This window comes from Eschrichtius robustus, chromosome 13 (genome assembly GCF_028021215.1).
Source record: "Eschrichtius robustus isolate mEscRob2 chromosome 13, mEscRob2.pri, whole genome shotgun sequence".
Lineage (NCBI taxonomy): Eukaryota > Metazoa > Chordata > Mammalia > Artiodactyla > Eschrichtiidae > Eschrichtius > Eschrichtius robustus.
Window position 1 is genome coordinate 36,257,230 of NC_090836.1, and position 243,793 is coordinate 36,501,022.

At 36.3% G+C, this 243,793-nt stretch overlaps 1 protein-coding gene across 4 annotated transcripts; it reads right to left on the minus strand.

Moving 5' to 3' along the window:
* Nucleotides 1-49,055: 49,055 nt before the first annotated feature.
* ADAMTS20 (ADAM metallopeptidase with thrombospondin type 1 motif 20) lies at nt 49,056-243,581 on the minus strand. Of its 4 annotated transcripts, none has more exons than XM_068561131.1 (40): nt 243,172-243,581; nt 242,229-242,590; nt 225,357-225,519; nt 190,627-190,886; nt 176,241-176,324; nt 175,592-175,716; nt 174,225-174,265; nt 160,886-160,991; nt 158,910-159,056; nt 156,887-157,028; nt 155,191-155,295; nt 150,447-150,592; nt 149,128-149,246; nt 148,830-148,966; nt 146,622-146,739; nt 144,193-144,288; nt 141,287-141,453; nt 141,002-141,131; nt 136,154-136,280; nt 134,397-134,607; nt 134,094-134,258; nt 133,434-133,598; nt 132,323-132,442; nt 131,474-131,581; nt 130,253-130,417; nt 129,867-130,157; nt 128,856-129,017; nt 127,364-127,540; nt 101,839-102,006; nt 92,040-92,213; nt 91,794-91,964; nt 84,307-84,507; nt 83,479-83,608; nt 83,172-83,266; nt 82,990-83,084; nt 82,314-82,447; nt 76,370-76,461; nt 52,107-52,211; nt 49,620-49,700; nt 49,056-49,481 (listed from the first exon to the last, which is right to left on the minus strand). In XM_068561131.1, exons 1-40 carry the CDS (start codon nt 243,260-243,262, stop codon nt 49,428-49,430), a joined length of 5,730 nt encoding a protein of 1,909 aa, XP_068417232.1. In that variant the 5' UTR covers nt 243,263-243,581; the 3' UTR covers nt 49,056-49,427. The 4 variants fall into 4 exon arrangements, with proteins under 4 accessions (XP_068417232.1, XP_068417230.1, XP_068417233.1 ...); XM_068561129.1 differs by having other exon boundaries at nt 149,065-149,246; XM_068561132.1 differs by lacking the exon at nt 92,040-92,213 and having other exon boundaries at nt 149,065-149,246.
* Nucleotides 243,582-243,793: the final 212 nt, after the last annotated feature.

Below are 243,793 nucleotides of genomic sequence, written 5' to 3' on the forward strand. Positions count from 1 at the left end.
TTTGTTAGTTTTACTTCTACTCAACACTATGCTGTTTGGCAATGAGCACCATTTGAGCATGAAGAAACTTTTTAAAAGCTTGCTATTTTGTTGAAGACCATGGGAAAATTAAGTTTGACTTTAAAAATAAAAAGCATATGTTCTCCCAAAACTTAAGCAAGCAAAACATACACGCAAAGCACACACTGGTATGGTTTCATGGTCAGTGCCTATACAGCTAAAGATGGCCACAGAAGATCCAGATCTTTCATATCCATCCCAGAAGAGTGTCACAATGCACAAAGGCCCACTTGGATTGGGGCTTCACTGATGAGTTTGAGTTACCCGCTCATGCTTGAACTTGTGCTAGAGGGATGGACTCTGCTCATGAGCTTAGGCTTAGGTTACAACTCCATCTCTTAATTGGGCAATGGGGGCCATCAAACCACATGGTCAGAGAGTGGGAAAGAGGTGGATCCCTAAGCCAGAATCAGAAACAAGGACCCCGGCATGACCAAAAATCAATATCAATCATTGGACATTCATACTATTTACAAAACCAGTTCAAGTATCTCTCCTGTGACTAGCTGGGTAGGTCCTGAGGGTAGGGTTCCCATTACAGCCCCTGACAGGCAATAGGCATTCAAACACTGCATTTGCAGGCTTTGCTTCCTCCGATTTCTTCTCAACAGCAGTCACAGTGACCTTGTAAGGGTACAAGTTAGACCATGTCAATCCCAGTGTCTTTCCAGCTCAAAGCCGAACTTACTGCAAATGACCCAAAGGGCCCTTCACAGGCTGGTCCCCCATTACCTCTCTGACCTCATGTCCTACTATCGCCTTATCTTGTGCTCTGCTCCAGCCATGCTGGCCTCCTCACTCCTCACTGCTTCTCCAAAATGCCAGGCCTGTTGCAGGCATCCCTCTGCCTTGAGCCCTCTTCCCTCAGACCAGCATGAGGCCCACTCCTTCTCCTCCCTCAGTAGCTATTCAAATTCCCTTCAGTTAACCCTTCCTTGGCCAGCTTATCTCTGTTGTATCCACCCATGAACACCTGTTCCCTCTTTCCTGCTTTATTTTTCTCCATAGTCTTTAACTCCATCAAAAATACCCATGCTATTTTATTGCTGTTATTATTATTATTATTATTATTATTATTATTATTATTATCCCATCACTAGACTATAAGCACTAGGAGGTCAGGGGTGTTGGATGTTTTTCTTCAAGACTCTATCCCCCAGCACCAGCATAGTACCAAGCACAAACGGATGCTAAATAAATATCCACTGAGTGAAAAGATGATTCTTTCATTCATCCTCCAAGCCTTAGTGTGGGAAATGTCTCCTGTACAGACTGTCTCCTGTACAGTCTTATTCTGTATTTCAATAGCACTTTCTCCATCACTCTGGGCTCCATAATGTAGGTGCTGTTAACTTCACTCACTCTTATTTCCCCAGTGCCTGGCACAGAGGACATGCTCAATAAATAAGCAAATGAAGTTGAAGAGATGATGAATGCCCTGAGTATGGCATTAATAGTGAAGCTCAGAAAGATTTCAGGAAATTTTATATTGGTGTCAAATTGTCAGCTATTCCAAGCCAAGGCATGGGAACAACTGGAATGTCCATCTACAGATGAATGAATATAGAAGATGTGGCATATGTATATAACGGAATACTACTGAACCATAAAAAGAATGAAATAATGCCATTTGCAGCAACTTGGATGGACTTAGAGATTATCATACTAAGTAAGCCAGAAAAAGAAAGATAAATACCATATGATATCACTTATGTGTGGAATCTAAAATATGACACAAATGAACTTATCTATGAAACAGAAACAGACCCACAGACATAGAGTACAGACTTGTAGTTACCAGTGGGGAGCGGGAGTTGGGGAGGATGGATTGGGAGTTTGGGACAAGTAGATGCAAACTATTATATATAGAATGGATAAACATCAAGGTCCTACTGTATAGCACAGGGAACTATATTCAATATCCTGTGATAAACCATAATGGAAAATAATATGAAAAAGAATGTATATATATATATGTATAACTGAATCACTTTTCCATACAGCAGAAACTAACACAACACTGTAAATCAACTATACTTCAATAAAATAAATTACAAAAAGATTGTCAACTATTCCAGAGAGAAAAATAGGTCCACATGAAATCAAATATGGTTATCATTTTTTGGCTATTATATCATCCCACTCATGAGAAGTCAGGTGTATGTCCTGATAAGCTTATTTCAAATCAAACCAAAGACTCAAACTTTCTTTAGCCATTCACTTTTTCTAGTTTTTTGCAATGCCCTCATCCCACACACAAAACCTGAGATAGGTTTATCATCTAGTATAGCATATTACAGCAATATATTCATTAACATAAACATACTGGCAGGGATTATAAGACTTCTGTCTCTGGTTTTTTGGCAGAATGTTCTGTGGAGTGGAGTAAGAGGCAGAAGCCTGAACTAACACAGGAGAGGATGGGAGGGAGGAGGGAAAGGCCCAGAAGTGACACCCAGACTCCCTGGGACCCCTTTGGCCCAGTACACCAGGCTGGCCTCCAGCATGACTCAATGTGAAGCCCCCTCAGAAGACTTGGCTTACATTACTTCCTGCCACAGTCAGACTTGGCTCAGCTATTTGAACAGGCCAAAGCCTGCTAAAGAGCCCATTAGGAGATTCCACATTCAGGAACTGGGGGAAGGGAGAGAGGAAATAAGGCAAGAACTGAAAGCTTCTGTTAAAACAACATAATTCCCCATAAATGTCATCTTTTATCAACAGAGCTCACATTGAAGACTTGTGAAATGTTTGAAATTTTAAAAAGGTTTTTCTGTGCTGGACACTCTTCCATACCCAATATAAGACCCAGAATACTGTTAAGTTTCTAACAATTATGAACCTGAAGAATACCAAAACTTCCAAAAAAAACAGTGAGTCAAAATAACCTGACACAATTAGTCTATTCCACCATGACTATCTGTGAGTGGTTTGAAGATACCTTGTTTGTTTGGATATTTGACTTAATTTTTAGAGGAAAAAATACATGTGTAAATGTCAAATTAATTGGGACAAAAGCCAGTTACATATGGAATCACAGTGAGAAACACAGGTAGGTAGCTCAGAACATTAGCCTCCAAGACTGTTTTTAAAACCTCCTAGGTAAATACTGATTTTTAAAAATTGCAGTATTATATACCTAGAGTACTGTGGAACTTCTTGATTTTCTTGGATGATGATGATGATGATGATGATGATAATAAAGACTAATATTGAGTACTTACTATATGCCAAACAAGACGCTCTGAGATGTTTATAACGTACGTGTATTCTCATTATTCCCATTTAGCTGAGCAAAAGGAGGCACAGGAAATTTAAGAAGCTGTCCTTACACAGCCAGCAACCTGCAGAGCCAGGATTTAAACCCATACTGCCGGGATCCTGAGACCACAACCTTCACCATCTCACTGTACTTCTCAGTGAATAACAGTCAATTTTAGCAATCACTGAATGCTTCTAGCTTGCAGATTAAGTAATTCCTGGGTTAGAAGCCAAGGATGGCGCTTAGGCATTCAAGGTACATCCCCCACCCTCTAAAAGAGCTCCATCTTGATAAGTTATGGCCTGCTGGAAGTACGTTGGACCTTCTATATTTCCCTCCCAAATTCTCATTCTCTGATGACCTGTTATTTTTAGGTTGTTCTTGGCCATGGCTCTTTTTCATACTTTGGACTGTGACATTTGTTCTATTCAGCTCTTAAATCCTCCTATCATATTTTAAAAATGACTTTGCTTCACATTTTTTACATAGCTTATCTCTCAGAATAGGTTTGTTTAGGATTTGCTTTTCTCTGTTCTGCTGCTGGGATAGGACAGTCTGGAGGACTAGAGTCCATTTGAATATTGACAATTCCATACACAAATGCACCATATGCTAGAACGTGTAATGTCTTGAAGATACACTCTCGCCATGGGCTGTGACCAAGATTGCTTATCTTTAAGAAGATTCCAAGTGAAGACTCTATCATGATTTCTCAAAATGGTTGAATACATCCTTAGGCCCTTCTCAAATCTCCTGATAAAATTATAATTCTTCACCAGGTGTTTGCAGCACCCAACTCGGAAAATGCTACCCTTTGGCTATTTAAACTTCATTGTATTGTAGGCTGGAGACTTATCCAGCTGCTGCCACATATCACCCAAACCAGCCACTGGACTGTTGGAGGAGATTAAGCAACCATCATTGTTAACCTTCTTTATGTCCCAGCTAACATATCATGAGCAGCGGCACCATGCGTTACTAAAGGGAGGAGGGGTGTCTCGATCATTGGTCTCTATCCAGACTCAGCCAAAAACTTAAAAGACAATTATGATTTTGCTTTTGGAATTAATTCCACAAATACTTGTTAAGTATAAATTATGCACAAAATAGTGTGGTAGGCTGTGGCGCTAAAAGAACAAATTATAATAATAAAAGTAGTAGTAATAATGGTTAATATTTTTAACTTCTTTCTGTGTTAAACTCTGGGCTAAGCACTAAAAATGTTTAATTTTCATTTGGTCCTCAAAACAACATTATGATAATTATATTATAACGATCCTATCATCTCATTTTATAACGGGGAAACTGAGGTACTGTACAGTAACTTGCCCGAAGTCACACAGCTAATATGCGAAGGGGCTGGATTCGAATTCTGACTTCAGTCTGGATCCAGGATCCTCACTTTGACCACTCCATACACACGCACATTTATAGGATAGAGAGATCAAACAGATGTGCAAATAATTTTACTACTCTCTGCACTTATTCTTGCTCCATGATTTGTAAACATCTCTCTGTCACAGATACTTTTCAGCTCCACCAGTGTGGGTGGAGTTAGAGTTTTCCATTATATGATGTCAAGATTTCAGCCACACTACTCAGTGTGGTAGCGCCACACTGAGCAGTATTTCAGACATTCCTCCTAGGTTGTTATAAAACAGCAGAACTCGTAGAAGCGTCTTTTCCATGACCACGATACCTTCAATTTTTTATTATAACTGCTGATGACTAGAGCCACAAAGTGAAAGAAACAATGGCTGTTGTTTGCTTGTTTCCCACTGCAAATGCTGAAGTCTAGAGTTGCAAATTATTTCTTCTCCCATCAGTGTTTTACCATGAGAGGTTCACAACAGAATGTCACCTTAATTTTAAAAGTTCTACCTAAGAGGCAGGTGGTTACAGACTACTGGGCAGTAAGGTCCTTCATTGGTAATGTTTTTATTCCTTTTCAGTTATTGGAGCTGTTGGCTAGAAGGTTAAATCCTGGAATCATGGCCAGACAATAAACAGCCTTGCCGGCCATGCTGCAAAGTTTAGACTTGATAATTTATTTTATTCTACCGCAAATGCTCCAAGTCCTAACATGATTTCTTCCCAAGATCTAGCCACTCTCTTATCCATACTAACATTTGATAAAGACGTTCTCCTTGACCAACCTTCAGTCAGTCTCCTCTGAGTTGTCTTTTTGTCTAGGTCCTGCCCTTGGGCTATGCCTTTGGTCTGCTTAGTCCAGTTTTAGCAAAAATCCTGCTGAGTCAAATTAATGAAAATCCCTACCCTTAATATTTTATTAATCTGGACTATCTTCAGCAAGAATTTTGTCAAGTCATGTTAGCCAGAATCACCTTAGCCTTGATATTTACTTAGTAATTTTCCATCCACTGACCCTCCCCCACCCTGCTCCTTGGCTGTAAATCTCCATTCACTCTTCTCAAATTGAGTTGAGCCCCATCTCTCTTTCCAACTGCAAAACTCCCACTGCAGTTGCCCCTCTTGAAGAAACTTTTCCTTACCATCTTTAACAAATTTCATGGAAAACTTTTCATTAGTACTTTTAAAATACTGTTTTCTGTCACTAGAGCTGATTTTCATGTCTTTTCCCGCTTTCTGAAAATACATGTTGGTAGGTTATTACCAGATGGACCAAACCCAGCAAGTAGAGAAGACCAGATGAATTGTTAACATTCCATCTTCCTGCCTGAATCTGATCACTCAGATCATTCTTACAAGGGTCCTAAACCACATTAAAATTCTCCCTGGGGGGCATTTCTAACTGGTAATGAAATAAACAGGATGTGTTAGTTGTAATTCTAAAAGGCTTGCATAACTCAACTATGATTTCTGTCAGTTAGTTTACCAAACAGTTTTTAGATTATAGGATTTTCCCCCAACATTCCTCCCTTTTGCCTCCTCCTCCTCCTCCCCTTCTTGTTCGTTTTTTTCCTTCAAGAACTTCAAAAAATAGCAGCAAACTCATTCTATATAATGAGCAAACTCATTCTATATTCTTTCTAAAGTCTGCGTTTAATGCTGGCATAAATTGGACAGACCCCTCTCACAAGGATATTTTCTGAGTGATTCCAACTTTCACAACAGGCAGATGTGAGTGGATTTTCTCCAGGCAAGCAAAGAATGAAAAAGAAAAATTCCAAAAAATTTTGGCATGTAAGTTTCTGAAACTATGGTTTGATTTTCTATAATTATGAAAAATATCAAGCATCAAATATAAAGAATAATAAATAAACACCCATTCACCTATAACCCAAATTCATCAAATTTTGGCATTTTCACTGTAATTGTTAAAGTTTTTTTTAAATAAAGTGTTTCAGATTGTTCAAGGCCACAGTGTATACTTTCTTCAGTTCACTTTCTTTCCCTCACAGATGTAACTACTATCTGAAATTTGTAGCTTACTATATCCATAAATACATTATGCTTTCATTACAAATGGTATATTCATTAAAAATACATTGTATCTTTTGCATGTTTTGAAAAAGTCTCTTCTGTATATATAATTTTTGTACATTAAAAAAATTATATACTGAATGTATAATTTGGTTAGTATGTTCTTTTTTTATTGATGTGTTTTTTTTTAACGTCTTTATTGGAGTATAATTGCTTTACAATGTTGTGTTAGTTGCTGCTGTATAACAAAGTGAATCAGCTATATGCATACATATATCCCCATATCCCCTCCCTCTTGCGTCTCCCTCCCTCCCTCCTTTTCCCACCCCTCTAGGTGGTCACAAAGCACTGAGCTGATCTCCCTGTGCTATGCGGCTGCTTCCCACTAGCTGTCTATTTTACATTTGGTAGTGTGTATATGTCAATGCTACTCTCTCACTTCGCCCCAGCTTACCCTTCCCCCTCCCCATTGCCTCAAGCCCATTCTCTACTCTGTGTCTTTATTCCTGTCCTTCCCCTAGGTTCATCAGAACCATTTTTTTTTTTTTTTTAGATTCCATATACATGTGTTAGCATATGGTATTTGTCTTTCTCTTTCTGACTTACTTCACTCTGTATAGCAGTCTCTAAGTCCATCCACCTCACTACAAATAACTCAGTTTTGTTCCTTTTTATGGCTGAGTAATATTCCATTGTATATATGTGCCACATCTTGTTTATCCATTCATCTGTCGATGGACACTTAGGTTGCTTCCATGTCCTGGCTATTGTAAATAGAGCTGCAATGAACATTGTGGTTCATGACTCTTTTTGAATTATGGTTTTCTCAGGGTATATGCCCAGTAGTGGGATTGCTGGGTCATATGGTAGTTCTATTTTTAGTTTTTTAAGGAACCTCCATAATGTTCTCCATAGTGGCTGTATCGATTTATATTCCCACCAACAGTGCAAGAGGGTTCCCTTTTCTCCACACCCTCTCCAGCATTTATTGTTTGTAGATTTTTTGATGATGGCCATTCTGACTGGTGTGAGGTGATACCTCATTGTAGTTTTGATTTGCATTTCTGTAATGATTAGTGATGTTGGGCATCCTTTCATGTGTTTGTTGGAAATCTGTATAGCTTCTTTAGAGAAAAGCCTATTTAGATCTTCTGAGCATTTTTGGATTGGGTTGTTTGTTTTTTTGATATTGAGCTGCTTGTATATTTTGGAGATTAATCCTTTGTCCATTGCTTCGTTTGCAAATATTTTCTCCCATTCTGAGGGTTGTCTTTTCATGTTATTTATAGTTTCCTTTGCTATGCAAAAGCTTTTAACTTTCATTAGGTCCCATTTATTTTTGTTTTTATTTCCATTATTCTAGGAAGTGGGTCAAAAAGGATCTTGCTGTGATTTATGTCTTAGAGTGTTCTGCCTATGTTTTCCTCTAAGAGTTTTAGAGTGTCTGGCCTTACATTTAGGTCTTTAATCCATTTTGAGTTTATTTTTGTGTATGGTGTTAGGAAGTGTTCTAATTTCCTTCCTTTACATGTAGCTGTTCAGTTTTCCCAGCACCACTTATAGAAGAGGCTGTCTTTTCTCCATTGTATATTCTTGCCTCCTTTGTCAAAGATAAGGTGGCCACATGTGTGTGGGTTTATCTCTGGGCTTTCCATCTAGTTCCATTGATCTATCTCTCTGTTTTTGTGCCAGTACCATACTGTCTTGATTACTATAGCTTTGTGGTATAGTCTGAAATCAGGGAGCCTTATTCCTCCAGCTCAGTTTTTTTTTGCAGGATTGCTTTGCCTATTTGGGTTTTTTTGTGTTTCCATACAAATTGTGAAATTTTTTTGTTGTAGTTCTGTGAAAAATGCCATTGGTAGTTTGATAGGGATTGCATTGAATCTGTAGATTGCTTTGGGCAGTACAGTCATTTTCACAATGTTGATTCTTCCAATCCAAGAACATGGTATATCTCTCCATCTATATGTACCATCTTTAATTTTTTTTCCTCAGTGTCTTATACTTTTCTCCATACAGGTCTTTTGTCTGCTTAGGTAGGCTTATTCCGAGGTATTTTTATTCTTTTTGTTGTAATGGTAAATGGGAGTGTTTCCTTAATTTCTCTTTCAGATTTTTCATCATTAGTGTATAGGAATGCAATAGATTTCTGTGCATTAATTTTGTATCCTGCTACTTTACCAAATGCACTGATTAGCTCTAGTAGTATTCTGGTAGCACATGGTAGAGAAGATTCTCTGGTAGAGAATCTTTAGGATTCTCTATGTATAGTATCATGTCATCTGCAAACAGTGACAGCTTTACTTCTTCTTTTCCGATTTGGATTCATTTTATTTCTTTTTCTTCTCTGATTGCTGTAGCTAAAACTTCCAAAACTGTGTTGAATAAAAGTGGTGAGAGTGGGCAACATTGTCTTGTTCCTGATTTTGGAGGAAATGGTTTCAGTTTTTCACCATGGAGAATGATGTTGGCTGGAGGTTTGTCATATATGGCCTTTTATTATGTTGAGGTAAGTTCCCTCTATGCCTACTTTCTGGAGAGTTGTTATCATAAATGGATGCTGAATTTTGTCAAAAGCTTTTTCTGCATCTGTTGAGATTATCATGTGGTTTTTATCCTTCAACTTGTTAATATAGTGTAACACATTGTTTGATTTGTGTATATTGAAGAATCCTTGCATTCCTGGGATAAACCCCTCTTGATCATGGTGTATGATCCTTTTAATTTGCTGTTGGATTCTGTTTGCCAGTATTTTGTTGAGGACTTTTGCATCTATATTTTTCAGTGATATTGGCCTGTAGTTTTCTTTTTTTATGACGTCTTTGTCTGGTTTTAGTATCAGGGTGATGGTGGCATTGTAGAATGAGTTTGGTAGTGTTCCTCCCTCTGCTATATTCTGGAAGAGTTTGAGAAGGATAAGTGTTAACTCTTCTCTAAATGTTTGATAGAATTCGTCTGTGAAGCCATCTGGCCCTAGGCTTTTGTGTGTTGGAAGATTTTTAATCAGAGTTTCAATTTCAGTGCTTGTGATTAGTCTGTTTATATTTTCTGTTTCTTCCTGGCTCAGTTGTGGAAGGGTGTGCTTTTCTTAGAATTTGTCCATTTTTTCCAGGTTGTCCATTTTATTGGCATATTGTTGCTTCTAGTTATCTCTCATGATTCTTTGTATTTCTGCAGTGTCAGTTGTTACTTCTCCTTTTTCATTTCTAATTCTGTTGATTTGAGTCTTCTCCCTTTTTTTATTAATGAGTCTGGCCAGTGGTTTATCAATTTTGTTTATCTTCTCAAAGAAGCAGCATTTAGTTTTATTGATCTTTGCTATTGTTTCCCTCACTTTTTCATTTATTTCTGATCTGACCTTTATGTTTTCACACAGTCTGTATGTGTTCTTAGGTCTGAAGTGGGTCTCTTGTAGACAGCACATATATGGGTCTTGTTTTTGTATCCATTCAGCCAGTCTATGTCTTGTGGTTGGAGCATTTAATCCATTTACATTTAAGGTAATTATCGATATGTATGTTCCTATTACCATTTTCTCAATTGTTTTGGGTGTGTTTTTGTAGGTCTTTTCCTTCTCTTGTGTTTCCTGCTTAGAGAAGTTCCTTTAGCATTTGTTGTAAAGCTGGTTTGGTGCTGCTGAATTCTCTTAACTTTGGCTTGTCTGTAAAGGTCTTAATTTCTCTGTTGAATCTGAATGAGATCCTTGCTATGTACAGTAATCTTGGTTGTAGGTTTTTCCCTTTCATCACTTTAAATATGTCCTGCCATTCCTTTCTGGGTTTCAGCATTTCTGCTGAAAGATCAGCTGTTAACCTTATTGGGATTCCCTGGTATGTTATTTGTTGCTTTTCCCTTGTTGCTTTTAATATTTTTTCTTTCTATTTAATTTTTGATAGTTTGATTAATATGTGTCTTGGCTTGTTTTTCCTGGGATTTATCCTGTATGGGACTCTCTGCACTTCCTGGACTTGACTATTTCCTTTCCCATGTTAGGGAAGTTTTCAACTATAATCTCTTCAAATATTTTCTCAGACCCTTTCTTTTTCTCTTCTTTTTCTGGGACCCCTATAATTCGAATGCTGGTGCGTTTAATATTGTCCCAGAGGTCTCTGAGGCTGTTCTCAATTCTTTTCATTCTTTTTTCTTTATTCTGATCAGCAGTAGTTATTTCCACTATTTTCTTTTCCAGGTCACTTATCCGTTCTTCTGCCACAGTTATTATATTGATTCCTTCTAAAGAATTCTTAATTTCATTTATTGTGTTGTTCATCACTGTTTGTTTGCTCTTTAATTCTTCTAGGTCCTTGTTAAACGTTTCTTGTATTTTCTCCATTCTATTTCCAAGATTTTGGATCATCTTTACTATCATTACTCTGAATTCTTTTTTAGGTAGACTGCTTATTTCCTCTTCATTTGTTTGGTCTGGTGGGTTTTTACCTTGCTCCTTCATCTGCTGCATATTTCTCTGTCTTCCCATTTTGCTTAACTTACTGTCTTTGGGGTCTCCTTTTCACAGTCTGCAGGTTCATAGTTCCCATTGTTTTTGGTTTCTGCCTCCATGGGTAAGGTTGGTTCAGTGGCTTGTGTAGGCTTCTTGGTGGAGGAGACTGGTGCCTGTGTTCTGGTCGATGGGGCCAGAACTTGTCTTTCTGGTGGGCAGGGCTGCATCCGATGGTGTGTTTTGTGGTGCCTGTGAACTTAGTATGATTTTAGGCAGCCTTTCTGCTAATGGGTGGGGTGGTGTTCCTGTCTTGCTAGTTGTTTGGCATGGGGCATCCAGCACTAGAGCTTGCTGGCAGTTGGGTGGAGTTGGGTCTTAGTGCTGAAACAGAGATCTCTGGGAGATGTCACACCGATTGATATTACGTGGTGCTGGGAGGTCTCTGGTGGTCCAATGTCCTGAACTTTGCTCTCCCACCTCAGAGTCTCAGGCCTGATACCAGGCCAGAGCACCCAGACCTTGTCCACCACACAGCTCAGAAGAAAAGGGAGAAGAAAAGAAAGAAAAAAAATTAAAAAATAAAAAATGAATACATTTTTAAAAATAAATAATTAAAAATAAAAATATATTAAAATAAAAAAGTAATAAAAAAAGGAGAGCAACTAAACCAATAAACAAATCCACCAATGATAACAAGCACTAAAAACTATACTAAGATAAACATTAAAATCAGAAACATTCAGTCGCAGGCAGCAAACCCCAGTTTGCAATTGTTCCCAAAGTCCACCGCCTCAATTTGGGAACATTCGTTGCCTATTCAGGTATTCCTCAGATGCAGGGTGCATCAAGTTGATTGTGGAGATTTAATCCACTGCTCCTGAGGCTGCACAGAGAGATTTCCCTTTCTCTTCTTTGTTTGCACAGCTCCTGGGGTTCAGCTTTGGTTTTGGCCCCACCTCTGCATGTAGGTTGCCCTCAGCCTTCTGTTCCCACCCAGACAGGATGGGTTTAAAGCAGCAGTTGATTAGGAGGCTCTGGCTCACTCATGCCAGGGGGAGGGAAGGGTATAGCAGTTATAATTGGAATGCTGGGTGAGCCTGTGGTGTCAGAGCCTGGCATGAATTTGCAACAGCCTGAGGCACGCTGTGTGTTCTCCAGGGGAAGTTGTCCCTGGATCACAGGACCCTGGCAGTGGCAAGCTGCACAGACTCCGGGGGGTGGAGTGGGGGAGGTGCGTGTGGATAGTGACCTCTGCTTGCACACAAGATTCTTGGTGGCTGCAGCAGTAGCATTAGTGTTTCATGCCCGTCTCTGGTGTCTGAGCTGATAGCCACAGTTCACACCTGTCTCTGGAGCTTGTTTAGGCGGTGCTCTGCCTTCTGTGGGCAGCCAGGGAAGGAATGCCCTCTCCTCACACACCCCAAAACAATGGTCTCTTGCCTCTTAGGCAGGTCCATACTTTTTCCTGGACTCCCTCCTGGCTAGCTGTGACGCACTAGCCCCCTTCAGGCTGTGTTAACGCAGCCAACGTCAGTCCTCTCCCTGGGATCTGACTTCCGAAGCCCAAGCTTCAGCTCCCAGCCCCCACCTGCCCGGGTGGGTGAGCAGACAAGCCTCTCACGCAGGTGAATGCTGGTTGGCACTGATTCTCTGTGCGGGAATCTCTCCGCTTTGCCCTCTGCACACCTGTTGCTGCACTCTTCTCCATGGCTCTGAAGCTTCTCCCCCGCCACCCTCCTGTCTCCGCCAGTGAAGGGGCTTCCTAGTGTGTGGAAACTTTTCCTCCTTCACAGCTCCCTCCCACTGGTGCAGGTCCCATCCCTACTCTTTTGTCTTTGTTTTTTCTTTTTTCTTTTGCCCTACCCAGGTACGTGGGTATTTTCTTGCCTTTTGGGAAGTCTGAAGTCTTCTGCCAACATTCAGTAGGTGTTCTGTAGGAGCTGTTCCACATGTAGATGTATTTTTGATGTATTTGTGGGGAGGAGGTGATCTCCATGTCTTACTCTGCTGCCATCTTGAAGATCCCCATTTTGGGTTGTTATGTTCTTTAATGTTCCTTATTGTTTTAAGCTCATTTTCTCCTGCTGATGGACATTTAGGTTGTTTTCAATTTTTTCCCATTGTAAATAGTTAGAACTTGGTGGTGCTCTCAAGTTAAACAATAACAATTTCACAGAACATCAACATCAAACAAGGCCGTTCTGTGACTGTGATAGATCAGGACAAAAACCAGGAGTACTATGTAATTGTCTCTGAATATAGACAGAAACATGAACATTGTTCAAGCAACAAAAATGACCAAACATTCCTCTCTCCTGGCTAATATGAATGACTGCTTCTCCTTTACCAATTACAGCTTTAGACTCATCCTAGACTTCCCTCTTTCTATATAAGATTTAACAAAATAATCATACAGTTACTCCACTTCCGGATAACATCCCATTCAGAGCAAAGCTCCACTTCTTACATCCTCCCCCATAGCACCTACAGAAGCCCCAATCCATAACAAGTTCTTTCTGACCCTCTCTCACTGAGACGCCTCTCAGTTCACCATAGTGAGTGTTCTCCCCCAGTGCAACAAGAAACCCAAATCATTCAACTTTAGGTATGTTCCTGGTGGCCTGAGGCTAGAGAGACACTAATGAGGTTAAACATCTTTTCCCACGTATGTTGGTAACCATTGATGGTGAGAGATTACTTTGTTTACAAGATAATCAGAAGATGCCAAAGCTCTCTAGGATCTCCTTTTGGGTTGTTCTTTCATTTTTTTTCTAAATTGTCTATTAGTTTTTTTTTTCTAAATTGTCTATTAGTGCAATTTGACCATTTTTTATTGCATTGTTTTTCATTTTTTTATGTATTTATAGGTTTTTTTGTTATGTATTTATATTTTCTAGATATAAAAACTTTATAGATTGTACTAAAAATTCTTGTTTTTATATTGTCATCTTTATTGATTTTTTTATGATCTATGATCTTTGTGACCTAAGAAATGCCTCCTATATAAAGGTCATAAATATATATTTTTTTAAATTTCTATTCTATTTCTAGTATCAAAGTTTTGCTTTTTTCACACTTTGGCCACTAATCTCCTAGAATTTATTTTATATATGGTAAGAGGTACTAATATGATTCCATTTTTTTCCAATCTGGATAACAAATTATTCTGATAAAATATATTGAACAGTCTTTCCTTTATCCATCCATTTATAAAGCTAGACCTGATATTTATCAAGTTTCCAGAGATGTGTGGATTTGGTTTTTTATTCTATGCCGTCCCACTGTTTTGTCTATCCCTGCACCAGTAAACACAGTTTTCATTACTACTAGGTCCTATTCTTTCCTTCATAATACTTATTTGTAATAAGTATGTTTTCTGTAATGTCTAACTCCCTCATTAGACTGTAAGTAAGTTCTGTGTGGTAAGCTCAGTGTTTTGCATAGTGCCTAACACACTGTAGAGACTCACCATACATTTGCTGAATGAATGGATGAATGAGTGGAAGAATAAATAACGTTAGAATATAACCATAATACTAAGCCAAATGATCCGGCTTTCAACTGCCTGTGGCCTCCTGCATGTCCAGGTCTCAACTCATCTAATTTAGGCAGATGACTCAGGTTCTATATAAAAAGATCTTCTTGATTTATTTCTTCCTTGTTTTGCTATTCCTCAGAGAAAAGAGTTGCAAGTTAGTTCTTACTGTTGTATTTTGATCTCACCCCACCTGTATTTTATCAAAAAGAAATACTTAAAGTTTCATGCAAGTGAAGATTTTGTTTTGTATTTCATATCCTTCAAAAATTTCCCCAATATTTGTATCAACTTCTTCCTTTTTTTCATAATAATAATCTCAATAGTAGATGCTTACATAGTGAGTACTATCGGCCAGGGTCTGATCTATAAGTACTTTATATTAGCTCATCCAATCCTCACAAATACCCATGTTGTGTGTGTACTTATTACAGCTAATCAAAGATGAGGACACTAAGGACAGAGAGTTGAAGCTGCTTCCCTAAGGTCACTCAGCTAGTATGTGGTTAAAACAGGATTTGAACTCAGGCAGTCTCGCTTTAAGGTTCGTGCTCTTGGGGAAGGAGAGAACATAAATGCTCATGTTCATAGCTTATTTTATATAGACATTGTCAATTATCTATTTTGGTTTTGTTTTTTTGGTTGTTTTTTGTTGTTTTTTTTTAATTGGAGTATAGTCGTTTTACACTGCTGTGTCAGTTTCTGCTGTGCAGCAAAGTGAATCAGCCATACATATACATATACCTATATCCCCTCTTTTTTGGATTTCCTTCCCATTTAAGTCACCACAGAGCACCGAGTAGAGTTCCCTGTGCTATACAGTAGGTTCTCATTAATTATCTATGTAGTGTATATATGTCAATCCCAGCCTCCCAATTAATCCCACCACCCTCCCTTCCCCCTTGGTAGAGACGTTTGTTCTCTACGTCTGTGTCTTTATTTCTGCTTTGAAATGTATTTCTGATCAAATTATTTTCATAAAGATAACATTAATTACATAAGGGGGATATTCGAGGTTGGGTCTTGCTTCGCTGGTGGAAGCTGTGGAGCTGGTCTCTCCAAGCCTGCTTAGTTATGGTTTGAAATTTTAAAGGAAGAAGATTCTTCCTCTTTCAGGATCTATATATTACAAATTATCACTACACATGCACAGATACACATTACCCTTTCTTCCGAATTATCTCTGTTTTCTTCAGAGTTGGACGTTCTCGAGTGTTCGACTGGCAAGCTTTCTTCTGCACGGTATGGGCTGGGAGCTGGCAAGTGGAAGGAGCGGAATCAGCAACGCCCACCAACCCCACTAACCACCTTGCCCTCCCCTCACATAGCTTTTAATCTCTTTTAAAAGAGGTTTGTTTAGCTTGCTCTTAAGATCTTTGCACCCATGAAAGTTGGGGTTGGAGTCAGATTGGCTTGTCTTTAATCATTCCCTGTTCTTAAGCAGGCAGTCCTTTAACCAAATTACAGCCTTCTCATCCTTCCCATGACTGTCCCAAACAGACATGCTAGAGGCTCTATCAGGAAGAGTGAGTTCCCACTGGTTAATTCTTCAGAAAAATTTCAGTTTCACATCCATCCTTCAGCTGGGATTCCTCATAGTCTCTGGACCACGGATGGCCCTGTGCTGTTATGGAATTATTTTCTTTAGTACACCTTTTTCTGTAATTTAATTGGGTTGAAGAGGAAGGTAAGTTTAACACATGTTTTCTATCTGCCGTCTTGAACTGGCAATCAGAATAGAAAAAGTTTATGAATTCTTAAGAAAGACTTCAAATTTCCCTAGATATGTTACTTGACTTTTACAGGTATAGACAAATTAATTTATAAATGAGTATCCCAAACAAAACAGAGCCATATTCTATCACATAACTGGAAGTATGCCAAAGATCACAAACTTGGTAGTATTTTACAGGAGGTTTTCTTGGCTTCTCCATTGGTGGCAATATATTCTGCCACTTGCTTTCATTTTCATTTCATTTTAAAATGAATTCTCCAGGGTAGGGTGACTTTTTTTTCCAGATAAGGTGAAACAATGAACAAAACATTTTTTAAAAGTATACTAATATAATAATATATATATATTTTTAAATCTATCGATAGCCTTTAATATAGTTTGACTTATCAACCTCAAGGCAAAATGGGAAATTATTTTTTAATAACTTTTTAAACTGATTATAAAAGTGGTTCGTGTTCATTATAGAAAATTGGGGAACACACACAAGCATAATGAATGAAATAAAGTAAACATATCTCCTAATCTTATCATCAGAATGAGGAACTTCTTAAATCTCTGCTTGGCCTGTGACTTCTCAAAGTATTTAATAATGGAACCAAGAAATTTATCAAAGATTTTTCTCATCTGCTCTTACTAATGATCAGTCAGTAAGTTGCTTTTCCATGGTCATACAGAAAGCAGCCCTAATGAAGACTTTAGAATTACTTTTTCTTTACCAAGGCATAACTTAGGCTCTAGAAGATTTGGCAAACTGTAATTTTTTTATACATGCTCTCTTTACTTTTTTTTTTTTTTTTTTTTGGTCAAAATAGGGATTCTTCAGCCATTCTGTACTGACACTAAAAGTCAGCAATTCCAAACCTGGCTTGTCTGTATTTTTCCTCTTTTTGTTTGTGCAAGTAAGATTTGAAAAATGCATATGGGTTTTGAAACTCCTGCTGTGCCAGCCACAATTTCCCATAAAACAGGGAACATTTATTTGTGTATATGAAGTCCTGGACAGCAGTACTTGGTCAGACGTGAGACAGATGTATGTGTGCACAGCTGTTTGTGTTTAAGGACAGAATACAGACATAAATAAGGTTAGATATCCTTGGTTTGATGCTAGAACATTTTCATACACCATATTCAAAGGAATATCTGTCATAACTGAAAACAAGGGGAAATTTATCAGGAACAGAGCACAGACCCCTTCCCCAGAGCCAGGATAAACAAAACCAATATGGGCCTATGAAGCTATGGTCTTATAAAATAAACTTCATTGTACAAAAGAAAACCACCTTATTTATTCATAAAAATATTGTCAGGTAATACTGTCTTTTGTGAAATTAAAGACTAGAGGTACATTTTTCTGGATTGTCTGTAGCTATCAAAATTGCTATTATGTGTAAAGCTAATAAAACTAGAAAAGAAAGCTCCATGGAAGAACACCACTGCTGTCTTTGTCATTAAGTTTACTTCCTCGGCTAAGACAGACTAACATCATTTTCTTTTCCTATAAAAAAAAGTTTGTATTGAAACAAAACTGGCACTTTTTTTTTTTGGCTGCGTTGGGTCTTCGTTGCTGCGCATGGGCTTTCTCTAGTTGTGGCAAGCAGGGGCTACTCTTCATTGCGGTGCGAGGGCTTCTCATTGAGGTGGCTTCTCTTGTTGTGGAACATGAGCTCTAGGCGCAAGGGCTTCAACAGTTGTGGTATGCAGGCTCAGTAGTTGTGGCGCATAGGCTTAGTTGATCCCCTGCTCGTGGGATCTTCCCGGACCAGGGATCAAACCCACGTCCCCTGCATTGGCAGGCGGATTCTTAACCACTGCGCCACCAGGGAAGTTCCAAAACTGACACTTCTATGGTATATATCAATGGCCAAATGATTCCCAAAAGATGTTTTCCTCTGCATGATACAAAAAGCACAGAATATAAAATGACAAATCTGAGGCTCAAGGTCACAGAGATTTCTAGAGATTCCTATAATTTGTTTTATGGGGATGATGACCCTGAAGTTTGGGAATTGTGCCTCAGGAAAAAGGCTAACAGGGAATTTTGCTAATTCATTTCTTTATTTTTATTCTAACTCTTTAGCTTAATCCAAGTAAGAAACATCATTCACATTATGTGCTACCTGGATAAAATAATTTACTTTTAAAGCAAAATTCATTCAAATAAATTTTTCTAATAGGTGGTATAAATAATACTTATTTTCACACTATATCTGCCAAGATTTTTGCATCTCAAATGCTCCCTTTCCTCTCCCCAGGTCTTCCCTTCAAGAAAATCCCTTTAAAAGCTTAGAGCAGCCCTTCAAAGTAACTACACACTTTGTTTAGAAGGTACTCTTGTTTTGATGAAAATCCTAAAACAACTCCTTTAAAGGGTTTGTTTAAAAGAATCCAAGACGCAGAGATACCCGTAGGACTGAAATGCTACACTTTATTTACACAAGTGTGGACTCTGAAGAAATGTTTTGTTTTGTTTTCTTGTCAACCCAATAAATCATATTGAGAATCATGGGTGACTTACAATGTTCAAGACCCAAAGAAGACAACTTGGAGTAGTCCGTCCTTTTAACCTCTGCTCTGATAACTTGGCCATCATTAGCTTAAGCCATATGATGAAAGCAGGAGATTAAAAGGTAGAATTGGCTGTTAGAATTTTTGCCTATGTAATTAAAGTACTTTACACTGTGTCTAAAAGCAGATACCTTTTCTAAGATTTTTACGTCTTCACAAATTGTAAAATCTCTCTAATACATATATGCAGCACTTGTTTAACATAATTTTGAGAATTACATATTTTGTGTCATCATATGTACAGAGAAATATAACAGGAAAACAGTGAAAAGAGAATAAAATTATGAAGAAGTGAAAAGTCCTTTTCATTTATCTCATAGACTTGAAATTAATACAAGAAGCAGTGTTAGAAAGAAGTTCATACTGTAAAACAAAATGTGTTTTTTATTGCCATGGATAGATGGTAACATCATAATTTGAAGGGGTAAAAATTACCTGAAGAGTTATATATTCTCAAGAGGAAACTTTTTAAGTTAAATCATATTTTGTATAAACTTCTTAAAAGTGTCTGTTCAAATTTTCTGACTTGATTATTTTATTCTCAGTCTATTTTTACTTGGAGTATAGTGTTAAGAATAAAGACTGAAGGCTACTAGCAGAGAAATAAAATTTACAGATTTACGAAGTAAAATACTGTTGTGAGTCACAGGAAAAATCATGCACTATATGGTGATGAAAAGATTTTTCCCAACACCTGCTTGTTGCCATGCCCGCCAACATAACACCTACAGAACTGGATGACAATGGCTTGTTTTCTTGTCAGTCCCTAACCTTGAACTGTGAGCTCCACCAGGGAAAACAGGATCATATCTTAAGTCATCCTTTTACACTACCCACTTGGACAACGTTAGTTTTGTAGACGAAAGAGCCAGTTCTCCCACGTGAAAAATAAGAACAATACATCATATTCCATCTGATGGTGTCACCATTCCCAACGGGGTTCCATGTGGAAATTTTAGGCCCAGGCAGTCTTAACTTCTTCTTGGTATCACAGGACCATCATCACTTCATCCTGCTTCCATAAACATGTGTCTCAAATTCTCTTCTTTGGTCCACCCCAACACACACACACACACACACACACACACACACACACACACACACACCATTCACTCTAAGATTTCTGAGTCACCAAGCAGAATAACTAGATTAGGCACAGACTTCCCCCCACTGTGCCTGAGCAGCCTCTCTGAAGCCCACGCGTTGGTGCGTTTGTCTCTAGACTCCCGTCAAGGGGCTACTTCCCCACCATGACCCCTCAGTGGCTTGGTTATCCAGCTCCTGGCCAATGAGATGTGAGTGTGATGGGAGAGAGCGACCAAGAGTTCCGCCCATCTCATTATAAATGGAATATTCCAAGCATGCAGAAAATTGTAGATAATGACGTAATGAATATCTGTATATAATCAACACTAGCCTTATTAAATCTCAATATTTTGCCATATCTGCTTCAGATCTCTCTTTTTTTTGAAACATAAAGTAGAACAGATATGATTAAGCTCATCATGCCACCCACTTTGAACTCAGTCCACCTCTGCTTATGACATATATGAAGGTCAACATTATTCCACGTTTGGTGGGTATCATTTCCTTGCATGGCTTTGTACCCTTACTATATCCTAAATACATACATAAATATTGTGTAGTATTGACTTGCTTGTTTTACACACATATATTAGTATCATTTTTTACATTTAATTCTGCAACTCTTATTTCTTTCAACATTATATGTTTGAGATTTATATTGATTTTGAGTTATTTCTATGTCTATACTCAGAAATATATAATAATTTAGAACCTAAAATGTGCTTTTTATAATGTTTATGCATTCTAGAAAAAATACACTCATTGTAAATAACTAAATCCCAAAAATATTGCATAGGCCTACAAAAGCACTTCAAAAGTATGTCTTATTGCAAAATTAAACCCCACGTTTACCCATTTGCCAGTAGACAAACAATTACTTTGTAGGAAACTTCCTCAAAAATGAACAAATTAGTTGACATATGAGACTGCATGGCATACTCCTTCCTTACTTATAAGATACCAAGATTCTGTATAACTTCCAATATTCATCAGAATGATTTATAAAAAAAATTATTTCAACAAAAATGATTTTTTAAGCAAACAGGAGGAAAAGGAGAAACTACAAACATATGCATACACGTTTATGCTATTAATAGTTGGAATGAAATACACTGACAATATTAATTTTAATTATTGAAATGCTGTCTGATACAGAAAAATATAATGAACTTACCTCAATTTATGTTAAAGATTATATCAAATATTATTTTTTTTAAAAAATATGTAGCATACTGCTTAGATTTTCTGAATCAATTGTAAAACAACCACAAGAGGGAGCCTTGAGTGAAAAATACATCGTGTCACACACTTTGTTCCTAAATTAGTGATACAATGATGGTAAAGAACCAAACATAAGAAGATGGTAGTGAACAGAAAGTGGAATATCGAACATGCTGATTTGTAAGCCCCATTAATGTGCTATCTAAAAACATACTGTCAATTTCTAACCGACAATATTTGTTAAATAGGCTTAGACCCTCCCTTTAACTTGTATATTACTATATTATATCAATATACTATTAGCAACAGCAATAACAATAAAAGCTACATCTTATTGAGCTTTTAATATATGCCAGACACTATAGATAGTGCCTGATCGTATACACATGAGGGGTTCCCTGGTGGTGCAGTGGTTAAGAATCCGCCTGCTAATGCAGGGGCCATGGGTTTGAGCTCTGGTTCCAGGAAGATCTCATATGCCGCGGAACAACCAAGCCCTTGAGCCACAAGTACTGAAGCCCACGTGCACTAGAGCGTGTGCTCTGCAACAAGAGAAGCCACCACAATAGAAGCCCACACAATGCAACGAAGAGTAGCCCCCGCTCCCCGCAACTAGAGAAAGCCCACATGCAGCAGTGAAGACCCAATGCAGTCAAAAATAAATTAATTAAAAAAATAAATAAAATAAAAATTTAACTGAGACATATATAAGACAACCAGTATTTTGAATTTCAGATAAACAACAAATAATTTTTAATATAAGTACATCCCATGCAGAATTTGGGACCTACATATACTAATTATTTGCTGTTTATCTGAAATTATATTTACCTGGCATCCTGTGTTTTAACTGACAGCCTTACTCTAAAACTGATCCAGAGTCTTAACTCTGTAATTTGACTCTCAAGAACTAGAAAGTCTGCCTTGGATGAAGAAAAGGACGGCCACTGTTTTGCTTGTCTAGACAAGTGAAGGTCAGTGGTCTGGGTCTCGTTGCCCCTTCAGCATCATCCAATAGTTCAGTGGTTCCCAAATTTTAGTGGGTGTAAATACCACCTAATGTGTTTATTGTAAATACGCATTCTCCAACAGCCTTTGGCTAGGCCTAGAAGTGTACAATATTAACAAGACTCCAGAGGTTTCTGATGTAGGCAGTCCTTGGCTTGTTCCCTGAGAAACAGTGAAATAGCTGGCTTACTCAAGAAAAATGTAATGATACTGGAAAATGTGCTAGAAAAAGTAAAAATCATTTTAGGGGCAAGGTGGGCCACCCTATGAAGTCTGACTAAAATTATTAGAAATGCAGTCTGAAAAAATACATGCTGAAGAAAGATGTAATTGAACATCATGTTGTCAGGACACGCAGCAGTCAATAATATTTTTTTAATGGAGTAACCAATTAAACCCAATGTGCATTTGATAGGCTACTACTGTTCTTCTGGACACTGGCCATGGGAATTAAGGCTGATATCCTTGAACATGCAATATATATCAAAATTTAATATTTCCTTTTCTCCACTACTAAATTACTCATTTCCGTGCAAAGTCTTCTCTATTTAGGTGGGCCATTCAAGGCAGATGATTCAATCATTCTGACCTTCTTCCAGATTTTGAATTACTTACTGATCCTGAGAACCTTCATGCAGATTAAGAAATTAAAATGAGAACCAATTTAAGTAAATGAGTGCCATTAAATGTTTTTCTGCTAAATGTTATAAAGGAGCTCAAATCCCAAGAAATCTTAGAAAGATATCATTAAATTACTTTGAGATTTCATCTGTCCACATTCTTTTAAATGTTGCCTGCAGGCATTCTAGTATCTATCTTTTTAACCCTTTTTGTTATTTCAGTAAGGTAATAACAATGAGGGCAAGAAGCAGAAAAGACATGTTAAACATGGAGAGGAAAGAGCAAATACTAAAGACATTTTAATGGTAGAATTAATAGCACTTGGAAATTTATTCAATATGTAGAATGAGTACAATATCAATTTTTCTCTATTATGGCCATTATGATCATTTTATTAGTAATTCTATCTTGCTAAGTAGTATGACATGCATGTTCTTGGTATCTATTGGACTGTGAAGAATTCATTTTCTTTTTTTCTTTAATTAGCGGATGGCTATTCTTTTAAGATGTTCACTTCCAGCAACAGTCCCACTGCCCCTGTTTTGCTGTTTTATCCCTCCTAAGAAGAACTGAATGCCACCAGTAGACAATAATTGATCAAGACATTTACATGAGTAATCTTACTTTTCTATATTATCCAAATAATTTTCTCAAGTTGTGTATACTGAAAGATAATGTTAAATAGGCTTGGACTTGCAGTAAGTCTCAGAGCCGTGGCTCAGTTAACTAGGCACAGCGAATCTCCAGAGATGATGAGGTGTGAATTATTTCTCAAACATAGTGGACACTGAAACCCTTTTTTTTCTGAGGATCCTGTCATGGACTTGATGTTCCATCAAATACACACACACACACACACACTCACTTAAAACTATGTATTCTGTTTATGTCAACATGTTTCGGACTTAACAGCAGGAGACTTGCATAGCTGTTTTATTCCTCCACAAAGACATTTTGTTATATGTCATCTGCTTTTTTCTGGATAGCTGAGTTGCTGGGTAAATGGCATGGTGCTATTCTGTTTTTGCTAGGAATTATATAGTTCCATCAGTAGATAACATGTGTAATCCCACCGACCTAGAGAATTCTGGGCTCTTTGAATTTCCACATGAATTTTTTAATTGGTTTATCAATTTCTTTAAAAATGCTTGTTCAGATTTTGAGTAGGATTGCATTGAATCTACATATTGGTTTAAGGAAGATTGCCAGGTTAACAAAATTGAATCTTCCAATTCATAAACATGGTCTTGCAATTCCTGAAAATATCCCTCCACTTGTTTAAGTCATCTTTATTTCATAGTTTATTTTTCAGTTCTAAAATTTCCACTTGGTTCTCTCTTTTTTTTTTTTTTTTGGCTGAATTTCCATTTCTCCATTGATACTTTTACCCCCTGAAAACATGTCTTTCAGGTTTTTTTCTGTTTTGGGTTTTGTTTCGTTTTACTTTATTGAGGATAGTTATAATATCACTTTAAAATCCTTGTCTGAAAATTTCAACACGGAATTCATCTTAGGTTCAGACTGGATGAATTTTTTTTTCTCTTGAGAATGTGTTTTTTTCTTGGTTTTTCATATTTTGGGTAATCTTCAGTGTATCCTGGGCTTTATGAATTTTAAGTTGTGGGGATTCTGAATTCTATTCTTTTTCCCTGATGAACATTTGCTTTTAGCAAATAATTTTCTCCACTAGGCTTGAACTTCAAACACTGCTGGATTTCTTGAATGGCCTCTCTCATCTCAGTTCAGTTCTTTTGCCTTTAGCTGGGCTGCCTTTGGCTTTGCTTCATGCATGCATTGTTCAGGTGTCAGTCAAAAATGTAGGCAGACAGAATTTGGGGATCCACATTTTGGCTCTTATCTTTGTGAGGTTTACCCAGTCTCTTCAGTGGATCAGCTTTTGTGGCTACATGTTTCTAATTTCACTGGTCAGAAGGTCTGGGTCTTTCCACATGAGCCCCGACTCCTTCTGTGTGTATTTCCTGGACTGCACTTAGCCCAGGATAAGAGCTGCAGAGAGGGGAATTTACTTAAAGAGAAAGCCCTCTGTTCCCTCCTTCAAGCGAGCATAGACTCCCCATCAGGTCTGTCTTCCCCTCACTGCCCAGTATCTTCAGGTAACTGTTTTATGTGTTATTTCCAGGTTTTAAATTTTCCTGCAGATTTTTTTTTCTCGTAGGGTCTTAGTCCATCACTCCAAGAAATAGAACTCCCTACCTAAAAATCTGTTCTTCCAAACTACAAAGACACCGTTGAATCCACGAATTCATCTTGGATTTGTGTGACATACCATCTCTACCCCACTAAAGACAACTCCCTTAATTTCTGGTGAGTCCGACATGACTACATTCTCTCAATTATTCAGTGATGGTCATTCCTGAACATCTAGATTCCAATAATTATTTATGTTGTCATGATATTACGTTCTTTCCTTCATCAGTATGGTCATCAAATGGTAAAGTTCAAAGTAATAAACTCCTGGTCATTGTTTTCAGAAGACTCAAAAAAGAATAGGAGGGAAGCTGTATAGGTTTGACTGTAGTGAGATTTAGGAAGTTGCACAGGATCTATTTTTTCTTGCTGCCCTTAACCTTTTGCTCTGATTTAGGTGTAGAGCCTGCTCTGACAAGTTTCCTCTTGAAGTCAATTTTAATCTCTCTTTTTATTTGGTGGATTCAACCAACTTACTCATTGCATATTTATTTTCTAAACTTTTACTTCTCCCTCCTAAATGTATTTTTTTCTCTGCTACTTATCTCTATTTCCCCTGTTTTCTTCTCTTTTAATGGGCCACCCACAAAGCCAGTAGCCTACCTTTGGTATAACTTCCTAACTGAGCAGTTTTTGAATCCCTCTTTCATTCTCAAATCTCTACCCATTATGGCAGAGACAGGTTACAAAAGTCTACATTTCTTTCCTTCCTTGATGTCATCCATTTTCCTCCAACAACTGACTTAGAGTTGTTCTTGAAATAGTGTAAATATTTGCTTAGGGTTTTATCCTAATATCCCACTCTATGAGACATTCGTGCTGATAATACAGCAGGGACATGTCACAGAGAATTTTCTACATTCTACAACTTAACAACTAAAGGGAATCTTTATTTAATTAAAATTTTTTATCTGTCTTATTTCCACTCATAAAAAACGCTGAATTTCTCAGGGCCTTTATTTGCATTTCCATTTCCTTTATGCTGATGATGCCTTGAATTCTTGACTAGACCTCATCAGAAAAGTCATTTTCCCTTGAGTATGAGTAACAAATGGAGTATACCTCTTAGACATACTCTAGATTTCCCAACAGTTTCAGAATGAAACAGGTCACTGCCAGGGCCATTATCCTGGAGTATCCAAAATCCCACAGGTAATCAGAGAGGTCAGACAAGATGCAAATCAGCCATCAATAATTATTTTTAATTTTTTTTTACCTGTAGGTTAAAATAAAGATAATTTGCAGTTCTATACAAATGTAAGACAGTTCTACAGTACTTACTCGTGTTAGACACTGTTCAAGCACTTTACTAATGATACTTGAAATATATACTCAAAGGGGAAACCTAATAGTAGGTTGGAATTAAAAACTTGGGCTGTTTTAGTAAGATCTGGGAATTAGTGAGGGGAGGCTGGGTAAGATGGCAGAAGTAAAATAAAGTTCTCCTCCCTCAATGAGGGAGTGTGGGAAAATAAAAATGCGCTAAAGGTCTTATCTCGGTGAAGAGATGCACAGCTGGGAATAAGAATGCCTTCGTGTGTTGGGCAGTGGGTCAGTGTCTTATTTTTGTTGAAGAGTGGAGAAATATGTGTTTGATCACAAGCATCAAAAAAGGAAAGGTGTTTCTGGGAAATTGACCTTCACTGCAGGCATGTAGCCAGAGTCTGCAGAACAGGCTTGTCAGGAAGGGTGGTGGGCGTTCAGGACCCAACCCTTTACAAGGAATTTCTCACACCTGGTCAGAGCCTTGCTCTCTGTGGGTGGTATCATTCACAGCTGTACACAATCTAAATATGCTAGCATCTTTTATGAGCTGCCTCTGGTGGAACACAAGAACATAAAAATATCGTGACCTAAAGAAATTGCCTTGCTTTGAACTCTGGGCAAAGTTGTAAACATTGCTGGCATTTCTTGATGTCAATTGGATTATGCTTTCTAGCATTCTTTCTTAATTGGTTTTGACTGGACTGAGACATACTGATGATTACAGTAACCTTAATAATTATGTCTACAATTGTCTAAAAGTCTTTAAGAAACTAGAGCACACTACTAAAACTGCTTGAGATAAAAGTTAAAAATGACTTTAATAACTATGAACATGAAAAGCTAGAAGGAGAGAGTTTTAGGTAAAATCTGAAGAGTTTTATTTGTCTCTAATGTCCATTTCATATCCCTTGCCTATTGAACTGGATGCTCTCTGAGCTATCATGCATTCTGTTCTTGTGTAGTGTTTGGAGTGCCCTTGGAGAGGGTTGGGATTTCCTTTTTACTTTTCATACAAAATTAGCACCCTTAATGGAAACAGCACACTTACGTGCAACTCCAGCGTTATTGTACAGGGAAATGGAGAATTCAAAATTGGGGAAAACACTAGTTTGAACACATTGTTTGATATGTCTATTTTAAGATAGGCATATTTAGTGGAAAGAGGGGAAATGTATTAATACGTTCTTACATTATCGCAAAGTAAAAAAGACACTTGAATTGGAAGTAGCAGCATGACTTATGAACTTCTGGGAAAAGGGAGCTACTTGGAATCGATTCAGCTTGTGATAGGCTACATGTTAGTGAGGATGCTTTACCAAAACAAAAAATATAAAGTACACTCAAGAAAAGTCATACCTACTGATGAGATTGAAGGGATCAATGCCCAATGTCTACTAAAAGTAGAGAAGGTTCAGAGAACAAATCATTTCATTAATAACAATGATCAAAAAAAAAATAACAATGATCAAACATTTTGATATGTTTAATTGATATATCCTCTTCCTTATAATTCTGGTTGAGAAGTGAAAGATAATATGGAAACTAAGAACCAAAGAAGGAAAGAAAGAAAAAGGAAAAGAAGAAAAGAAAAAGAGAAGAAAAGTCTTGCTGAGTTGACACAGATGGCGATTGGGGTCCTGGAATGGGTAACAAGAACAGTCTTCAGACAAACTGAAGCCTGAGTCTGTTGAGGAGTACTCTGGGTTTTGGGGAAATTGATCTTTGTTTTGTCCAATATCTCAGTAAACATTCTGGAACGTGCTGGAATTGTTTATATCAGCCATTTTCTTCTAATGAGCAGGCCAGTTTTCAGAACAGCCAGATGTGAGGGAGATCAAGGAAGAAAGCCCTCGTGAGAATTACAAAAGGAGCTTCTCCTGGCTGGTAGAATCTTCATTCGTTGTGAGTGATATCATTCACATTCCTTAGCTTTTGTCATTGAAGACATTTTACATCCTCTTCTCTTGACATCTCTCAGTCAATAACACCATTACCTCATTGTAACAAGCATGATAAATTGTAACTGTTAGTAGAATAGACACTTCTAAATTAACAACTGGAAATTTTTTTTAAATAGCAAAGTCAAGTATACAGAATACACAGAGAGCAGAAATAAAATCAAATATATTATTTAGAAAATTAAAAGTGATCAAGATTAATTCCCCTCTTAAAAGACTTGAGAGTAGGAGATTAGGAAAAAAGTAGGAGAGTAGGAAAAAAGTTATAACAAAATATTTTTTTAAAAACCAACCTACTCCCTTTAATGTATAGGTGCATGTGTATGTGTGCATGCATGTGTATGAAGAGAGTGAGCATGAGAGAGAAAGATGTTGCTTGCAAATATTAGACAATTGACAGTTTTAAAACTTTACTGGTATAGATGCAAAATCAATTCATTATTTCGCCACAAACAAACCTAGATGAAATCAAAATAGTAGAGATTTTACAGGCTACATTTTTTTATCATAAATCAATTAAATAAAATATAAACAGGTAATGGGGAAACTTGATTATATGGAACAATCTGGAAATTAAGAATTATCTTTCTAAAGAAACTCTAAATCACAAGCTAAACACAAAAATTACAAAACTATACACAGAAAAAAGAAAACATTATACCAAAATCTCCAGAGACAGCTAAAACTGTATCAAATTTAAGGAAGGAATACAATGTAAAAATTAGGGAAAGACTGGCAAAATTAACCAAAAGAAAATACGTAGACAAAAATCAATATCAAAACTTGGAAAATGAGAAATAGGAATGAAAATATTTAAGAAAGTATAGATATACTCAATTGCATTATTTGAGAAGGCCAATTAGAAAACAACAATTTCTAGCAAGCTTGATTAAGGGAAATATGCAGAAAGAAAAATCATACAAGTTTAGAAATGAGAAGACATAATACAGTTAATACTATGAGAGTTATGAAAGAATATCATCTACAATCTATAATAGGCATTTTTAAGACCCAGAGGAAATTGATGATTTCTTTGCAAAATATCAAAATTGACCAAAGAAGAGGTAGAATGCTTGCATAAACTGAAGGGAGTTAAAATGTGTGGCAGTTTTCTTACTCTACGTATATCTATACCCTGGTCATTATGTATTTTTTTACCTCTTGACTTTGCACTTGACCATAAGACTTTCTTTAACCAATAATATATGGGTGAAGGGCAAGTATGCCTGTCTGAGTTTAACCTTTCAGAGGCTTCAGGTGTTTCTGCCCTTTCTCTTTGCCTCTGACACAGCCATGAAAAGGATATGGAGAAAAATAAGAAAAATAATTATAAGCTAGTTCCAAATATTTTTCTTTGGCTCATTAATTTTTAGATAATTCCTCTTATTTGATAACTTAGGGGAGATCATTTTTTCAGTTGTTTAAGAATTTACAGTGTAATGATAGCAAGTTCTAGTTTTGTTTCAAAGTTAGAATTTCTGATTTGTCTGCATATTCTTTGATTTTATCATGTATATATAGGTTCTGATGCAGAGATACTCATATAAAAACAAGTTCTGTTATGTCATATTCCATTTGTTTAGAAGGTATTTGAAATAAAATAAAAATTATTCTTGGAAAAAAAAAGGATATACCCTCTATAGTCACCTCTCCAAGGAAGATGGTACAGAGGTGCCAGCCAAGGCCAGCAGAAATCAGTCTGTAGACAAGTAAGCAAGGTCAGTGCAGATGAGCAGAGCTGTTCCAGATAATCTGCAGACCTGTAGGAATAAAACACGGTTGTTAAATCTTTGAGTTTTAGGTTGGTTTATTATGCAAACAATCCTGAGTAAAAGCAAGCACATACCAATGTTATGAAAGTTCTTCCATCATAATTAGGGCACAAATACAAGAGGGTTTCACAGCTGATTTTTCTCTTATCTTAAGAACAGGTAATTTCAGGATATGTTGGATCTTTCCCTGACTATAGTAAAAGGATGTAAAGATTCTTAGTTCATTTATCAAACCAGACACTTATTACCAAAACTTGATATAATACCAATAAAAGAGGAAGAGACAGAGAGACAGTGAAAGAGATAAAAATAGAGAGAGGCAGAGAGAGAAAGGGGAGGGAAGAGAGAGAAAACTATAGGCCAATCTCATTATTAAATACACAGTGAAATTCATAAACACAACATTAGTTTAAAAATCTAATTAGTAACTCACAAAATTACCATTCAACTGACGAAGAATAGTTTGTCAAGGAATACAATTTTAGTTCAATTCTCTCTTCTGCTTCTGGCGTACCAATTCTATATTTATTAGACTGACTGATAATGTCCTACAGCTTTTGAATGCTCTATTCTATTCTTTTCACTTTTTTTTCTCTTTGTGTTTCAGTTTGGGTAATATCTTTTGACCTATCTTCATGTTTTCTTATGCTTTCCTTAGCTTGTTGAGTCTACCAGTGGGCCCATCAAAGGCATTCCTCTTTCCTGTTATCATGCTTTTCATTGCTAGAGTTTCCATTTGATTTTATTTTGATAAATGTACCATGTGTTCTTGAAAAAAATGTGGTTATTTTGCTGTTGGAAGTTATGTTCTTCGCGTGTTCATTACATCTTCCTTATCTTCCAGATCGAGTTGAGAAAGGTGTGTTAGAGTCTTCCACTAAGATTGCAAATTTGTCTGTTCCTTTCTTTTGAAACTATAATTGGATGCATTCAGATTTTACTGGCCGATATCATTATGAAATATTCTTCTTAATCTTCAATAATGCTCCGTGCCTTAAAGTTTACATTTTCTTTTATAGGAATAGTCACATCAGCTTTCTTTTGGTTAGTGTTTGTAAGGTATAGTTTTTTTTCCCTCTCATTGTCTTTTTGAACTTTCTGTGTACTTGTATTTAAGTGGCCTCTTGTAAGCTGCCTGTAATAATCTTTTGGCTCTTTATCCAGTCTGACAAGCTTATTCTTTCACTTGAACTATGTAGTCCATTTGCTGATAGACATGCAGATATATCTCCCACATCTTCAAGAAAGGCCTGTTGCCCTGCTGCAGGGCGCGTTACCAGCAGACTGCCTCCACTGTCAGCTCCCTCAGGGTCTGCCTCAACTGCAGGGGAGCACTGCACCCCACGTCTCCCTGCTTTGTCTAATGCTGCATGTATCTGGGGATTGAGCAAGTTGTAAAGGCCTGGCCATTTCAAGACAACATAAGACAACTCCTGTTCCTCTGCCCCATTCTCCTCCCTTTGGGTCTTTCCTTTTTCCTAAGGCATGGCCTAGGATGGAAGCCTGACAGACCTCTGTCACCTCAATCCTGACTGAGATCTAGCTCTGCTCTTCAGAGTTTCCAGACATCCTTCTAAATCCATCAAATGTCTTGAGGGGGAGGCCTGTGGAATTCTTGGAGGCTGGTCTCTGTTTCCTCAGCCCTACAACACTAGGATACATTCATTCTGCCTTTAAGGCCTTTAGGACTAGCTCCTGGCCTTCTAAACAGAGCAGAATTTAGCAAATATGCTCTGGGGAAAAAAAAAAAAACTGAATTTGAGTCATCTCAATTTTCTAACTTGTCACACCAGACCCCTAAGCCAACAGCTTTGCTGATCTCTATTTTCCCCAGCGGGGGCTCTCTCTGCTTGGGAAACCCCAAAGTTTGCCTGTGGCCATGCTCAGAATCAGCAAAATCTCCAAGCAGAAACAAAGAAAACAGCTGGAGATCTTCTCTCAGCTCAGGAAGCTTCCTCCTCTTTGGGATTTCAGTTGTTCTAATAAGCCTTACTTAGATAGCTGTTCTGACGCCTTGCAAAATTGGATTAAAAAAAATTATCCAGCTTTTCTAGTTGTTACGGTAGGGGCATTGGTTTGCCATAGCATCCCACCAAAGTGGGAGACTCAATTATCTCTTAAACCTTCTTTTAGTCTTCTCCTTCTTTGTGCATTCAACTGACACATCCCATTGATTCCATTTCTGCAGTTTGCTTGGATCTTCTGTCTTTTTCTTTCCATGTCCACCACTTTTGTTTGGTTACTCCAGGGTGATTCCAACGTCACTAGTCTCTCCTGCACATCCCGCTAGACTTCTCTGTAGACTAAACATTGTTAGGCATAACTCTAATGATACTAATTTCCAGCTAGAATTTTTCCATGTCTTTTTGCCACAATTGAATGTCAAATTTTTGTCCCAAGATATTTCTTGTTTTATGATTCCTATTGCTTATGCTTCACGCAAACCAGACTATTTAGTGCTCCATTAACATACCCCGAAAATCGGCACTACTTGCCCTTTGTCCAAGTTATGCTTAGTCATTTTCCCTTTAAACATATGCTTTAGAAATCCTACCCGTGATTTGAGTCACCATTTAAATGCTGCCTCTTTCATGAAAACTTCTTTTATGCTCCAACAAGATCTCATGAGTTTGCCTCCTCTACATCTTCCTGTTATGTAGAGTTAACTTGTCTTTTGGTGTTTCCTAAATTCTGTCCAACATTATATTGATTTGCGTATCACCACTGATAAAACGTAAAATTTCGAAGTCAGGGACCTATTTGTACTACCTGGTAAAATATACACTTATTAAGCACATTTTGCTCAACAAAGAATAATAAAATAAACATTGGTAAATGAACAAAAGAGTGAGTCACATAAATGATCAAAAATAAGCTGATGACAAATTGTATACAGATTTTCTAGTGTAGGGACCTTTTCTCTCCCTTTTTCACTTTGTTTTTCACCATATTTCTGCAATATTTGGTGGGGGGGATATATTCAGATTACCTGTAATGATTGCTTGGACCAAAGTCAACCTCCTCCTTGCCTTTTCTTTGTTAGCTCCAAAGCCATTGTACAGAGAGAGATAATTTGGGGCAAGTACAAAATATTCCACAAAGCAGCATAAAATGTTTGTCTTAATTTACAGTCAATCTTAAAGTATAAAAATTCAGTATTTGCCCACAAAGTGCTTTCAGCACCTCAGAAGGATAACATAACCCAGATCCAAAGTGCCATTGTGTTGTTATCTTCAGTTTCTCACGTTATGAGGTCATGCTTATTACTCATGTAGTTGGATACTTTACATGTCTTACAAATCCTTCCCAGAAACAGCCTCACCCTAAATAAAACTGTTCAAAGTGAAGACCCTTAGTTTTAAAGTATAAATAAGTAAATGATGAAACTTGGTAAAATGATCTTTTAAACCCCATTTGGAACAAAAGAGCATCAATGAGAAATTTTATAAATGATGCAGAGAAACATTTATTTCTGCATCAGCTAAACTCCTTTCTCTATCGCCTGCAAAGGATCAACTGTCATGTTCTATAAAACTCTGTGAGTCATATGGGTTTCCAACAAGCACTTATCATTGGCTGTCATCGACTGATGTGGACTTGAAGTTGGGGAAAACAAGCATAAAGGTCTCAAGCTTGAAATATTAATAATATAGTTGAAAGAAATTATAGCAGGAGGTCCTTCTCGCATCATTGGATAATCTGATATAAGCTATTTTGGTTGTATTTACATAAGAAAAAAATAAAACTATTTAAATCAGTAAATCTGATTTTTTAAATGAGCAAATTAATAGCTAATTGAAGCTGTGTAGTCTGTACTTAATACATGTAAATTATGTAAATAAAACAATATATATGTTGTGATATGCATAATTTTAAATCCAGCACTCTCTATCTCTATACTCCAGGATTAAATTGAAAAGCAACTGAGGATAAACAGCAAAGTCAAGGGTATGGACTCTGAAACCAGACAGCCTAGGTTCAAATCCCAGCTCAACAATTAATTATGTAGCCTTAAACAAGTTAATTAAAATCAAGTTTCCCATAGATTGCTTACCTTGATAGGAGTGTTGGTTACTGGGTGTAAAAATTTGTCAAACCCCATTTAACTGAACACTTAAAAACCTGTGGATTTTATTTTATATAAATTACATCTCAATTAAAAGGGAACAAAATTGTTTAAAAAGCATTTCTATAAGAAGGGGAAAAAAATCACTCTGCTTATCACATATGTTTGTCGTATGGATTAAATAAGACTGCATACAAAATGCCACAGAAATCATAACTATTATCATTTGAATAAGTGATCAAAATTTTGCAAGGTAAATATTGCTGCCCTTTTTTGTTTTGAACTAATGAAGGAACAGTCTAGAAATGTGTACTAACTTGCCAAATATTTGAATCAGAGCATTAAATCTTGGTCCGCTGAAGGTCAGAGTTTTCTCCACTCTAAGATAAAATTACAGTGTGGACTTTTTAAAGGAAGTTTAGCTGGATTGAATGAACAGTAAAGTGTAGATTCTGTTTTATCTTGTAGTTTAACCATGGGAAAAGAGCTCAAAGTTTCAAACGTTTTAGTTTAAAATATTCTGTTCACAGAAAATTTTAGTTTGAAAGTTTACAATTGTAAATCTTATAATAGGGTATAATAGGGAGGGGTAGTAACATTATGGAAGATGGGAACTTCATTCTTCCTTTCTGCTACCTGCTAAGGGAATATTTCGTTGTTTCAAATATGTTTAGAACTGGTACTTTTCAGACTGACAGCCTAATGGACGATACTACCAAACAGATGAAGAGACTCTATTTCTTCCTCAGGTATGTGGAGAAATATACATAAACATATGAAACTGGCTGCAAACATGTTGGTTATATGGTTTGAATAAAAAGAAAACCACCATGAACTATATGGTGGCTTTCCAAATGACACATTGTAGGTTTCATCTAAAATTATTTATAATTCTTATATAAAATATTTCTATAAAAAGTGTTTCCAAATATCTGCTAAAGCACAGGTGAAGTTAGCTCCACTTTTTAGCTCATCAACTCTTGCCATATGATGAATGTGATCTTCAGAATTAAGTAACATTTTAAATAATAAACCATCAACTTTGATTCTATATAAGTATTGTGCATTCATTCATATCTTATGATTCGTTCTATTTTTTGAAATTCTAACATTTTATAGAAATTATGTAAAAGGTTTGACTGTTTTTGGGGAAACGTCATTCAAAATACTTTTTATATAGCTCATCTTAATATAAAAAAATCATTATGCTTCCTTTATTCATTCATTAAAATACTACTAGCAATCACATTCAGAAAGAAAAAACCTGCTCTGTGATTGGTATACAAAGGCATCCTCAAAGAACTTTCAGTTTAGTGAGGGGAAACAGAATTTACACTGAAGTGACTATCATAAAAATCAATATTTAAAGACACCGTTTAACCCAAGAGCAATGGGAGCAAAGCAAGAAACATATTTCTGAAAAGGTAACTTATTCTAAATAGAGAAAGTTCAGATTGGAAAATCTTATCTTTGATACAATAAGGATATGGTAGATTTAACAGAGGGTGACCTGGAGAGAGGAACTAAAATAAGCAGAGACACAAGAACACAGGAGCAGAAACCCAAGGGTAGAAAAATAAACAAGAAGATTAATAGCAATTGGTTTAACTACACAGTTCAGGTAGTAGAGAAATGGGAGATAAGTATCTGAAAGGATGGTTGGAGCCAGATTTTGAAGGTCTGAGAATGCTAAGATAAAGAGTTTGGACTTTTATTCCCCAGCCTCTGAAATCCTGGTTTTAACATTGTTCTAAGCAGTGATTCTCAAAGTGTTGTCTAGGGAACCCCGGGGAGCCTCCATGGGTTTATAGAGTCCATGAGGTCAAAACTATCTTCATAATAATACTAAGATATTAATATCATTCTCATTGCCTCACAAGTTTACTGTGGAGTTTCCCATGATGTGTCACATCACAAAAGATTAAATGCAGAAGCAGCTGTAAGAATCCAGGTGTCTTCTCTTGAGCCAGACATTAAAGAGGTTTATAAAACATAAACCCATGCCATTTTTCTCAATAACAGTGCTTTGTTTTGGAGAATATAGTTATTTTTTATAAGACTATATAACTTACATTAACAGGTAATGGCTTATTAAACTTATTTTATAATAAATTAATAAATATTTTTAAAGTTCTCAGTTTTATTTCTGATATATAAATATATAGTCTCAGTAGATATAACTCATCTAAATAAAAGCTCTTTGGAGTCTTCACCAATTTTTAAGAGTTTAAAGAGGTCCTGAAACAAAAGGTTTGAGAACCATTGCTGTAACAGTAACTTGGACTTGATACAGATTTTATCATGGCCTCTAGAGGACACATCCAGCCATGTCGTAAATGTGGGGAAATCTGATTCAGTCACCAAAATAAAAGGACATGATTTAAAAAAATTTTTAATAGCCCAGTAAATCCAAGAATATCATTTCAACATGTAATCAATGTAAAACTTGTTGAGATATCATGAATTCAAAAGAACATCATTTGAAATTCCACCATCAATTCTTCTTGAGACTTCACTGAAGCTCTTCTATCAGAGGTGCCATATCCAGGTGCAGCTTGGTTGGCTCGGGCCAGGGTGTCCCGAAGTCTCCCTGCTTCAAATCACCTGGGCAACAGGCTTCTAAGGAAGATTCCTGGTTCTTACCCAGAACTTCCAATCACCTTTTGTGGAAGATCCCATCTGCATTCAATCAAGAGTCCCACATTGTTCTTAGGAGCACTGCCATTTAAAATTCTTGTTTCAGGATATTTATGGTGTACTTAACAAGTTTACAAAGAAGCATCAAAAAATGGTGGTTAAAACACACATGGAGTCAGACATTTCACTCAGCTGGAATTTCAGTCACCACTGACATAGGTGTTTTTCCACTAGAAGGTATCTTGTTTTCAGGCAAAACTTGAGAAACCCTCACGTTTACAGAACTTGTCCAGAGAAAAAGAATTACTCATGGGTCCCTAGTGAGACCTAAATTCATCAGACACCACTCTGCCCTCATGGAAGAGGAAAGTGTGGATTAAACCTGAGCTTCTGAGACTTTAAGATACAAGAGAATCACCAAAGATTGCAAAGCCTAAAATATTTATTATCTGATCATTTACAGAAAAAATTTGCTGTCTCCTGCTCTAAATCAGTGCTTTTTAAACTTTAACAAATTAATCTTTCAGGGATCTTGTTAAAATGCAGATTCAGATTTGGTGGATCTGGAGTCAAGATTCTTATTTCTCCCAGGAAATCAGCTCCCAGGAGATGCTGCTGGCCCACTGGCCACCTCAGAGCAGGTCTGAAATGCAGGACCTCAGGCCCCAACCTGCAGTCCCACTGAATTGGAAGCTGCATTTCACCAGGATCCATGGATGACCCTCATGCCCATTAATGATTACACCAGAAGCACTGAAGTAGATTACAAAAAAGGAGTGTGACCTTTGACTTCAGACAAAGTAGAATTGGAATCCCGCTCTCTCATTAGGCATGGGGATGCCTGCATGCAACTCAAGCTCTCCAAATCCCCTTCTTGTCATCTCTAAAGTGGGGACAAGAATACTTTGTTCACCCACCTCATAACTGTTATGAAAATCAAATATGACAATGGAAATAATTTATAAATAACACTAACACATATTGAAGGCTTACTATATGCAAGCCATTATGGCAAATAATTTAAAAATAAAGAGACTGAGGTTCAGAGAGGCAAAACAACTTGTTGGGAATCACATTGCCAACTAGAGAAGAGTCGAACTGGTACACAGTCCTGGCCAGTAGTTACCTGCTCCTGTACTTTTTATGACCATATAATTGTGCCACCTTGAGGGTCTTTCAGCCCTATTCAAATGCCTGTGTTGGTGGCTTCTATTATTTTTTGCAATCATATTCCAAAATACATCTCCATGCATAAATGAAAGAAATCTACAGTCTGGGCCAGTAGGGTAAATGCTGCAAACCATAGTGCACACACTTGACCTTGCCAAAAGTCAAAAAGCAATGAAGTAAATCAAAATAGTCCTAACCCATGTCCTACGTTAAAGCAACTTTGTTTAATTAAGGTCAAGCTTCCAGAAATCCAGGAATGGTCAACTCTCATGATGACTAAATCACATATTGAGGGAGATAGCGGTGTACACTGCTCAATTATATAGTTTCCTGGTCTTTGAAATCACCTTTGAGTATTGCTCTCAGGACAGCTTTGGCAGCAAAGCCTCCATCTGCTTATAATTTCCCTTGCATTTTCTTGGCTTTTTCAGTCCTTGCTGTTTTGCCCAGCAGGAAGTCAAATCGAGTGAATCGTTTTCACCAGACAGTCCCCATCTCTGCAACTCACTTTCATTTTCCCTTGCTGCCCTAAGTAGAGGGTCACAGCTGTCTTTGAAAGAGCACTTTATAAAAGATGCAACAGCATCCTCTACTGACTGTGGCTTACTATGTCAAAGAGGAAACAACCCACTTTAGTGTGATTTGGATCATTCTTTAGTGCATTTATCAGTGCTTTTTATTTTCTTATTTTAGGCTGTTTTGGAATGAAAATAAAACCTTGGTGCTTAAACTAATTTTTAAAACCACTTTATTGAGGTGTATGACTGACATAGAAAAAACTGTACACATTTAATGTATGCAACTTGTTGAGTTTGGAAATAAGAATACGTCAGTGAAATCATCACCCCAATCTATGCCATAAACATACCCATCAGATCCAGAAGTTTCCTTCTGCTCTCTTTATTATTATTATTATTTGTGATAAGAATGTTTAACATAAGATCTGCCCTCTTGAACCATCATACACTGTTGGTGGGAATGTAAATTGGTGTAGCCACTGTGGAAAACAGTATGGAGGTTTCTCAAAAAACTGAAAATAGAACTACCACCTGACCCAGCAATTTCACTCCTGGGTATATATCTGAAAACAACAAAAACACTAATTTAAAAAGATACATGCACCCCAACGTTCATAGCAACATTATGTACAATTGCCGAGATATGGAAGCAACCTAAGTGCCAATCTACAGGTGAATGGATAAAGAAGCTGTGGTATATATATACTACTTAGCCATAAAAAAGAATGAAATTTTGCCATTTGCAGCAATATAGATGGACTTGGAGGGCATTATGCTAAGTGAAATAAGTCAGAGAAAGACAAAAACTGTATGATATCACTCATATGTGGAATCTAAAAAAATACATGTTAGTGAATATACCAAAAAGCAAGCAGACTCACAGATATAGAGAACAAACTAGTGGTTACCAGTAGGGAGGGGAGAGGGGCAATATAGTGGTTAGGGGAGTGGGAAGTACAACTATTGGGTGTAAGATAGGCTCATTGATGTATTGCACAATACAGGAAATATAGCTAACATTTTGTAATAACTGTAAATGGAAAGTAACCTTTAAAAACTGAATAAAAAATTTTAAAGTAAAAAAACCTCTCCACTATCCCTGAGACCCTAGGTTTCCAAAGAAGTACTCGCCCCCATCTCTCAACACATATAACATGTTTGTATACTTTAAAACTGGTTCACAAAAGTATTACACATGATCCCATGGGTCATGATAAAAGTGGTAATTACAGCTAACATTTTAAAAACTTATTGGAGAGAGGATTCTGGGAAAATGGCAGAGTAGGAATCATCAAGAATCTGTTTCCCCTCCTAGAAAACAATTGTACTGGCAGAACCATTTTGGATCTCTGGCATCTATTGAAGATTTGCAACTTCCAGGGGAAGGCTTGGACAGTAAATTGTGATGAATTTTAGTCAATTTCACCTTTTAGCTCAACAGCAGCTACCTGTACCCACTCCCCAGCCCCAAGGCAGACAGCCATGGATATGTTCCTGGAACAGCTTGCACTCAGCTTGAGGAATCCAGGGTGGGCAATAAGGACCTGTCCTGAAAATTTGGGGATCTATGTTCTGTTCACCGAGAGCTGCCTCTGATCATGACAATACAGACATGGAAGCAGGCAGTCACTGTTAAACACATCTCCACATACACACCCAACGTTGCAAGCCCCTCACCTTCAGGCTGAAGCAACTTCCAGGAGATTTAAAAGGCCAGATCTTTTTCCCTCCTTTACTTTTCTCCTTTTAGAAGCCAGACATTAAAGACAAAGACATTCAAAAGCAATTGCTTTCGAATTTATAAAGTCACTGTGCGTGGTTAGGGAAAGGCACAGGCTCAAGAAAGATCTGAGAAGACTTTAAACTTATACCCAGGTTTATCATTGGCACAGAGACAGCCTATAACAGTCAAAACCAAGAGAGAAACAACAAAAAGCAAACCCTGTGAAAAGGGGAGAATCTGACTACCAGAATTTCCACATGATTAAATGTAAATGTCCCATTTTCAACAAAAAGTCACAAAACACACCAAAAAACACAGGAAGGTATGAACGATTCATTGGGGGAAAATAAACCAACAAAACTGCCCCTGAAAAAGACTAGATGGCAGATCTACTAGATAAAGACTTTAGAACAACTGTCTGAAAGATGCTCAAAGAACTAAAGGAAGACATAAAGTCAAGAAAATGATGTATGACAAAATGGAAATATCAATAAAGACAGAGAAAACCTGAAAAGAAAATTTAAAAGAAATTCTGGAGTTGAAAATACAGCAATTGAAAAGTAAAATACACGAGGGAAATTCAAAGGCAGATTTAAGTAGGCAAAATAACCCATGAACTTAAAGACAGGACAATTGAAATTATCAAGTCTGAGAAACAGAAGGAAAAACGCTTGAAAAAATGTGAACAGAGCCTAAGGGACCTGTGGCACACCATCAAACAGACAACCATATGAACTGTGGGAGTCCCAGAAGAAGAAGAGAGAAAGGGACAGAGAAGTTATCTGAAGAAATAATGGCCAGAAACTTCCCAAATCTGATGAGAGACATGAACAAAAGTATACAATAAGCTCAATGAACTCCAAGTAAGATGAACTAAAAGAGACCCACACTGACACACATTATAATCAAACTGTCCAATGCGAAAAACAAGGAGAGAATATTGAAAGCAGCAAGAGAGAATCAACTCATCACATTCAAGTGATTCTTGATAAGATTTTGGACAGATTTGTCATCAGAAACTTTGAAGTTCAGAAGGCAGTGGGCTAATATATTCAAAGTGTTGAGAAAAAAAAAGCTGTCAGCCAAGAATCCTATACCTGGCGAAACTGTCCTTCTAAAGTGAGGCAGATTAAGACATTTCCAGATAAACAAAAGATAAGGGAGTGTGTTACCACTAGATCTGCCCTGCAAAAAAATGCTACGAGTAGTCCTGAAGATTGAAAAGAAAGAACACTAGCTAGTAACTTAGCTATAAGAAGAAATAAAGATGTCAATAAAGGTAAATAAATGATTCATTATAAAAGCTTGTATTACTGTACAATTAGTTTGTAACTCCACATTTTGTTTTCTACATGATTTAAGACTACTGCATTATGAAAATCAATTACTGGTTTATGTTTTAGGTCACACAAGGTATAAGATGTACTTTTGTGACACCAATAACTGAAAGACATGGGAAGGAGCTGTAAAGGAACAGAGTGTTTGAACGTTATTGAAGTTAAGCTAGTATAAATTCAAATGAGAGTGTTAAAACTTTAGAATATTAAATGTAATCCCCATGGTAACCACAAAGAAAATAGTTATAGAATATCAAAAAAAGGAAATAAGAACGGAATTAAAACATTTTATTTAAAAAATTGACTAAACACAAAAGAAGACAGGAATTCAGGAAATAAGGGACACAAAAAGCACCATAAGGCATATAGAAAACAAATAGCAAATAACAGAAGTAAGTACTTATCAGTAATTACTCTAAATGTACATGAATTAAGCTCTCCAATCAAAAGATAGAGATTGGAAGAATAGATTAAAAAACATGATATGCTGTCATGTCAACTATATGCTGTCTATAAGAGACTCACTTTAGTCTGAAGACACAAATAGGTTGAAAGTAAAAGGATGGAAAATAATATTTCATGCAAATACTAAACAAAAGACAGCAGGAAAAGCTATACTAATAGACAAAATAGACTTTAAATCAAAAAAAGGTATAAGAGGGCTTCCCTGGTGGCACAGTGGTTAAGAATCCGCCTGCCAATGCAGGGGACATGGGTTCGAGCCCTGGTCTGGGAAGATCCCACATGCCGCGGAGCAACTAGGCCCGTGAGCCACAACTACTGAGCCTGCACGTCTGGAACTTGTGCTCCACAACAAGAGAGGCCATGATAGTGAGAGGCCCGCGCACCGCGATGAAGAGTGGCTCCCACTTGCCACGACTAGAGAAAGCCCTCACACAGAAATGAAGACCCAACACAGCCAAAAATAAATATAAATAAATAAATAAAAATTTTTTTAAAAAAAGGTATGAGACAAAGAAAAACATTATATATTAATGTTTCAATACATCAAAAATATAATAATTAGAAACATTTATACACCTAATGACAATCAATATATATGAAGCATAAATGGACAAAATTGAAGGGAGAAATAGACATTTCCGCAATAATAGTTGGAGACTCCAATGCTCTACTCTCAATAGCAGATAGAACAATCAGACAGAAGTAAGGAAATAGAGGATTTATTACACAATAAACTGACTAAATCTAACAGACATATACAGAACACTCTATCTAACAACAACAGAACACACATTCTTCTCAACTTCACGTGGGACATCTTCCAGCAAGGACCATATGTTAGGCCACAAATTAAGTCTACATAGGTTTAATAAGATAGATATCATACAGAATATCTTTTATGACCACAATAGATGAAGTTAGAAATCAAAATAGAACTAAAACTGGAAAATGCACAAATTCGTGGAAATTAGACAACACACTCTTAAACAACAAATGTATCAAAGAAGAAATCACAAGGGAAATTAGAAAATACTTAGAGATGAATTAAAATGAAGACACAATATATCAAAACTTATAGGACATAGCAAAAGCAATGCTAAGGAGGAAATTTATAAACACATTAGAAAAGAAGAAATATCTCAAATCAACAACCTAACTTTGCAACTTAAAGAACTAGAAAAAGAAGAACCAACTAAAAATAAAACTAGCTGAAGGAAGAAAATAATAAGGATTAGAGCAGAGATAAATGAAATAAATAACAGAAAAACAATAGAGAAAAATCAATAAAATCAAAAGTTGATTCTTTGAAAATATGAACGAAATTGAAAACTTTTAGTTAGATTGACTAAGAAAAAGAGAGTAGAATCAAATAACTAAAATCAGAAATGAAAGTGGAGACACTACAACCAATAAGAAATACAGACAATAAAGATGATTATAAAAGAGTAACATGAACAACTGTGGATCAGACTTGGATAACTTGGATAACTTAGATGAAACAGACAAATCTGAGAAACACAAAACTTAACAAGACTGAGTCACAAAGATGTAGAAAACCTGATTAGACTGATAACCAGTTAGGAGATTGAATCAGTAATCATAAACATTCCAACAAATAAAATCCCTGAACCTAATGGCTTCACTTGTGAATTCCATCAAACATTTAAAGAAGAACTAACAAACACCGATCTTTCTCAAACTTCAAAAAAATATTTGAAGAGGAGAGAACACTTCCTAACTTCTAACTCCTCATTCTCTAAGGCCAGCATTCTTCTGACACCAAAGCCAAAGACTCTACGAGAAAAGAAAACTATAGACAAATACACTTATGAATATTGATGCAAACTATGCAACAAGAAAAAATATTTGCAAATAAAGGACTAATATCCAGAATAAAACTCAACAACAACAAAAACAAATAACCTAGTTAACAAATGGGCAAAGGACTTGAATAGACATTTCTCCAAAGAAGATATATGAATGGCTAATAAGCACATGAAAAAACTGCCAAAATTACTAACCATTAGGAAAACAAATCAAAACCACAATGAGATAGCACCTGACACCCATTAGTATGGCTACTATCAAAAACATTAAAAATAACCACTGTTGAAGAAGATATGGAGAAATTGGAAATTTGGAAATATTGGACATTTGTACTGTTCATGGAAAACAGTATGAAACAATATGATGGGTCCTCAAAAAAATAAACACAGAACTACCATATTATCAGCAATTCCACTTCTGGGTACACACCAAAAGAATTGAAAGCAGGGTCTCAGAGAAATTCTTGTACATCCATGTTGATAGCAGCATTATTCACAATAGCTAAAACATGATAGTAACCCAATGTCCATTGACAGCTGAATGGATAAGCAATATATGGTATATACAATGGAATATCATTAGCCTTAAAAAGGGAAGGAAATTCTGACACATGCTACAACATGGATGAACGTTAAATAGGGAGTTATTGTTTAATGGGTACAATGTTTCTTTTCAGTTTTGCAAGATGAAAAGGGTTCTGGAGATGAATGGTGGCACTGGTTGCACAAAATATGAATGCACTGAGTATCACTAAACTGTGTATTTTTTTAATGGTTAAGGTGGTAAATATTGCGTAATGTGTATTTTACCATGATAAAAAAATTTTAAGCAAAAAAAATTTAACCCAATTTAAGAGCCTGACCTTGTACCAAAATTTTACAGATTAATATTTTCAGCCACAAAGTGAGAAAGATACTATAAACAGCTCAGATTTATAGTTGCAACCATGATGTTCAGGAAGATCTAGTGGTTTTTCCAAGGTCACAGAGCTTACATAAGCAGCAGAACTGGAGTGTAGACCCTCAGAACCTGCCGTCTACTCACTATAGTGCTTTCGAGGCTATTTTCTGTATTTAAAATGAGGGAATGTAGCTAATTTGGCACTTTCTACCATTCAAAGAATATTCACAAACATAAACTCATTTACTCTCACAATTTTTATGTTAGGAGGGCAAGCAATGCAATTTTTCTTCTATCCATTTTACAATTTACAATACTGAGGTTGAGATTATGTGTTTTGTTATGATACCGGAAAGATACAAAATGGCAGAGTACATTAAAAACTCAGATCTTCTTAACTATGAAACACTGTGAACAGAACCTATCTTTGCTTTGTTTTGTAAACTGAACAGTTTCTGTGTAGTAAAAGTGAAAGAGTAGTGATCTACCCCCTTCTAGAACTGTGTTTTTTACTCACAATTAAATATCAAATAGTTTTATTTATATAACAAACGTGGTAAAATGTTAAAAATTAGTGAATCCAGCTAAAGGACATATGATAGCTACTTGTACTATTCTTGCAGGTTTTTGTAAGTTTTAATTCTGTAAATTTTTATAGATGAAGTTTAAAAATATGAAGGTATAGTCAGATAAACGCAAACTGAATAAACTGCCAACTAAGGCACCAGACACAATTTACACATATAAACTTTTAGAGTTGAAAATTACCTTGGAAATTATTTATTTTAAATCCCTTATTTTACAGCTGACGAAACAAACCTAAAGTTTAATGTTAACGCTATTTGTTAATATTAGAGCCTTGTCTAGAAATCTGAGGTGTCCCCGAACCCTTGCTGAGTTTCCTCTTTTTGTAGCATAAAGTTTCTCCAAAAAAATTATTGCATTAAAAACAATTTCTTTGGCTCCTGGAAGCCAAGGAAGATTCTATATTGTTAAGAATATTCTCAGATTGAAGTAGTGAAAAGAACACATGTATGTTTGTATGACAGAGATACAGATATGGATCTGATAAGGATATAGGTAACAGTGTTCAACTGGGTTAAAGAGAACTCAAAGACAGTTCACCTACTCCATTGCAAGCATTTGCTTCTCAAGCTCTTCAGAAAATTGCAGAGGAAAATTAATTTGACATTTTTTCTTTATCACGCTGAGAAATAGTTAAGAGTGGCCAGCAGATGCCACTGTTGTCAGTTGTAAATAATTTTCCATATTTCAAATAAAGGAGATGAGTCATTACAGAAGGAAATAGGATAAGTGTAACAAAAATAATCATGTTATCTTAAAAAAAAAGTAACAAAATAATGCATAATTGGATCTTATTATTTACCTTTAAGCAAAACATTTAATTATACACATGGTAGCTAAAAGATATGAACTAAATTGTTAGAAAAAAATTAACAAGGGAAACTGTAAGTCTTCTATGTTTGAAAAGAATAATCATGCTTAAAAATTAGAAGCTGATGCAATCACCAGTGTTGACTAATAGCTATATTTAATAGCCAAGATATAGCCTACACTGATGAGTGACATCAAGGAAGAGTAAAATAAAACATCAATTCTATTCTTTTTTGTTACTATTGAGACATTATAAAAATAGTTTTGTATTTCTCAAGCCTACACTCAATGGTGAATAAGCTGTTACTACAAAATTGACTGTTAATTATGTTACTCTCATATTTCCATCAATATTCATAGTGTTAAGTATTTTTAAAATAATTTAAAACATATAAATGAAAGCAGACCTACATGGCCTATTCCATGAGAAAAAATATGATGGCTATTGTTTACTTCTAGGCTGGCTTCCCAAATTCCACAGTGGAACATGATTTATAACTCCTGGAATCCCTGTATCTTCCTGAACATATTTTTGGGATGACTCTTCACTTTTTTAAAAACATCAATCCCACCAAAAATCTGTAAATTATAGTTCAAATAGATTTGTTCTTATATTTTCATGTGGATTTGAATTCCTGCATATTTTAATTAATTGACAAGAAAATATTAAATCTATGCTGTAGTCAACACTCTGTTAAGTAGCTGTGAGGGATTCAGAAGAGAATAAACATAGTTTCTGTTCTTAAGCAAAGAATACAGTAGAATAAAAAGAAAGGTTTTGTGTCGAGAGTGAATAGGGGTGGCAGAGGAGGACATATTTTTGTTTTAAAATATAAGAGAGGTGAACACGGTTTTTGGCTGAAAAAAAGGAGCCAGTAGAGAGAGAAAGGAAAAAGAGAGAGAATAATCTGCGGAGAAAGGTCCTGGGTAATACAGAGTGGGAGGAAATCAAGAGCAGAGATGGGCAGATTGGCCTTTGATATGATCAGGGAAATCTTTTCCCCTTAAGGAGTAGGAAAAATAGACAAAATAGATGTAGAGAGTGCTTCACTTTAAATGATAAACAGGTATAGAAAATCACTATACACTGCATAGTAACATTTGTAACTAAGGTACAGTGCAAAAAGCATGCTTTGTGATAAGAGATTCTCAAATGTTTTAAATCACATTCACATAAAACTGCTTGACTCCCTTATATGTTTGTTTCTTTCCTTTTTTATTTTTTTTTATTGGGGGGTGGAGTTTAGAGGGTGGGGAAAGGCAGGAAAGGTGGAGGACAGGAGAGGTAAAGTGAACAAAAAATAAATAAGCAATTCTCAGAAAAAGGAACCTAATAGCAAAAAATATATGAAAGGATCTTCATCCAACCTAGTAATTAAATAAATATAAATTCAAACAATGAAATACTATGCTCTGCCCCCTAAGATCAGAAAAAAATTTCACATGTCACTGAGGATGTGGATACTCTAAAATTTTTACACTCTGCCAGTGGTAATTTAAATTGATTTAACCCCTTTAGAAAGTAGTAATTTGGCAATTTCTAGGGAAGTTTAAGATGGATGGATGTAACATATGATTGTTCAAAAGGATCTACTCCCTCTCTTGGGAGAGCATTGTGAGTCCTCACTCATTTCCATATGTCTGGCCATCCTGCACTGTAGAGGTAGTATATTTCCCTGCCCCATTGACTAGGATTTGGTCATGTGATTTAATTTGACCAGTTGAATATGAGTATACATGGGTACCCCTTCTATGAACAGAAGCTTTTGAAGTCATTGCAAATTTTTGTCAGCCTCCTGCCCATATTTCCATGAGAAGGGTATACACTGGACAGGAGCTGTTTCCATCCCAGCTGCAACAATTTGAATAAAATCTTTTTAGAATTTCTGAAGTGATTTTAGAGTTATAGACCTTTTGGTGAAGAATCCTTTTTTTTTTTTTTTAACCTGTAAAGAAAATGAAAACAAATTCCTAATGTATCACACAAATATGTTTATTACTTAAATGTTTATAAATTATAAGATTTTACTTATGAATAAAAACATTTCTAGAAAATGTTACACAGTTTGTAATAATGTTTGTAACTGGTTTCAGGCACATAGTGCAAAATACTTCTTTTCTGATACAGAGATCCCTAAATGTTTATCTAACCACATTGGCACAAAATTGCTTTAGTACCTTATATGGTACAATATACCCCTAATAAATCTTTGAAAAAGAAAAACTCTGTGGGTAAAACTAGTACACTACTATTTACTGGCAAAAATCTATTAGTAGATTCAGTTTTCTTGGTTTATAAAGTAGGTTGCCATAGAAAAATATTATTTGTCTATGATTCTTTTAAAATCACATTATTATATAATACACAAATTATTCACCTGAAAAAAATCTCTTAATACCTGAGAATTTGTCCATGAATAGTTAATTTTTATACTATCTTTTATGTTCTGGCTTTGAGACACCTCAGATATGAAATAACTTGAACATCTCTAATAAAAATTTTGCAAATGTAAACATAATTTTATGTTTACCAAAACAGTATCTTCAACATGTCAATAATTCTTACTTTTCTACTTGATTAGTAAAATACAGTACTTAACTGTGAGAAAATTAATTTTTTAAGAGTAGACATATACATATATAAGATCTATAAAGACATGATAGAATATAAACATTATAAAAACAATGTATTGCTCTTATAAGTACAATCAAATTAGAGGAAGGTGTTTTAAGTCAAATTCTACTATATCATATCTTCTTCTGTATTATTCCCACAAAATTTCATATTTAGTATTTAACCAAAGCATATATTTTAAATACAAAATTATACCATAATTTAGGATGATTTTTTTCAAGCACCATAATGCACAATTAAAAATTAAAGGAAACATAAAACAAGGTATCTAAGCTGTATCAGTAGAAAGTATAATGGCTATGTACTTTTTGATGTGACTATTGATTTGCTATTCACCTGACAGATTCAATATGTTTATGGCAGTTTTAAATAAGTTCATTTTCCTAATTTTTACTTGCTCCATTTTAACAAGTAGAATAAACATTCATTGTACAGTAGGATACCAGAGCAGAGATTTACATGTGTGTTTATAGGCATAACGTAATTGTGGTCCAGTCCAAGCTGTTAACAGCAATATTATCTTGGTATAATTCAAGCATCCCTGTATACCCTACCATAAATTACTATATCCTTTTAAGGATCCAGATTAGAATCACATATCGTTCAGTTTATTTTGAAGGCCTTGAAAAATTAAGCAGTGACGTGACTCCCTGATGAGCGCCCTGAAAAAAAGGCACAGACATTTTAGACATGGAAATCTCAGGAAGGGAAGAGTAAAGAAACAAGCACCAGCTATTTGCAGGTTCCAGAAAATGTCTCCTCTTTGGGACACACTTCCCACTTCTGAATGTTCATATTACTTGAATTGGGAGACCAGTAGTCATGTGAGGAATACACTTTCCACAGAACCCTCCACATCTACCGTAGACTTTGGTTCCATCCTGAAAATAGGAAGAGGCAGAGATACAGGAGAATCTGTTACAAGCTAGTATCTGCGTGCACAAGGCAGAAAAAGCAAATGCTTTGAATCATGAGGTTGAAATAATTAGCCAAGGTTTCATACAACAATTACACTTGAGGTCAAAGATCATGCCATTTCAGGATTAGTTGAAATTTGTGGTCATGGGAATTAGATAATGTGAGATTCATATTATCTACTTAATGATTATAAACCACACTCTAATTTAGACAATTCATCTCAACCCACTTATTTTTCAACAAGATATCTATTTGCTTCAGTGAGTTTATTAAAACCTCTCCCAATCTGTTGTCTAGCATTGCTATGATTTTATATAAGATTCTCACAGACTAAATAAAAGAAAGATATTATGCAAACTTGACCTTAACTGAATCCAAGCCATATTAACCTCAAATATCTCCTGGAAGCATTAGAAACACAGCCTGAAGAAAATATTTAGAAGGTGATAAAATGGGGGGGCGGGTAATAAAACTGGACTGAAAGCAGGAATTATAATTAGACAAGGACTAAAAAGGGAGATTCTTCTTTTTTTAGGAAATCAGAGCTGCTCATTGAGGAATGGGTGGGCAGAGGCTGGTGAAGGAGGTGGTCAGGACATGCTAGATTTTCTTTCCAAACTGTCTTCCATCTTTAGGTCCAAAAGTCAAAAGGCATTTTAATAGGATAAAGCAAAAATAGCTTGAACTCCTGTAGTTTCTAGAAAAGGTAAGTTTTGCTTTGTTTTTGTTTTTTTAATCTAAGGAGGGAGAGTAGAGAAGGAAACTTTGGGTTCCTGGAACTTTTGAGGATGAAGAATGTTTTGAGATCAGGGGCTTTTGAAGTTGCCTCTCCTTTCAGAAGCTTTCTAAACTCTAGAGAGTCTGAGTAAACAGAGAAAGGAATGGCAGTAAAAATTCCAATTTATATACATTCCTGTTCGCAAACGGATTGTATAAGTAAACCCTTAATCTTGCTTAAATTTACTGGGAAATGAAAATATGCGTGCATTTCCATAAGTACATTCGGGTTTCACAAGTCTCAGTTTCACACCAGGCAACAGATCTCAGGAAATACCTTCATGTGCAAAATTTTTGATTGAGGGAGAAATTCTCAATTAAATAAACAAATAATCTTTAGAATAGAACTTAAATAGAAGCAAAAGGAATGACTGTACTAAATATTCATTTTTACTGCTGCCCTCAGCCAGATCTCATTTAACCAAAGGATACCTAAAAGCTGGATAAAATCAGAATATCTCATTGCACTCTCTAAATTTTCTACTTGCTCAGAATATACTTTAACTAGGTAATTATTTATTTCCATTCTTCTACCAAGAGGGATTAGACCAAAATTTGCCAAATAAATATTTAGAAATAGCCATTTTTAAAAAGCCTACTGCTTGCCCATATGATAGAAATAATAAAAATTTAAATTCTTTAATTGTAAATTGAAACACAATTGCATAATATTCAGAAATATAATGTTTTAGTCTCTGATTATTAGAAAATTGAATTTCATTTACAAGTAGTATTCATATAAATAGGAGTGTAACAGAAGTCACTTTTATCAAAAGAAAGAAAAATTATAAAACCTTAGAGTGGGCAGGGGGTTGTTGATGGTGCTGATTTATGTGCAATATAGGTGAGGACACTTATAATGTAGATCCTGATTTACTACAGATAGAATCATGCTATCTAAGACGTGGTAACTCCAAGTACTAGGAGACATCTCATAAAGAGTATGTGCTAGTACACCATACCAGCATCAAAATTAAATGGATTCTACTTTAGATAATACATATGCTATAGGTAAAAACCAAATACCAATGTTCTCTAGATAAAGGTAGACAGAGGAAAATATGCATACAGCCATAAAAAATGTTCCTAATTCTTGAAGAACCTATGAAGGATATTTGTTAAATGACAAATGGCTCCAACCTCAGCTCTATCACTAAATCAAAGTAGTGAGGTAAATAAACCAAAAAGTTACCTCTCACTTTGAAATATTAAAACCTACAAACCTTTAATAATTAGAGTATAGCTAAAAGCACTACCTCTTTTTGAAGTACCTGCATTTCAAGCCATCAACCCCAAACTTGAGCTACTTCAATCTATATGCTCTGGCATTTGATTTCATGTTCAGATATCTATAGGCTAAACATGAATGTGTATGTATATAAAACCTGCATAAGCACATGAATAAAAATGAACCCAATTCCATAATTTCATAAATTAATGTTATATTTCATTATATGTAATATAGCCCATCATATGCAATAACGCATTAGTCATTAACTTCATATAACTCTAAATTTAAAGTAGAGGACCTTTAATGCTAGTTTACAGCACAGAAGTATTTCAGACAGGTTTTTTGGTCCAGCAGGACTTACTTGTGATCTGTGAATGATGACAGAGGCATAACTGCCCTGAGCAAGCCACTTTGCTGTACTGGATATCTTCATCCCAGTTCCAGCCAAATTAATGCTGAATTGTCCCTGGATTGAAAACAAAACAAAATAAAAATAGATAGAATTCATAAAATATTTAAGCATGCACTTGGCTGGAAACACCTGAATTGGAATTATATAAGAAAGGATTCGAATTGATTTTCAAGATTCTTTCTTTAGAAAATGAAAGAATATTGATACAATCTTACACTAAAGAAAATGAACAGGCTAAAGACTTTTTAAATTGATTACAAATAAGTCTTCTCAATTACAAGAGACAACTGAAATAATACCAGATAATGTTATTTGTGCAAAAGTAATTCTGTCCAACACTAGGACTCTAGGGTTGACAGTTAGAGCTTATGCTCCTGTAGCAACAGCAAGTCCAGTCAGAAGGGGTGTTCACAGGGATTGATACCAACCAGACTTAACATTTCTCCAGTTTCAATTTTTGACCCCTCATTGCTAATTTCCCTAAGTTACACCTGTTTAATGTATTTCCTAGAATCTTCTGTTACTGTGCCCTTACCTTTTGTGTTAAGAATGTTACTTTTTAACCTACCACACAAAACTACTGAATGTGATATTATTGCCCCAGTTATCATGTGCTTTTAAGTACCCAGAAGTACTTATGTGGACGTCTGATGCCACGTGATTTATACACATGGTATGTGAGCCCCCTAGTGGCTTTATGATCTAATTATTTTCAAGACACAAGAACCAGTTTCATGTCAAAATAGTCCAGACTATCTCTGCTAAAAATTAAACTTTAGGGCTTCCCTGGTGGCGCAGTGGTTGAGAATCCGCCTGCCAATGCAGGGGACACGGGTTCAATCCCTGGTCCAGGAAGATCCCACATGCTGCGGAGCAACTAAGCCCGTGTGCCACAACTACTGAGCCCGCATGCCTAGAGCCCGTGCACTGCAGCAAGAGAAGCCACTACAATGAGAAGACCGTATGCAGCAACGAAGACCCAACACAGCCAAAAATAAATAAATTAAATAAATAAATTTATTCTTTAAAAAATCAACTTTAAATATCTGTTAATTAAGAAAGTGCCTGACTAAAATTGGTAAAATTTGTGGCACATGTATATGATCTTGCAGTACAGAATTATACACTGAAAAGCTGAAGTACTTAATGAAAGCTAATTAAACCTACTGCCAATATTTAATATACATACAGATTTAGAGTGATATTAGGACAATCTTAGATCACATCACAATATCCTATGGCCTAAGACTCAGGAATCTTGAGCAAGACTGTGATAAAACATTAAAGATTATGTTATGTCAATGAAAATATTATCTTGTCATGAAAGCAAAGGCTAAGTAGATTTCAAATATATTTATAATATGAATTATTACAACTGCTAAAAAATTATGTGTCAGTTTAGTTTATTAAGTTAGATTTCTTAGCAATCTTATATACTTCTTATTTAAAATCAAAATAGAGATTCAAATACATTTATAATACAATGATAATATATGGAGAATTTTCCCCAAAACAGAAATAATTTGTTTTAGATAAATTTCAAAGAAAATTAATTGCTATAGACATCATTTGGTTATGAAATTTAGAATATGACCTGTATGTTTGCTTCACTGTTGTATTCCTAGAGTCCAAAAGAAGGCCTAGGCACTCAGTAAATGTTTTTAAATGGGTGAATTAAGTGCAACATTATAAATATTAATTTTAACATTGTAAAAGTTAATACACAAATACAGCTAAACCCTTCATGCTCGTGATAATGAAGACACTAATGTTAGACACATCAGAATTTTTTTTTTTTTTAAAGCTTGATGGTATTCACATTGCTTAATTTGTGTCATGCTTTATTTATTTTATTTATTTATGACTGTGTTGGGTCTTCGTTTCTGTGCCAGGGCTTTCTCTAGTTGTGGCAAGCGGGGGCCACTCTTCATCGCGGTGCGCGGGCCTCTCACTATCTTGGCCTCTCTTGTTGTGGAGCACAGGCTCCAGACGCGCAGGCTCAGTAATTGTGGCTCACGGGCCCAGCTGCTCCGCGGCATGTGGGATCCTCCCAGACCAGGGCTCGAACCCGTGTCCCCCGCATTGGCAGGCAGATTCTCAACCATTGAGCCACCAGGGAAGCCCAGAATTTTATAGTAGTAAATATTTGAATGAGAAGGAGTAATTCTAAGGATATATTCTACTGGTTAATACTTAGTCATCTGATACAGGTTTTGCACTGAATACCTTCATCCCACATTAACTCATAAATAGGCTTCTCACCAAATAAAAGAAATGGAACTATATTCTGTGGTGTAGGTTTCCTGTGACTAGCCACTTATTGAGTGCCCCAGTTGGGGGAATGCAATGTTTTCACAACCTAATTGTCTACACTTCCATTTATTCTTTACCTCCCTGCTCAAGGTTGCTTGGAAGCATTCAACTGGAAAGGAAAGACAAAAATCCAACTGACTACAGTACTGAGAGACTTAGGTGGTCATTAACAATGAGTTGGGTCTAGAAATATCTGCTGCTTCATTTCTCCAGACTAATTTTCATGAGCTTTGCTTACATCTTTAGTCCTTGTTCAAAAGCTACATAATACAATCTCAAAGAAATGGCAAAACAATTCAACTGAGATCTGGGATGATATTGACAGAGGTAAAAATACACTTCACTCATTTGTTCGAAATTAACTGAGTGGCAGACTTGGTATGAAGCACTACTGCAATACAGAGAGAGGTCTTGCTCCAGGTTTGAGAAGTGAAGCACAGATTGGTGGTTGCCAGAGGTAGGAGTTGGAGGGGGAAATGGGTGAGGGTGTTACAAGATAAATAAATCTGGGGATTAATGTGCAATATGGTAACTATAGTTAAGTATACTGTATTGTATATTTGAAAGTTGCTAAGAGAATAGATCTTAAAAGTTCTCATCACAAGAAAGAAAAAATTGTAACTATGTGAGGTGATGGATGTTAACTAAAACCATTGTGGTGATAACTTTTCAATATATACATAGTCAAATAATTATGTTGTACACCTTTAATACAATGTTTAATGACAATTATATTTTAATAAAATGGAGGAAACTAAATCTGATATACACATAAATAAGTGTGATGCAATGTAGAGAATTATAGGTGCCATAAGAAAGGTACTGGTACATTCCTATGGAACTTTAGAAGTAATAAATGACTGAATAATTGTATTAATTATTTATTTCAATTCCATTACTTTATTTAAGATTAAAATTTAAACCTCTTTAAACCTAATGTTTAACTTGAAAAATTAGTTCAACATAGTAGAAACTAAAAAATATGGTTTTTTGAAGTAGTATGAAGTGTATCTCCCCTTGTACTCTCGACATTTTTTAGAAGAGGCCATCATAAGAAGTGAAATTCTAACAGCCAAATCACAAGTGGAAGGTAAAGTGATTCAGAAGACCTAAGAATTCAACAAATTCGAATGTTTGCCCTTGAGTAATTAGCTTCATCAAAGGAAAAAGTAGTTATGGATACAAGACAGAGGGAAAGCACAGAAATAGATGCAAGTTTTAATGTTCCACTTCTTTGATTGACTGGTTGGTTCATATGTGCCCATTATATCATTAGGTTTTACAATTTTAAAGTTTGTTCCACATATTTTATTATGAATGGGATCTATAGATCTAATGCAATTCCAATAAGAGAACTGATTCTAAAATTTATATCAAAAGACAAAGAAATTAAAATAATTAAAACAAGTTTGAAAAAAAATAAATTTGAAGGACCCACACTACCTTGTTTTAACACTTATTATAATAAAGCTATCATAACCAAGATAGTGCTGTGTTGGTGAAGAGAGAGACATGTAGATCAATAGAACAGAAGACAGAGTCAGAAATAGACCCACATAAATATGTGCAATATATATATATTTTTTTTTTTTTGGCCTCACCACGCGGCATATGGGATCTTAGTTCCCCGACCAGGAATTGAAACCATGCCCCTGCATTGGAAGTGTAGATTCTTAACCACTGGACCACCAGAAAAGTCCCCTCCAATTGATTTTTGACAAAGGCGGAAATGCAATTTACTGGAGAAAGCACTGTCGTTTCAACAAATGGTGTTAGGACAACTGGATGTCTATAGGCAAAACCTTTCCGACTTCATAAAAAATTAGTTCAAAATCAGTCATAGGTCTAGATGTAAAGCGTAGAACTATAAAAAAAAATTTAAGAACACATAGAAGAAAATCTTTGTAACCTGGAGTAAGTCAAAGGTTCTTAAATATGACACTAAATGTACAACCCACAAAGGAAAAAAAATGATAAATTTGACTTCATTAAAATTTAAAACTTCCACTCTGTGTAAGACAATTAAGAGAAAGAAAAGATAAGGTCCAGACCAGGAGAAAAAGACTTGGAAATGTTATATACAGCAAAAGACTTGTATCCAGACTATATAAAGAACTCTCAAAACTAAACAGTAAGGAACAATAAGGAAACAAACAACTTAATTTTAAAAATGAGCAAAAGACTTGGGCATACACTTCACCAAACAGTATATACAGATGGCAAATAAGCACATGAAAGATGCTTAACATTATTATCCATTAGTGAAATGTAAATTAAAACTACATTGAGCTACCACAGAAGATGGGAAAACAAACAAAAAACTTGACAATACTAAGTGCTGACAAGGAAGCTAATCAACTAGAAATTTAATCTTTGCTGGTGGGAATAAAAAACGGTACAGCCACTCTATCAAACAGTTTAGCAGTTTCCTATAAAGTTAAACATACACATATCATGTGACCCTACAATCTCATAGGCATTTATCCCAGAGAAATGAAAATGTACATTCACACAAAAACCTGTACGCAAATGTGCATCTCAGCTCTATTCATAATCTCCAAAAACTATAAACAACTCATTTTCTTCCAACAAATGAACAAACTGTAGGACAACTGTATGACATCCATTTGATGGAATAATGCTCAGCAATAAGGAAGAACAAATTATTGACACATGCAAAAACACAGATGGACCTCAAAGGCATTATGTTGAGTGAAGGAAGTCAATCTCAAAAGGTTACATATTGTGTGATTCCATTTATACCACATTTCTATGTCATCCCAGAAAATGCAAAACTAAAGCAACAGAAAAAAGATCAGTGTGTCCCAGGAGTTAGGTGGGAGGGAGGAATTGACTCCATGGAGGAAGTGTGAGGGAGCTGTTCTTTATTCAGATCATGGTAATAGTAACATGAATCTGTATGTATGTTAAAACTGTATACTAATAAAGGCAATTTTATTGTTTTTTTTAACTTAAGATGTGAATGAATATAACACCTATTTAAAGAAAAAAATTTCCAATTGACTTGCAAACAAAACCCAAGTACATGCTATATGTAAGAGACACACTTAAAGTGACTCATAAAGGCCAAAATTAAAAGCATGTGCAAGAGTATACCAGGAAAATGGACATAAAAAGAGAACAGGGGTAGCAAATCCTGATAAGGTAGAGTAGAATTCAAGTACGAAATCAGGAAAACATGACAAAGAAGTGCTAAAAACCATAATCCACAATGAAGACATAACATGTGAGTATTATGCATCAAATAACACAGCAACTTTTGTGAAACAAAACTACAGGAGATGAAAGGGGACATAGGTAGAAACACCCTAATAATAGGAAATTTTAATATACCACTTTTAATAACAAAATAGATCAAGCAGGCAAAAATAAGGAGAGAGATGATCTAAACAATATAAATAAAAGGGTAGATCTTATGCATATATATCAAACTCTACACTCTGATAATAAAGAATACACTTTCAAAATATTTAAAAACTGGCTCTGAATACTCAAAATGGATGCTGGCCATGATCCTCTGGCATTGGTTATTTCTCTTGCTCTCATGTAATCAATATTAATTACGAAACAGCTAAAGAGATACACATTGTGATTTTTTTTTTCATGGCTCTGTGAAAAGTACCAAAAATTTTACTTCACTTTTGATATATATATATATATATATATATATATATATATATATATACATATATATACATATATATATACATATGTATATATATATATATTCTAAAGTCACATCACACTCCTTAACTTCATCTTATATTACAATGTGGCAAAGTTTATTTTCCCTAGAGAGTGCCATATGTGTCCATTCTCTTTTTAGCATTCATGTCCCGGGGTGTCCTGTCATATGCAAACACAGAGGATATGGTTTTGAGGAATCCCAAACAACAGAATAAGTTCTTTCTGTGACATTAAATATCTGGAGAGTATTCATGCAAATCTTGTATAACTTAACACAGAATCTGGTTTATATATTTGACAGAATAGCTTCAAGAATACTGGGCAGTTTGTATTTTTGGTAACAGTAACCTCAGGCACTTGAATACAGACTGAAAAAAATGGGCATACCTTTTTTTGACAGCACATACCTATGCCCAATAACATCTAATTTTGGAAATAGAGCTTTGCATTCCAGAAATGCCACCTAAGTGGGGGAGCCATCTCACCTTGACTAGCAGAGAGGAGCATTTTATTACTACACTGGGGCTACCTCTGACTTCCTCAAGGATCTTGTACAGGTTGTTGACACAGAGTGTCTGTTTCTCCAACTGTAAACTGGGGTTACCCAGTTTATAACTATGTAACTTTCTCAAGATATTGTAGGGAAAAATGGCGTTACATAAAAATTGGAGTAATGGAGTTAGAAATTAATGAAAATATTTGTTTTATCATTTAAAAACTTGATTGTTCTAAGATCTCTTATTCTGATTTCATGCTCATTGAGAAATATACTGTTTATAATAATTTGCTGTTAAGGTATTTTCTACAAGGAAAGTTTACTAATGAGATAAAAGTTTTGATTCCACTTGACAGTTATATTACTTATTTGTATATCAGTCTCCTGTGAACTTTGTTGATGTCTCATTGACCAGATTTATTCAATTCAACATGTAATGAAAAGGACCAGATTCCCAGCATTTCATGACCTTTCCGAGGTAATGGTACCTTGTAGCACACGCTTCACATCTCTAGGTGGCATCCTCAACTTACTTCTTTCTAATCATATCAAGTATATGACCAGAAGGCATTTATTAGAAGGAATATGGATTGTTGGACAAAGTTGACCAGTCTTGACGTGGGTTGGTCATTGGAGACTGAATAGTCTCCATTTAAAAGGGTCAAAATGGAAAAGTTATTTTAAATATCCATATGTGAAAGAAAAGATTGTTTAAAGTGCTAAAAGATTTAGATTACATATCCTTGACCTTAGAACAAGTGTTCAAAGAGACACAGTGTAAGACTTCAGAAGGGGGAGTTCATCAGGAAAAGCACAGTCCTGGGAAGAGAACTAAATAAAAGATGTAGGTCAGAGAGTCACCATTTTGGAGGGAAACCAACCATCTGGTAGGCCAACATGAGTGAAGCAGGGAAGGAGAAGAATGGACATGAATAGAGCTAACCAGGCTCAAAGATTGAATGAGAACCTGAGATTCCTCTGCAAAGCTATGTACCTTAAAAAATATAGCCAATAGAGGGAGCACATTTGGAATGGCTTTTGAGGAGACCTGTGGACTCTTTCTTCAGTGAAACAATAGAGAAAAATAGGAATAGAGAGGAACTTCCTCAACTTGATAAAGAACACTTACCAAAAATCTATAGCTAGCATTAGAGTTAATGGTGAAAGACTGAATGCTTTCCCCCTAAGATCAGAAGCAATTAAAGCATGTCCACTATCACCACTCTTCAAAATAATGCTAGAAGTTCTAGACATACGTACTAGTATGATTCCACCTATATAACATCTTTGAAAAGACAAAAATTATGGAAATGAAGCCTAGATTAGTGGTTGCTAGGGGATAAGGTGAGGCTGGTGGTAGGAGGGAAGTAGTTGTCATTATAAAAGTTCTTGTGGGGCTTCCCTGATGGAGCAGTGGTTAAGAATCCACCTGCCAGTGCAGGGGACACGGGTTCGATCCCTCGTCCGGGATGATCGCACATGCCGTGGAGCAACTAAGCCCATGTGCCACAACTACTGAGCCTGTGCTCTAGAGCCTGCGAGCCACAACTACTGAGCTGCATGCCATAATTACTGAAGCCTGTGTGCCTAGAGCCTGTGCTCCGCAACAAGAGAAGCCACCACAATGAGAAGCCCGTGCAACGCAATGAAGAGTAGCCCCCACTTGCCGCAACTAGAGAAAGCCTGCACACAGCAACGAAGACCCAACACAGCCAAAAATTAAATTAAATTAAATTTTAAAAAATAAAGTTCTTGTGGTGATAAAAATGTTCGGTATATTGATGTAGACATGTCAATATCCTAGTTGCGATATTATACTATAATCATGTAAGATGTTACCATTTGGGGAAACTGGGTACATGGGATCTCTGTATTATTTCTTAGAACTACATGTCAGTCAACAGTTACCTCAAAATAAAATGTTTAATTTCAAATATAAAAAAATATAAAATACAAAACCATTTCAAGTCTCTTGAAATTGTCCTAAGGCTATACAAAAAAAATGGAGAAACATTTATTCAGGAAAATCTATGAAATCTAGGTAAGAACAGTAAGCATCTGTGACATCTGAACCATGACCTGTCCTCTCTTCCCCCACCTCAGCAAGATGATAGTTCTACTCTTCGTGGGTGCAGCTACGAACACAGGACTATATTTCCCCCAGCTCTCTGCTAGGGCTAAGCTTCCTCCTAGGGTGTGTGGGGGGCAGCGGGGGGCAGGGGACACCAGCACTCCTCATCTCACCCAGCTCTGTGTTGCTGAAGCTGTCTTAGAGGCAAGAATGGCAGAGAGTCTGAAGCTCCCTTCCACCACTCAGTCCCTACTCATAGATCAGAAGATCTGCCCCAGGCATGGCAGGCCAAGAACACAAGGCCTAAATCAGTCTCACTCAAAATCACTGGTAGGACAGAAGTTCCATGCTGAGCAAGGCAAGCCAAGAAGACCAGGGGATGTTGCCATTACCCAGCATTCTGCTTATAGACTGGGGATGTTACTCTGCAAAGTGGGTTCTACCCACTCAATCCACAGAATTGGTGCAAAGGTTCTTCCTTGGGGGAAAATCAAGCTGTAAGAACAGAAAGTTCCATAGCTTTTCCTAAGGAGACTGAGCTTATTTGGGACCAAACATGGGGAAATTTAAGCCTAAAGGGTGCATTGAAAATAAGATTTTAGTGGTGTGCAGTTAAGAGGAGGATGGGGGGTAACTGGATGAGAGCAACAAGCCAAATGGTAGGTCAAAGCTCAGTTTAACAGAGAAAAGCAGGGAAAGAGACAGCCAAGAAGGGCTCCTCTGGAAGTCTGACCTGACCTCAAAGACTGACCTATAAGACTACCCTGGCCAAGGGGCCTGAGTTTAATTGGATCAGACCATGTAGTAATTTATGCCTCCAGGATGTTATTGAAAGAACAGAGTGATCATATACTAATTAGTGGAGGCTAAGAGCTGAGTGTGATATCAGTAGAGGCAGACCATCTAGAAACTTCATCAAAGACAGACCAACTGAAAACACTGTCATTCCAGGAGGATCGGGGTGACAGTGTACATGTCCAAGGCTGAGCTCTCTGAGGAGTGACATTAAAGGCTGCACACCACAGGGGAAATAGATGTCCCTGAAATAGCCCAGCCAAAGAGCTAAACAAATAAATAAGCAAGCAAACAGCAAGTCCTAGAGGGAAGGGGAAACTTAGTATCCACAGTTGCTAAAATATCTTATCTAAAATGCCCGGTTTTCAACAAAAAATTGTGAAACATGCAAAGAAACTGGAAAGGATGACTCATATACAGGGGAAAAGGCAACAGAAACTGCCTTTGAGAGGTTTCAGATGTCAGGCTAAGCAGATAAAGACTTCAAAGTACCTATTATAAATATGCCCAAAGAACTACAGAAAACTGTGTTTAAAAAAGTAAAGGAAGGTATGATAATAATGTCTCATCAAATAGAGACTGTCAATAAAGAAATAAAAATTATATTCATAAAAAGAGCCAAAGGACAATTTCAGGAGTTGAAAAGTACAATAACCAAAATAATAAATTCACTAGAGCAGATTGACCAGTAGATTTGAGCTGGCAGAAGAATCAGCAAACTTGAAAAGATATCAATAGTGATTAAACAATCTGAAAAATAGAAAAAAGAATGAAGAAAAAATGAATAAAGCCTCAGAGAAATAAAGGGACGCCATTAAGTGCACCAACATATGCATGATGGAAGTACCAAATAGAGCAGAGAATATATTTGAAGAAATAATGGCTGAAAACCGTCTAAATTTCATGAAATGCATTAATCTACACAATTAAGAAGCTCAATAGACTCCAAGTTTAGTAGACACAAAGAGATCTACATCCAGATATGTCACAGTAAAGACGCTGAAAGTCAAAAAAAAAAAAAAAAAATCTGAAAGCATCAAGAGAAAAATGACCACATACGTGGGAATCCCAGTAAGATAAATAGCTGAGTTCTAGAAGCCAGAGGACAGTAGGATGGCATGTTTAAAGTGCTGAAAAATAAAAACTGTAAAACAATAATTTCCTAGGAAATCAATCTTTCAAGAATGAATGCAAAATAAAGACATTCCCAGATAAACAAAACTGAGAGGATTTGTTATTAGCAGACATGCTAGTTATTATTAGACATACTAAAGGAAGTTTTTCAGGCTGAAGTCAAGTGACATCAGACAATACAAAACAACCAAAGTGTACTAGTAGAGTTGATTGTAGTAATTATAAAAGACACTATAGTTGCATATTTCTTTTTCTTTATTCTCTTGTTTAAAAAGCAATTGTATAAACCAATATGTATGTAATTATACTACTGACCAGTATAATATAGAAATGTAGTATATTTGATAAAAATGCCACAAATAAAGCAGATGGAAGCAAAGCTGTTTTGCAGTAATTAAATGACAGCAGCTAATAACTCAGAACCACAGGAAGAAATGAAGAAAACCAGAAATGCTAAATAAAAAGGCTCATGTAAAAAACAATGAAATATAAGTTCTCTTATTTCTTATCTGTAAAAGATATAAAATTCTATAAAGTAACACTATAAAAATGTATTGTGGTTTGTTACACAGGTAGGTGTATGGATAACAAATATAACAACAAAAAAAGGAAAGAGGAAAAAGAGTATATATAGGAGTAATGTTTCTATATGTCACTTCAATTAGGTAGTATAATTCTGGAGAAGATTCTGGAGTAGAGTTAAGATGTACATTGTAAGCCCTAGAGCGACCATTAAGAAAGCAATTAAAAATATAGTAAGAAAATTATTAAGGAAATTAAAATGTTACACTAGAAAACGTTCACTGAATAAAAAAACCAGTAAAGACGAGACAAAAACAATATAAGACATATAAAAACAAAAAGTAAAATGGAAAAGATAAATCCAGACATGTCAATTATAACATTAAGCAATCCACTCAAAAGGCAGAGATTCAACAAAGTGCTCCCTGTAGGAGACACTTTTAAGATCCAAAAATACATACAGGTTAAAAGCAAATGGGATGAAAACATATATACCATGTACTATAAGCAGCCTGAGTAGCCATTCTAATATCAGATAAATTAGACCTTAAAACAAAACAAAAAAAAAAAGGTACTACAGATAAAGAAGAACATTTTATAATGATATAAGGGTCACTATATCAGGATATTATGACAATTACAAGCATACAGTCATGTACAACAAAATCACGAGGTAAATAAATCTAATACAAAGTAAATGAAACAAAAGAATTGAAGTGAGAAGAAGACAATTCAACAATAATAGCTGCAAAGTTTCAGTAGATAGAATAACTAGGCAGAAGATCAACTAGGAAATGGAAGAGTTGAACAATACTTTCAACCAACAAGGCCACAGACATCTACAGAACACTTCACCCAACAACAACAGAACACACATTCTTTCCAAGCACATATTGAACATTTTCCAGGATAGCCATATGCTATGTATAAAACAAGCCTCAATAAATTTTAAAAGATTGAATAATACAAAGTGTGTTTTCCAACCACAATGGAATGAAAGTAGAAATCAATAACAGAAGGAAATGTGGGAAATTCACAAATACATGGGACTTAAACACCACACTCCTAAATAACCAGTGAGTCAAATGAGACACCACAAGTGATAATAGAAAATACTTTAAGATGAATGAAAATGAATGCACAACATACCAAAACTTCAGGGATGCTGCAAAAGAAGTGCTTAAAGGAAAATTTACAGCTGCAAATGCCTATATTAAAAGAGATAAAAGATCTCATACCAATGACCTAACCTTCCACCTTAAGCACTGAGAAAAAGGAGAGCAAATTAAATCTAAAGCAAGCAGAAGGAAAGAAATGATAATGAATAGAGTGGGAATTGATGAAACAAAGAAGAGAAAAATAACAGAAAATCAACAAAATCAAAAGTTGGATTTTTGAAAAGAACAAAATTGACAAACCAAGAAAAGAGAGAGGAGACTCAAAGCTCTGAAATCAGGAATGAAAGAGGGGACATGATTGTGAATCTCACAGGAATATAAAGGATTATATGGAATATTACAAACAATTACATGCCAACCAATTAGATAACTTTGGTGAAATGGACAAATTCCTAAAAGCAAAAACAAAAAACATAAGCTTACCGAAACAGACTCAAGAAGAACTAGAAAATCTGAAAAGATCTACAGTAAGTAAAGAGATTGAATTAGTAAATAAAACAACTTTCACAAAGAAAAGCCCGAGCTCAGATGGCTTTGCTGATGAATCCTACCAAATATTAATTTTTCACAAACTCTTCCAAAAAAGGAGAAGAGGAGGGAACACTTCCCAATTTATTCTATGGAGCCAGTACTTCCCTGATACCAAAACCAGACAAGGACATCACAAAAAAAGAAAATGATAGGCCAATATCTCTTCTGAATACAGATGAAAATCTAGCAACATATAAAAAGGATTAGACCTCATGACCAAGTGCGATTTCCCCAGGAATGCAAGATTGTTTCAACATACAAAAATCAATGAGTGTGATATACCATATCACTATGGTAATGGACAAGAACCACAGGATCATCTCAACAGATGCAGAAGGAGCATTTGACAAAATCCAAAAGTCATGATAAAACCACTTCAATTAGGAATAGAAGGGCACTTCCTCAATCTGATCAAAGGCATCTACAAAACTCATAGCTAACACATTCAGTGATGAAGGACTGAATGCTTTCCCTCTGAAATCAAGAATAGGACAAGGATGTCCACTCTTGTCACTTCTACTCAACACTATCCTGGAAGTTTTAGCTAGTGTAATGAGGTAAGGTAAAGAAATAAAGGGCATCCAGAATGCAAAGGAAGAAGTAAAATTATTTGTGCGTGACATTATTATGTATATAGAATATCCCGGGGAATCCATTAAAAAACTATTACAACTAATAAATTAATTCAGCAAGGTTGCAGAATACAAGATCAATTTACAAAAATATTGGCAAAAATTAGTGATTTATTGAGGCTTTGGATTTTTTTGGGGGGGGTGGTCTCTTTATTGGGCAACTCTCCTTGTCAAAAGTCTTCTTTATCTTGAGCTGGAATCTTCTGCCCCATTAATGTCTCCTTGAGTAACACATACTGATGTCACTCCTCTTTCATGGAGCTCCTTACATATTTAATAGTAGTTATCATAACCTCCCACTATTTTCCTGGCTACCTTCTTCATTTTCCTAACATAACGAAATTTAAACCTTCCTTTTTTTCCTGATTGTCACCTTCTACTCCTAGATAGATTAAAAATTTATCATTCCCAGACAGAAATTTTTAAATAAGTATAATATTCCAGTGTCAAGTACAAATAAAACTTTTGGTCTCGATATTGTGTTTTGGTACCTTATGATTATACTGGGCCATTTAGAAATTACTACTTGGGGATTTGGGAACCAAGATGGTGGAGTAGAAGGATGTGCTCTCACTCCCTCTTGCGAGAGCACCAGGATCACAAATAGCTGCTGGACAATCATCGACAGGAAGACACTGGAACTCACCAAAAAAGATACCCCACATCCAAGGACAAAGGAGAAGCCACAGTGAGATGGTAGGAGGGGTGCAATCACAGTAAAATCAAGTCCCATAACTGCTGGATGGGTGACTCACAGACTGGAGAACACTTATACCACAGAAGTTCGCCCACTGGAGTGAAGGTTCTGAGACCCATGTCAGGCTTCCCAACCTGGGGGTCTGGCAACGGGAGGAGGAATTCATAGAGAATCAGACTTTGAAGGCTACTGGGATTTGATTGCAGGACTTTGACAGGACTGGGGGAAACAGAGACTCCACTCTTGGAGGGCACACACAAAGTGGTGTGTGCATCGGGACCCAGGGGAAAGAGCAGTGACCCCAGGGGAGACTGAACCAGACCTACCTGCTAGTGTTGGAGGGTCTCCTGTGGAGGTGAGGGGTGGCTGTGGCTCACTGTGGGGACAAGGACACTGGCAGTGGAAGTTCTCGGAAGTACTCCTTGGCATGAGCCCTCCCAGAGTCCGCCATTAGCCCCACCAAATAGCCCAGGTAGGCTCCATTGTTGGGTTGCCTCAGGCCAAACAAGCAACAAGGAGGGAACACAGCCTCACCCATCAGCAGTCAAGTGGATTAAAGTTTACTGAGCTCCACCCACAGGGGAAGAGTCAGGTCTACCCACCAACAGTCCCTCCCATCAGGAAACTTGCAAAAGTCTCTTAAATAGACTCATCCACTAGAGGGCAAAGAACAGGAACAAGAAGAACTACAATCCTGCAGCCTGTGGAACAAAAACCACATTCACAGAAAGATAGACAAGATGAAAAGGCAGAGGGCTATGTACCAGATGAAGGAACAAGATAAAACCCCAGAAAAACAACTAAGTAAAGTGGACATAGGCAACCTTCCAGAAAATGAATTCAGAATAATGATAGTGAAGATGATCCAGGACCTCGGAAAAAGAATGGAGGCAAACATCGAGACAATGCAAGAAATGTTTAACAAAGACCTAGAAGAATTAAAGAACAAACAGAGATGACCAATACAATAACTGAAATGAAAACTACACTAGAAGGAATCAATAGCAGAATAACTGAGGCAGAAGAACGGATAAGTGGTCTGGAAGACAGAATGGTGGAATTCACTGCTGTGGAACAGAATAAAGAAAAAAGAATGAAAAGAAATGAAGACAGCATAAGAGACCTCTGAGATAACATTAAACACAACAACATTCACATTATAGGGGTCCCAGAAGGAGAAGAGAGAGAGAAAGGACCCGAGAAAATATTTGAAGACTTTATAGTCAATAACTTCCCTAACATGGGAAAGGAAATAGCCACCCAAGTCCAAGAACCGTAGAGAGTTCCATACAGGATAAACCCAAGGAGAAACACACTGAGACACATAGTAATTAAATTGGCAAAAATTAAAGACAAAGAAAAATTATTAAAAGTAGCAAGGGAAAAATGAAAAATAACATACAAGGGAACTCCCATAAGGTTAACAGCTGATTTCTCAGCACAAGCTCTACAAGCCAGAAGGAAGTGGCATGATATACTTAAAGTGATGAAAGGGAAAAATCTACAACCAAGATTACTCTACCCGGCAAGGATCTCATTCAGATTCGATGGAGAAATCAAAAGCTTTACAGGCAAGCAAAAGCTAAGAGAATTCAGCACGACCAATCCAGCTCTACAACAAATGCTAAAGGAACTTCTCTCAGTGGGAAACACAAGAGAAGAAAAGGACCTACGAAAACAAACCCATAACAATTAAGAAAATGGTAATAGGAACATACATATTGATAATTACCCTAAATGTGAACGGATTAAATGCTCCAACCAAAAGACACAAGTTTGCTGCAAGGATACAAAAACAAGACCCATCTATATGCTGTCTACAAGAGACCCACTTCAGACCTAGGGACACATTCAGACTGAAAGTGAGGGGATGGAAAAAGATATTCCATGCAAATGGAAATCAAAAGAAAGCTGGAGTAGCAATACTCATATCAGATAAAATAGACTTTAAAATACAGAATGTTACAAGAGACAAGGAAGGACATTACAAAATGATCAGAGGATAAATCCAAGAAGAAGATGCAACAATTATAAATATATATGCACCCAACAAAGGAGCACCTCAATACACAAGGCAACTGCTAACAGCTATAAAAGGGGAAATCGACAGTAACACAATAACAGTGGGGGACTTTAAACCTCACTTACACCAATTGACAGATCATCCAAAATGAAAATAAATAAGGAAACAGAAGCTTTAAATGACACAATAGACCAGATAGATTTAATTGATACTTATAGGACATGCCATCCAAAAACAGCGGATTACAGTTTCAAGTGTGCACAGAACATTCCCCAGGATAGATCACATATTGGGTCACAAATCAAGCCTCAGTAAATTTAAGAAAATTGAAATCATATCAAGCATCTTTTCTGACCACAATGCTATGAGATTAGAAATGAATTACAGGGAAAAAAACGTAAAAAGACGCAAACACATGGAGGGCTAAACAATACATTACTAAATAACCAAGAGATCACTGAAGAAATCAAAGAGGAAATCAAAAAATACCTAGAGACAAATGACAATGAAAACACGACGATCCAAAATCTATGGGATGCAGCAAAAGCAGTTCTAAGAGGGAAGTTTATAGCTATACAAGCCTACCTCAAGAAACAAGAAAAATCTCAAGTAAACAATCTAACCTTACACCTAAAGGAACTACAGAAAGAAGAACAAACAAAACCCAAAGTTAGTAGAAGCAAGGAAATCATAAAGATCAGAGCAGAAATAAATGAAATAGAAACAAAGAAAACAATAGCAAAGATCAATAAAACTAAAAGTTGGTTCTTTGAGAAGATAAACAAAATTGATAAGCCATTAGCCAGACTCATCAAGAAAAAGAGGGAGAGGACTCAAATCAATAAAATTAGAAATGAAAAAGGAGAAGTTACAACAGACACTGCAGAAATACAAGGCATCCTAAGAGACTACTACAAGCAACTCTATGCCAATAAAATGGACAACCTGGAAGAAATGGACAAATTCTTAGAAAGGTATAACCTTCCAAGACTGAACCAGGAACAAAGAGAAAATATGAACAGACCAATCACAAGCAATGAAACTGAAACTGTGATTTAAAATCTTCCAACAGACCAGAGGGCAGACAGCAGAAGCAAGAAAAACTACAATCCTGCAGCCTGTGGACCAAAAACCACAGTTACAGAAAGATAGACAAGATGAAAAGGCAGAGGGCTATGTACCAGATGAAGGAACAAGAAAAAAACCCAGAAAAACAACTAAATGAAGTGGAGATAGGCAACCTTCCAGAAAAAGAATTCAGAATAATGAAAGTGAAGATGATCCAGGACCTCGGAATAAGAATGGAGGCAAAGACTGAGAAGATGCAAGAAATGATTAACAAAGACCTAGAAGAATTAAAGAACAAACAAACAGAGATGACCAATACAATAACTGAAATGAAAACTACACTAGAAGGAATCAATAGCAGAATAACTGAGGCAGAAGAACGGATAAGTGACCTGGAAGACAGAATGGTGGAATTCACTGTTGTGGAACAGAATAAAGAAAAAAGAATGAAAAGAAATGAAGACAGCCTAAGAGACCTCTGGGACAACATTAAACGCAACAACATTCACATTATACGGGTCCCAGAAGGAGAAGAGAGAGAGAAAGGACCAGAGAAAATATTTGAAGAGATTATAGATGAAAACTTCCCTAACATGGGAAAGGAAATAGCCACCCAAGTCCAGGAAGCACAGAGAGTCCCATACAGGATAAACCCAAGGAGAAACATGCCGAGACACATAGGAATCAAAGTGGCAAAAATTAAAGACAGAGAAAAATTATTGAAAGCAGCAAGGGAAAAACGACAAATAACATACAAGGGAACTCCCATAAGGTTAACAGCTGATTTCTCAGCAGAAACTCTGCAAGCCAGAAGGGAGTGGCATGATATACTTAAAGTGATGAAAGAGAAGAACCTACAACCAAGATTACTCTACCCGGCAAGGATCTCATTTAGATTTGATGGAGAAATCAAAAGCTTTACAGACAAGCAAAAGCTAAGAGAATTCAGCACCACCAAACCAGCTCTACAACAAATGCTAAAGGAACTTCTCTAAGTGGGAAACACAAGAGAAGAAAAGGACCTACAAAAACAAACCCAAAACAATTAAGAAAATGGTCATAGGAACATACGTATCGATAATTACCTTAAACGTGAATGGATTAAATGCCCCAACCAAAAGACATAGACTGGCTGAATGGATACAAAAACAAGACCCATATATATGCTGTCTACAAGAGACCCACTTTAGACCTAGGGACACATACAGACTGAAAGTGAGGGGATGAAAAAAGATATTCCATGCAAATGGAAATCAAAAGAAAGCTGGAGTAGCTATACTCATATCAGATAAAATAGACTTTAAAATAAAGAATGTTACAAGAGACAAGGAAGGACACTACATAATGATCCATGGATCAATCCAAGAAGAAGATATAACAATTATAAATATATATGCACCCAACATAGGAGCACCTCAATACATAAGGCAACTGCTAACAGCTATAAAAGAGGAGATCGACAGTAACACAATAATAGTGGGGGACTTTAACACCTCACTTACACCAATGGACAGATTATCCAAAATGAAAATAAATAAGGAAACAGAAGCTTTAAATGACACAATAGACCAGATAGATTTAATTGATATATATAGGACATTCCATCCAAAAACAGCAGATTACACGTTCTTCTCAAGTGCGCACGGAACATTCTCCAGGATAGATCACATCTTGGGTCACAAATCAAGCCTCAGTAAATTTAAGAAAATTGAAATCATATCAAGCATCTTTTCTGACCACAACGCTATGAGATTAGAAATGAATTACAGGGAAAAAAACGGAAAAAAGACAAACACATGGAGGCTAAACAACACGTTACTAAATAACCAAGAGATCACTGAAGAAATCAAAGAGGAAATAAAAAAATACCTAGAGACAAATGACAATGAAAACACGATGACCCAAAACCTATGGGATGCAGCAAAAGCAGTTCTAAGAGGGAAGTTTATAGCTATACAAGCCTACCTCAAGAAACAAGAAAAATCTCAAGTAAACAATCTAACCTTACACCTAAAGAAACTAGAGAAAGAAGAACAAACAAAACCCAAAGTTAGCAGAAGGAAAGAAATCATAAAGATCAGAGCAGAAATAAATGAAATAGAAACAAAGAAAACAATAGCAAAGATCAATAAAACTAAAAGTTGGTTCTTTGAGAAGATAAACAAAATTGATAAGCCATTAGCCAGACTCATCAAGAAAAAGAGGGAGAGGACTCAAATCAATAAAATCAGAAATGAAAAAGGAGAAGTTACAACAGACACCACAGAAATACAAAGCATCCTAAGAGACTACTACAAGCAACTTTATGCCAATATAATGGACAACCTGGAAGAAATGGACAAATTCTTAGAAGGGTATAACCTTCCAAGACTGAACCAGGAAGAAACAGAAAATATGAACAGACCAATCACAAGTAATGAAATTGAAACTGTGATTAAAAATCTTCCAACAAACAAAAGTCCAGGACCAGGTGGCTTCACAGGTGAATTCTATCAAACATTTAGAGAAGAGCTAACACCCAGCCTTCTCAAACTCTTCCAAAAAATTGCAGAGGAAGGAACACTCCCAAACTCATTCTATGAGGCCACCATCACCCTGATACCAAAACCAGACAAAGACACTACAAAAAAAGAAAATTACAGACCAATATCACTGATGAATATAGATGCAAAAATCCTCAACAAAATACTAGCAAACAGAATCCAACAACACATTAAAAGGATCATACACCACGATCAAGTGGGATTTATCCCAGGGATGCAAGGATTCTTCAATATACGCAAATCAATCAATGTGATACACCATATTAACAAATTGAAGAATAAAAACCATATGATCATCTCAATAGATGCAGAAAAAGCTTTTGACAAAATTCAACACCCATTTCTGATAAAAGCTCTCCAGAAAGTGGGCATAGAGGGAACCTACCTCAACATAATAAAGGCCATATACGACAAACCCACAGCAAACATCATTCTCAATGGTGAAAAACTGAAAGCATTTCCTCTAAGATCAGGAACGAGACAAGGATGTCCACTCTCACCACTATTATTCAACATAGTTCTGGAAGTCCTAGCCACGGCAATCAGAGAAGAAAAAGAAATAAAAGGAATACAAATTGGAAAAGAAGAAGTAAAACTGTCACTGTTTGCGGATGACATGATACTATACATAGAGAATCCTAAAACTGCCACCAGAAAACTGCTAGAGCTAATCAATGAATATGGTAAAGTTGCAGGATACAAAATGAATGCACAGAAATCTCTTGCATTCCTATACACTAATGATGAAAAATCTGAAAGAGAAATTAAGGAAACACTCCCATTTACCATTGCAACAAAAAGAATAAAATACCTAGGAATAAACCTACCTAGGGAGACAAAAGACCTGTATGCAGAAAACTATAAGACACTGATGAAAGAAATTAAAAATGATACCAACAGATGGAGAGATACACCATGTTCTTGGATTGGAAGAATCAATATTGTGAAAATGACTATATTACCCAAAGCAATCTACAGATTCAATGCAATCCCTATCAAATTACCAATGGCATTTTTTACGGAAATAGAACTAAAAATCTTAAAATTTGTATGGAAACACAAAAGACCCCGAATAGCCAAAGCAGTCTTGAGGGAAAAAAACGGAGCTGGAGGAATCAGACTCCCTGACTTCAGACTATACTACAAAGCTACAGTAATCAAGACAATATGGTACTGGCACAAAAACAGAAACATAGATCAATGGAACAAGATAGAAAGCCCAGAGGTAAACCCACGCACCTATGGTCAACTAATCTATGACAAAGGAGGCAAGGATATACAGTGGAGAAAAGACAGTCTCTTCTATAAGTGGAGCTGGGAAAACTGGACAGCTACATGTAAAAGAATGAAATTAGAACACTCCCTAACACCATACACAAAAATAAACTCAAAATGGATTAGAGACCTAAATGTAAGACTGGACACTCTAAAACTCTTAGAGGAAAACATAGGAAGGACACTCTTTGACATAAATCACAGCAAGATCTTTTTTGATCCACCTCCTAGAATAATGGAAATAAAAACAAAAATAAACAAATGAGACCTAATGAAACTTCAAAGCTTTTTCACAGCAAAGGAAACCATAAACAAGACAAAAAGACAACCCTCAGAATGGGAGAAAATACTTGCAAACGAATCAATGGACAAAGGATTAATCTCCAAAATATATAAACAGCTCATGCAGCTCAATATTAAAAAAACAAACAACCCAATCCAAAAATGGGCAGAAGACCTAAATAGACATTTCTCCAAAGAAGACATACAGATGGCCAAGAAGCACATGAAAAGCTGCTCAACACCACTAATTATTAGAGAAAGGCAAATCAAAACTACAATGAGGTATCACCTCACACCAGTCAGAATGGGCATCATCAGAAAATCTACAAACAACAAATGCTAGAGAGGGTGTGGAGAAAAGGGAACCCTCTTGCACTGTTGGTGGGAATGTAAATTGATATAGCCACTATGGAGAACAGTATGGAGGTTCCTTAAAAAACTAAAAATAGAATTACCATATGACCCAGCAATCCCACTACTGGGCATATACCCTGAGAAAACCATGATTCAAAAAGACACATGCACCCCAATGTTCATTTCAGCACTATTTACAATAGCCAGGTCATGGAAGCAACCTAAATGCCCATCGACAGACGAATGGATAAAGAAGGTGTGGTACATATATACAATGGAATATTACTCAGCCATAAAAAGGAACGAAATTGGGTCATTTGCTGAGACGTGGATGGATCTAGAGACTGTCATACAGAGTGAAGTAAGTCAGAAAGAGAAAAATATCGTATATTAACGCATATATGTGGGACCTAGAAAAATGGTACAGATGAACCGGTTTGCAGGGCAGAAATTGAGACACAGATGTAGAGAACCAATGTATGGACACCAAGGGGGGAAAGTGGCGGGGGGTGGGGGTGGTGGTGTGATGAACTGGGCGATTGGGATTGACATGTATACACTGTGTGTATATTGATGACTAATAAGAACCTGCTGTTTAAAAATATATATTTATATTATTCAAGTCATCCAATGATGGAATGACCCAGTTGATTGTATGACTGATTTGACCAATAACAGAGTGATCTGAGTAACAAAACAGACAAACAAACAAACAAAAAAACAATTGATTTGCTTGGTTTGTTTATGGCTTATGAATAAGAAGTGCTACCTAAGTAACTAGATAGGTAGATGGAGAAATAGATGGTCAGTAGATAGATCATTTCCCCCCAAAACATTAATGAGTGTACTATTTAGGATCTCTATCTTCAAAATTCCAATAAATCTCTTATGGCCCCCCCACACACACCCAACCCAACATATTCTTTTTTTTAATTTACATGTCTTATCTTCTCTCCTAGAGTAAAAGCTCATTGAGAGTTCAAACACTGAATAAATATTTACTATTTAGTCAGTAAATACATCAGGCATTGAAAATATACCTAGGAACCAGTTTCACCAGATGCTTACAGACTAGTGGAGGGAAATGACAAGTAAGCAGATGATTATAATAAGCTTATTATAGATATGATAGATATTGGATGGATAAATAGATGAGAAAGAATGAATGGACACATTTCCCCAATTTGGTAGTTTTAATTTCTAAATCAAGTCCAACCATGGGCTGAACAATCCCGAGGCATCTCCAATTCAGTGGCAGCTGGCAGAGAAGAAAGCAAAATATCAGGCAGGAACTAAAAGCCCTTAATAGGATTTGTCCTGAAAACCTGGCATTTCATAAAGTAACAAAGTAAAAGCATTCTACCCTCTGCTCAAGTGGAGCACAGACAATATCTTTCCAATGCATCATATGAACTATAATGTCTTTGTTGTTCTTTAGCCTTAATTTAATTGTAAAGAAATGTGGTATCACATTTTGTTCCATTAAGAGGAAAATAATCCATGTATTATGCCAGCCAATAAAAACAACTCAATATGAAAAAAGAAAAAAGAAAAAGAAAAAGAAAAAGAAATTACTACTTGGTCTACACGAGTTATATTGAACTCATGGTGGTTGAATAAAACACCTAGGTCTTTTTATATGACATTGCCAGGTTCTAGTTGCATTTCTGGACTTAAGATTTATATATTTATTCCAGTTAACATTTTTCATATTCATTTCAGCCTGTAGTTCTAGTGTCTTTTGAACTCCTTTAAGTGCCCTTCTCTAATACAGAAAATACCCTCTCTTTTTAGCATAAGCATACTTTCTATGTCATAGGATGAAAACTGTGAATGAGAAATTCTTAGAAGAGAGGGCTATGGCAAACCCTTTAGCTAGTTCTCTTTAAAATGAAATCGTTATTATAATTACTATCTCCTGGGCAGGATTTTCATTAATCTATAAATCTACCTAATAATGGTATATTCACCTAGCTTATGTCTCTGTATCTTATCATAAAAAATGTTATTCACACAGACTTTATAAAATCCTATGTTAAAAAAATGAGATAGCAAATTTCTTCTAGGAAGCACACTTTGTACTGGAAAGCTCAAAGATGACAAAAAAGGGTGTGCAAAGAGAACTCTGCAAAAGAAAGGATAAAAACAAGAATAAAGACATGGAAATGTATTATTTCACAAGTAATAGAAAGTTATTCTGAGAATGTTACAGGCCCAGACAGCTAATATAACTGATGTTAGCAGCAGGGTATGAAAGTCACATGTTTGTGATCCATTCCTTTACCTTGTAACTTATGTCCATTCATTTCTATGGACTAAGTCGAAAGATTGAAAGTAATAAAGCATCATGGAAGGAGAAACAGGATCTAAACAATTTAAAATTCTTATTATTACACCCTTCAAACAAACCCAGTACTGGCAAAAATGCTTTTCCTCCAAAGTTTATCTATAACCTTTGAAATAAATTTCATGTCAGAAGTTTGCATTTTCTATTTACTTATGTTTCTTGCAGTATTTTGGTCAAGAAAGTGAATGAAGAGAAACAGTATTAACTTTACTCAGTGAGAAAAAATAATCAACTATGAAATACCTGTGGGCATCTGGCAGCACTATAGCAATCTCCAGCTGTGGCAAATGGAACTGCATTTCCAAATATTGTCTGGGCAAAAAGAAGGTCTGTAGCTAGAAAATAATAAATGAAACTCTTTAGCACTGAGACATTGTATGTTTTCACATCTTCATTGCAAAACACGCAGTCTTTATATTACATTCTTAAATACATTCATATAACTAATCCAAAATTTTAAGCAAAAATGTTACACAATTGTAGTACATAATATAGATCAGGGTCTCAATTTTTTATTTAATATAAAAATGTTCACCTCATAAATTGCCCTAAAATATGACAGGGACATCTGTAACTAATCCAGATGTTTTAAAAACTAAATAAATGCTCTATCATATTTTACATCATAGTGAATATCTAAAATAGATAAAGTGGCATCAAGGAGCAAAATTACAGAGGAAAAAACATTATTTAAAGATAAATTATGATAAAGCAACATATACATGCTTATAGAGAGTATGCATATCAATTCATTCAGAGAATTCAAAAACACGAAGGTAAAAAGTGTGCCATTTTCTTTGATTTCTTATATTACTATTTCATTCTTTCTAATCTTACTTTTGCTAACGTTGTTAGCAAAATTTCTTGACTGGCAACAATGCTAGGGATTCCATATGAAGTATAAGAAAGAAAGAGTCATTGGCTCAAAAATAGGTTGGGAGGAACCCTAAAGGTTAGCTGGTCCAATCACTTATTCATGCTTGAATCACTTAAATAACATCCCAACTAACGCTCATGCAGTCGGTGGCTCTCACCTCTGCTAATGTTGTTTCAAATATCTTTCAGGAGGACTGCAAGATCACTGCATGCCCCCATGATGACACCAGTCCCCTAGAGGGAATCCCCAAAGGTAGCATTTCTGGAAATATTTATCATATCTCTAAGGGCAGTTTCCAAAGCCAGCAGGCCTTCCGTGGTGTGCCAGAGTCAGCTTGTACCAAATCATGAGAACCAATTGTGTGTGTCTCTTCCCAACTCCATGCATAATGAGCTCATGTTGGTAGCTTAAAATTGGCCATGGTGGGAATATATACCCCATGGAAACTGGCAAAACCTACAAATCAAGCTTTTTTTCCCTGATTGTTAAGAGCTGGTTGTTAAACATTTATCCACACACCATTGCTTATGCATGGTACTTAGGGTTAGGCTGGGCAAACTGACACAATTTTCAAATTAGCCTTTGCTACTATCTCCTCCATCATTCCCTGGATAACCCACAGAGAGCTCTCGCTTAACATGTCCAAAGCTAAATGCATTATCTTTTTCTCCAAACATATTCCGCCTGCTATATTTCTCATCTCATTGAACTATATCAGCATCTATCCAGTTATTTTGGAACTCTTTCTAAATATTCCATGCCACAAATCCCCATATTCCATCTGTTGGAAAATCATAGAGTGTACCTCTTTAATATTTCTCTCAGGTTCTCTATTCTGAACCAAGTCCCTAATTTGGGTCCTTATCACCTTCTATCTGAACTATTATATTAGCTTCCTAAATATCTTCATGGATACAATTTGTTCTCTCTCCAACTGAGTCTGTTCCCTCCCCTGCTTATACTTTTACCCCAAATGTCCCCATAGCTTAAAAGATAAATTCAGTTGTATAGTTTAGTACACGTTGTTCTTCATGATCTGCTTTCTGGGAACTTCTCTAATAAGCTGCTATTCCCCAACCTCCATTCAATTTATGTTTATACAAAACTGGACTACTCCTTAGTCTCTAGCGGAACCAAAATGCTTCACCATTTCATGCTGTGTTCACGATGCCTCCTCCTCAAACTCCTTCTCCTCACTTTGGTTAATTCAAATTTGTCTTCAAGATTTCCTTAAGATAGCTTCTTGAAGGAAGTTGACTTTTATTCAGCAAATATTTCTTTAGAACCTATTGCGTATTGGGCATTATTATAAGTACTGTAAGAGCATAGTAGTGGATGACATAGGGGCTGATGGGACCTGAGTGCTACCAGAGAGAAACAAGTAATAGAGTAGATGCTATCATATATTATAGGTGATCATTGCTATAGAAAAAAATAAAAAATAAAGCAGGAAAAGAATGAGAAGAAAGGGAGTTTAGGAGTGGAGAGGGTCCAGGATGAACTTATTGGGAAGGTGTATTTAAGCAGAGACCAGAAAGAAACTGAGAGGTACACCCGACAGACAATCGTTCTAGGCAGATAGAACAGAAAGTGCAAAGGCCTTAAGAAGGGGTGGAGGGCATGCTTGATGTATTCAAGAAACAGCAAAGGGACAAATGTGTCTGAACCAGATCGTGCAAGGGAGGAGTGTGGAGGGAAGGAGTAGAAAGGTAATGGAGGTGGGAAGGTCTTATTGAGTTTTATTGACCATCGGCAGGATTTTTAATTCTGTTATGAGTTAGATGGGAGATGTTTGGAGAGTTTTGAGCAGAGGTTGGGGTTATTAAAAAGAAATGAGATAATGTATAAGACAAGATATGGCTTACGTTTTAAGGGATCACTCTGGATTCTCTATTGATAAGAGAATCTAGGTCAGGAGCTGGGGGGAAAGGTGAAAAGAAACCTGAGTGCTACCAGAGTAAACAGGAATACCAGTCAGTAAGCATAAGAATCCAGGTGAAAAAAATGATATGGACTTGGCCCACGGTGATAGCCAATGAGATAATGTCAAAGTGGGATTTGGCATGTGTCTTAGCTCAAGCTGCCCTAACAAACTATCACAGATTGGGGGTCTTAAACAAAAGAAGTGCAGGTGCAAACACGGTCAAGTTCTGGTGAGAGCCCCCCTTCCTGGTTTGGAGATCGTCTTCTTGCTGTGTCCTCACATGGCAGAGAAAGAGAGTTCTGGTGTCTTTTCCTCTTTTTTTTATAAGGGCATCCATCTTACAATTATGGCCCCACCCTCATGAACTAATCTAGACCTAATTATCTCCCCAGGACCAAACACTATCACATTGGGGATTAGGGCTTCATCATATGAATTACGCAGGACACAATACAGTGCATAGCAGCATGTATGTTAAAGATTCACCTGACAGAATTTGATGATGGATGGCATGTAGGTGTGAGATAAAGGGAGGAGTTAAAGACATTGCTATGTTTTAGCAAGAGTAACTAGAAGTTGATAGTTGTCATTTACTGAAATGGTAAAAATTCGGGTAGAAGGACTGGTTCCTTTGTAGAGATGTGAATGGACCTAGAATCTGTCATACAGAGTGAAGTAAGTCAGAAAGAGAAAAAACAAATATCATATATTAACACATATATGTAGAATCTAGAAAAAGGGTACAGATGAACCTATTTCCAGGGCAGGAATAGAGACGCAGACGTAGAGAATGAACATGTGGATGCAGTGGGGGAAGGGGAGGGTGGGACAAATTGTGGGATTAGGAATGACATATATACACTACCGTGTGTAAAATAGATAGCTAGTGGGAACCTGCTGTATAGCACAGGAAGCTCAGCTCAGTGCTCTGTGGTGACCTAGATGGGTGGAATGGGGGGGTGGGAGGGAGGTCCAAGAGGGAGGGGATATATGTATACATATCGCTGACTCACTTCATTGTACAGCAGAAACTAACACAACATTGCAAAACAATTATACTCCAATAAAAAAAAAAAAGGAAAGTTCAGTCTTGGATACATTGTCAGACGCATATTAGACATTCATGCGGATATGCGGAGTAGGGAGTTGAATCTTGGAATTCAGGGCAGCAGTCTGAATTAGAGATATACATTTGGGACTGCCATTTAATAGATGGTATTTGAAATCTATAAGTTGAAAGAGATCCTTAAGGGAATGACTGAGTCCTGAAGTTCTTCAATACTCAGTGTTGTATAAGATGAAGAGTAACTAGCCAAGTTGAGAAACAGTGAGAAAGACGGGAGAAAGAGTGACCAAGAGAGGAGCCAAATGATGAGAGTGAGAAGTCCTGGAAACCAAAGACTGCTGATGGATCAAGTGAAATGAAAATCAAGAATTTGTCATTGGAGTTAAAGAAATGGAAGAAGAATTGGTGATGTAAGAGAAAAAAGGAAAGTTTGCTGAAATAACGTTCCTGACTTGGTACAAAGCAAGGAGCTCAGAGCACAAGTAGAAGGGGTTGCCTCAGATGGCAGCAGAAATAGTTCATCCACAGTGACCAGGAGAGAAGGCAAAGTCTATAGGTCAAGGTTTAGGTAGGTTAGATGGGGCGGTGGTAGTTTGTGGAAATTCCCTTCTGGTTGTTTTTATTTTCTCGGTGAGCTAGGAAGCAAGATCATCAGCAATGAGTGACTGGAGTGGAGGTATTAGAAAATTTAGAAGTTTGAAGCCAGAGGAGAAGCTGTGAGTCAGACATTGAGAAGAGTTGGGGAGGCATGGACCAGGGTCCGTGCAAGCTCAGGAGTCATGCATTTAAAGTAAGATCAGTCAGGAGGGCTGTGTATTACTTGCCACATGCAAGATTCATGGTGCAAGTGCAGAGTAGGTGAAAGGCTTAATTTAATCAAGACTGGGGTTTTGGCACACAAGTACGAGGAAGGAAAAGAGAGAGCAAGTGGAAAATGTATACATTTAACATTGTATCTTCAGTGCCCACTCCAATGCCTGGCAAAATGGCAGGTTTGATAAATTAATGAAAGATAAAAGCTTACTAAACAGCAAATAAGTTCCCAAATGCCCATTATGTACTCAGCAATGCTGACACAACATATATTATTAAATAATAACCATTGTTTATAGAACACCTACTACTTGCAAGGCATTTACTAGATATGTTACAAGTATTATCTCTTAATCCTAACCAAAAAAAAAAAAAAAAAAAAAAGAAAAGAAAGCAGAAAAAAAGAAAGAAAAAAACCTGAGAGGCATCTTATTTTAGAGATGAGGGAATTTAGGCTTGAAGAGAGAGATGCCCAAGGTCACATGAGTGGTAATTGGATGCAGAGAATTTACACCCAGCAATCTAACTCCAGAGTCTATGATCATAACCAAAGCAGTATAATACTTCCCCACTGCAGTAATTGTGGGTGTTCAGTAAATGGTAGCCACTATTACTGACAATAATAGTTCACCATCATATGACTGATTTCGAGATTATGTATTCATGCATTCACTTTCTCAACAAACATTGTTTTGTTTCTTTTTGTGGTTTAGGTACTGTGCTAGGCACTGGTGATTCAATTGTGATTTAGAGTTTCTGCTTCTGAAATGAGCTTCTTTGCCTTTTCATGTCACTATGTAATTTTCAGGAGGGCAGACTGCCTGATGCTCAGTGTATGTTAGGTTTCATAAAGTATATTTACTTTAACTTGACTGTACTATAAATTACTTCCTAGAAAGGCAGCAGGTTCATAATCTGGGATCTGTGAGTGGGACTTTATCTCCCTACAATGCCAGTTACTAACTGTATGAATTGGGCCAATCACTTAATTCTATAAGTGTATCTTAATTTCATCACTTGCAACAATGTGATGAAATTTTGCCTTATCTAGTATAGGGTTGTTAAAAAGATCAAATGAGATAAAGTATAAGAAAATACTAGACAAACTGTCACCTGAAACTAATGTTAATTATTACTTTAAGCCCTTGCAAAAAAGCTTATACAACTACATTGAGGATATTAACTTCCTTATTTTTAATGTAATTGAGGATTTAGAGGTAGAGGGTTATATCTTGGAAGGGCAGTATCTTTACTATGACAGTATCCTTACTGTCTTTACTAATGACAGTGTCATTACCACTACATTTTTATTAAGGGTTCCCATGGTCCGTATCATTGCACTGGAACTACGTAGCTAATAACTTTTTTAAAAAAATTCTAAGTAATTATTGTACAATGCTAGGCCCTTCTCTATACCCTAGCTACCACATATACCATATAGTATATTGTTAGACTTGCATTAGCAAACAGATACTTTTCATTTTACAAATAGAGATTCAGCACTTACTTCTAATTTGCATGGAATTAAGATCAATTCTTATTTTGCTGAAAACAGTGTGTCCCGCGGCCAAGTAGTCATTTTTACACTCACAGTCTTGCCTCCTGCTTCCATTAAAAGGACATTCATATGGATTTTGCAGTCTGTAACAACATTAAAATATTTTAGCATTAGGTACCATTATTAGACCATAATGCAGATAAATGGTAAACTTTGGAAGTGGGAAGGTAAAAGGCACACTCTTCAATATTTTAACAAGTTAAATGTGAAAGAAGTAAAAATCACTCAACAACTTAAATGTCAAAGAAATAAAAAATGATCAATGGGAAATTCAAGACCAGTTTGTGGAAAAATAATTCAGCTGTGGTTCTCCTAGCTTTTGTTACTGGAATTAATTTGATTTCTATGAAAATACACACAGGTCTTAAATTCTTCCCTCCTCTGTTGTCTCACTGCTCACCCATAGTATCCTTCTTAGTCAGTCTCTCTGTGAGTACATGTTAATGCCCAAATCTTTATTATTGAGCAGGCATGGACAACATCTGGCTTAGGTCCTAATATGTCCATGTGTTCCTAAATTACTTGTCCCACTGGGAGCTATTCAAGCACCACTCTGAACTCTGGAACTTCTAATTCTCTTGAAGGACCATAAAAATGCACAGATAAGGTAAAACACAGCATATACCTAAAGCCATACACTTCAGAAAAGTTGTCTTCTTCACCTTTGACCAATGATATATATTCCTTGGGGTTCTGCAAGTGCATGCCAGCACAATAGATCTAAAGAGAAAATGCAAAGATCTAGAAAAGCTTTTTTCAAAGTCAACAGTCAATGTTAAAGTCAAATAGGAACTGTCTTCATAATACCTTTATTATTCTTCCTTTAATGTTAAGGTAATAGTCACCATCCTTGGTAATGTTGTTTTTCACTTGGATTTCTTTACAGCTGGTAAATGTTTTACCTTCAAGGACAAGTGAGTACAACTTATCAACAATGAACAAATTACAGACACAACATGAATTTAACTCAATTACACCAATATTGTTATACTCTGAAAAAAAACAGACCTTTCATTTTGTGGAGTGTATGACTACTCTAAATATTTATTTTCAGACTTTAATTAAAACTTCTTAGGAATGCTTAGGTTCTAGATTTTTGAAGCCTAGTACTTACAGTCATGGACATAGCATTTCTTTTGAGCATCTGGTTTTAAACTCTTTAAACATAAGTCACTGGACCAACCATTGTCAGCTATGCATTCCACTCTTCTCTCCATTATCCCAACTCCACAAGTCACAGAGCACTGTGAACAGAGTAAAGTTTGAAGGTAAATTATATAATGGATAATAAGGCCAGTAAATACATATCTCCTCTTTTCAAACTAGGTCCTTTTGGAACAAACTGATCATCAATAATGGCTAGAATTACTGCAGACACAAAAATATCCTGGAGGCTAGAAAGTCACAGGTGGGGCTAATCCTTAAGAAACTGAATCTATCCTTTCTCAGCTACTGGCTTCTTTCCATTTATTTTGTATAGTTAGCTCAGCAGTATATTGTAAATACTTGATAAATATTAATTAACGACAGTTATTCAGACTACTGAGTGTTTACTCATTGCTGTATGCTAAGTTTGCAAAGCAATATTTACTTGCTTTCTATCAATTAAGTTGGAAATGGAATATGGTGCAAATAACCTGTATTATTCATACATTAGATTTATTTACTTTTTCGCTTAACCAATAAGTATTGCTTAAGCATCTATTCAAAATGCAAGCCACTGTGCCAGGCTCTCTGAGGAACAGAAACAAGTATTAGTTATGGTCTCTGCTTAAGGCGGGTTATAGCAAACATAGAAAAAGAGATGATAACTGATCAATAAAGTGACAGACAATAGGGGTATGAGACAACTCTGATATCTAGTTAGACGTGCAGAATACTAGGCATCCCACAACTAGAAAGTCTCATTCAGAAGATTTTAAATTCATGATTAGATACTGACCTTGCTCCATTTTCCAACTTTCCAAGTGGCCATATGCAAACAGGTTCTACAATTGCATTTGTAAACCTGGGGGGAAGGCAGCACAGGGCATTCTTGATAGTCTATAGGCCACAGCTCATGAAGCTTGTATTTCTCAGTAGATTGGATCCCAATGCAATATGTAATCCTTTGTTGGTAACTAAATCCACAGTTACCTGCACACTGAAGAATACAATGTTATGAAGGGAGAAGAAGATGCCCTTAAACTTAACCCGGGTGAAGCACCACTACTTTCCAGGTGCTTAATATATACTATGTTATGCTATCCCCACAACAATCCTACTTATTAGCCTCATTTACAGATGGGTAAACAAAGTTCAGAGGTATTAGGCAACTTTCGCAGAGTTGTGCCAGGATGGAAAGGATCCAGATTCAGGATAGATTGTCTATTTGTAGTGCCTATGTTTTTTTTCTGTTGGTTCGTTTGTTTGTTTTCTACAAAGAATCGCTTAACTGAATGAAAATTTATCTCCTGATAAGCACAGCTTTGGAGAAATGAAACATATCAAGGGTTCTTACCTGAAATAAAGGCCATTTATTAGTCTTAATGTACTTGTAACTCTGTATAAGTTTAGCATATATTTATCTCTATACATACAATGTGATGTGGACTACCATTTGACTAGAATAGGTAAGTGATGATTTAGATATAAATTGACGATCCAGAGAAAAAAATGGGCAAATAGATTTCTGACTTCAGCAAAAAGGAGTGACAAGGAATAGAGTTACCATCTGACCTAAAACAACAAAAACACCTCAACAAAATATGTATTGATAAAACAATGGCTCTTAAGACACTGGACATTAGGCAATAAAGGACAGTGATCCCTGGGCGACGGAAACAAACAAAGTGACCCTATAATTGCTCCAGCTTAATGTCTTGAGAGAGTTTCCAGGTTTTGAAACAAGGAAAGGGATCTCAAGGGGACAGCAGAGTTCTGACCAGTGCAAACATGTGAGAACACCAACTGAGGCCAAGGGATGAACCAATTAAAAGACATATGGGGACATCCCTGGTGGCCCAGTAGGTAAGACTCCGTGCTCCCATGCAGGGGGCCTGGGTTCGATCCCTGGTCGGGGAACTAGATCTCGCATGCATGCTACAACTGAAAGTCCACATGCCGCAACTAAGAAGTCCGCATGCCACAACTAAAAGATCCCATATGCCGCAACTAAAGATCCCACATGCCACAACAAAGATATCGTGTGCCTCAACTAAGACCTGGTGCAACATAAATAAATAAATAAATAAATAAATAAATAAATAAATAAATATTTTTAAATAAATAAATGACATATGAATCACTGTATCTGGCACCCACACAGGACCAAATATAGTGTCTGTTGCCTTCATTCAGACTGGAAAACCTTATATACATGCAGCAATAGATAGAGTACTCAAAAGGTACTCTTGCCACAGTAGAGAGGAATAGCTAACCCTAGACTAAACAATGCACTGGTCTCCCATAAAAAAATCTTAAGAGCAAGACAAGAAAAGATCACACTTCTTACAGACAAAATAACTGCATTCTGGACAAAGCTCAAAATATACATATAGGAATAAAAACTATCCAGTAGCCAACAAAGTAAAATTCATAATGCCTGGCATGCAATAAAAAATTAACTGGCATGCAAAGAGGCAGGAAAATATAACCTATAATGAGGAGAAATGTCTATCTATCAAAGCAGACCCCAAGGGGTGAGTGACATCGGTGAAAACAGTAGAGCAAGGACATCTGAAAATGTTCTCTTCTATAAAGACAATGAGAAAACTGACAAAACCTGTGAAAATCAACTTTTTCAGAGCTCTGTACATTAACCAAAGGGCTTGCAGCAATCCAGGAAGCATTTATTAAAGAAATAAGGCTAAATCTCAGTAAGAAGAGTGAGCTTTGTGTGTTTTAGTTTGCCCTATTCCCATTCTCCCTCTTCAGCTCTATAGGAGGCTCGAAAGTCAATAGCCCTGTAAACGTAGTGAAAAACAAAAGCATGGAAGCCACCAGAGGGATTGGACATCTTTCTAAGCCTCATTTCCAGAGAACTGTCATTATTTGAACTGTTTTGTGGTTTTCTGAAAGACCTCACTTGCAAGTCTCTATTTGACTTTACCCAGCGCTTGCCCAGTGCTAAAAGCCTTCTCCTTGGAGGCATTTTTGAACACAATTAAAGGCTATTGTTTAACTTTGCAGCTTCCAGAGGAAGTGGATAACAGTCAGGCAAGCAATGGGCTACCAAAAAAAGCTTAAAAGGAAAAGCTGGGAAAGGAGATGTCCACAGGGGCTTTAAAAGCTCCAACAGAGTCATAGATAACTAGAAGGCCATGGACATACATAAGGTTGTGCACATGTCTAGGGCAGTGTGCAAGCTTAGGAAATATCTGAGAAGTACCTACACTCTCATTTCTGGCTGATGTCAAGGCTCTACTCAAGCAGGAAGTTAAGGTTAAGGAAGAGTTGTCAACTGCCTCATCTAGTGTTGAAGATGCCCACACATGCACACAGAGCCCCTTGGCAAAGACTGGAGATTACTGGTTCCAAGTATCTCAGGAAATCACTATCCAGTCATTAGTTGAAAGCTAATCAAATAGAGACTTTAGTGACCACATGAGACAAAGAATACAGACTTTACAGTTAGTTCAGAAAAGTCACTGACCAAACAAACAAACAACAACAAACAGCAGTAACAACAAACTCTGGGAAGACGGGAGAACCTGTGTAGAAATCTGTGTGTAGAAATCGTGTAGACCTATAACAAGTAAAGAGATTGAATTAATAAACAAAAAACTTCACACAAATAAAAACCCAGGACCAGAGCCTTCATTGGTGAATTCCCCCAAAAGTTTAAAGAAGAATTAGCACCCTCCCCCTGCAAAACACTTCCAAAAGATAGAATAGAAAAGAACACTTCCTAATTTGTCATATGAGGCCAGTATTTCCCTCATACCAAAACTAGGCAGACATAACAAGGAACGAAAACTACAGACCAATATCTCTTATGAATATAGATGCAAAAATCCTCAACAAAACACTAGCAAAACAACCCCAGAAGCAAATAAAAAGGATCATACACCATGACAAAGTAAGATTTATCCCAGGAATGTAACATTGTTTCAACATGTGAAATCAATCAATGTAATACATCATACAAATAGACTCATAAAGACCACATGAGCATCTCAATAGATGCAAAAAAAGCATTTGACAAATTCTAACACATTTTCATGATACAAACACCAAGCAAACTAAGAATAGGAGGGTATGATAAAGAGAATCTACAAAAAAATCCATAGCTAACCTATTCAATTATGAAAATGGAAAGTTTTCCTCTAAAGAGAAGGATATCTGTTTTTACCACTTCTACTCAACATTGTTTTGGATTTTCTAGCCAGGGAAACTAGGCAAGAAAAAGAAGTAAAAGGCACCCAGATTTAAAGGAAGAAATAAAACTACCTGGATTTGCAAATGATATACTTCTGTATATAGAAAACGCTAAGTAATCCACATAAAAAAAGAACTGGGCTCAATAAATGTGTTTAACATACAAAAATCAATTCTATCTCTACACATTATGAATGGACAAGTAGAAAATGAAATTAAGAGTATAATTCCATATTCAGGAGCATAAAATATTAATAAAAATTTTAGGAACAAAATTAATCAAAAAAGTGTAAGATTTGTGCAATGAAAACTATAAACTATAAAGCATCCTTGAAAGAAATTAATAAGACCTAAATAAATGGAAAGACATGTCAATTCATGGATTGCAAGACAGTATTAAGACGGCAACATTCCCCAAACTGATCAAGATTCAATGTAATCTCTAACAAAACCCTAGCTGGAGTTAACACACAATCTGACAAGTTGATCCTAAAATTTATATAGGAATGTAAGGGACACAGCATAAGCAAATAATCTTGAAAAGGAAAAACAAAATTGGTTCTCTCACACTTCCTGATTTCAAAACTTACTATAAAACTACCTTACTATAAGACCAAGACTATGTGGTACCGATATAAGGATAGGCACATAGATCAGGGAACTGAATTCAGAGTTCAAAAATAACTCTTCAGTAATAGATAATTCAATGAGGAAAGAACAGTTTTTTCCAAAAATTGTGTTGGGACATCTGGATAGCCACATGCAAAAGGATAAAGTTGGACCCTTCACATCATATACAAAAACTAATACAAAGTGGATTACAGACCTAAACGTATCAGCTAAAATTATAAAATTCTTAGAACAAAATATAAGTGTGAATCTTTGTAACCTTGGATGGGCAATAGTTTCTCAGAAATGATACATAAAGTACAAGTGAACAAAAAAAATAAATTTGACCTCATCAAAATTAAATACATTTGTGCACAAAAGACACTATCAAGAAAGTGAAAATGCAAAAGAAAAAGTTACAAGTGACACTACAGAAATACAAGGATCATAAAAGATTACTGCAAACAATTATACGCCAACTAATTAGATAACCTAGAAGACATGTATAAATTTCTAGAAATGCACAAATTAGACAACCTAGAAGACATGGATAAATTTCTAGAAATGTTCAATCTCCCAAGACTGAACCAGGAAGAAATAGAAAATATGAACAGACCAATCACATGCACTGAAATTGAAACTGTGATTTAAAAACTCCCAACAAACAAAAGTCCAGGACCTGATGGCTTCACAGGCGAGTTCTATCAAAAATTTAGAGAAAAGTCAACACCTATCCTTCTCAAAATATTCCAAAAAATTGCCAATGAAGGAACACTTTCAAATTCATTCTACAAGGCCAGCATTACCCTGATACCAAAACTAGACAAAAATATCACACACACACACACACACACACACACACAAACACACACACACACAAATACAGGTCAATATCACTGATGAACATAGATGCAAAAATCCTCAACAAAATATTAGCAAACCAAATTTAAGTGGGATTTAGTCCAGGGATGCAAGGATGGTTCAATATCCACAAATCAATCAACATGATATACCACATTAAGAAAATGAAGGATAAAAATCATATGATTATTTCAATTGTACAGGGAACATACCTCAATATAAGAAAGGTTATATATGACAAACCCACAGCTAACATCACACTCAGTGATGACAAGTTGAAAGCTTTTCCTCTAAGCCTTCCTCTAAGATCAAGAACAAGTCAAAGATCCCACTCTCACCACTTTTATTCAACATAGTTTTGGAAGTTCTAGCTACAGCAGTCAGACAAGAAAAAGAGATAAAAGACATTCAAATTGGAAAGGAAGAAGCAAAACTGTAACCATTTGCAGATTACAGGATATTATATATAGAAAACCCTAAAGACTCCACCAAAAAACTATTGAAACTAATGAATGAATTCACTAAGGTTGTAGGATACAAAATCAATACACAGAAATCTGTTGCATTTCTGTACACTAACAACAAACTATCAGAAAGAAAAATGTTAAAAACCATTCCATTTACAATTGCATCAAAAGGAATAAAATACCTAGGAATAAATTTAACCAAGGAGGTTAAAGACCTGTACTCTGCAAACTATAAGACATTGATGAAAGAATTGAAGATGACACAAGTAAATGGAAAGATACATCATGCTCATGGATTGGAAGAATTAATATTGTTAAAATGTCCACACTACTCAAAGCAATCTATAGATTTAAGGCAACCTATCAAAATACCAGTGGCATTTTTCACAGAACTAGAACAAAGAATCCAAAAATTTGAATGGAACCACAAAAGGCCTGGAATAGCCAAAGCAATCTTAAGAAAACAAACAAACAAAAAAAGCCCCCAAAAAACCCAAAGCTGGAGTTACCATGCTCTTGGATTTCAAACTGTATTATAAATCTATAGTAATCAAAACTATATGATACTGGCACAAAAACAGACACATAGCTGAATGGTACAGAACAGAGATCCCAGAAATAAACCCACGCTTATATGGTCAATTAATCTACGACACAAAGCTAGGAATATACAATGGGGAAAAGAGAGTCTCATTGCTAAATGGCATTCGGAAAACTCGACAGCTACATGCTAAAGAATAAAACTGGATGATTTCCTTACACCATATACAAAAATAAACTCAAAATGACTAAAGATTTAAACGTAAGATCTGAAACCCTAAAACTCCTGGAAAAAAACATAAGTAATACACTCTTTCACACCAATCTTAGCAGTATTTTCTAGTATACATCTCCTCAGGCAAGGGCAACAAAAGCGAAAACAAACAAATGGGACCACATCACAATAAAAACCTTTGGCACAGCAAAGGAAACTATCAAAAAAGTGAAAAGACAGCCTACTGAATGGGACAATATATTTGCAATGATATATCGGGTAAGGGTTAATATCCAAAATATATAAAGAACTCACACAACTGAATATCAAAAAAAAGCAAACAATTCAGTTTAAAAATGGGCAGAGGATCTGAATAGATATTTTTCCAAGGAAGACATACAGATGGCCAACAGACACATGTAAAAATGCTCAACATTACTAATCATCAAGGAATTTCAAATAAAAACTGTGATATCACCTCATACCTGTCAGAATGGCTATAATCAAAAAGACAACAAACAAACAAGTGCTGGCAAGGATATGGAGAAAAGGGAACCCTCCTACACTGCTGGTGGGTGTATAAATTGGTACAGCCACTATGGAAAATATTATAGCATTTCCTCAAAAAATTGTGGATGGGAATTACCATAGGATCCAGCAAAATTCCACTTCTGGATATTTTCCTGAAGAAAACAAAAACACTAACTCTAAAAGATATATGCACGCCAATATTTATTGCAGCATTGATTACAACATTCAAGATATGGAAGCAACCTAAGTTTCCATAAATAGATGAATAAAGAAGCGATAGATAGATGATTGATAGATAGATAGGTAGATAGATGATAGATATAGATAGATGATAGATATATAGATAGATAGATAGATAGATGATAGATAGATAGATATAGATAGATAGGTAGATAGATGATAGATATAGATAGATGATAGATAGATAGATATAGATAGATAGATGATAGATATAGATAGACAGATAGATAGATAGATGGATGATAGACAGAGATAGATATATGCTGTACCCCTTAAACTTACACAGGGCTGTGCGTCAATTATATCTCAATAAAACCGGAAGAGAAAATTTTTTTAAAGCAGCCAACTATGCAGCGACAGATGCCAAGCCGTTCCTGGTAGTAGGTTTCAAAGTTGTTACCGCTTCAGAACTGCACCAGAGTTTAACATACATGTCGCTATTACTCTACTTGCACCATCCAACTGCCAGCGATTTTATCCCTTAGATTGATATGCACACCATCATCTGCTCCCATGTTCAAATTTAGACCCAGTTTCAACTGGGTCAAATTTGAAACTCAGTTGTGTTTTCCAGGAGGGAAAATTCCCAACTTCCTTTCTTTGCCTTACCTGTGATAAGTCTCCCGTTACCACAATATACTTGCAGGAAGGGTTTCTGCACTTTCTGATTGCAAGAGGTCTGGTTGAAGGATCGCAGAAACTTTCATTCACTTGCATGTTTTGTGCACCCACGCACTTCACTTGCCGATGTGTCTCTCTTTTCTTACAGGACGTTGAACACTAGAAATACGATGACGAAATGAAGAGCACATTCTTTCACTGAAGGGCTGTCAAAGTTTACTTGACAATACTCACATCCAGCCACTCTCCCGCCACCCAATGGTACTGTATGCAGTCCTGACGCCAACATTGTCTCTGAAAAGAAGGCCGCGTGGACTGATCACACTTTTCTTCCGCCACCCGACCAACGCCTCGCAGTCTGCAGTACACATCCCTTTGCTGAACTCCAGAGCCACAGGTCACAGAGCACTACGAAGAAGCCCAAACGATTGGAATAATTAACTAAGAAATATCAAATTATGTAAAAATCACAAAGTAGAGCAATATTATACCATGCATTAGATAGAAAATACATGCAAGAAGTATTTTTAACATTGCCTGGTCTGGAGCACCTATACAAGTATACAAATAGATGTTCTTTATTTTGCAATACCTATTCAAGTCTTGTAGAAACTATGACCAGATACTCCATCCGAATTGATAGCTCTCTCTTCTGATTTAAACATACTTAATATCTATAAAATTTACCACACAAACTGTTCTACTACTACATTGCTTTTGAACATTATTTAAATATTGAAATTACGCTGTATGCATTATCTCCCTCAAAGCAACAATAATTTCCAAGTTTGGGTTCTATCCATCTTTATACCTGCCGTCCCTACTACAGCTTGGGGATCCAAACATTTGCTGATTTGTTGACTCGTGATTATATTTCAGTGGAGAGGTGTTTTGGGAAACTGATCGTGTAAGCTTACAGTTTACTTAGACAACCTTGTCTTAGTCTCTTCTCTCACTTGTCTTATCTGTACAAAGAAGATTTTGTGTTATTTGTAAAATTTCACAGAACACGTCCCACACATTTATTCCTCGCAACAGCTCTACAAAGGAGGCACCAGGGCTAAGGACCTGGGACTTAGCTAAGAGATGCTTTGTCTGAGCTGCTACGCGAAGTCAGTGGCGAAGCAGGTTTAAGTCCGCTTCTTTCTGACTGCAGCCTTTGAGCTCTCCCCGTGCTGCCTCCACGGGACGGAGAAGGACTTGGCAACTTCTCAGGGCTTTCTCAACACCGCAAGGCCAAACCATAAAACAGCAGGGCCTGACCACAACCAAGAGCTGGGATGCCAACATTAATAAAGTGGGGATAACATCTAAGGGTATTTATTTAATTTGTGAGCTTGGTTTTTATACTCTTTGTTATTCCAGAAGGGATTGGAGGTCACATTGAATGTTACATGGGGCCTCATGGCTGTTCGCAACTGTGACAGTGTACGGGTAAAAATTCAGGTTTTTCATTAAGGTCTCTATTTCTGCAGGATTCACAGAGTCAGTGGTTGCTTTTTTCTCTAACAGTAAATAAGTCTCTGCAGAATATGGTTTCATCATGAATTTTAAAACACTTAAAGCCCACAAAAGCTAAGAACATAGTTCACCTGTTAGAGTCAAGTTCCTCTTATAAACTCTTGCAACAATTTTACTCTAGTGGCACCTTTAAATTTAGTTTTCTGTCTTGTGTGTATAAACGGCAACCACTGACTTAAAAGAGGATTTTTATATTTTTTTAACTTACAAAGAACATTATGCATATCTACATCACTTACTTATATTGACCTTCATTTTATGCTGTAGCAGTTGAATTTTGACAACTCATTGAACGTTTTCACAAAAAAGACATGGCTCCTTTTTATGGAGATAATAATAACTTAATGTGTATTTTGTGCAGGGCACAATATTAAGCAGACTAAGATGTCAGGATGTAGTTTAACTTATCTGAACCTCTGCTGAAAATGTTTAGTCTATAAAATAAGGCTCCTGCAAACATTTTCCAGTGATAATTTCACAAATACAAACCATATTCGGAAAACTTCCTACTTCTAAACCTGAAAAAAATTCCTGAAAACAGATTTCATGAAACACAATTTAGCAAGAAGTTCTTTCAGATAAATATCGTATTCTACAGTTCAGTAATCCACAGTGGCTGACTGATCCCTTGACCACAGCATGCATTCAGAAGAATCCACTGACACAATAGGGAGCTACTATAATGGACCTCACCCTAAAAGGAAAAAAAAAAAAAACTGGACTACTGCTTGGAAGAACACAAGTAACTTTTGTTTTTCAGCATTTTTTAGAGTTAAGAGTACAAAAAACTAAACTGATGTGATTTCAGATTTGAATAGAGGAGAGAATTCATTGCTTAAATGAAGTACTTCTTAGCCTCATGTCATCGATAACCCTAACTGCCAAGTCCAAGAGACACTTTTCAAGTCTTTTCTTAGTTAATCTCACTGACACCTTCAGCACCAGTGACCACATTCTGTTGAGCCTTTCTGGCCTCTGTGATTGAAATCCCCTCTGGTTCCAGGTACTCTCCTCTTGGAGTCCTTAACTGACTCTATTTTCTCTGTTTAGCCTTTGAATGTTAGCGTCTCCCAGGGTTCTCTTTATAACTTGCTTCTCTTTATACCCTCTGAGCTCTCTCTGAGCAATTTCTTGTATGTCCCAATAATTTCTAAATCTGTTCTCTCCAGCCTTGATCATAATTCTGAGCTCTCCATTTATATTTTCATGTATTTACAAGGAATTTTTCATGTATTGACATGAATTTTCATGTATTTTCTACATAGATATGTCAAAGGCACCTCAAATCCAACGTTTCCAAAGCCTAATTTATCACCTTTGCCCATCAGCTTCTCTTCCGGGCTGCGGATGCTGTGAAGATATGATAACTCACTCTTACGTCCAGCGACTTATTAGAATGACCTCCCAAGGTACAGCTGTAACTCCAGAGTAGTCATCCTTATTCAACAGCTTTATTGAACCACATTTTTATAAGCATGTTAAATTTTATCTTTCTTTAAAAATCCAAGTAACTCATATGAAGGCAATGCGAGTCTATCATTATGAGTATGACACAAATAATTGATTGGAAGGCAGTAACTGACCGCCACTGCATAATTTAACTCAGAGAGGAAAAATCAGCCAAATTTCCTATTCATGCGTACATGTACTACAACACTGCATAGCCTGGTGCTTTAAAGACTTGACAGTGGAAGTGGAGAAGGTAAGTTTTAGCCAGTCCACAGGTACTGTAGTTGTTTTAGCTACTGTAGAGCAGAGATGAAGAAATGTTAGAACATGCATTGCCAAAATGGGTTCATTAAGGCTAACTCACTCTGTTATTTAATAAACAATTATTTAAAATGTAATAGTAAAGTCCTTTCTTGATGCATTATTTATAATTTCTTGTTAATGGATTAAGGTTTTGATTTTATTATAGTCAGTTATTTGTAACTGTAGTTTATTTCAAATGAATCAATACTGTAGCAGTAGTATTAGCAGTAGTACAGGATTTTGAGTTAGAAAAGACTCTAGGAGTATCTAATTCCAATTCCTCTTCCATCCTGAAATCTATTTTACAGCGGTAGTGAATGAATGAATATCAAACCTACCCATACTTCCATAGCCTCAGTATGAGTAAGTTCACTATATCCTGAAAGCAATCATTTCATTTTTGGGTGACTCTGCAGTTTTAGCAAATACTCTCCTATATTGAGCTGAAATATTCTTCCATAAACTTTATCCACTGTCTAGAACCTGTCCTCCTTATCAGCATAGAACAATACATACTTACTTTCATGTGAGAAAGTATAAAGGTGTGAGGCCTGGAAAGGGAGCAGCTATTTTATGACCATTAGGAGTTGATCAACAGAATCACAGAAATGCCCATCCAGCACCCTGCCATTGCGGAGCTACTGAATCAAACTTAAATCTAGTGACCTTCTGGTCTTGTTAAGTAAAGAATAAATGACTTTGAGTTCAAGCCACTAATAATCAGTGCTTTTCCTACTTGCAACAGAACACAGTGGAACTGATACAGAATAGTTATAACAATTCGATTGTGCTTCTCTGGGGATTTGATAATTTGTCAAGACTTTTCTTACAGTGTGGGTCTCAGAATAGGTACTGCTCCAAAAATCTGACCAGAATTTATTAGTGCAAAGTTTTGAACACTCTTCATGTATTAATGTAGCCTAATATGTTGCTAGTGATTTAAGCAACTACACCATAGTCAATACATGATCAATTAAACCCTCAGTTATTTTCCTAAGATATGTAAAATCCATATATATCTTAAGTTTATGCAACAGACTTTTTATATATAAATAAGCCTGTAATGAACTCAACACAACATAGAAATTACGTTTCTGTTGAATGCATTGTTAATGTGTCATCCAGTGACATTCTGCAATTGTTGACTTCAGGTGCCTTGTAAGAGGGGAGATACATTGCTAAGGAAGTAAAAGACATTGCTAAGGAAGTATAAAGATGAGCTCAGGTAAAATGATAATTATAAAATAATTATGACAGCAACTACAGTAGGTAAGACTCAGACAAGTGTTCAAAGGCTCATCCCCCCCCCCATCACTTCCTGGCCTGTGACCTGCACAAGCTATTCAGTACTTAACTCCTATAAGCCATTGTTTCCTCGTCTGCATAATGAATAATACCTACAGTTGGGAAGAATACAGAAGTCTCTCAGCAGTGTCAGGAAGTGACTGTCCCTTGCTGCTTCCTTCCTATTCCCATTTTATTCACTTTTCTTACAGAGATACAAATATTTTTGCCTTGAAAAGTTTCTCAACACATGCCTCAAACCAAAGAGTATTAGTCGTCTCAGCCCACTCAAAGATAGACCATCTTAAGTATCAAGAAAGATGATAAAGGAAGAGAGTTAACAGGCAGCATAGAAATTCGAAAACAGAATTGCTGGCACTAGCTAGAAGAGATTGAGAAGCATAATTCACCCAGCCCCAGAACAAAAAGACATCCTCTCTGGCCTTGGCCTCAGCCTGTCTTCCTGGAAGAAAACTCACTTAACCTGGGTGTAAAGATGAAGAGGCTCTGCATTCTTGGTCAGGGGCTGTGGGGACTTAAGATTTACCATCTTTTTAGATTATAAAAGATATATATGTATACATCACAATTTTTTCAAATATGACTATATTTGAAATCAAATATGATTTATATATGTATTTTGGAAATACAGAAAATATGGAATTACAGAAATACAAAATCACTTAACCATGTCAGCATTTAGCAAATAGTTTCCAAAAAAATAATTTTTCAGATTAGATGTTTTGGGAAAGGGGGGCACTAGCCGGTAGACTTGTGAGATTTTGGAACTCATATCACATTTGGTTCCAGCTCTGTTCTTAAAATACTACAAAGAAAATAACGGGTCCCTGAAAAGAGGGACCAAGTAAGTGGCTGCTATCACGAGGCTCTAGAGTCAATAGGGTTGCCTGAGATTCTTCAAGTATCTTTCTAAGCTGTCCGGCAGGTTTGCCATGATCAAGGGGAGGTGAGAATTCTGGATGATTTTTTTTTTTTTTTTCTGGGTATAAAAACTACGTTTGGGGGCTTCCCTGGTGGCGCAGTGGTTGGGAATCTGCCTGCTGATGCAGGGGACACGGGTTCGAGCCCTGGTCTGGGAGGATCCCGCGTGCCGCTGAGCAACTGGGCCCGTGAGCCACAACTGCTGAGCCTGCGCGTCTGGAGCCTGTGCTCCGCAACAAGAGAGGCCGCGATAGTGAGAGGCACGCGCACCGCGATGAAGAGTGGCCCCCGCTTGCCGGGACTGGGGAGGGCCCTAGCGCGGAAGCGAAGACCCAGCATAGCAATCAATCAGTCAATGGATAAATAAATGAATCAAAAAAAAAAAAAAAAAGTAAGCAGAAACCCACAGGTTTAAAAAAAAAAAAAGCAGCCCAAATCCCAGTCTACTAGAGGGCACACTTCCATTTATATATATAAAAACAAAACAGAACAAAACAAAACTACGTTTGGATGGCACTGAACTAAGCATGAGACCATGAGGATACTAATACCCCATGCTAGCCTTAAAAACTTAAATTTACAACTGAAGCTGGTATTCCCAAATAGGTAAAATTAGGTGAAAACAAAAAACAAAAAGCCCGGTTCCAGAAATAAGAGGATGAGGCTTTTTTCTTTTTAAATGATTCCAGTATTTATTTTGCCTCTAAACGTATACATCTGGACCCTAGGGACAAAGGACTCTATATAGCAATGTTTGTTCCTGTTTGGCTGCAGTCATTAAAATGCATTACTAAATCCTTTCATTAAAAAAGTGATATCAAATACCAAATGAAGAGTGTTAACTTCAAAACTCATTTGAGCACCTCTGTGGTCACAGTTTGCCAAATAAGTCTTTCCATTAGAGGTACAATGTAAAATAGTAATAAAATGAAATTATAGTGAGGGATTCTAGTAAAGCAATGTTACAATTTATGCAGTTGGAACAAAGTAGCAACCAGTGATTATCTTGTAACTACCTCTGAAATTACACTTCTGTTGAATATATTATTATATGCAGCTCACTGACAGCCTGCAATTGTTAACTTCATGTGGGTACTTTTTATAGAATAAATCAAAGCCAGCGACTTCACTAGTGGTCATTTGTTTCTGGCAGAGTTTTGGGGACTTGTGTGGGTGTATGAAGCTAATTTCTATGACAAGGAAAACCAATTCAAAGAAGAAAAGCTGACTCTGTACAAAAGCATCTGTGTTTTTTATCGTCTTTACGTATTCATATCTGTATCTTAGAAATCCCTGAAATACATTCCTTTAGTGAATCTTATATAATTTCAGAGTTGGTGGCAAGCCAAGGACAAGTTGTCAGCACCGATGACTCATTCACTGTTGTGGAGCTGGAGGTCAAGGGTCAGGAAGTGTCCCTCATGAATAACAACCACAGCAGCTGCAGCAGCTGCAAGGCAGCAAAAGAATCCTGGGGATCAACAGGGATGCTGGTGGCCGAAAAGCAGAGTCTCTCCCACTTCCACCAGCGGCTCCTGCCTGTTGTCAGGTTTAGAAGGTATCTGCCATGTGCTGGATGCAGTGCCTTTAGAGTGTTTCCCCCTCCCAGGGAAAGCTACTTTGCTGTTATTCTGTCATATCTTGGTCCGGATAAACTAAGGCAAACTCCCACTTTAAGCAAAACTGCAATATGACAAATATATAAATTAAGAGACAGCAGGGTTTTTTTTCAACTAAATTACAGTATTCAAAATAAGAAGTATTTAGCCAGATACCAAGCTGGGTGCTTAGTGAACAAGATATCCATTGTATCTAAGATTCTGTGGCCTGAGATAATGCTGAAGAAATAGACATGGTTAGGCTTTAGACTTACCTCCTAAACACAACGGTAAGTCATAGAAGAATTAAGAGACACGATAATATGAGTTCTTCTAGAGCTCACACTAAATGTAAGCAAATAATGGCAAATATATATGTTGGGAGGTCATCATACACCTGGAAACAGATGATGATGAACTAGACTGGGATGATTGCCATGGAGATTCAAGAGTTACTTTTTTTTTTTTTTTTTTAACATCTTTATTGGAGTATAATTGCTTTACAATGGTGTGTTAGTTTCTGCTTTATAACAAAATAAATCAGTTATATATATACATATGTTCCCATATCTCTTCCCTCTTGCATCTCCCTCCCTCCCACCCTCCCTATCCAACCCCTCTAGGTGGTCACAAAGCACCGAGCTGATCTCCCTGTGCTATGCGGCTGCTTCCCACTAGCTATCTATTTTACATTTGGTAGTGTATATATGTCCATGCCACTCTCTCACCCTGTCACATCTTACCCCTCCCCCTCCCCATATCCTCAAGTCCATTCTCTAGTAGGTCTGTGTCTTTATTCCCGTCTTGCCACTAGGTTCTTCATGACCTTTTTTTTTTTTTTCCCCTTAGATTCCATATATATGTGTTAGCATACTGTATTCGTTTTTCTCTTTCTGACTTACTTCACTCTGTATGACAGACTCTAACTCTATCCACCTCACTACAAATACCTCCATTTTGTTTCTTTTTATGGCTGAGTAATATTCCATTGTATATATGTGCCACATCTTCTTTGTCCATTCATCCGAAGATGGACACTTAGGTTGCTTCCATGTCCTGGCTATTGTAAATAGAGCTGCAATGAACATTTTGGTGCATGACTCTTTTTGAATTATGGTTTTCTCAGGGTATATGCCCAGTAGTGGGATTGCTGGGTCATATGGTAGTTCTATTTTTAGTTTTTTAAGGAACCTCCATACTGTTCTCCATAGTGGCTGTATCAATTTACATTCCCACCAACAGTGCAAGAGGGTTCCCTTTTCCCCACACCCTCTCCAGCATTTATTGTTTCTAGATTTTTTGATGATGGGCATTCTGACTGGTGTGAGATGATATCTCATTGTAGTTTTGATTTGCATTTCTCTAATGATTAATGATGTTGAGCATTCTTTCATGTGTCTGTTGGAAATCTGTATATCTTCTTTGGAGAAATGTCTATTTAGGTCTTCTGCCCATTTTTGGATTGGGTTGTTTGTTTTTTTGTTATTGAGCTGCATGAGCTGCTCAAGAGTTACTTTGATGGGAGAATTGAGAGAAGCTAGGGAATAACTAACTGAGGGGTCAAGGGAGACGGGATGGACCCAGTATTTCTTTTTTGAACGACTTAGTAGGTAGTAGTGGCATTCACTAAATAAAACAGGTTAATGGGATATGTTTTAAATAATGGCCTCTGCTAAACCACAAAATTAATTTTATTTACTGTACCAAAATTCAGGGTAGAAGTAAGTGCTCAGATATATATTTTTTTGTTTTGAGAAGAAAAACAGAGACATGTTTGCCCCTAGTTTTCAGTCAAAGATGAACCACAATTCTCAGCACCCTAACACTTGACAGAGGCCAACTCTTCTACACAGAAACCTGAGATGCTCACTCAATTTGGGAGCTTTTTATTCAAAAATAATGATGCGTTGACACCGTCACTTTAAAAGCTGGTGCTCTGCCACCAAGGATCTGATCTCACGGAGTGAAGGATGAAAACTTAGAGGCCCAGGGAAACCCCACTTCTAGCTCCTGTCTGAACCCCTATCTTCCTAACATAGCTCCAACATCAGACAGAGACAAGGAAGTTCCATCAGCAGATGAGGTTATTTTTCCCATCGTAGGACTAGCTCCTCTAAGACATGGATAAGTATCCTGAGATACTGCTGAGAGCAGCCAGATAGCTTTGCTGAAAGCCTAGCCCCACTGAAATCAGGCCTCAGGAAATTATTCTAGTTAACATTTCTGGCTTCATTTATAGCTTTTTCCTCTTTCATATTTCCCAGGCTGGTCTTTGCTGGACAACCACATTCAAATATATGGCTTTCTTAGTTTAGATCTGGAGCTTACTTCCCTGAGTGTGCCAGAGCAAGTATCCATCACCCTTCTTTTATAAACTGAGTTTTCAGCCTTGGTCACATCTCCACATCAGCTTCATTTTTGCTGAGTCTTTCCAAGTGTGTCCGCTCTGGCCTTATACCAGCTGGGCTCCCTAGTTCTGTCATGTCCCTGACTCTTAAACCATCTCCAATTATGATCCATCTGGAACTTACCAGTCCCTTTTCCAAGTTGCAAACTCATCTCAAATCCAAGACTTTAGTGTGGAAACAAGGCAGTTACTAAACATCTCATCATGTATATTTTACTGTTAAGCCACCTGGAATAATATTATAATCATCAGTAGCCTCCCTATTATTCAGTAACAGAATTTCTTGTAAAGTTTACGACCACAAAAAAAAAAAAAATCAAAAGACTAATTTGTTATTAAGCTATGAACTTAGCAAACGTGTTAACACTGTGCAATATTAATTCAGAGCATAGCGCAAAAAAATTGTGTAATAGAATAAAACACATTTAGTGGAGTAAAACTTTCAAGGTTATTGAAAGCATACAGAATGAATTAAGATTTCCTTTGTAAATGCAAAAATACATAGATAATCATAAAACATCTTACATACCTCCTTCCATCTTTTGGCTTTCCATGAAGGGCATCTGGCAGATCTACAAGCTTTATGAGTTCGAGGTTTCTGTAGATGACTGCAATATTTTTCTTCTAATTTCCCGTGGAATTGGTCAACGCAAATCACCTCACGGTACTTTAAACCTTTACCACAAGGAGCTGAGCACTGGAAAATATGAAAGCACTTGATTCATTTTATCTTTACTAATTTAAGTTTATCTGCAAGAAGTGTAAAATGAAGCAATCAAAACATTTGATATTTCATCAAGATATACTTTGATATTTCTAATGAGAGAATTTAAAATTTGCCAGTCTGCCCTCGACCATCACTGATATTGATATTATAAGGTATCCATTTATTCTTCAAAAGAGTATTGATTGTCTACCATATACTAAGCACTCTTCTGGCACATAAATGCTTTAGATCTTTTGAGGTTAAAGACTATCTGCACCTAACTCCTGTTATCACACATTTTTCAATAAAACTTGCTTTCAATTTTGTATGGTCGCCACCTATTCAATTTTTAACCCCATATGTCTTGCCACAGTGCAAACTATGCTTTGGATGTCAAAAACAAAAAAAAATCTCTCAATGTAGGAAACTATGAGAAAGCAGAAAATTTATTTTTTTAAGCGCAATTCAGTTCAGGTTTGTTTTTCGCATCCATCTGGCAACTGTATGTCCCCATCATCAACCCTCCAAAATATTTAGTGAAAAACAAATTACCTAAAATCTCTGTAAGGATATGTGTAAAACAATGATCGGACTTCGTTTTTCAGCCAGTTGCCATTTTATGAGCAAGGCCAGTGCAGAGGAGAGGAAGGGCTTGGGCTCTGGCATTGAATACCAGCTCTGCCACTTACTATTTGGGTGACTTTAAGCATATTTCATGCTCTGGCCAAGCCTCGGTTTCTTCATTATAAAATAATGATAATGACCCCAATATTAGTGGTTTATTATGAAGATTAACATGAGATAAAGAATATGAGATATCTAATCCAGTCCTTTTACACAGGGTACATCTTTGGTGAATATTAGCTTCCTCTTCTACCATTTTCCTTCATATACTCTGAGGATGTTGACAATTTTCAGCATGATATATGTACCAGCGAAAAGTTAAGCAAAGAAGACACGGATTCCAGATAACTCCTCTCATTCCTCTGAGACAGCTGGTTACATATGGTTTCATTTAGAAACATATACTGAGTTCTGAGAACATTAGATAATATATTATGCATTTTATGTATATTATGAGTTCAAAGACTGACTAATATAGACTAATAGATGCTTAAAATGTTTTAAATTAAAAAAATGAATAGTTTGGGGATAATTTACCTTTATATGTTATCTGCAATACTATATCCCACTTGTGTAGGCAATTAATTTAACTTGGTGTCTTGATTATTAACACATTACCATATCTCAGATGTTCTCTTCCCGTTAACACCTACAGCTTTACATACCACTTAGAACACACTTTAATTCGGTGTGAATCACTAACGGGTCTTGATAAACTGTATTAGATGTACATTCTTTCCTGCTATTTTTTTTTATTCTTTATTTTTGTATTGAAGTGTAGTTGATTTACAACACTGTGTTAGTTTCAGGTGTATAGCACAGCAATTCAGATATAGATATAGATATAGATATAGATAGATATAGATACAGATATAGATATACACACACATATATGTATGTATATATATTTTCTTTTTCAGATTCTTTTCCCTTATAGGATATTATGAAATATTGAGTATAATTCCCTGTGCTATACAGTCCTGTTGGTTATCTATGTTATATATAGTAGCATGTGTACATTAATCGCAACCTCCTAATTTATCCCTCCCCCCACTTCCCCTTTTGGTAACCATAAATTTGTTTTCTATGTCTGTGAGTCTATTTCTTTTTGGAAATAAGTTCACTTGTATCTTTTTTTTTTTTTCAGATTCCACATATAAGCAATATCATATGATATTTGTCTTTGTCTGGCTTACTTCACTTAATATGATAATCTCTAGGTCCATCCATGTTGCTGCAAATGGCATTGTTTCATTCTGAATGTGCCCGATCTCATCTTTCCTACTACTGACCTTCTCTTTCAGATCTACCTTTATGCTCTACTCCTCTTGGCCGCTTATCTAGGGCACTTCCCTGCCTGTTTCTTGACTACATTGTTTATTTTTCAAAGAGTATAACATAGTTTATACTAAAAACATCACATACTATGGAGTACCAGGTGTATATTATCTGGGAGTATACATACATGTTCACACATACAAGAATGTTTTTCTCCTTGGTTGTGTATTATTTTTTCTAACTTTTAAACTGTGACTTTTTGAACAAAGGAGGATTTATTACTTTCCCTGATAGTCCCTTGTAAAAAGTAATCATTATTGTGAATACTCATGATATGAGCCCAGTAGCACTTATGGAAGATGGAAAAATATTTACTATTTTATTCACTCTATGAATATTATTGAGTTTCTGCCGTATACCAAGAGTAGCATATAAATATAGATTCATTAACCATCTTTTACCTTGACTTATCCTCAAAGTGCTTATAATCTAAATGACACTATCTATTAAATGAATAATGCCAGAGTACATCTTAAATAATATTAAATTCAATAAAGATCAGAATAAAAACACTACAAGACAGTAAAAACCATTGAGATAATACAATAAAAATATTATTGAATTAAGAAAATAGTGAAAAATAGTCATTTCTTTATGGGATGTTTGGTGAGCACTCAGGGAGAGGTGATATTTAAACTCAGTCTTGAAGATGTAGGTTTGTTGATGGACAAAGACAGATGGTCTTGTATATTTGTCTGATGTGCCTTACCTAGTGCCCATGTGTCTCTGTTTTGCAAAATTCTCATAGTTCTTTTATCAGTGCCAAGAATCCAAGAATCACGCAGTAAACATGCAGTAAATTGTTGATATTTCTGATAAGAATGACCAATTCATTTACGAAACTAAGTAACACAAGAAGTGACATTAAAGATTCTACTTTAGAATTGAACAATGCATTTCCTCTATAAGCAGCATTTGTGAGTGGAATGTAAACTGGGACATTATAGTTCACTACCAAAGTGAGGACTGTTTCTCACAAAACTGAATAGCCTCTCCTCATCTAACTGGAAGTCACCTTTTATTCTTTCTCTTCTTTGTTATTCTAATCTGTAACCAAGACTAGTGTTAAACATAATTTTAAACATATTGCTTCTTTATTTTTTTCAAGAACTGATTATGAATCTCTGTTGTCTTTAATACAATACGAAACCAAACCTCTTCCCTGCTTTCTTGATCCACCAAATTTCAGTCAACATCCCTTTCCAGCATGATATTCTGTTTCTTTTCAACACGCAACCTTTGCTCTACTTACGTATAACATAATTACTTTCTCTTTAAGGTGACATCTTCACTCACCACAGTGCCTGATTCCTATTATTTCCTTTTACTTCGACTAATCACTTGCCGTGGTGCTTTCTAAATAGTACTTATCCTTAAAGCTCTAAGTCCACCCCATGTCTAAGGTGAACACATATCAATCTTTCACTTCTCTGAACTCTTCTGTCTCTGTTTTTGGCACTTCATCATTTTCTATTTTTGTCACATACTTTATCCAAACTTCTAGAGGTAAAGGACCTTTTAGATCACCCACGTCGCCCACAAAGTGGAAGGTACGATAAATATCAGCTGATTAATTGATGTTGATCCTTGGTGAAAGCAGTTATTTGTTTTTATTAAACTCTAAAATAATTTATTAAAACAGTTTACTTTTCCATGAAATATATTTATTGGATATTAAACTCAAAGTCCTCTAGGAAAGATAGACAAAATGTATAAAATCAAAGAATTGCAAAGTAAATTATGCTTTCGTTACACTTTTAAAGTAGCGCTCTCTTTCCCCAAGATCTGAAAAGGAATAAGTACATTATTTTATCATGTCTGATGAATTCCATGTGGGGATTTAAGTAAAAGAGAACACATTATGCAAAGAATTATGTTTTGGTTGGAATGAAGCAGTCATAGAGTAAATAACTAGTGAAATGTTACCTTCCTTCTCTCAAACCACAATACATTCTGAGTTGTAAAGTTTCCACAAAATAGCTTATTTGGTAGAAAAACCCAAACATGGTCATTGTTTGCTCTGGGACCCCAGTAATTCTTTTCATTTTTGTTTTTCTCTATTTTATATCCCTGATACCATCCTATTCCCTTGAGGTTTTATTAACTGTATAATTTTTTTTTTTTGAACTTTATTTTATTTTTTACACAGCAGGTCCTTATTAATCTGTTTTATACATAGTAGTGTATATATGTCAATCTCAATCTCCCAATTCATCCCACCACCACCACCACCCCACCCCTCTTTCCCCCCTTGGTGTCCATACATTTGTTCGCTATATCTGTGTCTCTATTTCTGCCTTGCAAACTGGTTCATCTGTACCATTTTTTGATTAACTGTATAATTTATTTCCAGCATTCTCATCAAAAATTTTTTTTCTTTAAAATCATCTCTGTCATCCGTAGTTGACAGTCTTACTAACTAACTCTTTCTGAGATTTTTCCATGAATACTAAGGAGCAATAGCTATAGGAAGTGGTGACATTAAATGTAAGTAATCTGAATTGACTATTCTTATAAATTAGGTGAAGACACGTGCCTATTTAAGGAAAACAGGGCATTCAAAGCAAATGTAGAATTTGCAAGCCCTAAAAATAAAACAGTATATCCAGACTTGTGCAGGTTGACTGGCACATTCAGTCTCAAGATGGACAGTTGGAATTAATGAGTCCATTTTCACATGATTAACTTTGGAACAAGTCTATTCTTGTTTTTCAAATGAAGTTGTACATAATTACAGAATGATTACTTCTGATATTGGAAGTGTGGATTATTGCTTTGTGTGCATATTAGAATACTATAGAAGAATGAATGAATTGACAATTTGTGAGAAACTTGTTGTTAATTTAATTCTAGAAACTTAAATTGCAAGACAAAATAAAACAAGGAAATGAAGTTTACCTAGCTCCAGTTTTAGGAAATGGAAAACCGTGGGGTGTGTGTGTGTGTGTATTATACTTTCATAAACTGTAATGGTGATTGGGTCTCTATCCTCTCTGAAAGTAGTGGGAAACACACTGATATTGGGAGAATTAGTATGTACCCTAATTAACAATAAAATAGACCTGAAAATTAACTGTTACACTATACCCTTGTCATGTATAAACTGTCTTTTACTGACAACAAACTGGGTAACTGTATGTAATTTCTTTACTCTCACTCAACCTCTATTTTTCATATGTAATATTAGTAAAAGAATAACTATTTCATATAAATGTCTGGGTAAAGGTAAGGAGAAAGGAATTTTTTAAACGAGAGAAGGGGCCAAACTTAAAAAACTCTAAAGAATTTATAATGCTATAGCAAAATGTAAAAAAAATTACAATTAATAAAGAATAAAAAGAATCCTGCAAAACTTAATGTTAATTATATGAAGGACAATCTTGAAAATGTCTCCCATAATGTAAAAGCCAATGGCAAGATGACATAGAGAGAGAATATTGTTTCCTGGAAAACACTCTGCTTCTTCCCAGCTCACGACATTTGCACATGTCACGTTCTCCAGTCCCAGCACCCTTCTTCCATTTCAATCCCTACATATTTTTCAGTGCTGAGTTTTAAATCTCATTCCCTCTGCAAAGCCTCCTTTGGCTGCTGGAGGATATCAGTCCAGGCTAGATTAGATGTGGCTCTTACAGAGATTTTATACCTCAATACCTGGTTACCTCTTCCCCTCTTATCCCTGCTAGACTATAAATTCTACTGGGAACAGACTTATTGCAGGAAATCATGAAAAGTAGAAAGAACCCCAGAATCGCTTGTTCCTAATTTAATGTGTTATGAACCATTCTTCTTCTCAAAAGAAGAAATAATTCCATTGTACCATGAACCATAGTTCTCCTAAAATAATAACTATTCCACTGGTGTTACCTTAGCTGACTTTAGATGGTATGTTTTAAATTTAATGCTTAAATCACATAGTAATGGTCAGCCTCAATTTTAGCTATAAAGATCCCTTAGCTAGCTCTTTGAAAACCAGAGAAAAAAAGAAAAAAGAAAAAGAAAATAACCTAAAGTTTGGTCTACTGAAAAACAAGTGAAGTCAAAGTTAAGAGTAAACATTAATTATTCATGGGATCTATTTTAATTAAGTTTGACTAGAAAAGTAGCTAGGCAAAAAAAAAGTAGCTGAACTAGAAATTTGGCTAGAAATGTCTATTTCACTTGCCACTGCATAGTGTCATCTATGGATGAAGGAGTATATTTTTGTTTCTATGTTCCTCACGTAAACTTTAGCTAAATAACTCTAAGAATAAGTACTAAAACTAATAGTTGACATTTTATATTAGAAAATTATTATTAGAAACACTTAATATTAGAAAAGAGCTATAACATCAACTATAAGTTCTACATTAAATATTTTTAATGATTATCAAGATAAGCAACCAATCAGTGAAAGCACAGGTTTTACAGAAAAACTTAGCAATTCACATAGATTCTCGGTTTTTCATTTAAAATTTCCTAATTAATTCAATATATAGCCTAAATAATTTCTAGTTCTCTAAATGGACTTCAATCAGTATATTTGGCAATGACCCCATTGTTTAAAGTGAGCAGGGTCAGTTAGTAGTTCAAAGTCAATTAGTCAGAACTAGAAGTATCTTGTAACAATAAAACTACAGCTTCCTTAACATTCCTCTTCATTTGCTGATAAGGAAAATATTTAACATTAAACAAGTATTATCAAAATTTGATAATACTATTGTAAACATTTTATTCTATATTATGGTTTATCACAAACCATTTCAGGGATAGTTAAAAATAATGACATTTAGTTTTTCAGCTATAAGAAATAGCATAATTTGACTTAATTCTAGTTTTCCAATGTTGTTATTATGCAAAAAATGACTAACAAGAAAATACAAAACTGAATAAAAATGAGTTACTATTAATCAATTTCACTTTGCTTTTCAGAATCTTTGGAATTTTCTGGTTGTTTTTCGAAACATAATCGTTAAGTCATCAAACAATCTAATGAAGAAACGAATTTTTACTTTATTTCTAGATGTCACATTATCTCTGTTTCCTGACAGCAAGGTCCACAGTCATCTGTTGAAAATGTAAAAGCTCACAACTGGATGGCTGGGAGTCATGTCTATCCTATTGCTTACTGTATGACAGGTATTAGCTAAGACAACCAAGGAAAACTTGCTACCAAGTGACAAAGGGGTTCACACAGTCTTTTTGTTTTAGGAGAGCTAAACTCATAGAAATGCAATCATTACACATTATAAATTTAAGTCCAAATATACCTTCTCACTACAAACCAGAAATGCTTTCCATCAAGACAGGTGCAACTGAATAAGAAGCATAAATTTACAATGAATAAAATGGAGAGGTTTTGATTTAAACACAAATGTATCATAGTAGCTAAAACATAATCAGGTATTTTAAGTGTCTCTGTGGAAATAATTTGAGAGGATTAGTTGTGGTTTTCTTTGTCTTTATGGCAATTCCAAAGGTATCAATGAATTTCTCACTATAGGAACATGTATTACTTATCTTTGTTTTGAACTTTTCAAAACTAAACAATTGTATGCTTCTATAGTAAAGTGAAATTTTAAATTTTTCAAGGAAAATTTTTGATCATAGCTATTTTGCCAGAGAATTCTTTTAAACGATGTTTTGGTGATTATGTTAAATGTCTTTACAACACTCTTATGAAACAAAAAAAATGTCTATTAAATGACATATTACAAAGGGAAATGATAGAGTTTCAGGCCAAAACAGTCCAGAAATTAGATATTCTATGGAATAAAACACTATTGTGTGTATGCATCCATGGATATATATGTTTCATTTTTTCTTTCTGATTTTTAAGAAGCCTATTATAACATTCTTTAAATAAAATAAAGAGGCTAATCAAACAAACAGGCCACATCTAAACCCCAGGAACAGCATGGATTTTTAAATTTCAGGAAGACAACAATAACTTTCTAAGAGAAAAGCCCCACTATAGAAAAATCTTAGCTATGAGTTTTATACAACTATTAATACTTTGTAATTAAGGGCATTCCTTACAATGGTGGAATACTATTTTAAATTCAGCTCCAAAATTATTAGAGAGGTAAAACATTAAAGTAGTTAGAGCAAAACAACCAGAGTATAGTAGAGTAGGGTATCTCTCTGTTTAAAGAGAAGCAAACAAATGAAAAAAATATGCATATTAAGAGTAGAGTGTCAATTCTGTAAATATAGTACTGCTACTGTTCCTTTAATTCAATGCATATGTGCAGTAAGGAGTAAGATACTAAATCTTATCAACAGGGACCCCATTCATAGTATTTCCTGAAAGATTATACTTAGAGTTTTAAAGTTTAATGGAGTTTGAATATTTCCTTTTTAACCTGTTACAAATACCCTTTGACTATGCAGCTTTAATAATCCAAGACAGCATTTGGTTTTTAAAATATGTACTACTGAAATATTTCATTCAGTTGCATTGTATCTGATTATATTTAAAATCTGCAAATTTAGACATTTAAAATTTTTCATGTCAGATTCATTCGCAAAGATGTTTGAGTCTCAACTTAAAGGACAAAGAAATATATGCTTAATAACAAACATATCCAGTAAACTTTCACTACATTTATATTATTGTAAAAATTATAATATTTTAATTTCTATTTCATGTTCTAAAATTTTTTGGGGGGTATATATGTATATATTTACATACACACACAAAATGGATTTACAGTTCTAAGCTAATCAATGCAACACAATTATCTCATGTATAATTTATCTGGCTAATTCAATTGCAAGTAATATTTAAAGATAATTTACTATAATATAATTATGGCTATGGAAAAATTTTGTGATTATTTTCACTTTCAAATATAAAACCTGAAGCAAAATTGCAATAACTCATGCAAGTACTTTATACAGAAAATTTCACTTATCATATACTGTTTTCCACACATCAATATTAGGAAATTGGGATAAAAATTACCCCAGTATATGATAACTAAAATACTCAATTATTGGATTCATTTTCTTCAATAATAAGATTTGATAAACGATCCTTATAAACCTGCAAACATGAGTTACTGAACTCAGGTTTATTTTGCTAGAAGCAACAGTAAATGTAATTCTAATTCAAAATGTAAGCATTATTTGTAGTAAATAAAATTACTCAGGAAAAACTGGCATTAGTTTAAAGCTTGTAGATTATTCTTTTAACTTTCTGTCTAATAGTATAGTGTGTGTGCATTACAAAGGAGTAATGAACATTTCAGACTCCTCTGTAAAATCTCACCTAAAGAGTTCCTGTTCAGAGATTTTATTGACTCACTAACACAAATCTTAACAATTACATGGTATCAGGAAAAAAATTGTTACTGTCAATATAAGAATAATATAATTCTTGTCTAATTTTAACAATTCTTTAGGGGCCATTATTGTGCATTTACTTTTTCTTGATGCCTTTATACAAATCACAACAACTGGGACGTTACTTTTGTTAGATGGTATGGCACGTTCCGTGATAAAAACCCACATTTTAACCCCTGGGAGCTGCATTCAGAACCATGAGCATCTGCTTTCCTGGATGGAACAAAGCAGAAAACTATTCAGTGTGGGTAGACCATAAAAAGGTAAAGAGATCAGAAAAATAACTAAAGCATACCTTTAAAAAAATAGATTGACTTTCAAGGCATTACTTACTATGGTAACATTTACAAAATTCTTAAAATCAAGTGCCAGCAGAATAGCAGGATTTACCATTTCAAGTTTCTACAAATGTTTTCATGCTAGCTGTGGGAGTTAACAGAAGTAAAGCCAAGAAGTTTGCTTTCAAGTAGGGTTATAAAGATCTGAAAAGGAATATGCACAGAGAACTCTCAGATGAGAAATAAAAAATGAGCTCTATGAAGGCTTTGATAAGGGAAAAGTCAGAGTTGAAATTAAAGGAGCGATACCCACTGCACCTATTTATGTCTATTTATCATATGCAATAAAAGTTGTGAGGCAAAAATGTTTTCAGGATTAATCTTTCAGTGAACTTAAGCTAATTTTAAAATTATATTAATCAGATAAAGATTACTTATGTTAAAATTTAAAGCAGGGTTTTATAGTTTTTACTACTGGGGAGTGGAAGATAGAATAATAAAAGGGGCTTGGGATTTGGAATCAGAGACCTACACTTGAACCTCAATTGTCAGCAGTTGAACAGCCTTGGGCTAGATGCTTAACCCTCCTGGTCTTCAGTTTTCTCATCATAAAGTGGCAATGATAACACCTACACCTCAGGGTAGTTGTGAGATTAAAGGTGATAATGGATGAATGAACTTAAACCAGTGCTTGACACAATACTCTAAAGTCATATTAAACCTCCATTCCCCTGTCTTTTTCTTCCTTTCCCAAATCCTCAGTAAATAAAAAAGAAAGGTAGTGAAAATACAATCCATGGTGTGGGTTTCTCTATTAAACACTAGAATGGAACAGGGGCATGGTTCAACACTCATACATTTGTAGCTCATTTGTGGTGAGAGAAGGAGGGTAACCACCTCAAGGGAATTCAGGTAAGACCCTATCTTGTTCCCCCTGTAAAAAAAATTCTGTTTACCAAGATGCTGAAAAACACATCAGACATACTTCAAGTTATTTCAGAGTGGAGAGAAGGAAGAAAAAGTAGAATAGGAGGTGAATAGACATATGGTCAAAAAAAAACCAACAACAAAAACCTAACCAGTTTCAGTTAAAAATGATGGAGTGACCATATGTGTTCATTTCCCCCTCCATCCTTGATTTTTATTTCAACCCACAAAGTCAAAGCAAATAAAACAGACTGGAAGATGCAAAGAAGAGAAAAGACCAATGTGAAGCAAGACAACCTTGTACCTACAAGACCTCTGAGCCACTTAGCCCCTGGATGCAACAAGAAGGGCTACGGCTCCTCAACTCCTCTTTAGGCAGATGAGGGGGTTTATCCTTTGGAGAAATTAAATTGCAGGAGTTCCAGAGTTGGGGATGCTGGAGGAAGAATAAGGGAATTCTACACATTGAACTCTTGACCTTTAGTCTCTCTGCCCAGAGTACTCTTGCTCACTGGCAGGGCGTTCAAGGGTCCTTCTCTGAGAAACAGGGTCTCCAAGAGAAAAGACCTTAAACTATTGACTTACAGGGAATATCATCAGCCACCAGACGCTATCCAAATGCAGTTTCATATCAATTCTCTAGTGCCTTACTCTTAAATATGAATGAGCTGCAGAAAATTACCGACTTTTGAAAAAAAAGACTTCCATAGGAAAACCAGAAAACCATTCCCACCCTTACCCAAAGAAAGGGTCCAAAGGATAAGGAGAACATCAAGAGAGAATCTCCCCTCAAAAAACAGTAATGAATATGAGAGAGAGAGAGAGACTAGATGTTGTATGGACAAAAGAAGAACAGACTACTATGACCCCAAGGCAATTAGAATGCAAGAAAAGGCTTTGGATAATTAAATATGTATTAACATAAATAATTCAAAAGATGGTTTATACACTGACAAAGTTTCCCATCAAGTAAAACCAAATGACAGAGACAGAACATAAGAGAATAAAAACAAGAGAATTAGAGGATCAGTTCAAGAATTCTAATATTGAACTAGAAAGAGTTCAAGAAAGAACAATGAAAATAGTTGCATAGATATTATCCAAGAAATAATAAAATTGACTTTCTCAGCACAAGTCTCCTTAATGAAAGGGCCTACAGAATGCCTAACAAACTGAATTTTAAACACACACAAACACTAAGTCACTTTATCATGCAGTATCAGAACAACAGGGACAAGGATACCAAAAGCGTCAGTGGCACAGACATGGAGACAAAGACACCTACAACAAATCAGGATTCAGAATCACCAGACATCTCAGAATGCTAGAGGATAAGGTAATCCCTTAAAAATTCTGAGGGAAATTATTTTCAAGCCAGAATTCTAAAACCAGCCAAATTATCAATGAAATATGAGGACTGACCAAAGACATTTTCAGATTTGCACAAAAGGAAAAATGTATCTCCCATTTTTCATCTTTCCAGAAGATACAGGGAAAAGTGTTTTCATATGCAAGAGTAAATTTAAAAAAAAAAAACATGTGATGCAAGAAAAAGTCATCAAAATCGAAATTGAGTGAAAAGACTTCACAGGATTAGAGAATGGTCAGCAAGGTTGTTTGTCCTGGCCAGATCAGAGGAGGACGAATGGGGGTCAGGGTGCTCTGGGAGGAGTCTAGGAAAGAGAAATATCTGAGCATTTAGAAAAAAACATTCATAGAGATTTTATATACCTGTTCAAGCACTTGAGAGAAAAAATAATAATTGGAACATTCAAAGAAAAACTAAGCAAATTTTTAAAGGAAGCAATTATTAACTCTAGGAAAATCAAAGAGTTGTGCAAGAAAGGAGTAGTGCTTAGGGACTTCCCTGGTGGCACAGTGGTTAAGAATCCGCCTGCCAATGCAGGGGACACAAGTTCGAGCCCTGGTCCAGAAAGATCCCACATGCTGCAAAGCAACTAAGCCCCGTGCGCAACAACTACTGAGCCCGCGCGCCTAAAGCCTGTGCTCTGCAGCAAGAGAAGCCACCGCAAGGAGAAGCCCACGCACCACAATGAAGAGTAGCCCCCGTTCACTGCAACTAGAGAAAGCCCGCGCGCAACAACGAAGACCCAACGCAGGCAAAAAATAAATTAATTAATTAATTTTTAAAAAAGGAGCAGTGCTTCAAAGTACACTACTTGGCTTCACACTGACGTAAGGAACACTAACTGTTGACTGAATCAAGATTTATTTTGAAGATAGGATTGTAGAATTAGCGGTCCATTTAGGAATTAAATAGTCAACCTCTATAAAAGGAAGTCAATAGGTAATTTTTTTTTTTTTTTTTTTTGATGCATCAAGAAATAGCAGAGTAAGCCTGTTTGGAAATAAGGAAGTACATATCAGAAGACATAGATAAAAGGATTTAAAGATTAATTCTGGGTTAGGAAAGACTGCAACAGGAGATAGCTTTTTTTCTTTATCAGCATTTTAGCACCACTTATTTTTTTAACTATGTACATGTGTTACATTAATAAGACTATATTCAAAACTGTAATCGATGATATTTAGTTCATTAATGGAGATCAATGCCAAAATGGGTGAGCTCTCTCTAGAGGTATGTGCTTGAGCTCTGGATCCACCTGGATATGGAGGAGACTATTAATTACTTTATGAAGACATGAAATGCACGCTTCCCAATTTACTTGTGACATAAAGTTGGAAGGATTTATTTAAAAGTCAAATATGAGAATTTAAATAAAAACTATATGAATGCAAACTATTAGAGAATAAAATAGACTTTCTATACTTTTACTTAAAAATATCTACTGCTAAGGAAAAATAAAATGATTAATAACAGTATCATATACTATACATATTAGGCTTATACTGATGTAAGATCAGTATAAAAAAACTAGGTGACCACTAGGAACTGAAATTTGATGCAATATTGATTATATTGGGCTCAGTGTTCATATCAAGGGTGGCAATATTCTTTTTACAGTTAGACCATTTTTGCTAATGAATGAAATTCTAGATGTTAGATTTTGAGAGAGAAGTAAAAAACGACGATTGCGATGATTAAAGAGTTGAACAAATATATTTAACCAGGAAAACAGAAAAATAGCTGCCTTCAAGTATTTGCCCTGTAGAGGAGGAATTTGATGTATTCCTACTTCAGGGTGCAGAATGAGAGTTACAGAGGAATATTCCATATATATCAATTTTACCTCAAACTACAGAAGAGCAATCATATAATTTTCCTAAAAAGAAGTGGATTATGTTGTGTTATGTATGGTCTCCAACTTTAGAAAGGTTCATCAACATAGAAACTGTGCATAATTCAGATGAGAAACTTAGTAAATACTGTATGCTTTGTGTAGAAGGATAGGAAAGAGGAAATTGAAAGTCTCCCAATTTTAAAGGTATAATACCAAAAACTGTAAGAAAACAGTATTTTTAAAACATTTCAAGAATCACAATAATTTAACTTTTTAGATATATATTTATGGGTTTATTTTTAAAGTTGTATTATTTACTCAAACGAGAAAATGCAAATTTCTGCACACCTGAGTTATGGGACATCCGTTGGTAGGAGAATATGCCATCCTTTGCTTCTTAAGAAATTTCAAATAAATCTTATAGTTTTATATTGCCTCATTTACTATGACATAGCTATCTGAATGAAATCATGAAGTTATTCCCAGACTTTTAAATTTTAGTTTCTGATAAAATAGTTTTCAAAAAAAGAATCTGCTTTTTATTATCATAGCCACAAGCTAAAATCTTTCCAACTAATTTCTCTTTTAAAAACTTCTCTAGAGTTTTCCTAAGCATTAAAATATATATACATGGAAACATTTTCCCAGTCGATAAGGAAGTGAGTTTTATTTACAAGTTTTCTCCATATTTTGACTTAAAAATAACTGTAAAAAATCCTCATAGTTTGAGAGTGACACAGGCATAAAAACTTGAAGACAATGTTTAATTTCATAAAATACAAAAAATGTCTCCAAAGCTCTCCTCAATATAAACCATAATCTTAAATGGCCTATTTAATTATATCTAAATAAATACCATATCCTTGTTAACATAATAGAAATTTGGATATTAGGATGATTTTCATGTATAAATTTTTCATCAACGAAAATAACTAGACTTTCTACCAAAATATGCCCACGCATTAAAGATGCTGAAATAAAAAATAAATGGGAATTCTAAACTTAATAAGGCCAGAAACCACATCTATAAATGTTTACTGAATAAATGAATGAATAAATGCTATGTAGAAAAAAAATGAGCAAATACATACAAACAAACATCACTTAAATACGCAGTTTATGTTATCTGAATGAGGTAGAGTTGAATGGCCTTTAATTCTACAAAAATTACACAGAAAAGAAAGCTTCACGTAATTTAGATCTCTTTCTCCAAGACTTTTGTTGTTGTTTTACTGATTCTATGGGGTGCCTTGTGGATCAGCAGAGATGAGAAGTGTCTCCTGGTTTCATCTAAAATTAAGATCTTGCCAATTTTAGCAACGAAATGCTGACTTGGAGACTGGAGCCCATATGAGCTCCTACTGTTCTTTTGAGCCTGGATGCTAAAGAAATGTCCACTGATGTGAGAGGAGCCAGGCCTGATTATCTTCCCTATTCCTAGATCTGAAAATGTTCCTAAGGCCCATGAATAAACAGTAAAAAAGCTTCCCTCAGATGGAAGGATGCAAACTCTGGTGGTAGAACATGGAGTCATTTTTTTATTAGTGTGGCAGTAAAAAGTTCCCTTTATTCTTTCATATAGAATAATATTCTTTTATCTTTTTCTTTTATTTTTTCTTTTATTTCTTTTTATATAAAGAATATTTTCTCACAGAGCACACATCACCATTTACACGGTACAATTTGCACATTTTAATTCTCACACTGTATTTAATGATATCCCAGAGTGATTAATCTTTAATCACACAAAATGCTTTCTGGTTCTACTTATTGAATATTATTATATTTGCATTTGTTTATGATGGGTACAGTCTACTATAAGAAAAAAAAAACTTTTGTGAATATGTTTATACCCTGAAAAAATTACAGGCTAGAAATAAAAATGGCTCTACTTTGGGCAAGCCTTTTTCTGACAATTTTAATAATTTCACCAAAGTTCTTCCCCAGAAGTCTGACTGCTTGCCACAGTATTTTCAATTCTGTTTTTATTTATATTTTGGAACTAGGTTAGAGTCATATTTCCTGCTATTAATAAATATCACATTAAAAGAAATGTTTGTCTCAAAAATTATGATAGTCATCTCTTTAAACGTATTAACTTGTTGTTGCTTTAGTCTTTTTTTATCCAGCTGTAATATGTAACATCTTCTATCTCCTGATACCTTCGTGCTTTTATCCTCCACACCTAGTACTATGCAACCATCGTTAACACACACTAACTGCTACGTAAATATCTACTGAATGAATAACTTAAGAGAAATCCATGAAGCCCATCCATAAATTGGATTTAAGAGAAATCCAATTTATAAGATTATAAATTTTAAAGTCTGATAATATCAAGTGTTGAGAAGGATGTGGAGCAACTGTAATTCCCATACAACCCTTCAGAAAACTGTCTGTCAGTATTTACTAAACCAGAACCTAAGTATTAACCAAGATTCAACTCCTGTCTACCTACCCAACAGATGTGCATATACATGTTCACCAAAAACATGTGTGAGAGATGTTCATAACAGCATTAGTTGTAAATCCCAAATTAAAAACAACTCCAATTGCTTGTCAACTGGAGAATATTCATATAAATTCATTAATTTATTCACACAACAAATTTATTCATACAATACTAGAATGTAATAAGAAACTACAATTACGTGCAACATGAATGAATCACACAAATGTAATATTGTGACTCTCACAAACAAATTCTCTAAGTTCCATTTATATAAAGTCCAAAGACGACAGGCAGACTTATCAGTGATATTTGATGTCAGAATAGGGGTAGCTTTGGGGGGTATAGTGATTGCAAGGGGTATGTGGGGAAATTTCTGGGGTGCTGTTCTTGGTCTGGGTGCTGGCTACTCAGGTGTGTTCACTAAAATTCACTGAATTGTACCTTTATGATTGAAAGTATTGCTGAATGTCACATTTCCTAAAAGTTTGAAGAAGAAGCCAAACTCTAGTCTGAATTGACTTCTTTCTTACATTATTTTTGCTTCAGTAGATCTTGTTTCAGATTGTTCAATGTGTTATACTTATCTACTGCATTTGGATTTTTAGCTTTTTGAGGAAAGAGAATTAGTACTTATTATTGGATAAGTGATAATAAAAAGCAAAATACATTGAGTCTTTAAGTAACAGGCCCTATGCTAATCACTTTACCCATTGTCCATTTAATACTAAAAAGTGTCCTCTTTTGGCAGGCACTATTATTATATTCTATGAAACAAAATCTTCGAAATGTTCAGTAACTTTCCAAAAGTCACTCAGTTAAATAATAGCAGTTTTAACTCAAACATAGGCATTCTAACACCACAACTCTTAATCACAAGATCTAGAATAGACTTACTATTGAAAGTTTCAGTAGGCTTAGGAATAATGATATTGCTTCAAACTCTTTTGGTAAATGAAAATTTACATTTCTCTTGGTGAAGTCAAGATTATCTTCTTTTACGTGAAACTAATACAAAGCCAAGTTATACACCATCAAACGGGCCGCTCAATGTGCAGTTTGCAATCATAGTAAATTCTTGACTCATTGCCCAAACTTTTTACTCTCTTCAAGCCCAAACTTCTCTCAAAATTATCCAACATGACTTTTCTCAACTTTATTATCTTGACAATACAGTACTTCACAAGATGTTCTCTTACACATCTTTTCCTCCCATTTGCAAAAAATAGTCCCATGAATCTCTCCTCTACCAGCTTCTTCTACTCCACTACAATTTGAGTGTTGTGAGTAATCCATAAATACGTGATGAGTAACTGAACGGTCCCTAAATCATCACTCTAAATTTTTAGAAGAGTCCCCTCTTAGACTTCTCATCTCCAGTCTCTCATATTTTCAATGTGTTTATACTTTATGATGAGAATTGCCTATTAATCTTCCTAAAACACTGCTGTGTTCCCACTCCAAAAATTTCAATGTTTTTTAATAAACTTAAAGAAATTTTCCATTTTTAAATTCTCTTAAGCATGATACTTACTGGTCCTCCTTGCTATGGCCCAATTCATATTTCATCTTTCTAACTTTATTCTTGCCCCTTGTCTCTCACAAACCAACCTACACTAGTCAAATAACTACTTTTTCTGGCCTCTGGTTTTGCTCAGGGTGGTCTCCAACCTGGTTCCTCCTTCCCCACTCAAATCTTAGCTACCCATCAAGGCTTATGCCTTCTTCATAAAGCCTTACGTTCCTCCAACTGGATGCACATTTTCTGACTTTCCATGACATCCATTTCTGCCTTGTTATTTGTGTATATATTTATTTTTCCCTGGATTGTGAGTCCTTTGAGTACAGTATGTCATTCTTATTCATCTTTAGCTTTCTTAGCCCAGTGCCTGTTACAGATGGGCTCTTCATAATCTTGAATGGATTGATGGGGATTAATTTTTGGCAGCTCAGTGGCCACCATTCCCTTCATAGTTACCTCCAAAGTCTCTGAGTTTCCCTGGGTCACAACTGCAAAATGCCAAAAGTTCAGGGAGATTGAAAATAGCTCAGAGCTGTCTTAGAGGATCACCTTAGAGCTCAGTTACAACTGACAGAGAAGAATTTGTTATGTGATCTGCCAAAAGCTTTGTAATATATCATTTAACTTTCACAAATATATGAATGTCATATGATGTATATTATATGATACCAGGGTTTTAGTACAAAGGTCATATCACAATAGGACATGATAGAGTACCTTCCTAGATATAGCCTACTAGATTTAGGTACATTGGTGAGTTTAAGTTTACCCAATCATGTGGGTAGGGGAGTACAACCAGGAAGCAGATGATGGTGTCTATGAAAACAAATTACATAATTCCAATCTTTACTGTGTAACATACAAGGTTTTAGAGATGTTACTGAACCTTTAAGTCTCAAGTATATCTCAGAGGCAAGGTGATTCAATGGAGTACCAAAAACATTTTTTTAATAGTCTCTGTTCACATTTGTTTTAATCTAAAGTAAGAAAATAAGCTTTACTATATGGGGTTATATGTCAGCCTGATATGTAATGCATATAATACATTAGGTATCCTGGCAGGGAGATCATCACTTGCCATTCACTTTCAGTGTGCCCACCACACTTCACACACACCCACTTAGGAAGATGAACAGATTATAGTACATGTATAAACTCATACTCTAATCAGATGAGTGCCATGACACACTGCTCCTGTTGGTTTTTCAGTTTTAAGCCACAGAGTTTTGCAGATCGTGTTCAAATTACCAAATGGGATTGTGAAGATGAATTACTAATTTTTCTATTATGAAAAGAGGCTTGTTCCAAATTTGCTGATTTTTTCTATGATAAGGATTAAAGTGTTATACCTGTCACTTAAACAAATAGACTTATAATCTCTCCTTTAAGATAAAGGAGACATTTAAGATTGAATGAGAAAGCAACTGCTTTTGGAAAATCCTTCTAAGGAGAGAACATTTTGAAATGTTTGGAGGTGTTTCTAGTGTTACGGGACTTTGTTACCCTAAGTATGCCAACGATAAAAATTCTCCAGTGTATTTTTAAAACTTTGGAGCAAGATTTTCTAATAAGTTTAACTTGCTTCCAAATCTTTCAAAGTTTCACTGTTTTAACAGTATTTGTTAAAATATAAAGATATAACCCCTTCCAGTACTTTTCAAGAGGCAAATGACAGAATGGAAAATGGAAATTTGTCAATTTTCAATAAAAATTTTTAAAATAACTGGTATGATCCAATGATTTAAAATCAATGACTAGCTTATAACAGGAACATCCAGTGATAAACTTTGCTATATGGAGGTATGCATTTAGCAAAGTAATTTTTTCAGCTATGGAAGCTACTGAAATCACATATTGGAATAAACCAGACTTCTGAATTGCTCTAACAGTACTGAAACAAGATTTTCAAACTAATGAAACATTCTCCCACTTTTTAAAAATGAGATGAGTACAATAATAGTTCACTGAGAGAAAAATTTTATTATCCATAAAATTAAAAATATATTTAATATTAAATATTCATCTTATCCTTTTAAATGTATATGTTCTATAAATCACATTTATATATTAGTTTATGTTTGCAATGTATAGATATATAATAATATATAAGGGTATGTGATCAAAATATTTTACTGAGAAATGCACGTATGATTAAAAATTAGAAATTAATTGTCTAGAAAATGTCAAATAGACTCTGTAAAGTGTTAATGTTTGATTCTGTTGTAATTATATAGGAACTAAATTCTGATTCTCAGTCTACCGCAAGTTGACACAAAATTATAACGAAAAATTAGGGATCTAATAAATGCACTAATATTAACAATGCCTATATATCTCATACAGCACATAGATATTGTAGAATACTGAGACTGTTCTTCTAAAACATCTAAAAATCTATTTCCAGAAATTCTTAAACATTCTGAAGCATTATGCCTGGGAAAATAGAATTACAATGGAAACATGACCATCCATTTTCTTCATATAAAGAAAAATATAGCATTATCACCATTTCACGTTGACATGTTTTTTAGAGTTATTTTAAACTCTACATTCTAACTTCACTCAACCAAACACACTTACAAGTATCTTTTTTTACATTCTCATCATTAGATTATCTCCTTAAATTTTTCCTAAGAAGTCACACATTTCAAACCTGCAAGGTCCATTTGTATCTCCAAAATTATTTTCAAAGCATCATATCTAGGGCAAACTATAAATCAGTCTATATTCTCCCTTTCGGTGATTCATGAAATCTATGCACACACACAGACAAAAGAAAAAGATGCTGCGATTAGGCAAAAACTAACCTATTCTTCTAGCACAGAGACTTGGACGCCACTCATCTCTAGCCAGGTTATAATGGAATACCTCCTGCTAGTTAAGGCTTTCTAGAAGGATCTACTGGAATAATTACTATGTTGTCAAATACAATCCTTATTACCAATTCTTGGATAATTATAATCTATTGAGCCCCCAATATTATGAGCCTTCAATATTATAAATCACAAAGTTGTTACTGAAATAAGATAGGAATCCCATTCTACTTCTGATCATCTGTTTATCTGGTACATTCAGCATTAAACTGCAAACTCCTTGTACACAGGGATTGTGCCTGATTTACCTCTAGTGACTAACACAATGCCGAACATGTAGGGGATGCTCATAATTTGGGGGAGAGTTGATGAATGTACCATAGAATGATATGGCAATATAATAAATGGAAACATTATTTCAACAGATTTCTATGATAAATTGGAAATAAAATAGATTTCCAGTCTGTTGCTATACTTGCGTGTGTCTTTTCCAAATTTACGAAAATAACCGATTACTATAAATTGTTTTACTGAGCACTCCACTTCACAAAGAATTGACAGTTTCTTGAAACCATTTCCCCACACATTACCTTGTTCCCCTGGCTGATTCTGGTCTTAGGAGCACTGGAGCCAGTAACAAGTTCCTTCCTGAGTACATTCCACCTTGAGTGGGAGCTACAGTTTAAGAGGCTGCCCGACCCCTCTGCTTAGTCCCTCAGTGTTCTTTTGTTACACAAAACTGTTAAATTGACAAACTGCAGATTTACTAGGTGTGTACGGCTACCCCATGCTCATTTCTGAAAGTGCCTCTATTTGTCACATTCCATTGTATCATATTAGAAATTTAGTGCTCTCTCTCCATATATATACACATATATACATTTTTTAACACAATGCTACAGGAGGGTATTATTTTAAAAAGAGACACTTGGGGAAAAGGACTAGCATCAAGAGGGTTCAAGTATCAAGCTTTCCTTTTTTAAAAATAATTTTCTCATTTTTAGAGGAAAAAACAATCTTGAATGGGAAAAATACTCTCTTTACCTCTGTGTGATCATTATTAACCCCGGAACACAATGGAATACACATTATTTTCTTACCAAACATGAATTCATTTTATGTAGGGAATAAAAAAATATTCATTTTATGTTGGAATATTCTAGGAAAATAAGTCACTTAAATGAGGTTTAGGGGGAAATAAAGATAAGTTAATACAAATTTATTTAAAGAGCATTTGCTAGAATAGTTTATGTTACATGTAGTGTCCCTTACAATATAAAGGAAAAATAAAACTTTTACTCATCTTTTAAAGACTGCCCTGGGTATGAGCACATTTATTGTTAACTTACTAAATAAATTTGCTTACATCACAAATTTTTATTCATTATTTATAATATATGAAAAGAATATTAAAATTTCTAGTATTTAAAAATGGATAGCCAACAATAAATCTTATTTTTAAATACCAATGTTAGTTTCTAATAGGATTATCTGAAAAATAGCAGTAGCTTATACATATACTCAGTAAAGTTATGAAAACATATACTATTCAACAATTAAACGTTTAATAAGAAAAATTAACAATTTGTTATTTAAGAAAAATACATCAAAAGAAAAGAGGCATTCATTACAATACAGGATCTGTTCAGTGACTTAAAACATTTTAGGTATTGATCCAAGGAATAAAAATATAACATACATGTGAATTATGCAAAGCACAAAGCCACAACACATCATTAATAAGCAAGGGTTAAAATACAATCATTTCACATTGACTCAGCACAAAAATGCAGTCATTAAATTAACAGACATACGTTAAGATTTATTTATTCCTTTCTTTAATCATGCTTATAAATTATTACAACACAAGGTTTCCAACATGGAGAAAATTTAAATGTATATTTACAACTTTTTTCCTAGTTACATTTTAATGATTTAGCACTTGGTATTTTAATTTTGCTTTAAAATGAAAAGTGTTTAAGATTTCATGTCATTCATATATGTGTGTGTGTATATATATATATATATATATATATATATATATATATATATACACACACATGTATATATATACATACACACACATTTCTTAATTTTCTAACCTAGTAAATAGGACCTGAAATTAAAGTTATACATGAAAGAATATCAACCTGATATGTTAATTAGAGGTATTCTGAAATTTGGCTAATATGTAACAACACTGAAAGAGGTAAAGGGTTATATCTGGTTTTAACAACAAAACTTCAGATCCCTTAAACCCTTTTAATATAAAAGGCTAATTTAAGGAATAAAATTCTTCATATAATAAGAAATCCAGGCACTCTAATGATATATATTTACTTTATACCTATAAAAAGTTAATAAATAAAGTTTATAAAAATTCTGATATATACATCTACTGTGATTTTTAAATTTTTATCTTCAATTTATCAAAAAAATTATAGTTCTTTCCTAGTGCAAAGACTGAATTAGTCAATGAACTCCTTTGTGGAACAGACACGTATTAAACAATTGAAGACTTTTATATTTCTGTCTTACTATTTTATAATTTGTGGTTATTATTTTCTTGGTCATTTGTTTTTTGTGAGGTTGAAAAAAGTTACCTCTACACAGGGTCTTTAATGAACATTCAGGTTTTTCACTCATGACATCATTTACATACAAAAAAATAACATGACACAAACATATTGGAATGTAGTATTAGATATATTCCAATACAAGAAACATTGTGTGATGTTGTACACCTTAAACTTATACAATATGATCATATACATCTCAATAAACTGGGGAAAAATTATGTGAATACTACAGTGAATATGTAGAGAAGATTGATAAACATTAAGATATTTAAAAATGTTAAACAAAGGATCAAAAACATCTAAAACCAAATGAATATTTGGTTTTAGACATCTATTGACCCCAAATGAATATTTGCAATTCTAATATGCTATAACTTTAAGTACATTTTACATTAAATTTAAAAAGTTTTATAATGTTATTAAATAGAACAGGAGTCAACAAGCTTTCCCCAGAAAGGACCAAATAGTAAATATTTCAGGCTTTGAGGGCCAGTCTCTATTGCAACTAATCAACTCTGCTTTGTAGTGCAAAAGCAGCCCAAGATAATACATAAAAAATTGTGCATGACTGTGTTCCAATAAAACTTATTTACAAAAATAGGCAATGGGCCAGATTTCATAGTTTGCTGACCTCTGAAATAGAAAATCTGATTCAAAAGCACTTAATTTTAGGAACTTCAATATCTAGCACAAAGCAGGAGACATAAGTAAATGTCTAATGCTTCGTGAATTAATGAATTCATGAACGAGTGGGGAAAATAAAACCTTTCGTGTCTGCTTTCCTAATTGAGGCAAAATTCCAAGAAGGCAATCTATGGATTAAGTCTTATTAAGAACTAGGCTTGCAAATTAAACTAATAAAATGAAAGAAAATGTAACAGAGATATAGTAAGGAGAAAGTAAATTTCCAATCTAAAAGGACTAACAAAAAATATCTTTATAGTGAGTTCCTACAGTATTTCACATCTCTCCAACTAAACTGTAAACTCCATAGGGGTAAGAAATATGTCTTTATTATTACTGTAGCACAGTACCTAGGATATAGCAGATGGTCAGGGAACATTTTATTAAGTAAATATGTGAATGCTTTCCATAGCAAAATATGTTTTTTGTTAGTTCCTGAAAAGTAATGGCTCTCTACTTCTAATGTAGCAATTTAACTTTAAGATCCTCCTATAAAGTTAAAATGTTCTTTTTTTTTATCAGTCACACTGACTCTAAAGATGAATTTCAGCCTGAACTGGAACTTGACCTGTTCTTCAAACAGCATGAATTGAAACAGGTTTACATTTCATCATAAAGCTTTGAATTGGGTGAAGTAAAACAAGTGTACACATCAGGGTTGGATATAAAACCAGAGTTATAATTATTTTCCAAATAAAGAACTGTTTAACTTTATAAATTTAATTATAAATAGATTATAGACTCCAATCAGTTTTTCACCTGAGAGAAGTATACTTAGTTGCTCATGATTTAAAATATCAAAAGTGACCAAAATGCTAATTTCAATATATTTATATATTAATTATTCTTCAAAGCCTGGGTATTTGAAAAATACTAGAGGAAATTAATCATTCATAAATATTTATGAACTTTGTCTATGGCTCCAAAAAAAATAAAAAATTAAAACAGCTCAAAACACAGTAACTCCACACAGTGGAAGAAATGAATATTCTCATAAACTACTATATAAATCATACTTTTCCATGATGTATGTGACAAACTGTAAACAATTAATTTACTTTGTGTAAGTAAATTTCTCTATATTTTTTAATACAATATTTTCACATTTCCAAACAAAATACTAAGTTTAACAATGATAAAAACAAGAATGTTATTTGCTTTTAGATCAGTTATTGGACATTGACAGACAAAAGCCACAAACAGTTATATACTCAAACAAGACACAGCCTTAACTCGCCATTGTTATAAGCACAATGTTAACATTATGTACAAATGTAAATAATAAAACATTTCCAATTAATTTGTGGGCAAGCCAAAGATGTACTGGAGAAAGATACTTCCATTAGAATAGTGCTACGGTTCAAAATTCACTTATAAAAAAATAAATACATATAAAACTATTATATATATATGTATATATTACAGTACTTGAAATTGAATGATTCTTCTTTCAAACTATCAAGCCAAGAGGGCCAATGGTCTGCTTTAAAAAAAATCAGAAGATAAAATGTGTGCATCACAATTTATGAAGAGAGGAAATTAAAGTAAAAGGAACATAGAAAAACAAAACAAAACAGAAGGATAAAAATAAGAATACTATCGTACCGATTTCCATGGTCCCCGATGCCATGATACATCATCAGGGCAAGCATGCACATGACATTGTACCACACTAGGTGGCTTGTTTAAGATTTCACAGTTTTGCTCTCGTGACATTTGGCCATTGGGAAATTGACATATTACGAATCGTGATTTTATTCCTCCTCCACATGTTTGTGTACACTAAAAATAAGAAGAAAAATCAAAACTATGTGGCTTCAAAAAGAATATTATATTGTTTTATTCAATGTTGAGTACATAATCAGTATTGCTAGAGTTTAAAGTTATCCTTTCTTATAATCTTATAATTATAAGAAATATATAAGAATATATTTATATTCTTATATAAGAAATATAAGAATCCTTATAATTCTCAACATTTCTTCCTGGGTAAAAAATAAATCAAAGTTTTAGTTCTATAATTTTTTTTAAAAAGACAAAGTTTTGAGAATTGGTACTGTAATAGGTATTAACTACATAATGTATGGTATCCTATCAAAAGATGACTGTGTAGCCATGAAAGCTAATAAGGGAGATCTAAATTTATAAACATAGAAAGATGTTCAGTATATATATATTACATGAAAACAGCAGATGGCAAAGTGGAATGTATAGTATGAACCTATTTCTGGAACCCACACAGAACAAAAGTCTGGCAGGAAATGTATCAAATGTTAAAAGTTCTTATCTTTTCACAATTTTTCATTTTATTTGAATTTTCACGATGAGATTTAACTCAGAAATGAAAAAGTTACTTTCATTTTGGAAAAGAGTAAAAGTACATTTTAAAGAGGTACTTGCTATTTATTAGCACCTGGTCAGAGTGTATCTTTAAACAATGATTTCCAAACTCCTTATGGAGAGAAAATATGTACTAAAATCATTCAGCAAAAATATTTGACTAATTAAATTAGGTGGTTTGTTTTATTCATCCAAAGCCAATGTAAGTCTTTCTTCTTTCTCATGCATAATATAGGTGGAATTAGTATTCATTATAACCATTTTTAAAACTATCTTCATAATCCCAGTGCCTAAAAGAATGCCAGGACATGAAGAAAGCGCTCAATAATTGACAGCTCTCCATTTAAAAGATTCACCAAATGAATGGTTCAGCCTTCATTTGATATGGATATAAAGATATAAACATGCCTATATATCACTCTAATTTTCTATCTTTATATCAGTCTAATTTTCTAAGAAATTAAAACAATAATATACTAGTTTTTGAGAGGTTTTAGTAGGTCACAGACCTACTGGCTAGCACAAAGGATTCTGTTAAAAACCAGGAGTATATATTTCCTATCATGAATGAGTGATTTATACCATGACACAATGTCTATTAAAAGAACATATTTTTACTGACTCAATTAAAAAAAAGAAATCTTATCTCTGTAGTACAGTGAAGTAAGATTATCCAATGGTAACAATATTAAGTGCTTAACTTTCAGTCTTGGGAGATGTCATAATCTCCACAAGTTTAGGAGATCGTATGACTTACTTCTCCCCAGCTTCCGTAGCTCCACCGTGGACAAGGCCCCGAATCACAGTGCTTTGACTCTGGGGGTTTGGAGGCTGCATCACAGTAACCGGCACTTTGTCCATTTTCATCCTGGCAAACCACAACTCTACGCTGAATACCTCCAGCACAACTGCTAGAGCACTGAAAAGGATGGAACACAGGAACACACAAACTGCAGATCCCACGGCACGAAATTACATCAAAAAAACCCCCACAAAAATCAAACAGTACTTTGACTCAAATTCAAGCTCTCCACGTTAAAACCCCCCTCATTGGAATCATAATTTGAATCGAGAATATCTGTCAAAAAACACTGGGGTGTCTTTTTTTTTTTAATACATAATGTGTTTTATTTAACCCAACATAACCAACACTTGGGTTTTAACTAGGGGTTTCATTAGAATTTGTTGATGGAAAGGTGAAGTTTTAAAGCTTGCAAAAGGAAATTCATCCTTGTCCTAAGTGTTAAGTAGAAAGGAATTAAAATTTTCAGGTCTCACTAGGAAGGAAAAAAACCAAAAGATAATGTTAAGTTACTAAACTGTCACATTGTTTTTCTTTATTTGGTATCTTTACTCTCATATAAAGTATGAACCACAGTTGTACCTTTTCTAGTAATCATGATTTTATTCCAGCTTACTGCACTGCTATCAGAGTAATTTCGGGGTTTTTTGTTTTTTTTTTCTTCATAAACACTGGTAGTCTTAACACTTAAAAGATTTTCTTTTATTTTTACTATAATAAACTCTGAGATTGTTTTCAAGTGCATTCCTCTGTCATCATAATATCACATTACTGTATAATTCAATAAGAACTCTGGGGATTTGTAATCTGCATCAAAAATTGCTTAATCCTTTTAAGATTTAAACTACTGATCTTCAGAAAAATTTAGCATTAAAAGCATTTGATGTCATTACATACGTATCTGTTAAAAGGCCATATAACATAACAAAATTACAGAATTAGTATAACTCAATAAAGAGGGCTTACTGATCCCCATGGTCCTGTTCTCCACTGGTTTCCTCTGATGGATGGATGGAACCCCTGATTTTGATTATCTTCTGGTTTGTGAGTTAATGGAAAATTCCTGCCTGGAAAATGGCTTGGCTGCTCAGAGGAACTCGGAAAGTGGCTGTATGTGGGAGGGCAGGCTGCCAGGTTACATTCTTGTTCTGTCACAGGGCGGACTTCAGGGTCACAGTAATTCTCATTAATTGGCTGATGATAGTTGATGCATAAAACTTGTCGAGTTGTTTTTCCATGGCCACAGGAAGCTGAACACTGATCACAAATTCAGCCAATAAACTACATTATCTTAAATAGCAAGTATTATATTTAAATTTTTCATTTCATTTTCTTCACATAAAAATACTTACAGGTGACCAATTCCCTGTTTGCCACTCTCCACAAGGGCTAAAACAGACAGCTATTTCAGCTGGTCGGGGTAAGTGGGCACAATATGATTCATCTGCTATTCCATCATGAGCATCACGACAGCTTACATAGCGGGCTTGATTCCCTCTTCCACAAGACACAGAGCACTAAAAAAATTGAATAATACCAAGGAGTTATACAGGACATTTCCACATCCCTTACACTTGGCTGTTGCTCAAATTTCTAAACCTCAAATTTATTGAAAAAAGTTAAATTATAAATACTATCACCTGGCATCATTTCTGAGTCAAAGACAGGGCAGTGAATATCCCAATGAGTTTAGAAAATAAATTTCACAAATCAGATATTTGTGATAATGAAACAAAACACTCAACTTTTTGGAATATTGATTAGTTGATTGCCAAAATTTAAAAAAGAAAAGAAAATATTTTATATAAGAGAATCTTAAGATATCATTTAAGATAACTTTTAAAGACCTAGGTAATAGAGTAGATAGGCTCTCATAATTAAAATATTCAGAGAATATATGAAACTTAAAAATATATCTTTCATATATTCTCATATATCTTTCATATATTTAGTATATATTCTCATATATACTAAAGCAAGTATATACTCCAAATAGATTAAAGCCTTCAGTTTAGAAAAACAACATGAATATGTGGTAGTTTAAATAAAGGCTGATAAAAAGCCTATCACATCTGCTTCTCATAACAACCTGGAACATAAATATTATCATCCCTGAACTGGTTTGCAAGGCAGAAATAGAGACACAGACGTAGAGAACAAACGTATGGACACCAAGGGGGGAAAGTCAGGGGGTGGTGGTAGGATGAATTGGGAGATTGGGATTGACATGTATATGCTAATATGTATAAAATAGATAACTAATAAGAACCTGCTGTATAAAAAACTAAATAAAATATAATAAAAGTTAAAAAAATAATCAATAAATATTATCATCCCCATTTGGTAGATCAGAAAATAGAGCTAGAAAATTTAAATTTCTTCCCAGAGACACAGAGCTCTTGAAAGGCAGAACAGGATTTAGTCATTAAATTATCTAATTCTAAACCTTATATTCATCAAAATACCTGAGAATGAATGCATACATTAATTTGGCAAATCTGTAGCAACTATTTTGTGGATGTCTGAAAGGCTCCATAGTAGAAACACTGTACCTCTTAAAGGAATTCACTTACTGGGGTCCAAGAACCGTATCGCCATTGTGCTATCTTTCCCATGGGAAGAGCTGGTAATGAAGTGGCCCCAATTTTAGGGATAATTGGGCAAGGTGTAACAATACAGTCCTGTTCAAAAGAAAAATGGGTCTCACAAAACATCAATGAATTAATTAACATTCTGCTTTATACTAAATCCTATACTTCATTTCATCCTCCACATATATAAGTAAAGAACATTTGCATACTAAACTACAAAGAAGCGATGTAAAGGTTTATATTTTTCAAAAGTACAAAATACTATCAAGGGCTAGAAGTGGATAGTATGACTCTGAAGGCTAAAGTTTGGATCATTCTGCCTGATGGTTGAAAAGAAAAGAGTAATAGTCCTTCAAAAATACCACTAAGCTGAAACCTCCTGAATGAACACAGGATGCTACCTTAAGCAGTATGACACGCTTTAGAGGTTCAGCCTTCTGCAGTTCAAAGGACGGAAATATAAGTTAAATGAGTGATCCAATGGCAGATAAAGAGTAAAAAAAATGCATCAATAAAGCTGGCAAAACCAAGAACAATATACTTTCTGATGCCCACATACCTTTTTTAAAAAATATTTATTTATTTATTTGGCTGCGCCAGGTCTTAGTTGCAGCATGAGGGATCTAGTTCCCTAACCAGGGATCGAACCCAGGCCCCCTGCATTGGGAGCGCGGAGCCTTTGCCACTGGACCACCAGGGAAGTCCCCCACATACATTTTTAAGGCATAGAAGTTTAAGTGGAAAAAATACGTATGGAAATAATTTTAACATATCAATAATCCTCCTGTATCAAACATTTTTGTTTATAATCCATGAAGAGGTGTCCTTTACCTGCCTGTCACTTGGGCGACTAGCTCCATGGCACAGTCTATCATCTAGCACTGCACTAAGTAGCTCATTGACACATTTCACAGCACGCATCTGGTACCCCTGTCCACACGAGGCTGTGCACTGAAAGAATATAAGCAGATACCAAACACCATTGTTCAAAAATTACATAAACTTAATTTTCTTAGTGCATAGACAGTTAAGAATATACTTTCAGTAGATATTCTTATTAGTCCTTTATACCAGATTCTAGACTTAAAATGAGCAAATTGAATCAACATACATCTTTATTCAAATTTATGGAGATACTAATAAAATAGTGAAGTTAAAATGGACAGTTATTATATCTTTAAAAAGTTATCATGTAAAAATATCAATAGAAGCCTGATATTTTGGAGGCAGAGTCAATACAGTTTAGAGAAACTAAATACTTTTCAAAATCGACCAGGTGTATGCATGTCATTTAATATGCTAAGTAAATTTCAAAGAGATAAAGAAGGAAGGGCATAGGACAGAGTTTAAGGGCAGATGAGAGAAGGTTTCCCAGCAACTGTGGCAACCTGCGTAGGATAATAAGCTGCCCACCCTCATCCAGCAGATTCCTAGCCGCCTGTTTGGCAAAACTTCCCAACAATGCCTACTCTAAATACAGTAAAGATAATAATTTAGATACCGAACATGAAAATGTCTATAGTTTAAATAAAGCTGATGAAAGCATAAAAATTTTTTTTATTGAAGTAGAGTTGATTTACAACGTTATGTTATTTTCTGGTGTATAGCAAAGTGATTCAGTTATTTATATATATATATATTCTTTTTCATATTATTTTCCATTACGATTTATTACAGGATATTGAATATGGTTCCTCGTGAAAGCATAAAATTTGTAGCATTTTGCTTAACAAAACTGAATTAAAAAGCAAAGCTAGAATATTTACCACAGCAACATTAGCAGTACTGACAAAATTGTGCAGGTAGGGATTTACATTTCAGGAATCTTTTTCCAAAAAAACACCCAAATTTAGATGCAGCCACTAAAGAGTGAATACACTACAACTTCTGTGTTATTCTGTAATGATGGATTAGACCAGAAAAACCCGAATCATATACTCACAGAACCCCATGGTCCTACTTGCCAGGAAGCACATGCATGAAGCTCACATGGTCTCAGAGACTCAGGTTTGGTGCTTGGATCACAGAAGCCATCACTCAAGTGATCTTCATTCAGTTGACACCACACCTGCCGCTGCCTTGTTCCTTTTCCACATGTAACAAGACACTGTAAGAATACAACTGACCATTATTTTCAGTATTAGCACATATACCTACAAAATACATAATGAATGATCAATTTGCATATTCAAATACAGTTGAAAGACCATTCCTAAGGACATTTTCCCTTCACTCCTCAGAAAAACCAGAGATATTCACGGGGTAAAATCAGCCATCCCAAACTTCTGCTGCCCAAATCCCAGTGCAATGTCCATTTGTTCCAGAAACAAAGGTACAAAACTAACCGTAGAACAAGTGTATATCTCAGCCTACTGTGGACACTATGAAAGTGGTTATAGATTAAACACCAGTATGTCATTGTTGGCCAGATATTGTAAACAGTTAAAGAACAAACCATTTTTAAATGTTTTACTACCTTGATAAAGTTATTTACCACATGATAAAATAAACTGAAATATTTTTTTGAATTATATAGCCTTCGATTGCAAAGCTCTCCTACACGATGTTATAACAGTTCTAAGCCTCATGGGTTTAATGTTACCTCACTCCACTCACTAGTGGCCCAACTGGGACAGGAAAATTCATTGCAATTCTCAGTTGTCACTCGGGGAAGTTCCTGGCATTCTCTGTCAGCAAGACGGTGGCCAAAGTTATTTACACAGTAAGATTCTCGAGACCTCTCCCCTCCTCCACAACTCCTGGAACACTGATTAAAAAAAGAAAAGTGGTGACAAATGGACACAAAATAAAAATTTTAACAAAACTCTAGAGTGACAAATATTTAATTAGAGGTAAAAAAAAAAAAAAAGGAGCAACTTTTCTTAAGCAATCTTTTTCTTTGTACCTGGGACCATTCTGAATAATGCCACCTTGTTAAGACACAGTCACCATGGCAGGGTTCTCGGGTCGGAGGTTTAAGCTGGTCACCACAGTAGTGGTCATCTACTGGAACAGTATGTCCTTTATGAATGGAATACTTCATACAGTGGATGTCCAATGACTTATATCCTTGACCACAAAGGGATGAACATTCACTTTTGCCAATGATGTGCCACCTTCAAAAAACGAGGTTATTACACTTAGGAGGTGTGCCAATGAACACAATTTAAAAAACGGATTCAGAGAAACTCACGCGTATCATTCATCTTTAAAATTTTGTTGTAATTAATGGACAAGCCACCTAAAAATATTTGATGTATCATTGATTTAGGGATGAAAACTTCTTAGACATCACAGGGCCCAAACTTTCATTTTATAGATGAGAAAATGAAGACCAGAGGTGCTGTACATTCAAATGGTATGAATGCCTGACTTGTCAGAAATCTTACTTTTTTCCAAATAAAATCTGACTTGGACTCCAAATACATAAACATGGAGTGTCTGGTTAAAGATGGAGGTAGGGAACCAGCTATACAGGCACCTGGAGGCAACTTTGGAGGTCCTAGGAACCCCAAGCCTCCCGCTAGACCTTTGAAAACAACTAGTTGAGATCAAGATTGCTCAATTATGTAGTGGAAGATTTAAGACTAGAACTGAATATTATTTGACTCATCATCAGGGAGTGCCTCCCTATGCAACCTTTATTTGACTGAGGATCAGGGAATATCTGGGAATATGACTACATCAATAAAGATAAAGCCTTTACACGTTGGTAAACTTGGTTTTTGTAAGGCATATCACATTTTCTCATTAACTCAAGTAATCTATTTTTAGACATGTTTCTAGGGAAAACATTTTTTTTCCACAAGTAAAATCTGCCAGTTTGAGCCACATTATCCCAATTACAGTCTAGCAATCTCTCAGACAATATGAGTGCCCTAGTACAGCAGAGCAGAGAATTCATGGAGTTCCTTTCCATCCCACCTGCATCTCAAGGGTTTCACTGTGCTTCACTCTACTGCAATGTAGAGGATGCACCTTGTACAGGCTGTTCTGTCATTAGCCTTTCACTATAGGCCTTCAAACAACACCATAAATATATAAAAATTCTCATCCTTGCTGAGTGAAAGAGGTTCTGGCCATCCCTGAAAGTTGACTGTCACCTGCTACATGGGGGTTATTGCTCTTAGCGTCACTCTAAGACCCATCACAGATAATCAAATAACAAGAATTTTAGTAGAACAAACTTTCCTGCCATGATCTAGGATCATGTTCCTAATGTTTAATGGACAAAATACTGATAAGATATAGAAATCAATTTATTGATTCTCTAATCCTCAAACTTTAAAAGTTTATTGGTTCATGAGTTCAATGGGAATTATAGGATAGTGCTACAAAATGTATTGTTTCAGATCTTTAAACCCTAAGTTTTCAGATTAGAGTTTTCCTGTATTTATTTTACAGACAAATTTGATTCGATTTCTTACACAAAGTATTGAGGCCTCTATACCGGAATTCAGCGAATACCATGAATAAAAAACTCAAACCAATTGCCGAGTTTCACAATAAGTTAATGAGTCTAAAGTTTTTTAACTGAAGGGTCAAAGGATAGACATTAATTACATGTCCACTCTGTGAGAGGCACTGCACTAGATGTTTACATCTTACCTCACTTACTGATTTTAATCTGGTTACATTATACATTATTTCTCTTTTACTTACCTTAGTTCACAGTCTGTATTGCACCTTTCAGTCACCAACAATGGAAGTGGTAAGTGGTCACATCTTTGATCAGACACTACCATATGATCACTTTTACGTACACAGGTAATTTTTCTTCTATGAAGACCTTGGCCAAAGCCAAATGAAAATTTAAAATTAAAGGAAAATTCACATAAGGAGATGTTGCATAATCATTTACTTCTGCTAATAGCCTGAAGGATTAAGCTAAGAAAGAAAAAAAAACCAAAATTCCAACATAGCATACAAATAGGCTAGCATATCGATCTAGTCAGGAATGACTTTCTGCAATAAGCAAGCTGAACCCTGAAACACTGAGGAGTTTGCTTAGTAGAGAGACATAAGGGAAGGTGGGACAGGTGTGGAGTAGAAAGAAATTTATTATAGCTGTATAGAAGGGTTGCTAGCAGAGAACTGAGTGGCCAGGGTCAGTGCTGACGACACATGATACAGGATACACAATACACGATACACTACACCCCCCGTTCCCCATTATTTGCTTCCCTTTTCCCTGTAACAAAATTACACATCTCCACTTGCTACAGTGTTACTATAACTTCCTATAGGAGGAGCAGACTTATGCCAACCACCTGTAAGGGGATGTGACCTATTCCAGTTCCAAGCAGAAGCTCTAAAAGCCACTGTATGCTTCTGCCAACTCTCTTTCCCTTTTCCCTCCGTCTCTAAAACAGCCTTTCCCAGATGGGGTTGATCTTTCAGCCTGGAATCATGAATGATAAAGGCAGCACGGACAGACTTTAGTTAATAATAATGGCTCAATTGTAATAAATGTGCCACACAAATGCAAGATGACAAGAATAGGGGAACTGGGGAGGGAGGGTATGGAAGAAGGGGCAATATGAAAATTTTCTGTACTTTCTGTTAACTGTTCTATAAACCTAAAACTGCTTTAAAAAAATAAAGTCTATTAATTTTTTTGAAAAATGACATGGATGCAGATACCAAGCTGGAGAAGAGTCAGAGCCAATTAGCAGCCAACACATAGTATGAGCGAGAAATAAACCTTTGTTGTTCTAAGTCATTGAGATTTGGCGGTTGTTTGTATGGGGAATAACCACAGCAAAAGCAAACTAAGAGAAGCCACAGGGGCCAGAGTAGACTGAACTTTGCACTTTCTGCAATGAGGAGACAGGAAAAAGTTTAAGCCATCAGTGCCATGATCAAATTTCTGTTTTATCCAAGTTCAACTGTATACTTTCAGTTAGTTAAACATGAACATGCATGTTTATCTCTGCTCCTTCCTAAATACCATCTGAGGTAACTATAAAGAATTTTGACAAGGCAAAAACCTGAAGGAACAAAAAGAATAAAGAAGGAAACACAGTAGGCAAGAAAAGGAAATTCTGAATATGAAAAGAAGATGGAAATAACTATTTTAATAGAGCCAAGGAAGCTGAAATCTAAGGCTGTGGAGGAAGAAAGTAAGAAACAAACCATTCATGGCACAGAATCCAAGCAAAGTCCAGGAATCAAAAACACCAGGTGTCTCTAAAGAGGTGAATGTGTGAGGGGTAGGCCTGAAAAAATGGAGAAGTGACTGAATACTATTTATGAAGATCAGTCAGACTCCTACCTTCTCGTTGAGAGTAGCGCTGTCCAATAAAAACATAACGTGAACCACATGTAATTTTACACTGTCTCGTAGTGACATTAAGAAGTAAAAAGATAGAAGAATCCAAAATATCCAAATATCCAAATAGGATCATTTCCACCTGATAGCAATATAAACATTATTGACGATGTATTTTACATTCTTTTTTTCATACTAAGTCTATAGAATTCATTGTGCATTTCACACTTATACCACATTTCAATGGGCTAGCCACATGTGGCTAGTGGCTACCATATTGGACAGCAAAGCTCTAGAGAGGGTGAACTTGAGGGCAGAGACACAGCAGCTGAGGGAAGTTAGGGAGTTGTGCTAAAAAGGGAAGTTGTACTAAAAATAGGGGTATTCAGTAAAAGTCCCATACTGAATGATGAGACCCAGGCCCACTGGGCTCTCCCTCCATTTCCCTCTGGCTCCAAGCCAATTTTTATGGTTTCTCCCATCCCCTAACTGACCATCAGAAGATGGGAGAATTCCGCTCTTGGAAAACTCTTCAGCCCAAGAAAAAAGGTCAAATGACAAAGACATCTGGGGCTTCTTCCCCAGTGACACAAGAAAGGGCTACTTAGAGATCCAATTACTCTATAATGAGGGTTGACTTATCTAACCCACACAGGACTTTCAGTTAGCATTTTAGTCTTAAATATGAACAAACAGCAAAGGATGTGCAGACACTTTAGGAAAGTCACTCACACAAAAGAGACCAAAAGAAGCAGAAGCAAAATAGAACTAAGATGAAATAGATATGTCAGGGAACAGAAGAAACTTACAAGACTAAGATTAATACTCTCAAGGACATGGGGATTGCATCCATGAAACAAAAGCAAGCTGTTGAGAAGAAACATTAAGAAAACAATGTACATTTGGAGAGGAAATTAGGAGATAAGAGATCAAGTCCAGGAGGTTGGATATCCAGACAATACAAATTTTACAAAGATAGAAGAGAAAATTTAGCGTGAAGAAAGTACCAAAGAAATCATGCACAAAACTTCTCAAGTCAAAGAATCTGTGTTTCCCAATTGGAATGCATCCTAATTACCTAGGAAAATAGACGAATAAAAAAGCCGCACCAACGCACATGGTCCTGATATTCCACACCACCAGAATTAAGGTGGGGAGAAACAAAACTTCCACACCAGGAAGTGTCATATCCAAGCACGGGAAATCGGAAAATGAGCCAGAAAACAAGATTTTCAACATTCTAAAGGAAAGTAATCTAGTTTAGAATTTTATATGAGCCAAGCTATCAATCCAATGTGCGAATAGAATAATGCTATTTTCAGAGAGAAAAAAATTTCAAAAACCTGCCTCTCTTTCTCAGGAAAGTACTGACAGATATGTTCCCCGCAATGGAGGAAATAAAAAGAGGAATTCATAGGATTTAGAACGCAGGGAATCAAATACATAAAAAAGGGTAAGTGCATGATGACAGCCGTGTAACAGGCCTGAAAAGCAACACGGCCAAGTTACAGCAGGAGAGAAGAGGGCCACAGGAGCAACAGATGAGGAAAAATAAAGGAAAATTGAAACTGATACATTGAATAATGTGCTTCAAAATATTAAGACAAAATTTATAGCACTCACAAAAAGTTGGGGGACTGATCATTTTCAGTACACAGGGAAACAAGTAAACAAAACTGAAGAAACTTCACTTTAAAGAAACCCCAAAGTTACACACACACATCAAAGGAACTATAATCATAGTATACGTTGTGGCAATTGAATTAATAGTGCCTTTCCTCCTGCACACAAGAGAGCTCTCCTGGTTCAGACTTCCAAACTATCTCAAAATGCCTCGTCCCACCTTTCATTTGGATCTTGTTATTTTTTATTTGCTGTGTTCCCCACATTGTAGAATGTTCTTTCACTCAACTGTTACTTAGATTTCTTCTAGCTCCCCATATCCACTGCCACAGACCAGCTTACCCAGTTATGCTGGAATGCTTGTCCCAGCTCCCCAAACCGAAATTCTCTTCTATAAAGCATAACCCGGGTCTTTCGTCAAAATGAATTCCTCCATCTTGTGTGTTACCAAAGCTTTGTTCCTACTTCTAGCGCTGTCCCAGTCAGCCTGGCATCATTTACTTCAGTCTCCCTCCCCGGAGACACTGCTCAAACAGGAATGCCTGTTTCCACGCTATCATCTGGGCACCCCTGTCCCGACACCACAGGACCAAGTCTGTGCCTTTTTCTGAACGGGATACCACAATTTCTTTGGCACCTTGAGGTCAGTTTGTTAAAATGTCCCACGTGTTCCCATCATCTGTGATCACTGCCTCTGGCCACCTACCTTCTCTCAGCTCTTTTCCATACTGCTCTGATCTACCTCTCTTCTGACTCACTGCTCCCCTAATTGCCAAAACTTGTCTCTAGTCCCCATCGGAACTACCTTTCCATTCTATACAAACTTCCCTATATCTTCCCGTTTCACCTCCTCAAACTGCCCCCTCCATCTTTCCTGGGGTCTTCTCTGTGCATACCTGTAGCATTGCATTTACCATTTAAAACTAAGATGACCTACGCATGCCTCTGTTTCATCCACATGACTTTAAAGCTTTAATGCAAAATCAGGGTCCTAATAATCCAAAACAAAGTAGCCCCTCAATAAACATTTACTGATTTGCACAAATTTAGCATCACACAACTAGGTATTCGTAATTACAGATTGCCCAAAGACACAACCAGTCTCTTCATTTGCTTTCTCTACTACAAATTTCGTTGTTTTTCCATCTCCCTCTGTATTCCTTTCAGTTATCCATCCATCAGTACAAACACATTTCCTTGTGGTCAGGGAAGGGAAATAAGAGAATGAGAGAATGTTGACACCCCAACACTAAAAGAGGGAGATGGGTGGCTGGGAAAGTGTGTTGAGGGGAAAGGACAAGAGGGCGGGTATTTCACTGGGAAACAGAGTCCCAGTTAGAGAACCCTTCTGTGACGGCGAGAAAGAGAACGAGGACGTGATAGGGAAGAAGCAGTGATGGAGAACGTTGAAAAGGGTAGAGATAAGGGAGGCTGTTAAGTATAAGAACCAAAGAATAAGTGGGGAGAAAAGCGGGGAGAGAAAAAAGACAGAAAACCTCTGTATGTCTGTGTGGTGTACATGCGTGGATTCCACAGGCAGCCAGACTCAAGAACACCCCAAATTATACCAGCATGCAGAACTGAACTTTTGTCTCTTTCATTTAATACCAGTGTACCTTGACACATTTTTGTACAGTCTTGCCATGGTCCATATGGGTCCCATGTGAACAGATCGCTCTTCTCTTCCATGGGGATATTGAAGGAATAACGTACATCAGGGTTGTACAAATTACCCACACATAAAACCTCAATAAAAATACAAAGGAGCACACCATTAATTCATAAAAGATATATTCTTAAAAGATATCATTTTTGTGTTTAATAATAAATGCAAAGCACTTAAGCATCATACTTTACTAACATGATTAAAACTGTCTTATTAACAACTACTGAGAATTTACCTGCAAAACAAGTTCTTCTTCCAGCCGATCAGTACTATTAATTCTTTCAATCGAGTTGTTTGAACCACTGTATTCAAAAATAGCTCCTTGTACGTTGATTTCCTTTTTGGACATACTTACAACAAAATTCCCATTCAAAAGAAAATTCCCTTGAGTGTCCGATAATGCTGTAAAAGGATAGTGCTCATGAAATAGCAAAACCAGTCAATGGTACAGAAACATTTTTAACTTTTACAATTCACATCCTTTTTTTGAAATTAGAGAATATAAACGTAAATTAATATGGAGGAAACAAACTTCATTTTACTGTAGTAAAGTGGTATCTAAGCCATAAGCAGGGAAACTTCAGCACATCAGCCAAAGACATGAAAATAAATTCACCCTATAATTTTTCTTTCTGAGAAGATCATCTTCCACAAGGCGTGCAGCTCTGGGAGAGACACACAAGAAGCGGGAAAACAGAAAGAAGTCATGCACGGGCCTGCAGACAGATCAGCTAAATCAATCCTGGTCATCCATGGTGAGGAAAGAAAGGGCAGCCAGACTGCTGCAGCATTCCGTTAATGCTTATCTTGGAAAAAATGTACAAAGCTTCAACACTCTAGGGTCAGTGTTCTAAAAGGCCATGCCTCTCCACTCTTCTCTCTGTAAACATCTGGATCTTCTTCATGGCAAGGCACTCATCACTACTCACGCATACGTGAGTGACTGCTTTTCAGAATCCTCCTACCCCCCTCTCTGTTCTTACCCCTTCTTATTCTCTCTTTTTCCCCAATGACAGGTATTAATATCAGCCTATCAAATATGCATCCGTATGTCTATCTATATACTAATATTTACATATGTATATAATAGAGTATGTAACAGTATGTATTCATGATTTGTTACTTTTTAAATGCAAAAAATACATGGTGTTCACAGTGGTGTGGTAGTAAAAAGACCACAGAATTTGGTATTACAACAACTGCTTTAAATTCAAGTTGTTCCAATTAATTACTATGTGATCTTGGATAAACTACTTGTTTCCTAATTGAATAACAGGAATAATAAAAATTCTTACCTCACAGGCTTTTAATCGGAATCAAATTTGGAAAGTGTTTGTAAAAGTGTATAAACTATAAAAAAGCACTGTGCTTTTTTTTTAACTTTCAAGAGGATATATGATATTTTAAATTTTGCACTAATAAAAACCCCATATTAATAAAATATATTTTTTGTTGCTTTACTTCTCAGTGGAATAACTGTTTTGGAAAACATTTGTTTGGTCTTCCAGGGAACCCCACCCAAAGCGTACAAATTACCTATGATTAAACTTACTAAATACTACACACCTCAAAGCAACCATGAAGGGATTACTGCCAAAGACATTTGGTGTTTCTGTGTCTGTATGGACTATTGTGATTGTCTTTATACATTACACTGAATTCAATGAAGAACCAATAAAGTTCCATATTTATCCTATAAAATGAAAATCTGGACATTATCAGAAGTGGATAGGCCTATTTAAGGGACTACCAGTTACATTAAAATTAAGGGAAATAAACAAAACTTTACTGAGAAAAATTGTATACATTTCATTATTTTTAGTTACCAAAGCAAATTTCATAAATATAAATATTTTACAAGTCCTTTCTAATGACTTCACATGTTTACTTTGCTCACTCCAATTTAGATTTTGATATTTCCATTAGTAGTTCTTTTACAAAGTATAGTGATACTTTATTGGTGAACATTTCCAATTTTTAAACTTGGGCAGAACCAAATATCTATATTTGGATCCTAAGAGCGACATATTAAGTTATCTACAATACGGTAGCATATATCTATGTATATGCAAAAGAAAAAGAATTGCAACTAAATGTAAAAAGTTAAAACATTTACATTTGATTTTCTTTGGGAAATTTTTTGCATTTTTTTATAGAGGTGAAATTGACACAACATAGAATTAACCATTTTAAACTGCAGAATTTGATAGTACTTAGTACATTCACAATGTTGTATAACCACCACCTCTACTTAGTACTAAAACTTTTTCATCATCCCAAAAGGAAAACCTGCATCCATTCAGCAGTCATTCTCTTTACAATTGACTCTATAATGCCAAATATAATTCTTGAGATAAATTGTTCATCATATATTCAGATTCCAAGTTAGAAGCGTTGATTACTTGAGCCAATATTTCACATTTCATTAATGTGAAGCAGGTACTTTCTCACTATCAGCTTTGCATCACCAGTTTGGTGAATTATGAATTAGTCAATATTAAGGTATTTATCAGACACAAAGAAAAGGTTTGTAAAGCATTCTTTTCATCTCTGGGCCTAAGTGAAATTCTTTGACCCTAAAAGCTAATTTCCAAAAATAAACAACAACTGCAATTTATACTCTAGAATTAGCTAAAGGACAATACACTATGACTATACTCATTAACATCTAAAAATATGAAACCATAGTTCTCTTTCTGCCTTTCTGTAACATAAGAGCTTTGTAAAAGTTGTATTTAAAGACTTTTGCTACATGGTAAAGACATTTAAGAAAATTCTTTAAAACATTTAACCCCGAAGAGGTCTATAATTAATTTTAGATAAAGATAGAAGAGGATTTTATTCTAAATACACACACAACTTTAACTGAATATAACCTCTGGTTTTCTAAAACACCCTCATGGGAAAAAAAGTTTAATTTACTTTCCAGAATTTAGCTCAGGATTTTTAAAATAGGATATGGTGTGTAGCTCAAAAAGAAATCACGCATAGGGAGTCAGATGACTTAAGCTCAGTGTGAACTGAAATTGCATGTTTCTTCAAGGCGCTCTTCTTGCCTTCCAAGAATTTACAACACCCACAGACCTCCGTGAAATTGCACACGAACCACATACTGGCTGCTGTTTAACTAAAAATGTTTACCCAGGTAATTGTCATCTTCTGGTTTTCCAGAGTAGCTGTGCTGAAGAATATCAATGTTTGTTGCTCCTGGGGGAATCTTTACAACGACATTATAACCTGCAATAGAAGTTTACACATGTTAACTTTCACAAAAAGCAGAACGGCCAGGAGGCTAGTACTGCTGAAAGAAAAATCTGAATAGCATAGCAGACTTAATTTCATTTTATCTTTGAAAGATGATATCATGCTTATTCTTTTTGAATCAATGCCTTATATAAATTACTAAGGATTAAGAAAAAGTGGTTGTTGTCTAGAAATACACAGCCTGGGATTCTTAAAGTGCATTTCTTAATTTCTCTTACTTCTAAAATTCTGAATATAGAATAAGAATGAAACTAGTATTTTAGCTCCTGAACTATTTAGTACACATATTCATTTTAAAATTTGACCAATACTTTTATATCTTATACTTCCTAATGGGGAAAAAAATTCTAAATGCTATTCACAAGTCCAGGAGATATAAAAATAGTTGGTCATTGCTATATGTGTACACAGACTCAGTGAACAGCAAAATAATGAAAGTTGAAGAGAAACATTTTTCTTAAGCTTTTAGGTTCTAGTGTAAGCAAGAATCCCTATAGCTAACCCCCAAATTTTACATTATTTTGTAAAGTCTACTAACAAATTATCAAGAGAAAAGTAAAAAGATTACTCAAGAGAAATGAAAATATTTCTGTTTTATGAGACCAAATTCAACAACACTGGCACTTCTCAAAAGATGAGGAAACACTATATCAAATATACATTAAACAAGAAGCAACGTTTTTCCTGCACTAAAACCACTCATGTCAGTTTTCCAAATACTCTCAGGTTTTAAGTCAACAATTAATTTTGCTCTAGTGATATTATTCTAAGTTTCTCCTTTCCCTTTTTAGGATTTTCCTCTTTTATTTAATACATAAACAAAAGGAGATAGAATTTTTCGTATGAACTGACTTGATAAATATAGAATGAACTTAAGAAAAGGAAGTTTTAAAAGAGCTTACGTTTGAAACCATGATATGAGATTACCTTGCATGTTTTTAGAGCAGCCTTATTTATTTATATCTCTTTAAGATATCACATTTAAAGTAACAAATGGTCTGATGATTCTGTATACACTATATGCATATTGGGTGTAGGTTATAAGCCTACAAAAATAATTTTGACTCATGATATTTTCACTATAAAATACCCCTACCAGCTCCACTATTTATGTCTTTGCTATTTTTTCAAGAAAGCATTCCTAGGCATTGCAAATGTGACAAAATGAAGGCTACCACCAGGGGGCAGTAATGTGACAAACGCTATTCAGACCCTACACATGAGTTTAAGATCTTTTTCCGTTTGCAAACTGATTAATTCATAGTACAATTTTGTCAAGGTTAAATATATGATCCTAATTTGGCGCATGTGGTTTTACAAAGAAAAAAAAAAAGTTTTTCAGTGAATACAGACCAGACTTTGATAAATGTGTGCCAATGGTTATAAAAGGGGATCAAATATTTACGGCTCCCGTGAAATAATGAATCATAATAACTAGAAAAATAATGTCAAATTATCTAGTAACTCAGATTCATAAGCACGACCAGAGTATGAAATGTACTATGCTTCTCATATAGATAAAAATATAAATTGTGTTTTAAACTATACTGCTTTAATTGAAGCAATTCTTACTTAAACTACTTTCAAAAATAGGTGAATGCAATTTAAAGCTGAACAATAAAGCTGTAATAAAAAATACATTTTTACTTTGCAAGGAAAGTTTAAAAAGGCTGCTTTTCATTACCATAAAAAGAAAAAACGTTTTCTCAGAAAGTTTAACGGAAAATGTCTGACATATTGTATTCTCATAATAATTTTGAAGAAAAATGAAACCATGGCCAAACATCAATTATATCTGTAATCCAGATACTTCCCGAAAAATCAAATGTAACACTAATTCCAAATTAGCATTGAAGTTAGTGGTTTCATCCTTCACCTTCAATCCGTTTCAATATATCATCAATATGAAACACAATAGATAGGCCAGGTCATGCACGAAAAAATGTGGTTCAAATGATTAAAAATAATTGAAAGCGAATTTCCTGGAAAAAGTATAAATAAATACAATACAAATTACAGGAAGAGCAGTAAAAACATTTCTTTAACTGGGGGACTATTCACACACCATTGTCAAACTGCACCGCATTTACTCTAATAAATGCACCTAACAAATTTTTAAGGATCAGATTTGTCTTAAAGCAGGTAAATTCATTAATTCAATGATACATCTGGTATAAGATTTAATTAATCATTATGAACTAAGGTACAGAATAGACAAAACAATAACAAGCCATTACTATTATTCCTTCATTATATACTCCACTATTATACCCAAAGAGAAAATTAGAAAGAACTACACAGCTCACCATAATGCGCACTGTTGAAGGCGCCTGCCATTGTCCTGCATGAGGAGTTATCCCCACCACACACTCCACATCTGTCTCTCCTGGCCTTGGAGTTTAATACGTGATCACAGCCAGCTTGCTTCAAAATACAATAATTACAATGAACATCATAAAAAGGACTAATGAAAAGCATGGTGCTTTAAAAACAAAGTTCTTTTCAAAAATATTCTTTCAGTTAATAGGAGATTCAATACAACAGGGTTTTTTCAGAATACTGATCTTGTTTGTACACCAGTATTTTCACACATCTGTTCACATGGTTGAAAAAGCAGTGTTTTTTAAAGGGTCATCCACATACTTCCTGCATCAAAATCACATGGCGTGGGATTTAAAAAGACAGATTCCCAGATTTTCTGAGTTAAAATCCTTGGAGGTAAAAACCTAGGAATCCACATTGTAACAAACACCGACAGTGATTCAGACATCCGTCATTTGAAAATCACTCTTTAAATACACGTAATTCAAAAGGGACAAAAAGTAAGCCATTACAATAACTCCAAAAAGATGTCTTTCATGATTCACTTTTTTCACTCATGACCTTAGAACTCCGGGAATTAAATGAGCACGTTTGAAAGAAACAATTTACTTCTTTAAAATTAATACCTAGCATAATAAACAGTGATTATGAAAAAGAATGAATAAATAAATAAAGGTGAAAGTATACATGGTTTGTTCTAGGGCTTTGAAAGAACAAGTGCAGCCCTTCTCCACACCGATGGTGTCCTCTGCATACATTGCAGTAACGTTTAGTTCTTTGGAATATTCCTTTAAATTTAGTGATCAGGAAAGGAAGAAAAATTCATAAGCCTCATGACTTTTTATTCACAAGGCAAATATTTCCAAAATGAGAATTTCATCCAGATATTTTCTGAAAGTAACATGCATCTTTATGTTCAGATACTTGTCATATTTTTTCATGGTCTCTGACTTCCTGCTGTTAATTTAGATAAAACAAGTTTTTCAGGCCACCAAGTACCCTTTTTCTAGTATTTAGTCTATTCCCAAAGTGTAATTTAAGTTTCTCTGAACATCTCATTAGCCCTTTGGGTGCCAGGCCTTTCTCACCTAGGTAACTGGTAATAGATGTTTGGTTATAGGGAGAAGAAATTGGTCCTATTAAGTTCCACTTAATGAAAGGAATGAGTTCACAAGACGACATTTGTATTCTTTAGACAGCATTCACTATCCTAGTTCTCAAACTCACCATCCATTTTTAAGATCACCATCTGCAATTTGCATGCTTTAATTCAGGGGCTCATCTGCTCTCACCTAGAATCCTGCTAAATGGCCTACCTAACTCCAATTTCCTAACAACCCAGTATATTCTGAAGATTCTGACATGCAAATCGAATCACATCTCTTGCTTAACTCTAAATCCTTGGATTTCCAAGGACTTCAGGAAAAAATTTCATATAACAACCATCAGCTGGTAGCTACCTCCAACCCTGGCCCCTTACTTCTTCACCTTTCTAAACCTACTTACCCTGATAATTAGCTCCAGACTCACACCCTCCAAGAGCATTCCCCAAATCCTTTACCCACCTCCCCACAGAACAAGACACTCCTCCTACATCGTCCCCAGGCCACCTTGCAGATGAGCCCATAGCACTGGATTCTAATTGTGTGTGTGCCTATCTCCCCCACAAATCTGTGTCCACGTTGGCGGTAGGTGCTCTGTTCCATTCTTTCATCTTGGTGACTAGAACGGTATGTGACATCTAGCAGGTATTCGGTAAAAGTTTGCTGAATGTAGTAAGAAGTAAGAGAACGGAGAGAGGGAGGGAGGATATCACTGCTTCTAACACTGAGGGGAAAAATGTCACCACAGAAGGGTCACGCTCGAAGTAGAAAAAGGACTTTACAACCCTTGGGTCCTAATACGTTCTATCTTTTTAGGAAGCTGACCTCATCTTTCATCTTGATTTTAAGTGCCACAGGCAAAACAAAATCAGCAAACTCATCTTACTGCTTCGTGAGTCACTCCTAATGACGGAGAATGGCCTAGTAACAGCCTCCTAACCATGTTCCTATAGACAGCCCGGTAACAACCAAGGATGCTGCACTGAATTCGCAAGAATGTATCTGAAGTCATAGAAGTAATATTTGGTTAGACTTACAGAAGGAAAATAGTACTCTGAAAGTCATTTTAAATGTAGTAAGTTTACTTACCCGACACAGACCTTGAACACAGATGTCATTTGTTTCAGTTCCACAAGGAGTACCGTCGGCAACCCTGTCCTTCAACTGGTAGAAGTTAGTGGTTCCAGCCACCCGACAATACAGTTTACAACGATCTTTCATGGCAACTGTAAGAAAAAGTCAAATTCTGGGTGTACGATAACACAGCTATGTGTTCCTATGTCTCAAAATTTTTTACATTAAAAAAAATATTCTAATTACTTACTCCCACTATACTTTGGAAGCCACCTCACATTAGGGGACAGACCATGGATGTTGAAATGTTTACCATCAAAATCAGAGCACTGCTTCTCACGAAAGTCCTGCTTGCCTTTTGGACATGAATCAGTGTTACATGATCGAAATTTCATCCTGCGGCCCACACAGTACATTCCTCCGTTTCTTGGCCTAGTCAAATTCATTACATTGTAAAGCACATCAGTACAAGATTATTTCTGCCATTTACTTCTAAAACTCTTCCATTCCTTTCCAGGATCTGGAAAACCACTGATGTCCCACTAACACTTTTTGTTTTTAACAGAAGTATGTAACATGGTTGTGAAGCAATTCTGTGGTTAATGAACTGTAGAAAATACATTTTAACATGGACACTGTGGCCTGGAGGGCAGAAATGATGTCTTATTCACGACTAGATTAACTAACAAGGACCTAACTAATGATGGGGATTTGTTTTAAAACCTCAAAAAAAGGGTTTCTTCATTTTGGAGGTGGGGGGACACATACAGTGAGCCAAAGATGATCAGAAAGGAAGATGGTAACATGTTAAATTTTAAAAGAAGTATATATGCCTCTTTGTTGTGTATATCCTACTTATCATTCAGTTCAAAGAGTTTCATGGTATCAATCTATAGCCATCTATCTCTATATCAACTTATGCTGGAACGTAAAAACTCTTTTGTCAGTGTTTTTCTTTTAATATGAAGACTTTCAGCATAATTTAGCTTTTCAAAAATTCAAATAAACTAAGTCGGATTTTATTCAAAGTATGTCACATTTCTGCATTTAAAAGTCTTTATATATATAACATATAACAACAGAAACATTATTTTAAAATTTTTATGGAATCCCTAAATTCTTTTAAATAGTTTGGTGAGCAGGACCTGTGCTTCAGTACTTATTCAAACTAAAGACACTGAAGCATCTATAACATGAAAAGAAGAGAAAGAAAATATGACATGACAGATTATACCAAACAGTAAAAATATGGTAACAAAACTACATATTTTATCCAGGAAAGCCAAAACATAGTTGAAAGGGGCCAGGATCTTTCAATCGAAGCACAGTAAAAGTAAAAATGCCGTTATATTACCATCATTATTGACAACTATTTCTCAAATTTACACCAAATCAAAAACGAAAGAAAACGGCTTGGTCTTGATTCAAATTCTCAAGACTATTTTAATTTACTTTTTGTTTAAGGTCTGAATCTACCAAGATATAAAGTAACATGGCTTAAAGTACTCCAGAAGTTTTCTGAATCTCAGAAACTTACAGACTGACCTCCAGTTTTAGAAGTGAATGAAATTGATGTTTACTTTCTGGTGCCTTGAGATAATCTTAATTTACAGTGACATAAAAAAGACATACTCGGGCCGATTACAGAGCCTGGTTGTGCTTTTGATTCCACCTCCACATGTTCTTGAACAGGAACTGTAAGGTCCCCACGGTCCCCAATCGCCATCTACAGGACGTGTGTCCATTTCTTTGTTTACACATAGCCCATGGTGGCAATGCTATAAAAATAAAACAAAAGGAAATGATTCATGCATTATCTAATTAGGACATCGCAATAATAATAACAATATCACAAAGATCAGTAGAAAAAAAGGTACACAATTTTAAGCAAAATGTTATCAATTCAGAAATGAGATTACATATGACACCACTTTGTGAATATTTCCTGAGTATCTACTGAGCAACTGTAAAATGATCGACAGAAGGCAAAAAAGAATAGGAAATTTACCTTGCCTATGAGATCTAGAGTCTCATTGGAGAGGGAAGACCTACACATATGGGGAAAACTTAAATAGTATAATGAAAAATATTTTTGAAAAAGAAGCAAACAAATATTTGTTAATATGGTATTTGTCCACGCTTCTATTTTTTATGCAAAGATATCTATCACTCTCCCATGCCTTAAGCTAACTTTCTGCTCTATCTCATTCAAAGTCTCAAAGATCACTCCATCCCTTGCTTTCATCAAGAAAGTGGAAATGTACAAAAGAACCTGCCCAAAATCTCCCACCATCCCTTCTACCCACCCTTTGTGCCCTCCATTGGAACAAATCATTCAATATGAGAAAGCCATTATAAAAGTGAACAAAAACAAACTCTCAGAATAGAATATACTACGTGCATGTAAATTTTGTGGGCATCTTCCAGAAACATTTAAAGATTCCTTGTATGTTCCTTATTTATTTATGTATTTCTAAGACATCAAAGCATGAAAAAGAATGTTATACTATTCACCATGTAGTAAAATTAACTCATCATCAGATGGGTTCAGCATGTCTTCATGCAAATAGATTTACTACCAAAAGCATTTAACAGACATCTCACATGTAAGATAGTCACAAGATAAAGGAACTAGAGGAGAGTGTTAAGGCCAAATTACAGGATATTTGTTTAAATTTTCCTTTAATAACAGGTCCATTTAATACTGAAAATGGCTAATGCATAGGGGCTCACTATTTTTAATTGATTTTTTTAAAAAGGGAATTTATACCTATCATGAACCACGTTTTATCCCAAATGCCACCTCTACCTTTAATCTACATGGGCTTTATAGTAGGTTTCAGTATCTCATCATATTTACCTGAATTCCAGCAAACCCATGCCCTCCATACCATATCACCGGGGGAATATTTAAGTGGCTAATAAGCAAATGAAAAGATGCTCAAAATTGATAATAATCAGGATAAGGCAAGTTAAAATCACAATGAAATTCTATTTTGCACCCATCTAGAATGTCTAAAATTTTGTTAAGGCTAACACTATCAAAAATGGGCAAGGAATGCAAAGCGACTCAAACTTTCATATTTACATTGCTTGGTAAGTCTAAAATGGTTCACATATTTTGGAAAATTGTTTGGTACTTTCTTATGAAGTTAAACACACACCTACCCTATGACCCAGAAATTCTACTCTAGGTATTTACTCAAGAGAAATGCAAACATATGTTCACAAGAAGACTTATACAAGGATGCTCACAGCAGCTTTATTTTATTCATAAAAGCTAAAAACTGGTAATGACCCAAATATCCATCAACAGGAAAATGGCAAACAAATTATGGTGCAGCTGAATTACACTGCAACATAAAGGAATGAAGTACTGATGCACACAACAATTTGAATGAAACTCCAAAACATTATGTTGAAAAAAAGCAGCTTGACCCACTCGCTCCTTGCCAAGACAGAGTATACTGTAGAGTTTCATTTACTTAAAATCAAGAACACACAGGAGATGGGGCAAAGATGGTAGACCCTGAGCTCACCTCCTTCCATGGGCACACAAAAATTGCAACTATTTACAGAGCAACTATCAATGAGAATTACCTGAAGACTAGCAGAAAAGATCTATAACTACAGATATAAAGAAGGAACCACAACGAGATGGGTAGGAGAGAACATAGTACAGTTAAGATCCACACCCCTGGGTAGGCAACCCACGATCAAGAGGATAATTACAATTGCAGAGGTTCTCCCCAAGGACCCAGAGGTCCAAAACCCACATCAGGCTCCCCAGACTGGGAGTCCTGCACTGGGCAGACGAGCCCCACAATGTCTGGCTTTGAAGGCCAGTAAGGCTTACTTGCAGGAGAGCCAGAGGGCTGTAGGAAACAGAGACACCACTCTTAAAAGGCACACAAAAAATCTCATATGCTCCAAGACCCAGGGAAGAAGCAGGAATTTGAAAGAAGCCTGGGTCAGACCCACTTGCTGACCTTGGAGAGCCTCCCAGAGAGGGAGAAAGCAACTGGGACTCACCCTGGAAACACAGACTCTGGCAGGAGACATTTTAGGGAGCTCATCCTACCACAAGGACACTGGTACTGGCAAGCACCATTTTTAATCCTCCTGCTAGATTATTAGCATCAGGACCTGGCCCCACTCACCAGGCTGCTGGCACCAGTCCTGGAATGCCCAGCCCCTAGATCCCCAGAGACTTGCAGCCAGTCACCAGACAGAGCTCCACCCACCAGGGGGCGGGAATCAGCCCTGGTACCCCCTGGGCCCTGGCCCCACCACCGGCTGGCCTACATGGACTCTGGGACGAACAGGGCCCTGCAGCCATGGACCTGGAACAGATTCAGCACACCAGTGGACCAGCACTAGCCCTGAGACGTCCTGGGCCTTAGCCCACCTACCAGCAAACTGACCAGCTCTAGGACCCCCAGGCCCCACAGTTAGAGACCCCAGAACCCAGCTCCACCCACCATGGGCCACCACTAGCCCTGGGACCAGATTCACCCACTAATGGGCAGGTACCAGTGCCTGGACTCCCTGGACCCCACGGACACCATCCCTGGGAAGCACCATGGCCCCGCAGCCAGCTGTCCTGGGATCCAGCCCCACCCACCAGTGAGCTAGCACCAGGACCAAGCCTCTCCTAACCATGCAGCCAGCCGCACCAGAACCCAGCCATACCCACAAGTGGCCAGCAGCCTCCGCACAAGGCAGAACCTGGCAACGAACAAGACCAAGACGACTCAAATCATATCAAGCATCTTTTCTGACCACAATCCTATGAGACCTGAAATCAACTACAAGAAAAATATTGTAAAATACACAAACATGTGGAGGCTAAACAACACGCTACTAAACAACCAATGGGTCACTGAAGAAATAAAAAGTACCTAGAGACAAATGAAAATAAAAACACAACAATCCAAAATCTATGGAACGTAGCAAATGCAGTTCTAAGGGGAATGTTTGTAGCGACACAAGCCTACCTCAGGAAACAAGGATAATCTCAAGTAAACAACTTAACCTTATACCTAAAGGAACTAGGGTAAAAAGAACAAACAAAACTCAATGTTAGTAGAAGGAAAGAAATCATAAAGGCCAGAGAAGAAATTAATAAAATAGTTACAAAAAAATAATAGAAAAGATCAATGAAACTAAGAGCTGGTTCTTTGAAAAGATAAACAAAATTGATTTATTCAGACCCATCAAGAAAAAAAGAGAAAGGGTTAAAATCAATAAAATCAGAAATGAGATTGGAGAAGTTACAACTGACACCACAGAAACACGAGGGATCCTAAGAAATTACTATAAATGATTATATGCCAATAAAATGGACAACCTAGAAGAAATGGACAAATTCCTAGAAATATACAATCTCTCAAGACTAAATCCCAGGAAGAAAAAGAAAATATAAAAACACCAGCTCATGAAGTTCACTAGTAACGAAATTGAATCAGTAATTTAAAAAACTCCCAACTAACGAAAGTCCAGGGCCAGAGGGCTTCACAAGTGAATTCTACCAAACATTTAGAGAAGAGTTAACACTTATTCTTCTCACACTATTCCAAAAACTTACAGAGGAAGGAATGCTTCCGAATTCATTCTACAAGGCCAGCATCACACTGATACCAAAACCAGACAAAGATATCACAAAAAAAGAAAATTACAGACCAGTATCACTGATGAACATAGATGCAAAAATCTTCAACAAAATATTAGCAAACTGAATTCAACAATACATTAAAAGGATCATACACCATGATCAAGTGGGATTTATCCCAGGGATTCAATCGTTCCATATCCGCAAATCAATCAATGTAATATACCACATTTCATTATCTTGGTGAACCCTATCACTTGACATCATGTTGGCAGATTTAGATAAGTTCATGACTGATGATAGAATGGCAAAGATGTAGTATGGTAGGCAGTTTATCTTGCAGTACAATGTATTTTAAACATTAACACCAATAAAGATCTGAAGAAGCCACTTAAAACTTTCAATTATACTTATCTGAAGTTTTAGGATAAAACGTATGCAATGGTAACATCCTTGAATTTGGGGGGTTTGCTGTAATATCTATGGCTAGACTCATTTTTAATAACAGGAATATAATATGCTTAGATAACTAAATATCCATGTTATTATGTAACTATAATATCCATCTGCTAGATCTTGAAAAAAAAGGGTAAAATTAAAATTTTAATTCACTTGACAACATACTACATCAAACAAATATGGCAAAAACATTAATTCAACTCGCAGAACAAAAGTTGACAGCGAAAAGGAAGAATGCTGAAACGCAGAGCAATCGCATCCTTGGATAATCTCTTGATACAAGACTCACCCTTCGAGAAAACCTACCATCCCAGGACCACAGTTTGTTCCATCTGCCAGTGGCATGTGTTGAGTGCGACAGCCCTTGTGAACTCCTTCTGCACTCGTGCACCAGAGACGCCTGCATTGTTTCTGCAGAGTAAGAAAAGGCAGGCAAGCAAGAGTGAAAATAACATTGTAACCACGGAATCAATTCAGTATCATGCATTGGTTTATAAGCTGATCTTAGGTACTTCCTGGTTTCATGGTCAGAGCCGGAAATAATCAGTAAACAAATCTTTGCTAAGTCAGTCCTAGTCATCGATTTTCCTCTAAACACATAAAATGGCAACATTTTATGTTTTAAAACTTTTGGATTATCATCAAACACTGAACAATGGAAGAGATGTCTTGAAGTAGAAGTATTCAAAATTATGTGAGACATTTTTCTCTCTTTGCAAGACATTTTTCTAAAGGACTTTTTGTTGTTAAATGTTATTCACAAGGAGTTTCCAAAAGTCCCTTTTGATCCAACAGTGGAATGTATGAATAATGTGCACAGAAATATTGTATAATGTATACTGGTTTCCTATTTTGTGAATATAATGCATACTTTCAACTTTTGAACAAAGAGTTCTGAAGTTTTCACAAGATAGGAAAATTCACAGAGGCTCACAGGAGCTATACCCAAGATAATCTCTTTCTGTTTCTGAATTTAAATTCAAAGTTCATTCAGTACCTAAGTCAGGCAGGAAAGAAATGTATCTTTTATAACAAAAAATTAAGGTAAATCTTCCCCCCTCCAAAGTAGATGTTTAAAAGCTTATAAAATTTGTGATTATAAACTTAAGATTTTAGGAATAATATTCACTGTACGGAACATGCTTTGTATGTCCCTGTGGTCACTGTTAAGTAACTTTCATTCATTCATTTATTCATACATTCCTTCATTCATTCACACATTCATTTATTCATTCATTCAACATGCAGTAAGCATTTATTTTCTGGTGCCTATTATGTGGCAGACCCTGAACTGCACCCTGGGGATATTTAAATGAATAAATAAGGCTGGATTCCTGGTCCAATGGTCCTCACTATCGAGTAGTATAGTAAGCAATTTAGCAAAGTTTTATACAGGAATGAAGAAAATGGAATGAGTATTCTGCTTGGAAAAGTAAGGCATGGATTCACCAAAGTAGTGACATTTATTCAAACTAAATCCTAAATTTAATTTACCCTCAAAATAAGGTAAAATCTTGGTTATAGATTCAGTAAAAATGTTAACTCAGCTATTTCGGTGGAAATTTAAAGCATCTAACCTGTGAAAAATCCTCAAAATAAATTATAGAGTAATGGTTTAATGAAAACTAAACAAGACCCAAATTTCATTCCTTTGGATTCAAATCTGTATAAATTAAAATGTAGTCTCTGAGATTCCTGGGGCCTTTAATACAATTCATTATCAAAACACTTATATTTTCTTCTCCCACCCACAAAACAACATCATTTGAAAATAACTATTTGAATGCTTTTAATTTTCAGTAACCTCTCTGTGACTCTGTTTTCTGACTGGGGATACTTTTTTAAACCTCTTCTTGACAAACACTAAATTTTTCTAATACTTAAAAATTTTTAAGATATATTCAGCACACTGTCTGTCCAAGAGAATAAATGTACATTTTGAAATGTAGTCAAACTACAACTTTATGGTAGTTTTCAAACAAAAGGACATAATTTTTCTTACCAAATAGGGACACACTTGTGATCCAAGACCAAACATAAGTTCACATTGCTTGTTTACATCATACATTGATCCAGGAAGTTGTGAAGACAGATCGTATATTCTTCCATTTGGTTTGTCAAGGAGGCATTCCCCATGACCAGTACTGTAACAATGACAGAAAACAAAGTATTGTGAATACATATGGATGCATTTCAGTATAAGATTCTTTATCACATTTTCTATAGCTCTGCACTTTCAAAGAGACTATCAGTATTTTTTTCATAATTTAAAAACCAACTCACATGGAAGTCAGTATGAAAACCTCAGTCCTTTATAAAGGACATTTTATGTGTTTGTTCTCATTTGATCCCCACAACTGCCTTAAAGGTAAACATTTTTAAAAAAGAATAGCAAATAAACAAAAATTCATCACAATAGCATGTTTGAAACATACATTCCTATTTTGATCACACTACACTTTTGGTCTGCTTTGCTATCCAATAGCAATGCCCTATATCTAATGTCCAAATTGTCAAAATGTAAAAAGTAAAGTTTTCAGATCATCTGAGAAAGTACATTGATAGCTCTAAGTGACAACAAAACAAAGGAATTTCCAAAAGTGTTATGTGGTCTCCATCTCAAAGAGGTTTTTTAGGAAAAGAATGTAAAGCAGAGTCAATAATGTCAGCTTTGGGAGTTTGCATTTGGGTCTCATCACTTCCCAGAATGCATGGTGTGAACAAGTTATTTAGCCTCCCTGAGCCTAAGTCTCCTTATCTGTAAATTGAGAGTGGTAGTGTCTACCTTGCAAATTGCTATTAAAGTATATGATATAACATCTTTAAGGAGTTAGAAAAGTGGTAGATAGTGGTGAAAATGTGTATTTGTTATTCCTAGTTTGTCACATGATAGATAGTCTGCAGAAAACTTTGTGAAAATGTTCAGCCATTCTAATTGGGTTAAAAGCAGCAATTTATTCAACTGAAATAATTAGAAGAAATATCTTGGGGGGGATTTTTTACGGCTAGAGGGCATATTAAATTTTGTCCCAAAAATGAACATGTAATTTTTAAAATACCCATTGGCTAGAATCATATTACCTCCTTCCAAAAATAAGCACACCCACTAGTATTTTTAATCAATACCTCAGTCAGCAATTGAACAAAGCTATATGCAATCATGTATAGATCAGCAACTGTGTATTGTGCTTTCAAATCAAGTTCCCATACGAGGATAAATAATCACTGCTGATTATAATTAAGGGATATATTTATACACATATATTCCAAAACATGGTTTCATTTATTCCTGTAGTTCTCGTAAAGATAGGTAACTAAAACTGCACAAATTGGTGATTAGAATATGCAGTAGAAAAAAATCAAACAGTATTGTGTTTATAAGAGCTTGGCCTTGCCTTTTGAACAAGTTTCAGTAAGTAGGATAGAAACACCATTTGGATAAGAAGTTGGGAAGCAGAGAAACCTGGTAGGAGTTGAAGAGGCAAGGCAAGAACAATCTGGATCTGCCTCCTGTCTTCAGAGCTGGGAAGAGCCTCCAAAGAACAGGTAAACCTAGAGATTCCATATCCCTTCAGAGAACTATTTGTAATATTCATAGTTTAAATTTAGGTATTCTCTGCCCTTCAAGGGCACCTCAAACTTGAGCTAAACTCCTCTTAAACTATTACCTAGTAGCTTCTGAAAAAATTCAAACACACACAGGGAAGCTTTGATTCCCATGTAGTCTCCCCCTAAAAGAAGTTTTTCCCATAACAGAGAGCCCAAATAATAAAAAAAAATGATAGTTAGATCTGAACTGCACCCCCGCACACCAAAAATATTGGTTAAGAATGAAATAATAAAATTCTTTTCTTGTTTTTTTTTTTCTTTTCTTGTTTTTAAACATCCATTTGTACAGTGAAAGTAAGCTTAAACAATCAAAAACTCAACAGAGATTGAACCACTCTAAAAGAACATACAAGTTTCAAATTTCATAATCTAATAAATGTTCAATTATTTAACTAAAGTAACACAAAATCACTTACTCTAGGAATTCAGTGATATATTTCTGACTACATTTTGACCAGGTCCAAGGACTTGTGTGGTAATTTAAAGTTGGAGCCATTACATGATATTGATGTTTAATTCCAGTTTCCTTACATTTAAAACTATCATCGTGTGGAACATTAAATCTAAAAATAAAAATAAACACTTAAAAAAGAATACTAAAATATGTATACAACATTAGAAACAGATCTCTTATATTTAAAGTATAATCTAAAATGCAGATAAATCTGATTACATCAGGATTTGTACTCTTGACCTCTCCATAAAGTATTGTAATGCTAGGGTTACCTTCATGTTTAGAAGCACATGATGTCTGAGAAACAGTAGATTATAACTTTGATCAGTAGCACAGTCTGTTGATTTGGTATTTGAATTTAAACAATCAAAATATTTGGATTATGGCTCACTTCATCACAATATGGACTTAGCATTAACATAAAAATAACTGTAGTTTCCAACACACATACCCTAGGAGATGTGTGTGGAAAGATTAGGTGAAGGCTCTACCACACTAAATTCCAGACCATTGACTATCACTACAGTATCAAAAAGAAAAAAAAAGACACTTCTTTAATTTCGTATCACTCTATATTTTCCATCTATTTCATATGAAACAGCCTAAGTGCTCTTTCTGGTTTATAATCAATAAGTGATGATTTGATTGAACTGGAATAATAAAAATATTCCTAAAGGGCAACCAAATCTTCACAGCAAGAGCAATGATATTAAATGATTAGCTGGTCAGCAACAAATTCTACACATTCTTTTGAGGACCCCAGTAAAAACTCACATTTAGAAGAAACCACTTGATTCAGATCCTTGCCTGTCGAAATTTGTACTTAAATCAGTATTTTAATTAAACTACTTACCTATATTCTAAAGACACATAAAGAGTTTCTCAGGAAGAAAATAAATGTCTAAGATGGTACCCTCTGCAAGAACACTCTTCTCCTAGTTAGCACCAGTAGTAACCAGAAATCAGTGCTTTCCAGATGTTGCAATGCATGATGTACCTCAGGCAGGTTCCTGATCTGCCCCCACTTCAACAAACAATATAAAAATCTGAGTGTGCATCTTGTGGATGGTCATGAGATATAACCATGCTAAAGGGAACTGAAGAGGCATTAGTTTAATAAAAATGATCTCCACTTGAAATTATTCCAGCTGAATACTCTAATGACGCTAAGCCATGACCAGGAAAAGAAAATGTAGTCAAGAGAGGCAACTCTAGCCTCAATTCCTCATTAGCAGATAACCAAGAAATCAAAGGAGTACTGGGGGTACATTTGGGGTCAATTTTCAGGGGATGAGTTTCAGAGGGGTTTCTGATTTTCTCTGGGAGCTCCAAGGGTATCGTGGGAAATCACGGCCTCCACATTATTAGAGCATAAAACCCCAGTAGAATTTTTAATAATGTAGGAACAGATAGGAGAATCTCAAATTTAAAAAAACAAAAAAAACAAAAAATTATGGAACTGGGAGGAAATTTTTTTTAAATCTTTTAGTAATTAAGGAATTCCCACAGGCCACATCTTCTGCTGGAGCTCTGAGCTATAAAAGCAAGAAATGAATTGGTACTACAAATATTTTGGGGAGTTCCCCAGAACCAGGGGCCCCTGCAGGCCCTCCCATAAGATGGTAGAGCACAGTACCTGGTCATGTATAGGATAACAAGGGATAGAGGCCAGAAGTGCTTGTCATGTAATCCAATACAGTAAATGAAATAAAAGAATTCCCAAGCTCTAGTTCTTTGCTTAGTCTGTTGATCTGTGCAGCCTGTCTGACCTAACATAGATCACAAAAGAGCCAGAGTTAGAATTTCAGGGGTGAAAATTACACTACTAATACTTTATAAAGATATAAAGGTGCTAATTACTCAATTGAAGATGGAATTTTAGACATTTGTGCAATGGTATATAGAAGGCACGTTACTGAGGTGACAGAAGGTACTTACACATGCCCAAGCTCGTGGGCTATGGTAAAGGCAGAACTGAGTCCATTTTCTTCACTAATAGAGCAGCTCCGTAAAGGATCACACAGGGTACCTAATTCTGCTAAACCTGAAAAATTTCACGTTTGTATTTCAACAAAATGGGAAATACCAGAATCATAAAGAAAGCACTAAAGCATTTATCATTGGCATTACTACTTAGAAATGAATGCAATTGACTGTTAATATTGCATGAACGTTTTGTAAGGTGAAGAAAAAAGAATAGAATGATTTGTCTGTAGTTGAAATCTTTTTAGCAAATTCTTGGATTCTTTTCCTGAAGCAAATAATCCAAAATATGGGATAGGCAAACAATTTTTTAAAAAACAGAAAAATGAAAAGAACATTTATTACAGGAAGAATGAAGTTTTAGGCCACATTAGTGTACGTAATAGGAAAGGTAATAAATGTTTAAATTGGTAATAGCAATAATAAAGAAAATAGCACAGAACAATATAAATTATAAATTTTCTTTTATTTTTTAAAGTTTTGAAGCAGCATACAATTATTCAATTACCATATGATAATTAAATGAGTAAAAATATGTTAAAAGCTTAGAATAGTGCCTGAATTTAATATGTGTTAAATAAAACATGATAATGATATAATCACTGGAAGCACTTGATTTTGTAACCACTTCAGCAATGGGAAATGTATCACATGTCAAGATCTAGTCACTCATTTAAATAACAACGTGCAACTCTGCAACTCGAATTGCTGCTGAAAGAAGAAGACAGCATGAACTGGTTGGACACCAAAGACAGCAATAGTTAAAACTGATATAGTCTTTTAGTCTAGAAAAAGAAATTCAAAATTAATGTTCATTATAATAATCCTACTCCATCATCAACCAAGTTAACATTTCATTTTACTTTTCAACATAATACAATGGTTTTTGCTATTGCTAGCCTTCAATATTTGCCTGCAAATTTATCTGCTCTCCTACAATGATTCCTTTCATTAAAAAAAGATTATCATATATAAAATAACCAGTTTCTTACTGTAAAGTTTTGCATTTAGAAATTTCTTAATATAAAATAAATACTTATATTAGCTACTGTGTTTTAGCTCCCTCTTCCTATGTATTCTTTTAATCATAAATGTTTAGTCGTAAATGTCAGAATAAACTGAACACATTTCTTTCATGAATATGCTGGTGTTCCCTTGCCTTCATTAGTATTTTCAATTTGCCTAGTGGCTCAAATCCAGTGTATTCATTTTCAGGGCTGTGTATTTGGAACACAATATTGACTCCATTACCACCTAAACTTTATGTTACATGCTTAAAGATAGATATATTCTAAACTGAACATTTTAGTCACATGATATATCTGTAAAAATATGCATTGCATATGATTAGAGACCACGATCAAATATCTCCATAGGCAAGACCAACAAAAATCAAAGTGAATGTATAGCCTTATGGTACCAAGCAGCCAGCTGAGGGTTTGTGCCTAGATTCACTCATGTTGATTAAGGGTTCTCTAAAACTGGGCAGAGATAGAATAAAGTAGCACAGGCACAAATCTGACACAGATTCCCCATGTTTGGAAGTGCAAGAAGCTACACAGAGTTACCAATCCGTCATGTTAAAGAATAAAAACCATGTTTTAACATACTTTATAAAACATGCTCAGAGACTAAGGCAACAGTACTTGCAAAAGGATATATAAGCAGGAAACCTAGTAATTATTACCAACATCTTGTATTTATCATTAAGAACTATCCTTAGGGTGTGTTCAATTGAGGAGTTAAGAATAAAGGAGCAGCAGCTACTCAGGGGAGGAGTTTTTGGGGCAACAGGAGAAGTATAAGAAAGAAAATCCAACACCAAGAAAACACTGAATCCTCTCCTATGTCGTGTTCTGCAAGTTCCCAAATAGAGGCACTTTTTGGACTCAGAACCCATTGCCTAAAATCCTGGCCGAGTCCCTGGGTGGAGAAAGACCCTGTAAAACATCAATGTGGCTGACAGGGACTTGGTGCTCCAGCCTGGGGTCAGGGCTGAGCCTCTGATGTGGGAGAGCCGAGTTCAGGATACTGGACCACCAGAGACCTCCTGGCCCCATGTAATATCAATCAGTGAGAGCTCTCCCAGAGATCTCCGTCTCAACGCTAAGACCCAGCTCCACCCAACAGCCAGCAAACTCCAGAGATGGAGGTCCCATGCCAATCAACTAGCAAGACAGGAACACAACCCCACCCATTAGCAAAGAGGCTGCCTAAAATCATACTAAGTTCACAGACACCCCAAAACACACCACCAGACGTGGACCTGCCCACCAGAAAGAAAACATCCAGCCCCACCCACCAGAACACAGGCACCAGTCCTCTCCACCAAGCCTACACAAGCCACTGAACCAACCTCACCCACTGGGGGCAGATACCCAAAACAACAGGAACTACGAACCTGTAGCCTGCGAAAAGGAGACCCCAAACACTTACAAACTTGTTTGTAAGTTAAACAAAATGAGAAGACAGAGAAATATGCAGCAGATGAAGGAGCAAGGTAAAAACCCACTAGACCAAACAAATGAAGAGGAAATAAGCAGTCTACCTGAAAAAGAATTCAGGGTAATGATAGTAAGGATGATCCAAAATCTTGGAAATAGAATGGAGAAAATACAAGAAACATTTAAAAAGGACCTAGAAGAACTAAAGAGCAAACAAACAATGATGAACAACACAATAAATGAAATTAAAAATTCTCTAGAAGGAATCAATAGCAGAATAACTGAGGCAGAAGAACGGATAAGTGACCTGGAAGATAAAAGAGTGGAAATAACTACCGCAGAGAAGAATAAAGAAAAAAGAATGAAAAGAATTGAGGACAGTCTCAGAGACCTCTGGGACAATATTAAATGCACCAACATTCGAATTATAGGGGTCCCGGAAGAAGAAGAGAAAAAGAAAGGGTCTGAGGAAATATTTGAAGAGATTGTAGTTGAAAACTTCCCTAACATGGGAAAGGAAATAGTCAATCAAGTCCTGGAAGCACAGAGAGTCCCATAAAGGATAAATCCAAGGAGAAACATGCCAAGACACATATTAATCAAACTATCAAAAATTAAATAGAAAGAAAAAATATTAAAAGCAGCAAGGGAAAAGCAACTAATAACATACAAGGGAATCCCCATAAGGTTAAGAGCTGATCTTTCAGCAGAAACTCTGCAAACCAGAAGGGAGTGGCAGGACATACCTAAAGTGATGAAAGGGTAAAAACTAAAACCAAGATTACTCTACCCAGCAAGGTTCTTAATCAGATTCGATGGAGAAATTAAAACCTTTAGAGACAAGCAAAAGTTAAGAGAATTCAGCACCACCAAACCAGCTTTACACCAAATGCTATAGGAACTTCTCTAGGCAGGAAACACAAGAGAAGGAAAACACCTACAAAAACAAACCCAAAACAATTAAGAAAATGGTAATAGGAACATATATATTAATAATTACCTTAAATGTAAATGGATTAAATGCTCCAACCAAAGATATAGACTGGCTGAATAGATACAAAAACAAGACCCATATATATGCTGCCTACAACAGACCCACTTCAGACCTAGGGACACATATAGACTGAAAGTGAGGGGATGGAAAAATATATTCCATGCAAATTGCAATCAAAAGAAAGCGTGAGTAGCAATTCTCATATCAGACAAAGTCAACTTTAAAGTAAAGACTATAATAAGAGACAAAGAAGGACACTACATAATGATCAAGGGATCAATCCAAGAGAAGATATAACAATTGTAAATATTTATGCACTCAACATAGGAGAACCTCAATACATAAGGCAAATGCTAACAGCCGTAAAAGAGGAAATCGACAGTAACACAATAATAGTAGGGGACTTTAACACCCCACTTTCACCAAGGACAGATCATCCAAAAGGAAAATAAATAAGGAAACACAAGCTTTAAATGACACATTAAACAAGATGGGCTTAATTGATATTAATAGGACATTCCATCCAAAAACAACAGAATACACTTTCTACTCAAGTGCTCATGGAACATTCTCCAGGATAGATCATATCCTGGGTCACAAATCAAGCCTTGATAAATTTTAAAAAACTGAAATCGTACCAACTACCTTTTCCAACCACAACACTATGAGACTAGATATTAATCACAGGAAAAAAACTGTAAAAAACACAAACACATGGAGGCTAAATGATATGCTACTAAATAACCAAGAGATCACTGAAGAAATCAAAGAGGAAATCAAAAAATACCTAGAAACAAATGACAATGAAAACACGAGGACCCAAAACCTATAGGATGCAGCAAAAGCAGTTCTAAGAGGGAAGTTTATAGAAATACAAACGTACTTCAAGAAACAAGAAAAATCTCAAATAAACAACCTAACCTTACACTTAAAGCAATTAGAGAAAGAAGAACAAAAAACCCCCCAAAGTTAGCACAAGGAAAGAAATCATAAAGATCAGATCAGAAATAAATGAAAAAGAAATGAAGGAAACAATAGCAAAGATCAATAAAACTAAAAGCTGGTTCTTTGAGAAGATAAACAAAATTGATAAACCGTTAGCCAGACTCATCAAGAAAAAAAGGGAGAAGACTCAAATGAACAGAATTAGAAATGAAAAAGAAGTAGCAACTGACACTGCACAAATACAAAGGATCATGAGAAATTACCACCAGCAACTATATGCCAATAAAATGGACAACCTGGAAGAACCAGACAAATCCTTAGAAAAGCACAACCTTCTGAGACTGAACCAGGAAGAAATAGAAACTATAACAAGACCAATCACAAGCACTGAAATTGAAACTGTGATTAAAAATCTTCCAACAAACAAAAGCCCAGGACCAGATGGCTTCACAGGCGAATTCTATCAAACATTTAGAGAAGAGCTAACACCTATCATTCTCAATCTCTTCCAAAATATAGCAGAGGAAGGAACACTCCCAAACTCATTCTACAAGGCCAACATCATCCTGATATCAAAACCAGACAAAGATGTCACAAAAAAAGAAAACTACAGGCCAATATCACTGATGAACATAGATGCAAAAATTCTCAACAAAATACTAGCAAACAGAATCCAACAGCACATTAAAAGGATCATACATCATGATCAAGTGGGGTTTATCCCAGGAAGGCAGGATTCTTCAATATACGCAAATCAATCAATGTGATACACCATATTGACAAAATGAAGGATAAAAACCATAATAGAAAATAACACACCATTGAAAAGCAGTTACACTCCAATAAAGACGTTAAAAAAAATGATAATCTCAGTAGATGCAGAAAAAGCTTTTGACAAAATTCAACATCCATTTATGATAAAAACTCTCCAGAAAGTAGGCATAGAGGAAACCCACCTCAACATAATAAAGGCCATATATGACAAACCCACAGCCAACATTGTTCACAATGGTGAAAAACTGAAACCATTTCCTCTCAGATCAGGAACAAAACTAGGTTGCCCACTCTCAGCAATATTATTCAACATAGTTTTGGAAGTTTTAGCCACGGCAATCAGAGAAGAAAAAGAAATAGAAAGAATACAAATTGGAAAAGAAGAAGTAAAACTGTCACTGTTTTCAGATGACATGATACTATACATGGATAATCTTAAAGATGCTACCAGAAATCTACTAGAGCTAATCAATGAATTTGGTAAAGTTGCAGGATACAAAATTAATGCACAGAAATCTCTTGCATTCCTATACACTAATGATGAAAAATCTGAACGAGAAATTAAGGGAACACTCCCATTTACCACTGCAACAAAAGAATAAAATACCTAGAAATAAACCTACCTAAGGAGACAAAAGACCTGTATGCAGAAAACTATAAGACACTGAAGAAAGAAATTAAACACGATACAAACATATGGAGAGATATACCATGTTCTTGGATTGGAAGAATCAACATTGTGAAAATGACTACAGTACCCATAGCAATCTACAGATTCAACTCAATCCCTATCAAACTACCAATGGCATTTTTCACAGAACTAGAACAATAAATTTCACAATTTGTATGAAAACACAAAAGACTGCGAATAGCCAAAGCAATCTTGAGAAAGAAAAACGGAGCGGGAGGATTCAGGCTCCCTGACTTCAGACTATACTACAAAGAGACAGTAATCAAGACAGTATGGTACCAGCACAAAAACAGAAATATAGATCAATGGAACAGGATAGAAAGCCCAGAGATAACCCCACACACATATGGTCACCTTATCTTTGATAAAGGAGGCAAGAATATACAGTGGAGAAAAGATAGCCTCTTCAATACATGGTGCTGGGAAAACTGGACAGCTACATGTAAAAGAATGAAATTAGAACACTCCCTAACACCATATACAAAAATAAACTCAAAATGGATTAAAGACCTAAATGTAAGGCCAGACACTATCAAACTCTTAGAGGAAACACAGGCAGAACACTCTATGACATAAATCACAGCAAGATTCTTTTTGACCCACCTCCTAGAGAAATGGAAATAAAAACAAAAATAAACAAATGGGACCTAATGAAACTTAAAAGTTTTGCACAGGGCTTCCCTGGTGGCGCAGTGGTTGAGAATCTGCCTGCCAATGCAGGGGACGCGGGTTTGAGCCCTGGTCTGGGAGGATCCCACATGTCGCGGAGCAACTCGGCCCGTGAGCCACAATTACTGAGCCTGCGCGTCTGGAGCCTGTGCTCCGCAACGAGAGGCCACGATAGTGAGAGGCCCGCGCACCGCAATGACGAGTGGCCCCCGCTTGCTGCAACTGGAGAGAGCCCTCGCACAGAAACAAAGACCCAACACAGCCATACATACATACATACATACATAAATTAAAAAAAAGAATGTAAGCAGACAAGAATCTCATTAAAATATTTTAAAACAAAAAAAGTTTTGCACAGCAAAGGAAACCATAAAAAAGACCAAAAGACAAATCTCAGAATGGGAGAAAATATTTGGAAATGAAGCAACTGACAAAGGATTAATCTCCAAAATATACAAGCAGCTCATGCAGCTCAATATCAAAAAAACAAACACAATCCAAAATGGGCAGAAGACCTAAATATACATTTCCCCAAAGAAGATATACAGATTGCCAACAAACACATGAAAAGATGCTCAACATCACTAATCATTAGAGAAATGCAAATCAAAACTACAATGAGGTATCACCTCACACTGGTCAGAATGGCCATTATCAAAAAATCTACAAACAATAAATGCTGCAGAGGGTGTGGAGAAAAGGCAACCCTCTTGTACTGTTGGTGGGAATGTAAATTGATACAGCCACTATGGAGAACAGTATGGAGGTTCCTTAAAACACTAAAAATAGAATTACCATATGACCCAGCAATCCCACTACTGGGCATATACCCTGAGAAAACCATAATTCAAAAAGAGACATGTACCCCAATGTTCACTGAAGCACTATCTACAATAGCCAATACATGGAAGCAACCTGAGTGTCCATCGACAGATGAATAGATAAAGAAGATGCGGCACATACTCACAATGGAATATTACTCAGCCATAAAAGAAATGAAATTGAGTTATTTGTAGTGAGGTGGATGGACAAAGAGTCTGTCATACAGAGTGAAGTAAGTCAGAAAGAGAAAAACAAATACCATATGCTAACACATATATATGGAATCTAAAAAAAAAAAAAAAAAAAAAATGGTTCTGATGTACCTAGAGGCAGGACAGGCATAAAGATGCAGACGTAGAGAATGGACTTGAGGACACAGCGAGTGGGTAGGGTAAGCTGGGATGAAGTGAGAGAGTAGCATTGACATATATACACTACCCAATGTAAAATAGATAGCTAGTGGGAAGCAGCTGCATTGCACAGGGAGATCAGCTCGATGTTTTGTGACCACCTGATGGGGTGGGATAGGGAGGGTGGGAGAGAGATGCAAGAAGGAGGGGAAGTGGGGATATATGTATACATATAGCTGATTCACTTTGTTATACAGCAGAAACTAATACAACATTGTAAAGAAATTATATTACAATAAAGATGTTAAAAAAAAACTATTCTTAGTTTCTTATTTTTTTCCACATATTTTAGATGGGAAAATAAAATACTAAATCTTGTATTAATACACACTATGTAGCCTTGGGCAAATTATTTATCCTCATTTATAAAATTGAAATTATAGGTCTTACTTCATAGGTTTGTTGTGAAGATTAAATAAGTCCAATAATGTTAACCTTAATATAGTGTATGATACATAGTAGGCACTCAAATATATCAGCTATCATTATCATCACCATTACTCTTGACTTAAAGGATAATAGGAATACTTTTATTTTCACAGTCTATGTTTCTAGATATCACTATGATTTATGTGCACAGGAGTGGCTGAAAACTGCAAAAAAAGAATGGGGACCAGGAGACCACCCACTTCTACATGAATAGCCCCGAATATCTAGCATTAAATCATTACAAAATAGTAAGATATGGTTGACATATTCATACTTAACTTTTAGTATAAAGATGTGACAACAAGGCATAGCTAATCTAAGAAATATAACATATTCAATGGATTCTTCTTAGATGATTGACTCATAAAATATGTCTACGAAGTCAGAGAATAGTTTGCAAGGAGAAGAGAATGGGGTCTGTTGTAAAAATTAGAGTAGCAGGTGTCTGTTTCCACATTTGTGGAAGATTAGAGTTTCTAGACAGTCCTCCTACCACAAAGAAACTAGACCAGTATTAAAAAGTACTTTTTTAATGAATACTGACCTCACAGTGTACAAGAACTATCAAGTCCCCACACCTCCAAAACCTAACATATATTCTCTTCCTGCCCATCTCATACCTATGCATGCATGCACGCATACATATAAACATTTATACCATAGGCTAAATTCTAATTGGTAAGCAATGAATAGTAGGGATAGGAATTACTCTGAGGGAAAATACTGATAAAAGCAATATGATCCAGAGCTTCCTATAGGAAGTTTCAAGGTAGAGGATCTGATTCTGAATTCTCTGCCTTAAGTCAGGGACCTTGGTTAGTAACACCCTTTGGATTACAGCAAAAACAACTGAAAATCCTCTCTAGAGGAAAGAACACACTTTTTAAGTGGTCCACCACTAATCTTCTGGATTAATATTAAGTAAACATGAGCTTATGATCAGAGATCACCAAACATACAAACCAACAAGTCAGCATATGAGAAAGTTAGCAGAAACCACATATTTGGCTATCAAATATTTAGGATATGGGAATTGTCAAAGATGGTATATAAAATTACTCCAAATGAACTGTGTCGGTAAACATGAAAGGCAATTACAAATATAAGCAAATATAAAAAGAATGTAAACAAAATGAACACACAGATTTTGAATAAGAGCTAACTAGGATATTTTAAATTGAAAAACATATGTTGAACTGGAAAATTCAGAGGACAGGTGAAATATCAGATTAGATGCAGCCAAAGAGAAAAATAACAAAATGCATGTTAGAGCTGCCTGAATAAAGCGTGAAGATAAAAAGAAATAAAAGCATGGAAAACAATTATAATAAATGTACATGGACTAACTTTGGTAGTTAAACAGAGATTACTATGGATGTTACTTTTAAAATCCAATTATATGTTCTTTCCAATAAAAACACCTGAAGTAACAGGACATTGGAAAATTGAAGGAAAAGATATCCAGCAAATACTAAACAAGAAAAAGTTGGGCTAGCTATAGTATTGCCAGACACAGTACTTTAAACATAAAGCTATACTGACTTTATTTTCTTTAAAAAGCATTATTAGAGATAAAAAAAGTCACTACACAATTGTAAAAGGTTCAATTCAAACTTATATATGCCTAATAAGTTAGACTGAAAATAGATGAAACAAAAAATTTGAATACTGTAATTGTAAAAATTATAATGTAAAATTGAAAATGGAGAGAGTGACAGAGATATATTCATGTTTCAAGTAAGTGACCTAGTAAGCAAAAAATTAGTAAATATATAGTTGATTTGAGCAACATAATTGGCAAGTTTGATTTAACAGGCATATAGAAACCTGTATACCATAGTTAATGAATATACATTCTGTTTAAACATACATGAAACATTTTTTTTAACATAATAGACCATACAGGTAATACCAAAAGATTTCAAAGAATGGGTATCGTATAGATCATGTTCTCCAACTACAGTGAAATTAAATTAGAATTTAATAAACAAAAAACAGTAAGTCTCAATATATTCATAAAATTTTAAATGCATTTCTAAATTAATAAGTCAAAAAAGAAATCATGATGAATTTATACATACTTAGAATTTAGAATTTTAAATGACATGAAAAATAACTATCAAAATTTGTGGGACACAATAAAATGATACCTTGAAGTAAATCGATAGTCTTAAACAATAAAATTAGAAAAGAAAAAATCCTGGATGTTATTGAGCTAGCAGTCAGTTTACATTATAAATAGAACAGCATGAGTAAATTGGAAAGAAAAGGAGAGAGAGAGAGCAGAAATTAATGAAATAAAAATGAGATTGAAAGCAAAGAGTTGATCCTTTAAAAAGACAAATGCAATAGACAATATTCCAGTGAAACTGGGCCATTATAAAGAAGTGCAAATAGATAATATCAGAAATAAAACAAGGCAGAAGTATAGCTATTGACAGAACTTAAAAGAAAATGCTATGAGAATAATTTAAGCTAATTAATTTTACTACTACTAAAAGAAATGGTCAGATATCTAGAGAAACACACTTTTTAAAATACCTTCAAAAAGATTTTTTTAAAAGTCTGATTACCGTTGGAAAAATTAAATAGTTAAATATCTTTCCACAAAGGAAAGATGAAACCCAGATGTTTTTCTAGGTGGGATCTCCCATGCTTTCAAGATATAGATCATTCCAACATTATATAAAATCTTCCAGAGAATGGGAAAAGAAATAATACACTTCCAACAAATTCTGTATGGTGAATAAAACCTTGGTATCAAAATTAGACAAATATAATCAAAGGAAGATCATTTCACTCTTGAAAATATATGCATGGAATGGAATCTAGCAGTGTGTTTAAAAAAAAAAAGGAAAAACCTTGATCAAGTTTGGTTTAGTGTTACAAAACTCATAAAAGGAATTCACAGGATTAAATTAATCGTATGATCATTTCAATATCCGCAAAATTTTTTAAATAAAAAAGCATACATTTTTTAAGTCTCAGAAAACTATGATGATAAGTTTATCTGCCAAGAATCTATGTCAAATATTATTCCTAATGGTGAAACTGCACAAGTATTCCTTTTAAAATCCAGGAAAAAAGGCTACCATCATCATTTCTATTCAACATTCAACAAGGTTTTTGTCTTGCTTTAAGACAAAAGAAAGAAAAAGAGAAAAATGAAAGAAAGTTATAAGGATTGAAGAAGAGGAAGAATAGCCATAATTCACAAGTGATATAAACATCCACAGGTAGATTATAAGGATTAATTAGAGTAATGAATCAGGTGGCTAGATTTAAAATCAATAATCCAAATAATCTAATGCATTTCTATCAATCAACATCACAGACCATACACTAATAAAAGAGGTAAATGAAAGTTGTGCATGACCAGCTTTGAAAGAAAATATTATATACTACTGAAAGAAATTTTAAAAAGACCTTCATAAATAGACAGATAATTGTTTTATAACGACTTGACATGCTGGTCTAAAATATTTATGGAAGAGCAAAGGTCCAAGAATAGCCAAAATACTCTTGAAGAAAATGGGATGGAGTTATGTATCCTATGAATTATGATGATTTATTATATAGCTATAAAATTTGAACTAATATGAAATTGGTACATGGACTAAATAAAAAGTATTGATTAATGAAGCAGCGGGATGATTTGCACGTGCCAGTGCAAACAGAAACTTTATATATGGCATTGCAGATTCTAATGAAGGGAGGTGAACTAGTCAATGTGTGATCTGAGGAAACTGGACATCCAGAGAAAAGGAACTTACAAAACTAGACCCCTATTTGATACCACATCAAAAAAATTATGCCAAATGGTTTAGAGATTTAAATGTGAAAAGACAAATTTTTAAATATTTACAAGAAAACAGGATAATACACTCAGACTTTTGAGCTACAGAAGGCTCAGAAGGCTATAATTTCTTTAATAAGATACAAAATTGCTAAACCTAAAATTATAAACTCAGCTACAGCATACATTTTCACACACACAAAACAATTAACACTAAGGAACAAATTATTAACAGATATTTACAATACATATAAACCAAAAAGGGTTTGGTTTCAAGAAGTTATAAGAACACTAAAAGGCAGTAAGAAAATGAAAAATACCACAGCAGAAAAATAGGCAATGTTTTTTTCATTTATTTCATTCCTCTCCAAAAAGGAAATATAAATGGCCAGTAAATATATAAAAAGATGTCCAAACTCATTAGTGACCAGGGAACTGAGAATCATTGCTATAATGAAATATATTAAATTTAGATTGGCAAAAATGAGAAATTTGAAGATCCTGGTATTAATAGTGATATAATCAAAATGAATGCTTATACACTATTGATTAAAGGTATAAATTGGTACCACTTTAGAAAATAATTTGGTATATCTTATAAAGTTAAACATGGGCACATGTAATGGCATGCAATTCTAACTGTAGGAATATACCTTAGCTCTTATCATAAAGTTCATAATAGAAAACAGCTGGAATCAGCCCAAATATTCACTGACAGGATATAGATATGTGAACTGTGGATGAAATATTGTACAGCAGTGAAAATGCATGAACTAAAGCTCAAAAATAAGCATAATCAAGCAATTTCTTTTAGGAATATATACATATACAATAAAACTATTTTTCAAAAGATGGAAGGAACTGCCACATACAAAATTTATGCTATTGGTTACCTCTGGGGGAAGTGCAAGGGAGAGAATAAGGACTTAGCACAGGCCATAGAACAGTACCGATAAATTTCTAATTCTTAAATCTGGTGGTGGATTCATGACTACTCTTTTTTTTTTTTTTTTTTTTTTGCTTTAAATTTGCATATAAGTTTTTATGTACTATTTTGTATGGATCAAATATTACACAATAAAACACTTTAAATATGTCAAGCTCTGCATAGCACTTGATATTTAGAAATTAATTGGTACATAAATATTAGTTCTTATTATTCTTTAAAACTTACAGCAGAATCAAATAATACTGACACTACCCATTAACTAATAATCAAAATGATTAATGTGTAAATTAAAAGGAAGATAATCAAAACATCATTTTAAATAATTCAATAAACAATTATATAAGCTATATTTTATTTACCAAATAACTTACCTAATGTGTCACATTTCTCTCTAGCTCCACAAATGTCTTCCCTTAAAACAAAAGATTTTGAAGCATTTTCAGAAAATATTTTTGCAACGTGCCAAAACAAAGATAGCTTTAACTATGACATGACTATTACCCTAAACCTAGAGTAATGCACCATTTTTGCATATCAATAAGCAATAGGTGCTACATAAAAGTGATTGCTGTGAACAGCTGAAGCTTAACCAAGTTCAATGAAAAGCTTTCTAAGTGTATTTTTCTCCTCTCTGCCTTATTTATGCAGTAGCATATGTAATATACTCTTGATGTTTCAATGCCTTTATGAACTTCAGCTATTATTCTCAGCTGCAAAATAATGATGTTCTCAGATGTTACCAAGTTGCTTAAATTTTTTCCTTCTTAAATTACTTAGTCCCTAAACATTCATTATGACAGTTCTCTAGTCTCCTTCCTCATGGTGTCCTCTTACAGCCCTTTTCCCCCCTCCCATCATTAATCTGTTATCTTCAGTCTTTGCTGCTTGGCCTCTAACTATAACCCAGGGCAGAACCATGGATTGGTAATAGAATGCTCTGTATAAATTTGAGTCAATTCTGTTTTAGTTTAGAAAAGAAATAAAGCACATGGACTATATGTCAGCTGTTTTACATGGACTAAAGGTTTTCATTTCAGGGTTCTAGAAAGACAAAATTTCTCTGAGTCTGACCCTCAAGCAAAAGATTTTTCCCCCTTGGCCAAGCAACCAACCAAAACAACAAACTCAGGATCTAAATATTCTGGTAGCATGACTGTTGCTGAAACAAAGATGTGAATTAACAATGTATAGTGGTACATGTAAAATGGATACTCATTTTATAATAGCAGCAGCTGCATATAAATAAATAGGTTTGAGAAAAACCCTAGCAAAAGCAGCCCAGTAATTAAGTCATGCATTTAGCATCAAAACAAGGAGCAGATAGATATTTTTAAGTATAGCGAGTCCAAAATAAATTCAAAGGCTTTCTTTTCCAAGCGATTGAAAGGTCAAGTTAGGGAAGAAACAAAACGTGTTCTCAGTTCCATAACTATATTAATTTCCAAGTAATCTTCCTAATTCTTACTCTGTCACTAATATAATAAGGAAATTATCTTGTTTATGTCAAACCATTACTTAGCAACCTAACGTTGCTAATTTCCTAAGGAATCAGGCCAGTGTTCTGGTCTGAAAAAAACAGAAGAATGCTTTCATTCAATGGTATCTTTTGTAATACAAGTTCTCATAGAACGTTTCTATGTATTATCGATAAAGAATTAACGTAAGAAGAAGTACTGGTGATCACGCAGGAGATAAAGGGTAAACAATTGCATTGCAAGGGTTATTTCTAGCACTGTACCTAGTGATAAGAACAGCAGTATCATGGTGGGATGGGTGGGGATCGTCAAGAACATTCTGAGTTTGCTGCCATAAACAGAAGTTGCGTAACGTGGTAGCTGCATTAAAACTGATGACTGGTCCTTCCTACACACAAAAAAATCAGCAATTCAACATTACGTCAAAACATTCATGGCCTTTTTCCTTCCAAGCCTGTCAATGTTTATGCAATTCATTAAATAGCATTTTCACAGGCAAATGAAGAAGTGGTATCATCTCTCCCTCATATCTAAAACATATTTCAGCAATACTTAAAACACTGTGATCAAAACAGAATCAAATTAGACCTTCCAATATTTGGGATTGAAAAACTAACTTCTGAAAATTACTATAGTTTAAATCTTTCAACAGCAGGATTATAAAAGTGAATACCTGAATGTTTTCAACCTTAAATTTTTTAATTGTTTATTAATTTTTGTTACTTCCTCTGTTGTCATTCCATTTTGTTTCCATCATAACAGAAAAAGTTAACCTCACTCTTTTTCAAATCAAGTTTTGTAATATACATTTTTAAAATATCTCATTTCTAATAAGAGTTTCATGATCTCTCTATATATTCCCGCTAAGAGCCTACTACAGCTAGGATTACTACTTTTAGAACTGTTTCTTACCTGTTCATCATGAATTATAACTAATTTTACAATTACTATGTTTATAAGATTTCCAATACTTGAGTCCTTGTAGATTGCTGCAACCTGCAAGGAAAAAAAATATAAGATTAGATGCCTAAAATGAATACCTTTTCTCAAAAGTAAATTGAAACCAGTCTGAGCCAGAGCATCAATTCTCCAATTTAGCTGCACACTGGAATCTCCTAGGGAGCTTTTCACAAATCCCTAAGCTCAGGCCACATCACTTATCAATTAAATCAGAATCTTAAGGGTTGAGACCCAGGCATCAGCATCTTTTAAAATTCCCTGGCTTTTTAATGATTCCAATGTGAAGCCAAGTTTGAGAAACAGTATCCTAAATCTTGCTACTGAGATTCACTCATTCATCAGCAGCATCCGTATCACCTAGAGCTGATTAGAAATAAGGAATCTCAGGCCCCATCCTGGACAGGTGAGTCAGAATCTATATTTTAACAAGATCCTCAAGTGATCTGAACATGCATTAGAGCTTGGAAAATACTGTTCTAGATGATTCAGCAAAAAATTCACTACATTCTGTGTCACAATCCACAATTTATGTGTCCACAATACACCATAAAAATAAATATATAAGGTTTACCTGTTCTTTTCTGGCAGTTTTACCTAATCTTTCTGCCATGATTGCATATTTTCAACTCTGAATATGCTTATGGTTTTTAATTGTTTAGCACACTAGAATCCATGGAGACAAATTCATCCAGAATCACACAAAGAGCCGTAGGAGAGGTCATGCTTCACAATCTGGTCTTTCATTCTCCAAAACTGGAGAATGCAATTCTAGGAGGTACTCTGCATGGGCTTATAGTGAAGGTGCCATCCAATTCACTAATTCATATCCTCATCTTGTAGCCACCATAGAGGCTTCCAGACAACAGGAGTGTATTCCATGGCCAACACCTCTGTCTTGCACTCCTTATTATATCCTTTAGATATAACCTTCTGGACCTGGGCCACCTGTGCCATGAAAATTGCTTCTGAAATGTGGATCACCATCTCCTGAACCACTGCCCAAACCAAGACAGCAGAATTGGAGGTGCTACTTCTCTTGTTTATTTAAATAATGTTCAGCAACTATTCCTTCCTTCGATGGCTATAGACCCAGAGATAGGGAAGAGGACATGGTCCCTGACCTTGTGGAGCTTAACAGTTTCCTAGAAGTACCAGTAGTGGAGCCCTCACCCTATCAGCCAAGGTTGCTTCAACACAATGAATAATATGACTGCTACTGTTGCTTCTAATGCCACATGGAGAAGCACCAGAACCAGAGCCAAAAGCATCTCTGACCCTATAGGGTCAGCGTGAACTTAAATACACATTCCAGCACCTTTCCTATTGTTTTAGCTGTGCAGCCACAAATACAGGTTTGCTGTCTTTATCTGCAGTGATGCCTTTGGTTCTAGCATTTTTTGGCAAGAGTGATGGTCACCACAGTGGAGTTGAGAGTAAGTACAGTTAAGACAGGGACAGGCAGATGACTGGCCATTTCAAGCTGGTCTGCCAGCACTGCAGTATTGCTCACTTTAAAATCGGAGCTGTGGAAATCTTTGGCTGAATTGATTAATATATATTTTAAAAATTGCATGGAATATGAAAATATATTGTAGAAAACAAAGTACACCCATATTTGTGACTTCAGAGTTATCCTCTGATCATGTGAAGTTAACAGTAGATGCTTTAACCAAGTCAAATTACAAGGTAAACAAAGTACCTCAAAGGTATGCATAAAGGCTCTTTTCCTCTAAAAATGAAAACCAGTTGTGAAGACTTGTCACAGGCCATCACGCATTGCCAGTAGCTCAGAGAAAAGAGCTTGGGCGCTGTAAAGTATCTAAATGGCTAATTTCTCTACTCATTGCCTGAAATATGTTGACTACAAAATGACAATCTGGATATTGTAATATTAGCTATAAAATATATAACCACAAAAATGTTTTCAGTTTCAGAAGGAAACAGACATGGCACCTTTATTGAAAAGTGACCAACCTACCAGCTGGAATTTGGAAACATATCCTCCCAGTGTTCTGACAGTATGTTTTTAAATATATTACTACAACAAAATTTCTTTGAAATGTAACATTAGGGAAAAGATAATTCAAATTATTTTGTAAGATGGGCAATGTTATGAAGCAGGGTCCTTCAAATTAAACAGGCCCAGGTTCAAATTCTAACTGCCACTTGTTGATAATACCTACTTACCAAGCTGCTATAAAGATTAAATGAGATGGTGTACAAAAAGCATTTAGATCAGGGCCTGGGTCATAGTGATCTATGATAGCTATTATTACTACTTTCAGAAGAAAAGGCATATGTTACATATAATGCTAATTGTAGTTCATTTGTTTAAAATTTCAATAGTTATCATAGAATGGCAAACTGAAAACAAAGGATCCAAGAGCACAGTTTCATACTTTCTTTCAATATTTATTGAATTATCTGTTGCCTGTCAAATACTGTGTTGCTTGCCTAATGCACAAATGAATAAAGCATCATTTCTACCCTTAAAAAATTCAGTCTTCCAGGGGTAAAAGTTATAAAAACAGATGGCTCAGTTTAAATAATTATTCATATACACCCAAAAAAACCCCTCAGGTTGGTATTTTGCTTTTACACTAAAATGGCTTGTGTCTTCAATAAGGTCATGTTGCTCATTTAATTCATTTAATTGTATGCACCTCCTATTGTTTTATGTATTGACCTTTATAATCTATATGCTCACACTCTATACATACATACCTTTTACAATATTTGGATATTTAGAGGTGCTGTTATTGAATAACTATTCAATTAAGCTGAATTGTGGATCAAGCAGATGAATGACCAGAAGGCCCACTTGTTACTTCAGAGGATTTTCCAATTAGCATGCACAACATGCTTCTCTTATCCCTAAAACTATGACACCATATTAGGTCACCATAATGGTAGAGTATCCATGTTTGCTACTTCCTTATAAATACACAACTAGAAATAATATTTATTGAATGTTTACTATGTGTGTGATGTGATCTAAGTTTAAATGTATTAATTCATTTAGTAATTCTCACAACAAATCCTATGAGCTAGAAACTATTGTATCCATTTTATGGATGAGAAAACTAAGGTACAGAGAAGTTAAGTAACGCGCTCAAGGTTAGGTGGCTGGTAAGCAACGGAACAATTTCCATCCAAGGCAGTCTAGCTTCAGCTCTGACTACTTTATCTGATCTTATAGAACTTCAGCATTCTACCCTAAGTATTTCCTAATTAGCTCTTGGCACAAAAGTTATTTCAGAACCCTGATGTGGGTCATGCCCTAGCCCCTGACACTGTCCTGCTATAGTCACTTGAGCATGGCCTCAGAAGTCCTACACAGTCAGGAGACCTGGGTTTTAGTTCTAGCTCTTACTAGTTACAAGCCAGTTGTCTAACTCTAGAAATGGATATATCTACTTTTTGTCTCAATACCACAACCACATTGAGGCATTGAGCACCCTTGGTCACAGTGCCCTGGTGTTCTGGATTAGTATTTACCAGATGCTGTTGGGGAAGGGGTGTGAGAACATTGGTTTTAAAGAACAAAATCATTCCACAGTTTGAGAAAAGTTGAGTAAAAAAATTAAACAGATGCCTTCATGGAGTCTTGAATAGGCTAACATATACGCACAAATATTAAATCTACATGAGAGGTATTACATGCAACATCTCACACAACTACTTGGCCAAGTCCTCTTTTCCCCTTCATGGAACATGCCGAAGGATGAGTATTCCATACCAGACTACACTGTAGGAACTGCTAGATTAGATTTCTAAGGTACATTTTCTGCTTTATAAAACCATGTAATGTTGTTAAATATTACTGTAATCACTCCACTTTAGAGCGCTATATATTAGGACTTTTATTGATCCAGTTAAAATGTATTCAATCTTTTATTCTTTTTTTATCTTTTTAAAAAATTTTATTTACTTTTTATACAGCAGGTTCTTATTAGTTATCCATTTTATACATATTAGTGTATATATGTCAATCCCAATCTCCCAATTCATCCCACCACCACCCCCACCGCCACTTTCCCCCCTTGGTGTCCATACGTTTGTTCTCTACATCTGTGTCTCTATTTCTGTCCTGCAAACTGGTTCATCTGTACCATTTTTCTAGGTTCCACATATATGCATTAACATACGATATTTGTTTTTCTCTTGCTGACTTACTTCACTCTGTATGATAGTCTCTAGATCCATCCAGATCTCTACAAACGACCCAGTTTCATTCTGTTTTTTTTTTGGCTGAGTAATATTCCATTGTATATATGTACCACATCTTCTTTATCCATTCAGCTGTCGATGGACAAGTAGGTTGTTTCCATGACTTGGCTATTGTCAATAGTGCTGCAATGAACATTGGGGTGCATGTGTCTTTTTGAATTATGGTTTTTTCTGGGTATATGCCCAGTAGTGGGATTGCTGGGTCATATGGTAATTCTATTTTTAGTTTTTTAAGGAACCTCCATACTGTTCTCCATAGTGGCTGTATCAATTTACATTCTCACCAACAGTGCAAGAGGGTTCCCTTTTCCCCACACCCTCTCCAGCATTTGTTGTTTGTAGATTTTCTGATGATGCCCATTCTAACTGGTGTGAGGTGATACCTCCCTGTAGTTTTGATTTGCATTTCTCTAATAATTAGTGATGTTGAGCAGGTTTTCATGTGCTTCTTGGCAATCTGTATGTCTTCTTTGGAGAAATGTCTATTTAGGTCTTCTGCCCATTTTTTGATTGTTTGAACTGCATGAGCTGTTTATATATTTTGTCTGTTGATTCATCTGCAAATATTTTCTCCCATTCTGAGGGTTGTCTTTTCTTCTTATTTATGGTTTCCTTTGCTGTGTAAAAGCTTTAAAGTATCATTAGACCCCATTTGTTTATTTTTGCTTTTATTTCCATTACTCTAGCTGGTGGATCAAAAAAAGATCTTGCTGTGATTTATGTCAAAGAGTGTTCTTCCTATGTTTTCCTCTAAGAGTTTTATACTGTCCATTCTTACATTTAGGTCTCTAATCCATTTTGAGTTTATTTTTGTGTATGGTGTTAGGGAGTGTTCTAATTTCATTCTTTTACATGTAGCTGTCCAAATTTCCCAGCACCGCATATTGAAGAGACTGTCATTTCTCCATCCTTCCCTGCTTTGTCATAGATTAGTTGACCACAGGTGCGTGGGTTTATCTCTGGCCTTTCTATCCTTTGTAGTATAGTCTGAAGTCAGGGAGTCTGATTCCTCCAGCTCCATTTTTTTCCCTCAAGACTGCTTTGGCTATTCGGGGTCTTTTGTGTCTCCATACAAATTTTAAGATTTTTTGTTCTAGTTCTGTGAAAATTGCCATTGGTAGTTTGATAGGGATTGCATTGAATCTGTAGATTGCTTTCGGTAGTATAGTCATTTTCACAATATTGATTCTTCCAATCCAAGAACATGGTATATCTCTCCATCTGTTGGTATCATCTTTAATTTCTTTCAGCAGTGTCTTATAGTTTTCTGCATACAGGTCTTTTGTCTCTGTAGGTAGGTTTATTCCTAGGTATTTTATTCTTTTTGTTGCAATGGTAAATGGGAGTGTTTTCTTAATTTCACTTTCAGATTTTTCATCATTAGTGTATAGGAATGCAAGAGATTTCTGTGCATTAATTTTGTATCCTGCAACTTTACCAAATTCATTGATTAGCTCTAGTAGATTTCTGGTAGCATCTTTAAGATTATCCATGTATAGTATCATGTCATCTGAAAACAGTGACAGTTTTACTTCTTCTTTTCCAATTTGTATTCTTTTTATTTCTTTTTCTTCTCTGATTGCCGTGGCTAAAACTTCCAAAACTATGTTGAATAATAGTGGTGAGAGTGGGCACCTTTGTCTTGTTACTGATCTTCAAGGAAATGCTTTCAGTTTTTCACCATTGAGAATGATGTTGGCTGTGGGTTTCTCGTAGATGGCCTTTAATATGTTGAGGTAACTTCCCTCTGTGTCTACTTTCTGGAGGGTTTTTATCAGAAATGGGTGTTGAATTTTGTCCAAAGCTTTTTCTGCATCTACTGAGATGATGTTTTTATTCTTCAGTTTGTTAATATGGTGTATCACAATGATTGATTTACGTATATTGAAGAATCCTTGCATTCCTGGGATAAACCCCACTTGATCATGGTATGTGATCCTTTTAATGTGCTGTTGTATTCTGTTTGCTAGTATTTTGTTGAGGATTTTTGCATCTATGTTCATCAGTGATGTTGGCCTGTAGTTTTCTTTCTTTGTGACATCTTTGTCTGGTTTTGGTATCAGGGTGGCCTCATGGAATGAGTTTGGGAGTGTTCCTCCCTCTGTTATATTTTGGAAGAGTTTGAGAAAGATAGGTGTTAGCTCTTCTCTAAATGTTTGATAGAAGTCACCTGTGAAGTCAACTGGTCCTGGACTTTTGTTTGTTGGAAGAGATTTTTAATCACAGTTTCAATTTCATTACTGGTGATTGGTCTGTTCATATTTTCTATTTCTTCCTGGTTCAGTCTTGGAAGGTTATACCCTTCTAAGAATTTGTCCATTTCTTCCAGGTTGTCCATTTTATTGGCATAGAGTTGCTTGTAGTAGTCTCAGGATGGTTTGTATTTCTGCGGTGTCTGTTGTAACTTCTCCTTTTTCATTTCTAATTTTATTGATTTGAGTCCTCTCCCTCTTTTTCTTGATGAGTCTGGCTAAGGGTTTATCAATTTTGTTTATCTTCTCCAAGAACAAGCTTTTAGTTTTATTGATCTATTGTTTTCTTTGTTTCTATTTCATTTATTTCTGCTCTGATCTTTATGATTTCTTTCCTTCAGCTAACATTGGGTTTTGTTTGTTCTTCTTTCTCTAGTTCCTTTAGGTGTAAGGTTAGATTGTTTAGGATTTTTCTTGTTTCTTGAGGTAGGCTTCTATTGCTATAAACTTCCCTCTTAGAACTGTTTTTGCTGCATCCCGTAGGTTTTGGATCATCATGTTTTCGTTGTAATTTGTCTCCAGGTATTTTTTGATTTCCTCTTTGATTTCTTCAGTGAGCTTGGGTATTTAGTAACGTATTGTTTAGCCTCCGTGTCTTTATGTTTTTTTACGTTTTTTTCCCTGTAATTCATTTCTAATCTCATAGTGTTGTGGTCAGAAAAGATGCTTGATATGATTTTAATTTTCTTAATTTACTGAGGTTTGATTTGTGATCCGAGATGTGATCTATCCTGGAGAATGTTCCATGTGCACTTGAAAAGAAAATGTAATCTGCTGTTTTTGGATGGAATGTCCTATAAATATCAATTACATCTAGCTGATCCATTGTGTCATTTAAAGCTTGTCTTTCCTTATTAATTTTCTGTTTGGATGATCTGTCCATTGGTGTAAGTGAGGTGTTAAAGTCCCCCACTATTATTGTGTTACTGTTGATTTCCTCTTTTATAGCTGTTAGCAGTTGCCTTATGTATTGAGGTGCTCCTATGTTGGGTGCATATATATTTATAATTGTTGTATCTTCTTGGATTGATCTCTTGATCATTATGTAGTGTCCTTCCTTGTCTCTTGTAACATTCTTTATTTTAAAGTCTATTTTATCTGATATGAGTATTGCTACTCCAGGTCTCTTTTGATTTCCATTTGCATGGAATATGTTTTTTCATCCCCTCACTTTCAGTCTGTATGCGTCCCTAGGTCTGAAGTGGGTCTCTTGTAGACAGCATATATATGGGTCTTGTTTTTGTATCCATTCAGCGAGTCTGCGTCTTTTGGTTGGAGCATTTAATCCATTCACGTTTAAGGTAATTATCGATATGTATGTTCCTATGACCATTTTCTTAATTGTTATGGGTTTGTTTTTGTAGGTCCTTTTCTTCTCTTGTGTTTCCCACTTAGAGAATTTCCTTTAGCATCTGTTGTAGAGCTGGTTTGGTGGTGCTGAATTCTCTTAGCTTTTGCTTGTCTGTAAAGCTTTTGATTTCTCTGTCGAATCTGAATGAGGTCCTTGCCAGGTAGAGTAACCTCGGTTGTAGGTTCTTCCCTTTCATCATTTTAAATACATCATGCCACTCCCTTCTGGCTTGTAGAGTTTCTGCTGAGAACTCAGCTGTTAATTTTATAGGAGTGCCCTTGTATGTTATTTGTCGTTTTTCCCTTGGTGCTTTGAATAATTTTTCTTTGTCTTTAATTTCTGTCAATTTGATTACTATGTGTCTCCGTGTGTTTCTCCTTGGGTTTATCCTGCCTGGGACTCTCTGCACTTCCTGGACTTGGGTGGCTATTTCCTTTCCCATATATGAAAGTTTTCAACTATAATCTCTTCAAATATTTTCTCGGGTCCTTTCTCTCTCTCTCTTCTCCTTCTGGGACCCCTATAATGCGAATTTGTTGCGTTTAATGTTGTCCCAGAGGTCTCTCAGGCTGTCTTCATTTCTTTTCATTCTTTTTTCCTTATTCTGTTCCACCGCAGTGAATTCCACCATTTTGCCTTCCAGGTCACTTCTCCGTTCTTCTGCCTCAGTTATTCTGCTATTGATTCCTTCTAACGTATTTTTCATTTCAGTTATTGTATTGTTCGTCTCTGTTTGTTTGTTCTTTAATTCTTCTAGGTGTTTGTTCTTTAATTCTTCTAGGTCTTTGTTAAACATTTCTTGCATCTTCTCGATGTTTGCCTCCATTGTTTTTCCGAGGTCCTGGATCATCTTCACTATCATTATTCTGAATTCTTTTTCTGGAAGGTTGTCTATCTCCACTTCATTTAGTTGTTTTTCTGGGGTTTCATCTTGTTCCTTTGTCTGGTACATAGCCCTCTGCCTTTTCATCTTGTCTATCGTTTTATGAATGTGGTTTTTGTTCCACAGGCTGCAGGACTGTAGTTCTTATTGCTTCTGCTGTCTGCCCTCTGGTGGATGAGGCTATCTAAGAGGCTTGTCCAAGTTTCCTGATGGGAGGGACTGGTGGTGGGTAGAGCTGGCTGTTGCCTTGGTGGGCGGAGCTCAGTAAAAGTTTAATCTGCTTGTCTGTTGATGGGTGGGGCTGGGTTCCCTCCCTGTTGGTTGTTTGGCCTGAGGTGACCCAACACTGGAGCCTACCCGGCTCTTTGGTGGGGCTAATGGCAGACTCTGGGTGGGCTCACGCCAAGGAGTACTTCCCAGAACTTCTGTTGCCAGTGTCCTTGTTCTCACGGTGAGCCATCCCCCGCCTCTGCAGGAGACCCTCCAACACTAGCAGGTAGGTCTTGTTCAGTCTCCTATGGGGTCACTGCTCCTTCCCCTGGGTCCCAAAGCTCACACTACTTTGTGTGTGCCCTCCAAGAGTGGAGTCTCTGTTTCCCCCAGTCCTGTCGAAGTCCTGCAATCAAATCCTGCTAGCCTTCAAAGTCTGATTCTCTAGGAATTCTTCTCCCATTTCCAGACCCCCAGGTTGGGAAGCCTGACATGAGGCTCAGAGCCTTCACTCCAGTTGGTGGACTTCTGTGGTATAAGTGTTCTCCAGTTTGTGAGTCACCCACCCAGCAGTTTTATTTTGATTGAGCCCCTTTTACCGTCTGATTGTGGCTGCTCCTTTGTCTTTGGATGTGGCATATCTCTTTTGGTGAGTTCCAGTGTCTTCCTGTCGATGACTGTTCAGCAGTTAGTTGTGATTCTAGTGCTCCCGCAAGAGGGAGTGAGCACACGTCCTTCTACTCCGCCATCTTGAACCAATCTCCCAATCTTTTATTCTTTAAGTATTTGTTTCCCTGGCATATAGAATTCATATTGCTTTACCGTAGGTCTCATAAAATAGTAAACATTACTTCATAGATAATTAGCAAAAGGAAAAGAAATGGTATGAATTGTTTAAATAGTTTAACAAAATCCTAGGCAAAATAAAGTTCATGCAAAGCATGAAACAAATTATGTCGCTAGTAACTGACCAACTATTTTGAAATAATTTCCAAATAGTGCTTCAGCAAATGTTCACACATGGCATGTTTAGAGACCACCTTCTTTATTATTTTAGCCATTTTAAAAAATTAAGATAATTGACATATATCATTGTATTAGTTTTAGGTGTACAATGATTTGACATATGTACATATTGCAAAATAACCACTACAATAATTTCGGTTAACATCTATCACCATACATAGTTGCAATTTTTTTTGTTATGATAACAACTTTTCAGATCTACTCTCTTAGCAACTTTCAAAAATACAATACAGTATTGTTAACTGTAGTCACCATGCTGTACATTACATCCCCAGGAGTAATTTATCTTGTAACTGTATATTTGTACCCTCTGACCACCTTCACCTTCAAAGTCATCTGTAAAGAACTGATTTTAACAAAGTGAACACATTTTGCTTACAGGGACCATTACTCTTATCAGAAAGATGTTTTCGTTTTTAAGTTAGAAAATGACATTCTGCATATGCACAAAGTAAGTATGTGCAAAGAATTAAGAACAGGTAGAGCACTGAGTTGAAGGGAAAAGTAACATAAATGGTTGAACATAAAGTACGAAAGTAAATCATTAGTTTTTATTTTAATGTGGTCGAAAATTTTACCCCATCCTAAATAACATCAGTAAAAGCAACTCAAAGAGTTGAAAGCAATGATATTAAGTCAGTGTAATGTAGGTTAGGCTTTCTAGTTGATAAGTGTCTCTAATAGCAACTGTTTTAATAAATAGGGCTAATCCCTGAGAATCAAATGATGCTCTTGAAATTTACATTATTAAATCTGTAGCAAGGTGAATAGCATCAAGTCAAACCTTTGTAAACACAAAGGAATGTGGAGTTTTCTGACACAGTAAGTATTTCCAAGATTAATTAAACAGTAAGTCATTGCATATCAAAATAAATCTGTTGAAAAAATAATAATGCATGTAAAATTACATTTTAACCTGATCATGTCACCCAAATTCTCTAAGGATAAAAGTTTTGGAATAGCAATAATTGAACATCTCTGCTCATTTAACACACACTTTTTTCATTAGCTATACTATATACCACATATGTGCTCTTTCCAGCTAAATTTAATGTTATTTCCAGAAACTCTTTGAATAGAGATCACTAAGCTATTTTTACAACATGAGTAAAGCACTCTAAAAGGTGAATTAAATCACACACATTATTTCCATATCACTGCACTCAGATATTGTTAAACTGTTGAAAGCAAAGGAAAAGTTTGAGAGCATAATTGTTTACTTTGTACAGGATGAGTAAGTGTAGGTAATCCTCTTTCTAAATTATGTATATAATCCATCTGCTCAATGCTGAAAGCATTCAGCAGTTTCCCCCACTATATCTGGAGCTCAACACAGAAACTCTCTCATCACTTTGAACTTCTCTTTAAATGGCTCTCAATCATATTCCAAGTCCAAATCACATATTCATGTCTTTTTCCTAAATTACTATGACCAAAAAACATTACCAATATCTCAAGTGTGTGCTTGAAATGCAGTTAATGCCTTTTTAAAAATTAGGACAGGGGCCTCCCTGGTGGCGCAGTGGTTGAGAATCTGCCTGCCAATGCAGGGGACACGGGTTTGAGCCCTGGTCTGGGAAGATCCCACATGCCGCGGAGCAACTAGGCCCGTGAGCCACAACTACTGAGCCTGCACGTCTGGAGCCTATGTTCCTCAACAAGAGAGGCCGCAATAGTGAGAGGCCCACAAACCGCGATAAAGAGTGGCCCCCGCTTGCCGCAACTAGAGAAAGCCCTCGCATAGATACGAAGACCCAACACAGCCAAAAAAATAAATAAAATAAATAAATAATTTTAAAAACTAAAAAAAAAAAAAAAATTAGGACAAAATATGCAAAACTTGAATGCCTTCTTCTTCAACTGGAAACATCTGGGGACATTTATGTGGAGATAGTATTCCTCTTACTTCTTTAGAGCAATTTTGGAAATGGACTTCACAAGTGGAGATAAAACAAGTTGGATTAGATTTGACAATCTCTATGTAGTGTGACAAACTGTCCCAGTTTGCTCAGGACTAAGGGATTTCCAGAGACATGAGACTTTTAATACTAAAACTAAGAAAGTCCCAGGCAAAACAAGAGTCTGTCGACTCTTTCCCCAAGTTTCCATTCACCTTTAACATGGTTTACATCTACAAATATAGTTATGACCACTTTTTTCACTAATAAAATAACAATAACTGTCCAGAACCATAAAGTCTGCTGACTTTCCTGCATCCTTATCTAAACATTCAACAAAAGAGAAAAAGAATAAAGAGAGCAAAAACCTCAGGTAATTTGAAGTCATTTGAAATTTGGCCTCTGAGGAGGAAAGAAAGTATGTATAAAACCAAGACTACCTCAAAAGAGAGATTTACCCTCCTGAATTTTTCCTCCTGCCCCATCTGTATTTGGAATGTTCCTCTATTCCTCAACCTGTGGCAGTATCTCCCTGTGAATGAAAGCTTAACACAAACCAACTGACTACATCTACAAACATCTCGTCTTAACTGAAATTGGCTCTCCTAGTGGGACTAAAAATCTAGGAAATGGTATGTGCATGCACTGGTCTTCTGTTTCAAGCAATCTCAGAAGCAGATTTACTTTCCATGAAGTCAGAAGGTCGGCTTTGTCCTTGATGAACTCTGGCTTTAAAACTCCCATGGACACAAGGTACATCACAATAACTTCTAAATAGTGATTACATTGATTTTTATGTAAAATACAGATGACAAAACTTTTCAGAGGATGGCATCATCACCAAAACTGTATTATTGAGAGCTATTTGAAAATTACTCTTGTGTTCCTTGACTTCTTCTAGTCATTACCTCCAAAGCACTGATATGGGAGTTGTCACTTAACATGCTTCAAAACCTGTTGCATTTATAAAATCTAATATTTTCCTTCAGTATCTCTATCCCCTCCCCAGTTTTCTTAATGAGTATCTCCTTTAACCATTTAAAATTGCCAAGCTTATCCCACACTGTTCCATATAATTGATATAATTTCCTACATATCAATCGACATCCTCCATGTCAATGTTCTCATTAGAATCCCTTCATAATGAGCATGCCACACCCATATCTAGATAATTATACATCTAGATAATTACTTCAGATTCGGAAGTTAAAAAGTCATCAGAATAAATCTGTATGTATAGCTCTGTTGCCATTTTAAAAATTCAATTCAAGTAAACAAAAGACATCTATACTGTACAAATTTAGGAAAATCATTTTGGACCATCTCTGGTTTTTGTCTGTTACAATGTCATTTATTCCGAAAAATGTATTACTTTTATCACTTATTTACTCATTCTTTAACTAACTAATGAGTGCCCATTTCATACCAGATACTGTGTTTAGGCAGCAGAGATCATGTATTCTTAGCACTTATAAGAATTTAAGATAAAATGTTATACGTAAGGACAATAACAAAGTCTTAGGATCTTTAAGTCACAATGAACTTAACTGGCGAGTTCTTGTTAAAGGAAGTTTATAATAGCCTATATATGTGTCCTGGTCAAGTTTTTTCCACCAAGTAGGCCTGAATTCCCTACCTGTGAATAGAGATACTTCTAGCCATGAGACATGTTCCAATATCCTGGATGTGTATAAATAGGGGACCATATAATTCATCAACTAAACCAAGATACTCCTGAGAATGAGAGGTACTTTTAGTAATTACTTCAAAACAGCAGGACTTAACCCAGCAATGTCCCAGACAGTAGGTATATGTGTGTATATATGTATATGGGTGCCTATATACATGCATGTATAGGACATAGAGAGCTACCACTAACACAGAACCGGTGTTCTTTACTGGCACTAGAATTCTGTTTTAATGATACTGGCACCACCATTGCTCAAAGAGATACTAACATCAGCTCAAAAGCTCTTATAGCGACTGTGATCTTACACCCTAAATTTGCTAAAGCAGCTCTATTAGTAATAGGTTATCCTTTTATTGCCATAAATAATTTTATAACTTAAAATATCATGTGTCCCAATTTGATAGGGCGAATGCAGTAGTAGTAAAATTAGTATCCCCTCCTTCTGTGCAGAAATAAGATAAGGTTTAAAAATTCAGATTCAAAGGGCAAAAGATAAATTCTACTAAGATCTTCCCTGTCACTAGGGGGCAGAAGCCATTCATGTGATGAAGTTAAGATTCAAGCAATTTCTGTAAGTGGTTTGTTTCAAAGATTTTAGATTTTTTAGAAAACTGTCCAAGTAACAGAATGGGATACTTGCTATACACATCTATTTAAACTAAATTTCAATGAAATATTTTTGGCTTAAATATAGACAATTTGCTTACATCTAAAGTTTGGGGAAACATTTTAATTAAATGTGAAAAATATTATGTTAAACATTTTAGGAAATACAAAGGACCTATTAAGTTTACTTACAATTGACATTAGAGTTAGTACGTAGTGCTGCAAATTTTGTCCATGATGATGAACCATTTTAGCATCAGCTGTAACCATAACTTCCACGTATCTTGGATACGATAAAAAACGTTTTTTCCTGGAATGTAATTGACTTCTTTCATCTTCCAATGATATATTTTTTGAAGAGTCTCCTAAAACTATTTCCTCCTTTATATTAAGATCTTCATTCATGTTGCTGTAGTTATGAAAGGGTAAAGTGGTTTTCTTTATTTGACTTTCTGGTGGGGGAAGAATACAATAACGTGGAGTCATTAAGTTGGAGGTGACTCAAAATACTGCACAGAATAGAATAACCAAAAATATTGAATACTTACACACCTGCTTCCAATATGAAATAAAAGGACAAAAAGAAATTATTTTAAAGTGTTATACCATATTATCATAAGCATTACTACTCACAGTAATATAATGCTCACATTTTCATAGATTGCACTAACAAAACTGTATATAAGTCTTATTTTAACAGCTATGACTATTCAAAACATATATTAACCACTGGGCAGAAAATAAAAACAAATCAAGGAGAACTTATGTTTTTTTCAGTAGGTAAATTGGGTCCTCAAGCCACTGATTGCATCTAACCTCATTACAGAGAAATATTTTGTAGGATGAAACTTCATAAAATACAGAAAAGAAACATATTTTTTGTTATACAACATGTGAAGAGCACCAACAGAAAATGAACCCATATAACAATAGACGGCTTTTCAAACCCAGAAAGTCAAATGTTGATATAAATTGTATAATACTTGATTATGTAAGATACCTGATTACTTTTATTACATTTGTTTATATATAAATACAGTATTAAAACTGCTGAAACATTAGGGATTATAATGGCAACTACTTGAAGTCCTATGCATTTATAAAAGTCACTTCTAAATTCTTATTTGTGCTAATGGAAAAAAATTCATAGGCAGCATGAGTGCTTGTCCTATTTCCTTCTCTTTAAATTTATTCCTCTACTCTCTTTCTTATTTTTCTCTGGTAATTGTTTAGTGAAACTATTTAGAACAGAAAAGTGGGCCAAAGAAATCAGGTAAGAAGAAATAAAAGGTCCTGAATAGCTCATAAGGAAAACCATCAATACCACAACAATCAAGATTTAGTTGTACTATAAAGATTAGACAAAATATAAAACTATATTACAGGGGCTTCCCTGGTGGTGCAGTGGTTGAGAATCTGCCTGCCAACGCAGGGGACACGGGTTCGAGCCCTGGTCTGGGAGGATCCCACATGCTGTGGAGCAACTAGGCCCGTGAGCCACAACTACTGAGCCTGCGCGTCTGGAGCTTGTGCTCCGCAACAAGAGAGGCCGCCATAGTGAGAGGCCCACGCACCGCAATGAAGGGTAACCCCCGCTTGCCGCAACTAGAGAAAGCCCTCGCATAGAAACGAAGACCCAACACAGCCATAAATAAATTAATTAATTAATTAAAAAAAAAAAAAGAAACAAAAGTCCTTGAACAATGTTTCCACAGATGAACTACTTTTTCTAATTCTTAAAACCATCCTGCCTTTTAATGTTCTTGCTCTTAAGTTTTAAAATTTATCTCAATGGGAGATTGTGGGAACCTGGCAAACTGAAGATACATTCCTAAAACTTTGTCCTGCCATATTTTTCCTAGGGTGATTCAACCACCAAAATATCCATGACTAATTATTAGACCCTGGAGAAGATCCCTGATATATCTGATGAATACAAATCTCAGATTTATCAGAAAGAAGCTAAATATTCATGTTTTGATTTATTTTTTCATCCACTTCATTCATTCAAAATAAACTTTCATTGAGTACCTACTCTATGTCAGCAAACATTTAGAAACTGAGGCGCAAACAGCATCTAATAAGGCTTATACTCTCTTGGGAAGAGAAAAAAATTAATGAACACATATTGAAGCACTTAAAGTTACCTCAAATTTGGTTTTAACTAACAATTCAACCAAAAGACAAAAAAAGTGACTCAACCTTACCAAAATGGCTAAAGCTTAAAAGACTGATACTACCAAGTGTTGGTACAGCCATTTTGGAAAATGATCTGGCAATTTCTAAGTTAAGTTACACGTGTACCCCACGGCCCTGCAATTACAATCCTAGATACATACCTAAGAAAAGGAAAATATATGCCCACAAAACACTTGTATAAGAATGTCCATAGCATGACCAGCATAGAGACCAATGGAACAGAATAAAGAACCAAGAAATAAACCCTCACATATATGGTCAAATGATCTTTGACAAGGGTGCCAAGGACACTCCATGGGGAAAGAACAGGCTCCTCAAAAAATGGTGTTGGGAAAACTAGATATCTCCATGCAGAAGAATGAAATTTGACCTTATCTTACAACATATATAAAAATTAACTCAAAATGGATTAAGATCTAAAAGAAAGACCTAAAACTTTGAAATTCCTAAAAGAAAACAGAGGAAAAGCTTCATGACAGTGGGTTTGGCAATGATGATTTGGATGTGACACCAAAGCACAAGCAATAAATGCAAAAAATAGACAAATGTGACTACAAACTTAAAAATGTATGTGCATTAAAGAACACAATCCACAGAGTGAAAATGCAACCTATTGAATGGGAGGAGATATTTGCAAATCATATCTGATAAGGAGTTAAGCAGGTAATATACAGAAAAAAAAAAAAAAATATATATATATATATAAACTCTTACAACTCAATAAAAATAACCTGATTTCTTAAATGGTAAAAGGACTTGAATAGACATTTTACTGAAGAGAATATAAAAATGGACAACAAGCATATAAAAAAAGATGCTCAACATCACTTATCATTAGAGAAATGCAAATCAAAACTACAAACAGATATCATTTCACACCCATTAGGATGGCAGCTCTTAAAAAAAAAACAGAAAATTAGTGTCAGTGAGGATATGGAGAAATTGGAACCTTTGTGAACTGTTGATAAGATTATAAAATGGTGCAACTGCTATGGGTAACAGTATAAAAGTACCTAAAAAATTTACATATAGAACTACCGTATGATCCAGCAATTCTACATCTCAGTATATATCCAAACAAATTAAAAGCAGGGTCTTGAAGTAATAGTTGCACATCCATGTTCATTGCAGCATTATTCACAACAGCCAAAGGGTGGAAGCAACCCAAATATCTATTGATAGATAAATGCATAAATGAAATGTGGTATATGTATAAAATGGATTATTCAGCCTTAAAAAAGGAAATTATTTCATGCTCTGACATGGATGAACCTTGAGGATAGTATGCTAACTAAAAATGAGCCAACCACAAAAATATAAATCCTGTATGAGTCCACTTACAAGGTATCTAAAATAGTCAAAATCATAGAAACAAAGTTGAATGGTTAGTTACCAGGGCCTGTCAGCATCTCACTACCTGAGATAGCTCCCAAAGTCTGTCCAGCCTGGGTGCTAAGAAATCAAACATCTCACTGGCTAATAGTAAGTTAAACAACACATTTGATGAAGCACTATGTCTTAAAGGAATCAGACTGATAGTAAGTTAGAATAGATGGTTCTGTGCAGGCTGAAATAATGAAAGAAACAAATAGAATTCCAAACTGGAAAGAAAACACTGGATATAGTAATATAGCACAGAAAAAAAAAGTCTCTAGAACAAAAGAATATATAAATTTTAAATTTAAATTCAATTCTGGAGTAATTAATCAATTAAAAAAGGAAAAAATAGCCAATATCAGGATCCTATAAACATTAAGAAGATATTATAAACAACTTGATGCAAAAAAATTCAGAAATGTTTTCTAGAACATTTCTGAAAAAAATACAACTTATCAAAATTGACCCATAAGGAATTAGAAAGACTAATAGCCACATAACTTAAAAAAAATTGAACTCTAATCAAAATCCAGTCTCAAAGGGTTTCACCAGTAAATATGATTAAACATTTAAAGAAGAAATAGCTCTACTTTCTCCAATATTTTTCTAAGAATTAAAAAAAAAGAGGGAGAAAGATCCCAAACATGTTTTATGAGGATTTTAAATGACGATATATCAGAATATCTTCAAGATCTTGGTTTTTATTTTTAAAAAAGGACTCTTTAGGACACAAAATATATTAACCATAAAGACTATTCATCTGAGTAAGTTAAGACTTTGAATTTGTGTTTACCACTATGGGAGAAGGAGAAGGTATCTGCAATAAATATAAATAAAGGGCTTGAGGAGTCAAGATGGCAGTGTGGAAAGACGCAGAGTTCGTATCTCCCCACAATTAGGGTGCCTGCCGGATGCTGGTAGGGGACCCCGATGCCCAAAGAGACAGGAAGAACCCCCAAGCAAACTGGTAGGACGTGGGGGCACTGAGCAGGGAGGAGAAGTGGAGGCCAGACAGAACCAGTGCCTCTGAGGGGTGACTGAGAGGGGGGAGGGGTTCCCACGCCTGGAGGGACCCTCAGGGGCTTGGATTGGGGGGAACAGACCCAGCGTCTCCCCTGCCCAATCGGCCAGGTAAGTCTGCCCAGCTCTCGGGCCCGGTCCTATGCCCTCAGAGGTCCCCTCCTGCCTGGGTTGGTCCTGGGGGCATAGAAGGGAGGACAGGAGAGAACAGGAGAGGCAGGAGGGAGGGGCTCTCCAGGACCAGAGGAGCAGGAAAGGAGTGGAGGGCATTTGCCCCACCCAATCAGGCATGGGGTGCCTGTTGAGTTCCCAGGCCAGTCCCCCACCCTCCAAAGCCCCTCCAGGCCACGTGGGTCCTGGGAGCATAGGAGGGCGGCCAGGGAGATCAGGAGAGGTAGGTGGGAGGGGTCCTCCAGGACAGGCGGAGCAGGAGAGGAGCGGAGGGCATTTTCCCCACCCACTCGAGCCCAGGAAGCCTACTGGGCTCCCTGGTAGGGTCCCCCACCCTCTGAGACCAGAGGTAGGGGGGCACACCTGGGCCTCTTCTGTTCTGTTGAGCCTAAGCCCCACCCCCCCACACCCCAACCCACCCCTGCCATTTCTAGCCCTGTGGGTACTAAGCATATGCCCCGCCCACTGCCCAAACCTCACCCCTGCTTAGGCCCTGCCCTCCACAGCCAAGGCCTTTTCGACTTTTTCATTTTCCTCCTCTTCTTTTTTACTATTGTGGTTTTGTTTTACCTTCTGGTTGTTGTTTCATCTATATTTTTATTTTTATATTTTTTTCTAACGTAGCTGGGTATTTTTTTGCACCCCCGCGTGGCTTGCAGGATCTTCATTCACGAGCTGGGGGTCAGGCAGAAGCTCCTGTGGTGGGAGCTCCAAGTCCAAACCACTGGACTACCAGAGAACCTCAGACCCCAGGGAATATTCATTGGAGTGAGGTCTCCTGGAGGTCCTCATCTCAGCACCAAGATCCAGCTCTACCCAACAGCCTACACACTCCAGGGTTTGAAGCCTCAGGCCAAACAACCATTAAGACAGGAACACAATCCCACTCATTAAAAAAAAGGAAAAAAAATAAAATTAGACAGCAAAAAAATATGTCACAGCTGAAGGAGCAAGGTAAAAATCTGCAAGACAAAATAAATGAATAATAGGCAATCTGCCTGAAAAACAATTCAGAGTAATGATAGTAAAGATGATCCAGAATCTCGGAAAAAGAATGGAGGCACGGATGGAGAAAATACAAGAAATGTTTAACAAAGATCTAGAAGAACTAAAGAACAAGCAAACAGAGATGAACAACAAAATAACTGAAATGAAAAATACACTAGAAGGAATCAATAACAGAATAACTGAGGCAGAAGAAAGAATAGGTGAGCTGGAAGACAAAATGGTGGAAATATCTGGTGAGGAGCAGAACAAAGAAAAAAAAGAGAAAGAATTGAAGACAATCTCGGAGACCTCTGGGACAACACTGAACGCACCAACATTCGAATTATGGGGTCCCAGAAGAAGAGAAAAAGAAAGGGTCTGAGAAAATATTTGAAGAGATTATAGTAGAAAACTTCCCTAACATGGGAAAGGAAATAGTCACCCAAGGGCAGGAAACACAGAGAGTCCCATACAGGATAAACCCTAGGAGAAACACACCAAAGCACATATTAATCAAACTAACAAAAATTAAATTGAAAGAAAAAATATTAAAAGCAGCAAGGGAAAAACAAAAAATAACATACAAGAGAATCCCCATAAGGTATCAGCTGATTTTTCAGCAGAAACTCTGCAGGCCAGAAGGGAGTGGCAGGATATACTTAAAGTGATGAAAGGGAAAAAACCTACAACCAAGACTACTCTACCCGTCAAGGATCTCACTCAGATTCGACGGAGAAATCAAAAGATTTTCAGACAAGCAAAAGTTAAGAGAATTCAGCACCACCAAACCAGCCTTACAACAAATGCTAAAGAAACTTCTCTAGGCGGGAAACACAGGAGAAGAAAAAGACTCACAAAAACAAACCCAAAACAACCAAGAAAATGGAAATAGGAACAAACATATTGATAATAACCTTGAATGTAAATGGATTAAATGCCCCAACCAAAAGACACAGACTGGCTGAATGGATACAAAAAGAAGACCCACATATATGCTGTCTACAAGAGACCCACTTCAAAGTGAAAGGATGGAAAAAGATATTCCATGCAAATGGAAATCAAAAGAAAGCTGCAGTAGCAATACTCATATCAGATAAAATAGACTTTACAATAAAGACTGTTACAAGAGATAAGAAAGGACACTACATAATGATCAAGGGATCAATCCAAGAAGAAGATATAACAGTTATAAGTGTTTATGCACCCAACATAGGAGCACCTCAACATAAGGCAAATGCTAACAACCATGAAAGGGGAAATCGACAGTAACACAATAATAGTAGGGGACTTTAACACCCCACCTTCACCAATGGGCAGATCATCCAAACAGAAAATAAATAAGGAAACACAAGCTTTAAGTGACACATTAGACCAGATGGACTTAATTGATATTTATAGGACATTCCATCCAAAAACAACAGAATACACTTTTTTCTCAAGTGCTCATGGAACATTCTCCAGGATAGATCATATCTTAGGCCACATATCAAGCCCTGGAAAATTTAAGAAAATTGAAATCGTATCAAGCATCTTTTCTGACCACAACGTTATGAGATTTGAAATTAATTAGAGGAAAAACACTGTAAAAACCACAAATACATGGATGTTAAACAGTGCACCACTAAATAACCAAGAGATCACTGAAGAAATCAAAGAAGAAATTAAAAAATACCTAGAAACAAATGAGACAAAAACACAACGACCCAAAACCTATGGGACACAGTAAAAGCAGTTCTAAGAAGGAAGTTTATAGCAATTCAATCTCACAACAAGAAACAAGAAAAATCTCAAATAAATAATCTAACCTTACACTAAAAGCAACTAGAGAAAGAAGAGCAAACAAAACACAAAGTCAGTAGAAGGAAAGAAATCATAAAGATCAGAGCAGAAATAAATGAAATAGAAACGAAGAAAACAATAGCAAAGATCAATAAAACTAAAAGCTGGTCCTTTGAGAAGATAAAAAAAAATTGATAAACCCTTAGCCAGACTCATCAAGAAAAAAAGGGAGAGCAAATCAATAACATTAGAAATGAAAAGGAGAAATCACAACTGACACCGCAGAAATACAAAGGATTATAAGAGACTACTGCAAACAACTATATGCCAATAAAATGGACAACCACGAAGAAATGGACAAATTCTTGGAAAGGTACAATTTTCCAAGACTGAATCAGGAAGAATTAGAAAATATAAACAGACCTATCAAAAGTAATGAAATTGAAACTGTAATTAAAAATATTCCAACAAACAAAAGCCCAGGACCAGATGGCTTCACAGGTGGATTCTATCAAACAATTAAAGAAGAGCTAACACTGACACCTCTCAAACTCTTCCAAAATTTGCAGAGGGAGGAACACTCCCAAATTCATTCTAAGAAGCCACCATCACCCTGATACCAAAACCAGAAAAAGATATCACAAAAAAAGAAAGTTGTAGACCAATATCACTTATGAACATAGACGCAGAAATCCTGAACAAAATATTAGCAAACAGAATCCAACAACATATTAAAAGGATCATACACCATGATCAAGTGGGATTTATCCCAGGAATGCAAGGATTCTTCAATATACACAAATCAATCAATGTGATACACTATATCAACAAATTAAGGGGAAAAAAAATATGATCATCTCAATAGATGCAGAAAAAGCTTTTGACAAAATTCAACACCCATTTATGATAAAAACTCCCCAGAAAATGGGCACAGAGGGAACCAACCTCAACATAATAAAGGCAATACATGACAAACCCACAGCAAACACCATACTCAATGGTGAAAAACTGAAAGCATTTCCACTAAGATCAGGAACAAGACAAGGAGGTCCACTCTCCCCACTCTTATTCAACATAGTTTTGGAAGTCCTAGCCATGGCAATCAGAGAAGAAAAAGAAATAAAAGGAATACAAATTGGAAAAGAAGAAGTAAAACTGTCACTGTTCGCAGATGACACGATACTATACATGGATAATCTTAAAGATGCCACCAGAAAACTACTAGAACTAAACAATGAATTTGATAAGGTTTCAGGATACAAAATTAAATGCACAGAAATCTCTGGCATTCCTATACAATAATGATGAAAAATCAGAAAAAGAAATTAAGGAAACAATCTCATTTAACATTGCAACAAAAAGAATAAAATACCTAGGAATAAACCTACCTAAGGAGGTGAAAGACCTGTACTCAGAAAACTCTAAAACACTGATGAAAGAAATCACCAGATGACATAAACAGATGGAAAAATATGCCATGTTCTTGGATTGGAAGAATCAATATTGTGAAAATGCCTATATGACCCAAAGCAATCTACAGATTCAATGCAATACCTATCAAACTACCAACAGCAATTTTCACAGGACTAGAACAAAAAATTTTACAATTCGTATGGAAACAAAAAAGACCCCAAATAGCCAAAGCAATTTTGATAAAGAAAAATGGAGCTGGAGGAATCAAGCTCCCCAACCTCAAACTATACTACAAAGCTACAGTAATCAAGACAATATGGTACTGGCACAAAAACAGAAATATAGATCAATTGTACAGGATAGAAAGCCCAGAGATAAACCTACGCATATATGGTCACCTAATATATGACAAGGAGGCAAGAACACACAAAGGAGAAAAGACAGACTCTTCAATAATTGGTGCTGGGAAAACTGGACAGCTACATGTAAAAGAATGAAATTAGAACACTACCTAACACCATACACAAAAATAAACTCCAAATGGATTACAGACCTAAATGTAAGACCAGACACTATAAATCTCAGAGAAAAACATAGGAAAAACACTCTTTGACATAAACCACAGCAAGATTTTTTTTGACCCACCTTCTAGAGTAATGGAAATAAAAACAAAAATAAACAAATTGGACCTAATTAAACTTAAAAGCTTTTGCACAGCAGAGGAAACCATAAACAAGACGAAAAGACAACCCTCAGAATGGGAGAAAATATTTGCAAATGAGTCAACGGACAGAGGATTAATCTCCAAAATATATAAACAGCTCATGCAGCTCAATATTAAAGAAACAAACAACCCAATCCAAAAATGGGCAGAAGACCTAAATAGACATTTCACCAAGGAAGACATACAGATGGCCAAGAGGTACATGAAAAGATGCTCAACATCACTAATATCAGAGAAATGCAAATCAAAACTACAATGAGGTATCACCTCACACCGGTCAGAATGGCCATTATCAAAAAATCTAGAAAAAATAAATGCTGGAAAAGGTGTGGTGAAAAAAGGAACCCTCCTGGACTGCTGGTGGGAATGTAAATTGATACAACCACTATGGAGAACAGTATGGAGGTGCCTTAAAAAACTAAAAATAGAACTACCATAGGACCCAGAAATCCCACTACTGGGCATATACCCTGAGAAAACCATAATTCAAAAAGAGACATGTACCACAATGTTCACTGCAGCACTATTTACAATAGCCAGGACATGGAAGCAACCTAAATGTCAATCTACAGATGAATGGATAAAGAAGATGTGGCACATACATACAATGGAATATTACTCAGCCATAAAAAGAAACAAAAGTGAGTTATTTGTAGTGAGGTGGATGTACTTAGATTCTGTCATACAGAGTGAAGTAAGTCAGAAAGAGAAAAACAAATACCATATGCTAACACATATATATGGAATCTGAAAAAAAAAATGGTTTTGAAGAACCTAGGGGCAGGACAGGAATAAAGACATAGACATAGAGAATGGACTGAGGATACAGGGGAGGAGGGGGAAGCTGGGGCAAAATGAGAGTAGAATCGATATATATACACTACCGAATGTAAAATAGTTAGCTAGTGGGAAGCAGCAGCATAGCACAGGGAAATCAGCTTGGTGCTTTGCAATGACCTAGAGGGGTGGGACAGGGAGGGTGAGAGGGACGCTCAAGAGGGAGGGGATATGGGGATAAATGTATACATATAGCTGATTCACTTTGTTGTACAACAGAAGCTAACACAGTATTGCGAAGCAATTATACTCTAATAAAGATCTATTAAAAAAATAAATAAAGGGCTTATATGCAGATTATATAATTAACCACTGCAAATAAGAAATAAGACAAAAATAAGGGAGACTTGAATACCTCACAAAAGACAAAAGTCAAAGGCAATAAATATATGAAAACAGTGCCAAAAAATTATCGATAATCAGGGAAATGCACATTAAAACACAATGAAACTTGACTATTTACCGTCCCAAATGGCTAAAATGAAAAATATTGAAAATAACAAGGCATGGTAATATAATGTTATTACCATGAGCCTCTCGTATACTGCTGGAGACAGTGAAAAGTGGCATATTCACTTTGGAAAATTTCAGTGGGGCAAGAAGGAACTGGGATAGGTCACATAGCTTCATGCAAAAAAGGATATAATTATTATTTACTTTTAATATCAGCAAGTATCAGGTGTGTATATATACAACTGTCAAAATAACCACATTACCAAAGGAAAAAGATACTCAGTAGAACTTCTAATTTCAAAAGGGTGGGGGATGACTTAAGAAAAGAAAACTCAGCAAAAGTAAGGAAATGGAGAAAAAAGAAATCAGAATATCATTAATATGAAATACAAATAACACAATATACTGGTTATTATAAGCTGAGTACAGATGACCCTTGAACATCATGGGTATGAGCTGTGTGGGTCCACTTATACGTGGATGTTTTTCAATAAATAGGTACTATAGTACTATGACCTGCAGTTGGTTGAATCCACGGGTGCAGAACCACAGATATGGAGAGCCAACTATAAAGATACAGGCGGATTTTCCACTGAGCGGGGGTCAGCACCCCAAACCCCCACCTTGTTCAAGGATCAGCTGTACATTTCTGACAAATTTATTTGTATTAACTAATTTAATAGTGGCATACAAAATAAGTACTATTGTTAATTCCATTTTATAAATGAGGAATCTACAATATAAACAGATTAGAGAACTCACATAAACAGTTAATCATTGATAAAGCTGAAAATGAAAACAGATAAAACTAACTAAATAGTTCATATCATAATAAACGTAGTTTAAATTTGCCTATCAAAAAGCAAAAGCTTGTAGAAATGGGTTAGTAAAATCCAGCCCTATGTAACTAATAAGTAGCACATCTAAGATTTAAATCCTGGGGATCTGGCTCCAGAGTCAGCAGTTTTAACCACTAAAACATACTGCTTGACAATGAAGGTTAAAGGAAAAAAGAAAGAAAACCATAATTTAACAACAAATACAGTGTTATCAGTACAGATCTCAAGAGTTTAATCTCTATAGCAAATGAAATAATGATAAGAATATTCTAGGGCTTCCCTGGTGGCGCAGTGGTTGAGAATCTGCCTGCCGATGCAGGGGACACGGGTTCGAGCCCTGGTCTGGGAGGATCCCACATGCCACGGAGCAACTGGGCCCGTGTGCCACAACTACTGAGCCTGTGCGTCTGGAGCCTGTGTTCCGCAACGGGAGAGGCCGCGATAGTGAGAGGCCCGCGCACCGCGATGAAGAGCGGCCCCCGCTTGCTGCAACTAGAGAAAGCCCTCGCACAGAAACGAAGACCCAACACAGCCATAAATAAATAAATAAATAAAATTTTTTTAAAAAAATGTAAATTGTGTCCAAAAAAAAAAGAATATTCTAGAGGACTGTCAAAATTATTGAATAATTTAGAAGAACTTTAATTTCATAGTTCAACACACAACAGTATGAATCTATTTTGTCACTATAAGTGAGAAAAGTGGAAAAACTTAAATACAACGTGTTTTTACATAGCTTAAAAGCTAAAAGATATATACTTTAAGAAATATCTATGGATGTAATAACACTACATTAAAAGCAAAGCAATGACAAACATGACATTCAGAATGATGCCTCAAGTGAGGGAAGGTAGGTGGATGAATGAGAGGGTGGGTGACAGCGGAACTGTGTGGCCATGTATGAGTTGTTATCCAAGTCCTATATTTCGTATTGGTTCATATCTTCATGACTTGCTTTATAGTATTAACAAGTTCTTAACAAACAGTAATTTACAAAACTAACTGCCATTAATAGGACAGCTCTCATCACTATCATACAGTATTGTTTTGGTAATGCTAAAGCAGTAAGACAATAAAATGAAATATACAGAATGAATATTAGGGAGAAAGCTTTCTTCACTATTGTTTTGATTTGATTTTGCACATATAATTTTGCAAAGACAAATGGCTTTGGTAACTAAAAAAACCAAGAGACGCAACTTAAAACTTTTAAAACCAAGAATCCTCAGCACAGGAATAATTCAACAACAGAATGTTATGCAGCTGTGAAAAAAAAAAAAAGAATGAGGTCTATGTGGTTTTATAAGGAAGGATGTTCATGATGCTTTTTTAAGTAAAAAGTGTAAGTGGCAGAACAATATGAATAGTATGTTCTCATTTCTGTGAAAACAAACTTTCACAAAATATTGATATATACTCATAAAATTTTATAAAATGAGCCAAAAAGATATGGAAGTATATACCTCAAACTTTTAGCACTGGTCATATGGATAGGTGTGACTGAACAACTATTAAATTCTTTCATTAAATCTCAGTGCCCTTTAAATCATTACAATGAATTTGTTTACTGTTTATTTTAATTACAATATTATTTTTTAAAACAGTATCTATAACTATTTTATAGGCTAAATGTTTTATCTCATTACCTTTTTTCTGATATTTATACTTAAGCAGTATAACAAATAATGATAACGTAACCTTTCCAAATACCCTAAATAAATGGGCATTATTCAAAGCTCATTTGCCAATTCAATTACATTATTTCTATGCAATGCTCGTCTTTCTATGTTCCATTGACTCAAATGTTTAAACAACGTCTTGTCCTTTATTAATAACAAGTATATTGTGACCCAAAACTAATTTAGACCAAACCACCACATCTCAAACATCATGCAACAATGATAATCTACTTACTAGAACATAAAATACTTAAAATTACATCAGTGAATATAACCCTTAAAACAGCATAGTGTATTCTAGAATGCAAGGAGATTAAGTTATAATCTATAAGAATATAAACTACTAAAAAATTTGTCAAACAATAATGAAATTAGAAGCCCATAATTTGACTTGAATGTCTTACTGGCACCTCATACTCAAAATATATAAAAATGAGGTAATTTTCTTTTCCCATTCCTGGTTTCCCCATTTGTATTAATGTGAGCAATAACTTCCAAATACTATACTGACACTAAACTGTACACCACCATTGTGCTCTTCCTATCCTTCCTTTACCCTTTGCATCTGGTCACCAAGTTTTGCCACTTCCCCTTCAAAATGCTCCCCGTATTGCTCCTGTTGGCAACAATATTGTTGCCTCTAACTTCATTCAGGTCTTTCTCACTTTAGAGCAACACTGTTGGAATCATAAATGCAAAATAAGAATCAAAGAGTCTCCAAATGGTCCCACCATCTTCAATCTCTTCTCCCTCCCATTCATCCTTCAGTGGTATCCAAAAAGATTAATTTTTAGAAACATCTCTTTTATCTCACCCTTATTCAAGGAATTACAATGGACCCTCATCGCCCATAAGATGAAGTCCAAGCCCCTGCCCATCAGCCTACCACTAAACACCGTCATCCCCACTACCATCAAGCTATACCCTCCCTAAAGCCTGGGAACACTGCTGGGTAATGTGTTCTGCCCTTTGTATGTGCTCAACAAATGTTCATGGAAAGAAGGGAAAAGGATTAGGAGAAAGAAAATGAGGATGATAGAAAGTTGGGGGTGAGATGGAAAAAAGGAAGACACAAGGAGAGAGACAGAAGAAAGGAATACGCTGAGGAACAAGACAAAAGATTTATCAGACCAGAACATCAGAGAAGGGGTAATACTAATCATGATGTACAGCAGCAGCTATTCAAAGACAAGAGAGATTGCCTTTGACTTTCCTAATATCAAGTACAACATTCACTCCAGTCTCTGTGCTGAGGCTGGAATTGATACTCATGCTCTGTATTTGACCAGATGAGTAAACAAATTTTATACTTCTCCAATAGCACCTAACCATCCATTTAAAAAATGATGGCATGAAATCAAATGAAGCTTAGTCTAGACCATCAACATTTCAAACTACCTGTTAAATACCCAGTAGCACTCCCAGCTCAAAGAACTGGGTGTGCCTTGAAATAAAGGATGACCATAGCAGGTATACTGTGAAATCTAAATTATATTTTCTCATGGTTTAAACTGTTTTCTGGATCTATTAAATGTCCTATGTTGCAACCCTATTGAGTTTTCTTATTAATACAACTAGCAGCAATAATGGCAAACATAATACTCAATGACTGCTTACAATGTACCAGGTACTTATACATTTCACATAAATTATCTTATTATGAACAATAACTTTATAAGGTAGGTATTGTGATTATCTTCACTTTATATATGAAGAAAGTGAGGACCAGGAGGGTCAAGTAAACTGCCCAGGCTAACATAGCTTATAAATATAATTCCAGAACATATTTTTTAATAGTAGCATTCCATAACATAAAAAGTTATAAAAATCTATAGCTCTCTGATTTGTCAATATTAGAAATCTCAACCACTATTATAGAATTGTGGCACTTAGATTATGAAATATTTTATAGTGCTTTATTTAAAAGCAGTTCACAAGTTAATAATTAGAACTCCACCTACTAGTAATAAATATGCAGAAGATTATGGACTTGCCTGTGGCCAGCTGAAACCTGAAATATAAAAGAATCATTACTCATTAGTCCTCATTGCATCCCTGAATCAGCTACTATTACAGTACACTTTTTAAAACAGAGATGTGACACAGGTTACATAAAATTTCAACAGCCACCAACTAAATAAGTGGCATAACAAAGAGATGAATTCATATTTCCTCAATATCAATTATTACATCTGAATTCCACATCACATGACTCTTCTAAAAGTCATATGTGGGTAATACATGCAGAATGTTAAGAATTTAGTAGCCAAGGTCATAATGGAAAATCCTGCCTCCTACAAAATTAAAAGAGGAACTAGCTAGTCATATTAATGAAAATACAGGGTCTAGTCTTCTTTGCATTACAGAATCATAGAGTTGAGCCAAGATTTGGATATAAAGGGATTTAGCTTGACCTTGCATAGACTTGAGACAGACCTGGTACTGTCATTTTACTCTACTGGCCCTCAGAGAGAAGAAAAGAGGGCACTGGAAACCCCCATATTACTCCCATTAATCCTATATCCAGCAAGAAATTCTAGTTCCTTCTGCTATGTGTGCTGACAGGGCAAAGGGCACACTGGTCAAATATTACAGAGTAAATACCCTTTCTTCTTCCATATTCTCAAGAAGTCAACCCTAGGGGCTTACTCTAAAGGTATAGAAGACTATTTCCCTAACAAGCTGATCAAGGATTCTTGCATAGATCAAGAGCTGAGGGACTTCCCTGGTGGTCCAGTGGCTAAGACTCGGCACTCCCAATGCAGGGGGCCCAGGTTCAATCCCTGGTCAGGGAATTAGATCCCACGTGCTGCAACTAAGAGTTCGCATGCCACAGCTAAAGATCCCGCACATGCTGCAACTAAAGATCCCACATGCTGCAACTAAGACCTGGTGCAGTCAAATAAATAAATAATTTTTTTTTTTTAAAGAGTTGAAAACAGGCACGTATTCATTCATAAATTCAAAACCTTTAAGTTTTTTTTAATGGAAAGGAATACACACCAGTTGTCTCTTTTCAGCTTTTGGCATCCCAACCTCTACACTTGATGGTTATAAAAGAGGAACACTTGTATTGCCCTTTGCATTTTGTGCCTTTTCGCATCTTCAAATCCTATCCCTTATCAGAAATTCTAAGCAAAGTGAGACTAAGACAAACTAACCAACCAACACAAATATCAGAAGAATTTAGATGGACAATTACATATATAACAATGTGATATTCCTACTCCATTACTGCCTTGAAAAGGTGTTTGAAAATCGTATCAATGAGTTAAACTTATACCCTAGGAACTGAACATGTAAATGAAATGTATCACTTCATTCTTTAAAGAAAAATTAGTTACTCAGAATTCATGCTGAACACTACATATCACATTGATATGTAGTGAGTTTATTTTGCAAGGGTGCAGGGCTGCTAAAATTAGAATATAGCATAACGCTATTAAAATGGACACCAGTACGGAATTCTACCTTATCAATCTTATTTTCTTGTTTTCAGATGAGCCTTCATGGCAAGCCACTCCTAAACCACATCCACTTACTATTAGTTAACAGTAGATAACATAACTCCCTCTGTTTTTCAAACTTTGCATGAGTTGCTCCTAGAGCTCGGTCTTCCCACATTATCTGACAATCTGGTTCATGTGGAATCATTCCAGAACTGCCTTGGGGTAATTTTAAGTACTAAGCATTCTAAAACACCTCCCAAAGTGCAAAGTTAGTTCAAAGTAGGCACTTATATAAGCATTACGCCCTATTTGCTCTATCAATTCAAGTATTGATATAACACTATTTTCTACACTATTACTAAATAACTCATTAAAATCTTAGATGAGCACTTCCTTTTGTGTTATTAACTATAATTTATGTCTTCGATATTTTTGGAAAATAAAGTTATAACTCATAAAAATCCAAAATGTAATCTAAGGTTATACTTTAACTCATTCTTTATTCCAGTGCTACTCTGGTCATTACAGTTTATTTCTTAAAATATATATCTACTTCTCCTGACTAAAATTCCTGAAACAGCTTTGACTGAAAATAGAATTCTTATATGAAATATTCTTTGAACCTTTAATATTTGCTTGAAAGATTTTTTAAAATAAGGACTATTAAAGGTGTTTTCCAAAGTAAATATAACACTGAAAAACTTAGAGATACAATTAAAAGATAGTCATTAAATGAATATAAAATGTTAAAAATTAAAATTTTATGTGATATCTTAATAGATATTATGGAATCAGTTTTTATTCACATTGCTTTTGTAAAAGCTTCTATTAAGTCCAGTATTTGTAGTTTTTGACAAAAGTGGGAAAAAATCCAACTTTGAAATTAGATAGATTGAACTCATATTTTCAAGCAGGTATTTTATTTTATGCTACACCTCAGAATTTAACACATCACCACTTTCTGAAAGAATGTTTCCATCAATCTTACACCAGGAAGTGACTGTAACATCCAGGTACATATGTATTTATGCAAAAGAAGTTGCAAACTTCAGCCTGACAGATCAGAGTGGGAAGGGAGTTTTTCACTTCAGTTTTCTGGCTCTCTTCCAAGGAAGAAAAGCCCAAGGAAGAAGCCTTCTTGGGGTAGATCCAGAGATCTGGATGTTCTCCACATGTAACAGTGTATCTGTCACTGACCTGGCCATTGGCCCAACTTTCACTCCGGCAGTAATGATCTTCACAAATAGTGGAACACAGGCTGAGACCAGCCAAGAACATGGCCCATCCTTGTGCAGTTTTCCCCTACATTTGTACTCATTGTGAGAGCAGCCCAGTCTCATGTCTCAATGTCTTTAAGCAGGGCTGCTTTTGAATGCTGCAATTCTGAATTGGATTTTAATTGCAAATAATTAGAATCTTGCACCCTCTTCATGAGGAAAGCATAATGTGACTCAACAGTAGCAAGCCAAAGATAAAAATTTACTTCACTAAGCATTAGCAGTTAAGTCATGTGTTTGGTAGACCAAAAGAAAACTGTAAAATGAGCTACCTGGCTGATTAGTAATCTAATAGCTTAGATAGAAAAGTTTACATTTACTGCGCTCCACAAACCTATTGACTTATTGACTTCTCTCCTTTACCTGCTGAGTAAATCTAAAAGAATATCAAGTGTATAAAACAAAAATGATTCTACAGCTCATATTCCATGGTCCATCATTTTTATCATTCTTTTCAATAGGCCCTCATATTCCTTGCTCTTTTCTATGCAAAAATGGAAAAAATTACAAACCATATTCATTCATGAACATAGATATAGAAAGTCTGAAGAAAATATTAGCAAACCTAGTCTGATAAGAACCCAAGCCAGACTTGCCATTTGAGAATCAAATAACTGAACAAAGGGGGAAAATATGATCACTTTGGTACATGCAGCATAAAATGTTTTGATAAAATTCAATATCCATTCATAATAAAAGTTCATAATAAAGCAGGTGTTCAGGGTAACTTTCTTAATCAGATAAAAATAGATTTTTCTTCCTAAGAAAAACACATTTTGTTGTAGACACTGTACACATCAGAACAGGTCAAAAGCTTTCATTCCAAAATTGATGATGAGGCAAGGATTTTCATCATTGCCATTTCCATTCAACATTGTTCTAGAAATCCTAGCCAGTGCATTGAAGCAAGAAAAGAAATAAAATGTTGAAATAATCTTTCAAAGGAAGAAATAAGCCTGTCTTAAATGACTGTTCATGTACAAAATCCAAAAGTATGAACAGATAAACTATTAGAATATATGAGCACAGTTGCTAAATATAAGATCGATATAGGGACTTCCCCCGTGGCACAGTGGTTAAGAATCCACCTGCCAATGCAGGGGACATGGGTCCAGGTCCTGGTCCGGGAAGACACCACATGATGCGGAGCAACTAAGCCTGTGCGCCACAACTACTGAACCTGTGCTCCAGAGCCTACGAGCCACAACTACTGAGCCCACGTGCCACAGCTACTGAAGCCCACGTGCCTAGAGCCCATGCTCCGCAACAAGAGAAGCCGCCACAATGAGAAGCCCACGCACCGCAATGAAGAGCAGCCCCCACTTGCCGCAACTAGAGAAACCCCACACGCAGCAACAAAGACCCAACACAGCCAAAAATAAAATAAATTTTAAAAATAAAAAAATAAAGATCAATATAAACTTTGCCTGCATTTTTATGTACAATAATTAAAAGATGAAATTTTTTAAATTATACCATTTACAATAGTGTCAAAACTGACCAAATACCCAGGAAGAAAACAAAGATACAAGACCTCTACAAAGAAATCTATAAAATATTAAATGGGAAATTAAGCAAGAATATATGGATATGCCATACTGATGGATTAGAAGACGATATTAGAAAGATGTCACTGCTCCAAATTGATCTATTGATGCAATTAAATCCAATCAAAATCCCTTTTTTTCCTTTTGTGGAAACCAACAAGTTGATTCTAAAATACATATATGTAAATGTAAAGGGTCATTTACATATATCAAGGACTTGTCCTACCACATTTCAAGACTTATAATAGAGCTATAATATTTTTAGGACTATTTTTAGCAACATTGTTTTTGGTGTTGGCACAACGACAGATATATAGATCAATGGAAGAAAAAATACTATGCGAAACAGATCGACATATAAGGACACTTTTCAGAATAAATGTTATGCTAAATGTTTTCAATTTCTATGAAATACCTCAATTAACTTTTACACAAAATAAACTTATTTACACTGCTTTTCGTAGTTTTAGTAAGTCCACTATTTCTGGATTTTGACAAAAGGAATAAATCAAAATTTGAAATTGATAGATTGAGCTCTTAATTTCAAAGATTTATTTTATTTTATTTTATTTTTTATTTTATTTTATGCTACATTCCAAAGTTTAATATATCATCTTTTCTATGAAGGTCTTCACCATTGACAGGATTAGTCCTCAACAAGGAAAGCCTAAAGATAGTTCATCTAAGTCTCCTTTATAATACCTTAATTTTATGAGTTTTATTCCTGAAAATATTCTGGAACCCATTCCAGTCAGCACAACAGTTAGGGTCACCAATCATCTCTACTTTGCAAAATCCAATAATCAATTCTAAATCTTCATGTTCTTTGAATTCTCAGCATCATTTAGCTAATTAATCAGTCCTACCTTTTTGAAAATTTTTTTCACTTGGCTTTGGGGTACACATTCCTCAGGGTTCTCTTTAATTATCACCCTGGCCTCTACTTTTCAGTCTTCCTAGTTTTCTCCTCATCTCCCCAACTGTTAAAAATCGACATGCCCCATAGTACAGTCCTCGGACGTTTTCTCTTCTCTATCTAATCCATTCCCTATGCAATTTCATACAAACTTATCTTTAAATATCACTTACGGTCTGACTCCCAAATTATTATCCCAAGCTCAGACTCCCTTACTGAGCTCCCAACCCATATTTTCTATTGCCTACCTGACTATTCTCCCTTTGGATACCTAACTGGCACCTTAAATTCAAAATGTCTAAAACCTAATTCCTGTTATTCCCTCCTAACCTGTGGTTCCTTCAGACTTCCCCATCTTAGCAAGTGACAATTCCATCCTTCCATTTGTTCTGGCAAAACAAACAAACAAACATAAAACTTAGAATTAGGGGCTTCCCTGGTGGCACAGTGGTTGAGAATCTGCCTGCCAATGCAGGGGACACGGGTTCGAGCCCTGGTCTGGGAAGATCCCACATGCCGCGGAGCAACTGGGCCCACAACTACTGAGCCTGTGCGTCTGGAGCTTGTGCTCTGCAACAAGAGAGGCCACGACAGTGAGAGGCCCATGCACTGCGATGAAGAGTGGCCCCCGCTCGCCGCAACTAGAGAAAGCCCTCGCACAGAAAACGGAGACCCAACACAGCCAAAAAGAAAGAAAGAAAGAAAGAAAGAAAGAAAGAAAGAAAGAAAGAAAGAAAGAAAGAAAGAAAGAAAGAAAGAAAGAAAGAAAGAAAGAAAGAAAGAAAGAAAGAAAGAAAGAAAGAAAGAAAGAAAGAAAGAAAGAAAGAAAGAAAGAAAGAAAGAAAGAAAGAAAGAAAGAAAGGAAGAAAGAAGCTTTCATTTAAAACAAAACAAAACTTCGAATTATCTGTGACAATTTTTACTGTCAACCCTCACCCTCAACCCACCTATCAGCTTGACAATTAAAATGTACAGAGTGAGACCTTCAAGATGGTGGACGAGTAAGACGTGGAGATCACCTTCCTCCCCACAAATACATCAGAAATACATCTGCATGTGGAACAACTCCTACAGAACACCTACTGAACTCTGGCAGAAGAACTCAGACATCCCAAAAGGCAAGAAACTCCCCACGTACCTGGGTAGGGCAAAAGAAAAAGAAAAAACAGAGACAAAAGAATAGGGACGGGCCCTGCACCAGTGGGAGGGAGCTGTGAAGGAGGAAAGGTTTCCACACACTAGGAAGCCCCTTCGCGGGTGGAGACAGGGGGTTGGGGGGGAAGCTTCAGAGCCATGGAGAAGAGTGCAGCAACAGGGGTGCAGAGGGCAAAGTGGAGAGATTCCTGCACAGAGAATCGCTGCTAACCAGCACTCACCAGCCTGAGAGGCTTGTCTGCTCACCCACTGGGGCGGGCAGGGGCTGGGAGCTGAGGCTCGGGCTTCAGTCGGATCGCAGCGAGAGGACTGGGGTTGGCTGCATGAACACAGCCTGAAGGGGCTAGTGCGCCACGGCTAGCCTGGAGGGAGTCCGGGAAAAAGTCTGGAACTGCAGAAGAGGCAAGAGACTTTTTCTTCCCTCTTTGTTTTCTGGTGCGCGAGGAGAGGGGATTAAGAGCGCCGCTTAAAGGAGCTCCAGAGACGGGTGAGAGCCGCGGCTATCAGTGCGGACCCCAGAGACAGGCATGAGACACAGGCTGCTGCTGCAGCCACCAAGAAGCCTGTGTGCAAGCACAGGTCACTCTCCACACCTCCCCTCCCGGGAGCCTGTGCAGCCTGCCACTGCCAGGGTCCCGGGATCCAGGGACAACTTCCCCAGGAGAACACACAGCACGCCTCAGGCTGGTGCAACGTCACGCCAGCCTATGCTGCCGCAGGCTCGCCCCACATCCGTACCCCTCCCTACCCCCGGCCTGAGTGAGCCAGAGCCCCCGAAGCAGCTGCTCCTTTAACCACGTCCTGTCTGAGTGAAGAACGGACGCCCTCAGGCGACCTACACGCAGAGGAGGGACCAAATCCATAGCGGAACCCCAGGAGCTCTGTGAACTAAGAAGGGAAAGGGAAATCTCTCCCAGCAGCCTCAGGAGCAGTGGATAAAGTCTCCACAGTCAACTTGATGCACCCTGCCATCTGTGGAATACCTGAATAGACAATGAATAATCCCAAATTAAGGTGGTGGAATTTGGGAGCAACGATATATACTTTTTTTTTTTCCTTTTCCTCTTTTTGTGACTGTGTATGTGTATGCTTCTTTGTGTGATTTTGTCTGTATAGCTTTGCTTTTACCATGTGTCCTAGGGTTCTGTCTGTCCGTTTTATTTATTTTTTTTTTGTATAGTTTTTAGCGCTTGTTATCATTGCTGGATTTGTTTTTTGGTTTGGTTGGTCTCTTCTTTCTTTCTTTTTTTTTTTTACTTTTTAATTTTTTAATTTTTAATAATTATTTTTTATTTTTTATTTTAATAACTTTATTTTATTATTTCTTTTTTTCTCCCTTTTATTCTGAGCTGTGTGGATGACAGGGTCTTGGTGCTACGGCCAAATGTCAGGCCTGTGCCTCTGAGGTAGGAAAGCCGAGTTCAGGACATTGGTCCACCAGAGACCTCCCGGCTCCACGTAATATCAAACGGGGAAAATCTCCCAGAGATCTCCACCTCAACACCAAGACCCAGCTCCAATCAATGACCAGCAAAACACCAAGACCCAGCTCCAATCAATGACCAGCAAGCTACAATGCTGGACACTAGCAAGCACTGACACACAACTAGCAAGAAAGGAACACAACACAACCCATTAGCACAAAGGCTGCCTAAAATCATAATAAGGTCACAGACACCACACAACACACCACCGGACGCAGACCTGCCCACCACAAAGACAAGATCCAGCCTCATCCACGGGAACACATGCACTAGTCCCCTCCACCAAGAAGCCTACACAACCCAGTGAACCAACCTTAGCCACTGGGGGCAGACACCAAAAACAACGGGAACTACAAACCTGCAGCCTGCTCAAAGGAGACCCCAAACACAGTATGTTAAGCAAAATATGAAATTAAGGAAAACTCCCATTTACCATTGCAACAAAAAGAATAAAATACCTAAGAATAAACCTACCTAAGGAGACAAAAGACCTGTATGCAGAAAACTATAAGACACTGATAAAAGAAATTAAAGATGATACAAATGGAGAGATATATCATGTTCTTGGATTGGAAGAATCAACATTGTGAAAATGGCTATACTACCCAAAGCAATCTACAGGTTCATTGCAATCCCTATCAAACTACCACTGGCATTTTTCTCAGAACTAGAACAAAAAACTTCACAATTTGTATGGAAACACAAAAGACCCCAAATAGCCAAAGCAATCTTGAGAAAGAAAAATGGAGCTGGAGGAATCAGGCTCCCTGACTTCGGAGTATACTACAAAACTACAGTAATCCAGACAGTATGGTATTGGCACAAAAACAGAAATATAGATCAATGGAACAGGATAGAAAGCCCAGAGATATACCCACGCAAATATGGTCACCTTATCTTTGATAAAGGAGGCAAGAATATACAATGGAGAAAAGACAGCCTCTTTAATAAGTGGTGCTGTGAAAACTGGACAGCTTCATGTAAAAGAATGAAATTAGAACACTCCCTAGCATCATACACAAAAATAAACTCAAAATGCATTAAAGACCTAATGTAAGGCCAGACACTATCAAACTCTTAGAGGAAAACATAGGCAGAACACTCTATGACATAAATCACAGCAAGATCCTTTTTGACCCACCTCCTACAGAAATGGAAATAAAACCAAAAATAAACAAATGGGACCTAATGAAACTTAAAAGCTTTTGCACGGCAAAGGAAACAATAAACAAGATGAAAAGACAACCCTCAGAATGGGAGAAAATATTTGCAAATGAAGCAACTGACAAAGGATTAATCTCCAAAATTTACAAGCAGCTCATTCAGCTCAATATCAAAAAAACAAACAACCCAATCCAAAAATGGGCAGAAGTTGTAAACAGACATTTCTCCAAAGAAGATATACAGATTGCCAACAAACACTTGAAAGAATGTTCAACAGCATTAATCATTAGAGAAAAGCAAATCAAAACTCAATGAGGTATCATCTCACACCAGTCAGAATGGCTATCATCAAAGAATCTACAGACAATAAATGCTGGAGAGGGTGTGGAGAAAAGGGAATCCTCTTGCACTGTTGGTGGGAATGTAAATTGATACAGCCACTATGGAGAACAGTATGGAGGTTCCTTAAAAAATTAAAAATAGAACTACCATACGACCCAGCAATCCCAGTACTGGGCACATACCCTGAGAAAACCATAATTCAAAAAGAGTCATGTACCACAGTGTTCACTGCAGCTCTATTTACAATAGCCAGGACATGGAAGCAACTTAAGTGTCCATCAACAGATGAATGGATAAAGAAGATGTGGCACATGTATACAATGGAATACTACTCAGCCATAAAAAGAAACAAAATTGAGTTATCTGTAGTGAGGTGGATGGACCTAGAGTCTGTCATACACAGTGAAGTTAAGTCAGAAAGAGAAAAACAAATACCATATGCTAACACACATATATGGAATCTAAAAAAAAAAAAAAAAATGGTCATGAAGAACCTAGGGGCAGGATGGGAATAAAGACGCAGACTTACTAGAGAATGGACTTGAGGACACGGGGAGGGGGAAGGGTAAGCTGGGAGAAAGTGAGAGTGGCATGGACATATTTTCACTACCAAATGTAAAATCAATAGCTAATGGGAAGCAGCCGCATAACACAGGGAGATCAGCTCTGTGCTTTGTGACCACCTAGAGGGGTGGGATAGGGAGGGTGGGAGGGAGGGAGATGCAAGAGGGAGGGGATATGGAGATATATGTATATGTATAGCTGATTCACTTTGTTATAAAGCAGAAACTAACACACCATTGTAAAGCAATTATACTCCAATAAAGACATTTAATAAATAAATTAATTAATTAATTTAATTAAATGTACAGAGTATGTGGCCACTTCTCACTAACTTCATGGCTATCACCCTAATTCAAGACATCATTTATCAACATGATTACTGCAATAGCCTCTAACCCTCTTTGCTTCTGCCCTTCTGCTAGCCTCACAGCATTCCTTACAACAATCTGAGTGATCCCTTTAAAATGTAGGCTGATCAGGTCACTCCTATGTTCAAATTCCTACAGTGGTTTCCAGTGTTAAAGTTATAGCCAAAGCCATTACTGTGACTTACAATGTTCTATGGGTTGAGGTGGGTTCACCATGAACCTAAAACAGGTTAACTTCTGATCTCTCACTTACAAAGTCCCTTTCAAAGACCTTGAAGGAACCCTAGAAATTTTGTATTCATAATTTATTATTTTTCTTAAAGAAGCCCCCCTGCCCTTTGTTTAATCTTCAGGCCCCACAACCTGGATCCACCTACAACTATAGGATCTAGCCTCCCACTACCACGCTGACTTCATCTCCTACTACCGTCTCCCCCTCCCTCACAGCAACTGTACTTGTACAGGCTGGTCATGGTACGTGTTATGCAGCCCCAGAACCTTTGTCGCTTCAGTGAAGGAGGTACTCAATAAATATTTTATAAATGAATGAACAAATGAATAAACAAACCCATGTGTAGGGTAAAATTGAGACCTCATCCTCCAGAGTGATTGCTGTAGAACAAGGACCAGAGTCTCCTCTTAGCAGTCGCCTTCTTCTCCACTTATTAAATTCAACCCCGCCCCAGAACGTGGAGCAGGGAAGACCTGCCCACACACACGTCACCACTACACTCTTCTTGCTTTTTCATTGTCCTTTCTTCTCCCGGCACACCACGAGATGGTAAACAGAAAGGGCAGGCTTTTTATTTATTGACCCTACATCATACATTTTCTCTTTCCAGCTGAACTATAAACCGAGTTCTCTAGGGCTAGCAGTGGATATACTACTACAGTAAAAGATAAAGAATTCAGAAATTTCTTCTATTTTCTTGTTGCACAAATTTTGAAAGTCACAACCTCAATATTAGCTTAGTCTTTCTATTTGCATTCTCTCCAACCCCAAAATAAAAAACAGAGGTGTGGTCAGATAATCCAAGTTTGCTAGAATATATGTGAAATTATTGAATTTTCTGACAGTGGAAAAAATGAGTTAACTGAAAATTCTGGACAGTGTTACACTAAGAATAATATTACCAGTTCTCTTTCTTGTACCATAGCCTGTATTTTAGCTATTAATAACTCAGTTCTCTACCCATTCCATGTCTTTCAACATGAAGTTCAGCTACTAACCTATTAATGTCAGAAATAACCCCTTCATTCTGTACTTATCAATTGCTGGCATCTCCTTTTGCAGTGCTCAAAAGCACTTCAAACACAATTTTTCTAACCCCAGTATCACAACTGTCCATCCCGTGTTTCTGCGTGTTATGGTTTTCTCTACCCAGCATTTATTCACCTAACTTCTTACAATAGTCCCCAGTTTCTCTTTGGGTATCTATCCCTGTCTATCCACTTAGTCTATAATTCCAGCTACAGTGATCTGACCCCACCAGCAGGGTGGGTGTGGCTGATTACAGCTCTGTCTCCAATAACAGCAATTAACTCAGGCCAAGTCAGGTCAAACAAAATCAGACCCTATACCAGGAACTTTGTTTGAACTACTGGCGGTGACGACTCCCAATATCTACTGGATGGGTGCTGAGTTAAAGCCCAAACACCTAATCCAGGGTTACACTGACCTTCACGAGCTTTCCCCTGCTGACCTCCCCAGCATCAGGTCATCTCACCATCTCCTGGCATCCCACAGTTTTTACTAATTACTTTTAGTTCCCACATGGTTCTAGTACTGCCTCATCTCCAGGTGTTTATACATGCTGTTGCTTCCATATGAAATACTTCTCACTCTCTCCCTGACTAATCCCTACTCTTCTTTGGAGTCTCAGATAATGAGTTATTTTCTCCAGTAAGCTTCTATGACTTCCATATCTGAGTTAGGTTCTCTTTCTATGAGGCCCCAAATCATCTTCTGAATGAACCTCATCTTACATGCCTACCTGTAAGCGGTTATTTTAGTACTAACAATTCCTCAACTATTTACACAGCATTTATTATATGCATAACATATTTCAATAGTATTAGTTGCTGTGAGGAATGTAAATAAGGAAATAAAATGTAACCTTTTACTTTAAGGGGCATAAACAAAGAATCTTAAAACTGAGAGGTAGGATAACAGAGCACATAAGAAATTTTAAAACAATGCAAGACAGTGTTAATTATGTGCAGAATAAATAGAGTAACCCCTAAATTGTGAGACATTCTATGGGACATTCAAAAGCCTATGTTCTTAGTCTTACAAAATCGTGAGTAGGTACATTAACCACAGGAGAATGAATAAGATGCTAATTATAAGTAAAATGAATAGCAATTTTTAGTAAAGCAAGAACCTGTAATAAGATACAATTAGTAAAAGAGCTAAAAACTAATGACTCCATTCACATTTTTATCTCTGTAAGTGAAGAGCATCTAAATAAACTTCTACTTAGAGCAAAGGGATTTTTTTTAAAAAATTTTAGGAGACACATCTCATTGTAGAGGAAACATTAAGGAGAAAACTTCTTAAAGAACATGTGATTAAGTATGAAAGAAGCCAAAGAAAATACAAGGTGGTAGACAGATCACTGAAGAACAAGCACTGCTGTAAGAAAGGGAAAATGGAGATGTATCCAATTCTAGCAGTGAGGCTTATATTACTGTCAAGTTAAAACACATAGAAACTTTACCAAGTTGTAAAGTGACTAAAATCCCTACAAGGAATTTCAAAACAAGAAGTAGACCAATCTAAAGCAAAGACGGAAAAGTGCTTAATGGAGGTGGAAGAGAAACACACACGCACAGTACATTTCAAAGAAGGATTAATAATCTCATTCCCACCTCAACAGTAGATTTCATGAACACATGAACCAGAACAAGTTGACATCAGGATTCCTAGCAACAAACAAGAAGCTCAAATTTTACAGTGAGATGTAATCAAATCTTAACAGAAATATGAGAAGTGGTTTGGCACTATTATATTTAAGACTCTGATGCAGCTTACTCTCCAATCAGGGGTTATAACTATAATAGTTTCTCTTCTACCTCAAGATTCACAATTCTCCCTATTCATTCCCAAGCTAGTACAGAAACAACATCAAGAAAAAAAAAAACTATGCTTCAAAACTAGAAGAAAGAATCATTATTTCTACCAGCAAGACATTCTCCAGTTTAAGGATATAGTATGAAATATGTAATCCCAATACAGAGAAAGGAAGATTTTTAAAAACTCTTTACTTCTAAAGAGTATGTAGTTTTCGGGTAGTCCTTCCTGGAAAGAACTATTGTTACCACAGTTAAAATATAGAGGATTTCAGTTACCTATCGTGATATATACATTTCAAAATACACCTGACAGACTGGATAAACATACCTTCTGGTTCCTAACATTATTGGTTCCCTTCCTCATTTGCCCATTTCACAAAATTTGCCCAATGTGGGAATCATTAACTTCACTATAAGTAAAACTAGACAATACAAGACTTCACAAATAAAATAGGACTTCAAAGCTCTGGGAATTGCCACAGGCCTAATAATGCAACACAAAATAAGCATCAAGTATAGCAGACTGATTCTTCTCTTTGGAATGCATTCTTAAACACACGCACATTTCACAATTATGGCAAAGCAGAGCACACAACTGGCAAAACAGGTCAGCTAATAAAATAAACCTGTACGTGTGGAACAAACAATTGTCACAGCACCACAAGGTCTTCCCTTCACAGAAAACATGCATAAGTTGAGGATGATTATAGCTCAGAATTACTCTAAGGATCAGTGACATATGACTATGAAGAGTGCTTTGAAAAGCACAGAACCATATATATGTATCTTCCATTCCATAGCATTCACAGTCTCAAAATCTTAATAGGTCAAATTTCACAGTTTAGGGTTTTTCTTCGGTTTGGGATGAAATTTAACTTAAGAACATTACTAGTACAGTAAGACTGAAGAATAGCCACTTAGGAAAATAATAAACTACTTTCACGCACTTTAGAATACTGATGAACAAATAAAGCAAAACAGGAAAACCTGAGTGGGTGAGGCAAATAATTTGTTATTCAAATATAAATCAGTCTTTTCTAGTTAATTGAATAAGGCTTTAAAAAGCAATACTTGTTAAGTTTCCACTATAGCATGTGCTTGATTTAGACATAAATTTGGACACCAAAAGAATAAAGGCTTCTTTTGGGGGTGCAGGCGAAGAGCGAAATAGAAGAGAGAATGGCTTCGGATTTAGATGTATTGAGTCTAAAGATGCTGCTGGGACATCAAGAAAACATCGGCATCAGGCAGTTGTAAACCTGAGATTTCATCTCAAGACAAGCTGAATATAAACATTTTTAAGTTCTCTAAAATTTAAGTCAGTAGTTAAAATTAGAGAAGTACAAAAAAAATCACAGACTATATAAGAAATGGTGTAAACTGGCGGCCAAGAAGAGCACTTTTAAAAAATGTTTAACTTAGAAGATGGTAAAGTAACAACAACCAGGAACAGAAATGGGAAGAAAGGTAAGAAAGAAAAGCAGCAAAGATGGACGCAAAGTGTGTCAGAGAAGCCAAAGTTGATCAAGAGTGAGAAATAATCCCCCCAAATGACATAACAGTAAGCCTGAGAGAGATGACTGCTTTTGGCCAGTAGAAGCTCATAAGAGATCTTTGAGAGAGTAGTTTTAATAAAGGGTGGGCAAATGAGTGACATCTCTATAGTCATTTCTATAAATATTTAGAAGCTTGAGCTGACTCTTAAAAATACCATTAACAAGTTATTAGTTCAAAATATTGGCCATGGTCATGGCCATATTTACAATCCTCTCTTCCTAGATTAATGGTACCTCCTTTTCTACCCACAAATTTATAAAATGTAATAAATGTCAGGAACCTTAGAAATCATTAAAAGATTGCAAACTGGCAGCCAACGGGCCATATTCAGCTCTCATGTTTCTTTTTCCCCCACTTAAAAAAAATCTTAGATTTTCAGCTTCTCTGTAAGATACAAAGGATCTGGTAATAATGGTCCCACACTTCCAATGCACCTTTTGCAAGAAGTGTGTCTATTCCACTGCCCTAAGGACACCTCAACGTCCTAATGACACCTCACTTCACTCATTTCTGGTAACTGCGTTCCTGTATCTGTGAGGTACCTAAGATAGAAACTCCTAAACATGACTTAAGTAGGAACCATTAAATTCATTAGCCATTCACTACTTACTCTAGGTTAAGACCCAGAGAGGTTAAGGTCTCAAAGTCAGTTAGAGAGCCAGAAGTAGAACTCTGTTCCCTGACTCCCAGCTTACTAAGTGAACCGTGGCTTCTGCTGACACTAAAGACCTCTGGGTTTCCCCAAACACATGCTGATTAATTATCTTTAAAGGAAAGGGAAATAATCTGTATCTAAATATAATTTTATTAAGAAGACAATTCTCACACATTCACAGAAATATCCAAATTGATCACTCACAAAAAAAAAAAAAAAACCTTTACTATATCATCAAAATTGAGGGAAATACTTTAAGGAAATCATCTTTAATTTATTCTTTATGTGCACTTTACTTGTTTGACACGTCCTTTGTTGACAAGATAGCTGCTTTCTTGGATTCAGTCTTTCTGCCTTCAGTCTCTTCTTATTCAAATCCAAAGTTATCTTCAAAAATAATCTGCCAGCTGAGTAATACGTTATAAGAGAGGATGTGTCTGTGTTGGAAGTTCTTCATTTCCCCAGGGCTCATGGAATAGCCTACAAGACCCTTGGAGTCCTTTCCGGTCGGCCTGTGTGCCTTCACGGCCTCATCTTCCCTTACCTCCTACACCCTTCTTCACACACATCAGGACGCTGAAGACACAAATATTATTCCCCCTTATCTAGAGGTCTGTCCTAACCAACTGCTGTAGTTTTTGTAACTGATGAGATGGCATTAATCACAGGACCAAACTAACAGCCAAAGTTGTTTATATGTCCGCCACAGTCCAGCTTTCAACAAGCACACTGAAACCGTATTATGAACCTTCCGACCACAAACCACAAATTGTGATCAGTGTTTCACTTCCTGCCCAACAGGAGACACCCTGTGTAACAACTTCCCATCACTGCAGAAACAAAGCCTTTGCCCATGCTTTTCCCTCCCTCCTTCGCCTCCTGACCAAGCTGGGTGCTTCTCCATGAGACCCAGGGGGGCATGTCCCCATCTCTTGGGGACTGTAAGTAATAAACTCTTCTTTCAAAGGCAGTTATCTCTATGTCTATCTTCTTAGCATACTTAACTAAAACAAATCCCGCAGATGTTTTAATATAAGCCCATCCTCCTTTTTTTTTTTTTTTTTTCTTAGACAATACCGATAAATCCTTCACAGTGAAGATTAAATGGTTTAAATGTCACCTCCTTGGTGACACCCAGGGCAGTTTTTGTTGCTCAGCCGCTTGATCTGCTCCTAACACAGGTAGGGCAGCCTTCGCTCAGTTTTGCAATTTTTCTCTTTTTGTGTTCATTTGTACCCATTGGGCTTGGAGAACCTAAATGAAGAGAAGCACTCAAGTCTTACCCAGTTCCCTCCTTTACATATATTAAGGACTCAGTGAATAAATTTGCAATGGGAGAAAGGGAGCAAGGCTCACCGGGTCCCCTGAAGAACACAGACCCGCTCTGATCCACCTTGGGGGATAAACAACAGCAGAACCACACTTAACAGAATCCAGAGGTTTATTTTCATCCCGTCAGGCTTTCCAGGGCTTCCCTCTCCCTTGGGTTTTAATTTTGTTACTATGTGGTTGTGTGTTCATTTCATGGGTTTTATGGGCTTGTTTTGCTATTTCCACAGGATTTTACTTAGACTAAGCCTGATGTCTACCTGGGAACCTGGCATCCACAATGGCTTAGGTTTGGCTACCAAATATAATTCGTATGGCCTCAAGGCATGTGGTGAAATCTGATGTTAAAAACAACTTAATCTAATTCATCAAGGCTGAAGTCACTATGAATTACAACATTTTAGGGTTGTAATGAATTAAAATCAATAGAAATATGGGGGGAAATGAACTTTCCTTTTCCAATTAATCCTTTTGGTTCACGTGCTAAATCTTTAGGCCTACCTATTTGAAGAATTCTCCTGAATGAAGGTTTACCTTTAGAATATGTAAGATTCTGCAAGTATTTCTGAACAACAATGTGTGAACTGGGGAAGAGGAAAAAAGCCTTTGATAACATTTTACTAATTACATTTATAACTCTCCATTTTTACTAACAAGATGATGATTAACAGCTAAGTATTTAGGCCACTAATTGATTGCCTTTTTTAGTGATTAAAAATATGCATGTTAATTATACCTAAAAATGTAGGTAATTTAAGAACTGAAAAGAATGATACTACTTTTAACATTTTAGTAGATAAATGTTGTGGGAAATAATATCACGATTAAAAGTAAATCCCATAGCTTTCTACTTGCTTGTTATTTGTAGCTTTATAATAAATCTAACTTAGTAGAAGTTTTTGTTTTTTTAAACAAAAGGGCCTGGCTTTTCTTGAACCATTCTCTTTCTGATAATGAACACTGATTGTGAATGCAAAACCTTGCATATCATTATGTGAAACATTTATGCATTCAGAGTGTCTACTTGGTGGCTTTCTTCTTAAGAAGCTAAACAATTCATTAAACAAGCTGCTCCTGAATGGTAGATCAGAACAAGCATAAGCTGCCTTCTGTAGAGTTCTATTGTGGAGCTGTACCCATTTGTGTTTTCTTTGAAGCCACAAAAATGAAACCCTTATGCTCATATTAAAAGCATAAGAAAGGCATCTATTGTGTCAATAGATTTAAAACACGGCCTTAGACACAGTGAGAACCACTCCAAAATGGCACTCTTATAATAGCAAAGGTTAAGAAGTGCATTCCCAGGGAAAACCTTCAAAGGCCTACATATCATTATATCCCAAAACAGATGGCATCGCAGTGTTTGGAACTATAGTTTATGGACACCTACAATCTCAAATAAATCCTTTCTAATCCCACTCTTTTGTCTAGATTTTGTACTTTGATGATAACTGCAGGTTCTTTTCTCCATTCTTCATAGAGTGACAGAGTGACAAAATGATATAGTGAAGATTCATGTACATATATGGACACAATTCTTAATACAACTTCTATGCAATGTACAAGTATTCTACTAGCAACAGACTTACACTTTATAGAAACTGGCAGTTCCTAGATTCTAATCTATGATAAATCATTAGTCTGAATTTTATAGGAAATAATGAAAAAAAATACATCTCTCTCATATATTACTGAAAATATAAACTGATAAAAACCACTTTGCAAAACAATGTGTAGTTCTCTAGTATCTATGTGTATACTTTGGAAAAACTCAAACACAGGAGATGAGGACAAAAAATTTCACAGCAGCATTGTTTATAATAGCAAAAATCTGCAAATAACCCAAAAGCTCATCAACAGGAAAATGGATATGTGAACTCTGATATACTCAGCAATGAAAATGAACAGCTGCTACATGTACCCACATCGATGAACCTCAGAAACAATGCTAAGCAAAAAAGTCCCAGAAGACGATCTGCAATGCTTCCTTCATGCAAATTTAAAAGCATGCAAAATCGAGCAACATGTTATTGTTACTTAGGTTCAGTTTTTTTTAATCATGTAAAATTCTGCTGAGAAAAATCATACTACTGTGACTAACAGACTGAAATAAAAGTTTTCTGATTCTTTGCTACAAATCTCGTATACAGTGGACCCTTGAACAGCACAGATTAGAACTGCACGGGTCCACTTATGTGAGTTTTTTTCACTAAATTTGTACTACAATACTACACAATCATGGTTGTTTGAATCCATGGATGGAGAACTGAATATAAGGAGGGCTGACTGTAAAGTTATACATGTATTTTCAACTGTGCGGGCGTCAGTGCCCCTATCCACCATGCTGTTCAAGGGTCAACTCTACTGAATACATTTTTGGATTCAAATTTAGTCTACAACAAAATTGCCTACAGATAATTTCTAATGGATCCTTACAGGTCAAGAAAATTTATTTAAAATATCATATATATCAATATTTAAGGAAAATATGTAAATTCTAACCTGAAAAAGATTTAAATAGTGTCATATTTTTACCGTAAAGAGTTTTACTTCATAGTTTACCTGAAACTTCACAAGGCTTGTGAGACTGCAGAAAATAGTTCCTCTTTAATTCCTGTCTGTATATAAGATGTGGCTTGTTATGGTCATCTTCATGTTCACTCCCATCTGCCTTCATTATAGGTTCTAAGAAATATTCACCATCATGTGCTTTAAATGTTCCCATCTGGAAGTAAAGAAAATAAAAATTAATTTTCTTCTGTCACTAAGCAGAGAAAGCACGCTGTGTGCCACAGGTTAAAATGAGAGCACAGAAACAAGACAGCCAGGGGTTCATTCACTAAATGCCATCAACTAAACATAATGTTTCTTTCCTGGCTCACTTCTCCCTCTTATGTATAAAGTCATGGAGACTGGATAATATTCCAATAAACCAAGGTGAAATGACAGGTATTCCAGGTATAAAGAATAGCATAGGCAAAAGCATTAAAATTGCCAAAAGCTTAGCACATTCTAGAAGTAAGAAAGCCTCTTTGGCTTGGTCTATGTAAGGTAATAGAGTGAGACAAGACTTAAAAGGAAGGCTGGGGTCAGATAAAAGATCTTGAATGTGACGCTAGCAATTTAGAATTTGTAAGCAATGGAGAGCCATTGAAGAGTTTTCTCAAAGACCTGTCTCCGGAATTCCAGAATCCAACATCCAACTTGCTTTTTGACACTTCCTAGTAGCATTCTCAACCTCAACGTGTCCAAAGCCAAACTCTTTCTTTTCAGTCCAAACCTGCTATTTCTTCAATGTTCCCTCTTTCAGTAAATGGCAACAGTATTATTCAGATAGCTTAGGACAAAAATCCTGAGAGAGAAACCAAGGATGGGTCTCTCTCAAATCCCACATTCAATTCATCTGCAAATGTAAATGGCTCAACCTTCAAGGTATAACTGAAATCTAACCACTTCTCCCAAATTTTATCACTATATCCATGATCTAACCTAACTTTCTCTCCTTTCTGAACTAAATCAATAGCCCTCTATTGTCTCTACAGAGGAGTCACAGTAATTTTTAAGTCTAGATCACGTTGCTCTCAAGTCAAAAAAACAAACAAAAACAAAAAAGTAACATGACTTTTCACGTCATTCAGTAAGATTCAAATTCCTTACCGTGGTTCACAATGTCCTACGTGATCTGCCCACCCCTTTGCACCACCCGGTCCCTCCAAGCACACAGATGACCAACAGTTCTGACTTCACCTTCTCCCATTCTACCTTGGCTCATTCTACAGCTCCATTCCTGATGTCTTTGCTATTCTTCAAACATGACAAATATTCTCTCACCTCAGGACCTTTGCACTTTCTAAACCTGCCTCAAGCACTTTTCCCTGCTCGCTCCCACTATCACTTGTTTCAGGTCCCTACTCAACATTCATGACCCTATTTAAAAAAAAGGTCATGAAGAACCTAGTGGCAAGACGGGAATAAAGACACAGACTTACTAGAGAATGGACTTGAGGACACGGGGAGGGGGAAGGGTAAGATGTGACAAAGTGAGAGAGTGGCATGGACATATATACACTACCAAACGTAAAATAGATAGCCAGTGGGAAGCAACCGCATAGCACAGGGAGATCAGCTCTGTGCTTTGTGACCACCTAGAGGGGTGGGATAGGGAGGGTGGGAGAGAGGGAGATGCAAGAGGGAAGAGATATGGGAACATATGTATATGTATAACTGATTCACTTTGTTATAAAGCAGAAACTAACACACCATTGTAAAGCAATTATACTCCAATAAAGATGTTAAAAAAAAAAAAAATGTTACCCAGCCTCCTACGTCTATCCCCACTATCCAGTTTCATTTTTCTCCATAATGCTTATCACTACCTGATAGATTATTATTTATATTTGTTTCTTGTCTGATACCATCCACTAAAATATAAGTCCATGAGAGTAGAGCTTTGCCTGTATTCTTCTCTGCATGCCTGTCATGCCTACCACATAGCGGATATTGGATAACATATATTAAAGGAATGAATAAGACTGTAAGACATGGAATTTAATCTAGTGACACTGTATGGTAGAATACTAGCAGTAATAAGATAGAGGCTATAGCCCAGAAGAGAGGTAACAAAACCTGAATTATGGTGACAGTGATGGTATAGCAGTTGGAAGAGAAAGATTACAAGATGCGAATGCCTGAGGAAAGCAGAAAAACAGACAGTGAGAGGGAGAACGTATGATAGAGATAATTTTCTGGGAAAATATTATTTACCAAAATGACTCCAGAAATGTTAAATATCCAAACAGACCCCTTTTCTACCAAACAATAGAAAAAGATGTCAGAGTTACATCACAAAAACTCCTGGCCTTGATGATTTCAGAGGAATTCCACCAAACCTTGAAAGAACAGATAATTCCATTGTTATTTGAACTGTTCCCAAAAATGAAAAAAAATCCAAGTTATTTTTATAAAGCTAGTGCAAACATATAGCAAAGCCTGGTAAAGACAGCACAAAACAAAACAACCCAGAAAAACAAAACAAATACAGGACAAGCTCACATATGAATATCAAGCTAAAAGTCCGAAACTGTATTAACAAACAAAAGTCAGTAATGTGTGAAAAATACATGACGAGATGGAGTTTATCATAAGAATGTAACTATGGCTCAATATTGGAAATCTTAATTCATCATAACCATTTACACAAATGGAAAAAAAAATCACATGCCTTTTGAAAAAAATCACCAAACATTCTTGATCTTAAAAACATCAATAAAATATAAATAGGTAGATGCTCCCTTAACAAGATAAACTCTATCACAGCCCAAAGACAGTATCATGCATAACAAAGATACATGCAAGGCCTTCCCACTTAGATCAGGAATATAAGGATGCCCAGTATCACCTGTCCTAGACAACAGAATTAGATAAAAGATTAGAAACATAAAATTGGAAAGGAAGAGTTAAAACTTTCATCTTCACAGGTAACATCAGTGTATACCTTAACAAGTAAGAACTAACTGAAAAACTACTATAAAAACTAAGTGAATTCAGTGAGAAAATAGACAGGCTTCAATAATATTCATGTGTATAAAAAACAGTGAGAAGATACTATGGAAGAAGCAATCCAATTTACAAAAAAAGTGTTAAATGCCCAGGAATAAAACAAATTTGTCAGATTCCTGTAAAATGTCAAAGGTCTACTGGAGAACAAAGGAAGAGAACTTAGAAACCACTTGCCATGTTCCTCAATATAACAAGATCTTAAAAAAATACCAACAGATTTTTTAACATGTAAACTGCTTCCAAAGTACATACAGAAAAAAGAAATAACCAAGATAATTATAAGAAAACAGTGAGGTGGGACTAAGACTACAAGATATTAAAATATTAAAAAGCCACATTAGTTAAATACTCCAATGCTGGCATATGAGGAGACCAACGGACCAATGAACTGAAAAGAAAGGCAAGCAATAAATCCTAAACCATAGGACTTAGTATTATTAGTACATAGACTGCATCTCAAATCAATGAAGAAAGAGTATATTTAATAAATAGATTGCGACATGTGGGCAGACATCTGGACAAAATAAGTTGGATACATCCCACACAGAATAAATTCCAAAGGGTCAGTGATGTAAACTTTTGAAATAAAACTGTAACAGCACTAGAAGGTAACATGAGAGAATACCCCTTTAACTTTGGAATAGGGAAGGTCATTCTAACCATGACTCAAAACCCATTAAAAAAATGTTAAACTTCACTCAGGAAGAACAGAAATTAATACTAAACTGAGAAACCATTTTCACCTATGAGACTGGCAAAATTCTAAAAGTTTTATAACATACTTCAAATGTGTCTGTGGAAAAACGGGCACTCTGATACACAGCTGTTGAAAATGTAAATTAGTGCAATCACAATGCAAAGCATTTAGCAATATCTATTGCAATTACGAATGTGTTTGTTCTTTAACACAGCAATTCCCCTTTGGAAAATTTATCCTACAGATACTGTACATTTCCACACATGTTGAGCTAACATAATTAAGGTTACTAACTACAGCACTGTTTTTAACAGCAAAATATGGGAACCAATTCAAAAGTCCACTGTTAAAGTATATTTACATAAACTATGGTATAACCATATAATGGAATATCTTGTGGTTACAGACAAAAAAGAATAAACATTTTATGTAGTGATATGGAAAGACCTCCAATACAATTATTATACCAAAATATAAAACTGTAAAACAGGATGTATAGTATACTACCATTTGTGTAATAAAGGAAGGAAAGAAAACTAAATATTTCTATTTGACTGGTTGCTACTAAAGAAATGCTAGAAGGATTCATTAGAAACAGTACAGGTAGAGGTGGGAGAAAGCAGATGGATTCAGGATGGACGAGGTATAGCATCCTTTTCACTTCAGGTACTTCATATATTCTGTTCCCAATTCCCACCCTTCACCTCATATTCCTGCCACAGTCCTGTGCCTGGTGGACTCCACCTCATCGTTCAAGTCTCAGCTTCAAATAGCAACTACCCAGAAAGTTTTTCCTTTACCAGCTAACTAGGTAATCGCATCCCTACCCTTAATCCTGAAAATATATTACTTTTTTAGAGTTTACTACTGTTTGATTTCTTCAGAGCACTTACGATGTTGTATTTATATATTCGTTTGCTATTTATAACTGTTCTCCCTCATCAGACAGGCTTCATACAGGAAGAGACCTAGCCCTGAATTTACATTGCCTTATACAGTACCTGACACACAGCCAGCGTGGTACACAGTAAATATCTGTTACACCAAGGAAGAGATTATTTCCTACTTTTTGTAAACTCAGCTTATGTTGAGCAGAAGTAGGACAAATCTGGACACGCAAGTTGGAGCTAGAATATGAACTCTTGAATGTAGGGATGTTATAATAAAAAGAGTCCATAAGCAGGTGAGAAGAAAATTGCATTTTTATTACCGTGAACCTGTAACTGAAAGTTAGAATTTTCTTCAACTGTGAATGTAGGCAAACAAATCCCAGTGATGTTGCCAGTGGAGAGCAGATATTTTCATCACATGAAGATGTTTGAGGTCTCAAAATATTGTTTATGCTCAACAACTGTGTTATTAGATCTGCCATTAGATCTTATTTAATGTGGTAATAGGTAAAATTTTACATAACTTTTTAATATCCTGATAACTGTATTTCAGTAAAATTGGTTTATTTTGTAATTTATCTTAGGCACTTGAAAACATTCTGAGAAGGGCTCCATTGGTGAATTATCAACAGGTTTGATGAGAAATGGGAGGAGGAAGGAGAGTCAAAGCAATAACTTCAGAAGATTCAATAATATCTTTGTGCAGCTGCCAAGACAGCAAGGGATGAAACAGAAAGAACTTGCACCCACTGGTAGTCAAGAGAGTGGAAAGAATCCCTCGAATGGTCAGCTCTGATCAATAAATCTCTTTCTCTAGTTTGGTGAGGCTAAATCATCGAGGGTAGGCATTTATCATAATTTCAATAGCTAACTTGGATCTATACAGCAGACATCATTCATATACACTTATAATTTATTTCCATCTAATAATAACTGAGGTAAGTTATTATTATCCCCACTTTACAGGTGAGATGAATGAGGAACAGTGAGGTTAAGTACCTTGTCCAAGTCTTACACCTAGTAAGTGACAGGACCAAGATGTGAACCCAGTTAGGCGGGCTCCACAGTTCGTGCCTTAACCCAATGCACTGTGCTAGTGATCATACACCAATTCTGACAAACCCTACAAGACAGCTGACAAATATTTAATGAGCAGGCAGAGTTCTAGGGGCTAGAGATACAGAGGTGAGCATGACGAAATCCCTGCCTTCAAAGAATTCATACTTATATGGGAAAAGACAGATAATAAAAATATAATATGCCTGGTGGTAACAAGTACCATAAAGAAAATAAAATAAGGCAAGGAGACAGAGAATCCCAGAGGGTGGGGGGAGGCACTCTAGGCTGAGGCTAGAATAACGAGGGGGTAGCCGTGGAAAACTCTGGGAGAACACTGCAAACAGAAGAGCGGTGACTGAAAAGCCCAGTGACAGGGAAAAGCTTGGCAGGTTCAAGTGACAGAGAACAGTGAGGCTGAAACTTTGCCAACAAGGGGATACGCAGCAGAAGCTCAGCAGGTAGGGGCAGGCTGCATTCATTATGCATGACACTGAAAAGCACTCATCACGCCTCCGAATACACAAATGTACATTTACCTACATGTAAAACTTGGCAAGTTTCCACTTAGAAAAGCATATTTCTGTGAAAAAGCAATTCAGAAATGAATAACTAAATTATGGATGCTATGATAAGCACAGTTTTAGTGAATGAGGCTTCATTTTTATTTCTTAATTATCTTTAAATTATTTAGGGATAATAACTTTGAAATTGTTGCTTTAAATTCCATTGTGAAGAGCATATGTAAATCACTATTTTAACTGAACAGTCACTGCAAGCTGTTTAAATGATTAGGGCAATTATAGTCATAAATTCTTCTTTACATTCATAATTATTACCACATCAACCTCTCCTTAAAGGTACCAAAGCCTTTACTATTTTTACAGTTCCTAAACCTAAAACATTGCCTGAGACATAGCAGGCACTCAACACATATCTGTAGACATAAACATTTTTTTAAATAAATTTATCTATTTATTTTATTTTTGGCTGCGTTGGGTCTTCGTTGCTGCACGCGGGCTTTCTCTAGTTGCGGCGAGCGGGGGCTACTCTTCGTTGCGGTGCGCTGGTTTCTTATTGCCGTGGTTTCTCTTGTTGCGGAGCCCGGGCTCTAGGCACACGGGCTTCAGTAGTTGTGGCTCACGGGCTTAGTTGCTCCGCGGCATGTGGGATCTTCCCGGACCAGGGCTCAAGCCCATGTCCCCTGCATTGGCAGGCAGATTCTTAACCACTGCGCCACCAGGGAAGCCCGAAATAAACATTTTTGTAACATGGTAAAGTACCTGATTTTCCCCCCATATACCCTTTAGTAATCCTTTTTTTTTTTTTCCTCTAATATTCTTAAGTTACAATAGTTTAGGGACTTGTCTGAGATATATTTACATGATTTTGTTTTCTTTTAATGCTGAAAAGTAAAATGTGTAGGTGCTCTTGGTTACATAATGTACTAGTATATTAGGATTACACATTTTTAAAAGGCCTAAAAATTAAGGAAATTCCATCAGATATACTGAAATTCTAGTCTGTAAAATAGAAGAATTTATAAAGAATTCATCTATTTCTTAGATACTTTTCTAGTATACTATACTCTAGCATATTTCATTCATTCTACCAGTGTTTATTTTCCAAATATAACTACAAATCACTTATTTTCAATACATACCAAAATTCCAGCTTTCTTTGCGTTCCCAGAAAAAATAATTAACTATACTTAGAGGTAACAAAGACTACTTTTGAAACCTGAGTAAAGGGACCCATGGGAAAAAATCACTTTCTACGTTTTTTAAAAAGCATGCTGAGCAGAAGAAATGTGATAGCATCCTGGTAAAAGATACAAATAGGAATGAGGCAGCTTGTTACTCATCCCAAAAGTATTTTGAAAAATGTCACACACTTCAAGGTACAGATATTTACAGTATTGTTTGGGAAACTTTTTTTATATACCTTTTGGATCAAAATCTGACTATGGGGTACTTCTATGATAATGTTCCAATAAACCCACACATGGGTCCAACCTGCACTCTCATGTGAAAGATGAATATAGTTGTATCGAGTCCATCAGCACTTACTTTAGTCATGCTAGAACACTCTAGCCTGCTAATAATACTGCCTTTATAACTCAGAGGCCTTTTCTTCAACAAAACCTTATGCTTAAAAGAGTAACCTCAAGAAAAAATCATTTGTCCTCAAAGGGGTTTGCCCGTATTTATCAATGAAGGACTTAAAAGCATTTTGCTTCCAGCAATTTTTCTATAAGCTACCCCACTGCAGAGGACTTTCTCTTCAAAAAATAAAAATATTAGGGCTTTGCCTAAAGGCTCCTAAGGAAGCACTTAATTTTTTTTTTCAACTTGGAAAGGAACCTCCTAAGGCATCGGAGGAGTTAATAAAACAGGTGGTTCGTAGAATTATATTTAGATCATGCCATATTTTTAGCAACCTGCCTATCTGCGGAGGGGCACTGCAATTTGATTCATGAGAAATGCCAATCAAATTCCAAAGTCTTTCTTTTGATGACTATTAAAAGTAGCATAACTAGTTTTCACTTGGGCAAGGGGTTCCCAATTACTTGAAGCAATGATCTTCTATTTGCCAAGGCAGCAAGTGATTATGCAACTGGTTCCAATTTACTCTCATAGGTCAAAATTTTTATGTTTAGAGAATTTTTATACAATAGTTTTTCCAAAATGTTCCTATTTCAGTATTTTGACATTCATTCATATATTTTTTCCCTAAATACATGGCAAACACATGTATTATAGCCACAAATAATAATGTGCTCTCAGATTTTATTAAAGGGTAAAAACAACAAGCACAAAATGTAAACCATTTGGACTCTTCTCCCAAATCATTTACAGTTATCACATTAGCACTGGCAGCTATAGAACTAGTTCAAAATAAAGGTACTATTAAACAAGGCAATTAATTAGGGCCAATACTGAGAATTTATTTTAGTAACAGATTGCTCTCAACTATTAATAAAGTTGGATTTTCGTTTAAGGCCTGAATCACTGGTAATTACTACCATGAAGACTAAAATGTTTAGTTTCTCAATCTTTAATCATAAGTCATATTAGAATCAGTTTGATGCTATTTGTAATAAGGAAGCCTGACTATGAGTCCTGGGTCTGCACTCATGGAATCTTGGGCAAGCCACTTCATACCTCAAACCTCAGTTCCATGACTTATAAAACAAAACAAATAATTCTATCTACCTAACTTCCTTAGAAAGACAATGTGTGTTAAAATGATGTCAGTAACTGTTTTGAAAGTGAGTATATTTTGATATAGGATGGAAAAGTCTCCACTAAAAACACAGATGTTACAGCTACCCTTTTTTACCCTAAGCAGAGTGTAAGTGTTATGTAATAAAAGATCATGAAGATTAACTCTGAGATTCATCTTTATTTTGGGGTACTCTGTTCAATGCAAAAGATTTTTTCCCCTGACAGCTCCTCATTATAACACCACTGATCATACCTAGGAAATAGTGTATTATACATAAGCACACATTGAACGAATGAATCGATGATATGAAGAATATGTAATTGGCCGCAGAAGCCTAAAGCAGAAGATTCATTGCAAAGTTTTTGAAAAGAGAGTCTTCTCTCCTCTAGTAGCATTCTTTATTCCCCATTCCACAGGGCAATTCCAGATCTCCAGTATAAATGTTTCCAGAGGAAACATTGCTGATACTCGCCTAAAGAGACACTGCTCTCTCACCACGTCCCTACCCATGAGGATCAAGAAAATAAGACAGACTCTGGACTCATCTACCCAAGATTCATGCAGTCAAATGACTCAGCTACATAAATAGTAGTGTCCCAGCAACATCACTAACAAGGAGTAAATTCTGTAACATTTCTCTTTTTTGTAGGCACTGAGGTATGTTTGAAGTCACATGAACTCACTAAAAGTGGAGAGAACTGTCAAAGAAATGGCCACGTTCTTGTGGGGTCCAGGTCGTGGTTCTCAGGACAGCCTCTGCTATCCTCTTACTAAAATGTCTGTGAAGACATAAAGCCCAAAGTCATTATAACAATTAGAAGTTTAAAACAGTAAGAAATGATAAAGAACTACTCTGTAGGTAGATAATGGAAAGATGTTCATGATATATTGTCAAAATGTTATAAAGCAATATTACTTAACAAAGATATATGTATATGACCCGGTCAGCTCTTTCTAGAGAAGATGGGGCAAAGAAAGGAAGGCTCAGGATGGATCTGGAAAGATGAGTAGGAGTTTAAGGCAAAGGACATTCTAGACAAAAAGAAGAGTAAATATAAATTCAAACCATCATGAAGATTAAAGTAAACCTATGATAGAATCAAACAAATGTTTCTAGAATAAGTATCTCTTTCTTGCCACCTCTCCTGTTATTAACTTTCCTGGTTAATGGCTACAGGATCACTCAGTCATTTAAGTCAGAGTCATTAGAACCATTTTGGTTGTCTGCTCTTCTGGTCCAAAATTCTAATGGGTCTCCTACAAGGTGGCTTAACTTCAGCGCTACTGACATTTTGATAATTCTCCATTGTAGGAGGCTATTCTGGGCACTGTTGGATGTTTAGCAACATCCCTGGCCTCTACCCACCAGATGCCAGTAGCTTCCCTTGCCCCCTGCACAGCTGTGACAACCGACTGTCCCCAGACTCTGCCAAATGTTCCCCGGGGGACAAAACTGCCCCAGTTGAGAACCACTGGTCTCATAGTGCACCTTCCACAGGGACCCAACTCTTCTCGCCACTGCAACCACATTACTTCCTGCGGCTCCCATTCCCTATCTTTACAGTGGTCTTCCTTACTGCAGTGGTGGTCTTTTCAGTGCCTCACTGCCTCCCCTGCTCCTTGCACAATGGTGCATAAGGGCAGACCCCTCCCAACACATCAAACTAACCCACCATCTACAGTCTAAGCCTTCATGCCTCCACAGTACATTCCAGGCCTTAATCTGACTTCAACCTTACCTTTCACCCTCACCTCCTAATCCACCCTACTCTTCAGCTGCAGAGATCCACAAGAAGCCCTTGAATTTTCACATCCCCAAATGTTTATTCATCCCTCAAAGTCCAGCTGAGAAGTCTCTTCCAGCCCAGGTCTCATAACACTCTTACTCCCTCCTTCCTCAAAGTTCACCCAGCACTCCTTGTACTCCTCTGTTAACGGTATTTAACAGACTATTTTCACTGAGTGTGTGTACGTGTGCCCGGTGTCACTATGTGGTGGCCCTGAGAATGCTGAGCATAATTGACCAAGGACCCCCACTCCAGGCTTTGAGATCCATCTGTGCTTGTGCCCCAGCCATATCTCCCATGCACCACTCCAGCCAGTAACTGAGTGTGGCAAGGATATGAAGAGGAAATTCATTCTTAGGAGGCAAGGGACCGTTCTCCCAGGCAAATCTGGTTTGAGGGGGGCTTTGCTGAACCTTGCTTAGACTGCCCGGCAGCCTGGGATGCTTCTACCCAACATTTTCATCCTCTCTTCACCTGTTTCAGACTCCACTGCTCGCTCCTTTTTTCTAACACAGACACTTCCCCTATTAAACTCTGCACATTTAATCCCACCTTGCCATCTGCTTTGTGGAGGACCTAGGCTAACACTCGAAATGTTAAAGGTAGAGGCATAAGAAATTCTCCCTAGTGTTGTCTGAGTATTTGACTAAGTATAGGAATAACTAAAAGGGGTCCTTATGAATTTTCCAACAAAAAAAATATGAATACAGAATGGCATGTGTAATGACCTGAGGCTGTGTGACTTCTGAGCAAATAGGAAGTTTAAAAAATAAAGTTTTCCAAGAAGACAAAAACCCGTAAAGACACTATTGATAGTTTCCATACATTTATTTCCTTTCTGAACATGGAGGTACTACAGCACCTCAATAATCAGTCATCAGAGGGCATTAGTGCCTGACATGCCACAGAATGGTTCACATGAGAAACTTCAAAAAAGTACACACGGCCACTGCAAGCTACTCCGTGAGAATACTGTACAAGCCAGATGCAATGTCTGGTTTTATGACATCTGGAAACTGTTTCTTTCAACCAAAAAGACTGCATTGATTCAAATCCCACCAAGAAACAGTGAAGCTAATTGTCTAGGCGGTCGGGTTAGTCCCTGAGGGCCTTTGGAAGAAGGGAACGCACCAGGTAATGTAAGAGAGCTGACAGAGGGACAGGGGTTGTTGAGAATAGTCTCTATACAATTTACACATGCCATTCTGACAAGGATATGCCCCAAATATTACAACTTATGGAATACTGACCTCTACTTTGGCAAGAGTGTATCAACATCATGAGAAAATAGATAATATGACCATGAAAACAAAGTTTAGAGTTGAATCTAGAGATATTAACGCCTGATAACTATATATTCTGTGACTTTATCAATGAACTAAAAACAGAGTTTGATTAGCCATTATATTACATATAGGTAATTTTATGATTTGGCTCTATTTTCATAACTAATATAGATTTTAGAAATGTCAAAATAAATAATCAGAAATGTTTGAATTATGTGATAAATACTTACACTTAGAAGAAAGAAAAATTAGAGGAGGAAAGATTAGAAAAGCAAAAGTTATACCCACATGAAACAAAGAAAATTTCTGGCAGGCTCATAGCCCCTCTGATTCTTGGGCCCAAAACACTTTAGAAAACTAAACAATACAAGTCATGGTTCAGTGGTTTAGTGAAAGAGAAAAACACGTAAATACTAAGACGTCTAGAAGTGGGGAAAAAAAATAGCTGTGTAGGGCTTCCCTGGTGGCGCAGTGGTTGAGAATCTGCCTGCTAATGCAGGGGACACGGTTCGAGCCCTGGTCTGGGAAGATCCCACATGCCACGGAGCAACTAGGCCCGTGAGCCACAACTACTGAGCCTGCGCGTCTGGAGCCTGTGTTCCGCAACAAGAGAGGCCACAATAGTGAGAGGCCCGCGCACCGCGATGAAGACTGGCCCCCGCTTGCCGCAACTAGAGAAAGCCCTCGCACAGAAACGAAGACCCAACACAGCCAAAAATTAATTAATTAATTAATTAATTTAAAAAAAAAAAGGAGCTGTGTAGAAATTAAAAGAAAACGTTAGTTTATATGTTTGAGGTTAATGCAACACTAGCAACTGAATGAAATCATAAGTATGTTGTGATGTCAATTTTTTTAAATGGTTGTATGTACAGAGATATTTGGAAAGTAGTAACTTGGTTTGTATTCCCTAGCTTTAAAAGTCACATTCCTCAGTAGCCACCAGAGAAAGGAAAGGTAGATGCTACCTCAAATGGGAAGATGGAAGGGGAACAGCTCAAATGAATGAGATGTGAAAGGGGAACTTAGTGGATTCCAGGCAGAAAAGAACGATGGAGGCAAAGGATACGGCTGGGAAGATGTATGTGCGCTGACTTCTCCACTGGGGGTTTAAGGCCCTGGAGGCAGAAGGCATGTTACATAGTTTAAGAGGACTTGCCAAGAGAAGTGCTTTAGCATGCTATGTGGGACTCAAGGGAGGGACCTCTACAAGCCCCGCCCCCCCCACACACACATGCACTCACTGAAATAAGAGGTGTGACAGAGTTTGGCGAAGGGAGGAATCAAGTCCCCCTAGACTTTCATATGCCATGGAGGGTCTCAGAGCCTTAGAGGGGTCTGGAAGATTACCAAGGGCATCACCAAACCACCTTATGTGGAGAGAGCACTGCAGCAGGAGCTAAGTGACCCTGTGTTGAAGGCTGCACATGCATCAGCCAGACAAGAAGCCAAATAGGTGCTGCATGCAGAACTCAGAGGGATACGCAGCAACAGAGAGATCCCAGGTAGGAAAGAGTCAGAGAGCCCCAACTGAGCAAAGAAAAGCCACAAGTTCTCAGGCCCAGAATTCAGCGGCTGGTGCCAAAAAAATGCAAGGAGACTGAGGCACAAAGGACATCGGAGGCTAGAGAAACTGAAGGACAGTATGATTTCCCCACCTTCCTCCCAAACAATACAGAGGCCTCAGAACACTTTACTGCCCTGTATGAGGTCAGTTTTCATCAATGGTCAACATTTGCTTGAATCCAGCCATGACAATGAACATCAGCAGAAAAAAAATGAGGAAGTCACACACTCATTCAATATATTCAGGAAAAGCATTTGATTAAGTACAACATCCATTCATGATTCAAAGCAAAACTAAAAGCAAAGAGCAACTAGCAAAAGAGAACTTCAATAGGACTGGCTCTAAAAATCCTTCAGTAAATCTCAACTTTAGTGTTTAATGGACTGACAAAAATCAAAGCTGAATCATCACAGCCGCACACATGCAAAGTCACAAAGATGAGTTGGGAAGTAGCAGGAGCAGGGCTGGAGGTGAGCATTACTGACATCTTGGGCATTGTATCTAGGAGGATCTGCAAAAACTCAGCTGGTCCAGGTTGTGGGTAACACAACTTTATCTGGATCTAAAGATTAATCTGAGACTAAAAAACAGGAATCTGATATAATAATAAATGGACTCTAAAACCTACCAGAAGTTCCACCATTTGATGAAACTATTATTCTAAAGAGTGCTAAGGATAGAGTCGAGGTAGAAATAAAACAATCATAAATATACAGCTAATATCCGTTATAGTGCTAATATCACAAGGGAGAAAAATCAAAGAAATGTCACTAATCTCATCAGTGATTTAGACTTATAATTGGTCCTGATCATACTTCTACAAGATTTTTAGATCCTGGTACCTCTAGCTATGTGCTGTATTACGGGAAACTTTCTATCTCTGCCGTGACTGATGTCCTCAACGCAGCCCTACACATACAGAGAAATGGAGATAAAGCTGAGTTACATAGGTATGAAAATATGTTTCTTGATGTTAAATCAAACTCTGATAATATCAGTAAGTCTATCAAAAGCAAACTACATACATAAATCAAATGGACTTATGCATGATAATGCATAATAACTAGACAATTATATCCAAATTGACACAGTGACAGGAAAGGATGAACTCCTGTTATGACTTGAAAACATTTCCAGGGGCTTCCCTGGTGGCGCAGTGGTTGAGAATCTGCCTGCCAATGCAGGGGACATGGGTTCGAGCCCTGGTCTGGGAAGATCCCACATGCCGCGGAGCAACTAGGCCCGTGAACCACAACTACTGAGCATGCGCCTCTGGAGGCTGTGCTCCGCAATAAGAGAGGCCGAGACAGTGAGAGGCCCGCGCACCGCGATGAAGAGTGGTCCCCGCTTGCCACAACTAGAGGAAGCCCTCGCATAGAAATGAAGACCCAACACAGCCATGAATAAATAAAATAAAACAAATACTTAGGAAAAAAACAAACAAACATTTCCAACTGTTTTCTGATTTCAAAAAGGAGATATTGAATAATAATTTGAACTGCACAAAACTTATGAATCAACATGAGCAGAAACATCACTCCTAATAATGCTTCCCATCTGGAATTTTTTCCATGCCTTAAATACTAAATCAAGAAAACATACTGACCATGACAAATTTGTGGTAGTAAATCTAGAATTTTCTAGACAAACTAAACATTTTGAAAGGTTCTAGAAAAGAGAATATTTTTCTTTCCTTTGATGTGTAGATGGCTGTGTAAATATTACTGTGTTTCTGCCATTCTGATGTTGTATTTTACATTTAGCTACAGCCAAAAAGAAAACTGTCCAAGGCATATATATATATATACATATGTATAAGTACATATATATATCAAGATAATAGCAGAAAAAAGAACAAAGAGATGTTCCAAATCTACTTAGTAATGACCAATACTCACACCCAGGAAGACATCTTACATCAATTACCCTGAAAGGAAGTATTACATTTGGCCTAGAGAGAACTGTTATCAATTTTCTACTTCATCAAAGAGTAAACAATGTTGATGTTCTGAAACTCATCTAAAATTTGCCCAACAAAAGCTAGAATACTTGGAAAGAACCCTGTAGCCAAATTCTTAGTTGTTTCTTCTTGAACACATATTTATCAGAGGAGTTAATGATGAAGTGAGTTCATATATGTTTTAACGTAAGTGTTCTCAGCCAGAGGTTCCATGAACTTGGATGAGAAAGACATCTTTATTTTCCCTAACCTCTGATACGTAACATTTCCTTCAATTATGATTGTAGGTAAAACCACAGACATTGTGACTTTGTTAGCAATAAAATAATAGCTACTTCAACTCTAATGTAATGTAACACAAAACTATCTGCATTGTTTATTCTCATTGCCACAACAGAAGTGTAGAAGTAAGTAGTCCCCTCCGCAATAGATATTATTTAACACATTAATGAAGGATGTATTATGACACCACAAATTCTAATACTTGTAACATTTTGATTACTGTTAGTATTTAAAAGGAAGCCAATTAAATAACATGTATGCTATTTTACACATTTAAGTCATGCTGAGAAGAGGTCCTGGGTTTCCGCTAGAATGCTGAAAAGTTGATGGCAAAAAAAAAAAAAAAAAAAAGTTTAGAACCTCTGTTTTAGAGGGAGAGAAACAAATAAAACACATAGAACCCAATATTTTATTTCATTTCCTCTCTCTGCAATGAGGTTTTTACAAAATCCACATCTTTTACTCTTGTCACTCGAATGATCATTTCTCATTTGCTGGCACCAGATCTTTGTAGATGCTCTACATTTTTAAGTGCAGTGCATTTTAAACTGGCATATTCAACCTTTTCCCTGTCTTGTACTTCACAGATTAATGGCCATCCCCATAGTAGCAAAAAACAAAACAAAACAAAAAAACAAACAAAAACTCTTTCTTTTCAAACCTTTTCATTTTATGTATATTCATTCTCTTTTCATTCTATCATTCTTCATTCAAGGAATGAATTTAAGTAAATTCAGGGGAGTCTGCCTTAATAGATGGTCCAGAATGGGTGTGTCTGAATGAAGGAGCCTGTCGTCCTGCTGGAAATCACACTTCCTGTGTAGCAGAAAGCCACTGCCCACCTCCCTGACTAGCTCAGCATCTGACACTCTTTCTCGCAGCTTTGCACAGAAGGGTCAATTTGGCCCAGCAGGGAGAGACACGCTGATCCTCCAAACCCTTCTCCCCACTGCAAGGAAAGAGTGGCCTCTGGCTTGGGTTCATCTAGGTGTTAATCCCTCTGGTGGCCCACTCTGATCTCTTGGGTCAACCAACCGCCCATTCGGCAAAAGCCAATGCCCGGCTCCCTGAACGAGCAAGGATGGAGCCCAAGAAAATGCCAAGGGACCCGAGGGCGCTTACCAAGCCTCCACAAAGGCTGAAGACGGCTGTGTGATCCTCCCGAGCATTGACCTGGCCGCGGTAGAAGCAGTGGCGCAGGTCTGGGGGCGCCGTGCGGCGCTCCTCAGCCCGGAGCGCAGGGGCTCCCAAGTGCACCTCTGTGTAGCCGGCAGCCAGGAAGGCCGCGTCGGCGCTCAGGTTCAGCTGGAAGACCTGCCCGTAGGCGCGGATTCGGTAGTGGGTCCTGAACGGCGTGGGCTCCAGCGCCTCGGCGCTGCGCTTCCTCCGGCTGAAGTGGTGGCTCTTTGGGAACACTTCGCCGAACTCATTGACCCGCGCGGGGGTCACCACTTCGTAGGAGGCCAGTGTCCTCACCAAGGCTTCTGCAACCACAGCGATACGGCCGTTGAGCCCCTACCCCGTTTCCAACTCCCCAGCGCCGAACTTCTTCAACCAAACGTCCCAGCCAGAGGGCCGAGGCCCCAGGTCCCCATACCCCCGGCGGGGCGCGACGAAAGAACACACGCTGGCGAGCGCGCGCGCACACACACACACGTGCGCTCTGTGAGTGTGCCTGCCTGCTTTCCCACACCCCCGATTCGCTCCACCTTCCCCAAGCAGGGACCCTGACACTCAGGGCCCTCAGCAGCACCTCCTTCCCGCGCCCCTCTTCGCCTCCCTGCCGCCGCCAACTCGTGCCCCGCGGGCGCCCGCGCCACCCTGCCCCACGCGTCCCCGCCGCGTGGTCCCCGGAGGGAGACGTGTGCCCCGCGCGCGATTCCTCGAAACACCGCGCAGCCGCAACCTCCGGGGATGCTTGGGGCTGACTGATTCCGGAGTCCCGAGAGCCCCGGCAGGGCCAGGGTCCCCCAGCGGGCAGAGCGGCTCCCCCCGCCTCCGTCCGCCCGTCCCACTCGGGCCCGCGTCCCACCTCGCTGCCGAAGGCGCCCCGCGGTGACCTTACCCTGCCTGGGGTGGAAGTGAACTTCCCAAGACCTGGTGATGAAGAGCGAGAGCTGGTAGAGCAGCCCCGTCAGCCACTTGGCCACCCGCATGGTTCCACCGGGGGGATTCCGACCGGGGAGGCCAACCAGAGACGCCCGCCGCCCCGCCGGCTTCCCCGCGCTCCGCTGCCTCTCCTCCCTCTCGCCCGCCGCTCTCCGCGCCGGCAGCCGCGGCGCCTCAGCAGCCTCCGGAGCAGCAGCCCCGGCCCCGGGCCGGCCCGTCGCGCCACACCGCCAGCCTCCGCTCGCTGAGCCACTGCTTCATCGCACTGCAGCCCCGCAGCCTCCGGCTCGCAGTCGGCAGCCTCGCTCCGCTTCCTGCGCCCGCACAGCCCTCAGAAGCCCTCTCCTTGCGTCCAGCCTAGCGCGAGGCAGCGACCCGACCTAGCAGGAACGGTGCCAATATAGCCACCCCGGGCCTGGCGAGCTGGGGGGGCAGAGCCCGCCCCCAGAGGCCGGGCCCGGCCAATCAGTTGGAGGCGCGGCCCGGGCTCGCCCTCCGGCGCGCTGCCCGCCCCCAGCCCCTAGCCGCAAGCGGAGTGCGGTCGCTGCAGGCTCCCGCTGTGGGCGTGCAGCGTGGTG

Bases quoted from the DNA above. Each gene is read 5' to 3' on its own strand.
- ADAMTS20 (XM_068561129.1), bottom strand. From the start codon at position 243,262: ATGCGGGTGGCCAAGTGGCTGACGGGGCTGCTCTACCAGCTCTCGCTC. The intron at 159,057-160,885 runs GTAAGTACCTTC...TTTTATTTTTAG, and splicing joins GCCCACGAGCTTGGGCATGT to ATTTAATGTTCCACACGATG. The intron at 144,289-146,621 runs GTGAGCTGTGTA...CTTCTATTGCAG, and splicing joins CTTCAACAGTGCGCATTATG to GTTATAATGTCGTTGTAAAG.